Source organism: Nerophis lumbriciformis, linkage group LG01 (assembly GCF_033978685.3).
Source record: "Nerophis lumbriciformis linkage group LG01, RoL_Nlum_v2.1, whole genome shotgun sequence".
In the NCBI taxonomy this organism is placed as follows: Eukaryota; Metazoa; Chordata; class Actinopteri; order Syngnathiformes; family Syngnathidae; genus Nerophis; species Nerophis lumbriciformis.
This window is the reverse complement of record NC_084548.2, coordinates 34,913,456-35,201,813: the sequence shown is the minus strand read 5'-3', so window position 1 is coordinate 35,201,813 and position 288,358 is coordinate 34,913,456. Positions and strand designations below refer to the sequence as shown.

At 40.7% G+C, this 288,358-nt stretch overlaps 6 protein-coding genes, 3 long non-coding RNA genes and 1 pseudogene across 14 annotated transcripts in view; 6 read left to right on the top strand and 4 right to left on the bottom strand.

The window, feature by feature from the left end:
* The first annotated feature begins 67,891 nt into the window (after positions 1 to 67,891).
* On the top strand, positions 67,892 to 82,278 carry LOC133619323 (cytochrome P450 3A27-like). Of its 2 annotated transcripts, XM_061980297.1 has the most exons (13): positions 67,892 to 68,057; positions 70,731 to 70,824; positions 70,901 to 70,953; positions 71,020 to 71,119; positions 71,204 to 71,317; positions 71,416 to 71,504; positions 74,326 to 74,474; positions 74,560 to 74,687; positions 74,778 to 74,856; positions 80,924 to 81,084; positions 81,158 to 81,384; positions 81,479 to 81,641; positions 81,722 to 82,278. In XM_061980297.1, exons 1-13 carry the CDS (start codon positions 67,987 to 67,989, stop codon positions 81,827 to 81,829), a joined length of 1,536 nt encoding a protein of 511 aa, XP_061836281.1. In that variant the 5' UTR covers positions 67,892 to 67,986; the 3' UTR covers positions 81,830 to 82,278. The 2 variants fall into 2 exon arrangements, with proteins under 2 accessions (XP_061836281.1, XP_061836290.1); XM_061980306.1 differs by lacking the exons at positions 70,731 to 70,824; positions 70,901 to 70,953; positions 71,020 to 71,119 and having other exon boundaries at positions 67,902 to 68,057.
* Positions 73,737 to 79,320, bottom strand: LOC133619337 (uncharacterized). Its single transcript, XR_009817416.1, has 3 exons — positions 79,248 to 79,320; positions 74,747 to 74,824; positions 73,737 to 74,661 (listed from the first exon to the last, which is right to left on the bottom strand). It is a non-coding gene; the product is annotated as an uncharacterized lncRNA (long non-coding RNA).
* On the bottom strand, positions 81,057 to 85,784 carry LOC140678855 (uncharacterized). Its single transcript, XR_012050502.1, has 3 exons — positions 85,733 to 85,784; positions 81,526 to 81,625; positions 81,057 to 81,247 (listed from the first exon to the last, which is right to left on the bottom strand). It is a non-coding gene; the product is annotated as an uncharacterized lncRNA (long non-coding RNA).
* A 1,145-nt stretch (positions 85,785 to 86,929) lies between these two features.
* cttnbp2nlb (CTTNBP2 N-terminal like b) lies at positions 86,930 to 134,573 on the top strand. The gene is made up of 5 exons (XM_061980274.1): positions 86,930 to 87,053; positions 91,576 to 91,683; positions 122,537 to 122,788; positions 128,022 to 128,129; positions 131,045 to 134,573. The coding sequence occupies exons 1-5, from the start codon at positions 87,048 to 87,050 to the stop codon at positions 132,338 to 132,340; spliced, it is 1,770 nt and encodes a 589-aa protein (XP_061836258.1). The 5' UTR covers positions 86,930 to 87,047; the 3' UTR covers positions 132,341 to 134,573.
* Positions 133,413 to 153,079, bottom strand: capza1b (capping actin protein of muscle Z-line subunit alpha 1b). Its single transcript, XM_061980285.1, has 10 exons — positions 152,889 to 153,079; positions 151,139 to 151,202; positions 150,851 to 150,902; positions 141,127 to 141,190; positions 140,856 to 141,062; positions 140,617 to 140,696; positions 140,381 to 140,459; positions 134,931 to 135,002; positions 134,762 to 134,824; positions 133,413 to 134,683 (listed from the first exon to the last, which is right to left on the bottom strand). The coding sequence occupies exons 1-10, from the start codon at positions 152,925 to 152,927 to the stop codon at positions 134,543 to 134,545; spliced, it is 861 nt and encodes a 286-aa protein (XP_061836269.1). The 5' UTR covers positions 152,928 to 153,079; the 3' UTR covers positions 133,413 to 134,542.
* LOC133619285 (acylamino-acid-releasing enzyme-like) lies at positions 138,350 to 188,028 on the top strand. 3 transcript variants are annotated; one of them, XM_061980255.1, is made up of 24 exons: positions 153,252 to 153,266; positions 153,339 to 153,414; positions 153,847 to 153,976; positions 156,295 to 156,421; positions 156,495 to 156,582; positions 159,634 to 159,709; positions 159,818 to 159,909; positions 174,960 to 175,028; positions 175,110 to 175,247; positions 175,583 to 175,674; positions 175,752 to 175,792; positions 176,371 to 176,492; positions 176,602 to 176,662; positions 176,729 to 176,826; positions 176,940 to 176,991; positions 179,119 to 179,207; positions 180,410 to 180,548; positions 185,300 to 185,383; positions 186,391 to 186,471; positions 186,663 to 186,751; positions 187,024 to 187,214; positions 187,327 to 187,429; positions 187,510 to 187,616; positions 187,713 to 188,028. In XM_061980255.1, exons 2-24 carry the CDS (start codon positions 153,403 to 153,405, stop codon positions 187,819 to 187,821), a joined length of 2,190 nt encoding a protein of 729 aa, XP_061836239.1. In that variant the 5' UTR covers positions 153,252 to 153,266; positions 153,339 to 153,402; the 3' UTR covers positions 187,822 to 188,028. The 3 variants fall into 3 exon arrangements, with proteins under 3 accessions (XP_061836230.1, XP_061836247.1, XP_061836239.1); XM_061980246.1 differs by lacking the exons at positions 153,252 to 153,266; positions 153,339 to 153,414 and adding an exon at positions 138,350 to 138,498; XM_061980263.1 differs by lacking the exons at positions 153,252 to 153,266; positions 153,339 to 153,414 and adding an exon at positions 152,444 to 152,569.
* Positions 188,029 to 193,322: 5,294 nt separating this feature from the next.
* On the top strand, positions 193,323 to 241,651 carry LOC133612193 (acylamino-acid-releasing enzyme-like; annotated as a pseudogene).
* A 15,926-nt stretch (positions 241,652 to 257,577) lies between these two features.
* tlr9 (toll-like receptor 9) lies at positions 257,578 to 260,854 on the top strand. Its single transcript, XM_061969362.2, has 2 exons — positions 257,578 to 260,463; positions 260,551 to 260,854. The coding sequence occupies exons 1-2, from the start codon at positions 257,734 to 257,736 to the stop codon at positions 260,755 to 260,757; spliced, it is 2,937 nt and encodes a 978-aa protein (XP_061825346.2). The 5' UTR covers positions 257,578 to 257,733; the 3' UTR covers positions 260,758 to 260,854.
* Positions 260,855 to 280,303: 19,449 nt separating this feature from the next.
* Positions 280,304 to 288,358, top strand: part of LOC133619211 (ELKS/RAB6-interacting/CAST family member 2) — a 432,577-nt gene continuing 424,522 nt past the window's right edge. For all 3 annotated transcript variants that reach the window (XM_061980157.1, XM_061980149.1, XM_061980165.1), the window contains exon 1: positions 280,304 to 280,711. The gene's annotated coding sequence lies outside the window, so the exon portion shown is untranslated. The remainder of the gene's footprint in view (positions 280,712 to 288,358) is intronic.
* The window catches only part of LOC133613517 (uncharacterized), a 16,203-nt gene continuing 14,876 nt past the window's right edge, over positions 287,032 to 288,358 (bottom strand). The window contains exons 2-3 of the long non-coding RNA XR_012050622.1: positions 287,387 to 287,534; positions 287,032 to 287,303 (exon numbers count right to left, since the gene is read on the bottom strand). This is a non-coding gene — a long non-coding RNA (uncharacterized lncRNA). The remainder of the gene's footprint in view (positions 287,304 to 287,386; positions 287,535 to 288,358) is intronic.

Genomic DNA, 288,358 nt, shown 5'->3' with positions numbered 1-288,358 from the left:
ATGTGTGTAATGCGCATGCTCGAGAAGAAATCTGGAAGTGAAACAGTGAGCGGGAAAAAGGAGGTAATCAGAAAATGCCTGTAATATGAACCGTGGACTTCTTGAATAAATATTGCACCGAAGAGACAATGTTTGGTCATTTTAAGGGTGCAACATAATTTTGGTGTTTCCGCCCAGTCAGGCGAAGTTATCCCCGTGGAAATAAGTTTTGATGGAAACAGTGCAAGTGCAGTGAACTACCGAAATCAAGCTCGTTAATGATCAGCGAACAACGTTCACCCGCCGAAAGGAAAGGAGAAAGTCTACCAAACAAGACCAGCGATTTGTGAGTAAATACCAACACAGTCTGAACATGGATGTTGAGTGGGAATCACTACTGACCGAAATCGAAAAGAACCTTGTCACGTTATCAGTACGCCATCTCAAATTAATAAGTGAAGAGTTGAAATTAGGACTTGCGGAAGAAGTGCAATTGTCATGTCGCTTACTAAGGAGAGAGATTCTGAATTACTTTGAAAGTGAGGAGATGACAAGTTTAGAAGATGGAGGTTTGTCAATACTTTTGGCTACAAATGATTTCATCGATAACATCCAGAAAAAGGCGTTGCCTGAAATTCCTGATCAGGCAAATGTGGTCTTGGAGCGCTCTCTATTGGCAGCTGATGGTACTACAAGTACAACAGTGCCAACAACGTCACATAGTAGTGTACCATACACAGAACAAAAGCATGTCAATAACCGATCTCAATTGAATTTGCACCCAATGTATAGAAAAGACTTTAGGATCATTGGACAAATAGGTGATGCAGGGCAAAAGGACAAATTAAATTACACCAGTCTCGAAAGATCACGGGTACAAGCGGCCGAAATGAGTTTCCTCCGCCGGGTGGCGGGGCTCTCCCTTAGAGATAGGGTGAGAAGCTCTGCCATCCGGGAGGAGCTCAAAGTAAAGCCGCTGCTCCTCCACATCGAGAGGAGCCAGATGAGGTGGTTCGGGCATCTGGTCAGGATGCCACCCGAACGCCTCCCTAGGGAGGTGTTTAGGGCACGTCCGACCGGTAGGAGGCCGCGGGGAAGACTTAGGACACGTTGGGAAGACTATGTCTCCCGGCTGGCCTGGGAACGCCTCGGGGTCCAACAGGAAGAGCTGGACGAAGTGGCTGGGGAGAGGGAAGCCTGGGCTTCCCTGCTTAGGCTGCTGCCCCCGCGACCCGACCTCGGATAAGCGGAAGAAGATGGATGGATGGACAGTCTTGAAAGACAAATTCAACGTGGATTGAAAAAAGGTTATGATGAAGGTGAAATTGTGGAGACAGTGATTCAATCAATTGCGCCTGATGTCAAAATAAGAAGTTAGCTGGAAAGCAGACCAGAACTAACACTAAACTCATTAAGACAAGTTTTAAGGACGCATTTTGTTTAGAAAGACCCCACAGAGCTATTTCATATGCTGACACGAATGTTCCAAGAGCCTAAAGAAACCCCTATTCAGTTCCTGATCTGTGCCCATGGATCTTAGACAGAAAGTCCTTCTTACATCTGAGAGAGCAAAGATTGGCCTAAAGTATAACCCAGAACTTGTACAGACACAATTCCTTCAAACATTGCTGACTGGCTTAAGTGATGATGCTGTACGCACAGACATAAAACCTTACCTACAGGACCCATCTGTGTCAGATGAAGTACTGCTTGACAAGATGAATGCGGCCTACAGTGTGGAGTTAGAAAGGCGAAACAAACTCTCAGCTGTGACTAGGCTTAAAGGCGTTAAAGTGGCAATGGTGCAGGAAGATGAAGATGGTGATGATGTGCAGGTGTGTGCTCCAAAGAAAGACAAAAGTCACACGTCAAAGCCAAATCCAATAATAGACAAACTTGAAGATAGTAATAAGGTCATCTGCGAAACCTTGCAAAACCTTACTACACATGTTGCCTCTCTTGGTCTAATGAAACCAAAAGAAGAGAATATTGGGGCTAAACCAAAGCAAGATGACTCAAATAGTGCAAAACGGAAACAATTCAAATGTCGTGAATGCCAAAAATCAAATCCAGAGGGTAAATGCATGTATTGTTACAAGTTTGGAAGCAGTGAACATTGGGCTGTTGGCTGTTGAAAAGGAAAAAATATATCATGCTATTTTAAGTAAAATTGAAGTCTGTGATGTTAAGCTAAACCATGCACCAATTACATCGAGCGAGGGATCATGGTCACGCAAGCAGGAGAGAACGGCAAAACTGGTGGGACGAAGAAGGACGAAGAAGCCTCATTCAGTGCGAACTTGGCGGTGTACCCACAACAGTGCTATGGGACACAGGGTCGCAAGTATCAATAGTTGATATGGAATGGAAAAGAACGCATTTTTATGATGCCAAAATTTGACCAGTGCATGAACTATTAGATGAAGGTAGCCTTGACCTCTCTGCCGCAAATGGTACAAAGATCCCATATGAAAGTTGGATAAGGGTCAAATTTAGCCTGCCTGACAATCCAGGAAGCACATTAACAATCCCTTTACTAGTAAGCAGCCAGCCACTCGCTAAACCAATAATAGGTTTTAATGTTATTGAAGAGCTAGCACCAAGGAACAGGTCCACCCACAAAATAGCTAGCAAATTCATACACAGTCTTCAATCAGCATTGGACGTTGGTCACAGAAAGGCCAAAGCTGTGTATTCAGTCCTGAAAAAGAAAACAGGCAGTTCAGACAGTCTAGTGGCTCGGGTCAGGAGACAAGATGTCATCATACCAAAACACGAGATGCTGACGATAGCCTGTGGAAAACTGAATAAGAACATACTCAGGACAGAATATGCACTTTTGGAACCGAATGAAATTGCACCATGGCCAGCTGCACTCCAGGTGAAGCAACAAATAATCAAGCTACCAGATGACAAATCTGTAGTAACTGTAGTCGTTGAAAACAATACAGACGACAACATCAGACTACGAAACAGAACCATGCTTGCTTGGTTATATTCTGTAGATGACCTTAAGAACATTGAGCAAGTTGAGCAGAAGAAAGAGACAACTGTGAAGGAGTGTGACACACATCAACCCAAAGAACAAACCTGGGACCCACAAGTTGACCTCTCACAACTAACATCAGAACAACAGCGGAAAGTGAGACAGATGCTGAGGGAAGAGACTGAGGTGTTCGCTCAAGATGATTGGGACACAGGATGCATTCCAGAGCTGCAGATGACTATTCGATTGAAGGATGACATCCCAGTCACAAAGACTTACAATGCCATCCCCTGGCCTCTGTATCAGGAAGTAAAGAAACACATCCAAGACTTGCTTAGCCGCGGCTGGATACAGAAGTCAAGTTCTTCCTACTCATCGCCAGTTGTCATCGTGAGGAAAAAGAATGCTTCTATCAGTCTCTGCATTGAGTACAGACAACTGAATGCCAAAACACACCCTGATAGACACCCAATTCCGCGAATTCAAGAGATCTTAGAAAATCTTGGGGGGAATTCATGGATCACGGTGCTCGACCAAGGGAAGGCATACCACCACGGGTTTGTCAGTAAAGAGAGCCGATCGTGCACTGCCTTTACTACACCCTGGGGGTTATACGAATGGCTTCGGATCCCACTTGGGCTGACGAATGCGCCCGCCGCCTTTCAGCGGTACATGGAGGGTTGCCTAGGAGACCTGAGGGATGACATGTGTGTGCCTTACCTTGACGAAATTCTGGTGTTCAGCAAGGACTTTGACCAACATGTGAAAAACGTAAGGAAAGTACTTCAAAGACAGAAAAGTTGTGGCATCAAACTCAGACCAAAGAAATGTGACTTGTTTAAGAAAGAAGTGTGCTATGTGGGACGTGTCATTTTTGAGGAGGGGTACTGTATGAATCCAAAAGAGGTAGAGGTCATCCAAAACCTGAAAAGAAAACAACCCAAGACAGTGCGAGAAGTGAGATCACTAATCAGCTTCCTGGGCTACTACAGGTCTTTCATTGCCAATTTCTCAAGGATAGCCAAACCCTTGTACGAGTTGCTTGCCCATCCAAAAACTGAGAAGAGATCAATGCAGAAAGGGAAATGTAGTCGTTCAACCCAGCTCCCTCCATCTCAGCCAGTGGAGTGGACAGCGCAACATCAACAAGCTCTGGAAAAGCTGATAGACATGTTATCTGATCCCCCAATAATGGCCTATCCAGATCTAGAGAAGCCATTTGTCCAACACGTTGATGCATCTGAAGATGGTCTTGGGGCAGTATTGTATCAGCATCAAGGAACAGCACTTAGAGTGATTGGCTATGGATCGCGCACACTCACCCCAACAGAGAAGAATTACAGACTCCACTCAGGAAACCTGGAGTTCCTCGGTCTCAAATGGGTGGTGACTGAGCGGTTCCGCGACTACCTCTTCCACGCTCCACACTTTACAGTCTACAGCGATAATAACCCCCTGACATACGTCATGAGGACCGCAAAGTTGAATGCAGTGGAACATCGCTGGGTGTCAGAATTGGCCGATTTTAGGTTCACTCTTAAATACAGACCAGGGAGTGCCAACCGTGATGCCGACTTTCTATCTCGCCAATCGACTGCAATGGAGGGGATCATGGAAGGATGCACTTAGGAATATGGACCATAAGACATTGCAGCCGTGGGAGAAGCACTCCAAGTCTGTGGCAAAAGTGAGAGAGAATGGATCTCAGCCATAACCTGTAATGTAAACGTGCTGCAGGAGTTGTCGTCCAACGACACTGTCATTTCCTCAATACCACCTGAGCGTATCCGAGCAGATCAGAACGAAGATGACGTCATAAGCAGAGTGATCACTTTGAAGCAGCAAAGGGAACATTTGCGATACAAGGACAAGATGAGGGAAACAAGTCCGGTGAAAGCTCTTCTGAAAGAGTGGACTCGTCTTTACCTTGACCAGGATGGGCTGCTGCGACGGAAGGGTGCCTCCTACACGCAACTTGTCATTCCTGAAAGTTTGAAGCCATTGATTTATCAGCAGCTACATGAGGAAATGGGACATATAGGTGCTGATAGGATGGTCCACTTGGCCAGAACAAGATTTTTTTGGCCGAAAATGAGACAAGAAATGGAGCACTATGTGACAAGAGTCTGTCGCTGCTTAAAGCAAAATAAACCAAACAGAAAAACAAAGACACCCTTGCAAAGTATCACAACGACCGCTCCATTCGAAATGATTTCAATTGATTATTTGCATTTGGAGAGAAGCAAAGGTGGAGTGGAGTGTATTTTAGTGGTAATCGATCATTTCACTAAATTTGCCCAGGCCTACGTCACACCAAACAAGTCAGGCAAAACAGCAGCACGCAAGATCTTTGATGACTTTGTCTTGAGATTCGGATTTCCTGGAAAGATCCATCATGACCAAGGAAAATAATTTGAGAATGAGCTATTCAAAAAGTTGCAAAAGTACAGTGGGATACAGCACTCAACAACAACGCCATATCACCCGCAGTCCAACCCAGCAGAACGCTTTAACAGAACATTACTTGGCATGCTACGGACACTGGAGGAGACCCAGAAACCCAACTGGAAGGACTACTTGAATAAAGTGGTTCATGCCTACAATTCCACCGTCAATGAAGCCACAGGATTTATCCCGTACTTCTTGCTCTTTGGGAAAGAACCAACTTTGCTAATTGACCTCATGTTCCCGAGGAAACCACCACAATCTCAATCTCATGCAGCCTATGCTGAGAAATGGAAAGCGTCAATGCAAGAAGCCTATAACATAGCCCAGGAAAACCTGAGAAAATCCGGTGAAAGAGGACAAAAGTACTACAACCAAAGAGCGTGGAGTTCTGTTCCTCAACCTAGTGACCACGTACTCATCCAGAACTTATCACGAAGAAGAGGACCAGGGAAGATTTGTGCCTAATGGGAGGACAAGGTTCACATCGTCAAAGAACGCAGAGGCACTGAAAGTCCAGTGTATGTGGTTCGACCACTAGATGGAGAAAGAAGAGAAAGAGTTATTCACCGTAATATTCTACTACCCTGACCTTACCTCATCGATGGCCCAACCAACAAACATTTTGGAAAGCCATAGAAGAAAAGCAGACCCAACACAAAGACCAAGGTGTGTGAAATCCCTAGAGATACAGAGAGCTCAAGTGAGGATGAGTATAACTTGTGGATCCCAAGGCAGTCTCAGGACACTCCCCTAAATCCACATGCACCAGTCTTCAAGCCTGTGGGAGAGAACCACTCCACAGTGGAACCTGAAATAGAGGAATTCGACGACAGGAGTAGGCGACAAGATGGAAACGATGCCATTCAACAAGGACAGCGAACACGAGATGACGGGACTAAGGACATGCAAAGGAGCAAAGACCAAAACATGGACCTTGACATCTCAGCACCAGAGCATCAGGATGAAGATGGTATCCTGTCTTCAGCAGATTCCACATCCTCAGAGGACAGTGAACATGCCGAGAGAATAAGACGGTCTACAAGAACACGCCGACCAAGACATATCCTTTCATATGCTAGATTAGGACAACCTAGTAATGAATTAGTCTAAATGTGATATGTTTGTTGTATAGTAACCCCAAAAAAGTTTGACTCTAGAGTGACATAGTTCATGTTTTGTAAATCTGTTCTGTAATGATTGAGTACTTCACACAGTACGTAAATTATCACCTGTCTTTATGTGTAAAGCCTTACAAAAGACTATGTCAGAGACTACACTGAAGGTGATGAGTGAAAAAAAAAAAGACTGTCACCAGGTTTGAGTGACAAGTGATGGACTTTGCTGAACTACACTGAAAGCATCTATAATGTGAATACACATTCAATATGGTGAAATAATAGATTACTATATGTGACTTAATGGACTTGGGAGGCCTACCAACGAACCGTGAATAAGGACATTACACCAAACGCAGTGACAAATATGTGTTTATTTATACTGTGGCCACGCTGTGTAGTCAAAGTGTAGTCAAAGTGTAGTCAATGGGATGTGAGTGTAATTGTGTTGTGTGTTTGTAAGTCATTCATGGGTTGTGAAAAAGTTTGAGTTAAACAGACAGGTGTATGGGAACATATATTTTTTAGTGGGGGAGGGTGTAGCACCCTGAAGCTAGAGTTGGATGTAAAATCTAAAGTTGTATTATTATGCATGAATAGAATAATACTTATTCTATTTTTGTTAAATGCATTATGCAATGTTTTTCATTTGTCATATTCATCTCCGTGTATGATTCGTTATGAGTATTGGGAAGGGGAGCTGCGTCATATCCGAGGTTATGTGTGTAATGCGCATGCTCAGAAAAAAACAGGAAGTTAAACAGTGAGCGGGAAAAAGGAGGGATATCAGAAAATGCCTGTAATATGAACCGTGGGCTTCTTGAATAAATAATGCACCAAAGAGACAACGTTTGGTCATTTTAACTTTTTGCAACTCAACGCTAAGAAAACGGAAATGCTGATTATCGGTCCTGCTAGACACCAACACCTATTTAATAATACCACCTTAACATTTGACAACCAAACAATTACACAAGGCGACTCAATAAAGAATCTGGGTATTATCTTCAACCCAACTCTCTCGTTTGAGTCACACATTAAGAGTGTTACTAAAACGGCCTTCTTTCATCTCCGTAATATCGCTATAATTCGTTCCATTTTGTCCACTAGCGACACTGAGATCAATATTCATGTGTTCGTTACGTCTCGTCTCGATTACTGTAACGTATGATTTTCGGGTCTCCCTATGTCTAGCATTAAAAGATTACAGTTGGTACAAAATGCGTCTGCTAGACTTTTGACAAGAACAAGAAAGTTTGATCATATTACGCCTATACTGGCTCACCTGCACTGGCTTCCTGTGCACTTAAGATGGGACTTTAAGGTTTTACTATTTACGTATAAAATACTACACTAGCTCCCCCACATCTGCGGTCCTCTCCAAGGTTTCTCATTGTCCCATTGTGTTGAGTTTTTCCTTGCCCTGATGTGGGATCTGAACCGAGGATGTCGTTGTGGCTTGTGCAGCCCTTTGAGACACTCGTGATTTAGGGCTTTATAAATAAACATTGATTGATTGATTGACATGTTGACAGTGCATAGTTGCTCAAGTTATATGTTTATTGTAATCATATATGCTGTTATTTGTTCCGTTGCTTAGAAATTGTTTTCTGTGTACTTTACCTACCTGTTTGGCGCCGTATCATATAGGTTAGACTGTCAGAGGACAGTCTTGTGTGTCGTGATTCTCATGTTCGTGCCTTCATAATAACTTTTAGGTTATGATAAATGAAGGTGCAAACTTTTATCATGTTGTTTTAATTATATGCGAGAAATAAAACAGCTTTGAATGTATTTACTGCATGTGTCAAATGTAACATATCATTACATTATCAGGTGGCATTTTATTTGGTGAATGTAAACACGACACAGTGTCTATGACGTGTAAAGACTCGTCCTGTCTTGTCTTGATTTGAGGCTTGACTTGGATTTGCGCAGCCTTAGTTGAGACTTGACTTGACACCTGGGATTAAAGACTTGAAATTTACTCGAGACTTGCAAAACACTGACTTTCTACCAACTCTGTTGAAATTTATACTTCCTGGGATTCTAGATAATGCATAACACAAATAGGAATTTGAAGTCATTCATTTTATTAAATCTTGGCTAGTTGTAATTGTGAATGTGCTGTGGAATTAATCACACACTATAATAAGTAACCTTTTCAAAATAAGGAAATGTTTTTTTTTTTGCAAGCAAGGAGACGTCATAGACTTCCTGCTGCATGGTCACACATGTTACACTACACTGCCCTCTATTGATGAGTAAACACAGGTCCATCCAGCTGTATGCATATTCATCCAGTTTCTACATCTTAATTTGTCTAGGGTTGGCGTTTATTCTCAGCTCACTTTTGGGTTAAGGGCGGCGTGCTCCCTGGACTGGTCATTAGTAAATCATGCACACTTTCATTCACCCCAATGAACAATATAAAGTCTTGAATTTGACAATCATGAAACTTAAGAGTATGGAGAGAAAAGCTACACTAGCAATGGGAGGATGTGCAAACTTCACAGAGGCCTGAGCCAAGATTAAATTCTAGAAGCTAAACATACTAACTGCTGGAATTATCTTTTTTTTGTATCACAAAACATGTTCACATTCAGATCAAACATCAGTTTGTTAAGATAGCCACTTGCGGGGGTTGACAATAAACTGTAAAGGCCTGTGTCTGATTGATTTACTTTTCTAATTCTCCATATACTTACAAATGCTCAGTGGCATTGTGGTTAGAGTGTCCGCCCTGAGAACGGTAGGTTGTGAGTTCACACCCACCCGAGTCATACTAAAAACTGTAAAAATGGGACCCATTACATCCCTACTTGGCACTCAGCATCAAGGGTTGGAATTAGGGGTTAAATCACCTAATTATTCCCGGGCGCAGCCACCGCTGCTGCTCACTGCTCTCCTTTGGGGAAGGGTCAAATGCAGAGGATAATTTCACCGCACCTAGTGTGTGTGACAATCATTGGCACTTTAACTTTTAACTTTTTATAATAGCAGGGGGCGTTCACACATTGCCGGTTTGGATGGCAGTTCATGGCGTTTCTCAAGACGCTGGGAACCATGTCTCATAGCCAGTGTTTAGCCAGTGTTGGGTTAGTTACTGAAAAGCAGTAACTAGTTACAGTTACTAGTTACTTCATTTCAAAAGTAACTCAGTTACTAACTCAGTTACTTACACCAAAAAGTAATGCGTTACTGTGAAAAGTAACTATTTAGTTACTTCTTTTTTCTTTTTTTTTTAAAGCTCCAATTAATGCCCTTTTAGCCTTCATTTCAGTACTGTTATTGCACTGGAGAATAATACAATCTGTTGATCAACTTGACATGCATTTGCATCACTCAACTCTGCTAAGCCATGTGGTCTACATACAACACACAAAGACAAAGATATGTTACAAAGGCCAATTTGTTTCTCACCAGAACAAATTGACAAAACTATTTTAAATAGCTGCAACATAACATACATAAGTAACAAACAGCATAATAACAGCATAGCTGTAAAGCAAGAAAGGCACACACTACATACACAAAGTCTAACCAGGCATTTTCTTCCTCAAGTACCGTATTTTCCGCACCATTAGCCGCACCTAAAAACCACAAATTTACTCAAAAGCTGACAGTGCGGCTTTTAACCCGGTGCGCTTTATATATGGATAAATATTAAGATTCATTTTCATAAAGTTTCGATCTTGCAACTTAGGTAAACAGCCACCATCTTTTTTCCCGGTAGAACAGGAAGCGCTTCTTCTTCTACGCAAGCAACCGCCAAGGTAAGCACCCGCCCCCATAGAACAGGAAGCGCTTCTTCTTCTACTGTAAGCAACCACCCGCCCCCGGAAGAAGAAGAAAAAACGCGCGGATATCACCGTACGTTTCATTTCCTGTTTACATCTGTAAAGACCACAAAATGGCTCCTACTAAGCGACAAGGATCCGGTTCATGAAAAGACGCAATCTCTCCATCCGCACACGGATTACTACCGTATTTCACAGCATCTGATATTCCTGTGAACCGCACTGTGGAACGGGAGCACGTACGGTGAATATTCGCACCACAGGGAATGAGAAGTCATCCTTCACTGTGGTTCTAGCTTGCCATGCTAACTTCCACCCATGGTGATATTCAAAAGGAAGACCTTGCCAAAAGAGACCTTTCCAGCCGGCGTCATCATAAAAGCTAACTCGAAGGGATGGATGAAGAAAAGATGAGCGAGTGGTTAAGGTAAGTTTAAGTTTACGCGAAGAGGCCGGGTGGCTTTTTTCACGCAGCTCTGTCCATGTTGATATACGTATGTTTGTGATTGCACATTTGCGTACATTTTGGGAGTGAACAGAGTTGTTAGAATGCTGGTTTTTAATATATTATTAAAGTTTGACTGACCTATCTGACTGTTTTTTTGACATTCCTTTAGCGCAGTTAGATGCGGCTTACAACACGGGGCGGCTTATTGGTGGACAAAGTTTTGAAATATGCCGTTCATTGAAGGCGCGGCTTTTAACCCAGGGCGCCTTATGGTGCGGAAAATACGGTAATTCTGATACAAAATCATGTCTGAAGCCCAGAACACTCTACACATTTCCCCAGTTTTAGTTTAGAGATAAGGAAAGATTGGCCTGGCCCACTAGGATCCCTCTTTATGTTTGTGAACTTTATAGTCTATACATTTAGAGTGATGTGATAATCAAACACTCTAGAAGTCTAGAATGAAAGAGTATATAAGAGAATTGACAGCAACGTTCCCTCTCAGGAGCGCGCATGTGCAATTGCGCACTGCTCAAGCGTCCTCTGCGCACGGCAAATCTATGCCATGCATAAAATCAAATAAAAAAATAAGCGCATAACAATTTTCGACACGACACGGACACGACAGAGAAAACCGTTTTCGTCATCATTGTTCAAATATTGTAACGTCTGTCGAGACGCTTTGAGGACATGAATTCCATCCATCACTTTACTGAGCAAAACTCTTTACTGTCGGCCATAAACACATCACCAAAACATTAGTAAAAAAATGATATCTAGCAAAACTGGTCATTTTCTGCAGTACAAACCAGACCAAAAGCAACTTTGTTATATCAACAGCAGCCGCTCGCTTTCTCACGTGCGCCAAAATGCACATATGGCACTTAGTCAGTGATGCGTTTACAGCCACACAAAAAGTCGGACAACTCCAACACCACACATAAAGTGTCATTCCAGGTCGTTACACTATGATTTACCAATCAAATGTGTGCTTATTCTAGTGTCATTTATTAGGAATCTTAATTTATAAATATTAATCATTAAATGCTGTTAGTATATTAAATAAATACTAATAAAAATATATTTTTTACAAACAGGAAGTTGCAGGAATGTACACATGATCCCCTGCTTACATCTCATAGTGCAACATGTGAATGTTTTAATGGGAACTAAATGCAATGTCTGAAAGGGGTACAAATTATTTCCAAAGCAGGACCTCCACCCAGACAAACAATACAAGTACACAGTTCATGAAAAACAATATTGTTTGTTATTGTCATTATAAGTGGGCCTAAACACTTATATTAGAAATGGAAATGACTGCTGTCATTTGATTATAATAATAAGAGAATGTTGTCTGTCTATCTGTGTTGGCCCTGTGATGAGGTGGGGACTTGTCCAGGGTGTACCCTGCCTTCCGCCCGAATGCAGCTGAGATAGGCTCCAGCGACCCCGAAAGGGACAAGCGGTAGAAAATGGATGGATGGATGGAGATGTAAGTTGTTATTTAGTGAGGTTTGGGACAGGTGTGCTGCTGGTGTAGCCACAGTGTGCACGTCTAAAGTTGCTCACATGGACTCCACTCAATGCTCAGGGACTTTTTGCATTTGCTCACACATGAACAATTAGAGGGAACATTGATTGACAGAGTGTGTACCTTCAGCGGTGAATGGTGGTGGTGGTGGAGGTGAAATGGCATCAGAGTCTCTGTCTCTCTTTACTAGCTTCGTCGAAGCATGTTGCTATGTAGCTTGTTTCAGCAGATTTGAATTGCTGTTTTGGGCAGTAGATGGCATCTTTGATCCAAAGCACAATTTACATTTAACTAAAATGTTATTTTCTTTGTGCTCGACAAAAGAAAAGTAGTGAAAATATCTCCATGTTAGCAAACTCGACTTCTGGCTCCGCCATGATCAGACACGCCCCCCCCCCCCCCCCCCCCCCCTCGCTCCCCACACTCACACTCAGACACACCCACACAGAGCGCATGTCTCTCTCTCTTCTCCGGCTTGTGACACAAGAAGAATCAGAACGATGACAGAGCAGCGCTCCGATAAAACACACTTTATACTACATAAAAAGTATCGTAAAATAACGCAGTAACGCATCATGTAGTAACGGTAACTGAGTTACTAAATATAAAAAAATAACGCGTTAGATTACTAGTTACCGCCGAAACTAACGGCGTTACAGTAACGCGTTACTTTGTAACGCGTTAGTCCCAACACTGCTCATAGCTGACATACTGTGTCTTGCTATAACTAAACATTACTGACAACCGAACATTACTGGACAACAAGGAAGTAGCTAAATCTAACTTAACATTGAGACAAAACATTTAGTTCACAACAGTAAAACAACTGCATATGCCAAATTTTAGATCACAGCAAATATTTGGCTTGCGAAAGGAAATCAGTCTGCACAAAGTAACCTTTTTTATGGTAAATGGTAAATGGGTTGTACAAACCCTGTTTCCATATGAGTTGGGAAATTGTGTTAGATGTAAATATAAACGGAATACAATGATTTACAAATCATTTTCAACCCATATTCAGTTGAATATGCTACAAAGACAACATATTTGATGTTCAAACTGATATACATTTTTTTTTTTGCAAATAATCATTAACTTTACAATTTGATGCCAGCAACACGTGACAAAGAAGTTGGGAAAGGTGGCAATAAATACTGATAAGGTTGAGGAATGCTCATCAAACACTTATTTGGAACATCCCACTGGTGAACAGGCAAATTGGGAACAGTTGGGTGCCATGATTGGGTATACAAGTAGATTCCATGAAATGCTCAGTCATTCACAAACAACGATGGGGCGAGAGTCACCACTTTGTCGACAAATGCGTGAGCAAATTGTTGAACAGTTTAAGAAAAACCTTTCTCAACCAGCTATTGCAAGGAATTTAGGGATTTCCCCATCTACGGTCCGTAATATCATCAAAGGATTCAGAGAATCTGGAGAAATCACTGCACGTAAGCAGCTAAGCCCGTGACTGTCGATCCCTCAGGCTGTACCGCATCAACAAGCAACATCAGTGTGTAAAGGATATCACCACATGGGCTCAGGAACACTTCAGAAACCCACTGTCAGTAACTACAGTTGGTCGCTACATCTGTAAGGGCAAGTTAAAACTCTCCTATGCAAGGCAAAAACCGTTTATCAACAACACCCAGAAACGCCGTTGGCTTCGCTGGGCCTGAGTTCATCTAAGATGGACTGATACAAAGTGGAAAAGTGTTCTGTGATCTGACGAGTCCACATTTCAAATTGTTTTTGAAAACTGTGGACGTCGTGTCCTCCGGATCAAAGAGGAAAAGAACCATCCGGATTGTTATAGGTGCAAAGTTGAAAAGCCAGCATCTGTGATGGTATGGGGGTGTATTAGTGCCCAAGACATGAGTAACTTACACATCTGTGAAGGCGCCATTAATGCTGAAATGTACATACAGGTTTTGGAGCAACATATGTTGCCATTCAAGCAACGTTACCATGGACGCCCCTGCTTATTTCAGCAAGACAATGCCAAGCCACGTGTTACATCAATGTGGCTTCATAGTAAAAGAGTGCGGGTACTAGACTGGCCTGCCTGTAGTCCAGACCTGTCTCCCAATTTTATTTATTTTTTAAATCGTATTATTTATTTGTGTGTGGCGTCGCGCGGGTCTCACTTCCTGTTGGGTGTGGTCCGTGCCCGTGTGGCCCGACCTTGCGCTGTGGGGTCTCTGTTGGTGACTTGGTGTGGTGGCGGCGCAGCCCCCGTGTCTGGTCTGGATGCTGTGTCTCGGTTGTTTGGGCGGTGGTGTGTTTGTGCGGGTTTGGGTTGGGGTGGGGGGCCTTTTGGTTGGGGGGGGGGTGTTGGTGTCTCTTGTTTGCGTGTTGGCGTTCGGGCTGACTGGCGGGCTGGCGCCGGCTGGTCTCCGTGGTCCTGGTGGCGTGTGGTTGCTGGTCGCAGTTTTTTTTTGATCGCTTTGATTTGATTGGCTGGTGCTGGCTGTCTGGGGTTATTGCGGCTGCTGTTTCTGCTGCCATTTGTTTGTGGTGTGGGCGCCCGTGGCTGCTGGGTCTGGTGCAAGGGTGTGGCTGATGTTGTGACTGGTGGCAGCGCTCGCGCGTGATGGCTGTCGGGGCTGACGAACTGTGTATATGTATGTATATGTGTGTGTATGTATGTATGTACCGTATTTTCCGCACTATAAGGCGCACCTAAAAACCACAAATTTTCTCAAAAGCTGACAGTGCGCCTTATAATCCGGTGCGCTTTATATATGGATTAATATTAAGATTCATTTTCATAAAGTTTCGGTCTCGCAACTACGGTAAACAGCCGCCATCTTTTTTCCCCGTAGAAGAGGAAGTGCTTCTTCTTCTACGCAAGCAACCGCCAAGGTAAGCACCCGCCCCCATAGAACAGGAAGCGCTTCTTCTTCTACTGTAAGCAACCACCCGCCCGCGTAGAAGAAGAAGAAGCGCGCGGATACTACGTTTCATTTCCTTTGTGTGTTTACATCTGTAAAGACCACAAAATGGCGACAGGTTTCCGGTTCATGAAAAGACGCAATCTCTCCATCCGCACACGGACTACTATTTCACAGCAACTGCCTAAAGACTTTCAAGAAAAGCTGGCTACTTTCCGTGCATATTGTAAAAACAAGATAGCTGAAAAAAAGATCCGGCCAGAGAACATTATCAACATGGACGAGGTTCCACTGACTTTTGATATTCCTGTGAACCGCACTGTGGATACAACGGGAGCACGTACGGTGAATATTCGCACCACAGGGAATGAGAAGTCATCCTTCACTGTGGTTCTAGCTTGCCATGCTAATGGCCAGAAACTTCCACCCATGGTGATATTCAAAAGGAAGACCTTGCCAAAAGAGACCTTTCCAGCCGGCGTCATCATAAAAGCTAACTCGAAGGGATGGATGAATGAAGAAAAGATGAGCGAGTGGTTAAGGTAAGTTTACGCGAAGAGGCCGGGTGGCTTTTTTCACGCAGCTCCGTCCATGTTGATATACGACTCCATGCGCGCCCACATCACGCTGGTTTTTAATATATTATTAAAGTTTGACTGACCTATCTGACTGTTTTTTTGACATTCCTTTAGCGCAGTTAGATGCGGCTTACAACACGGGGCGGCTTATAGGTGGACAAAGTTTTGAAATATGCCGTTCATTGAAGGCGCGGCTTATAACCCAGGGCGCCTTATGGTGCGGAAAATACGGTATATATATGTGTATGTGTACATATGTGTATGTATATGTATATATGTGTATGTGTGGGTATGTATACATGTATGTGTGTATGTGTATGTATATATGTATGTATGTATGTATATTTCTGGGGGTACGCTCTGGGCCTGCCTGTCAGACGGGGGTCGACGCCTCAGGCTACTGCATCCGAACTGCGTGTCTGGAGCTCCTGGGTCCCGCTGTCCATCCCTTCCGGGTGCCCGTCTTGGTTGGGGCCTGTTGGGCCTAGTCCCTGCGTCTATTGTGGTAGCTTGGTGCTGCAAGGTATTCCGAGGTGCTGCGAGTCGGCCAGTTGCTGGGGTAGTGACCTTGTTTGTCAGCATGTCTGTGATCTTCTTTTAATTCTTTTTTTTAATTTATTTATTTATTTATTTATTTTTTTAAATATATTTTATTAATATTATTTTTTAATTTTTCCCCTCCCTCGGCGGGGCGGTTGCTGGTTGTTCCATCTCCATCGTTGGGGTCCCTGCGGGTGGGGTGGGTGGTTCCCGTGGCCCTGTGCCTGGGTGGTCCTGCGGCGGTCGGTTTGGGTGGGGTGGCCGGGGGCTGGCCTCGCCGCGCTCTCCGGGGGTGGGGGGTGGGCTCGTGGGGGCCCGGTTGCCGGTGGGGCGGGGGCGGTCTTCCCGTCCGGTTGCGGGGAGTCTCTGGGTCCCTCGGGCGGGGCGTCTCGCCTTTCTGCCCGTGTGGGGTGTGGTCTCTCGCTGGCTTGGGGTCTGGCTGTCCCCTGCTTTTCTCGTGCCCTTTCTCGGGTGCATCTGTCTGCGGCCTGCTGCTGGCCCTTGTGGGCGGTACGGTGGGCCGGGCTCTGGGGTTCCTGTCGCTGGCCGGCTTGGCTGCGTGGGGGCGGTGGTCCCTGGTTCCCTGGGCACCACGCCTCCTGTTTGTGGGTTGGGCTCTCGGGGGTGATGGGGCCGTGCTCTGGCTCCCACGCACTCTGGGAGTCGAATGTATTGTACATGCAAATTCACATATGCTCACATACGTACATAGGTACCTACGCTCCCACATACATACACAAATACAGTACATATTTACCTACCTAATGTTCGTACATCCACACGCACATTCAATATACAAACATACACATACACATACTGTACATATACATTCACTGTACAAACACATATACACATTCTGTACATATACATTAATTGTACAAACACATATACACATTCTGTACATATACAAGTACATATGCATACTTACACTCATGCACATAATCACGTTTCATCAAACATATATTAACGTTGTTGCCCTAGGGTAAACTGGGTGTAACACATATACACATTCTGTACATATACAAGTACATATGCATACTTACACTCATGCACATAATCACGTTTCATCAAACATATATTAACGTTGTTGCCCTAGGGTAAACTGGGTGTAACACATGGCACACTGACAAAGCTTAACCTATTGTGACTATAACAATCTACAAGGTTAATGTAGGTTGCTTCTCTTTCTACCCCTCCATTTTTCTGCATTCTTTCGTATCTCAAGTTATCATTACGTATATGTATTGTTGCATTTAAACAACTGTATTGTTGATAACAAAGGTAAATTATTGGTATTGTTCATTATCAATAGCGCTATTTCTATTGGTATTTGTATTGATCCATTTGTAGTGTAATAATGCTCATTGTCATTTCTGTATTATTATTTTTTTTCGCTAACTGCTTATTTGCTATTACTTTTACCATCATATTTGTACATGTCATATTTGCTGATGTTGCTCTATTGTTGTTGTTGTTGTTGTTTGCTGTTGTTGTTTTTGTCTCTCTGTCTAATCCCCCTCTTGTCCCCATAATTTCCCCCTCTGTCTTCTTTTTTTTTCTCTTTCTATCCCCTCCTGCTCCGGCCCGGCTGCACTAAATGATAATATAAATACATTTAATAAAGTCAAATACAAATAAGGCAACAAGAGAAGTATCCTACACTTCTCTTTTGTAAAGTAAATCTGAACAGCCGACATGGGCATCTACATCAACTATATGATTTGCCTGAGAAGCTGGACAGGACACAAAAAAAAACAAAAAAACAAAAAACAAAACGTGGCTTCATAGTAAAAGAGTGCGGGTACTAGTAGTCCAGACCTGTCTCCCATTGAAAATGTGTGGCGCATTATGAAGCCTAAAATACCACAACGGAGACCCCCGGACTGTTGTAAGCTGTACATCAAGCAAGAATGGTATAGAATTCCACCTGAGAAGCTTAAAAAATGTGTATCCTCAGTTCCCAAACGTTTACTGAGTGTTGTTAAAAGGAAAGGCCATGTAACACAGTGGTGAACATGCCCTCTCCCAACTACTTTGGCACGTGTTGCCGCCATGAAATTCTAAGTTAATTATTATTTGCAAAAAAAAAAAAGTTTATGAGTTTGAACATCAAATATCTTGTCTTTGTAGTGCATTCAATTGAATATGGGTTGAAAAGGATTTGCAAATCATTGTATTCCGTTTATATTTACATCCAACACAATTTCCCAACTCATATGGAAACGGGGTTTGTACTTGTATAGCGCTTTTCTACTTTCAAGGTACTCAAAGCGCTTTGACACTATTTCCACATTCACCCATTCACACACACATTCACACACTGATGGCGGGAGCTGCCATGCAAGGCCCTAACCATGATCCATCAGGAGCAAGGGTGAAGTGTCTTGCTCAAGGACACAACGGAGGTGGGGATCGAACCAGGAACCCTCAGGTTGCTGGCACGGCCACTCTCCCAATGGCGCCACGCCGTTTTTATGACTAATTTTATAAGCAAATTGCCTGATAAACAAAGATAAACAACAATCACATGGCTGTAAGGGCACTTTTTAAAGTCCATTAAATAGCAATGCACAAATAAGTCCAACATTGTCTTTCATGGCTTAATACTTAATGTGTGGACCCATCCAGGTGTAAAGAAATGATGTGCCCAGTTTTTGATTATATCTGGCTTGTATATTTGACACTGTACCTTTAAAATATGCCCAAAATAAAGTTCAATAAGACAAATTTTTGGCACAAAATCATTATTAAATACAAAAGCACTGTCTTACTTTTTCTGCTTAATAATGAGTGTTTAAAGATAGTGTATTACCAATAACAATTGTGAAACTTCATATAACTAAATTAGTAATCACTGCTGTTCAGTGCTTTCGTCTGCAGCTGTGCACGGTGCTATTTTGTGTGCTTTTGCATGCTTATTTAAATGTGTTTTAGCCCCTCTCCATTGTGTTTTTAGTCTTATTGAATTATACAAAGCATCTACTTTTTTTATTTCACTGCTTCACTTTCCAACTAGCTTAGCTTCGCTGTGCTAGCCCCAGTCACCACCACTCCGAAGACGACAAGAGCTTCAACTCTGTGAAAGAAAAAAATGTGAGTATGGCTTTGTGTACTTTATGCACCCTTCTCATGGAAAGGTTGTCCCAGCTTGAACAGAGTATCAACATAACTTTAGATGTCGCGGACACCCGTAAGCGTCGGCTGTACACGGCTGACTAGCTTGGTTATGAAGATCACCAAATCTTTGCCAATTTTCAGATTCACTATCTTAGATTTATTTTACAGTGTGATTGTCAGAAGCAAAGAAATACAATTTCCTTGTTGTAGCACTACTCATTTCTGCAGCAGTCTATCGTTATAACAGTCACCAATGTGGTTAGCTAGCACTTTATATTCACAGGAGGAAATAAACAAACCGCCATTACTTCTTTGGTCCAGGAACTTACTGCACCGTTTATTCTGCGCATGCTCACAATACCATTTCAGTGCACGCAGGCACATGACGTCACTGCGTAAGATATTCAACGTGGCTTTGCTATTTATATTATTAAATGCGCTTAACACTCCCACTCAAAGACATGTTTATAGCTCTCTATAATGGTAAACAAAAACCAAAAATACATAACTCCAAAATAAAACATTTTGGCATACTGGCAGTGTTAAAACTTCAAACTTATTCACATCTGCCAGTTCACATCACTCTCCAAACAAATACCCCTTGAACTTCTCAAATTTAGCCTTTGTCACTGGCTTGGTAAAAACATCAGCTACCATGTTTGCAGTAGGGCAGTATTCTATAGAAATGTTCCCTTCTGTGTGTGCAGACCATATAAAGTGATACTTTATGTCTACGTGTTTGCTCCTCTGTCTGCATACTGGGTTCTTAGATAAAGCTATTGCCCCCTGGTTGTCCTCATATATCTTGACTGGTAGATGCTGGTGACTACTATCTATCCCTTTAAGTAGTTGCACAAGGTACATACTCTCTTGAGTAGTGGCTGCTAGTGCCATATACTCAGCTTCACAGGTGGAGAGTGCCACGTTTGGCTGTTTCCTGCTTTTCCACGATATAATTGGACCAATCTCAGTCAAGCTGAAACAGTATCCAGTTGTGCTCCTCCTATCATTTTTATCAGCTGCCCAATCAGCATCACTATATCCCTCAAGCTGAAGGTTTTTCTCACATTTCTGGAAGTGTAGTTCTTGATCTATAGTACCCTTTAAGTACCTCAGTAGGTGCTTTGCTGTAGCCCAATGCTGCTGCTTTGGTTCTGCTAGGTGTTGTGATAGTTTACTAACAACCCAGCTCAAATCAGGTCTAGTACATGTCATAATGTAGATCAAACTACCTACTATTTCTCTATATCCAGTTGAATCGATAACTTCACCCTCATTTTCAAAGTTTAACTTTTGCTCGCATGGGGTGGATCTTGGCTTGCAGTCTGACATTCCAAATTTTACTAACATCTTCTCTATGTGTTTCTTTTGAGTCATTTTGATATCTCCTTCACTCTGTCTGAAATCAATACCCAGGAAGTGTTTAAGTGGACCCATATCTTTCATCTTAAACCTTCTCTTCAACATTTCCTTTACATCACTGAGTAAGATGTTGCTACTCGCCGCTATGATTAGATCATCCACCCATACTAACAGAATCACTTTCTCATTGTCAGATTCTCTGCTGTAGACACAATGATCAGCATCATTTTGTACAAAACCATTCTCTGTAAGGTGATCATGCAGTAACATGTTCCAGTTACGCCCGGACTGTTTTAAACCATACAATGACTTATTGAGTTTACACACTAAGTGTTCCCCTGTTTTTGACTTGACCTCAAAACCTTCCGGTTGTTCCATATATACCTCACAGTCCATTGGAGCATGTAGGTAAGCAGTCTTTACATCCATTTGGTGTAGGGTAAGGTCCTCCTGTACAGCCACCTGCATCAATGCTCGGACAGACGTCATGTTGGCTGTCGGTGAAAAAGTTTCTTTATAGTCAATCCCTTCCACTTGACCATAACCCTTTGCGACATATCTTGCTTTACAAGTCTCTAATCCATCTGGGCTCTCTTTCACTGCATATACCCAGCGACCTCCCACTGCTTGTTTGCCTCTTGGCAGTGGGGTCAATGTGAAAGTCTCATTCTCTGTCAAAGAGTTCATCTCCTCTTTCATTGCGTCAACCCACATTTTTGACTTCTTAGAGTCCATAGCCTCTGTAAATGTTTTAGGTACATCATATGCCACTCTGTAGAAATAATCCACATTTTCACTTTCGTCAATATTACACTCAGCTTTACACTGGTACTCTTTTAAGTATTCTGGAGCCTTTTTCTCTCTTATAGGATACCTCCTTTCTCCCTGTTCTCTCTGAGCACTACCTGTCTGGGGTGGCATTTCCTCAGCAGTCTCCTCAACACTAGACTCTTTACTCTCATTAGGCTGTCCCTGACCCTGCTTGACTACCTTTGGCTGTGCATCTTCATAATTCTCAATCTCACTCCCCATATCACAATATGTCTGAGTCTGGCTATCTGCACTACCTTTTGTGATGAATTTTACCAGCCTATGTTTTAAGACTTTTCCAGTGTCAGGATAATACACATTATATGCTGGGCTATACTTATCTGAGCCTACAAAGACCCCTTTTTCGCATCTAGAATCCAGCTTCTTTTTATCCTGCTTATACACGTAGCATTCAGAACCAAATATCTCCATGTTAGATAGGTTAGGTGTTTTTCCTGTGAAAACACGATAAGGTGTCTGCTCTAGACGCTTACTGTAACACCTGTTGCGGATTTGAGCTGCTGTCTGTACAGCATATGTCCATAATTGCTTTGGGAGGTTACTCTCCAATAGCATGCATCGTGCCATTTCAAATAAGGTTCTCCAACCTCTTTCGGCGGTTCCATTCTGATGAGGTGAGTAGGGTGCACTCGTCTCGTGTCTTACCCCGTTACTCCTCAGTAAAGACTGGAACTCCTGCCCGGTAAACTCTGTACCGTTATCAGACCTTATGCATTTTATCTTTCCATATGGCGCTACATCTGCTATGAATTTCTCTGTAGCTTTTGTTGTGTCACTCTTCGCTTTGATAAAGTATGGAAAAATCATTCCGCTGTAATCATCAGTAAATGCTATTGCATATCTGTATCCATCTTTATCTGCTGGCTCTATAGGACCGCATAAGTCTGTGTGTACTAGTTCTAATACAGCTGTAGCTTTAGCGTCTGCCTGTCTGTTTCTACTTTGGGTAAACTTTCCCTGTGTACATATTTCACAGTTTTGATTGGACTTGTCATGTTTCCCTTTAATTGACATCCCTTCAACTACCTTTTCTAATCTTGCAATATCATCAAAATTACAATGACCAAGGATCCTATGCCATGTTTGAATGTCATGACACCCACACACTTCATCAACATTATCTTCTACTGTGATAAGGTAATACAGTCTACCATACACATCCATTTTGAACTTGGTACCATCCTTGTGGACCAGCCAGTTATCACCGTCCTTGAAGCGTAGCTCGGCTCCGTTGGCTGTCGCTGATTTCACTGAAAAGATGTTTTGTGGAAACGATGGGATGTAAAGTGCTTGTTTGAGCCTTGTTTTGACTCGTCGCCCCTCGCTGTCCAGCAAGTAGACTTCGGCGTCTCCCCTCATCTTCGCCATCCCGCTCACCTTGGTTCCATCGGCAAGCTCAATCATGTGGTCCTCAGGCCTGAAGCTCTTGTCGACTGTCTTGAACTTTGTGGCGTCGTTGATCAGGTGGGTCGTGGCGCCACAGTCGACCATGAGACCCTTCTTGTTTCCTATTTGTGGAGGACAGTCACTCAATTTGAAGAAACAGAAAGATGTAGGTTGTACCTCCCCATCAGCTTTCTTTATATGGTCACGGCCTCGTCCTCGACCGCGTCCCCTTCCCCGCTGTGGTGTATCCCATTTTCGATACTCTCTTCTCGCCTGGGATTCGTCAGGGCATGTCCTGGCCATGTGTCCCTTTTTCCCACATGTGTAACACTCGACATCAGCTAGATCCATTTTCTTTCCTCTTCCTCTTCCATGTAATCTTGTTGCCCCGCTAGCCTTCATCACATTATCTTCTTCTGCATTCACGTCGTTCTTCCCATATTTTTCTGTATTCTCATAACTTCGCAGTTTTGTTTTAAACTCGCCAAACGTTACAGTGTCATTTGTTTGGGTAATGTGCACGACGAATGGCTTATATGAGTCAGGTAGCCCCTTTACTACCATGGCTATCTGAAGCCCATCACTTATTTGTTCGTCTGCTCTTCTTAATGACGTGAAAATAGTCTCTGCTCTAATAATATAGTCAGTGACCGTTTCATTGCTAGCCTTGTAGAGTGAGGAAAGTTCACAATACAAACTCACAACACGGGGTTTGTCCTTTCCCGCGTAATGCTCGCGAAGAATCTCCAGTGCTGCTCTTCCATCACGTTTCGCGTCCCTCATTATCAATGACAAACTCTTATTGTCTAGACACTGCACTAGCTCCGCATATGCCTCACCGTTCTTTGCCTCATCTTCCGCGAGAGCTTCTTCGTCTTCTTCATCTATGTGCGGGTATTCCAGGATAACTCCTCCGAGACCACGTAACTCCATGTGTGCGAGGAACCTCGTTTCCCAGAGTTCATAATTTTTCTCGTCACCGTCGAATAAAAGTCTAAACCATCTTTGGCCTGAATGACTGGGCCCATAACCTGTAGCACTACTCATTTCTGCAGCAGTCTATCGTTATAACAGTCACCAATGTGGTTAGCTAGCACTTTATATTCACAGGAGGAAATAAACAAACCGCCATTACTTCTTTGGTCCAGGAACTTACTGCACCGTTTATTCTGCGCATGCTCACAATACCATTTCAGTGCACGCAGGCACATGACGTCATATATATATATATATATATATATATATATATATATATATATATATGTGTGTGTGTGTGTGTGTGTGTATATATATATATATATATATATATATATATATATATATACACACACATATATATATATACATACATTGATATATATATATATATATGTGTGTGTGTGTATATATATATATAGATATATATATATATATATTAGAGATGTGCGGTTTGCGGGCACAACCGCGGAGTCCGCGGATTATCCGCGGATCGGGCGGATGAAATTTAAAAAAATTTGATTTTATCCGCGGGTCGGGTCGGGTCGGGTGGTTAATTGAAATAGAAAAAAATTAGATTTTAAATAGATTCAGGCGGGTGGCAGTTAAACCAATTCGGAAATATATATACATAGTTAAATGTTGTTACCCACATACGAAAAGCGAGCAGGCACCTGCAGCATATGCCACAACAGAAGAAAAAAAAAAAAAGAGATGGACACTTTTACGGAGCGGAGAAGGGACGCCTCGCCGGTGTCCGGGACCGAGGCCCCTTCTCCCGAGAGGGCCCCACCGGGAGCCGTAGCTGAGGCGATCCGCGAGAAGGGCCCGACGCACGTCCAGAGTCACCACCGCGCCCACCGCACCGACACCCCGCCTCGTCCGCCTTCGCCGCGGCCGGCGCACGCGCAGCAGGTAAGCAGCTTACCTGCCCGCCACCCCCGTGGCCGGGGGCTCGTAACAGGGGTCACTCCGCGCGCTCCGCCCGCGCAGCTTACCTGCCCGCCACCCCTGTTGCCGGGGGCGCGTAACAGGGGTCACTCCGCGCGCAGTGCGCTCACGAAAGGGGTGGGGCTCACCCTGGTTGATATAGACAGCAGCTAGGACGGTGGCCATGGAAGTCGGAACCCGCTAAAGAGTGTGTAACAACCCACCTGCCGAATCAACTAGCCCTGAAAATGGATGGCGCTGGAGCTTTGGGCCCTTACCCGGCCGTCGCCGGCAGCGAGACGCGCTTGGAGGTGCGCTCAGCGCGGCTCCCATATGGTTGCGCACTGGTGTGCGTCTGGGTCGTGACAGCGTGGCACGCGAATGTCTGTGCTGCATTGGATCAGTCTCCTTTCTTTAACAGGCAAAAGCTTTATAACCTCACTAATGCCTTGCATCGTCTATATTAGATATATAACAACGGGCGGGTGCGGGCGGATGGCGGGCGGGTGCGGTTCTGATCAAATGTTAGATCGGGTGGATTGCGGATGGTTGACGACTTTCTGATGCGGTTGCGGATGAAATAATTGCCTATCCGCACATCTCTAATATATATACACACACATATATATATATACATACATTGATATATACAGTATATAATTTATATTTATTTATTTTGCCGTTTTTGTTTACATGTTAAAGGTGTTTTAATGAATATACATGCATGTTTAACACTCCTTTCTTTCATGAAGACAAGAATATTAGTTGGTGTATTACCTGATTCTGATGACTTGCATTGATTGTAATCAGACAGTAGTGATGATAACGTCCACGTTTTCAAATGGAGGAGAAAAAAAGTTCCTACTTTCTGTCTAATACCACATGAAAGTGGTTGGTTATTGGCGTCTTATTTGTCCAGCTTCCATATTCGTTTTTATACACTTTACAAGAAATACATTGGCGGCAAACTCCGTAGCTTGCTAGCTTGCTAGCTTGTTTGCGCTGGCTTTCGGAGACTCTTATTTTGAAAGCGCAGGCGCGATGGAGCGGCACTTTTATTGTGAAGACAGGAACTGTGCAGTCAGTCTTTAGGCTTTTGACGGGATGTACGGTTGAAATAAAAAAGGGTCTTTTTTTCCTTCACACTTTTGTTTGATTGATTTGATCTTTTATTAGTAGATTGCACAGTACAGTACATATTCCGTACAATTGACCACTAAATGGTAACACCCGAATACGTTTTTCAACTTTAAGTCAGGTCATGTGACCGCCTGGCTCTGTTTGATTGGTCCAACGTCACCAGTGACTGCATCTGATTGGTGGAACGGAGTGAACGTCACCAGTGACTGTATTTGTTGAAACGCAGGCACTTTGAAGGTCTGTCTGACAGACCAAAACAAACAAAGCGTGCATTAACAGATCGATAAAAATTAGTAGCGAGTAGCGAGCTGAATGTAGATAAAAGTAGCGGAGTAAAAGCAGCGTTTCTTCTCTATAAATATACTCAAGTAAAAGTAAAAGTATGTTGCCTTAAAACTACTCTTAGAAGTACAATTTATCCCAAAAGTTACTCAAGTAGATGTAACGGAGTAAATGTAGCGCGTTACTACCCACCTCTGTTCATGTGCCTGCAAAGAACTTCACTCTCGCTGGGCAGCAGTTGACAGAATCTCTAGTAAAAATTTCAACCTGGCTTCAAAAATTTCAATTCACACTTAATGTTAAGAAAACAATCTCAATTTGTCTCTCAACTAAAGCGCAACCTTCAAACAATTTATTTAAGGTATATAGATAATGAAATTATCCAATAAGTTAAAAAGACAAAGTGTTTAGGAATAATTCTTGACAATAATCTAATGTTCCAAAGCCAGGTAAAAAGTGTGTATAAAAAACGTCAAGCCTAATTTGAACCGCTTTCGTTTCATTAGAAGAAAAACTGTCTCGTCAAGCTGCTCTGTTGTACTTATATGGAACGATATTCCCTCATTTTCCCTATTGTCTAACCTCATGGTCACAAACTTCACCCACGGCCCTGAAGCCAGTCATATCCCTGTACAACAGACTTAAGGAAATTAAGGCCCGGGCCGTTGAGCTTTTCAATCTGGCTCGCCTGACATTCCAAAATGATTATTTCCGATCTTTAAGATCAAAACTTTAGCTGCCATTATTATGTGCAGTGATGTTTTCAAATTACCGTATGTCTTGAACTATACAAAGTATTTCAATGGTTGTAATCTGTGCTTTTGCATGATATACTAGTTACTATGGTAATATAAGTCACAGCAGCTCAGACAAGGCACCCAGCACTGTGGGTGGGGAGCGTTTCCACAGAGTGTTTTCAGAGCGGCTGAAATGCGGGTGTCAGGGACAAACACGTAAGGATATTTTTACAGCAACGTTCTAAAGCTTAGTGATATATCAGATTGTAGGTGTTTTTTGTTTTTTTTACCCTTCGCGGTCATATTTCGATGTGTTTGTTGCATTTTCGCTTGAGTGTAAAATATGTCGATCCAGAGGGGGTGTGACGTTCACATGTTGTCAATATTCAATGTTTTATCAGTCATAGTTAATATTGTAAATCCCACATTCTTTATTTTCATGTACATTATAGGTGTCTCATTCAATAAAAACAATTAAAGTTCCAGTCCAATTTTTAAGGCGATCTGTCATAACGTGTTTAGCTTTCAATCAGACATTATTGTGAGGTTTTGAGTTAGTGTTCCTAAAAATCGAATATACCGGCCCCCAGACACATTGTTTTCTCTAAATTTGGCCGCCCGAGTCAAAATAATTGCCGAGGCCTACTGTACAACCAGGCGATCAAGGTGTTTGACAGAAAACCTGCAGGGTGGCATCATTGAGATGTCATTAAGAAACACAAGCTTTTTACATTTGAACATTTTGTAAATTGTAGAACACTGAAATGTTTTTTTTTTAATTCCTAACTAATCATGTGCCACCGCTGGTCTGTAATCTGACTGTTAGACATGAAGACTCTCGCAGACCTAACACCAGATCCTCAGTCAGTGGAATGGTTCTTAAGTTCAAAATACTTTATCTCTTGAACAGTCGACCTTTTACTCTGACGGAGCCAGAGTGTGGAACACTCTTCCCACTGAATTAAAACTGCAAACTGACTTAAACATATTCAACAGATGTCTAAACCTATGGCATAAATCACAGCAAAGTTGTACACTTTATTAACGTATTGTAAATTTGATTTGTTGTATTTCTTGTAACATTTTAACATGTACCTGTATTCTGTATCCTATGAGCCTCCTGTGGACAGGTATTGAAAATGAGCATTTTCTTGCTATAACATTTGTCCAATGTAACTGTTATATATAAATAAATAAATAAAAATGGGGCGTGCTGGTCTTGGATGTGGAGACCAGCCTATGAGGTGGTCCAGGGCTAACAAAAAGGAGAGGAAGGACCTTGTGATCACTGATGTGACAAAGATGGCTGAGTAAGAGTATATGGTCAAGGCAGTGGCGCAAGGCAAGCATGAACGCTGGACGACATGGGAGGGAGTTGTGGGTCGGGTGGTAAGCTTGGAAGATTTCTGGAAACTGCCATAGGCTCGACTCAGCTTCCTATTCAGAGCAACATATAACACTCTGCCCTCCCCTCAAAACCTTCAACAGTGGCTGGGCACTGGGCAGGTCTGCGACCTGTGTGGGACCCTCAGTGCTTCCCTACAACACATCCTATCTCAGGGCAGACACAGACCAGGTGCTGAAAAATCTGGCAGAGGTGGTGGAGAAGAGAAGACAAGAGGCGAGCAAAGTCCACTCTGGCCTGACAGATTTATCACCAAATGTTTTACAGTCGTGTGAGTGATAACAATTATAACATGTCTGTTAAAGGGGGAGCGGGTGCTTTATTACATGGTTCACAAGTTTGTCATCATCAGGACGGGTAGGAAAGTATATATTTCAATGTCCCAGACTCGTTTCTAAAATGACCCACATTAAAGTTAAGTTAAAGTCCAGCAGGTCAATTTGTGTTTACCAGTGAACAGTTGGAGGACACACTGGCAAACCAGATAGTATTGCAAGCAACTTAATGTTCTGACTTTTAAAAAACAAAAAGCATTGGTACCAAACTATATTGCATGGAAAGCCTTCACCAAAAACTGCATTCAATGGAATGAATCTGGCTCGGGCGGGCTCGTAGCGTAAACACCCTATGCGATTTTTTCGGGCCACAACTACTAGGGGAGTCACATGATCATGGCCTAGGCTTTTGTAAAGATTTGAAGTTTTCTTCAATTCAATTCTGTCAGTTAGAAAATACAAAGTTCAGATAAGATCAAATGTTTAGTCAAAGTTCAATAATAAGGTTGTTCTGAATCAAATTACAAATGTTTAACACAACCAACAACTGCTTACAAAAATACTAAATGGTCCATCCTTCTGGTAGCAACAAACCCAGCATACAACTTTGCACTGTTCACTCAACACAGATGTCAAAACGTCATAAAAACTCACATAGTGCTGACATTTGGGAACCAGGATGAGGCCAGAGAAGAAAAGTGAAAATATGATAAATCTATTTGTGGAAGCAATGGACAAGGTGATGTTTAAGTTTCACTTTTACAAACACGTTTGTACATTTCATAGCACATAACTGTGGCGTGTTCAAGGAACTCTGATAAAGGTTTGAAACAGAGGCATCACTAATTTTTAAAGACAGCAGAGACTTAACCCCTAATAGATGCACTAATAATTATAATCATAATAATCATGTATATATCTATCTACTATCTACCGCTTGTCCCTCCCTGGGCCACCTCATCGCAGGGCCAACACAGATAGACAACATTCACACTCACATTCACACACTAGGGCCAATTTAGTGTTGTCAATCAACCTATCCCCAGGTGCATGTCTTTGGAGGTTGGAGGAAGCCGGAGTACCCAGAGGGAACCCACGCAGTCACAGGGAGAACATGCAAACTCCACACACAAAGACCCCGAGTCCAGGTATTAAACTCAGGACCATCTACACATAAAAAAACCTAAAGGTTTTTGCATGCAACATGCAGAATTTTTATGGAAAACATAATACCGGTAATACATATTATTATGGTAATTATTATCCACTACTGATAATACTACATAATCATTCAAGTTGTTTTCCATACAAAACCCTGAGAGGGACAAGCGGTAGAAATGGATGGATCGATGGAAAATCTGCATGTTGCATACAAAAACCTGTTTTTAAAAAGACAGTTTCAACCTAAATTAATTCAATAATTAGTTTTTTAGTGCAAGTAATCATACAGTGTGTGTGTGTGTGTGTGTGTGTGTGTGTGTGTGTGTGTGCGTGTGTGTGTGTGTGCGCGTACATGCTCGTGTGTGCGTGCTTGCCTAGGCCCCGAACGGAATCTGAAATTGTCATTCCAAATGCACAAATGATATGGCCTTAAGAATGATATGGCCTTAAGAAGGAAGGTCTAACTTCAAAACAAACGACAACATACATTATGTGGCCTCTCTTCAGGGTATATGTTAATAATTTTATAGATGGAAGCATGCCCCATTATATGAAAAGAAAATTTAATGACAATTATTAGACTATTTAATGCATTGTAGTTAACATTTTGTGGATATTTTCAGTGTACCTGTTGGTGAGTTTAACACAGTGGTTCTTAATCTTGTTGGAGGTACCGAACCCCACCAGTTTCATATGCGCATTCACCGAATCCTTCTTTAGTGAAAAATAAAATGTTTTTTTTTTTCAAATTCAAGATAAAGTCATAAGTTTTTTTACTGGTGCACAAAATTAACCATGCATGAACATCACCTTGTTCAAAGAACAAAACTAACACAGTGCATGAACTCACAACAAATTACACACCTTACACACATTACCATGAATTGATTGACGTGGACCCCGACTTAAACAAGTTGGAAAACTTATTGGGGTGTTACCATTTAGTGGTCAATTATACGGAATATGTACTGTACTGTGTAAACTGTACCGTTTCATATAATGTATTCTCTTCCTTTGCAATCTACTAGTAAAAGTTTCAATCGATCAATCAAAAAACCTGCAAATCAGATGGAAAATTAGAGGGAACATTGTTTGGGGGTCATCCATAATACGCCGATAGGGAGAAGTTTTTATTTACACGATAAGTCGGATGTGTCTTTACCTCCGTGGCGGAGACTCCGCCGAACCCCTGAGGCCGACTCACCGAACCCAGGTTGAGAACCACTGGTTTAACAACATGCTGCACTGTGGCCCTGCAACGTTGCGGTTACCATATTTAGGTCCTGATATGACTGTTGTAAAAAATGTTTTGCCTTTGAACCTTGAACATAGTAAAGGCAATCAATACAAGATAATTAATGGTGAGGCAACATCAAAATCACTGTGATGGGTACAATCAACGATCAGCAGCTATTATGATATGACTTTTGCTGTATATTTCAGGGTAGCTGTAAACCATTAGGGCAAAAACAATCTCTGTCAATCAGGTGATTTATTTCTTTATATACCCTCAAAGATCACCGATCACAAGACCCTAATGGAATATGGAACTATACCCCCACAGCTTTATGATAGGCAGCTACATGAACCACTACATAATCTTTTTTGACCATATATGGAAATAAATTATATTTACTAGTATTTAATCAACAGTAATGCTGTCAACAATGCAAAATAACTAAACACAAAGAAAAAAAATGCAATTGGCATTCATTTAAATAATTTTGATTTTTTTCCCTCCGATGTTCAAAGACTTGAACTTTGAAACAAGTTACAACATAACAACAACGATGAAACAGGGTTACAGTGTTCGATGATAAGTCTGGCTGCTGTAAACAAACAACCTGAGACGTGAGTGTCAGGAAGGGACACAGAAGCAAATTTCCACAACAAAGATGTTTTGCAGAAAAGTGATATTATATGGATTATTATTATAGGGATTTGTGGGTGTTTTTTGTCTTTTGTGTTCATGTTCTGCCGTGTTTTTAGCATATTTGTTGCCTTTTGCTTTATTGTAAAAGATCAATCTTGAGACGTTTGCTTGGTAAGTGAAGATTAGTGACTTTCATGTTCTTATTATTTGGTGTTTTATTGTCGATAGTTAATATTACAAATCCCACTTTATTTGTTTTATTAGTTATACATTCTTTTATTCAGCAAAAAGGCTGTAAAATTCAATTCTGTTTTTTTGTTTTTTTGAGGTGGTCTTTCATAATATTTTTAGCATTTTATCAGTCATATTGTGAGCGTTTGTATCGTGTTTAGCATTTACCTTTTTCTACAGCATTTTAGGAATTTCTTTCATTAAAGCTGAACAACCTATACATGTTTATAGTGTTCCTTAAAAAAAGAAACCAAGCACACATACAGCCAAACGCGTGACACTTTTTACAGCTAAAATATTGTCAAAAAACATGAGACACAGACAAACTCACAGAGTCATCTTAAAAATCAGGAAAAAAAAGAACAGGACCGCTGAATATTGTCACACAATCATCAGTCAGTCAATCCTCTGTTACACAGAATCCTCCTGCTGTTACCATTATATATATATATATATATATATATATATATATATATATATATATATATATATATATATATATATATTCACTATTTGCCTCTTTCTTATACTATCCATCCATCCATCCATTTTCTACCGCTTATTCCCTTTTGGGTCACGGGGGGCGCTGGAGCCTATCTCAGCTACAATCGGGCGGAAGGCGGCGTACACCCTGGACAAGTCGCCACCTCATCTATATATATATATATATATATATATATATATATATATATAAAACGATCCATCCATTTACTACCACTTGTCCCTTTCAGGGTTCCGGGGGGTGCTGTAGCCTATCTCAGCTGCATTCGGGCAGGAGGCAGGGTACACCCTGGACAAGAATTGTAAATAGTCTTTTTTGATGATTATTCATCCACTGCCACTTAGAGGTTCACAAGACCGGCGAAATGCATCCTGCACACAGCCAGGAGTCAAACCATTCCACTCTTCCAGTAACGCTCCATAAAGAACAGTGGTCAGGCGACCTAACAAACTCGTTTGAACAAAAGGTTTACGGCTAAGTGCATCTGCAACAACGTTCTTAGGGCCAGAAATACACTTGATCTTAAAGTTAAATGGGGCAAGTTTTGCCACCCACCTCTACTTAAATGCATCTAGCTTGTATGTAAGTGAGCAGGGTGGTTGTCAGTCCTAACTGTGAAAGGGTGTCACCTCAGCCGGTGTCTAAATTTGTCACACCCAGCCCATATCATTGCCGGAATTTCAGACCTACGAGACTGGGAAAAATTCAGCGACTTGCTGGCAAAAGCAATGGTTTGAGCAACCTCTTTGCCCTCGACAAGTTGGGACAATACAGCACCAAGCTCATTTGAGGAAACATCAACAAACAATAGGAAGGGTGACATTGTTCAACTGAACCCTTTTTAGCTTTGCCACATGCATTTTTTGTATACACACTGCAAGTATATATATATATATATATATATATATATATATATATATATATATATATATATATATATATATATATATATATATATATATATATATATATATATATAATGTAGTAACTGACACATTCATAACAATATGTAATACGTACAATTTTTACGTATTTGGTCATTTTAATCATTGCCAGAACTAATTCCTCGGCGCATTGATTTCCGTTTCCAAACTTCCAACTTCTGGCAGCAAGTTCCTACTTTCGGATACTAAGGCGTGTGTGTCTTCTAATCATGGCAGACTCGGTAACAGACAACGAAGACAACTATTTTTGGACAAATGAGGATTCACAACCTTATCTTTTTGAAGCTGAATGAATGGAGGATAAACTACTGCTTCTAGAAGCGAGCACAAAGAAGAGGGTGAAACGTTGGAGCAGACGGAAGCCGATAGAATGAGGTTGGTGTGACACCAGGCTGCAAATGTGGAATTGGAGACAAGCTATTTCGACATAAATGGCGTGCTTACCTCTAATAAACCAGAAAAAACGTCCTTGACCGCCAGCTGGACTAAACGCACAACTGTCCATCAAGTGAGTCACATTTTAATATCGATCATGATACACGCAGACGCACCACGTCATGAGTGTTAGTACAACTACAGTACATATGCTGTCTGGCTAGATGTGTACAAACAAAACATGAAATGTGGGCTAATACTTTACAGATACTGTAGTATGATTGTTTATGTTTTTCAGTCAGTACAGATTGGTGTCTTATTGCGATGTTGTGCATTACAAACTCTAACGTGTTTCGTGCTGTTGGAGAATCTAGCTTATCTCTTTCCGTAGTTAACTTTTACAGCTAATACCGAATTACATCGATGTGTTACTACGCAAGAAAAATAGTTCCTCTGTGTTCTTTCTGACAATAACAATGTCGCGACAGTTTGGTTCTTACACAGTAAATTAAGTATTGATGATGGTTTTTGAAAGTGGTCTAAGGTAGAATTGATTGCTCTCATTAGCTGCATTGCTAGCTACCTAGAACGAGACAATTTGTTTGCATGTTCGACTGCAAAAATCTAAAATAAACTTTTGTCATTTTGTCTCTCATGATTGTGAACAATAGACAAAAAAAAAAAGTGCAGTTCCCCTTAAAAAAAACATCAAAACACCTCAAATAAGATTTTATATACATGATGTAAGTATATATGTAATGTAGAAATGGGCTAATTTAAAATACAATTTATTATTTATGTATTTTGCTCATTTTAAGCATGTGCAGTGCATTCATTAAAAAAAAACATCACTATGTTCGCTTTTTTTCCCACTACATCACTTTTTTCTACTCACTGCAGACGTTATGAGAGCCAACAAATATGATGAAACATTACTTACTGTACAAGGTCTGTTTTCATTAGGATGCCGACTGATAGGACGTTCATATATTCCCATTTAGATGAAGAATGACTCAGAATCCAAGCGAGGTGGAACCAAGTGTATTTCGTCTAAATTGGATGCCAAAAGTGTACCAAATGTGTCGGAATACATTCTCATCCATCTACTTTCCAGGTGAGAGGCACAATTTAGGATCTACAATAACATTTGACCATAGGTGGATTAATGAACGGGCCTACCGGGCCCCAAGGGGCCAGGCCAACTTGGCCCCGCGGCCGCGACGCATGCAAAACTACTTTTGCAAAAATAATAATCTTAGGCCCCAAGGGGCCAGGCCAACTTGGCCCCGCGGCCATGATCCATAGAGGGTCAGAGGCCCCAAGGGGCCAGGTCAACTTGGCCCCGCGGCCGCGACCCACAGAGGGCCAGAGGCCCCAAGGGGCCAGGTCAACTTGGCCCCGCGGCCGCGACCCACAGAGGGCCAGAGGCCCCAAGGGGCCAGGCCAACATGGCCCCGCGGCCATGATCCATAGACGGTCAGAGGCCCCAAGGGGCCAGGTCAACTTGGCCCCGCGGCCACGACCCACAGAGGGTCATAGGCCCCAAAGGGCCAGGCCAACTTGGCCCCGCGGCTGCGACCCACAGAAGGCCAGAGGCCCCAAGGGGCCAGGTCAACTTGGCCCCGCGGCCACGATCCATAGAGGGTAAGAGGCCCCAACGGGCCAGGTCAACTTGGCCCCGCGGCCGCGACCCACAGAGGGCCTGAGGCCCCAAGGGGTCAGGCCAACTTGGCCCCGCGGCCACGATCCATAGAGGGTAAGAGGCCCCAACGGGCCAGGTCAACTTGGCCCCGCGGCCGCGACCCACAGAGGGCCTGAGGCCCCAAGGGGTCAGGCCAACTTGGCCCCGCGGCCACGATCCATAGAGGGCCAGAGGCCCCGAGGGGTCATGCCAACTTGGCCCCGATCCATAGAGGGTCAGAGGCCCCAAGGGCCAAGGCCAACTTGGCCCCGCGGCCACGATCCACAGAGGGCCAGAGGCTCTCAATCATTATTATCAAAGCTAATTCTCAAATTGGATCACAACCTCACTCACATATTCTTTATCAATTATTAAAGGTTGTTTCTGAATTTTGATCACAGAATTTAATGCAAATATTCTTGATTGATTGGCAAAGCTCATTCTCAAATTTTGATTACACAACCTTACTCTGACAAATTATCATTATCAAAAAGCTCTATCTCGAATTTGGATCACAGAATCTCACTCAAGTATTCTTAGCTGTGCCCCTCCCCCATCGAGTCTTTCATAAACCGGTCTGTTCTTTTAGAATCTCCTCATTTGGTACTTTGAACTCGTGAGTGACTGCTCAAAATTTGGTTTCCTTTCCCTCAGTTCAGACTCAGAGATGATTTGAAATCATTCCACAAGAAGTTTAACGCGCACACACACACGACACACACACACTTGAGTTGAGCATTACTTGGAAATTCTTATATTTTCCATTTTGCTGTTATTATCAGCATCTTCCCATTTTGTCCTTTTCTTTCAAAAAAGTTTACAGTCTGACATTTGTCACTGCTGTCAGTTAATAACTTTTTGGTCTTTGACCCATTTTGTCATTTTCTCGATTCGATCGTCACTGACCACTCTCTCCTGTCTGGCAGACATCGTTGCTGCCATCATAGCCAGCAAGCTGCCTGCAGATAGCAACATTTTGGTGTCCTTTGTGAAAATATTTAGAAAGTAGACAAAAGTACACAAAGTTGTACAACTATTATCTTTATGATCTTTTTTTTTGTTTGTTTGTTTCTCTGTTACTGTGTGTGGCCAATTAAGCGACTTTTGGCCATACCTGGCTGGTGACATTTAGCGACTTTCTGGTTGTTGTTAAAATTAATAATAGCAACAGTTCTCTTCATCTTAATGCAATTTATTGTGTCTGTCTCTCCACATTTTGCCATTAGGTACTTTGAGCTCTTGTTGGTCAGTCACTCTAAGGTACATTGTTGCTGCCATCATAGCTAGCAAGCTGCCTGCAGATAGCGACATTTTGGTGTCCTTTGAGAAATATTAAGAAAGAAGACAAAAGTACAAGACATTGTACGATTACTATCTTTTTAAAAATTATTTGTTTCACTGTCAGTGTGATTGAGCGACTTTACCGCTAGATTTCGCGTCTTTTGGCCATACCTGGCTAGCGACTGAAAACATCATTTAGCGACTTTTTGGTTGTGAAGATAAGTGGTAAAAGCAGATCTGCCTGTTGGTCTTCCCACATTTTGCCATTTGGTACTTTGCACTCTTGTTGGTCACTCCAAGGCATTTGTCCCTGCCTTCAGCTAGTCACTTGGCTCTTTTGGAATTTATTTCACTGTAATTGGCTCTCTCTTTCTCCTCAGTACAAATCAGTCTGTTCCCTTGCCATTCATCACTGACCACTCCGCTCTCCTGTCTGTCAGACATTGTTGCTGCATGCAGATAGCTTGGGGTCCTTAGTGAAAATATCAGAAGAGAAAAGTACACAATTATCTTAATCATCTTTTTTTATTCACTGTCAGTCCTTCAGTGAGTCCCAGTGTGTTGGCGATTAAGCAACATTGGCATTCGATTTAGAGACTTTTGGCCATACATGACTGGCGACTCAAAACGTCATCTAGTGACTTTCGCTGTCTGAGTTTAGCATTGATTGGAAATCTGTTATCAGTTCTTATACAAATCAGCTGATTTCTGCTTTTGACTGTTAATGCTAGATTGCTAGTTTTGAAAATTGCATCACTCACACACACACACACACACACACACACACACACACACACACACACACACTCACACACACACACACACACACACACACACACACACACACACACACACACACACACACACACACACACACACACACACACACACACACACACATAGTTGGTTAAGCTGTTGTGATAGGCAAAGAGCCAATGTGCACAGAAAGAAGGGAAATATGGATCATAAACGTCTAAGTGGAGGAGCTAGAAAAAAAATTCAGCAAGAAAAGAAAAAAAAGGAATCAGTTTTACTTGAGAGTGTTCCAAATATCTCCAGCTCCTTCAGTACAAAGACATCTGCTGAAAGCAATTCTATAAATGCTACTGCAAATTCAGCTAAGGTTAGCAATGCACCTGAGCTAGCATGTAGCTCCCAAGATCCTGAGACCACTACAAGTGTACGCACTGAACCAAATGCTTCGGATGCTAATGATTCAACCAACTCAGCAGTAGCCAGTTGCTCGGATGAATGTGAGGTCACTGCACCTCTGGACAGCATAGAAAATGAGTTGAATCTTTCTTCAACACCATCTACAGTGACAACTCTACCTAGTGATCCCGCTAAATGGGCTGATACCCTCACTGAGTCAATGAAGGAAGTTCTTATTCAAAGAGGTGCAAAATCATTTCACAACCGTCACAGCCATTATCCAGCTTCTGTGAGGAACAGTGGGCTAGGAGGCAAAACCCGATGCCTAAACAATGAACATTTTACTTCACACCTGCCCAATGGACAACGAGTACAAAGAGAGTGGATGATGTACTCTCCCTCTACTGGTAATGTTTACTGCTTTGCATGCAAACTGTTTTCCCCAAAAACGCATTCTTTTGTGACAGGCTATTGTGATTGGAGACACTCAGAAAGATTTGGTGAACATGAGCGAAGTGCTGAGCACATAACCTGCATGCAAGCAGTCTTGAACCGCGCCACAGGTGCCACAGTTGATGCAGACCTGTTCAAACAGTTTCAGGCAGAGAGCAGCTATTGGAGGCAGGTGTTACAAAGAGTTGTTGCAGTCATTAAATTCCTTGCAGAAAGAGGCCTTGCATTTAGGGGTAAAAATGAATCGTTAGGGTCTCCTCTCAATGGGAACTACCTTGGTATTCTGGAGGTCCTGGCTGAATTTGATCCCTTTCTAAAGGATCACATCAGAAAGTTTGGGCAGATGGGTCGAGGTAATACCTCATATCTGTCCTCCACCATTTGTGAGGAATTCATTGAATTGATGGGTGCAAAAACCAAACAGGCTATAGCAGATGAACTGCAAGCAAGCAAATACTACTCTATCATTGTGGATTCAACCCCAGATTTATCTCATGTGGACCAATTGGCATTCATATTCCGTTTTGTTAGCAAAGAGGGCAGTGTTGTTGAACGCTTTGTGGGTTTTGAGCCCATTACTAGCCATACAGGTGAAAGTTTGGCTAACTGTGTCATGTCTGTGTTGGAAAATCTAGGGTTAGAGCTGTCAAATTGCAGGGGGCAGGCTTATGATAATGCCAGCAACATGTCAGGGAGGTATAATGGGTTGCAGGCTCACTTAAAGAAAAGCAACCCATTAATACACTATATTCCATGTGCAGCTCACTCTTTGAATTTGGTGGGAGTCAACAGCATTGACAGATGTGGAAATGAAGTCTCTAAGTATTTTGACTTGATTCAGTCTATTTACAACTTCACAACTGCATCCACACACCGATGGGACAGGGTATTTGGCAATTCCAACATAGATCTCACACTTAAAGCTTTATCCAACACGCGTTGGAGTTGCCGTGCAGAATCTACCAAAGCACTGTGGCAGAACTACAGTAAAATAAGAGCAGCACTACAGGGTATTTCCACTGATGACACAGAGAAACGAGACACACAAACTGAAGCTGACAGTCTAGTGCGGAAGCTGGATTCACTTGAGATGGCCTTCTTGGCAGGCTTTTGGGACACTGTTCTGTCCAGATTTCAGGCCACAAGTCTGCAACTTCAAAAAGCAGACATGGACCTTGGTACAGCAGTTAGATTGCTGGAATCTCTGCGCACCTTTGTTCTCTCCCAAAGAGATCTATTTGATCATTTTGAGCAGAAAGCCTTAAACATGTTGGGTGGCACCCCATCTTACAGGGCTGAACGGACGAAGAAACGTAAAAAGTTTGCTGATGAATCAGCATCCCCAGATGTTGTGCTTGAGGGAAGGCAACTGTTTCAAATAGAGACATTTATTGCCTCTATTGATCAACTGAGTTCAAGCCTTAATCACCGTCTAGAGGCCTACAAACATCTGAACAATTTGTTCAGTGTCCTTTTCTCTTTGGATACAGAGTCCAATGCTTCAGTCCTTCACAAGGCCAAAATTCTCACTGAATCATACTCATCTGACCTCAATGAAAGTCTTGGACAGGAGCTTATACAGTTCAAATCTTTTATACAGCTCAACAACACTGATGAGGAGAGGACCCCTTCAGGACTGCTCAAAACAATAATACATTTTGGACTACAGCCTACGTTTCCTAATACATGCATTGCGCTACAGATTTTTCTCACACTAACCGGTCAGTAACTGTGAGGGAGAACGCTCATTCTCTCTTTTGTCAAGAGTCAAAAATGAGCTGCGCACAAGAATGACTCAGAAAAGATTAAATGCGTTATCTCTAATGGCAATTGAGAGTGAGCTGACAAGAGAGTTGGACTTCAATGATGTGGTGGATGATTTTGCGAAATTGAAAGCACGAAAGAAACCCCTTGCTTAAAGGTGCACTGTGTAAGATTTTTAGGTTGTTATTTCCAGAATTCACCCATTCACTAATGTTAGGCTACCTGTTTTCATGAATACTTACCACCACCATAAAATTCTAAGTATCCATTATGACTGGGAGAATTGCACTTTCGCCATTTCTGGGAACTGTCTGTCACCTGGATTCTGAAGATAGGATTGACTTTAGGCAGAAGCTTGGTGCTTTCTCTGGCAAACTGAACCTCAAGCTTCATTCTCTGCAGCTTTGCATTCTTGTTCAGACTTTCATCGACAAGGAACTTTTCAACTTCCCCACTATCGTGAAGGGGCCACCAAAAGATTTCAGTGTGTCCAGCATGTCTAGTCTCTTCTTCTCCTGTCTTTGAGCCATCTCTTGTTTCTCGTCAGCCCAACTCTCGAATTTTGCCTTCATGAGTTTACTCCAGTTGAGTTCAACCTCTCTTTTTGCTTGTGCTGCTGCCTTGAAACCTCTGAAGCTCCTGACTCTTCTGTAAAATTATTGACCTATTGACTGCGTTCAGTGTGTCCAACTTCTTCAGTCTGTAGTCCACCTTGCCACATTGTCTCTCCATCCCAATGTTGTGCACAGGGGTGCCATCAATGTTACTAGCCTGTTCACTGACAGGGTCCATTGGGAAGGTCTCCTCATCCATCCCATAGTCCATCCTCTGCCTGGCCAGGACAGTCTTCAGATGGGGCAGCATGAGATCTGTCAGCTGCTTCACTTCATCCAAGTATTCGGCAGCCACGTCTGACACTGAGTTCAGGACATGTCCAGTGCCTGTCCAGCCACTATAGCATTCTTGCTGTCTACATCCAGATCCACCATGAAACTCTGTAGCACTTGCTCCATCTTCATATCGGCCTCTGCCAACCGCATCACTTTATTCATGGCACTGCTGAAGCCCAGTGTAGTGTGGGTGCCACAAAAGATCTGCCCTGCTGGTTTTTCCAAGTTGTTCATCTCTGCCAACAGCTTTGAAAAGCCTTTGTTGTGCTCTGTGCTGTCAGTCATATGTGCATCTACAAGTTTATAAACATCCTCCACATTGACTCCTCTGACCGACGCCAGTATTTCGAACCCCATATCCACTTGCATTTCTATGTCCTCAGTGGTCTCTCGGTGAATGGGTAAGACAGGCAGAGGAAATGGGCTATCTTGACCTGCATGCAGCCCTTGTACCATGAACTGGCCTACACCTTTCTTTGTGGTGCTCTCCGATGCATGTGTTATCATTTTACCTTTCTCCTTCTCCTCCTCAAGCTTTCCCACAAAATAGATACAGACGTTGAGCCTCAATTTGCTGCACAGCTGCCGTTATGCCAAAGTGTTTTCCTAAGATATTATTTTATTTTTAATGATAAAAGGGGGCAAAAATCATGTCCAATTTAGTTTTTTGGGTGGGGTGGGGGGTTTATTTCATGATAGGTACCAACTTCCAATACATAATATCTCTCAAATGACCCAATGCACCATCACTGAAGTGGGCGTAATCATTTTCCAAAATTTTTATTTTTAGGCCATTTATCCCCTCCCCCTACCTGTGTCTGTGTGAAACCTGTGCTTGTCTGTGTGGTATACCTAATAGTGTGTGTGCAGTATGTGCACTCTTCTGTACAGTACAGTGTGCATGTCTGTTCACAGTATACAGTATTTCTTGCATAGTGCGTGCGTGTGTGTGCGCGTGCACGCGCGGGGTTGAGGGGCCAAGACCATGTCAGGCCCAGGGGGCCAAAATTTCTTAATCCGCCCCTGCATTTGACGAGCATATAAGCGAGGTTGCAGCTGATCAGTCGATCATGTTGAAATTGGCACGGAAGCTTGTGATCATGGCACCGCTATAAATAGTTTGTCTGTGTTTTGTTTTTGCACAGCACCTAAATGAACACTTAGCATCTAACAATTTCTGTGAACCCTTACAGTCCGATTTCAGGGCAAATAACTCTAAGGAGACAGCCCTGCAAAAACACTTAACGTCTAACAATTTCTGTGAACCCTTACAGTCCGATTTCAGGGCAAATAACTCTATCCTTAGAGTTATTTGCCGGACTGTAAGGGTTCACAGCCCTGCAAAAATTACTAATTATATATTGCTAACTATGGATGCTGATGCATCATCCATGTTGCTGCTACTTGGTCTTAGCGCTGCTTTCGATACCGTTGACCATAACATTTTATAAGAACGTATCAAAACACGTATTGGTATGTCAGACTTAGCCTTTTCTTGGTTTAACTCCTATCTTACTGACTGGATGTAGTGCGTCTCCCACAACAATGTGACCTCGGAGTATATTAAGGTAACGTGTGGAGTTCCACAGGGTTCGGTTCTTGGTCCTGCATTCTTCAGCATCTACATGCTGCCGCTAGGTGACATCATCAACAAAATGCGGTGTTAGTTTTCACTGTTATGCTGATGACACCCAACTCTACATGCCCCTAAAACTGACCAACATGCCGGATTGTAGTCAGCTGGAGGCGTGTCTTAATGAAATTAAACAATGGATGTCCAGCAACTTTTTGCATCTTAACGCACAGAAAACGGAAATGCTGATTATCGGTCCTGTTAGACACCGACACCTATTTATTTATACCACCTTAACATTTGACAACCAAACAATTACACAAAGCGACTTGGTAAAGAATCGTGGTATTGTCTCATCTCCACAATATTGCTAATATTTGTCCCATTTTGTCCACTAGCGATGCTGAGATCATTATTCATGTGTTCGTTACATCTCGTCTCGATTGCTGTAACGTATTATTTTCGGGTCTCCCTATGTCTAGCATTAAAAGGTTACAGTTGGTGCTAAATGCGTGTGCTCGACTTTTGACAAGAACAAGAAAGTTTGATCATATTACGCCTTTACTGGCTCACCTGCACTGGCTTCCTGTGCACTTAAGATGCGACTTTAAGGTTTCACTACTTACGTATAAAATACTAAACGGTCTAACTCCATCCTATCTTGCTGATTGTATTGTACCATACGTCCCGGCCAGAAATCTGCGTTCAAAGAGCTCTGGCTTATTAGTGATTCCCAGAGCCCAAAAAAAGTCTGCAGCCTTTAGAGTGTTTTCTATTCGGGCTCCAGTACTCTGGAATGCCCTACCGGTAACAGTTAGAGATGCTACCTCAGTAGATCTTAAAACTCATTTGTATACTCTAGCCTTTAAATAGACCTCTTTTTAGACTAGTTGATCTGCTATTTTGCTTTGCTCTTTTCTGCTCTGCCCCCTCCCATGCGTGGAGAGGTTATCAGGTGAAGCACTAGCTGTTCAAAGTCGGGACCCAGGATGGACCGCTCCTCGTTGCATCAGTTGGTGATGTTTCTGCGCCCCGACGTGTCTACATGCAAGATGATCCCCTGCTGACCCCACAATGGACTGGACTCTCACACTATTAACTAGATCCACTCGGCATCCATTGCACCAGTCACCCAAAGGGTGACTGGTGCAGACTGGTGTAGAGTTTTTTCTTGCCCTGATGTGGGATCTGAGCAGATGATATGTTTGTGGCTTGTGCAGCCCTTTGAGATATTTGTGATTTAGGGCTATATAAGTAAACTTAGATTAATTGATTGATTGATCGACTGTGTTGGCGCTTATAATAACGATATTACTAATACATGGTTAATCTTCAAGTCTCAACATGTAAATGAAGTATTGTTGTCGTTTTTTGGATGGCTTTTTCTTAGGTTTTATGGGTGGAATAGAGGACCGCTCATTGACTCCGCTGTAAGCTGACTTTTATTTAAGTTTATTTAAGAGTTAGAATGCATTAAAAAAAAATACATCCGTCTTCAAGTCTTTCATAATGATTGTGAACAATGGTCGAAATTCCAAAAAAAGTGCAGTGACAAAGTTTCCCTTTAAGGCTACTGTTTATTTACTTCCAGCGGTACAAATGTTGGCCTATTATAAAGGTTTAGGTGTAAATATACAAGTCAGAGATCATCAACAAATATATTAATGTGATGGAACACTTTTCTCAAGATTTTTAAAAGATTAAACATCACTAGAGTGGACTATATCTGACTGACCGCACTTACTTTGACATGGACAAGCAATAAAAGTAAAAACGTATGGGTGTACATACTTTACTTACATATTATGTCATATACATGCACATATATATATATATATATATATATATATATATATATATATATATATATATATATATATATATATATATATATATATATATGTATATATATATATAGGGACAAGCGGTAGAATATGGATGGATGGATGGATGGATATATATATATTTATATATATATATATATATATATATATATATATATATATATATGCAGTACATACACGTTTGTGTGGATATATATATATATATATATATATATATATATATAGTTTCAGACAGCCATTGTTATCCCCAGTGTTGATAAACAGCGTCTCATCTAAAATTAATAAGAATAAAACCAATATTTACCTGTGTTTTAATGACAATGTATTTTTTATTATAAAAAATATGTTAGTATTTTGTCTGGACAGGATTGAGAGAAAGAAAACTATATTATACATGGCTCAGTACTAACATTAACTAAACACATGGATGACAATGTCATGATCACAACAAATATTTACTAAATAACAGTGACGTGCGGTGAGGTTCATGGCTGGTGAGGCACTGACTTCATCACAGTCAGATTTACTAACATATGAACCCTAAAGAGTATCTTAATCACCATTTGATTGGCAGCAGTTAACGGGTTATGTTTAAAAGCTCATACCAGCATTCTTCCCTGCTTGGCACTCAGCATCAAGGGTTGGAATTGGGGGTTAAATCACCAAAAATTATTCCTGGGCGCGGCGCCGCTGCTGCCCACTGCTCGCTATACCTCCCAGGGGGTGATCAAGGGATGGGTCAAATGCAGAGGACAAATTTCACCACACCTAGTGTGTGTGTGACAATCATTGGTACTTTAACTAAACTTTAACTTTACACATACAAACTGTAGCACACAAAAAAGCAAATTTAATTAAAAAAACGTTATTATGGTCTTACCTTTACTTATAAGTGCAGGAACAGTGGTGTTCGTGTTGGAGGAGTTGTGAATGAATTAAATATGAAATCCGTGCTGCAATCTGCAGATGTACCTAATGTTGTGTCCCTGCAGTCGTTCACGGCTCCTCCGGCGCGAGCATTGTTGTTTTTGCACTTTTTGGCTTCTTGTTAAGTGACTTTTTTTGGGTGGATTCGGTCTTGCACGTGGAGGGTTTGGGTGTGGGCTTTGGTTGGTGTGGCGCTCCCGTCGGGGGGTGCACTCTGCGGAACCGGCACCAGGAGGCGGGATTACTGCGAGCCTCACACAGTGCGTCTTCGCAGCAGTTTTATGATTGCTCAGCACAAGAAATACGTTACACACATACAGTTGTTGACAAAATACACTGTACATTATATACCTCAGCTAACTAAACTATGGAAATGTATAATATAATTCATATAGCAATACCGTCTCACTGCACAGCAGGCCAGCAGTTAGCTGAGTCCGCAATCCATGTTGAGGCACAACTGAGTGACGTGCCTCAACTGGCTGCTGATCACCGCACCGTCTCTTCTCAGTATTTGGACGGCAAATGTGAAAATTCAGCGATTTTGAATAAAAATAATCTAAAACTGGTGAAGTTAAATGGAAAATAACTTTATAGTATAATCACTAAATACATATAACAATTTAATTAATTTTTTTTCTTTTTACATTTTTTTTCTTTCCATGATGTGGCGCACGTCACTGCTAAACAGTGTTGTGACTAACGCGTTACAAAGTAACGCGTTACTGTAACGTCGTTAGTTTCGGCGGTAACTAGTAATCTAACGCGTTATTTTTTTATATTTAGTAACTCAGTTACCGTTACTACATGATGCGTTACTGCGTTATTTTACGTTACTTTTTATGTAGTATAAAGTGTGTTTTATCGGAGCGCTGCTCTGTCATCGTTCTGATTCTTCTTGTGTCACAAGCCGGAGAAGAGAGAGAGACATGCGCTCTGTGTGGGTGTGTCTGAGTGTGAGTGTGGGGAGCGAGGGGGGGGGGGCGTGTTTGATCATGGCGGAGCCAGAAGTCGAGTTTGCTAACATGGAGATATTTTCACTACTTTTCTTTTGTCGAGCACAAAGAAAATAACATTTTAGTTAAATGTAAATTGTGCTTTGGATCAAAGATGCCATCTACTGCCCAAAACAGCAATTCAAATCTGCTGAAACAAGCTACATAGCAACATGCTTCGACGAAGCTAGTAAAGAGAGACAGAGACTCTGATGCCATTTCACCTCCACCACCACCACCATTCACCGCTGAAGGTACACACTCTGTCAATCAATGTTCCCTCTAATTGTTCATGTGTGAGCAAATGCAAAAAGTCCCTGAGCATTGAGTGGAGTCCATGTGAGCAACTTTAGACGTGCACACTGTGGCTACACCAGCAGCACACCTGTCCCAAACCTCACTAAATAACAACTTACATCTCCATCCATCCATCAATTTTCTACCGCTTGTCCCTTTCGGGGTCGCTGGAGCCTATCTCAGCTGCATTCGGGCGGAAGGCAGGGTACACCCTGGACAAGTCCCCACCTCATCACAGGGCCAACACAGATAGACAGACAACATTCTCTTATTATTATAATCAAATGACAGCAGTCATTTCCATTTCTAATATAAGTGTTTAGTAATGACAATAACAAAAAATATTGTTTTTCATGAACTGTGTACTTGTATTGTTTGTGTGGGTGGAGGTCCTGCTTTGGAAATAATTTGTACCCCTTTCAGACATTGCATTTAGTTCCCATTAAAACATTCACATGTTGCACTATGAGATGTAAGCAGGGGATCATGTGTACATTCCTGCAACTTCCTGTTTGTAAAAAATATATTTTTATTAGTATTTATTTAATATACTAACAGCATTTAATGATTAATATTTATAAATTAAGATTCCTAATAAATGACACTAGAATAAGCACACATTTGATTGGTAAATCATAGTGTAACGACCTGGAATGACACTTTATGTGTGGTGTTGGAGTTGTCCGACTTTTTGTGTGGCTGTAAACGCATCACTGGCTAAGTGCCATATGTGCAAGTGTTGGCGCACGTGAGAGAGCGAGCGGCTGCTGTTGATATAACAAAGTTGCTTTTGGTCTGGTTTGTACTGCAGAAAATGACCAGTTTTGCTAGATATCATTTTTTTTACTAACATTTTGGTGATGTGTTTATGGCCGACAGTAAAGAGTTTTGCTCAGTAAAGTGATGGATGGAATTCATGTCCTCAAAGCGTCTCGACAGACGTTACAATATTTGAACAATGATGACGAAAACGGTTTTCTCTGTCGTGTCCGTGTCGTGTCGGAAATTGTTATGCGCTTATTTTTTTATTTGATTTTATGCATGGCATAGATTTGCCGTGCGCAGAGGACGCTTGAGCAGTGCGCAATTGCACATGCGCGCTCCTGAGAGGGAACGTTGCTGTCAATTCTCTTATATACTCTTTCATTCTAGACTTCTAGAGTGTTTGATTATCACATCACTCTAAATGTACAGACTATAAAGTTCACAAACATAAAGAGGGATCCTAGTGGGCCAGGCCAATCTTTCCTTATCTCTAAACTAAAACTGGGGAAATGTGTACAGTGTTCTGGGCTTCAGACATGATTTTGTATCAGAATTACTTGAGGAAGAAAATGCCTGGTTAGACTTTGTGTATGTAGTGTGTGCCTTTCTTGCTTTACAGCTATGCTGTTATTATGCTGTTTGTTACTTATGTATGTTATGTTGCAGCTATTTAAAATAGTTTTGTCAATTTGTTCTGGCCAGAAACAAATTGGCCTTTGTAACATATCTTTGTCTTTGTGTGTTGTATGTAGACCACATGGCTTAGCAGAGTTGAGTGATGCAAATGCATGTCAAGTTGATCAACAGATTGCATTATTCTCCAGTGCAATAACAGTACTGAAATGAAGGCTAAAAGGGCATTAATTGGAGCTTTAAAAAAAAAAAGAAGAAAAAAGTAACTAAATAGTTACTTTTCACAGTAACGCATTACTTTTTGGTGTAAGTAACTGAGTTAGTAACTGAGTTACTTTTGAAATGAAGTAACTAGTAACTGTAACTAGTTACTGCTTTTCAGTAACTAACCCAACACTGCTGCTAAATAATGTCTCACTTTTTTTTTTATCTATTTATTTATATATCCACCTTATTGCTCTTTTATCCTGCACTACAACGAGCTATTGCAACAACATTTTGTTCGTATCTGTATTGTAAAGTTCACATTTGAATGACAATAAAAGGAAGTCTAAGTCTCTAAGTCTCTCTAAGTTTTTTTTTCAGAATAAATTGCTGGGCTGAACGATGCAGACAAAGTTGCAGATAAAGACTATGTATGTATGTGCAAGACACTTTCCAGAAAGACAACATGTTAACATCTAGGTCACTCTTTTCAAAAACATGAATGCCATACATTCACATTTATATGCTGCTGCTTTAAGATGTATAACAAAAAAAAGAGTAAGACAAACGATCTCACAAAGGCAACAGCAATGACTGTGTTTTAAAGCATCGTACTGGAATGCCGGGCTGTCTTCATATAGTCGGCGATTCAACAAGTATGATTTGGAAGGTGTTAAGTTAATACTAACTCTGAGTTAGTATTATTACGTTTGATGCAAAAACAAATTGTGCACCAAACTTTGTATTGTGGCTACAAAAGGCCACCTGCAGGGATATGATCCAGAAGACACAAGAGAGACTGAGACAACAATATGAAGCTGACATAAACAAGTAGACTTTGGGACCAAACTCTGAATGGAGAACTTTTTGAGCAAATTGGGCAGACTGAGGCAAAGGGGCGAAGCGTGACGGGTTAACGCCTGACCTGAATCATCTGACGCCAAGGATGAAACTGAAGTTGATGGTAACACACGCACACATACACACACGTGCATGTTGACGCTGTGCATTACAGTTCACACATTTATGTGGATTTTGACAACTCCTCCAAGTTAAAATTGTAGCGATTGAAGGATTTGAATATTTTTAATGCTACACTTAATAAACTTAGTATATTGATCTTACCATAATATTTATGCACGCTAACTACCATATAGTTATAGTAAATCATTACATATTACTGTGTAGAGCCCAAAAAAAGTCTGCAGGCTCTAGAGTGTTTTCTATTGGCGCTCCAGTACTCTGCTATTCCATGCCTCCCTTCAAAGATTCTGAGGGCGGCCACTTCATCAAAGCGTTATGGAGAACAACAGCCAGGACATTTTTTTAGAGATGTATGAAACTTTTCTGCCATCTTTTCCACCCACCAGCAATTTTTTTTTCTATATGTCATTCGTCAGGTGGAATTGTGGTAAGTGTGTATGAAGCAAAGTCTCAATTTGATCAACAATGTGGGCATGCAACTCCGAAATATGCCTCTGTGACAAGAGTTGTCCAAACATCTCGAGTGAGTGTCATTTTTGATGCATTTTTAAGTTGCGCTTTTACTTTCTCTATAGTGGTTTCATATTGTTTTTCTATCTAATTGTTTATGTGGCTATGTTGACATCATTGGCTGGTGAGCTGCTTACACGCCTCGGTAGATCATCAATGCCTCATCAACAATGCCTCTCACCTTGATAGTATACGGATGATGACATAACATGACGAGCCAATTTAGAACCGGAAATGGTGAGAAAGACACGAAAAGACACTTGGTTCCAGCCTCCTTTTTTTGCGAGGATTATGAGTCATTCTTCATCTAAATGAGATTATGTCAACATCCTAACAGTTGCCATATCAGTGACAGCAGACGTTGTACAGTAAGTGATGTTTTATTATGTTTGTTGGCTCTAATGAAGTCTGCAGGGAGTAATAATGAGTGATCTTAAGTGACCCCAAAAGAATATTAGCAATCTACACCAATTCAGAAATTCAGCTAAACATGTATTGACAATGACCAGACCACATTACACCAGTTTTAAAGTCTCTACATTCACCTCCCGTCCACTTCAGAGTCTTTTTTTAAAGTTATATTGTTCGTCTTTAAATGTCTTAATGGCCTTCTTATCTCTGACCTGCTTTTTACTATACAAACCCTCACAGATTTTGCGGTCCTCTGACACCAAACTTTTATCTTTTTCAAATACCAGAACAAAGACCCATGGTGAGGCAGCATATAGCCACTATGGCCCCCACCTGTGGGAACAGCCTGTCAGAGAGCCTTAGGACTTTAAGACTATTGGTATTTTTAATAAAAGTTTAAAGGAACACCTTTTTAACCTTTTTACTGAGCATTTTAAACTCTTCTTAAATTCTTATTTTTTATTCTGTCATTTTCAATTGCATCTATTGCTATCATTACTACTATTCTATTTAATGTTTATTCATTGATTTATCATTTATACTTATTCTACAAGTTGTGGAGGTTGCCCTCCAGTGGGTTCCTCAGACCACCAAACACTGCCACGAGAGCCCGGGTCAGGGTTACAACACTGTTTTATTTGCATAAATTAGTGCGGGGGTTTTGCTTTCCAGCAATCTGTCTTTTCGTGTCCGTGTCTCTCGCGCTCCAGCTCCAACAGCGTGTCTCCTTCCGGCTGCTGCTAATAAAGGTGACAGGTGATTAGATAACATGGCCCACCTGGGCCATCCACTCACCTGTCGCTGTCTTCGAGGCCGGTGTTAGAATAATTATGTATATATTATCATCATAACTTTATGCTTAAGGGCCATACTATAAAGTATTGTCAATTTGTGCAGAGCTAGCAATCCAAAAGATTGCTAGCCTCGTTATCAGTGTTGTGTGCAGACTCGGCCTGCTGGCAGCCAAGGCCGAATATTTGGTTCCAAGACCAGACAAAGCAGAGAAGAGACTGGGCGATATCACCAAGTGTCAACATATTTGCATTTTTGTATTATCATATATTGTGTCTTACTGGAGTTGTCGAGATAACCCCCTTCCCTCAGTCACCGTGATGTAATAGGGCCATTTTCCTAATAAATGGAGGAGGCGCACGGGCTTTTCTTTAGAACGTAGTTTGGATCTGTAACTAGAGTACAGCCCAAAACACGTGTCTCCTCATGAGCTAAATTGAACTCCGTCTCTGATTCATTCCTTGCTTCTTGTCTGATTAGTAGATGTCAACAGTGTTTGCACCTGACATCTCTTTGGTCCTTCGAGCCGGATCCCAAGATGTCTGACGATTCCAGCCTGGTGAGTAAAACCAGAAGACCATGGCACCCACATCTCCCATTGAGGAGCTGCTTTTTCTGCACCCTGGCTGGATCTGACGACTGACGGGGAACCGAGGACAAGAGGAAGGAACGCAGATTTCAGTGAGTACGTTTTGAATTACAAAGGAAAAATAGCGTGTGACTGAGGGTTACGACGCATAGAAGAAGAAAAAAAAAAAAGCGTGTAACTAAGGGTTACGACGCATACAAAAAGCGTGTGACTAAGGGTTACGACGCAAAAACAAACCCTGTAAATCCTAGGCTCTAACAGGTAAAAAGGCCTACAAATCAGAAGGATGTCGGAGTCCGCAAAGAATGAAACTTCCGTAAGATTCAACATTGAAAATAAACCAAATTAAGGACATCGGAGTCCACGTAAAAACCGACAATTCTAAAACAGAAGAGGCCATATAAGGACGTCGGAGTCCACAAGTACTGAAACTTCCGTAAAACAAGTGTGAAAGGTATGAACGTGAGAGTGTGTGGGAGTTATCGCCACTAGGCGATCACTCCATACTAAAGTTGTGAGAAGTAATAGTGGGTTATTGTGGAGGCATCAGGCAAGACATCTCCACTGGGGGAAAAACCTCCAGTAGAAGTGACGTGTACCACAATAATAAATTGAACCACTATCTTACAACAAAGACAAAAGTAATCCTTATAAGTTCGGCTCTGTAAAGTACGACGGATTACTCCAAATTCTCAAAATGGAAAGAGGGACCCAAAGAAACGCAGATCTGATATGGTCTATTACAATCTATTATAACCAAAATAGAAGAAAACAACAACGGCAGCGGTTACACCCTACTGCATGTTGGCGTTGTGGCAGAGAAGGACATTTAGCACGAGACTGTCCTGAGAAAAAACAAAACGTAGATCAGCGTTAAACAAATTCTAATCAGAGGACATACTAAGTTATGAGAACTTAAGTAAACAGACAGCAAGTAAACCAGAAATAATAATTGAAATAAATAACAAAGAAAGCAAATTTCTATGTGACACTGAAGCATGTAGAATTACATGTAGAGAATAAAACTAAATGGAAATAAATGTCTGCAAGATAAGAAGTCTGTCCAGTGTTTACAAGGACGAGACGTCATGAACTGTGCTCGGATTAGTAATAGATAAATAGCACTCTATTGATTCCTTCAGGAGAGTTCCCTCAGGAAAATTAAAATCCCAGCAGCAGGGTACAAAATTGAGATTGAGTTTAAAAAGTAAAAAGTAAATAATGGGGGTATAAATGGAAACAAAGTAGAAAAATATTATAATAGAATAAAAATAAAAAGCAACAATGAGAATGAAAATATAACAGTAAAATAAGAATATCACAAGAGAAACTAGGCATTAATGACCATGTTATGAAAAAGTATTGCACTGTTATTGTTTTGCATCCCCTGTCATCCTAGCTCCCCCAGAGAGGAGTTGTACAGTCTAATGGCGTGTGAGACAAAGGATTTTTTTTTTTAGTCTAAATCATATCTAAAGTTTAAAATTCTAAAATTCAGGTTATGAAGGAGGAATGATTGTTAAGAGATAAATAAAGATGCATGACATTAAAAGGTTTTGGATTGCTGCTGACCATGTTATATTTTATAAGACTGATTTATTCTGGATTGTTGTGTTTGTATTGTGAAAAGAGAGAGAGGGAGAAAGAGAGAGAGAGAGAGCAGGTGAAGGAAGATTGAGGGTGAAGAGAATGGATTGAGAAAATATGGGAAAAGGATGTTTATAACCTTACGTTACGTGAATGGTTTCTAGGAGAGGAGAACAGAAAATAGAAACATTGTGTGAAGTGTAAGGAAGAGATGGATACAGGATGTTGTTTGTAAAGGAAAACGAAAGTGAAGAAAAGATGAGAAAGTGACAAATGAAGGTATTCACAAGTGGTAGGCTGTTGGTTGTGGTTCGCTGCAAGTTTGTGTATTTGTTTGTTTGGTAGTTTAAGTGAAATGGGAAGAAATCAATAGGAAGAATTAATGCAAAATGGAATAAACTAATGCGAACGAGAGATAATGGGGGATATTGAAATAAGATATGAAGAAAATGTAGATTGAAGATATGCATGTATGTTTGGATTTATAAATAGCGCTTTTATATATACAAATATATGTATATATATCTATAATTAAAATAATGGAACAAATAAAAACCTAGATTAATAACTATAATAAGAGTCGATATGTATAGCATGATAAAATGATATAAAATAAGTTACATGTTTAGAGGCTGAGGAAGAAAAAAAAAAAAAAAAGAGAGAAAAACGCTCTTCGAGTGTGTTCGCCTTATCTCTTAGAATGTGCACTCACGCACACACATAACCTTGTGTGTGTGTGTGTGTGTGTGTGTGTGTGTGTGTGTGTGTGTGTGTGTGTGTGTGTGTGTGTGTGTGTGTGTGTGTGTGCGTATGGCGCACCAGGAGTGCAAGTTAGAAAATAAATGTATTAAGTGTAAGTTTTAAGTTGTTTAACTTTAAAGTGTAGTCTAACATTCTTGGGTTAGAATATTTTTTAGACATTTGCAGTACACCATACATCTGGGTGGTGAGCTACGATAAGATAATGGCATAACATTAAATAAATAAAGAGGCATGGCAATCTCAACAGCTTTCAGTTAGCTATAGATTTTTGATAATATAATGTGAGTAATATAACCATTTCAACTGTTTGCTTTGAATAATTGTTGAATAATAATTACAGATAAAACATATAAAGAATTGGAAGAATGTCTCTTCTGAGTTGTAAAATTACAGTTAATACACTTATAGACAGTTTTTAGTGGTTTTAAAATGTTACTTAAAATTACATGAAGTAATACGTATAACATTTGAATTAGGAATATTGATTTAGTGTTTATTAGGACAATAAATGCTGTAATTTTAAACATCATATGCAGGATTGGACACATTTCACAGTGATTGATATCAGTAATGCATTCTTCTCGATAACAATACATAAAGAAAGTCAATTTTGGTTTGCATTTACTTATAAAGGGAAAAGATACACCTATACAAGACTACCTCAAGGGTATGCGGAAAGTCAGACAATCTTTTCACAAGCAATGCACGCAAGCATGTCCAAATTCGACCCTCCAGGAGGAAGAAAAAAGTCTTGATATACGTAGATGACATATTATTAGCATCACCGGATAAGGAAACCTATAGAAAAGATACATTAGCCTTATTAAATCATCTACACAGTGAAGGACACAAAGTAAGCAAAACAAAAGTCCAATTATGCAAAACAAAAGTAAAATATCTAGGACATTCTCTAAACAAAGATGGACACACTATTGTGGGAAGCAGAAAAACAGCAGTACTAAAAGCACCAAAACTACAAACAAAGAAGCAAATTGTCATTTCTAGGATTAACTAATTACTGTAGAAGTTGGATACCAAATTACGCTGAAATGGTAGCTCCATTAAGTACATTTATGAAAAATATTTTAAAATGTCATCACTAGTAGAGTGGGATTTAGAAGCTGAAGCAGCATTCTGTGAAATAAAAATAGAATAGGATATGTGCGGTTGTTACAGCAACTGAAGTTTTGAAAGCTATCAAATGAGCATCAAATGACTCAATGCAAGCGGCACAACTAGTAACACTAAAGCATGTAAATTAATAAGATCAAAATGTTACAATACACACAGATAGTCAATATGCATTCTCAACAGTGCACACATTTGCACAACACTGGCAAAATAGAGGTATGATAACGTCAACGGGAAACTTTGTAACACATGGAGAACTATTAAAAGTAATATTAAAAGCGGTACAGTTAGCAGCTAAAATAGCAATGTGCAAATGTGTGGCACACACCAACGGAACGGACGCAATATCTGTCACACGTGGGTTATGCAGCTTCCTGCGGTTCGTTCTTTCAATGCAAAAAGACGGCTCCGGACGAAGGTGTAAAGGTAGGATGGGATTTATTAACATAAATCATCCAACTACCAAAAACACAAACAACATAAAAAGAAAGGCGTGCCTAAAACACATCAAGCTAAGACTAAAACAGAAGCTATGGCATGGAACAAGAAACTTAATTGGTACAGGCGTGACACAAACAGTGTGACATAAATAATGAAGCCAGGCCCACTGACTGGCAGAGGTAACTTAAATAATGCCTCTGATTGGTGCTCGGGAAGCAGGTGAGCGGGCGAGCACTAATCAGAGACAGGTGAACAAAATAAGTCGCCATGGTGACAAAAACAAACAAGGAAGCCTAAACGGGAACTAAAGAAGTCCAAAATTAACAGAACATAACTAAACAAAACATGATCCGGACCACGGATCATGACAATATCACGTTTGCGGACAAAACAGCAAAACAAACAGCAGAAGAAGAAATACAAGGTTTTAAACTACAAACTAGTGAAATGAATAATGATATACTAAAAGACATGCAACAACAAAGTACTCCAAAAGAAAAAGATAAATGGAAAAATAAACCAAAAAAAAAGAACAAAAACAAAAAACGGAGCCACGTTGAACAAAGACGACATCTATGTATGTCCAGACAATAAACGAATTTTACCAAAAAAATCTGTATAAGTGGGCAGAAGTATTGAGCCATGGTTGTACTCATGTCTCAACAGGAGGGATGGTGACCCTTATACAGAAGTACTATACTACCTACAGCTTTTATTCTTATTCAAAAAAATAAATAAAAATAAAAATTTGTAGGTCATGCATGACCTGTGCGAGGCCAATTCCCCAAACCAAAACACCCGTTCCAGCATCTATGCATGGATTTTATTGAACAAAATAGGAGTGAAGGAAAACTGTATTGTCTGGTCATAGTAGATGCATTTTCAAAGTGGGTAGAAATATTTCCTAAAGGAAAAGCAGATGTGCTAACAGTAGTAAAAGCATTATGCAAAGATATAATACCAAGATAGGGTATAACTAAATCTATACATGACAATGGACCTCAATTTGTAAATCAATTAATCAAGAATAAGAAGCTATTTAACCAACAGGAAGCAATATGTGAAGATGGGTGAAAATATGTCAACACGGCTAGATATATCTTGTGGTGTACCCCAGGGATCAATACTGGGACCAAGATTGTTTAATATTTATATAAACCACATTTGTAAAGTTACAAAGGACTTAAAGTTAGTTTTATTTGCAGACGACACAACTGCTTTCTGTTCAGGAGAGAACACACAGAAGATAATACAAATAACAGAATAAATGAACACATTTTAAAAAATGGTTTGACTCTTTGAATCTCAGTAAAACTAAAATAATGCTATTTGGTAACAGTAGAAAAGAGCATCAAACACGAATACAAATAGACGGAGTAGATATTGAAAGGGTAAAAGAAACAAGATTTTGGAGAGTATAAATAGATGATCAAATGAACTGGAAATCTTATATACAAAACATACAACATAAGGTGGCAAAAAAAAAACAACAACATTTCAATAATGAATAAAGCAAAATACGTCCTGGGCCAAAACTCACTTCATATTCTCTACTGCTCGCTCGTGTTAAACTTAAAAGGATTCCCACCACGGGAACAGACTGGCCAAATTACTGGTGGTACCTCACAGGACATCCAATACGGGGGAACTGGACACTCTGGTCACTACATATATTATACTGTAGTATAGATTATATGTATTATTCTACTTATTTTGTGTCTGGTTTTGTATTTGTTTTGTATCATCCCGTGAGGTGTATATTATTTTTTGTTATATTTGGATGCATTTGTTTGGTTTGTAAGCTTGTGAATCTGGGCTATCCATTAAGTAAGACTACTTATTATGTTGAAGGGGGCAGGAAATATAAGATTCTCTTTATCCTGTTCCTTCTCAAGCATAGGTGTGTAAATATGTGTTCAGTTGCCAAAGTTTTGAATTGTCTATTGATAATGAATGAATGAATTACTGGCCCCGGGAGATAGTGAAGAAGCTAAATTCTTTAAAAGTCGAATAACTCTGAAACATTAAGGCCCAAATCTAGTGTTAACCATATCACTCCCTGATGGACAAAATAGACCACCCAATGCCACACTGTTCAACACGTCCAGATGGGGTTTCCAATTATGGGCATGGTCAAGTGGACTAGACCCATATTTCCTGGTGATTGTTTGCATAAATCAAACCATGCGCAACACCGAATAACCCAGAGTGTTCTAAACGCGCTGGAAGTCACAGTTGTAAGCGTACCATTTGATGATGTGGATAAATGTTCAAAGTAACAACTGGTGTGTAATAATTGGTTCCTCCTTTGGCTGTTAATTGGTTACTCATGGCAAAAAGGTTTAATTGAAGTAATCTGCGAAACAACTCCTGAATGGAATTGCACTACATGGGACAAAATCTAGCCTGTAACCAAAGAAACAAAGCAGAAACCAATATTTGATAAACATGAGACAAAAGCTAATTACACCTGCATTAACATACTAGGCTCTGGACAACAGTTAGGAAACTTATCGTCAGACAACTGCTTACACATAGTAAATGTATCAATATTTGTACAAAAATTGTTAACACGTCTGAACAGTTTGATATCCGAACATTGGAAAATAACTACACGTGATGTAAACTGGCAAAGTGTTGGAGATCCAACTTATATCGATACAATAGGTGTCCCCAGAGGTGTACCTGACGAGTACAAATTGGTAAATCAAGTTGCAGCTGGATTCGAATCATCCGTCTGCTGGTGGTGTACGATTAACAAGAATGTTGACAGAATAAACTATGTCCACTACAACGTACAGAGATTAGGAAATTGGACAAAGGCCGGACTTGAAGTCGTCACTGATCAACTCGCCGCAACCTCCCTTAAGGCCTTTCAAAACCGTATGGCGCCAGACATGTTGTTAGCGGAAAAAGGAGATGTGTGCGCAATATTGGGTGAACAGTGTTGTACTTCATACCAAAATACACTGATGCAGAAGATAGCCTGACCAGAGCACTGGAAGGCCTTCGCACCCTCAACGGTAAAATGGAAGAGCACTCACCTATGTGGGATGGATGGTTGAATGTGTTCGGCAAATACAAGTCCTTGGTATCATCAATTCTAGTATCTATGGCTGTGTTTGCAGCAAAACTGACGTTGTGTGGATGTAGTTGTATTCCCTGTCTGGGTTCTCTGCTTAACCGTCTGATTACCACAGCGATTAGCCCAGCAGATGATAGAACTGTTCAGATGCACCTTCTGGCGGACGTCAAGAAAGATGAATCTGATGACGAGGATACCTACCTGGACGGTGTTCCTGATCTGTTTCCAGACCCTGGTGACTATATATATATAAAAATATGATGATGTTGAACTCTGAGTGTAAACATAACTTGGCCCTAAAGAAATTAACTATTAACTGAAAATCGTAAGAAGAAGTTATTGGGGATAAGAAGATTCTGGGGAAGTTATGTGATAAACAGGAGGGAAATGTTAGAATAATTATGTATATATTATCATCATAACTTTATGCTTAAGGGCCATACTATAAAGTATTGTCAATTTGTGCAGAGCTAGCAATCCAAAAGATTGCTAGCCTCGTTATCAGTGTTGTGTGCAGACTCGGCCTGCTGGCAGCCAAGGCCGAATATTTGGTTCCAAGACCAGACAAAGCAGAGAAGAGACTGGGCGATATCACCAAGTGTCAACATATTTGCATTTTTGTATTATCATATATTGTGTCTTACTGGAGTTGTCGAGATAACCCCCTTCCCTCAGTCACCGTGATGTAATAGGGCCATTTTCCTAATAAATGGAGGAGGCGCACGGGCTTTTCTTTAGAACGTAGTTTGGATCTGTAACTAGAGTACAGCCCAAAACACGTGTCTCCTCATGAGCTAAATTGAACTCCGTCTCTGATTCATTCCTTGCTTCTTGTCTGATTAGTAGATGTCAACAGTGTTTGCACCTGACAGCCGGTCCTGGCACACCCCTTTCTGTGGCAGGCCCGCAGGCCACGCCCCCCTCCACGCATGTATTCAGAAACATCCATCCATCTATTTTCTACCGCTTGTCCCTTTCGAGGTTGCGGGGGGCGCTGTAGCCTATCTCAGCTGCATTCGGGCGGTAGGCAGGGTACACCCTGGACAAGTCGCCACCTCATCACAGGGCCAACACAGATAGACAGACAACATTCACACTCACATCCACACACTAGGGCCAATTTAGTGTTGCCAATCAACCTATCCCCAGGTGCATGTCTTTGGAGGTAGGAGGAAGCCGGAGTACCCGCAGGGAACCCACGCAGTCACGGGGAGAACATGCAAACTCCACACAAAAAGATTCCCAGCCAAGGATCGAACCCAGGACCTTTGTATTGTGAGGCACACGCACTAACCCCCTGTTTCACCGTGCTGCCCGTATACAGAAACATTTTATATTATTATATAAATTATGTTATGTCAACAGCAATATAGCTGTATACCTCAGTTGGTATAGTGGCCGTGCCAGCAACTTGAGGGTTCCAGGTTCGATCCCCGCTTCTGCCATCCTAGTCACTGCCGTTGTGTCCTTGGGCAAGACACTTTACCCACCTGCAACCCAGTGCCACCCACACTGGTTTAAAATGTAACTTAGATATTGGGTTTCACAATGTAAAGGGCTTTGAGTCACTAGAGAAAAGTAGAGATGTCCGATAATATCGGCCTGCCGATATTATCGGCCGATAAATGCGTTAAAATGTAATGTCGGAAATTATCGGTATCGTTTTTTTTTTTTTTTATTAAATCAATATAAAAAACACAAAATACACTTACAATTAGTGCACCAACCCAAAAAACCTTCCTCCCCCATTTACACTCATTCCCAATCATTCACACAAAAGGGTTGTTTTTTTCTGTTATTAATAATCTGGTTTTTATATTATATATCAATATATATCAATACAGTCTGCAAGGGATACAGTTTGTAAGCACACATGATTGTGCGTGCTGCTGGTCCACTAATAGTACTAACCTTTAACAGTTAATTTTACTAATTTTCATTCATTACTAGTTTCTATGTAACTGTTTTTATATTGTTTTACTTTCTTTTTTATTCAAGAAAATGTTTTTAATTTATTTATCTTATTTTATTATTATTTTTTAAAAGTGCCTTATCTTCACCATACCTGGTTGTCCAAATTAGGCATAATAATGTGTTAATTCCAAGACTGTATATATCGGTTGATATCGGTATCGGGTATATCGGTATCGGTAATTAAAGAGTTGGACAATATCGAAATATCGGATATCGGCAAAAAGCCATTATCGGACATCCCTAGAAAAAAGCGCTATATAAATATGATTCACTTCACTTCACAATACACGTGTGTGTGCATAAGGTAAATGGGTTATACTTGTATAGCGTTTTTCTACCTTCAAGGTACTCAAGGCCCTTTGACACTATTTCCACATTCATGGCCCTAACCACGGTCCATCAGGAGCAAGGGTGAAGTGTCTTGCTCAAGGACACAACAAACATGACTAGGATGGCGGAAGCTGGGGATCGAACCAGGAACCTTCAAGTTGCTGGCCCCACTCTCGTGTGTGTTTGCTTTACTTTTTACTGGTGTTATATAAGCACTTTCTGTTGCAACTCGGCCTGTGCATGTAAAGCATACTTGCCAACCCTCACGAATTTTCCGGGAGACTCCCGAAATTCAGCGCCTCTCCCGAAAACCTCCCGGGACAAATATTCTCCCGAAAATCTCCCGATTTTCAGCCGGAGTTGGAGGCCACGCCCCCTCCAGCTCCATGCGGACCTGAGTGAGGACAGCCTTTTTTCACGATGGGAGGACAACAGGGTGACAAGAACTAAATCATCCAGACTAGAGATAAATTGTATTATTATGTTTATCTTACCTAAAAATAAAGATATTTATTAATTTAAAAAAAATAAAAAATAAATTTTTACTATATTTTGCTAAAAACATCAAAATTAATTGTATTTTTATTTTTTCTGACTCCTTATTACATCCAGCCATATAATTATACATTAAAATAAACATATTTGAAATAATTAATTTTAAATTATCATAATAATTCATTTAAAATGACCATATTTAATTATTAAAATAATTGCTTGTTTATCAACAACTTTAGCATTTTATTCATTACATTTTGAAGCTCTCAGAAGCCAAGTTATGTTATATTCCTTAATATTTATTTATGCAAGTTTGAAGTATCAATTATCCAAACACACATACATACATATATATATATATATATATATGATGTAGCGGCTAGCTACGGGGTGTTAGCCAATGGCTTTGGCTGGGGGGGCGGGACTTCCGGGGAAGTTAGGGAAGTGACGTTGTTGACAGGAAGTGTTAGTTCGAGTTTTGCCGGGAAAGAGGGGAGACGCACATTGGAGCTGTTGTGTGGTTACATTGCATCTTATTACAATAAATACGAGACAAACGAATAAGTCTATGAGCCTACGTTCCTGGGAATATTACACTGGTGTCAGAAGTAAAACCGGCGTTTTTCGAAAGAGACTTTGTCGCGGTAAGGACACGCTGCGTACCGCGCATTAGCCAGTTAGCTGCAGTCTGTGAGTTAGCTAGGACCGCAAGCGTTTAGCATGTTTAGCTACGGTGAGCATAAGTTTAAAGTGGAGCGGGATGACGCTGTTTTGGAGCGGGTGACCGTCGAACAGCCGCCCTCCTGCTCGCACACGAGCGGCTCGTCGTCCCGTGGAGATGTAAAGATGTCGCCGCTGCCGCCGCCGCCCACAGCTTCCCCGCACGGCGCGCCCCCCCCACCGTCTGCTGCCTCAGTGAAGACGCCAAAATTTGCCGGTGGATCAGATTGGGAGGCGTTCCACGCTCAATTTGAGCTTTTGGCGGACGCTAGAAGGTGGGAAGCAAGGGACAAAGCGTTACAATTGGCTTTGTGTCTGGAGGGAGAGGCTCTTTCGTGCCTCCTGCTGCTGGATTCTGAACAACAGCGGTGCTACGCAGCCCTGGTGGGGGCGCTCAAGAGGAGGTTTGGGAGATGGTCTCAGCCAGCGCTTCTAAAAACTGAACTGAGAGGGAGGTGCAGGAAGCCTGGCGAGCCTCTCCGGGGGTTCGCTAATGACATTGAGGGCCAGGTGCGCCGTGCAAATGGTCACCAGCCTGCTGATGCACGGAATGAGCTCGCAACTGACCTGTTTGTTGGAGCCATTACTCCTCCTGACCTGCGCGTGCAGGTGCAGCTTCAGCACCCGAGGTCCCTGCAGGAGGCACTGGAAGCTGCTGTTGAGAGGGAGATGCTGGGGAGTGCAGATGCAGCCGGGGAACTGGAAATGAAACCCCATCCAGTGAGGGCGGCGTCGTCACACACGTCTAGTGACGGGGCTCCGGCTTGGGCGACAGAAATTACCGAACTACTGAGGTCGGTGACTCTGCAAAGTCAACGTGGCCCGCGCCCCATGCAGGTCTGCTGGGGCTGTGGCCAACCTGGACACTTTCGCAGGGAGTGCCCTGCCACTCGTCGGGAGCCGGGAAACGGCGCCGGGCCCGCATAGTCAGGGGTATGCGGGCCCCTACGTCCACCGCGGACCCTGACTCGCCAGCCCAGGCTCGTCAAGCAGGGGAGGGAGCCCAACAGCACAGCCAGGGGGGAGGGGCTCCATCCCCCCCAGAAGCAGACGACGACTCGCCTTCTGCTCCTTTTTCTCGCTTTCGGGCACCCGGAGGAGCCCAGCGACACAGCCAGGGGGGAGGGGATCCATCCCCCCCAGAAGTAGATGACAGCAGTGTCCCACCTATGGCGGTGGGCTGGACACGGGGGGGGGGGAGGCCCAAAGGTGGGGGCTCCTGCCATGTCGCTGTATCTGTCCAGGGGGTGCCTACCGTGGGCCTGGTGGACACGGGGTCATCGGTAACGCTGGTAAGACCGGACGTTCTGCCCAGCAGTACACCACTTGAGCCCACAGCAGTACAGCTACGCACAGTCACGGGCCAGCTAGCTCCTATGGTGGGGAGGGGGTTCCTGTGGTTGTGCGTGGGGGGAAAGCGAGTTCGCCATCTAGTTTGGGTGGCAGATGTGCAAGACTGCTGCATCTTAGGGCTGGACTTCCTCCAAGTCACTGGGTGCCTGCTAGACATGGGGAGGGGTACACTTAACTTCCCGGGGGGCCCTACAGTTGCCATGGGTACCCTAGTTTCCGGGACCCTGCCCGTTTCACTGCATGCCTCTACAGTCTTGTTGCCTCACACCACACCTAGTTACCACCCCTGCCCTCTCCCTGTCTCCCTTCAGCCAATGACAGAGCTGTGTATTACCCGGGGATGCCAGCCCTGGGCATCCCTACCCACGGCCCCCCACCCGCAGCCAGCACCCCCGGTCATGGGGGGAGGGGTGTGGAGGGAGGAGTATGTGGACTTGGAGAAACAGCAACAGGAGCAGCTGAAACAGCTGCTGATGAAATTCCAGGGCAGCTTTGCAATGAATGAGAGTGAAGTGGGAAGAACCCACTTGGCGGAGCATGTCATAGACACTGGCTTGGCGCGGCCCATCAAGTGCCACGCGCGCCGCATTCCCCTCGCTCGACAGCAGGTATGTGACAAGGCTGTAGATGACCTGCTGCGGGCCGACTTTATTGAGCCGTCTGAGAGCCCCTGGGCGGCACCTGTGGTCATGGTCGCGAAAAAGAAGGCTGGTGATTGGCGATTCTGTGTGGATTACAGACGGCTGAACGAAGTGACCACAAAGGACTCTTACCCCCTCCCCCGTATTGATGAGTCCCTGGACCTAGTTTCCGGCTCTTCGTGGTTCACCACTCTGGACCTTAAAAGCGGATATTATCAAGTACCCCTTTCTCCTGAATCTCGCCCTAAATCCGCCTTCTGTACCGGCCGGGGCTTGTGGCAATTCAAAGTCCTTAGTTTTGGACTCTGCAATGCCCCCGCCACTTTTGCCCGGCTTATGGACAAAGTGCTGGCTGGTATACCCCGCCAAGAGTGCCTGGTATACCTGGACGACATCCTGGTACATGGGCGTTCTTTTGAAGCAGCCCTCGGGTCCCTGAGTCGAGTCCTGGAGAGGATTCGAGCAGCGGGCCTTAAACTGCACCCTGACAAATGCAGTTTCATGCGGCGAGAGGTAACCTTCTTGGGACATGAGCTGGGTGCCGATGGCATCGGCGCCATGGGCGAGAAGGTGCGGGCTGTGAGAGACTGGCCTGTCCCTCGGGACCAAGGACAGCTGAAGAGCTTCATCGGGCTTGCCTCTTACTATCGGAGGCACGTGCGGGGTTTTGCTACAATCGCCGCGCCCCTATATCGATTGCTGGAAAAAAGCAAAGACTTTGTGTGGTCCGAAGGGTGCCAGGAGGCATTCTGGGGGCTGAAACGGGCCCTCTGTGAGGCCCCGGTACTTGCCCCACCTGACCTCACCCTGCCCTTCTTACTGGACACTGATGCCAGCGGAGTGGGGGTTGGGGGGGTACTTGCACAGCCGTGGCAGGAAGGGGAGAGGGTGGTGGCCTACTTCAGCCAGAAACTCACAAAGTCGGAACGGAATTACTGTGTCACCCGCCGAGAACTCCTGGCAGTGGTGCTCTCTATCAGACACTTTAAATATTACCTATGTGGCCTCCCCTTTGTGATTAGGACTGACCACTCTGCCCTCCAGTGGCTAATGACTTTCCGGGAGCCGGAGGGGCAGGTCGCCAGGTGGTTGGAAGAGCTACAAGGATACCACTTTGAAATAGAACATCGGCCAGGTACTCGCCACTCCAACGCGGACGCGCTCTCTCGCCGGCCGTGTGCAGCAGACGGATGTCGTTACTGCGAGCGCAGGGAAGCTCGGGAATAAGAGCGGCGGGCAGAGGGCGCCGAGTGTGCGGCCGTCAGTCAGGCTGATAACGTTGACTGCAGGGAACTACAGACTGTAACGAATGCTGATTGGAGGCACGCACAGGAGGAGGACACAGACCTTCAGCCTGTCTTGCAGTGGGTGGAGGCTTGGCAGCGCCCACCTTGGGAGGCGGTGGTACCGTTCTCCAAGGCTACCAAGGGCCTGTGGGCCATGTTTGACTCACTGCGGGTGTCCCAAGGTGTGCTGCAGCGGGCATTTAAGGCCGTGGCCACGGGGGAAGAACAATGGCAGGTGGTGGTGCCAAAGGGACTGCAAGGGGCGATGCTTAAGGCAGTGCATGGGGGAGGTGGGTCTGGACATTTCGGGGTCGCCAAAACACTTAAGCGGCTGCGACAGGGGTTCTATTGGGGTCGGCAGAAGAGAGATGTGGAAGACTTCTGCCGCCGCTGTGACCCCTGCGTTGCCCGGAAAGGCCCCACTGGGCGCTCACAGGCACCGCTCCAACAGTTCCCAGTGGGGTGCCCCATGGACAGGGTGGGGATTGACATTACAGGGCCGTACCCACGGTCTGACAAGGGGAACCGCTACGTCCTTTCCGCCATAGACTTTTTCACCAAGTGGCCTGAGGCATACGCCATTCCCAACCAGGAGGCAGAGACCATTGTCGATGCCCTGGTAGAGGGCATGATAGGTCGGTTTGGCGTCATGGCATCTTTGCACAGTAACTGAGGCACAAACTTTGAGTCCCGGGTGTTCGCGGCCTTCTGCGAGCGCCTGGGCATTCACAAGACCCGCACTACCCCATTGCACCCTCAGAGTGATGGGTTAGTGGAGCGGTTCCACCGCAACCTGGGAGACCAGCTCGCCATTGTCACCTCCCGCCACCAGCGTGACTGGGACCAACACCTACCACTGGTGCTGATGGCGTGTCGCTCTGCTGTCCAGGAAACCACGGGGTGCACACCGGCACTTCTCATGCTAGGGAGAGAGATGCGCACACCAGCAGAGCTGGCCTTTGGCCGCCCACCGGATTCCCCGGCCTTCGCTGCAGGGCCAGAGTACGCCAGGAAACTACAAGACCGGCTGGACTCAGCCCACAGTTTCGCTCGGGAGCAGCTGCAGGAAGCTGGTGTAAAACAAAAACGCTACTATGACGTGACGACCCGAGGGAGGGACTTCGCGCCAGGCGAGTTGGTCTGGGTCTACAACCCGATTCGGAAGAAGGGCCGCAGTCCCAAGCTGGACAGCAAATGGACAGGACCCTGTAAGATACTCCAGAAGCTGGGAGAGGTTGTGTATCGTGTCCAGCTGCCCCCCCGGGGAAGGAAGGTGGCCCTCCACAGAGACAGACTCGCCCCCTACCGGGGGGGTCCCCCTTCCCCTGCCTCGGATACACAGGTGACCTCTCCCTTGCCTGCCCAGCCCTTTACCAATACCCCGCTTACGCCCCAGGGGGAACCAATTTCCCCACTCCCCTCCAGCTCCCACCCGAGGACTGGCACACCCGACCCAGCTGTTCCACTGCTGGGGGATGGAAGAGAGCGGCCAAGGCGGGAGAAGAGGCCTCCGGACCGCTTGCAAGACTTTGTGGTGTCCTTAGACTGAAGGACAGTAAGGGAAGGGGGTGGGGGGGTTTGTGAACCTGCTTTTGTGTGATGTAAGGGTTATGTTTGTTTACACTGTTGTGTTTGCACCAATGGGTTGCTCTGATTTACATGCTGCTATGGTGTTGCCAAATGTTGCCTTACGGGTCAGTCCTCGAGGGCGAGGACTTTTTGTAAGGGGGGGGGGGGGGGGGGGGGTGATGTAGCGGCTAGCTACGGGGTGTTAGCCAATGGCTTTGGCTGGGGGGCGGGACTTCCGGGGAAGTTAGGGAAGTGACGTTGTTGACAGGAAGTGTTAGTTCGAGTTTTGCCGGGAAAGAGGGGAGACGCACATTGGAGCTGTTGTGTGGTTACATTGCATCTCATTACAATAAATACGAGACAAACGAATAAGTCTATGAGCCTACGTTCCTGGGAATATTACAATATATATATATATATATATATATATATATATATATATATATATATATATATATATATATATGTATATGTATATGTATTAAATACTTGACTTGGTGAATTCTAGCTGTAAATATACTCCTCCCCTCTTAACCACGCCCCCAACCACGCCCCGCTCCACCCCCGACCACGCCCCCCACCTCCCGAAATCGGAGGTCTCAAGGTTGGCAAGTATGATGTAAAGTGCTATATGAATAAACTTTCATTGATTGATATTTCTTGTGAAAATTATTCTAAGTTATGTGTTGGATGTCATCTAAATTTACAAAAATATATTTTTGGACTTTTTTGATAAAAAGTGAGTACAAACTCAATAACATTTTGAGTCTATGTTAACTTTAACCGCACCAAAACAAACATTCGTGCTCTATTCTTTACTTTAGTAGTACTTTACTTTTGCGTTGTATTCAACTACAAGTGGCTACGTTGGTTTATTGATCCGCACCCACTGGGCTGAACTAGACTGATGGCCATGATAACTTGTTACGTAACAGCTGTTTTTTTCCTCAAGAACGACACTCTGCAGTGCATCAGATTTTCTCACCCAGACTGTGGCGGACCTTTCTGAGGACGAGATGGCTTTTTTCCCGTATTTTTCAGCGGAGACATGGACTTTAATCGCCATTGTTATTGCTCTGCTGGTGCTGTAAGTCAACGTTACATAAACTCCCATGTTCGACGTCAACATTCGTTCGTGATGTTTTCATTATCGCATACTTTAACTTTTAACATGTTTTTCGAAGGTTACAATGGATATTTTCACGAGACCGAATATTTTATACGGGCTCATGGGAAGTCTGAACTTGCTACTAAATGGCTGATTTAAATGACGACAATTATTAAAACAACATTTCCGACAAAAGTCGTCATGAGTCCAATTAAAGAAAATGAGTTTTGTATTTGTGCGTTTCTCATCACATTACCGCATCGCTTACAGGCTGCGTTTACTTATTTAATGGTATATTCAAATATATTGCTAAATCAATTCAATGTGAACCACAGCAACTTGTGGGAGGTCACGGGATCCGGTCAAACCAGAAATGCACGTAGGGAACAAACTGGGTTCTAAACGCTGTGTGCACTAGAGTCCTTTCATTTGCTCACTTCAACATGTGCAAAAATGAATCGTAAGAAGCAAGCTTAATTACTTTGTTTGTTCACTTCCTGTGTTTAAGTATATATTTTAATTGGAGATTTTACCTAATTTCAATAATCCTTTGAGTAAAAATAGTCGAGAATATAGGTATCTGCTCCTGATTGTGGAAACTAGCTTGAATGAAATCAAGTTATTTTGTGTTCCTACTTTATAACTCAGTGGTTCTCAAACTTTTTTCACCAAGTACCACCTCAGAAACCACTTGGCTCTCTAAGTCAGTGTTTTTCAACCACAGTGCCGCGGCACACTAGTGTACCGTGAGATATTGTTTGGTGTGGCGTGGGAGATTATGTCATTTCACCTAGTTGGGTTAGAAATATTTTATGCAAACCAGTAATTATAATCCGCAAAATAATGTGCCGTTGTTGAGTGTCTATGCTGTCAAGAGCTCGGCATATCAGTAGGTGGCAGCAGGTAGCTAATTGCTTTGTAGATGTCGGGAACACGGTTTGTCGCGATCACAGTATGCGGGAGGCAGAGTGAAGGTAAAAAGGTATCTAATGCTTAAACCAAAAATAAACAAAAGGCGAATGCCGCTAAGAAAAGGCATTGAAGCTTAAGGATGGCTATGCAAAACAAAACTAAAACTGAACTGGCTGCAAAGTAAACAAAAACAGAATGCTGGACAACAGCAAAGACTTACAGCGTGTGGAGCAGACGGCGTCCACAAAGTTAATCCGTACATGACTTGACGGCAATCAACACCAAAATAGGAGCGCAAGACAAGAACTAAAACACTACACACAGGAAAACAGTAAAAAACTCAAAATAAGTCACAACGTGATGTGACAGGTCGTGACAGTACACCTACTTTGATACAAGAGCTATAGTGATGCATGCTTATTTATTGTTTAAATTCATATATAACAATTGCGAAAACGACTTTTTATTGTCATTATCGGCTGCTGAGTTTGATTTTTTATGTTTTCTGCTCGCGGTGTGCCTCTGGATTTTTTCAATGGAAAAAAATGTGCCTTGGCTCAGAAAAGGTTGAAAAACACTGCTCTATGTAACACCATAATGACCAATATTAAAATGCAGTAGCGTGGTAGGCCTAAGTATTCATTAAAAACCAAGGCAGAGGTTTAATTTAACATGCATATTCAATATTAGTGGCCGCTGTAACATTACACAAAATGCGAAAACATAATCAACAATGATACTCATTATACAGTACATATTTACACACTTCTTTGGCGTATTTCCTGGAAAAAATATAAATATACACTTCTGCTTTGTTGTTATAATAGTAATGTTTATGATCCTTCATGACTGTCTTGGAATCGTATTTAATTTTCTTAGTTTAGTTTTTAAATTTTTTTACTGTTACTCTTATTTTTGTTTCCACCTTCTGTCTGCTTGCATTTCTAAGAGAAGGTGCTGTTGTGTTTGACGTGTGTGGCAGCGTTAACAGAGTCACGCGAGAGTTTGGGTGTCTGTGTGTAGAGCAGTGGTTCTTAACCTTGTTGGAGGTACCGAACCCCACCAGTTTCAAATGCGCATTCACCGAACCCTTCTTTAGTGAAAAGTAAAAAATGTTTTTTTTTTTTCAAATTCAAGACAAAGTTATATGTTTTTTTACTGGTACACAAAATTAACCGTGCATGAACATCACAACAAATTACACACCTGCAAATCAGTGTGACTTCTGCTGTTGCCGTATCCATAATACGCCGATTGGGAGAAGTTTTTATTTACACGATGAGTCAGGTGTGTCTTGACCTCAGCGTCGGAGGCTCCACCGAACCCCTGAGGCCGACTCACCGAACCCCTAGGGTTCGATCGAACCCAGGTTAAGAACCACTGGTGTAGAGTTCCCAAACGTGAGTTGTGGCAAACAGCAGTTATTGCCTTTATGTGTGTTTAGACTCCCTGAGTTTGTTACCGCTTGTTAAGAAAGTGTATCTTCGACTGTCTTTCCTTCTCTACTGTCGGGCATTTCAATATATCATAACTTTCAGTGGCAGCGCGATTGCAAAAGCCACAGCCGACACAATAGAAGTGGCAGCGGTGCGTTTAGACTGGCTTTATTATACACTGAACATAAGTATAAACACAACACTTGTTTTTGCTCCCATTTTTCATGAGCAGAATGTTTTAAATGTCTTCAAATGATATTTAATTTCAAATGATGTGTTTAACAGTATTGTTAATATTCATCAGCTATGGAAATGCACCCTATGGCTTTTTCAAGAAAATCGGGATCAAAGGTCCCAAACCGTTGCCGTATATTGGGACATTTCTGGAGTACAGAAAGGTGAGATCACGTACAGTAACATCAGAGGGTTTAATTATATCTGGCATTTAATTTATTAAGTTTTTATTTTATTTAGGGCATCCACAATTTTGATATGGAATGTTTTCAAAAGTATGGAAAAGTCTGGGGGTAAGTGTATACATCTTATGTGTGTTTAACATTGATACACTGACTCACTGTAATGGGTTCTGTAAGGCTTTTTGATGGCAGACAACCCATCATGGCTATAGTGGACACAAGTATGATTAAAACCATCTTGGTTAAGGAGTGTTATTCTGTCTTCACCAACAGACGGGTAAAACAAACAAGTTAAGATTTTTTTTACATACAATAAAAGACTAAATTTTAAATTAGGTGTTCTTTTGCTGTTTGTTTTTAGGATCTGGGCCTAAATGGACCTTTACGTGATGCTGTTTCAATCGTAGAAGATGACCAATGGAAGAGGATCCGCAGTGTGCTCTCGCCGTCATTCACAAGTGGCCGACTAAAAGAGGTCAACAAGCTCACTGATTTCCTTATTTAGTTTTTTTTTGTTGCTGTTTTTTTCTCCTTATGTACATATTTAAGGGTTTATTATTTACTTTTCAATAGATGTATGGAATAATGTTGCATCACTCAAGCAATCTGTTCAGATGTCTTAGGAAGAAAGCAGAAGGAGATGAGATCATTGAAGTCAAAGAGTGAGTAACTACTTTTGTGCAAAGCATGCATTATGACATAAAACAAAAGTTAATGTACCTAATATTAACTTCCGAAGCCAAACAACTTTTTCGGCTGTTGCTATTTACTGTTTTGAGATTCCAACATGTGATTGCAGGTGCCTGATTGGCCCCAACACCTATAATGGAACCTAAACAGTTAATGAGTCTAGAATCTGGAAGTAGAATGAGTGTGGAGACATAGAACATGCTTTTGCAGATTGCTCCACCAACGAAATAACATTTATATAAAAAAAATAAAACGAGACGTGTCGTCATGAGTAATATCAAGATGAAATTATAACACTCACCCCCGCAGAGCAGTTTTTACCTGCCAATAGTCCTGACCTCAACCCAAGTGGACACATGTGGAAAGAGCTTTGAAGTGCTATTTTTTTCAAATGAATAATATATAACTATTTGTTAAGGAGTGAAATGCCTTCCCACTGTAGTGTTTGACCAGGATAAAGAGAAAGTCCAAAGCTTTGTGGCGAACTCACTAATTAGGCTTCTTACTGTTTCTGAAAAAATAATATTTACATTTTCAATCATCGAATCCATAGGTGTCAAACTCAAGGCACGGGGGGCCACATCTAGCTCGCCACATCATTTTATGTGGCCTTCAAAAGCCTGAGAATATGCGTCAATAAGGCATTTATTAATTGATGTATTTCAATTTTGACAGAAAAAAATGTAATGCATGCAAATGCAGTTCTTGACTCAATATTTGAAACAAGAAGTTATTTTTGTTTTGTTTTTTGTCATTGAAACCCTTTTCAAAGTAAATTGTACACTAGCTGAACCAATATATATGCTCGTCAATTTGACTTCTGATTCCAAAGCAAGTTTTCCATATGTTTGTTGTTAAAAAATTATAATATGAAGGGGAATTTGTATAATACGGATGTAATGATATGAAAATGTCATGTCACGGGTATTGTGACCCAAATCATCACGATTATCATTATTTCTATCATGTTATTGTTAAATTTGCTCAAAAAGTACATCCACACAAAATGTGTCTTGTATTAATGCTGGCATTAATGCCAGCTAGCAATTACCGTGCTCGCTACTTTTCTAGGAAACAAGCAGAACCACTAAGTTTTTTCAATGTGTGTGCTTGAGCGGGTGCTTGAGCCGTAACAGTGTGGTAGTCAATCACGGTTTTATGATAATTAAAATTTTAAACTGTAATACTTTACTAACCATCAGATATTTTTTCACCGTTTGTCATTATTCTGTGTAGTTAGGGTTGCCAACTCCTTGCGAAAAAGAAGGGAACTCTTGCCGGGCGAGTCGACCTGATTTATTTGGGCCTTTTTCATTTGTGTAAAAAGAGTTGTATACTATCCACAAAGGTTAAATGAAGGGAACTGGACTCTTCGGGTTTGTTGACGATGTTTCAGAATTGACCTTTGTGGATTATATAACTTGACTGACAATCTACAAAAATATTTTTATATCTATTTTACTCCAAGTATAATGTAATTAGATGCACATGTTTTGGAGTAATACGGATACCGTATTTTTCGGACTGTAAGTTGCTCCGGAGTATAAGTCGCAACGGCCGAAAATGCATAATAAAGAAGGAAAAAAACATATATATGTCGCACTGGAGTATAAGTCGCATTTTTTGGGAAAATGTATTTGATAAAACCCAACACCAAGAATAGACATTTGAAAGGCAATTTAAAATAAATAAAGAATAGTGAACAACAGGTTGAATAAGTGTACGTTATATGACGCATAAATAACCAACTGAGAACGTGCCTGATATGTTAACGTAACATATTATGGTAAGAGTCATTCAAATAACTATAACATATAGAACATGCTATACGTTTACCAAACAATCTGTCACTCCTAATCGCTAAATCAGATGAAATCTTATACGTCTAGTCTCTTACGTGAATGAGCTAAATAATATTATTTTATATTTTACGGTAATCATTTCACACATAAGTCGCTCCTGAGTATAAGTCGCACCCCCGGCCAAACTATGAAAAAAACTGCGACTTATAGTCCGAAAAATACGGTACATAGGAAACAAGTTGTTTAATAATATTTATAAATATTTTTGTCTTAAATATAAATCTTCCCTGCTAAACTTAACATAATAAAAATAAACATATTTCTCCATCAAAGTAAATTTGACCTGCCTAACTTAAAATAGAAAATGAGATGACACAATGAAACAAAATCACAGTGGTAAAAAGTAACTTTTGGAGTTTGATGACCAGAAACTCCGCATATAATTCTAGCTCCACGCTGAGGCAGTGACAGCAGCCAAGGCAAAAGGAACGGATGCCAGAAAATTCGAGTAGCAATGAGTTTGACAGGAGAGCGATCAGTCACACTGGCATCCATTGACTTAGTTGAGATTGACTGAATTTGCGTGGATTGGAGCGATCGCAAAATCTTGGAGGGACTGAATATTATAACAAAGTAGCCCTCTGAGGCCTTCTGTACCTGCAATGTGGCCCACAATGAACATTAAAATTTTAATCAATCAGAGAACACCAAACAGTAGTCAACAAAAACAGCAGAATAGCTTTTTAGTGTTGGCATTTTTGGGTAGCACATTTTACATGAATGCAGCGCAACTCAGTCATTCTGATCATCCCTCAAATGTATGTTACCTTTAAATAGGGCTTAATTTAAAAGGGAAGTGCACATACTTTCAAAGAGTATACAACATATTTGCAAGAAGCACACAAAAGACATTTGTCTTTGTTTAACACTTGTTTAAGCAATGGTGCTATCAACCAGCTATGTATGACTAATTCAAACTGAATATTTGCAGAGTTTTTGGACCTTACAGTATGGATGTTGTGACCAGTACTGCATTCAGTGTGGACATTGACTCCATTAACAATCCCTCTGACCCATTTGTCTCAAACATTAAGAGAATGGTCAAGTTCAACATGTTCAATCCCTTCCTTGTGCTTGTCGGTAGGTCACACACTGCCACTTAGTAATGTCTCTGTTTTTGCTGGGCCCCTTTATGTAAGAGTAAATCTTTTCCCTACGATTTCAGTTCTTTTTCCATTTCTGCGACCACTGCTTGGAAAGATGGATGTGACACTCTTCCCAGCTGAAGTGTTGACTTTCTTCTATAACTTCCTAAAAACGATCAAATCTGACCGGAACAAAAATGAACACAAGGTAAGAATTTTAAATTGTTGGCTGCACATGTGAGAATTTGTAGGATTTGGAGCACTTACCTAAAACCGAAATGCTTCTCTTTCCGGGTAGAACCGAGTTGATTTCATGCAGTTGATGGTAGATTCTCAAATGTCAGACTCCAGCGAAGGAGATGCAAGCAATCACAAAGGTAGAAAAGACCCAGAAGACTTATTTTATTCATTCAAATAGAGACTGTTCGATATCCTGCTAAAGTGGGTTTCCTGTATTCACACACCCATACACACAACTATTTATAGTTCTTTGCAATCTTGACCGTGGGTCTTGCAACTCAGAAATGTCCCTTTACTATAATTCTTATTTTGAGAACCAGAATTGTCCATAGTGAACGGTTTTTTTGGTCTATTTATTTTATCAGAGTTACACATTTCAGGAAAAAATAGCTGTGTTATGCAAAATAAAAGTGTCTATTGTAGATTGTAGTGGACGTCGGTCACAGCCACACCTGGCCCAAACTTGAATTTCTAATTAGATGCACATTTTGGACCTAATTATGAGTTTTAATGCAAAAACACAAACCAAATGTAAACCTAATTAAAACATAAATTATATGGAGCTAATTCGGGGTCAAAAGTTTCGTACTTGAAAAAATAACTTTGAAACCGAAACTTAAAGTTTTGATGTTGAATTTTAAAAATACATCAGTGTATTCCAAATAAAAAGAAGTTAAACTTTTTTTTTTTTCAGTTTGAGTATAATTATGAATCACACTAACATTTTTTGGGAATTAATTTTTTTTAAATTTTTTTTTTTTACTTTCATGTATTTTGATAGATGAGCTTGTTTTTTTTTCAGATGCTTATTTTTTTTAATAGTTAAAAAAAAGTCAGATTCAAATACCTTTTTTTCAAATTAAAATTTTGTTTTTCAAATTCCGACTTTTGACCCTTTGTTACGTGAAGTGTGTGCGAGGGGCGTGGCTTTATGACAGACCAATCAGCAAAAGTATAAGGAGCGTTCCCGATCACGTTGCCTTCAGGGAATTAGGCACTAATTAATTTCAAACGAACACTTTATTTAGGCTACACCATGCAATTGTCAGTCACAGAAATGATGCCAGTGAGACATGAAGGCTGTTCTACAAAGCATTTAGGACTGCAGCAACTAATTATGCCAGATTATGCATTTCAACAGCCAAGCTTGAAATTCCCACTTCCGGGTAGAACCGTGAGTGCCGTTCCACACACACACACACGCAGTGATCCACTCGCAGATTGCAACGATGGCGTCCAGCTCTGCAGACCGTAGACATTTGGCCGCCATACCATCTTGAACCGATCTTCTCCTCGTATTTGAGCAGCAGAAAGAAGATGCCAGAGGATTGTGCTGCATATTCCTATCCAAATCGTATATTTAAGGAATTTTATCATGAGATGGCACGAAATTTAGTACCCAAGGTACCAGATTTAGCCGAGCGAGGACCACAACAATAAAATCTTTATAACGTGATATAAATAGAGTAGGTTATAAAAAGCATAGGTTAGGCTGACCATATTCTGAAATCCCAAAAAGAGAACACATACCTGTATACGTGTGCCAAGGCGGGCAGCACGCCAAGGCCGGACTAGGTGAAATTTTGCCAATGATACTCGAACTTGCTTTATAAATAATTATATTTATTTAAATAAAGCATTTTTTCTCCTCTGTTGACAGCAGTGTTGGCGCTAGGAATTTTCAAAATGGGGTCCCAGGGACCCCATCAAGTCATAAAAATTGGGTCCCACAGTAACTTTTTGGGGTCCCACTTTTTTGTAACCGTTTTGAAAAAAAATTATAAACGTATGCATTATCCTGTTATATCTTACATTCTATATTGTGTTTTGGAAAAAAGTTGTCATAAACGTTACTTCATTAAAAAAATAATAAAAAAAGAAAACAAATGTATATACATATGTAAATGTATTCAGTTATAAACATTCATTCACTTTCTTCTTTCCTTCATGGATCTGAACTTTACCACTGCTGGTAGTTTTTTCTATGTTTTTATTAAATAAGTTGTAGGTGTATTTATTTCAGTATAAAAGTGTAAAAAGTGTTTTGCTTGGGTCATGAAATTATGATAATGATGTGTCAGGGCATACATACATTTTATATTTAACGTTTACATTTCTGGAGTTTATATCAACTTCAGATCTATCCCTCATTTCAAAATGTTTTAGTTTTTTTTATGTTGTTTTTTTGTTTGTTTGTTTTCCGCCCTTTTTTGTCAAACAAAAACTATGTTTTTAATGGCAAACACACAACATATGCAAAATCTTCCACCAAAAATATTTTTCAAAGTGGAATGTGGAATGGATGTGAAGTAATCGGAACATTGGATAGGTCAATAATTCATAACAACATTGATTTTGATTCAATATTATGTTTTGAGCAATGACAGTTTTAAAGAAAATAAAACAGCTTTATTTTATTAGTCAACATTGCAACTTTTTCTAAATTACATTTCACCTTTAGGCTTTTTTATTTCACTTTTGTTATGTTTTTGTTTATTTTAATAGTATTTTTAGAATGTGCCGTGGGCCTTTAAAACATTAGCTGTGGGCCGCAAATGGTCTCCGGGGCAAACTTTTGACACCCCTGCTATAGATAGTAAATTTGACCCAGAAAATATAAACAATACAAAACACTGGCGGAAAGCGATAATCGATACAATAAAAAAAAAACAAGCAAACCGGGTGTCTTGTCTGTCTCTCCACTCCCTTTACCATGAATTGATTAACGTGAACCCCGAATTAAACAAGGTGAAAAACGTATTCGGGTGTTACCATTTAGTGGTCAATTGTACGGAATATGTACTGTGAATACTGTGAAATCTACTAATAAAAGTTTCAATCAATCAATCAATCCCTCGCTCTCTCTCACGAATGCTGCTGCATGTGCACACCTTCACAATTTGTTTTGTTTTTAACCCCTTCTTAACCCTGAACGTACATTGAAAATACACACAACCCTAACTCAAAATGCCGGACATTTGAGGTATTTAAGAAACTCCGCCCGGACAGCCCCGCAAAAGAGGACATGTCCGGGGAAATGAGGACGTGTGGTCAGTCTAGCATAGGTTAATAGGTATAGATCTGGTGTGTCCAAACCTTTAGTTTGGCCCACAAGACTTCACCAGTTTTATAAGTATTTTGGGCCGCGGGGTGCCAACTTAGCCACAACTCTGCGAGGTAATCACAACAACTACTACACTGCTCATTGTGCTAAAGACCTAACTCAAAGCTGCCAAGCCTCACACTTTTGAGCATGAGAGTCAAACAATTTAACCCTTTCTCATGCCACACTTGACATTTATCGTGCTTATAGTTTCCCATTCATTGCTATATATACATTTTTTCACGATAAACTTGTTTCTTGCGGCCTGCTGTCGTTAGAGTACTTCTGATTGACTTACCAAAAGAACCAATCACAGACCAATCCATAAATTCTTATTCATTCTTGCCTAAATCTAGCCAACCACGGAAGGCACCACGCAATGTAAACCAATCAGAAGCAAGGTAAGGCGGGTCTTTGCGTCTTTTATTTTTCACACACACTTTAGAGCAGTGTTGTCAACTTGACGACTTTCTCGCTGAATCTAAAATCTTTCCAACTCTTCCTAGTGACTTTCTTTTTCCAAAGTGACTAGCGACAAATCTAGCTACTTTTTTTGAAAGTTTGGAAACGTGAAAGCGCGTAACACTCTAATGTCCTCAACATACCAGCGGTGCTGCTGTGAGCCTTCCCCTGTCTACTGAATGTCTGCTTTTAGACAGCTTATACTGAAAACACATTTCTTTGTGCTTTTAAGTGCAATTACAATGGAGTCCATTCCATTCTTGTCAGAGCAGAGAGGAGACCCGCACCGACTCTGTGCAAAGCTGCCGTTGTTTCTGCCTAGGTTGAGATGGAAATGTTTAATTGGAGATGCACAGCCCTGATTTTATATATATGTATATATATATATATATATATAAAACATTCATCCATCCATCCATTTTCTACCGCTTGTCCCTTACGGGGTCGCAGGGGGTGCTGGAGCCTATCCCAGCTGCACACGGGTGGAAGGCAGGGTGCATCCTGGACAAGTCGCCATCTCATCGCAGGGCGAACAGATAGACAGACAAGATTCATTCACACACTCGGGCCAATTTAGTGTTGCCAATCAACCTATCCCCAGGTGCACATATATATATACATATATATATATATATATATATATATATATATATATATATATATATATATATATATATATATATATATATATATATATATATATGTATATATATATATATATATGTATGTATGTATGTATGTGTACAGAAAGTATTTAGACCCCTTTTTCAATCTTTGTTTCATTGCAGTCATTTGCTAAAATTTAAAAATGTTTATTTCTCATGATTGTACACTCAGCACCCCATCTTGACAGAAAAAAACAGAAATGTAGAAATTATTGCAAATTTACTGAAAAAGAAAAACTGAAATGTCACGTGGTCATAAGTATTCAGACCCTTTGCTGTGATACATAGATTTACTCACATGCTGTCCATTTCTTCTGATCCTCCTTGAGATAGTTCTGCTCCTGACCTGGAGTCCAGCTGTGTTTAATTAAACTGATTAGGAAAGGCACACACCTGTCTATCTAAGACGTTACAGTTAACTGTGCATGTTAGAGCAAATGAGAATCATGAGGTCGAAGGAACTTACCAAGTAGCTCAAAGACAGAATTGTGGCAAGGCACAGATCTGGCCAAGGTTACAAAATAATTTCTGGAGCACTCAAGGTACCTTAGAGCAGTGGTCCCCAACCACCGGGCCGCGGCCCGGTACCAGTCCGTGGATCGATTTGTACCGGGCCGCGCAAGAAATAATAAAAAAAAAAAATATATATATATATATTTTTAAAAAATGTTTTATTTTTTTAATTTATTAAATCAACATAAAAAACACAAGATACACTTACAATTAGTGCACCAACCCCAAAATCCTCCCTCGCCCACTCATTCGCACAAAAGGGTTGTTTCTTTCTGTTATTAATATTTCTGGTTCCTACATTATAAATCAATATAGATCAATACAGTCTGCAGGGATACAGTCCGTAAGCACACATGATTGTATTATTTTATGGAAAAAATAAAAAATAAATAAATAAATACCCTGCACCCCCCACCCTCCACCCCCTGGTCCATGGGACAAATTTACAAGTGTTGACCGGTCCGCAGTGACAAAAAGGTTGGGGACCACTGCCTTAGAGCACAGTGGCCTCCATAATCCTGAAATAGAAGAAGTTTGGAATGACCACAACTCTTCTTAGACCTGGCCTTCCAATCTGAAAATGCTATTGTCATTTCTCTCACAGACAGTAGCCTATATAAAGTGTTGGCTTGAACTGAATTCTTAAGTTACCTGAAGGCAACTTGTTTATAGACGTTCCTTATCCTTTTGCTGATTGGTCTGTCATGAGGCCATGTCCTTTGCATGCACTCCACATACAAAAATGTCTGAATCTGAAAAATCAATATTTGAATCTAAAAGAAAAAGGGTTTGAATCTGAATTTTTTTTTTTACTCTTAAAAAAAAAAAATTGGGAAAAAAACACAAGCTCAAATATCAAAATATATGACAGTGAAAAATTAAAATAAATAATTCATTCAAAATCATTTTAAGTGTGAATTTAAATTATATTCAACCTGAAAAAAACTGTGTTAACTTGTTTTTATTTGAAAATACTTTCGGTTTCAAAGTAATTTTTTTCAGGTACGAGACTTTTGACCCTGATTTAGTACCATAAAATTAACAAACCTTTGAACTATTTCTACTGAGAATTTAACCCAGTACAGCTGGCTTACAAAACCAGTATAGTAACGCTGTGCGCCGCGGACATTGCTATTACATCCTTAACGGTGATGGGGCATGAAGGAGTTATGTATAATTTTGCAGTAAAATTTGTGCTCTGAGTTGACATTTATTGACATTAATTGACATGTTACGACTCTTCTCCCACGGATGGCGGTTCCTTACTGACAGCATGTGATCTCTGGATCTGCCACTGTGTTTACACTGGTCAACATTTTTTAAATCTGTCCGATGTTTCAGAATGAACTCGAGGGCTGGTGTGTTAACTGAATTTGGCCCCGAGCCGCGAGTTGAATAGTGCTCAGCTACAGCTTGTTTCCATGATGTACTGTGTTTGATCACAATGCATATGTGTTTCAGGTCTGACTGATAATGAAATCCTTTCTCAGGCCATGATTTTTATCTTTGCTGGCTATGAAACCAGTAGCAGCTCACTGTGCTTCTTAGCCTACAATCTAGCAACACACCCTGACATCCAAAAGGTTCTGCAAGATGAGATTGATGAAACAATTCCAGACAAGGTCACTTCAAAAATGTTGTTCCCTTTTAAGCAACTAGTTTAGTGCCTTACAACTGTACTTTACATCAATTTAGGCTAGACCAAAGTATGAAGACCTGATGCAGATGGAGTACCTGGATATGGTAATGAATGAGTCCGCAAGGCTGTTTCCTATCGCCAATCGTCTGGAAAGGATAGCAAAGACCTCAGTGGAAGTTGACGGAATGACCATTCCCAAGGAAACTATAATCATGGTGCCGGTTTACGTTCTTCACCGTGACCCTTCTTTATGGCCGCAACCTGACTCTTTCAAACCTGAAAGGTACTGTCATGACTAGAAAGTCAGGGAAGGTACTGCCAGTTTATTTTTTGTGACTTGCCTGACAGTATATTTGTTGTTTGTTTTTTGTTTTTAGGTTTAGTAAAGAGAACAAAGACAACATAGATCCTTACGCATACTTGCCATTTGGAGCAGGGCCTAGGAACTGTATTGGCATGCGATTCGCTCTCCTGATGATGAAGTTGGCTTTTGTGGAGATCCTGCAGCACTACAGCTTTGTCACCTGCAAGGAAACGGAGGTGAGTAGACATTTACAAACATTTGAAAATTGTAATGTTTACTTTTTTTTTTTAAATCTTAATTGAAAATATTTTCTTAGATTCCGTTGACGCTGTCAAAGGACGCATTCACATCACCTACGAATCCCATCAAACTGAAACTAGTGGCAAGGGAAGATGCTCCAGATTGTATTTCAAGAGAAATGTGATTTTTTTTCATATATTCTTTCTTTTACAAGAATGACATGGGACGTACGTAATTTTGCGTCAGTATTGACATTATGATCTCAATCAATCAATCAATCAAAGGTTGATTATGTTCTACATACAGTATCTTATGCTTATAAGTCACAGTTACTTTAAAAAAGGAACTAATCAAATTAAAGTAACAGTGAATTTAGCATGTTTGCACGCAACTAACAACAAGCTTTATAGTATATTTAGCCTGCTACAGAAATGCTATCTTTGACTTACATTCCTTTGATGCTTATCCAATCACAGGCTGCAGCTACCTCCACATATATGCTATGCTATACATAATGTAAGCAATGCATGACATAATACATTTAAGGTTAAAGACAGTTAAAAGAAAATGGAAGATGATTACTGTTTTTCTGTAAATGAGATAGAACTACAATAAAAACAGACTGTGTTTCAAGGCAGTGAATTTCCTTCAATTTACCCTTTAGAATACCTCTTCACTGTTTTGACTGTCATGATATTCTAGTATAGTGTATCTAAATGACTTGGGTCATAAGCTAATTAGATATTCACAACATTTTCATCCTGTAACTTATTTTCCCCTGGGGGCCACAGTCTGAAAAATCTAAGCATGCTGGGGACCTTTTTGATAAAAAAAAGGCTAAATAAACCCAATATCCAAACCAATGTACCGTAGGCCAGTGGTCCCCAACCCGGGATCAATTGGTACCGGGCCGCACAAGAAATAAAAAAATATGTTTTTTATTTTTATTAAATCAACATAAAAAACACAAGATACACTTACAATTAGTGCACCAACCCAAAAAAACTCATTCACACTCATTTGCACAAAAGGGTTGTTTCTTTTTGTTATTAATATTTCTGGTCCCTACATTACACATCAATATATATCAATACAGTCTGCAGGGATACAGTCCATAAGCACACATGATTGCATGATCCCCCCTGGTCCATGGGACAAATTTTCAAGCGTTGATCGGTCCGCAGTTACAAAAATGTTGGGGACCACTGCTGTAGGCCTACTACAAAGCGATATATTAATGAAAAAACAGCTTAGTAATATTGGCATCAACATCCCTGAACAAGCTAGTCAGATTACTTCTAGACCTCCACCCCAGATCACACCTCACTCCTACCCACTTCTCCAAAGTGGGCTGGCTCAGGGTGGAGGACAGAGTAAAACAACTTGCACTGAGCCTAGTCTATAAAATCCGCTACACCTCCTTGATACCGAAGGACATGTTAAACTACTTCCATAACGTAAATGACCGCCATAACCACAACACCAGGGGGAGCTCCACTAACCACGTTAAACCCAGATTCCGATCTAACAAAGGTCTTAACTCATTCTCCTTCTATGCCACATCAATATGGAATGCACTCCAAACAGGTGTAAAAGAAAGTGCATCTCTAGCCTCCTTCAAAACCGCACTAAAAGAACACCTCCAGGTAACTTCAACCCTAAACTAACACCCTCCCCTTCCACATCCCACCTCCCCGAATTGTAAATAATCAAATGTAAATAATCAAATGGAGATATTGTTATTATGCTTTCTGATTTCTCTCTCTCTGTCCCCTACTTGCTGTACATATCCTACCAAATCAGACTTACACTGTTTCAATGTCCATTTCTCTGATGATGCAATTGTTGATGACTGAAGTGCTGATATCAACTAAACCTAACCCCCCCCCCCCTCCACATCCCATACCCCGGATTGTAAATAATGTAAATAATTCAATGTATATACTCTGATGATTAACTTGTGTGATGACTGTATTATGATGATAGTATATATTTGTACCATGGATTGATTTAAGTGGACCCCGACTTAAACAAGTTGAAAAACTTATTCGGGTGTTACCATTTAGTGCATACTTGCCAACCTTGAGACCTCCGATTTCGGGAGGTGGGGGGCGTGGTTAAGATATATATATATATATATATATATAAATAAAAGAAATACTTGACTTTCAGTGAATTCTAGCTATATATATATATATATACATAAATAAAAGAAATACTTGAATTTCAGTGTTCATTTATTTACACATATACACACACATAACACTCCTCTACTCATTGTTGAGTTAAGGGTTGAATTGTCCATCCTTGTTCTATTCTCTGTCACTATTTCAGAACACACACATTATACAAATATACACTATAAAATCAATAAGAAAACGGGAGCTCTAATTTGGGAGTCTGAATTAGGATCAGAAGTTCCTATATAAACATTGCGTACTCACGTCGCCTTTTTGTATTGATTACTGCAGCTGTACACTGGATTCATTCACAAATACAAACTACAATTCACAAACACTTTAGAGTTAGGCACCAACATCAGAATGTGTACTTAAACTTATAAAGATCACATGGATAGTATTCAGTGAGTTGATTCACCAAAACTAATCTGTTATACAGGAGGAAAAAGCACACAGGACGTTTCAATTGTTCACAGACTGGTCGCGCTCATCAGAATGACAAGACACTTCCGGTCTGCAGGTGATAGCATTCAATTGAGAAGAAACGCCCTACTGCCCCCTACTGACCAATGTGAATACTGATAAATGTGTAATGACAGCTCCAAAAACGAATTCAAACCACAAAATAAACTAAATAAATCAACACAAAAATGTGACACATTATGGGTGGGTCACATATGCATGTACAACAGGCTGTCAACACGTCACACAGGTCCGCATGGAGCTGGAGGGGGCGTGGCCTCCAGCTCCGCCTGAATTTCGGGAGATTTTCGGGAGAAAATTTGTCCCGGGAGGTTTTCGGGAGAGGCACTGAATTTCGGGAGTCTCCCGGAAAATCCGGGAGGGTTGGCAAGTATGATTTAGTGGTCAATTGTACGGAATATGTACTGTACTGTGCAATCTACTAATAAAAGTCTCAATCAATCAATCAATCAATTTCCATTTTTTCTCCCCATCATTTTGGCCCATTTTTTTCTCCTCACTTTTGCGGTTATTTTTATTGTTAGCTTTCTGGCCCCTGGACCGCAATTTAAACTGGATTTATGAGTTACAATGTTATTCTTATGAAATTATATGTGCAATGTGCAAGCGGTCAAACACCTACACTCATTCAAATCTAACACAAAGTGTTTGCAAAGTCCTCCGCCAACGTGAGCTTATGTTCACACTATTAGTTTAAAATTATTTATTGTTATTTCAATTTTCAGTGGGATTTTCAGGATTAATGCAGCTGTTGTATTGAGATTGTTTTGGCATGCCTAATACAGTTTTTTCCAATTGCTTACAAACTAAATTTTAAATTTTCACACAGTTAACAAAGTCTACACACAGTAAGCAAAACCACTGTGCAGATTTGGCTAATATAAGGCATAGACTCAACTTCACAGTTTTTGCGAAATATTCCACACAATGCTTTAGACACACCTTCCCATCTTGCACATGGGATGTGGATGAGATATATGGCCTGATCCAGCTACAGGCAGGTGATGATTAGAATCAATCACTGAGGCTTTTGAGTACGTTCTTTCATAGAGTTGCTGTTGCCTAAGTCTGCACATGTAGCATATATATTATTTATCTCCAGATTTTTTTTCAAACCTTTTTATTTGTCTCAGATTTTATGTCATTGTTGACTACTGTTATTTGTAACTTTACCTGACTGTGGTAAAAATACATATTTTCAGTTTGCAGCATCATTGTTGAGCTGTTCCTGAAAAGATTACAGTATATTTGTCAAGACTTGGTCCTTGGGGTTTGTTTTTCCGGAAGGCAACGGAAAGTTGGCGCGGGCAAAACGTGAATGTGAGTCAAACAAACGAAAGGCGCGCACAATGGCGGAGAACAAACTATGAAACCAAAAGACTAGCACAAAGGCAAAAACCTATGAACATGAAACAAAAACTTACTTGGCAAGAACTGTGAACATGGCATGAAGCAGAGTGACGATAAAGAGTGATGTCGCCAGAAAGACAGCCTGGCAAGTGGAAGCTTAAATAGTGACATGATTAGTGACAGCAGGTGCGTGACTCAAAATGTGAAAACGTGAGACAGGTGCGTGACATCAAGATGTGAACCAGGTGAAACTAATGGTTGCTATGGTGACAAAACAAACAAAAGTGCACAAAAAGTCCAAAAACAAAAACGAAGATGACTAAAACAAAACATGATCACACAGACATGACAATATTATTACTTTCTCTTCAGGTCCTTACGTATATAAATTCACTTTAAAGTAAACAATGATAATTGCTCTGGATTTGCCAATATATTTTGTCAAGTTACAGTAATCATTTATCACATATGTTAAATAGGTTAGGCAAAATGCCCCAAACATTTGATTTCTTATAGTAAAATAGGGTTTTTTACAAATGTGTTTTGTATTTATCACTCTTATGGGTAACTCACTCCAATAGTGTCTTATCATTTGAAGTTTGTGTGAGTGAAATGAAAATAAAACTGCATTTTTTACAAATGCTTGCTTTATTTTGATGAATGGGTTTTGACCGAAGTTTGTCATATTGTAAATAATCTAGGAATTAAGAAAATTGAATGTGGTGTTTGGAAAAGTGTGTATATATTTTGAAAAAAGACACACAGTTTGTAAAATTGTGTGTAAGCAAATGGTAAAAACGGTAAATTTAATGGCCAGTGTACTGTTGTTTTACTATTGTAGTAACGACACTTTACCACTAAGAGGCGCTAAACCCCTAAATGCTTTCCTGTCAAGGTAATAATGCTCAAGTATGAGTGTGTGCATTTAAAAGTAACTAGAATTGTTAATGGAGAGGGGATGAGCAATGTGTTGACTATAATCTGCCACGCACTTGTCATTATTTATCCAGCACAGAATCTTCATGTGCATTCAAAATAAACCATATAGATGTGCAAAATATATGCATTGCTGTAAAAAGGTTCATATGCGGGATTATCAATAAAAGGATATAAACACTGGTTATGAGCACAACTGGACGTCCGAAACAAAGAGCTTTGTCAACCTAAAATGGGAACGCCCCTCACCCAGACCCCAAGCGTGAAACGAGGCTCCCATTGGTTAGATTAAGAGCCAGCACGCCTCCTATTGGCTGTCGGCTTTGTCAATAAATGTCTGTTGTTCGGGTTGGGAGTAGGCGCCTTTGACAGCGGTCTGCCGCTCCGTTTCAGCCATTGCCGGGGCAACAATTTCTACATTTGTGGAGTTTTTGACGCGACAGGACAGAGTGTATGAAGGTATGTTCAACACGGGGCAGAGTGGAAGTATTTCCATTTGTTTGTTGACTAATTTATTTGGTGCTTTGAGCCAGAAGGGTGGGAGAACTACAGCATATTTGTGACCCATCAGCTCCAATTGAATCGCGTCTGTTGTGATTGCTTGAAACTTGCTATCACATGTGTAAATAATGGCTAGTAAATTCCTTTTATCCCCAAGTTCATGTTAAATGAATGTTTTGGGTTAAGAGAGCAAGCGCCGCAAAAATATTGATGCAGTATTGATCTAGCTATTATCACTCAAATCATTGTTAAGTTAACTAATGTGATATATTTCCACGATGTGCTGCACCTACTCTACATGTAACATGGTAACTAGTTGCCTGCCCCTGTGTTAGACTAGGAGGCTCTTATGCTGTTGATGAGCAACCATACAGTGATTTATTGCTTTGAACACACAAATCAAGTCAGTCTTGGACATGTACCTGTACAATCTTAAGGCAGGTCCTTCCTGGAACAAGCACAGAAGGGCAGAATGAGGGCAATTTTGTCTCAGACTTGAAACATTGCAAGTTTAGTAGTGCTGACTCCCATTCTGTGGGCATCCCTGGAATGTTGGAATGATTCTTGCTGGAAGTTGAGCTAAAGGTATCAGGTAACCTGCATTATTTCACCACATTGACAGGCAACTGTCTGAACCACCACGCTTCTTATAATCTTCATTTATAATATTGCAGTTTAGGATTGGGTCTGCTTGCAAAGAAGCCCATCCATCCATCCATTTTCTACCGCTTATTCCCTTTGGGGTCGCGGGGGGCGCTGGAGCCTATCTCAGCTACAATCGGGCGGAAGGCGGGGTACACCCTGGACAAGTCGCCACCTCATCGCAGGGCCAACACAGATAGACAGACAACATTCACACTCACATCCACACACTAGGGCCAATTTAGTGTTGCCAATCAACTTATCCCCAGGTGCATGTCTTTGGAAGTGGGAGGAAGCCGGAGTACCCGGAGGGAACCCACGCAGTCACGGGGAGAACATGCAAACTCCACACAGAAAGATCCCGAGCCCGGGATTGAACCAATACAGCCAATTAATTTTAAAAGAAACAGTTTGCAGTCAGTTAACAAAAATGTGTATACTATATTTTACATTTCCATAAACCACAGCTAATCTAATCTCACACAAAAATACATCTTGTTACAAAATAATTCACTTTTGCCACAGGATAAAATAAGGAATTTTGGCGAGTCAAGACTGTGGCCCATTTAAAAGTGCATACAAGGATAGTAAGACAGTGCAAAGACAAGGAGGTAAATGGTAAATGGGTAATACTTGTATAGCGCTTTTCTACCTTCAAGGTACTCAAAGCGCTTTGACACTATTTCCACATTCACCCATTCACACACACATTTACACACTGATGGCGGGAGTTACCATGCAAGGCCCTAACTACCATCAGGAGCAAGGGTGAAGTGTCTTGCTCAAGGACACAACAGACGTGACGAGGTTGGTAGAAGGTGGGGATTGAACCAGGAACCCTCAGGTTGCTGGCACGGCCACTCTCCCAACCGCGCCACACCGTCCCGTCCAGGTGGCGAGCAGATACTTTGTTAACGCTCAAACTTCAGTCCACTGTTAAATCAATGATTGAGCAGTTACAAGTAGGGACATTTATGCTGCCGATTTATGACGCTCATGCATTTTTATTACATACAATTGCTTGATCAAAACAAAGTCAATAGTACACAATAACTAAGCAAAATCAAAAAACTAATATATATATTACTCATTGAAATCCAATTTGCTATTAAAGCCCTTCTGTGTCCATATCTGAATTTATAACATATGAACAAAAAAAAGATATATATTTTTAGAAAATGAAAATATTGATCTAATCACCTGCTCAGGTTAGAGCAGTGCTTTTCAATTATTTTCTGTCACGCCCCCCCTAGGAAAATATTGCTTGATCAAAACTAAGTCAATAGTACACAATAACTAAGCAAAATCAAAAAACTAATATATATATATTACTCATTGAAATCCAATTTGCTATTAAAGCCCTTCTGTGTCCATATCTGAATTTATAACATATGAACAAAAAAAATATCTTTATTTTTAGAAAATGAAAATATTGATCTAATCACCTGCTCAGGTTAGAGCAGTGCTTCTCAATTATTTTCTGTCACGCCCCCCCAGGAAAATATTTTGTGCCCCCCTCTCCCCACACTCTCCACTGTGACTATAAATAGTATAATTTGTCTATAACATTGTTATAACTATACCTCTGCATAACATTGTAAGCGTATTTACATTAAAGGAAACAACACACCGGTCTTTCCTCGTCTCCCACCGTGGTTACAGTGAAGCGCTTAATCACATTCTGGTAGGGCAAAAAAAGAACATGTTCCCCGAGGTCACACGGGCCCCCCCTGGTATTGCACCGCGCCCCCCCAGGGGGGCCCGCCCAACAATTTGAGAATGGAAGGTTGTGAGTTCAAACCCCGGCCGAGTCATACCAAAGACTATAAAAATGGCACCCATTGCCTCCCTGCTTGGCACTCAGCATCAATGGTTGGAATTGGGGGTTACATCACCAATTGATTCCCGAGCGTGACCACCGCTGCTGCTCACTGCTCCCCTCACGTCCCAGGGGGTGAACATGGGGATGGGTCAAATGCAGAGGATAATTTCACCACACCTAGTGTGTGTGTGACTATCGTTGGGACTTTAACTTTAACTTCATAGTATCGTTCATATAATGGTAATCCATGGTGTCGACACTACCAATTTAAGGATGATCCACCCCGTTATGTGTCATATACTGACTGTGACAATGTTGACACAAAAACACAAGATAATGATACTTGATAAGAAGTTTAGTTTATTTACCCTAATGTACGTGATTATTATTAACTTCGGGGAGCAGCTCTACACTGTCTTTGAAGATAGACAATGAGCTGTTAACTTGTCAGCCTCGGGGACTTAAAATTAATACCATGATGATAAATGTAATACATTACTAGGGATAGTAATTAATGTGTTACTTAAAAAAAAAACTTCAAATATCTGGCATAATGCAGTTGAGATAAGTTCCTTAAGAGAGCAGCGTGTGCGCCTGTATATGTGTCTTTTAAAGACGGTGCCTGTTGTCTAGTGTTATTGTGGTTATTGTTTAAGTTTATTTCAAACATGCTATACAGATTGCCGAAATGTTTACTCTAGTTTGATAACATTTGGGTGGATGAATTTTAGGAACAAAATGCTAATTAAAGGGTTAAAATTTGTATTCGCATGTGTGCTACTTTTTTTTCAATACTCCCACAACCTATTTTTAGTCGCAATTGCGACTAAAATGCTCGCACTGTAAAGCCCTGTCCCACCTGGATAGTTGGTCACCTTTGGCATTCAATTTCGACCCGGAAATGGTGAGAAAGACACAAAAAGATGTGTGTTTTCACACCCTTTTTTCCAGGATTATGATTAATTCTTTATCTAAACAGGAATATTTAGACATTTTATCAGTCAGCATCCCAGTGATGGCAGACATTGTACAGTAAGTGATGTTTTATTATGTTTGTTGGCTTGCATGAAATTTGCAGTGAGTAGTAATCAGTGATGTTGTGGAAGGAAAAGCGAACGTAGTGAAGCATTTGTGAAATTAATGCGCCGCCGAAAGCTTAAAATGACCAAAATACGTAACTATTACATACCAAAGTTTTTAGAATTTTTATAGCTCATTTTTATTACCTATTTTGTGTTATAAGTGTTTTTATGTTGCACGATTGTACCAAGAAAAAATTCCTAGTTTGTGAACCCATTCTTAAACAATGGCAATAAAACTATTCTGATTCTGATTCTGATGTTATTATGAATGTGCCTGTTACTACATTACATATATTATGTACTTACAGCATGTATATAAAACCTTAATGTAGGTGTTAGGATGTTTTTTAAGGGCTTTATAGGCAGAGTAGAGCAACTCCCATTGGCTCCATTGTAAGCAAACTTTTTATCGCATTTATTTACTAGTTAGAATGCATAAAAAATGTATTTATGCTTGTCTTATATAAGGATTGTGAATGATAGGCAAAATTCCAAAAATAATGTAGTTCCCTTTTAATGAAAAGAAAAAAGAAGAGAGGAAACGTGTTGTGTTAAAAGAAAAGACCTTGGTTCCTTAGTGATTTAACATGCAGGAATGCTAATGTCTCCTAGTTAATAGCCCAGAAAAAAAGTCTGTGAGACTGGAATTGTGTATGAAAAGCACTATATATTACATTCAGACTGAGCTGTTGTTCAGAAACATTAAGGACATTGCACCAGAACATGCGCAAATCACTGCAGCGACAAATCACAAGATAATCTTGACACAACACATTCCACAAATAATTTTACCAGAATATTAAAGTCAGGGTTTGTGTGTATTGTAGTGCATCAATTATGTAGTAAACAGTATGATAGTTCTAGCAAATCCCTAATTGTTAAGCTTTTAGGTATTAGGTCTCTCACTCCACTCCATATGTCTCACTATCTTCAGGAGGACACGATGAACGTGGAGGCTCTGAGCAGAGCAGAGCTGCTGACGCTCCTCAGTATCTTAGAGGGAGAGCTGGAGGCCCAGGAGGTGGTCATTCATGCCTTTAGGGTAAGTACAACTATCACATCCAAATCTACCATTAGACACTAATATTCAATAGCTGCTAATGTGTCTTAGTTATCTTTTAAAGTACCAATAGAGTGGAAAAACAAGTTGCCTCTATATTGAAGCTATTATTATATCAGATTTTTGACAGCAAAAGACTTCCAAAGTTTGCGAATAAATAGATATGATCAAAATAGTATCAATCCCACGGTCATTCCCGAAACATTTTGAGAGATAATGAGATTACGTGATCGCGTAACATCGCGCTACGAACCAAAGATCCTTTCCACATCAATAACAATGGTAATCAAGCAGACTTTATGAGAGCCAACAACGATTACTTTGGGGAAAATTATGATCCAGAACCTTATATTTTTGAGCCCAAACACAAAGAGGATAAGCAATAAGTTTTAGAAAGTCGACTGCTACCCGGATGCAGCTTTATTGTGACACTAGCATCTGCAGCATTGCTCGGTGCTAAACATACAAACCATATTAAAACCATATTAAACCATAATAAAATAAACACTTACTGTAATATTTCCACTCTGTCTAGGATGTCGAACGACGGGACGCTCACATAATTCAGTTTCGATGAAAATTAAATCGCAATCCTCATGAAGGGTTAAAATAATGTTGTTGCAACAAGCTCTTTTGTGTCTTTTTTGCCACCTTGGGAATGTGAAACTCGACCAGCCTCTCGGTCCCTAGCCACATGTGTCTACTACCAGGTGAGAGATGCATGAATTATAATCTACAATTTACTTTTAGCAAGTTTGATACAAAGCAGAAGCAGTGTGTCAACAATAGCATTAGCTCACTGCTATCAATGCACCACTAAAATAGTCCGTCTGTGAATGGGAAGTGATAAGATTTTTCCAATTCTGATTCCACTTTCGATTCTGCTTTAAGATTTGGTTCCTTAGTTTAGAGGTAACATGACCTTACAAAGCCTACAGTGAGGTCACATACGTAGCATAGAAGAAAAAAAGGTACTTTTTGAAAATAAATGTAATAAATAAATATTCTTCTGTAGAATTTAACAAAATAAATCATGTGGAAATTACACAAGAATGTAACATTTAGTAAGATGTGATATTTTATTACATGCAACATGAGATGTGTCAAGCCTTTATTGGTTATCATTTTGATGATCGTGGCTTACAGTTGATTAAAAACCTTTATTTAAAAATCTCTGAAAATCAATCAATCAAAGTTAATTTATATAGCCCATAATCACAAATGTCTCAAAGAGCTGCACAAGCCACGACATCCTCGGCTCAGATCCCACATCAGGGCAAGAAAAAACCCAACCCAATGGGATACAATGAGAATGTGGGATTTCAAAAAATGTAAGCCAATATCGTCAAAATGATAAGGCTTGACATACCTCACTTTGCATGTAATGAGTTAACATCACAGATTAGTTTCACATTTGAAGTTAATTGCTAACATTTTTTGAGTTTCACCTGTATAATAAAATGACTGAGAGAAAATCTGGTGGAAGGAAAACATGCAACTTTTCTCTGACTACAATTGAACATTCACCTACCGAAAATTAGGAGTGTACCTACCGTAGCAAATGGGTGTAAGCTTTTGACCACAAACTTAGTCTCTGTTTGGTGACATTCGTCTAGCGGCAGGCGTAAACTGGAGCGAGTAATGCCCGCCTCGGAGCCGGTCAGAATCTGTTTCTCGTCATGCTCATCTAAATGAGAAAGCATTCAATTTAACAAATAATAGCGCTAACATGACAGGCGGTGAGTTATTACCTGTTGTGTTCAGATGATGTGCTCGTGTTACTGCTGCCTGGGATGAGATTGGAGCAGTTCAAAAACGCGACTCTCCTTTATAAATGTTGCATGCTTTGTGTTCAAATGTATTAGCATATTGCTCGTATGTCCTCCTCTTTATGAAGTAGCAGCCTTATACTTATTACAAGTAGCGCTTTTGCAATCTTTTCTTGTAAAATGTTAGTGTTTGTTGTGACCGGACAACGCCATTTTGCGATCTGACGTATCTACGCACTTTGAAGAACCTTTAAGAGAATTGCTTGACAAAATGGCAAGTGGTTGCAAGGCATTGAGACACTGGGAACTGGTTCTGTACAAGAACCAGTTTTCAATTCCCATCTCTACACCCATATTTGGTTAATTTCCAGGTCACAACATGTAAATTAAGTATTGTTGGCCGTTTCTGAATGTCTTTAGAGAGGGTATAATGAGCGCAACAGAGGACCCTCGATCTTTTGACCCAATTGTTGAGTTATTTTTTTCATGGCTTACATAAGGATTATGAATGATAAACAGCACATCTCTTTCAAAATGTTGCGTATTTCCAGTATGGCTGATCTGATAATATGGTCAGAGTGCAGAACTTTTACTCCAGTGACGTAGATTTACAGAAATTGTCAAAGATATTCGGAGCCAACTATTGAAAATGGCTGACTGACTTTGTGGCATTTTGTGATGTTTAGACCGTATTGTCACATACTTTGCGGATTGTATATATAACTGGATATGGTTTAATGGATACAATAAAACACAAACAAGCATATAAAGTCAACTTGTTTTTCCACTCCACTGCTACTTTAAGGGGGACAAATGATGATTTTCAACTTTCCTGACTTATAAATATTGGTACAATGTCGGATACTCATGTTGAACAATGTCAAAGCGTCACTTCATAAGGTTCATGCATTGGGGGCATGAGCTTGCATGCAGGTTTAGATGCCTCTGAACACTGTGTTTTACAGTCTTTTTTTATGTATGGCTACATTGTGACATTGCAGTGAGGTGGACGTACATGTGTGGTCATTCTTGGACATGCTGTGTCTAAGCGAGACTGCTGCCACTGGAGCTTCCGTATATTTTTTCTCCTCTCATGCCTTCCCGCCTGCTCTGCTCTATGTCTATAGAAATAATTCTACAAAATAAGCACTTCCTTGTTCATTTGTCCACAACCATTGGGCGGCTACAAAATTGGATTGCCCACTAGATTCCGATGGAAAAAGATGGCGATATTACTATTTGGTTTGAGGAAACACAAGATAAGGGAGTATAAAGTATTATTTTAATCCGATCTTGGCACGCGCATAATACCACCAACGTGCAACATGCAGTTACATAAAAGCTGGCAAAAGCAGCCTTTTTTATGCAATGCTGTATTGATCCAAGAGTTGGCAGGTGTACCCAATGTTGTGACCGGCAAGTCTATATTGTTTATGAAGTTTATTTCGACCGTGGCTGAAAACAAAATGGCGGTAATGTTTGCCTTAACAGTGTAACATTTTTAAATTTAAATTTTAATTATCTTAGGGAGGGCGAGGCATGGACTGTTTAAACTGCAATCTGGAAACACCTCCGCAAATGAACATCTTGCAGACAGACCAAAGAAACGGGTTATAAATGTGAAAGAGAGGCAAAATTCATGCAATATCTACAGCAAAGCATATCAAATACATATTATATTGACCACAAGGAAGTGTCTTAAAGGTAGATTAAATTCATTTTAGGTACCCTTTAACGGCTAAAATGAACCTGACTCAGCATTACACTTGCCAAAAGAATGTCAGCCAACAGAGAGTGGAAATGTAAACAGGAAAACGAGGAAACAGATGTAAAGACAATGGTGCAGGATTCTTGCTAGTTCCACCAATGTCAACATTATTACTGTTTACTGAGTCTGGAGTGAAATGGGTGATTTGTTCACATATGTTGTAATCTTGGAAAATGGTCCTGTAACTGAAAATGTCTCTAGTTCTGGCAAATTAACTGGACACATTTCCATTTAAGAGTCCAAACTGGGATAATTACTCGGTCAATTTTCCAAGGCATTCCATTAATCAACAAAGCAGATGTTGTTTTTATGGTTATTTTCATACAGGTAGTCTAAAAGTGGTTTGTAACATGGGGACAGGCCCTTCTAAAAACTCAGTCCAATTAATTCTGCTTTGATCTCCCACAGCTGCTGAGAAATCAGTAATATTGAAGACTGTTCTTCAGATGCGCTTGGTTGGTAACCCACAGTTACAATGCTTTGCTGCTGGCTTATTTGGCTCTCTCCAGACCTCTGACCGCTTTTCACACTCACGGCCACAGCAGCTGATCCATGCTTGGATGGAGTGGCTAAATGCTGTATGCCCTCAAAGCATGTCTTGTAGATGAGGTTCTAATGAGCGAAGCAGCCATGTTTCAATCTTGCCAATGAAGCCGATCTATCCATATGATAGATAGATAGATATATAAATAAACACTTTATCGATCTCCCATAGGGGAAATTCGGGTGTCCAGTAGCATAAAAAAATATCCACTTATACCAACAACAAAAGTAAATACTTACTTCTCAAAGATATCGACAACAGTAGTAAAATGCACATGTATAGTTCAGACAGATCTGTTGTACAGTTTTACGGCCAAAAGAACAAAATATCTCTTAAACCGTTCCGTTCTGCAGTGTAATGAGAGGAGCCTGTTGCTACAGTTACTTCTCTGGGCGGTCGTAGTGTCAAAATATGTTTAACATCAGACTGTTCACATCAAAAGACCTCAGCCTCCTCAAGAAGAAGAGTCTGCTCTGACCTTTCTTGTACATAGCATTTGCCTGTGTTGACCAGTCCAGTTTGTGGTCCAGGTGGACTCCCAAGTACTTCTACAACTGGACCACTTCAATGTCTTGTCTATTTATTTTGACCGGCTGATGAGAGGAACTACTTCGAAAGTCAATGATTATCTCCTTGGTCTTGGACATGTTAAGGATTAGACCATTTCTCTTGCTCCAGTCTGAGAAAGCAGCCACCAGGACCATGCCCTCACACATGCCACAACAGCGGTATCATGTAGCAGAGTTGTGTGCAAAGTCTGCAGTATAAATTGTAAAGAGGAAGGGGGCCAGAACGGTACCCTGTGGTGCCTCCGTATTGCTTACCACAGTTTCAGAAACACTCCTCCATAGCCTGACATACTGTGACCGTCTCGTTTGGTAGTCATAGATCCAGTTGGTAAAAATAGGATCAACTCCGATCCTCACCAGTTTCTCCCTTCGTAAGAGAGGCTGGATGGTTTTAAACACACTGGTGAAGTCAAAGAACATCAGCCTCACATAGCCTCCAGTTCTCTCCAGGAAGGACACAGACCAATGGAGCATGTAGAGGGCCGCGTCGTCCACTCCTATGTCCTCCTGCTCTACCTGTGGTTTGAGCAAACGGAGTACTAACCTCTCAAAGGTCTTCATAATGACAGATGTTAGCGCCACTGGTCTGTAGTCCTTGCATCTTACTGGCCTCACTACAATGGGGATGGCACAAGGCAGGAAGTTTTCCAGCAGGCAGGGACACATCCAATTTAAAGACTTTAATTGAAGGTGGTATGAAGAGGCAGAGCTAACTCCGATGCACATTCCTTAAGCGGCCTTGGTGTTATTCCATCAGGACCGGCAGACTTCCTCCCCTGAAGCTGTCTTAGCTCCTTACGGACCTCCTCCACAGTGAAAGTGGTCACAGCAGCAGCGGAGATGGTGTAACCGCTGGGTAGAGCAGAACAGGACACAGCAGCAGAGAAGGAGCAGCTGCTAAGTGGAGTAGGACAGGTCACTGCAGTAGCTGAGGTGGAGGAGCCGCTGAGTGGAGCGGGACAGGTCACAGCAGTAGAAGAGTGGACAGGGGAGGAGTCAGACCTGTTGTAAAAGCAGTTGAACTCATCTGCATTACCAGCCACTTCACTGCCCTTCTCTTTGTAGCCAGTAATGGCCCTCATGGCCCTCCAGACTTCACGTGAGTTGTTATTCTGCAGTTTCCCCTCCAGTCGCACCTTGTACACTCACCTTCCCTGTCTCAATGTCCTTTTCAAGTTATGTTGGACAGTTCCCGCTTTATCTATCACCTGCCTTAAAAGCTAGTTTATTTAAGTTCAAAGTGTGTTTATTGTCACTTGTGATCCAAGGTTTATAATTTGGTAAACAGCAGACAGTTCCTTTCGGCACTGCGACATCTGCGCAGAAATTAATGTAGTCTGTAACACAGTCCACAGCCTCATTAATGTCCTACCCTGAGCCCACCAGTATATTCCAGGAGATTCAAAGCAGTCTCTTAGAGCATCACTAGTTTCTGTTGTCCATTGTCTGAATGATCAACTGGCTATGGGCATCCTGATTACTTTCGGATCAGATTTGCCTAAAGGGGGCATTGCAGCTACACTATAAGCATTTTTACACAATTACATAACAAAAGTCTAGCTGTATACTGTGTAAAGCCACCCAAATGTGAGCTCACATCAACATTATTAAAGTCCCCGGATATTACAATCAAAGCTGCCGGGTGTATTGATTGTATTTTAACGACTGCATCCTGTATGATGTCACAAGCTGTTTCTGGCACAGAGCTCGGAGAGATGTAAACAATAATGGCGACGATGTGAGAGAATTCCCAAGGAAGATAGTAGGGTCTGATACTGACCACTAGCAGCTCTTTTTCCCGACAACAGCTCTTCTGTTTCACAGTTATGTGACCGGGATGGCACATAACTGACAAGCATAGGAAGTCCACTACCCTTCAATTTATTGCACGCTTTTGAGTCTCTGTCAGCCCTGGTAAGAGAAAAGTCGGTAATGCTAACAGCTGCAGCGGGTATGTTGTCATTCTGCCACTATTCAGACAGAAAATAACGACTACAGTCCATCTAAAATACGCCAAACTGGATGCATGTGTGACATGACCAAGTACTGTACTTGGGGGAAACGGACTGTCCCTCATTGTCCATCCTCTCTTTGGGTAGCAAAGTTTTGCTGATTATTCATTGCTTTTGTTTCATCCTCCCCTTTACTTGTGTTACACAGCAACATTACAGGACATCAGCCCAAACACACGCCCACACACACACATTCACCAGTGGTCTCTGGTGGGCCCCTTAGAAGCTGTGTGTTGACTATTTGGCGGATGTATATAGTCTGCTGTAATCACTGACTTCCTTTCTTCCTCTGTGGCATGTCCTCTAATGCGTGTACAAGTATATCTGCTGGGAGTATAGCATTAAGTCTGACTTAATAAAAGTTAAAGCGCCTCATAATGAATGATTTGTCATCCAGGGAGTCAGCAGTACACACTTTATTATCCTGTTTTGCTTTTCATTGACACAACGGAGAAGAAGCCTTGAAGGTTACCAATTTGTTTGTCTATAGTGCTGCTAAACTAGATCTATCCACTTATCTATTTTCTTAGCAGGACACAATTTTAAGGTGATCACCTCAGCTATAAAAAACAACAAAGGATACTGGTCTTGTGTTTAATTATTGTAAATATTGCACCAACAGAAGATCTGTTTTAGGTTCCACTTTAAAAGTACTTGGATAAGCAAGTTCACGAGAGGGAACATTCCTAAGAACATGACACCAGGTCAGATTCAATGGGAGTGGCAGATCTTTTGAGTTGTCTTTATCAAATGTCAAAAGCAAATATGCTCCGTCTAACATGAATGTCACAAAGGGATTGGTATCTCAAAAGGAATGTGATTTTAAGATAGGAAATTGGTTTTAGAGCTTTTCTTCTATGCCAAATTTACTGGAGCACTTATTTATTCATCCTAAACTTAGAATGCCAAATATTTAAACAATGGTCCTCTTGTTTCTTTTGCTTGTAAGATTTGTCTTTTTACATTTCTAAATACCTTACATTTACATGATTAAAATGATGCGGTCCACCGTCACAGTTTTTTAAAATCAGTCATATTATGTCATATCCTCGTTGAGCCAAACAGTACTTTATGAAGAGGTGTTTTTCTAAGTCCAAAAACTAATGTCTGACTAGTGTGTGCAGATTGTGTGTCGTTTTTCATCATTAATAAGTGTACCCTAGACAGATAATTTTCAAGTTTTAACACCATGGACAGCAATTAATTTGCTTTAACGTGTTTTAAACTTTATGCTTTTTTAAACTGCTCAACACAACAAGGACAAACATGATTTAATGACAATATATAAAACAATGCATACTGTGTGTTAATGTCTCACCAGATTTAGTATTTTGTAGAAATACAGAATTTGTATTTCTGCTTTAGGAGCACTTGCATTCAGAAGAGGAGGTACACTTCCATGGTTAGATAACAATTTCACGCATAAATAACACAAAATGTGGATTGTTTTGATCATGCTTTGATTGTCAAAGATGTTTGATAATATCCATCCTTCCATTTTCTACTGCTTGTCCCGTTTGGAGTCGTGGGGGGATTCAAGCCTATCCCAGCTGTAATCTGTGATATTTCTACCTGAATAAATGCTTCTGATATTCTGTAAATTACATGTTGTACAAGTTAATGGTCTTTATTGCTGCATGATAATGTTTGAACCTTCCCTATTAATTAATCAAATGTAATATGCAGCCTGCTAATCATTTTGTAATTGAATACTCAACAAGAATATGTTAAAAGTATTTCTACAATATTTCAGCCAGTCAAAAAAATCTCCACCTTGCCCCCAAATATTCCTCAACTGATGTACTGGCATTTCTTTAGGTGCAAATATCAGAGAACAACATTACAAAACATCTCTGACAAATAGGGATGAGTACCTGTTCACATTTGAATCGATACGGTACCGGTTCCCGGTACTTGGGAACCGATACCGGTACTCAACGGTACCAATTGTACTTTTGTGTGTGTTCATGTGGTAAACATTTTTTATTTGTGTAATAAAAAATCTTAAAATGTTTAAATAGAACGTATTTATTTCTCTTAATCAATCGACCATCGAGTATATCAAAACAATATCCAATTGTTTGTACAGTAACCTGTTTGCAATTGTTTAACACATTTCTTCAACATAAAACACTTAACTACAACAATGCGGTGTTATTTTCTTAGTATTGCAAAACATAAATCCCGGCTCCATCTACTCCTTTCTTTTTCCATCTGGAAAATATGTGCTGGGGGTCTATGGGAACAATTACAAAACAAAAAACCAGTGAAGTTGGCACGTTGTGTAAATCGTGAATAAAAAGAGAATACAATGATTTGCAAATCATTTTCAACCTATATTCAATTGAATACAATGCAAATACAAGATACTTAACATTTGATCTGGTAATCTTTGTTATTTTTTGCAAATGTATTTATTTCAGGTAATCCCTAGAAGCGCACATTTTATGGACAGGGACCCACAGTTAAAATATACATTATCATATAATATACAAAACCCAAAACCAGTGAAGTTGTCTCGTTTTGTAAATCGTAAATAAAAACAAAATACAATGATTTGCAAATCCTTTTCAACCTATATTCAATTGAATACACTGCAATGACAAGATACTTAATGTTCGAACTGGAAAACTTTATTTTTTGCAAATATTAGCTCATTTGGAATTTGATGCCTGCAACATGTTTCAAAACAGTGGCAAAAAAGACTCAGAAAGTTGAGGAATGCTCATCAAACACTTACTTGGAACATCGCACAGGTGAACAGGCTAATTGGGAACAGGTGGGTTCCATGATTGGGTACAAAAGCAGCTTCCATCAAATGCTCAGTCATTCACAAACAAGGATGGGGCGAGGGTTACCACTTTGTGAACAAATGCGTGAGCAAATTGTTGAACAGTTTAAGAACAACATTTCTCAACAAGCTATTGCAAGGGATTTAGGGATTTCACCATCTACGGGCCGTAATATCATCAAAAGGTTCAGAGAATCTGGAGAAATCACTGCACGTCAGCGATGATATTATGGACCTTCGATCCCTCAGGTGGTACTGCATCAAAAAGCGACATCAGTGTGTAAAGCATATCACCACATGGGCTCAGGAACACTTCAGAAAACCACTGTCTGTAACTACAGTTCGTCACAACATCTGTAAGTGCAAGTTGAAACTGTACTATGCAAAGCAAAAGCCATTTATCAACAACACCCAGAAACGGCGCCGGCTTCGCTGGGCCCGAGCTCATCTAAGATGGACTGATGTAAAGTGTAAAAGTGTTCTGTGGTCTGACGAGTCCACATTTCAAATTGTTTTTGGAAACTGTGGACGTCTTGTCCTCCGGAACAAAGAGGAAAAGAACCATTCGGATTGTTGTAGGCGCAAAGTTCAAAAGCCAGCATCTGTGATGGTATGGGGGTGTAATAGTGCCCAAGGCATGGGTAACTTACACATCTGTGAAGGCACCATTAATGCAGAAAGGTACATACAGGTTTTGGAGCAACATATGTTACCAGCCAAGCAATGTTTTTTTCATGGACGCCCCTGCTTAATTCAGCAAGACGATGTCAAGCCACGTGTTACAACAACGTGGCTTCATAGTAAAAGAGTGCGGGTACTAGACTGGCCTGCCTGTAGTTCAGACCTGTCTCTCATTGAAAATGTGTGGCGCAGTATGAAGCCTAAAATACGACAACGAAGACCCCGGACTGTTGAACAACTTAAGCTGTATATCAAGCAAGAATGGGAAAAAATTCCACCTGAAAAGCTACAAAAGTTGGTCTCCTCAGTTCCCAAAGGTTTACTGAGTGTTGTTAAAAGGAAAGGCCATGTAACACAGTGGTAAAAATGCTCCTGTGCCCACTTTTTTGCAATATGTTGCTGCCATTAAATTCCAAGTTAATGATTATTTGCAAAAAAAAAAATAGTTTCTCATTTCGAACAATAAATATCTTGTCTTTGCAGTCTATTCAATTGAATATAACTTGAAATGGATTTGCAAATTATTATATTCTGTTTTTATTTACGATTTACACAACGTGCCAACTTCACTGGTTTTGGGTTTTGTAAGTTAAAAACAATTGAGCAAAAGAGGATGGAGTAAAAGACCTTTTCTTTTTTCAAAAGTATTAAACCACAAAAAGTGAAGCAAAAACTTTACATTAACATTCCAAAGTACAGTACGAGGAACCAAGCTAATTATGCAAGTTAAGCTATTGCAAGTTAAAATGCAAAACTGACGCATTCTTATACAATAGGCTTTTTACCTGGAGCAGACGTAGAGAATGATGTTGCTATTATTGTCACCAAATGTTACCGCCATTTCTTCCCCCGTGTTGTTTGCTGCAGCCGAGTCTCTAAAAGGTGCCAACTGCAGGAGTTGCAGCCGTATATCTAACTTGGCTGTCAAAAAATCTGCACTCTTCAGCCATTAGAACAATCCTGTGTTTAACCAGGTGCTTCCTCAGATTGGAAGTATTCCCGCCACTTGCCTTGATTCTTACGTCACAAATATTGCAGTGAGTGTAATCTGCATCGGCATCGCATTTAGAAAGGACGAGCCACACTTTCGAGCGTTTCCCATTTGTCATGGTTGGGTGCAGTTCCCCTTTAAGGCTGGTTGGTCTTTGTTATCAGCAGTCGTTCTGGGTGTCAAATAAAATTATACAGTTATAATACCTAATACATAGCTTGTGTTAATATACACTGGTCTGAGGGAAATGTTTACAAATGAACAGCATGGTAGTTAAGAGACTAAAAGCCCATTTACTTGTTATTCCTTAGATTATATTCAGTGTGAGTATTTGATGCCGCATTCGTTTTTAACTCAACCAACAGAAAAATAAAACATATCTCCTTAGTGCACAGCCATGAAACAGCTTGAAGCTATCCTCTAAAGAGTGGCTATTTGTACTTATCAATGGAAAATATTGGTTGAACCTGTCTAGTGTTTGTTTTTAGCAAAAAGTGGATTATTACATTAATTAATGTTAATTGAATTAACTGATTTACACAATTATTTTTTGTGTTTTAATCACTAAAATATGAAGGTAATCAATGCATTATTTTGGTGAATGCAGTTCAGCCGTAACAAGTACTTTCATCATTGTACAACACACAAGCTTGAGTAAGGTCATTGTGTCTAAGGCATGGAGGGTAAGGCATAATCTTGAAGCACACCACTTTGCTTCCAAAAGCATACACTGGAAATCTCATTCATCTTTAACAACGGGGCACAGTCACGTTGAGAGTCAACATGAGAGACTTAAATCCAATCTGGATATGGCTGGGGCATGATGTCATCCCACAATTTGCTTGTACTAAATTTAAGTTCCTGAATGACCGTTTTGAATTAAACCAATTTAAAATTTTAAATGTACAACATGCAACTTGCTTGAATTGCTAAACTACAGTAGAAGCATTGCACATGGTCAGTTTAGTAAGGCAGTTTACACTCAGGGCCCTATTTTCCCATGTGCTCGAGCGGAATAAGCTGCACAGTTGTGCGCATTGTCCGTCTTCTAAGTCAAAGGTCATCCAAGTCTCTACGTACCTTTATCCAAGAAACACGATTTGGGTGGAGCAACCCTAAAATGTGGGCGTTTCCTTTTAAATTTGGCTTTGCACATATTCTCCCATTGCCTTACTGTAAGTTATTTTACACCTAAGTGCCACGGGAAGGTGAAACATTGTGTTACGCTTGAAGTTTGGATGCAATGTACACCACACATAATAAAATGATAAAAGAAACTTGCAGAAATAGTGTGAAAGAGTGGGAGGGACGTGGCAACAACGGCATAAGGTGGTTCCACACATACAATTATTTCGGCTGGGCTATCATTGAACAATGCAACTATTTGATAGAGAATACATATATACTGTAACGTCTATCAGAAGATATAACAAGGAAAAGAAGGTGATCATCATTAAACGCTTTATTGAACACAATGATCAGCAAGGATGTAGCAAGCAGAATTAATGAAACATTTATTTCAGGAGAAGAAGAAAAAGGGGGAAATTGTGGGGACAAGTGGAGGAAAAGACAATATATATATACATATATATTTTAACCCATTGTAAGCCCCGAATCAAACAGTTTGGGAACCCCCTGATTTAATAATTGATTTGATTAATTTTTGGGGGGCAGTTAATGACAAAGTATCAGCTGTCACTCTGCTCCTCGCATGCACGCACACACAAACAGCTGTCTAAGCCCCTCCTGACATGTCAAGGCTTCTCAAACAGTAGTGATACTTCTAAACATCAGACATAACATCAGGGTGGCTAGCATACCGGTATATCAACAAGTAAAACAAAGTTAATCAATGAAGTTACATTAAGCTGGAAGAAAACACTGTTCAAATAACCATAAACACACACAACAACAAGTGCTGCCTGGATGGATAAGGACTTTTCAAATTTAAAGTGTTATCTTTTACACAGATTTCAATGAAATGCATAAGTCCATCCATCCATCCATTTTCTACCGCTTATTCCCTTCGTGGTCGCGGGGGGTGCTGGAGCCTATCTCAGCTACAATCGGGCGGAAGGCGGGGTACACCCTGGACAATGAAATGCATAAGTAATCGAACAAATCCATGTTCCATTTATTTCACACAGCCAAAAGAAAGGTATCATGGCAAAGTCTGCCTTCTTAGTATTTGAGTCACATAAGCCCGCCTTCTTTAAAAACTTACGCATGTGTCACATTTTGAGAATATCCATCCATTTTCTACCGCTTTTACTTCTTGGGGTAGTGGGGGGTGCTGAAGCCTATCCCAGCTGCATTCGGGCGGAAGGCGGGGTACACCCTGGACAAGTCGCCACCTCATCGCAGGGCCAACACAGATAGACAGACAACATTCACACTCACATTCACACACTAAGACCAATTTAGTGTTGCCAATCAACCTATCCCCAGGTGCATGTCTTTGGAGGTGGGAGGAAGCCGGAGTACTCGGAGGGAACCCACACAGTTACGAGGAGAACATGCGAACTCCACACAGAAAGAACCCGAGCCTGGGGATCGAACCCAGGACCTTCTTATTGTGAGGCACACACACTAACCCCTGTCTCACCGTGCTGCCCTCATTTTGAGAATATGAATAGGAGAAACGTGCGAAGCTTCAAAAGCGTAAAAAAACAGACTATGGCCCCCAGGGAATGTGTCATTAGTGTCAAGACTCTTAGACAGTTATTTCAAGAAACATTTTTGTCATACACATTAGATGGCATGTTATTTATTACCGGAGGTCCCAGATTTAGCCCAAAGGGTACCACAAGAAGGATAAGATGTACGAAATAATTAAAATAGAATATGATATAAATAGAGTAGCTTAGCATAGGTTAACAGGAATATAATATCACTAGAATAGAACAAATACATTTTCCTCTAAAACATTTCACATAGCCTATTTTATCTGTGGTGTACTTAATAAATTTTAATCATTTAAAACTGGCAAGTGTTTTTTTTGAAAGTTTAGGCTTTACTAAAGAGGCTTTCCATGTGTGACAGGTCTGGTCTTGCAGCCCTTTTGTCTGTGTCTAAATGATACAGCAAAGAGCTAATTCCCAAAGAATGCATACGTATTTCCATTAACACCTCACACTGTTAGGTTGGAGGACTTGAGATGTTAGCTGGAGACGAATTCTGAACGTTACGCTAACATGTTGCTGTCAGCATACTAAGTTTGGCACACACAGGTGCATGCATATCCATTTATCCTTATTTGAACGTCTGTTAACATCTTCCCCAGGATTATTCAGGAATGAAATAAAACGCTTTATTTGAATATCGCAACAGGAAAAATGCACTCAGTAATACCATTCAAAGGGGTAATGTCCACGCCTGCAGCAGTTCATTGTTTGAGAGTACACAGTTTCACTGTGGTAACAAGACTCTTTGGCCTCTGTTGACTCACACAAGGCTATGATTGTGCCTTGAGGAAGTTGAGGCGGTTGTTAACTGACTGACAGAAGATCACTGCAGGTGTGAAAATATATCTGTTGCACATCATATTAGCTGCTCAGAGTGATATAAAATATTCTAGGAAGTAGTAGAGGACTGTTTACATAATTGCTACATATACAAATTTCATAATTATTGTTGTTTGGCATATGTTCAGAAAGTGCAGTCATTTTTGGTTACACAGAGAAAAGAGTTTGTAACCTTCTCGTGAAAGAAAATGTGCACAGTTATTTTACTTAGAATTATCTTGCTAAAAATATGTCTCTCTTAGTGTAATCTTAAATTGTCCCCAGATGCTGTAGGGCTTGTTTAAAGTGTTGTTCTTAAAGGGGACCTATACTAATTTTTAAACAACATTTAAAACACTTCCTTGTGGTCTATAAATAATATCTATTGGAAATGCTTTGGTGTACATTTTTGTGTTTGTCTGCAAGCAGTTCTTGTGTCAAAATGTGCCCTTTAGATTGCAATTAAAATCATCTAAGCCCCACCCTCTACAAAAGTCTCAATTTATATTTCGAAGATGTACACTTTTAAATATATATCCTGAAGATGAATATCCCTGCTATTTTTTTTATCAGACACGGATGAACAATAAACTTCATAAACCGTTGATCAGCCACAAAATTAGGTACACCTACTCGCACTCTGATCGATAAAGAGCTGCATATCAATTTTTTTGTGCATCTCTAGATTAGATGAAATACAACTTTATCCAACCTTATCTTGTGGTCCCTCAAACCAAGTAGAAATGATGCCACTTTTTCTCACCAGGCTTTAGTAGCTAATCCAATTTTGTAATGGCCCATCTTAACAAAACAGTCCTGTATAAAATGCTGCGGACAAATAAACCAGAAAATACTTATTTTATAGACATCAGAGCAGGCGAGAGGGCATGAGACAAGAAGGAATAACACCAGAGGCTTCAGACAGGATCCGAAACCCCGGATTCCCACTGGATGCGTAACGACAGCGGAACAGCGTAACCATGAAACAGCACTGCCATCCGCAGTCCGGTAATTCCCACCGCGGTTTTGGTGCGGCTCAGTTGTGCGGTATAATAGCGCAGATTTTTTTGTGCTCTTGGAATCCACGCGTGATCATGTGATAAGAGTAGTTGTTGTAAACTGAACCACTGTCTTTCCAGAGGAGCAGAAGCAAATAAACTCGGTCTTGCCATTAACAGCTCCTGAATGGCAACACAGCGGAACGTCTCAAACTTTGCCGTTCATCAATACCCACCCGTCACTGACTTGACTGAACTTGTGGAAAAGACAAAAGGTTTGCCTTGCAGAACGACTACTTTATTTTTTTGTAGCAAGCAACAACATAACAGGAACATCAACCCTGGCGAGTGTTGTACACACACGCACTCACACCTCATTCAACTCTCTCGAGCCACTCCCCTGCTTTCCCGGGCCCCTGTATGAGCTAGTATTTGACACAGGGCCCCATGTCTCCATATCGCTGCCTCGAATATGCCTGTATATAACTATTTAATTTTGGACCTCCAGAAGCAGCATGTCCTCATCCATTTGTGTGCCTTTGACAAGTTCACTTCATGTTGTTGCCGCCCATTAGGGCGTTTCAAAGTGTAAAATACGATCCGCCTTAAAAACATATTTTATTTTGAAGGTAAAGGGATCATTTATATTGTGTTTGTGAATGACTTCCTTTACCACACAAGCAGATTTTAGCTAAATTGAACGGCTGTGTTGTGGCAACTGGCAAATATAGAAGCTCTGCGAGCATAGAAATACTAGAAATGTCCAGATAAGTATGTCCACCTCACTGTAATGTCACACTGTATTCTCTATTAAAAGAGACACAGACATTCAGCGTTCAGAGGCTTCATAAACTGCGTGCAAGCTCACGTTCAAATGCATGAACCTTATGATTTGACGCTTTGATAGTGCTTTGACATTTGGCATACAGGAGTATCCTGTATGTCAGAAAAATTTAACATTATCATAGGTTCCTTTTACCGGAGAAGTAGCACTGCAGGCCGGTTACTACAAAACAACTTGCTCACAGGTAAACCTACAAAGGAGTGGACACACATTCTGTTACATACACACAAAGAAAAGACAGACATTCGGCACCAGCTGTCATATTGAAGCCCAGCGGGTCAGACATGGAGACAAAGGGTGGGACTGAAGGTATTGAGACAGTATCTTTGTCCAATCTCTACTCTGAGGGTCACATTCTTTAATCAACAGAGACTGAACATTAGCGTCTTTACTTGTGACTTAAGTTGTGTGTGTGTGTGTGTGCGTGTGTGTTAACATTGTTGGCGTTTGTGAGCAAGTCAAAGCAAAAGACTCCTAGAATGTGGCCATGGAGAGACTATTTCTTAGAAGCGAAACAATCAACTGGCAGGAGAATTTAATTCATACTGCCTTGAGCAGAGAGATGATGGGCTTCTTGGAAGACTGCGGTGGCGGGCAGCCAGGATTGTCAAGAAGGTCGAGGTGTGAACTGCAGTCAAGTGTGATCACATCCTTGCTTCCAAAAATTTAAGGGCCTGATCTACTGTAGTAAAAGTTTTTACGTGTATTAAAAGACATGCAAACTTGATAGCACACGCAACGCTGATCTACTAAACTAGTGTGCAGAGGATTGTGTCGTTTAAGTGAGGAAAATAGGTAGCGCAGCCCATTTTGTGTGAATCCCTTCATGAATATGCAGAATGTATGCTGATCATCAAAACGCTCATGATACTGGGAGGAGAAAAGGCAAATGCAATTATTAGCACACTCAGTGTGATTTATCAAGACCGAAACTGTTCTTCGGCCGCATTCATTTTTTCATTTAGGAAAAATAGTATTATAATATCCATCTATTTTCTTTCTACCACTTTATCCCTTTCGGGGTCGCGGGGGGTCGCTGGAGCCTATCTCAGCTACATTCGGGTGGAAGGCGGGTACACCCTGGACAAATCGCCACCTCATCGGAGGGCCAACACAGATAGACAGACAACATTCACACTCACAATATATCTCCTGTATAAAAAAAACATCTTGCAATATGCATTTTTATGTGTTTGGATAATTCCAGACACATGAATGCAGAGAGCATCGTCAGCATGCTAAAAATAGTTGTCTAGATTGCGATTCTATATTTCAGTAAAAGTTGTAGAGATTATGGATGTGTGCTGCTTCATCCATCGATCTTCTTCAGCCTATCTGAGGTCGGGTTGCAGAGGCAGCAGCCTAAGCAGAGAAACGCATACCTACCTCTCCCCAGCTACTTCGTCCAGCTCTTCCCGGGGGATCCTCAGGCATTCATAGTCTTTCCAATGTGTCCTGGGTCTTCCCTGTGGCTTCCTTTCCGGTCATGCCTTAAACACCTCCCCAGGGAGGCATCCGGGGGGCATTCTGACCAGATGCCCAAACCACCTCATCTGGCTTCTCTTGATGTCGAGAAGCAGCGGCTTTATTGAGCTTCTCCCGAATGACAGCGCTTCTCACCCTATCTCTAAGAGAGCGTAGTCACTCAACGGAGGAAACTCATTCTGGCCTCTTCTATCTGTGGTCTCGTTCGTTTCTGTCATAACTCAAAGCTCATGACCATAGGTGAGGATAGGGATGTAGATCGACCGGTAAATTGAGAGCTTCGCCTTCTTGCTCAGCTCCTTTTTTTTTACCACGACAGACCAATGAAGGGTCCGCACAGATCCGCCTGTCGATCTCACTATCCATTCTTCCCTCACTCCTGAACAAGACCCCTAGGTACCTGAACTCCTCCATCTGTGGCAGGATCTCATCCCCAACCCGGAGAAGCCACTCCACCCTTTTGTAGGCGAGAACAATGGACTCGGACTCGGAAGTGCTGATTTTCATCTCAGTCGCTTCATACTCAGCTTCGAACCAATCCAGTGAGAGCTGAAGATCCTGGCAAGATTAAGCCAGCAGGACCACATCATCTGAAAAAAGCAGAAACCTAATCCTGCAGCCACCAAACCAGATCTCCTCAACTCCCTGACTGCGCCTAGAAATTATGTCCATAAAAGTTGTAAAAATAATCAGTAACAAAGGGCAGCCCTCACTGGAAACGGGTCCGACTTACTGCTGGCAATGCTCACCAAGCTCTGACACGATCATAGAGGAAGCGGACTCCCACAATTAGGTAGTCCGATACTCTCTGAGCACTCCCCACAAGGACTTCCAAAGGGACACAGTCAAAGGCCTTCTCCAAGGTGGGCAAACTCCTGTGCACCCTCAAGGATTCCGAGAGTATAGAGCTGGTCCACAGTTCCACGACCATTTGTATACACAATCCATTTAATACAGAGTAAAAATAATATGTGTATGTTGCGTTAGTCAATAGACAACAATAATAAATAGTGGTAGATCACATGACTTCAAGACAGCATCGCTCTCATTCATTCAAAACCATCCACAACATCGTTATTCATACTTTATTTAGTAATGTACTGTAAGAAATAAACGTCCAAATAAAGAACAATACGATTCGATTAGATTATTGGGGGTAACGTTTCGATTCAGAATCGATTCTTGATTTAAAACGATTCTCGATTCAAAATGAATATTTTTTTAATAACGTTCTATGATTAACTACATCCATCCATCCATCCATCTTCTTCCGCTTATCCGAGGTCGGGTCGCGGGGCAGCAGCCTAAGCAGGGAAGCCCAGACTTTCCTCTCCCCAGCCACTTCGTCCAGCTCCTCCCGGGGGATCCCGAGGCGTTCCCAGGCCAGCCGGGAGACATAGTCTTCCCAACGTGTCCTGGGTCTTCCCCGTGGCCTCCTACCGGTTGGACGTGCCCTAAACACCTCCCGAGGGAGGCGTTCGGGTGGCATCCTGACCAGATGCCCGAACCACCTCATCTGGCTCCTCTCGATGTGGAGGAGCAGTGGCTTTACTTTGAGCTCCCCCCGGATGGCAGAGCTTCTCACCCTATCTCTAAGGGAGAGCCCCGCCACCTGGCGGAGGAAACTCATTTCGGCCGCCTGTACCCGCGATCTTGTCCTTTCGGTCATAACCCAAAGCTCATGACCATAGGTGAGGATGGGAACATAGATCGACCGGTAAATTGAGAGCTTTGCCTTCCGGCTCAGCTCCTTCTTCACCACAACGGATCGATACAGCGTCCGCATTACTGAAGATGCCGCACCGATCCGCCTGTCGATCTCACGATCCACTTTTCCCTCACTCGTGAACAAGACTCTTAGGTACTTGAACTCCTCCACTTGGGGCAGGGTCTCCTCCCCAACCCGGAGATGGCACTCCACCCTTTTCCGGGCGAGAGCCATGGACTCGGACTTGGAGGTGCTGATTCTCATCCCAGTCGCTTCACACTCGGCTGCGAACCGATCCAGTGAGAGCTGAAGATCCTGGCCAGATGAAGCCATCAGGACCACATCATCTGCAAAAAGCAGAGACCTAATCCTGCAGCCACCAAACAAGATCCCCTCAACGCCTTGACTGTGCCTAGAAATTCTGTCCATAAAAGTTATGAACAGAATGGGTGACAAAGGGCAGCCTTGGCGGAGTCCAACCCTCACTGGAAACGTGTCCGACTTACTGCCGGCAATGCGGACCAAGCTCTGGCACTGATCATACAGGGAGCGGACTGCCACAATCAGACAGTCCGATACCCCATACTCTCTGAGCACTCCCCACAGGACTTCCCGAGGGACACGGTCGAATGCCTTCTCCAAGTCCACAAAACACATGTAGACTGGTTGGGCAAACTTCCATGCACCCTCAAGGACCCTGCCGAGAGTATAGAGCTGGTCCACAGTTCCACGACCAGGACGAAAACCACACTGTTCCTCCTGAATCCGAGGTTCGACTATCCGGCGTAGCCTCCTCTCCAGTACACCTGAATAGACCTTACCGGGAAGGCTGAGGAGTGTGATCCCACGATAGTTGGAACACACCCTCCGGTTCCCCTTCTTAAAGAGAGGAACCACCACCCCGGTCTGCCAATCCAGAGGTACCGCCCCCGATGTCCACGCGATACTGCAGAGTCTTGTCAACCAAGACAGCCCCACAGCATCCAGAGCCTTAAGGAACTCCGGGCGGATCTCATCCACCCCCAGGGCCTTGTCACCGAGGAGCTTTTTAACTACCTCAGCAACCTCAGCCCCAGAAATAGGAGAGCCCACCACAGACTCCCCAGGCACTGCTTCCTCAAAGGAAGACGTGTCGGTGGGATTGAGGAGGTCTTCGAAGTATTCCCTCCACCGATCCACAACATCCGCAGTCGAGGTCAGCAGAACACCATCCGCACCATACACGGTGTTGACAGTGCACTGCTTCCCCTTCCTGAGGCGGCGGATGGTGGTCCAGAATCGCTTCGAAGCCGTTCGGAAGTCGTTTTCCATGGCCTCGCCGAACTCCTCCCATGTCCGAGTTTTTGCCTCCGTGACCGCTGAAGCCGCACACCGCTTGGCCTGTCGGTACCGGTCCGCTGCCTCCGGAGTCCTATGAGCCAAAAGAACCCGATAGGACTCCTTCTTCAGCTTGACGGCATCCCTCACCGCCGGTGTCCACCAACGGGTTCTAGGATTACCGCCACGACAGGCACCAACCACCTTGCGGCCACAGCTCCAATCAGCCGCCTCGACAATAGAGGTGCGGAACATGGTCCACTCGGACTCAATGTCCAGCACCTCCCTCGTGGCATGTTCAAAGTTCTTCCGGAGGTGGGAATTGAAACTCTCTCTGACAGGAGACTCTGCCAGACGTTCCCAGCAGACCCTCACAATGCGTTTGGGCCTGCCAGGTCTGTCTGGCATCGTCCCCCACCATCGCAGCCAACTCACCACCAGGTGGTGATCGGTAGAAAGCTCCGCCCCTCTCTTCACCCGAGTGTCCAAAACATGAGGCCGCAAATCCGATGACACAACTACAAAGTCGATCATGGAACTGCGGCCTAGGGTGTCCTGGTGCCAAGTGCACATATGGACACCCTTATGCTTGAACATGGTGTTTGTTATGGACAATCTGTGACGAGCACAAAAGTCCAATAACAAAACACCACTCGGGTTTAGATCCGGGCGGTCATTCTTCCCAATCACGCCTCTCCAGGTTTCACTGTCGTTGCCAACATGAGCGTTGAAGTCACCCAGTAGGACAAGGGAATCACCCGGGGGAGCACTTTCCAGTACTCCCTCGAGTGTATCCAAAAAGGGTGGGTACTCTGAACTGCTGTTTGGTGCGTAAGCACAAACAACAGTCAGGACCCGTCCCCCCACCCGAAGGCGGAGGGAGGCTACCCTCTTGTCCACTGGGTTGAACTCCAACGTGCAGGCTTTGAGCCAGGGGGCAACAAGAATTGCTACCCCAGCTCGTCGCCTCTCACTGCGTGCAACGCCAGTGTGGAAGAGAGTCCAGCCCCTCTCGAGAGAACTGGTTCCAGAGCCCTTGCTGTGCGTCGAGGTGAGTCCGACTATATCCAGCCGGAACTTCTCTACCTCGCGCACTAGCTCAGGCTCCTTCCCCCCCAGCGAGGTGACGTTCCACGTCCCAAGAGCTAGCTTCTGTAGCGGAGGATCGGACCGCCAAGTGCCCTGCCTTCGGCTGCCGCCCAGCTCACACTGCACCCGACCTCTATGGCCCCTCCCATGAGTGGTGAGCCCATTGGAGGGGGGACCCACGTTGCCTCTTCGGGCTGTGCCCGGCCGGGCCCCATGGGGACAGGCCCGGCCACCAGGCGCTCGCCATCGTGCCCCAACTCCGGGCCTGGCCCCAGAGGGGGGCCCCGGTGACCCGCGTCCGGGCGAGGGAAATCTGAATCCTTGTTGTTTCATTCCCATAGAAGTCTTCGAGCTGCTCTTTGTCTGATCCCTCACCTAGGACCTGTTTGTCTTGGGAGACCCTACCAGGGGGAATAGAAACCCCCGGACAACATAGCTCCTAGGATCATTGGGACACGCAAACTCCTCTACCACGGTAAGGTGGCAGCTCAGAGAGGAGTGGCAGCTCAGAGAGGAGTGATTAACTACATTCCTCTATAAAATAGATTAACAGCACTGATAAATTCCTATACTACTTAAAAGAAAACTTGTTTTGTTTGATAAAATTCTACTCAAACATTTACTAAAGTGGCTGGACAGGACAGATTTAAATAAATATATATATATATATATATATATATATATATATTTTTTTTTACATCGAATTTTGATTTTTTTTAAAAATTGATTGAGAATCGCAATTATTTTTTTGACGTCCCTAATAATTAGCAGGTAGCATTCTCTTTCCACAGTATTTACATTCACACATAGCATAACAAGCTGAAATGGCCACAATCCCCCCCCCTAGTGTGCGAGACGCACATTGCGTATGGCCAACAGTCACATTAGAGATAACACATGGAAACTAGAACTTTAAATGTAACTGAAAATAGAAGAAACTGAATTATTTGACAAGTCAGACTAATTTAGTGCATGAAAACATACTGACTATAAAAATGACATGATGTCAGACAAGGCAGCGCAACTATTCAATTTGTACTTACAAATGAGGAAAAATACCATTATAATATGCACTCTCATCTGTGTAGTAGGAAATTTAAATCAACGGGTATTCCACACAACTACAGAAAACACGTTGCAGTAAGTTGTAAATTATATTTATGTTTTACACACATGCACACACACACACGGTTGTAGTCTAAGAATCATTAAAAATAGCTCCTGAATAAATCACAAGTTACTCAATACTTGAGTATTTATTTTCACAGAATACTTGCTCTTACTAAAATAATTATTTTGATGATTACTTATTACTTGAGTCAAATTACTCTAAAGTAACGGTACGCTTACTGTATTTGAGTATAATTTTATGGCGACTCAACCCACCTCTGTAAGTAGATCACACGCATCACGCAACAACAATAGTACACCCTATTTTATAGTTCGCACTTGCTGTTTAGCGCGTGGTATTTGGATCTCAGTAGTGTTTCAGAATTACATGACTGCAAAGTCACCCTTCATTTCTTGTCATTTGTTTAACAACTTTGGCTCTTCCAGGATAAATATGCCTAGTTTGAGATGAAAATCTATTTTAAAGCGAAGGCATAATCCTATAGCTGACATGTCTCTTTGATTTCATGGCCTGATCGTTTACGCCTGCATCCCTGGGGAAGAATTAACATCTGCTTTTTGTGGGGGGGGGTGCACCCTCATCTCTTTGTGTTTTGGTTGAGGGGAAAGACCATCTGCCTATGCTCACACTGACAAAAACATCCCTGCACAGATTTTGTGCACACTCACACAACATGTTATCTGCAGGTCAATCCTCACTTGTCTTGTGGTGTCTATTTTCACATACTGTACTTAATATTATTAAAGTTTTATTGTGTTTGTCTGAACCCTAACATTATTATTTTAACCTAGAATAATTATACTTATAATACCGGTAATAACATGTGTTTAATACCATTTAATTTTAATATTAACCTAACCACACCACTCCGCGAGCATCACAGCTAATGTTAAACCCATGCTGCTACCTCTCTGCTCAAGGAGGGCGTATACGTATGTGACGTATGTAAGAAGGTGCGCTTGTCTGTCTGTGAGAAGGAAAGAGCGAGGAGAGCCTGTAGTGTAATGCCCGCAGCTAAAAGCAACTGCGTGAAAACGTGTACTCGATGTCACAATATAGTCATTTTCTATATCGCACAGAGACAAACTGGCGATAGATCGCGTATATCGTTATATCGCTCAGCCCTAACTGTATATATATGTATGTATGTATGTATATATATATGTATGTATGTATGTATGTATATATATATATATATATGTATGTATATATATATATATATGTATGTATATATATGTATATATATATATATATATATATGTATATGTATGTATGTATATATATGTATATATATATACATACAGGTAAAAGCCAGTAAATTAGAATATTTTGAAAAACTTGATTTATTTCAGTAATTGCATTCAAAAGGTGTAACTTGTACATTATATTTATTCATTGCACACAGACTGATGCATTCAAATGTTTATTTCATTTAATTTTGATGATTTGAAGTGGCAACAAATGAAAATCCAAAATTCCGTGTGTCACAAAATTAGAATATTACTTAAGGCTAATACAAAAAAGGGATTTTTAGAAATGTTGGCCAACTGAAAAGTATGAAAATGAAAAATATGAGCATGTACAATACTCAATACTTGGTTGGAGCTCCTTTTGCCTCAATTACTGCGTTAATGCGGCGGTGGCATGGAGTCGATGAGTTTCTGGCACTGCTCAGGTGTTATGAGAGCCCAGGTTGCCATCACCCAACCATGCAAATTTTGCATTTCCTTTGGAAATCGAGGTCCCAGAGTCTGAAGGAAGACAGGAGAGGCACAGGATCCACGTTGCCTGAAGTCTAGTGTAAAGTTTCCACCATCAGTGATGGTTTGGGGTGCCATGTCATCTGCTGGTGTCGGTCCACTCTGTTTCCTGAGATCCAGGGTCAACGCAGCCGTCTACCAGCAAGTTTTAGAGCACTTCATGCTTCCTGCTGCTGACCTGCTCTATGGAGATGGAGATTTCAAGTTCCAACAGGACTTGGCGCCTGCACACAGCGCAAAATCTACCCGTGCCTGGTTTACGGACCATGGTATTTCTGTTCTAAATTGGCCCGCCAACTCCCCTGACCTTAGCCCCATAGAAAATCTGTGGGGTATTGTGAAAAGGAAGATGCAGAATGCCAGACCCAAAAACGCAGAAGAGTTGAAGGCCACTATCAGAGCAACCTGGGCTCTCATAACACCTGAGCAATGCCAGAAACTCATCGACTCCATGCCACGCCACATTAATGCAGTAATTGAGGCAAAAGGAGCTCCAACCAAGTATTGAGTATTGAGTATTGTACATGCTCATATTTTTCATTTTCATACTTTTCAGTTGGCCAACATTTCTAAAAATCCCTTTTTTGTATTAGCCTTAAGTAATATTCTAATTTTGTGACACACGGAATTTTGGATTTTCATTTGTTGCCACTTCAAATCATCAAAATTAAATGAAATAAACATTTGAATGCATCAGTCTGTGTGCAATGAATAAATATAATGTACAAGTTACACCTTTTGAATGCAATTACTGAAATAAATCAAGTTTTTCAAAATATTCTAATTTACTGGCTTTTACCTGTATGTATATGTATGTATGTATATATATGTATATATATATATATATATATATATATATATGTATATTTATACAAAACGTGTCACGGGCCACACATGGCCCCTGTGTCGCACTTTGGGCACCTCTGCTGTAGAAGCTAACTGTTTATGGCCAGTCTTAGTACCATAATTGTTCATCCTGTGGTCACATATGGGACACGAGTCACATGGTTGTCTTACGTTAATGCTGGAAGTAGTAAAATCAGCTGTTCACCTGGCAAGTTTTTCCTCTGTGATAAAGAGGGCATGAACGGGGAGACCTTCTTACAACTAGGGCTGCAGCTAACGATTATTTTTCTATCGATTAATCTATAGATTATTTTTTTCGATTAATCGGTTAATCTATAGATTATTTTTTTCGATTAATCTATAGATTATTTTTCCTTTTACCGATTTTTTTTTTAATTTAAAATGAAGAGGAAAAAATAAATGTAGGCCAGTTTTTTCAAAAGGCATGGCTTTTATTTACAAAAAAAAAAGTATGGCCACTCAGTCAACATCAGAGGTGGGTAGAGTAGCCAGAAATTGTACTCAAGTAAGAGTACTGTTACTTTAGAGATTTATTACTCAAGTAAAAGTAAGGAGTAGTCACCCAAATATTTACTTGAGTAAAAGTAAAAAGTATGTTGTGAAAAAACTACTCAAGTACTGAGTAACTGATGAGTAACATACACACTCATATCATATATATATATATATATATATATATATATATATATATATATATATATATATATATATATATATATATATATACACATACATACATATACATTGATATATACAGTATATAATTTATAAGTATTTATTTTGCTGTTTTTGTTTACATGTTAAAGGTGTTTTAATGAATATACATGCATGTTTAACATATAGATTCCTTTCTTTAATGAAGACTAGAATATAAGTTGGTGTATTACCTGATTCTGATGACTTGCATTGATTGTAATCAGACAGTCGTGATGATAACGTCCACGTTTTCAAATGGAGGAGAAGAAAAGTTCCTCCTTTCTGTCTAATACCACATGAAAGTGGTGGGTTTTTGGCATCCTATTTGTCCAGTTTCCATATTCGTTTTTATGCACTTTACAAGAAATATATTGGCGTCAAACTCCGTAGCTTGCTAGCTTGTTTACCCTGGCTTTCGGAGACTCTTGTTTTGAAAGCGCAGGCGCGATGGCGCGGCACTTTTATTGTGAAGACAGGAACGTCCTCATGTGCGGTCAGTCTTGAGGCTTTTGACGGTACGGTTGAAATAAAACAAGTATCTTTTTTCCCTCACACTTTTGATTGATTGATTGGAACTTTTATGAGTAGATTGCACAGTACAGTACACATTCCGTACAATTGACCACTAAATGGTAACACCCCAATAAGTTTTTCAACTTGTTTAAGTCAGGTCATGTGACCACCTGGCTCTGTTTGATTGGTCCAACGTCACCAGTGACTGCATCTGATTGGTGGAACGAAGTGAAACGTCACCAGTAAGGCAGGCACTTTGAAGGTCTGTCTGACAGACCAAAACAAACAAAGCGTGCATTAACAGATCGATAAAAATTAGTAGCGAGTAGCGAGCTGAATGTAGATAAAAGTAGCGGAGTAAAAGTAGCGTTCCTTCTCTATAAATATACTTAAGTAAAAGTAAAAGTATGTTGCATTAAAACTACTCTTAGAAGTACAATTTATCCCAAAAGTTACTCAAGTAGATGTAACGGAGTAAATGTAGCGCGTTACTACCCACCTCTGGTCAACATTGACAACAACATGACAAAATATTCTGTAACAATGTAAACATTTAAAACTTTTAACATTTAACAAAATTAAAAGTAGCTTATTTGCTTTTTAATGTGCAAATATAAAAGTAAACATCCAGTGCAAATCTTAATATTCTGGAATAGTATAAGCATTTCAAAAGTAAAAGTATTGCTTATTTTGCTTTAAAATGTGCAAAAATAAAGATAAACATCCAATACAAAAAAGTGCAAAACGGAAATATTCTGTAACAAGTGTAAACATTTCAACAAAAGTAAAAGTATTGCTTATTTGCTAAAATGTGCAAAAATAAAGCTAAACATCCAATACAAAAAAGTGTACAGTGTAAACATTTCAACAAAAGTAAAAGTATTGCTTATTTTGCTTAATAACACAACAATGATAGTATGATTAAAGTGAAAGTTAATTGTTCGTTTGTACATAGTATATGTAACAGTTAATGTTGTAAAAGGTATTTGCACAACTAATTAACGTTAGCGTTTGTGACACGTCTTGTGCCGTGAGGTTCTTTCAGGACCGACAGACTGAACGCCAGACGGCTTTGCCAGGTTTACAATCTTTTAATTTTACACAAAGTCTTTTCTCTTCCAACTGCGCAGATTGCGCACCTGGGCACGATTGCGGCGTCGCTCCCGGCGCGCCCCGCCTCGCCGCTCGCTCGCCGCCGCCGCCTCTCCACAGCGTTAAAGAGGAGCGCGTCTTTGTAAACACTGAACAGGCACGCCAAACGCGCCTCTCAGAGCGAAACGGTGCTTTAGTTTATGAATTTACAACGCAGATACAAATGACACATTCATGTTTTTGTGTAATAATGACAACGTATACGCACGCGGACGATTGACTTGTTGATGGTGATGGCAAGAACGCTGTCGGGGGTTTTCTTTTCAAATGTTCGTTCATAGCCGTTGTGCTGCTATGATAGGCCATTTCCGCTCGACACAGTGTGCATACAACAACATTATTAGGCCGTTTATTGAAATACTCCCACACTTTTGACGACTTTTGGCGTGTTTTTTTCCCCTTGCTCGCATCGTCTGCTTTGCGCTCCGCCATGACAGTAAAGTAGTGTGACGTAAATATGCGACGCGCCGACGCACAAAAACAGCGTCGACGTATTTACGTAACCGATGACGTCGACTACGTCGACGCGTCGTTTCAGCCTTACTTACAACGCACGTTTGCAAGGTGATGGGGTGTCATGTGCGGCCGTTCTCGGGGGGGGTTGTAGCCGCGGTACGGAGAGATGGGGGGGATTTGAGGCTGAACAGAGACGAGGCGGGAAGGTTTGTTCAGGGGTTAAAATGTTTGCCTGTTGGAGGGTGTGTTGGTCACTCTCCGGTTAGGGGTGTCACTGATGTCATGTTAATAATTTTTTTTTCTTAACGATTTTGAGATCGCCCAGTAGAGTCCCCAAGATCGACTGGTTGATCGCGATTGACGGGTTAGCAACCCCTGCTGTAGTACATACTGTGTCTCCAGATTACTACCTGTCTGTGTATCAGTCAATACATGTCTATGCACTAAATCAGTGCATTAAAACTTAGGCTCTAAATAATCATTCTACAACCCATTGAAACAACTTAATAAGATCGTGTTCGGTTTTTAAAAAGTCAGACAAACACACCTGCATTATGTGTTTGAAAAAACGATCACTCGAGTGGGTGTGTGACGCCAGAGGGGAGTCTTCGTATGGCGCATGCACCATTCTTAATGCGCGGAATACAACCCGGTTGAGGAGTTAAGGGGGAGGAGTATATTTATAGCTAGAATTCACTGAAATGTAAGTATTTCTTATATATATATATATATATATATATGTATATATATATATATATATATATATATATATATATATATAAATAAAATAAATACTTGACTTTCAGTTAATTCTAGCTATATATATTTACAGTATATATATATATATATATATATATATATATATATATATATATATATACACATATAAATAAAAGAAATACTTGAATTTCAGTGTTCATTTATTTACACATATACACACAACACTCCTCTCTACTCATTGTTGTATTTGAAAGTGCAATGCTTTGCAGCCAGTAGCACAGCATTTGAAGGAGCATAGGTATGGGCAGTGTAATATTCTGTGTTGGAGTCAATAACCAGGCGAGGTGATGAAGTTACGTCTCTTTACTTCATACTTCAGAACCGACTCCCACACTTGCCGTCAGGGTGCGCAATACAACGTAAACCGTTGGCCAAACAAAATGTAACCACAGAACACTGTGTTCTGTGGTTACTTTTTGGTTGGCCAAGCGGACGTGACGACAGGCTGTCCTCACTCGAGTCCGTACGGACCTGGAGGGGGTGTGCCTTAAGTCCGGCTGGAAATCGTGAGAAATTCGGGAGAATGGTTGTCCCGGGAGATTTTCGGGAGAGGCACTGAAATTCGGGAGTCTCCCGAAAAATTCGGGAGGGTTGGCAAGTATTGTGGAGAAGGTCGGCTTCATGCAGACTCCCAAACGAAAAGCAAATGAGATGAAAGAGAATGAAGAAGGAATATATATTACAAGGTACAGAATAAAGCGTACACAGAACTCTTCACACTGCATTTGTGAACTCCAAACTGGTTAGCAATAACTCTGTATTCCACACAACTGGCAAGCTTTTACACAACAATAGCAACCATTATCTGGAACAGGCAAGAACAGTCTTTTCCTTTGGATTTAAAACTCCTATCAATCCACAGCGCTTATTAACTCCAAGACATTCAAGTTTTGTTTCCATGATACTCCATCTCAAAATTCCTTAGAAACAGCTTTCTCCTGTCTTTCTTTGCTTTGGACTTGCATCTGCTCCGAGACATTCTTGGTAATAGTGTCATGTTTGTAGCGCATTCTTAGATCATTCCTCGATGTTGTCTACTATTTAAAATCAGCATAGCCATTACAGACGTAATATTTGTAATATGTGTCAATATTACAGCAGACAACAGGTACAACAGAGCTCGGCTGTTGATTTCAATGGCGCCGCAAATTACTTATTTTGGTGGGGCGTCATCGGTCAACCGAAAAAGTAATACATTTAATCGCGCTAAAAGGAAATAAGTGTACGGGAAGCACACAGGGTATGACCAATAGTTGCATTAGGGAGTGTGCATGGACACTGGGACTTTACATGTAGGTGTGAAAATACAAAAAAACTAACTATTTGAGGAATCAGAATGATTTGATGCATGGAAACGTTGTGAATGCCAGCGAATTAAACATCTCAACATCTGCTGTTTGTGTCCATTAGGCTCAACACAAAGATGCTTTCATCCAGGAGCGTTATGGCCAATATGACCTCAGCGATCCCTTTCTGGCCTTACAACGGGACGGCAATGCAACTAAGAACCAAAACACATTTGCCCAAACTCATGCACACTTGCATGAACAGGCAGTGGGCCCAAATCCTTTAGCTGTCTTGAAACTGGTCATGGCCCACTGTAAGAGGATGCAGGAAAGGATGATGAGACAGTTGGCAGCGACTGAGAGCAGACACAAAAAGGTACGTTTTTAGGTTGTAAATGCTCACCCAGTAGCATTTCAGTTTGCTTGTTGTCATGATTCTAAAAAACCCTGCAAGCGTCACAAAGAGGCTTATGCTCGTACAATATGCTGATTGTGCGGGTGAATATGGATTTGTGCTTCATGTTTTCAACACTGGAAGTGAATCACCCAAGGCTTTGCGGTATATGCTGAGGTCTTGCAGATGTCTGCAGCCCTAATGGAGAGTTGAACGGTAAAATATGTAAAACTTAAAAGATACTAAGCATTCTGTTATTATTATTATGGGTTCTCAACCTTATTTTTTAATGCTTGGTAGGAATTTTTCCAAAGGGTTCCTATTAGGTTTTTAGAGAGAGTCCATCCATTGATGATATTATGGCTGCAGCTAACGATTATTTTATTGATCAAGTAATCTAGCAATTAATTAGTTTCAATTAATCGAGTATTTGGATAAAACACACTTTATAGCAGTGCTTCCAATAGGGGCTGCCAAAAAAATTCTGTTTCTCAGTTTACTGTCCGTATAGGCCGCAGCAGTACTCAGTTGTAGTACACTTTTCCACCACTAGTGGCAGCAATGACAATATTAAACGAACAGAAGAAGTCTCTCCTCTCTGAGCTGCCACCTTAACGTGGTAGAGGAGTTTGCGTGTCCCAATGATCCTAGGAGCTATGTTGTCCGGGGGCTTTATGCCCCCTGGTAGGGTCTCCCAAGACAAACTGGTCCTAGGTGAGGGATCAGACAAAGAGCAGCTCGAAGACCTCCATGAAAAATAAAAAACAAAGACCCAGATTTCCCTCGCCCGGACGCGGGTCACCGGGGCCCCCCTCTGGAGCCAGGCCCGCAGGTGGGGCACGATGGCGAGCGCCTGGTGGCCGGGCCTGTGCCCATGGGGCCCGGCCGGGCACAGCCCGAAGAGGCAACGTGGGTCCCCCCTCCAATGGGCTCACCACCCATAGCAGGGGTCATAGAGGTCGGGTGCGATGTGAGCTGGGCGGCGGCCGAAGGCAGGGCACCTGGCGGTCCGATCCTCGGCTACAGAAGCTAGCTCTTGGGACGTGGAACGTCACCTCGCTGGGGGGGGAGGAGCCTGAGCTAGTGCGCGAGGTGGAGAAGTTCCGGCTAGATATAGTCGGACTCACTTCGACGCACAGCAAGGGCTCTGGAACCAGTTCTCTCGAGAGGGGCTGGACTCTCTTCCACTCTGGCGTTGCCGGCAGTGAGAGGCGACGGGCTGGGGTGGCAATTCTTGTTTACCCCCGGCTCAGAGCCTGTACGTTGGAGTTCAACCCGGTGGACGAGAGGGTAGCTTCCCTCCGCCTTCGGGTGGGTGAACGGGTCCTGACTGTGGTTTGCGCTTACGCGCCAAACCGCAGCTCAGAGTACCCACCCTTTTTGGATTCACTCGAGGGAGTACTTGAGAGTGCTCCCCCGGGTGATTCCCTCGTTCTACTGGGGGACTTCAATGCTCATTTGGCAACGACAGTGAAACCTGGAGAGGCGTGATTGGTAAGAATGGCTGCCCGGATCTGAACCTGAGCGGTGTTTTGTTATTGGACTTTTGTGCCCGTCACAGATTGTCCATAACGAACACCATGTTCAAACATAAGGGTGTCCATATGTGCACTTGGCACCAGGACACCCTAGGCCGCAGTTCCATGATCGACTTTGTAGTTGTGTCATCGGATTTGCGGCCTCATGTTTTGGACACTCGGGTGAAGAGAGGGGCGGAGCTTTCTACCGATCACCACCTGGTGGTGAGTTGGCTGCGATGGTGGGGGAGGATGCCGGACAGACCTGGCAGGCCCAAACGCATTGTGAGGGTTTGCTGGGAACGTCTGGCAGAGTCTCCTGTCAGAGAGAGTTTCAATTCCCACCTCCGGAAGAACTTTGAACATGTCACGAGGGAGGTGCTGGACATTGAGTCCGAATGGACCATGTTCCGCGCCTCTATTGTCGAGGCGGCTGATTGGAGCTGTGGCCGCAAGGTAGTTGGTGCTTGTCGTGGCGGTAATCCTAGAACCCGTTGGTGGACACCGGCGGTGAGGGATGCCGTCAAGCTGAAGAAGGAGTCCTATCAGGTTCTTTTGGCTCATAGGACTCCCGAGGCAGCGGACAGGTACAGACAGGCCAAGCGGTGTGCGGCTTCAGCGGTCGCAGAGGCAAAAACTCGGACATGGGAGGAGTTCGGGGAAGCCATGGAAAACGACTTCCGGACGGCTTCGAAGCAATTCTGGACCACCATCCGCCGCCTCAGGAAGGGGAAGCAGTGCACTATCAACACCGTGTATGGCGAGGATGGTGTTCTGCTGACCTCGACTGCGGATGTTGTGGATTGGTGGAGGGAATACTTCGAAGACCTCCTCAATCCCACCAACACGTCTTCCTATGAGGAAGCAGTGCCTGTGGAGTCTGTGGTGGGCTCTCCTATTTCTGGGGCTGAGGTTGCTGAGGTAGTTAAAAAGCTCCTCGGTGGCAAGGCCCCGGGGGTGGATGAGATCCGCCCGGAGTTCCTTAAGGCTCTGGATGCTGTGGGGCTGTCTTGGTTGACAAGACTCTGCAGCATCGCGTGGACATCGGGGGCGGTAACTCTGGATTGGCAGACCGGGGTGGTGGTTCCTCTCTTTAAGAAGGGGAACCGGAGGGTGTGCTCTAACTATCGTGGGATCACACTCCTCAGCCTTCCCGGTAAGGTCTATTCAGGTGTACTGGAGAGGAGGCTACGCCGGATAGTCGAACCTCGGATTCAGGAGGAACAGTGTGGTTTTCGTCCTGGTCGTGGAACTGTGGACCAGCTCTATACTCTCGGCAGGGTCCTTGAGGGTGCATGGGAGTTTGCCCAACCAGTCTACATGTGTTTTGTGGACTTGGAGAAGGCATTCGACCGTGTCCCTCGAGAAGTCCTGTGGGGAGTGCTCAGAGAGTATGGGGTATCGGACTGTCTGATTGTGGCAGTCCGCTCCCTGTATGCTCAGTGCCAGAGCTTGGTCCGCATTGCCAGCAGTAAGTCGGACACGTTTCCAGTGAGGTTTGGACTCCGCCAAGGCTGCCCTTTGTCACCGATTCTGTTCATAACTTTTGTGGACAGAATTTCTAGGCGCAGTCAAGGCGTTGAGGGGATCTGGTTTGGTGGCTGCAGGATTAGGTCTCTGCTTTTTGCAGATGATGTGGTCCTGATGGCTTCATCTGGCCAGGATCTTCAGCTCTCACTGGATCGGTTCGCAGCCGAGTGTGAAGCGACTGGGATGAGAATCAGCACCTCCAAGTCCGAGTCCATGGTTCTCGCCCGGAAAAGGGTGGAGTGCCACCTCCAGGTTGGGGAGGAGATCTTGCCCCAAGTGGAGGACTTCAAGTACCTCGGAGTCTTGTTCATGAGTGAGGGAAGAGTGGATCGTGAGATCGACAGGCGGATCGGTGCGGCGTCTTCAGTAATGCGGACGCTGTATCGATCCGTTGTGGTGAAGAAGGAGCTGAGCCGGAAGGCAAAGCTCTCAATTTACCGGTCGATCTACGTTCCCATCCTCACCTATGGTCATGAGCTTTGGGTTATGACCGAAAGGACAAGATCACGGGTACAAGCGGCCGGGTGGCGGGCTCTCCCTTAGAGATAGGGTGAGTAGCTCTGCCATCCGGGGGGAGCTCAAAGTAAAGCCGCTGCTCCTCCACATCGAGAGGAGCCAGATGAGGTGGTTCGGGCATCTGGTCAGGATGCCACCCGAACGCCTCCCTAGGGAGGTGTTTAGGGCACGTCCGACCGGTAGGAGGCCGCGGGGAAGACCCAGGACACGTTGGGAAGACTATGTCTCCCGGCTGGCCTGGGAACGCCTCGGGGTCCCACAGGAAGAGCTGGGAGAGGGAAGTCTGGGCCTCCCTGCTTAGGCTGCTGCCCCCGCGACCCGACCTCGGATAAGCGGAAGAAGATGGATGGATGGATGGATGGACAGAAGAAGTCTGGAGCTAAAGTCATGGAAAAGTTTCCTAAAGGCAAAAATTATGACTAAATTGGTAAATTTGTCTTTTTTATTTTATCAACAGTTTAGTTAAGAAACATATTCAGTATTAATTTGGTTCAATTATTTTAGCGCAACATGGATGGATAATTGTATGTAAACTTATTTTTGTCAGTTACTTATGTGTCCCTTCTTATGCAGTATATTTGGTTAGTACTTATTTTTCTGATCAGCCTGACCTAAACCAAAGTTTCGTGTATTAAATAAATACAAATATTTGTGATTAACACATGGTTCCATATCCTTTGTAAAGGTTGTTAACTGTAAGTACAGTAGGTTAGATATTATTATTGAATACGATTAAAATTAAGAGTAAGATGACTAATTCAGTGTTAATATTTGAGTGTCCCCTTGGCCCCTGTCGTGGAAAAGTTAGACCCCAAGGTCAAAAAGGTTAAAAAAAACCCTGCTATATAGCCTCAATGCGTATTTTATTTCAAGTACTTGAAATAAACAAAATTGTTTTGTTTGCCTTAACCTTCATAATTTAAAAAGTGATTTGCTGTTTGCCGCCACATAGATAACGCCACCCACACACTACCACAGGGATGTCAAAGTCAAATACATCAGAGGGCCAAAAAAACTAATTTGCTACAACCCGAGGGCCAGACTGGTTCAATGTTTATTAAAACATATTAAAATGATTGCACATAACCTAAGGAACCAAGACCTAACAGAGTGTACTGTATTTTATTTAATGATTAAATGAATAATCCAACATTTTTGTATGGCTCTATAACTACTTTCAAGTGAAAACATGTTTCAACAGGCTCACAGACAAAAACAAACTTCCTTCAAAGCAGGCAGCCGTGGCCTGCGAACCGGTTCTAATACTAATCAAATATCATCCCGGGGACCATAGATCATTCACCCGGCCCGCGGGCCTTGACTTTGACATCACTGCACTACCACTATCGTATGCTTCATTGCAACAACCGTGCCGATGTCCACGTGTTTAAAGTTCCACACTCTCCATGCCGTACGGATTTGATAAATTTGTATTAATAACACACATTTAACGATCAAGCAAAGCAACATAATATAAATCATAGCTTTTTTCTAATCAAATAACTCATATCATGAAAAAGGCTGACAATGAGTGAGACATTTTAATTATTTATATGTAATTAAGCCCTACTGTGCAGCTTGATTAGTTGGAGACAAAGTATTTTCAGATTTTTCACTCCTATAATGTTATCCAATTGTTCTGTGTTTCCCAGATGATAGCTGATCTAGTGGAGGAGAAACAGCGGCATGCCCATGAATCTACCCAGAGGGACAATTTCTCATTGATACTGCAAACAGAGAGAGACAACCTCTTGCAACAGGTGTGACCGACACATACTCAATCTGGTTATGCTTGTGTTTCACTCTTCAACTTGCTGATGCATGATCAGAGAGAAGAGATTGCTTTTGCTTCCATTTGTCTTATTCTACTCTACTTTCTGTCTGTTTTCCCTCTCCGACTGAAACTGTAGCAAGCAGGAAAGCATCAGTGGGGCTCCATTGTCTAACTCAGTGGGGCAGGCAGGGTTAAGCCTGTTAAAGTTCAAGAACATACACAGGCAACATTATGCACAAGCACATGGCCCTCACAGAGGAAACAGATGAGGAAGAGCCCATTGTTTAGCAGTCCTGCCTGGGGTTTATGGCCTCAGGAAACGTGAGATCATGGTCCAATATGAGGTCATCTCATGCACACACAGTGAGCACAATATCAGGCGCGGCATAAGATTACTATGGCCTTATGTAAGACTATTGTCCAATTCCAGTTGCCCAAGTTAAGTTTATATGTCCAACAACCACATGCACTCAAGATTATGTTGCATCACCATCGTATTCCTTTTATAACACAACCAAGCTTTTGAAGTAACAAAGTTACCCTTTAATTATCCTTGAATATAGGTTTCATTTACTAAAAAATATGAACAACATACCATAGATAAAGGATAAGAGTCCATTGTAGATTTGCAGAACAAATGAATTTGCTAAACATACACTACAAAAAGTCAGTGTTCAAAAACAAGGAAAAACAAAACAAAAATTAGGGGTATTTTATTTGAACTAAGCAAAATGATCTGCCAATAGAACAAGAAAATTTGGCTTGTCAAGACTTTCCAAAACAAGTAAAATTAGTTAACTTCAATGAACCCAAAAATACCTTAAAATAAGTATATTCTCACTAACAACAAGTGCACTTTTCTTGGTAGAAAAAAAAAAAAAGGAGACCTTTTTGCTCAATATGTTGAAAAATATTCTTAAATTAAGTAAATGCTAGTGCCATTATCTTGACATAATGATATGCGCTCGGCATTACATTTCTTGAAACCAGCAAACTTATACTAAAAACTAATTTATTGTTCTTAATGGAAAGGCAACAAGGCAACCGCTTGTTACTCTCGGGGTCTCCTAGCCGCTCAGGCAAATCATATTGTCTAAAAATGCATTTTTCCATCGATAACATGACATCATCACGCCAAGTACGTGCTCTTTCAGTCAATTAGTGCGCATATATACAGCCCGGCTCCCGGCCAAAAATGTTTTAACTGTAATTTTGAAGAATTTATCTGAATGTGCATGAACTATTTCTGTTCAAAATTGTTAGAAATGTCACATGTTAAATATTGACTGACAGTTTACTGTACTGTGCCAACTGTACTACTATATGAGTACGTATTTTCTATTGTTTCATTGAAAATAAAACAGCAAAGTCCATTTGGCTGTCATCCGTTTTAATTATGAGACAAAATTGTGTCAAAGTCATGATTTTTTTTTTTCATGCTTGAAATAAGAAATTATTACTTTAAAAATGCAGTTTTATACTTGGGAGTGTTGATGACACAGCTTTGCAACAGTTGATATTCTAGTTTCAAGCATGTTTTACTCAATATAGGTCATAAAATCTCAGCAACAAGCTGTAATATCTTACTGAGATCATTTAGGACAAAAACACTTAAAACAAGTAAAACACTCTAACATACAATCTGCTTAGTGAGAAGAATGATCTTATCAGACAGAAAATAAGCAAATATCACCCTTATTTGAGATATTTAATATTACTTAGATTTCAGTTTTTGCAGTGTATACCTTTGCCACTGGAGTTAAAGTCACAATCGGACATTAAACTTTTCTCCACAAAACTAAAAAAGTGGCTTAAGGAAAATCAGAAGTGTGAGCACTAGAACTGGATGTAGTATGGACAAATGGGTCCAATTATTGTCAATGTGTTTTTATTTTTGTACTTGTCTTAATCCTTTTGTATGTGTTTTACACTTTTCTCAACTTTTTTTTTAAAAGCCTAACCAGGGACAAAGGTTGTAAATTAGCCTGTGGCTAGAAGTCGTATGTACTTTGACATCAGTTATCTGTGGGTAGCAATGTTTAATTGTACTGTCACTGTCAAATACATACATAAATAAATAAAATATCAGGATCTTTGTTGAACCAGTTAATTTGCACATTTCAAAAGAATGTGTTGTCATACAGCAGTGCTATTCAACTGGCGGTCTGGGGGCCAAATCCGGCCCGGGAATGACTCCATACCAACCCCCCAAGTTTGGTTCAAAACTTGGGAGACAAATTCCTAAAAAACTAGCGTGTTCCTGTTGTATAAAATAACGTGGACCACTGTAAACACATTGGCAGATCCTTGCATTGACATTTTAACCTTGCTAACAAACAAAAACTCTGGTCCAAACTTGATTCGCATAACTGAGACTCTCCTCAAAGCACCACTTTAAGTCCTCTCCTGTTTGGCTAAAGTGTTGCTTTAGTTTGTTTATTTCAGATGTGGTCGGTAGTTAATTGTTCAAATTATTTTGATTTGTAAGTAGTCTTCTTCAAGGGTCCATATTAGTTCTTCTCTTTTTCATCATCTGGGCCGGTGGCCCACGAGTTCAGTTTAATAAACTTGTGAGAGACTCACATTTTTGCAGAGGGTTCTTAAAAAAAAGCAGAGCGCTCCTGTAACTCTGACAAAGTAAAAAAAAAACTAAAATCAATTGTTTACTGTAGAAGACGCTTGTTCTCTGAAATATACAAAATAAGAATAATAGAGAAGGGAGAAATCCAGCTCCCCGGTCCTTAGCTTTCTGGAAACGTGGCCCCCAAAACAATTTAGTTGAATATCCCTGCCATACAGTTTCATTGCATCCAATTTGACAATTTATTAAAGCAGTGTTATTGTGCCTCCTTGTGGCCAAAGTAAGACTTGTTTGACTTTAATCTCTGACCCTCTCTTCAGCTTGAAATTGAGCGAGCATCAGTGCAGCGGCTTGAGAGAGACCAAGATCAGGCTGTGCACCAGGCAGAGGAGTCGCTGATCCAGCAGCAGCAGCTTTCATCAACTCTCACCTTAGAGCTCCAGAGGGCCAGCAACCAAGCACAGGGTGAGGCTCAGAAGGTCTCAGAGCTCCGTACTTTGCTTCAAGAGGAGACGGGCATTGTGGATAAGCTCAGGGGGCTTCTTGAAGAGGAAACGGGCAGAGCGGCAGAGCTCAAAGCTCATTCTGAGAGGAATCTTGCTGATTTTGCTACAGAGCAACAGCAATTGAAAGCCAGGCTCAGAGAGGAAGAGGAAAAGTGCAAGGAACTGAGGGAACAGCTGGAACAGCTGAAACAAATATTGGCTGACACCAGCAAAGAAGGGTCAAAGAAAGCAGTGACGCATGTAAAAGATTTATCCTCCAAGATGGCCACAGTAACCACCTGTGTTCAGACCGAGCCTGATGGAAAAATAACTGTACCGGCGAAAATATCCGTAATGTCAAAGGTCAACGGCCATCACCTTCTAAAAGAGACAGAGCTGACTCAGGAAGGCAGAGAAACAGACAACACAGGGCTGCTGGAAAATGGTGGAGGAGCAAGTTTACATTCACCTCTCCAACCTCATCCTCATGCTTACCCCCCTTCTCCGTCCAGCACTGCCTCCTCTTCCCTGTCTTCTTCTCCCATTTCCTCCCCAATATTAGCTAAACGTCTCACCAGCCCAGGCTTCCACCAGTCCTCTTACCAGGCTGGAGTCAATCAGAGATTCCAGGCTGCCAGACACAAGTTCCAATCCCAGGCTGAACTGGAACAACAACAGCATGGTGGTCCCCTTTCCCCCAGGGACCTCTCACCCACCACCTCTTATAACCTTGCCCAACCAGAGCACAGTGCAGCCAAGCAGCTGGCCCGCAACACTGTCACACAGGTTCTGTCCCGGTTCACTAACCAGCAGGTTGGTGTCAAGCTGGTACAAATCAGCAGTTCCCCATTTGGTACGGACTACCGTAATTTAGCAGCTTCACCAACTGGAGCAAGGTCTCCTTCTGGGCCTTTATCTCCAGGTATTCGCTCCCCACTTACCCCGCGATCAGAGAGGACTCATGCTCCTCCGATTCCTCCCAAGAAGCCAGGCATGAGTCCGACTCCAGGCTCCCCAAGTCATTCTGCCCGAACCAGCTTGTTCCCAGAGCTGACAGGGAACTGTGGACCCAGTAACAATAGACAGGATGAATCAACAGAAATGGACCTGGTTTTATCTTCTAGTAGTTAACATCTTTCTTAAAAACCCATGAGCTACACAGAGAACACACATTCTACCTGATGCACTATATCATGTCTCTGCCTCTTTTGATATCTGGAGGGCTAAAGAGCCATGCATAGATGCATCGAGCTAAAAATTTTTTAAGGAGAACTAGTCTTGGCACGTTTATCATAGAATTACTAACAATGGCACCAAAATGAGGACCAAGGAATCATCTGTGATTATTCTCATGTTACTCACTGAGAACCTACATTTATTCACAATAGGTGACCTCTGTAAGTACCATTCACCATTCTATTAGTAGGACCTCCAGCTGGTATTTTAGAGACATTTCTTCACTGGACCAGTAAGCTAAGCTCTGTGGGAATGTTGAAACGATACACCCCTGTGCAGATAGTTGACCCACGCCTGATTTTTTTGGTTATCTTCATACAAAGAATGCAGTGCAAAGACACGGCTCTATGGACATTATGGATGAATAGCAGCCCTTAGAACTTAATAGCTGACACAAATTCACAAAATAACACAATGTTTTGTTAAAACTTGTATTGCTGTTTGAAGACATTACCCTGTAAATTAAATGGTCATGAATATTATTACAAGGAGTACACTAAGCAGTGAACTACTGCAACATTTTGTATGTTTGTGTTTTAGCCCATTCACACTTCTACTTTGACCGAATCAAAACAGACCTACAGTAGGTCTGTTTTAAGTAGGTCACCTACTTATATACAGTATCTATTAAATGATTAACATCGTATTCATCAGATATTATTTTAGGTGACTTTATGTTTGCAAGAATAACATATGCTGATATTTCAAACAGGAACACAAGCCCCTAGAGCTGTTTTTACTGGGGTTCATTGTTTTTGTGGACAACTCAAGGCAATTTCAAGAAAATGTACATTGCTCAGTGATCAGATGCACAATTAATTCAATTCCTGGGGTAAAGTAATTTAATATTTTCACAAAAAATGTCAATAACCTAAGGTTTTGTGGTTAGTTTGTCAAAAACGTATTTTGAACACTCATTCACCAAATCTTTCAATAGCAGTGTGTGAACAAACAGTGACAATCCAGAAGTTGTTCAGTCTTTTTATTCGTATGACAGAATGGGGCATTACAGGCAACACATCACTGATGGACACACAGTCAGTAGCATAATGGAAGGGTTTAACACAGCTCATCCATCCAAAATTTCTGCTTTAATTTCATGGTATATTCTTCTCGTTAGATGTGGCCATACAGATGTCAAACACATACTACTTTGCATGGCAACTGATTTACGTTCACTTGGCATTGACCAACACATAATTTGTCACAGTACACTATTTTAAGACTGCAACAGAAAACAGAATTGTAAAATAGAAATTTGCATACATGGGCAAGAGAATTGAGTTCTTTACCATAGGAAAGAGATTTTGGCAAACAAATCTTGGTTAACATGAATATGTTCTCCTTTCAGAGCAGAAAAGGATACAAGTAGAGATGAAACTGCCAATGCAAGAGCGCAATATAGACTAGATAAGAAATGATTTCAGCCGTATGTGTGAAGACACATTTTTAGAGGACACCCCAAAAACAGTCTCATATTTGCCAGGCATACAGTACATTGATGGTTACAGGGCAGAGCTATGCTAAGGATTGTGGGTACCAATTTTTATTTAATTAGCAAAACTTGACTTACTTTCATCCATGTCAGTCTGGTTTACATGGGCATGTTGGTGCATATCCAAGCTTATTTATGCCCAAATGCATGTCAACCACATTAAAACAAATTTTATTTTACTATAAACCCTTTTATATGACGGTGTTCTTTGTGTTTCTCACATCAGATGCGTTGTGCTGCCTGGCTTTAGCGTGTGTGAATACACTGCGGTTACTGGTCTTCATCAACATGCTCTTCTTACATCTTAGATAGCTAAATAAAGGTGTTACTGTAGCTGTCCTGAGCACAGCCCTGCACACACTGACCAATCACCACACATTCAGAAGTAACCATTATCTCCAAACAAAAACGATAATCATGTCTCTAACCAAAGTTGTCCCACAATCTGACATACATATGTATTACAGTCTTCTGTTTTGATGACTTGTTTTAGTTGATTCCTTGCCCCAAACTGATATAGTTTTGCTTTGGTGTAAGTCCTTGGGTATGATTACGTTCGACCAGTGGAGCCAGCATCTCCCTGGCCAGTCCCTGACCTTCCACTAAGCATTTTGCATCTCCTTAACAATTTTGTAATTTAGGATTTTATTCCAGTCGATCTTGGAGCGCGTGACGGGCAGCTGGCGACGTAGAGCCTTGAAAGTTGTGTCGGACATAACCTGGTAGTTCTCACTGATTGCAGTCTGGTGGCAAAATAAAGCATTTTGTTTAGCTTTCAAAGTGTTTCATTAAAATAATAAATCAGCAATAAAGCAGTTTACCTGGTAGTCATTTTCAGCATGTTCAATAATGTCAACAAACTCCTTGGATGTCTGAGTTTCACTCTGTTTAAATGCAATCCAGTCAGTCAATGTAATACAAAACCAGATACACAGTAACTAGGCAGTCAACAACATGTGAACATTAGGAAATGACTAATGGTTTACTTACAGTCACTGGTACAGATTCTTCTATCTCCTTATGACTAACCAGCTGCACGTTTCCATCTTCATAGTAGTGCACCTGGAAACAAGACATTCATTATTACTTATCTTTTAGTTTATTAATTTGCCTAATCTTAAAGAGACTGTTTGCAATCTTAGGGGCTCCTAAAGTTTCGAAAGTGTGCAAAAGTATTATATCTTGCCCTTTTCCTGCTCCAAGCATGCAAGCCACACTACATGGAACAAACACACGCTTGAAAAGTTGTAGAGAACAAGGAGCAACCAAAGTTCAACACTGAAATATAAAAGGAACTATTTGTTACAAGCCGGTGTTAGCTACACGATGCAACGCTGGTAATTCCACAATTAGGTTGTTAGATAAATAAACACCGAAAGGCATAAGAAAAAGGATGTAATTGGTGATTGTAGTACTGAATGCGATTGGCTGGTGACCAGTACAAGGTGAACCCTGTCTCTTGCCTGAAGTCAGCTGGGATAGGCTCCGGCTTTCCCGTGAGTACAAGCGGTATGTCAAATGGTTGGATGAATGGATGGACACAACTGAATGATGTACAACACATTTTCCTAACATCTTGGCGTGTGACCACTTAGCTGTCACCGCTGAGGAAGAACATCTGCAGCCCTAAGGAAACATGCCAGTCTTTCTTAAATATCTCTTTGTTCGTTGCAGCCTGCCACAAATTGGATTGGAGTTTCTGGTTCACCCTTTCTTACGAATTCAAATTATAATGGAACAGTGGCTGCTTCACAACACACCTTATACACGCCTGGTTTGCCAGAGAATAAGACGTGAAGTAGCAGAAGGGATCTGCATTGCTAATTATCGAAGTATGCATTAAAAGTGAAAAGAGGAGAAAATGAAAGAGTGTGTCTTGTTCATGCATTTATTTGCTAATCAAATACAGTGGAACCTCAATTTACAAAGTTCATTGGTTTTTGAACAGGTTTTTGAAATGGAAAAGTTTGTATCGTAAAACAAATTGCTCCATAATAAACAATGTAGATATGAATAATTACTTCCAGCATCGACAAAAAGTCCTTATTCTAGTTGAGGTTTGTACAATTTGAACACGATATAAAAGGTGCTATACAGTACTATTTTATCAAACAAACAAGGAGGTGATGGATCAACTGTCCTTATTAACCAGCCAACAATGACACACACACACACACACACACACACACACACACACACACACACGCACTGCAGTCCCTTTGGTGCCCTCACAAACTATCAGAAATCATAAAAATCCTTAACTTTAACAACCATAGTAAACATTAAAAAAAATAAAATACACTTACAGTACATTAACATTGGCAAAAGGCCTCTTGTGAGCTGCTACTCACGAGAGAAGAGGACGACGCAGAGGGGCAGGGTGGTATGTGCTCTTGGAAAATGCAACGCTGAACGAGAGGTAATATTCTCCGCCGCTGTGAACTCGGTCCGCTTTGGCATCTTTTCCCAGAAAAGTCTGTTCTAATCACAATTAAAACTTGTTGTGGTACAAATCCAGCTTCCCTAGTCTCTTCAATACAAGCAAGCACACAATGGTTGCCAGCGGGACACAACATGAATGAATGAAGTGTTCGCACACAGAGACATAGTTCACACAGAGGTCTATTTGGCGTGATCTTAAAGTTCGTAAACGGAAAAGTTTGCAAATAGGAGTTGGTAAATCAAGGTTCCACTGTACAAGCTGTCATTAAAGGCATAACATTTGCCACCACAAAGTGGTGGCGAATGTTATCACAGCGGTGATAATTCACACAAGGAGTGTGAATTATCACCGCTGTGCAATCCGTGCAGTATACCTAGTTGCAAGTTAACTTTTATCACTTCAATAAGTGCCAAGAAGACACACTCTTCTGTCGTTTGGCCACACTATGCCTTCCTGGTGGAATATGATGTTCAAAGTGTGGGAGCTATTTGCAATATGCAGCTTTTTTTTTTTTTAAAGAACTCGCGCCATATTGTAGAAATAAGATAAACATTAAAAAACAGTACAAATGGAAACATTTTGCAAAAAAACTTAACATAATGAGAAAAAAGCTGAAATGTTTAGGGTACACCCCAAAACTTTCGGTCTGAGAAGCAGGACAAGACCGACTGAACTGGAAGAACAAAACATGACCGACCGTGCAGTTGACTGTGAAGCAGTTGAAGTACCAATGATTGTCACACACACACTAGGTTGGTGAAATGTGTCCTCTGCATTTGACTCATCCCCTTGGTCACCCCCTGGGAGGTGAGGGGAGCAGTGGGCAGCAGCGGTGGAAGTGCCCGGGAATAATTTTTGGTGATTTAACCCCCAATTCCAACTCTTGATGCGGAGTGCCAAGCAGGGAGGTAATGGGTCGTTTCTGCACCAGCAAGACTATCAAAAAGGTGCCCATCCATTCCATGAAAATATAGAGAAGCTACTGATGGTGTTCCTAACAGTGAAGTAGTTTGAAGGAGACACCGCAGAAATATAAAGTATAAAGGAACAGCATTTTAAATGGCAATTCTCTTGCAAGCTCCTCCAGAATCTGTGCACAATGAGGTTGAATTGCCGCTGTATCTACGTAGGTCAGGGGTGTCAAACTCACTTTAGCTCAGGGGCCGCATTGAGGAAAATCTATTCCCACGCGGGCCGAACGGGTAAAATCATGGCATAATAACTTTAAAATATAATTAAGCCAACTTCAGATTTTTTTCTTTGTTTTAGTTCAGGCCGATATAGAACAGGCACATTCTGAAAATGTACATATCACAAATAATGCTCTTGACAAAACACTTCAAGTTAGTTGAAAATTCTGAGGGAAAAATGTGTGCAGTTTCAAAAACACCATGAAAAACACAAATAACAGACTTAATCTCATTGTATTTACAAACCAATTACACTTGAAGTTTTAGCCAATCTAGGATTGAACAAATAACAAAAAGCAAAAATGAAAACTATTCTATGTATCAACTACCTCATTTGTCATTTCTACGTATTATTCCTGTGCTAACTAAACAAACCATACAAACTGAGGTAGGTATCATTCTAGATTATTGAGTTTCTATCCTGCCTTGTAGGCACCACTGTGTATTGATTAAAAAGAAAAAAAAGCCGTGCAATGTGTGAACAATTTCGAAAAATAAAAACTTAAGAATGACAGTATTGCAGTAAATCACACACTGTTCACTTTCTTTAAATTTGCAGAGAATACCATCATTTTCACAGAACTATATCAATGTGCAGTGTCTCATGCACCATTTTAAGTGGGGTTACCAAATATTTATTTTACTCATGTTTGTTTTAGGTTGGGTCGAGGGGGAGGAGTCGCAGCTCCTCTTTACCGTGTACCTCTTGCTTGGTATACTTGCTCAACCCGGTATAAACTATTTGCTTGCTTAACAGAATTGCTATTGCGACATCCATATTGAACAGCAGTTTATTTTAATGTAAAACTGCAGCTAAATTTTACACTTCGCAAACTCATCTGATTTGAGCATGTTTGGCATCCATGACGTCAGCGAATATACAATAATCAACGTGAAACTAACTTCACTGGAGTTGCTCTCCAAGGTAAATGTTTTACATTACTATTACATGACTTCATAAAACTACTGTAGTTGTTTGTACTACATTCTATTGTATTGTTTTTGTATATAATATTTCTTATCTAGAAGTCTGATTTTCTTTTTAAAAGGCATTTTACGTGTTAAAATTGTGCTCTTTTGGGGGCTAAGCACCTTTAAAATGGCCAACTCATTTTTCGGACACAATAAAGGCTTAAATAATTTTAAACACATATTGTTACAATCGGATCGGTGCGGCGTCTTCAGTAATGTGGACGCTGTATCGATCCGTTGTGGTGAAGAAGGAGCTGAGCGGGAAGGCAAAGCTCTCAATTTACCGGTCGATCTACGTTCCCATCCTCACCTATGGTCATGAGCTTTGGGTTATGACCGAAAGGACAAGATCACGGGTACAAGCGGCCGAAATGAGTTTCCTCCGCCGGGTGGCGGGGCTCTCCCTTAGAGATAGGGTGAGAAGCTCTGCCATCCGGGAGGAGCTCAAAGTAAAGCCGCTGCTCCTCCACATCGAGAGGAGCCAGATGAGGTGGTTTGGGCATCTGGTCAGGATGCCACCCGAACGCCTCCCTAGGGAGGTGTTTAGGGCACGTCCGACCGGTAGGAGGCCGCGGGGAAGACCCAGGACACGTTGGGAAGACTATGTCTCCCGGCTGGCCTGGGAACGCCTCGGGGTCCCACAGGAAGAGCTGGACGAAGTGGCTGGGGAGAGGGAAGTCTGGGCTTCTCTGCTTAGGCTGCTGCCCCCGCGACCCGACCTCGGATAAGCGGAAGAAGATGGATGGATGGATGGATTGTTACAATAACCACAAATATAAGTGTATGTCAGATCTTACATGTAGTTATAACCTGTGGACAGACGAAACATCGGCAGTGAAGGTTTAGCGGTAGATGCGTGCTCACGCAGCGGGAATAATAGATTTGACTTACAGTTGTGATGTCACGATAGATGACTGCTGCTGATGGCACCATAGGAGTAAAAATCAAATAAGTCCTCTTCACTTTATCCCAGTTGTATACATAATACGAAGTGGAAAATGTTTAAATCACACATTTTGGTTTCGTTTTTTGCAGGGCCTACTGACTTCCTCTTCTGAAGAGGAAAAGCATTTCAAGGTTTCACATTGTTCCCATTGGGTTGAGTTCTTTCTTGCCCTGATGTGAGATCAGATTTGATGATGTCGTTGTGGTTTGTGCAGCCCTTTGAGACATTTGTGATTAAGGGCTAAATCAATAATATTTGATTGATGATGATTATTACACAGCAGCTTTGTGATTGTAACGTTCATCTTAGTTGTAGTTTTCATTACGAATTTGGAGGTGTTGAAATCGCCATGTAAAATCGCTAATGCTATTTAGGAGTATCCATCCATCCATTTTCTACTGCGTGTACCTTATGGGGTTGCGAGGGGGTGCTGGAGCCTATATCTATGGCAAATCCAAGGTAAATTAGCATCGAGCTTGTGCATTTTGAGAATTGGAGCAATTCTGTACTTCTTGCTTTGTTGGCATGGAAAATTGTAACATTACCTTGAAGCAGTTCGGCTGAGTTAGCTCCCAGTGCTTGACTGCTTGTTTCCTGACTAAGTGCTTGAGCCTCTGCCAATCTGCAACTGAATTTGACGTTACGTGCAACAAAGATATCGAAATGTTTGATTTTACGTGAATATGTACCCAATAATACCTACTGACATTGGTCTGTACCTATAAAAGTACTGGTTTCGGTACACATCCCTCGTAACACAGCTGGTCTGTGGTGGTGGTGTTACACTTTTGAATATAATTGTTTTTTAACTTTGAGCATGTTGCAAAAAGCCCCTTTAATTATTTTTTGGTTTAAAAAAAAAAAAAGAAGCAGACTCAAGTTAACTCACCTGAATTTTCAACACTCCCACCACCTGTGCAGTGGACTGACCAATAGTGAGTTTCCACTCCGATCTACAGCGTCCATTCCTGTTTGATAATTTAAGAGATATCCTTCATTACACAGTTGTTAGTATCAACAGGACTGAATTATATCACTGATATAGAATATAAACTGATTACCCAATGGCCTACACATTGAATATACTAAGCTCCAAGATAGCCCTTTGCATAAAGGGTACCATACCAGAAATTTTTGGGTTGAAATTGATGTCCCTCGATGCAGGCTATGATCGTCTGCTGACCATCGACATTTTTGCCATACACCTGTGAAACACAAACATTATATACATAGGTGGGAGAAAGGGTCATACTGATAAGTATTTACTAAAGGTAATATTATTTATTTTTATAAGGTTATAATTATCACTATTGTTAATACAATTAAAATTGTATTGTACTTTATGGCACTCGTGTGCATCTTACTGTGCAGACTCCAGTAGGGTAGTGCTCTTTGACATAGGCACTAAGGATGCTGTCACAGGAATCTCTCCAGGTTTTAAGAGAGGTGACTCCTTCATAAGGCTTAACGTCGCTCACTTCTTTCCTAAGGTGGTCAAAGTGGAACGACAAATGGTTCCGAGGGTCCAAGAAACGCCCCTGACCCAAGTCTCCATGCTCTGTAATCAGGACCTGTGAATAACACCAATGAGGGTTACAAAGGTATTGACTGAAAGGAAAGATTAGGAAGACATACCAGGTCATCAAAGCCTTCTAGTCTGGCAGGCGTGAACTGATCCATGTTGTACTGGGCAAAAGAGCTGGGCAAAAGGAAGAGAAGAAATACTTTAGTGAGGGTTGGTAATGGGTTAAGACCTTTATTACAAGCCACATTAAGACAGTGGTTGAGTTGTGACTCATTTTGCCAACAAAGACATTGGTACAGTCCTAGGTTAGATCAAAGCCTACGTGACCTTCTCCCCTTAGCAAGTAGACTATGCTGCTAGGTTGAAAAAATAAATGCGTCCAAACAGTGTTGTGTCAACAAGTTACGTACAGATGGGAATGCGTCACTGGGTGAAAATGATGTTATACAATGCTTTGCCACAAATTGTGCCGTAAGCAGACACAGACCAGAGTCAGGTGATCTCCTCAATGATTGGTCAAATGACCGCCACTAACTTTGAGCTGATCCTATGTGTTTTAGGCACTTCCTTGTTACTTTTTCGATGTGCATAAATGCCCTGTTGTGCGATAATGAGTGATACATACAGTAATTAAAAATGCATTGGAGGCAGCCAACACAGTTGACATACTTCACATTAAAGTCAATTTACTCTGTGATTGTTGGTCTAAAGCTAATGAAGATTTAAGCAAAATTAGGGTTCTAAGTAAATTTTTTGGGGCATTCTATGTATATTTTTTTATTATTTATTGCACCTTCCGGTGTGTGTTACAGTGCCTGCTGGTCACGAAACACTGCAGGAATGTAGCAGTAGAGTGCGCCAGATACGGCCGCAAAATTATACTTACACGAAATAAAAGGAATTGTAAGTTGTGAGCTCAAGTAGGTTTAGAACGATATATAGACATATAGTTTATTTAATCAGAGAAACCAACGTCAAATACGACATCAATTGCATATATCCGGGCACAGCCACACACGTCCTTAGAAGCAGTCATGGCGGCTGTTGTTTAGTTGGCCATACTCTCTTTACAGACAACTCCAACACAGACCAGAGCCGTGTATAAAGAGTGTACAGCCTATCTGGGATTGAACAAAATACAAAATAAATAATAAAAACTCATCGAGGTATCAAATACCTCATTTATCATGTTCACATTTCAATCCTGTGCGAGCTCAACAAACCCCACAAACTGAGATAAAAACTATTCAGTCAAATTACTTCCTGCATTGTAAGCATCATTGTGTATTGATAGAAAAATAAAAGCTGTGCAATGCATGAATAATTTCAACAAACATATGAATTTAAGAGATTTACACTACTGCAGTTAAGTCACACACATGTTCACTTTCTTTAAATTTCCACAGAAGACAATATATACAGGTAAAAGCCAGTAAATTAGAATATTTTGAAAAACTTGATTTATTTCAGTAATTGCATTCAAAAGGTGTAACTTGTACATTATATTTATTCATTGCACACAGACTGATGCATTCAAATGTTTATTTCATTTAATTTTGATGATTTGAAGTGGCAACAAATGAAAATCCAAAATTCCGTGTGTCACAAAATTAGAATATTACTTAAGGCTAATACAAAAAAGGGATTTTTAGAAATGTTGGCCAACTGAAAAGTATGAAAATGAAAAATATGAGCATGTACAATACTCAATACTCAATACTTGGTTGGAGCTCCTTTTGCCTCAATTACTGCGTTAATGCGGCGTGGCATGGAGTCGATGAGTTTCTGGCACTGCTCAGGTGTTATGAGAGCCCAGGTTGCTCTGATAGTGGCCTTCAACTCTTCTGCGTTTTTGGGTCTGGCATTCTGCATCTTCCTTTTCACAATACCCCACAGATTTTCTATGGGGCTAAGGTCAGGGGAGTTGGCGGGCCAATTTAGAACAGAAATACCATGGTCCGTAAACCAGGCACGGGTAGATTTTGCGCTGTGTGCAGGCGCCAAGTCCTGTTGGAACTTGAAATCTCCATCTCCATAGAGCAGGTCAGCAGCAGGAAGCACGAAGTGCTCTAAAACTTGCTGGTAGACGGCTGCGTTGACCCTGGATCTCAGGAAACAGAGTGGACCGACACCAGCAGATGACATGGCACCCCAAACCATCACCCAACCATGCAAATTTTGCATTTCCTTTGGAAATCGAGGTCCCAGAGTCTGGAGGAAGACAGGAGAGGCACAGGATCCACGTTGCCTGAAGTCTAGTGTAAAGTTTCCACCATCAGTGATGGTTTGGGGTGCCATGTCATCTGCTGGTGTCGGTCCACTCTGTTTCCTGAGATCCAGGGTCAACGCAGCCGTCTACCAGCAAGTTTTAGAGCACTTCATGCTTCCTGCTGCTGACCTGCTCTATGGAGATGGAGATTTCAAGTTCCAACAGGACTTGGCGCCTGCACACAGCGCAAAATCTACCCGTGCCTGGTTTACGGACCATGGTATTTCTGTTCTAAATTGGCCCGCCAACTCCCCTGACCTTAGCCCCATAGAAAATCTGTGGGGTATTGTGAAAAGGAAGATGCAGAATGCCAGACCCAAAAACGCAGAAGAGTTGAAGGCCACTATCAGAGCAACCTGGGCTCTCATAACACCTGAGCAGTGCCAGAAACTCATCGACTCCATGCCACGCCGCATTAACGCAGTAATTGAGGCAAAAGGAGCTCCAACCAAGTATTGAGTATTGTACATGCTCATATTTTTCATTTTCATACTTTTCAGTTGGCCAACATTTCAAAAAATCCCTTTTTTGTATTAGCCTTAAGTAATATTCTAATTTTGTGACACACGGAATTTTGGATTTTCATTTGTTGCCACTTCAAATCATCAAAATTAAATGAAATAAACATTTGAATGCATCAGTCTGTGTGCAATGAATAAATATAATGTACAAGTTACACCTTTTGAATGCAATTACTGAAATAAATCAAGTTTTTCAAAATATTCTAATTTACTGGCTTTTACCTGTATACACGCGCGCGCGCACACACACACACACACACACACACACACACACACACACACACACACACACACACACACACACACACACACACACACACACACACACACACACACACACACACACACACACACACACACACACACACACACACACACACACACACACACACACACACACACACACACACGACTGTCTCAGAAAATTTGAATATTGTGATAAAGTCCTTTATTTTCTGTAATGCAACTAAAAACATGAAAATGTCATACATTCTGGATTCATTACACATCAACTGAAATATTGCAAGCCTTTTATTATTTTAATATTGCCTGAGGCTGAAAGAAAAGAGTCAAGAACAGGAGATAGGGAGGAGAATCAGATTGGGCTGGTGCCAATATGGAAAACTGAGCAACATCATGAGAGGAGAAATACCGTTAAGCCTAAAAAGAAAGGTCTTTAATCAATGTGTGTTACCAACCATGACATATGGAGCTGAAACCTGGGCATTGTCAAATAAAATGGAAAAGAAAATAGCAGCAGCACAACACAACATGGAAAGAAATATGCTCGGAATCACATATAAAGACAGAAAAACAAATGAATGGGTGAGAAAACAAACGCAAGTCCAAGACATTATGAGAACTATCAAATGAAGTAAGTGGAAGTGGGCTGGACATATCAGTAGGAGAACAGACAATAGATGGACTTCCCTAATGACATCATGGAGACCCGTGGATGGGAGCAGAAATAGAGGAAAACAAAGAGTGAGATGGCGAGATGAAATAGACAAATATTGGAGAACAGTGCAGTGGCAGGGAGCAGCTAGAGATTGTTCACTATGGCAAAAAAATGCTGAGGCTTTCGTCCAGCAGTGGACTGACAACGGATGATGATGATGATTGCCGATTATGGCATACAGCTTAGGAAAACTCAAAAATCCTATTTCAAAAAATTTTAATATTTCCTCAGACCAAGTAAAAAAAAAAAGATTTATAACAGCAAAACAAAATCAAACATTTGAAAATGTCAATTAATGCACTCAGTACTTGGTTGGGAATCCTTTTGCACGGATTACTGCATCAAGGCGGCGTGGCATGGAGGCAATCAGCCTGTTGCATTGCTGAGGTGTTATGGATGCCCAGGATGCTTCAATAGCGGCCTTTAGCTCATTTGCATTATTGGGTCTGGTGTCTTTTAGCTTCTTCACAATACCCATACTTGCCAACCTTGAGACCTCCGATTTCGGGAGTTGGGGGGTGTGGGAGGGGGGCGTGGTCGGGGGTGGGGAGAGGGGCGTGGTTGGGGCGGGGGCATGGTTAAGAGGGAAGGAGTACATTTACAGCTAGAATTCACCAAGTCAAGTATTTCATATATATATATATATATATATATATATATACTCAAGTATTTCATATATATATATATAAATATATATGAAATACTTGACTTTCAGTGAATTCTAGCTATATATATATATATTTATTTATTTTATTATATATATATATATATATATATATATAGCAGTTGTGCACTGCACTCTCTAAAAGCCGGAGATGTTATTGTCACATATGCATGTACAGTAGATGGCAGTATTGTCCTGTTTAAGAGTGTCACAACATTGCTGTTTACGGCAGACAAACTGCTTTACGGTAGACGAAAACGTCACTGCTGTTGTTGTGTGTTGTTACCGCGCTGGGAGGACGTTAATGAAACTGCCTAACAATAAACCCACATAAGAAACCAAGAACTCGCCCTCGATCATTCTACAGTTATAACGTGATTGGGCAGGCACGCTGTTTATATTGTGGGAAAGCAGACGTGAGAACAGGCTGGCCGCTGTCGACACGTCACTCAGGTCCGCATGGAGCTGGAGGGGGCGTGGCCTCCAGCTCCGCCTGAATTTCGGGAGATTTTCAGGAGAAAATTTGTCCCGGAAGGTTTTCGGGAGAGGCGCTGAATTTCGGGAGTCTCCCGGAAAATCCGGGAGGGTTGGCAAGTATGACAATACCCCACAAATTCTCTATGGGGTTCAGGTCAGGGGAGTTGGTAGGCCAATCGAGGACAGTAATGCCATGGTCAGTACACCAGTTACTGGTGGTTTTGACACTGTGGGCAGTTGCCAGATCATGCTGGAAAATGAAATCATCATCTCCATAGAGCTTTTCAACAGATGCAAGCATGTAGTGCTATAAAATCTCTTGGTACACAGCTGCATTGACTCTAGACTTGATGAAACATAGTGGACCAACACCAGCAGCTGACATGGCTCCCCAAACCATTGCTGACTGTGAGAACTTCACACTGGATTTCAAGCAACTTGGATTTTGCTCCTGTCTAGCCTTCCTCCAGACTCTAAATGAAATACAAAACTTGCTTTTGTCTGAAAACAGGACTCTGGACCACTCTGCAACTGTCCAGTGCTTCTTTTCCATTGCCCAAGTCAGACGCTTCTTCCGTTGTCTTGAGTTCAGGAGTGGCTTGACCATGGGAATATGGCTATTGTAGCCCATTTCCCGGACACGTCTGTGAACAGTGGCTTTTGATACCTGGACTCCAGCTTCAGTCCACTGTCTTTGAAGCTCCCCCAAATTCTGGAAGCGGCTCTTCTTCACAATGCTGTTAAGGCTGCGGTCCTCTCTCTTGGTTGTGCAGCGTTTCCTGCCACATATCCTCCTTCCAACAGACTTCTTGTGAATGTGCTTTGAAACTGCACTCTGTGAACAGCCTGCTCTTTCAGAAATTTCTTTTTGTGTCCTACCCACCTGATGGAGGGTGTCAATGATGGTCCTCTGGACTTGAGTGTTTTTAAAGGCTCAGGGAAACCCTTGCAGGTGTTTCGAGTTAATTACACGATTCAAGTGATTAGTTAAATAGCCTGCTAGTATACTTTTTCATGATATTCTAATATTTTGAGATAGGATATTTGAGTTTTCTTAAGCTATATGCCATAATCAGCCATATTAGAACGACAAAAGGCTTGCAATATTTCAGTTGATGTATAATTAATCCAGAATGTATGACATTTTCATGTATTTAGTTGCATTACAGAAAATAAAGGACTTTATCACAATATTCTAATTTTCTGAAACAGTCCTGTGTATGTTTTATTGATGCTCGTTATAGAGAAAACTTGCTCACAAAAGATGTGTGGTTTCGCATTCATTTATGAAAATTAATAGGTGGATGATAATTTTTCTTGGAACACTCTGCATCCACTTTTCCTTTTTTTTTTGTGGAAATGAGGTTGCTAAAGCATGATGTGTTTGAAGCAGAAGACTTAAAACGGCAGGTTTTACGTTGGGTCAAGGGGGAGGAGTCGCAGCCCCGCTTTACTGTGTACTCCTGCTTGCTCTGCCCAGGTATAAACCATTTGCTTGCCCAACAGAATCGCTATTGCGACATCCAGTGGACACATTGAGAACAGCAGTTTCTTTCTTCTAAAAATGCAGCTCATTTTTACACTTAATAAACTCATCTCGCGGTTCAAACCTTTGGAACACGATGAGCCTATCAACAACGAGTAGCCAGTTTGCCGAATGTGCTCCAATACGACAAACCTGCATGCACACTTGAAACACAACCAATCACCTGTCACTCCAACTTACGGAGGCATTTGGTGTACAAGTTCAGTCCAAACGAAACAGCGTTGAATGGTGTGCACTCACAGAAAATGTGGTTCAAAACACAACATAGCCAAAGACACGCTGCCCTTTAATACTCCTGTTTCTAAAAATGCTGCAAATGTTTGACAGACATGTGTCATGTTGTCATGTCATGATGGTGTTTCCTCACTTGGAATCTGACAGATATTTTTATTTATTTTTTTGCATATGACCTGTTAAAGCAGCACAGAGTAAATTTTCAGCCCTCATAAAATATGTTCACAACTTTTGGGATGATACATCGACTTACAACTAGTGGAACGACACCTTTGTCATGGCCTGAGGGGGTCTGTATTGCTCTCACTGGCCCTTAGCAACTTTGAGAAAGGCGGCAGGAACCCTGCCACACAAAAAACTACAAATGTGCTGATTTGATTTGCGGCATAAATCACTCTCCCTTTCCCCATTTGTTAAAAAGACGGAAGTCGATGCGAACGCCTGCGTGCCGCCAGAAAACTAAAAGATGAAGAACGCCTAAGTGCAATTACTGATATCATGGCTGCAAAACAACCAAAGAAAAAAGTTTTGTCTGAGGAGACAAAAAAAGAAAAAAGGGAGGTTAAAGGACAGTCAAGGATCAACATTGGCCCGGATTTCACTCGCTAGCGTGAGCTCAAAGATCACGAGGGATTTTATCTTGATGCTGCTTTGGCTATGTTCCTACCAATCGAGTAAGTGACTTTTGATGCTCAACTCAAAATGGTAATGCTAGTGTTAGCTATCGGAAATTTGCGTGGTAGCAAAAAACAGCCACCAGCTTAATAGTTTGCAGTTTCACACTACTTCCTACGATAAAACTCTCCCGCTAGGTCTTTCTTTGCTTTGGACCCGCATCCGCCCCAGTACCTTCTTGGTAGTAGCGTCATGTTGTAGCGCAATCCAAGATCATTTCTTGATAGTGTCTGCTATTTAACAACAGCATAGCCATTAGAGACTTAATATTTGTAATCTGTATCAACCTTACAGCGGACATCATGTCAGTTTGACGCTATATGTGCTGGTCCTCATGGAAAATATGGTCTTCCTTCTGGCAAAACACTACCGCTTTTGTCCACTGGCGCCTCCAAAATCAACTAAAACTGAAAGTTCTTAAGTGGGGTTTTTAGGTACCAGGAGAGTGGAAAAACAAGTTACCTCTATATTAAAAGTTATTATCATATATATGATTTTGACGCCGAAAGACATACAAAGTTTGCGATTAAATAGATATGATCAAAATAGTATCACTCTCACGAGAGTCCCGAGCCATTTTGAGATATAATAATAATAGCCAAACACGTCATCGCGTGACGTAGTGCTGGGAACCACAGATCCCTTAATCAACAACAACAATGCAAATCATGCAGACTTTGTAAGAGCCAGTAACAATTACTTTGAGAAAAAATATGATCAAGAACCTAATATCTTTGATACTGAATATAAGGAGGATGATCTACAAGTTTTAGAAACTCTGCTAAACAGCAGGGGTGTATAATGTAGCCCGGAAGAGTCAGGGCTGCATGGGATTCTGGATATTTGTTCTGTTGTGTTTATGTTGTGTTAAAGTACAGATGTTCTCCCGAAATGTGTTTACAACTTAGAATAAATTAAAAAAGTTAAAAATATGTGTTAATGTCTTATATAAGGATTGTGAACTATAGACAGCACATATCTCTCTAATTTATGCAAATTTCTTGTATGACTGATCTGATAACATGGTCAGAGTGCAGAAGCGTTACTAAAGTGACGCTAATCTACGAAAATTACCGAAGACATTCGGAGCAAAATAGTAACAAAAGCTGACTGAATTTGTGGCATTTTGTGAAGTTTAGACGGTATTTTCACATACTTTGCGGCTTGTAAATACAATTAGGCATGGTTTAATGGATACAATGAAACACAATTAAGCATATGAAGTCAACTTGTTTTTCCCCTCTACTGGTACTTTAGTAGATGTACTTATACTGTTGTGTTTATATAGCTATTTTGCACTTTTGTTTAAAAAGGTCCTAACTTAATTGTCAGTTAAGTAATGTACAACTCTATCTCTGCCTATATGTTCAATATTGAAGTGCAGCCTTTTTTGTCAATACTTTATTTAGCCATTTTATTTATTGTTTTGGTTGTGTACATTTCAGGGCAACCCCTTCCTTATCATACTTTATTGCTTTTGGTTGTGCTTTTTATTCATTTTGACCAACAACATCTTGCTTTCATTCCCCTTTTTACGTAAATCATATTAAATAATTAGCATACAACACAGTAGTAAACAATAGTACAGTATATGACGGTAAAACACTGTTTTTTGCAGTCACAAAATAGTAAAAGAGACAACAAAGCAAACTTTCTTCTGGTGGTCCTAGCTTGACATTGTGGTAGTATTTAATACAATATGACACGTCTATTATTATTATTTTTATTATCATCATCATCAATTGTCTGTGTGTCTGTGCTGCACATCAAGTTAGTAGATGTCAAGATTTAGTTGTCATCACAAACTGCTTTGTTGTTCAACATTGTTGTTGTTGTTGTTGACAGCTGTTGCGTGTGTTCGCTCTTATTTTGTGGTCACGTGGCAACGCAGCTTTGTCTGCTTTATCAAAAAGTAGTAGTTTGCTTGTCCACACAATAACGTCAAGGCGGCGTCATCACTTTCTCACTCTGGAGCCCGTTCTTAGAAACTATCATTTTAAGCCACCCAAATTGCTGTTCCTGTGTGAATGAAAGGCTGAAACGATACAATACAGTTCCCGCCTAAAAACATTCTTGTGTTGATAGGGCCTAAGGTCAACTTAGACCAGAGCCTCCTGCTACAAAAACAGTTTTGTTTCCTCAGCTGTAAGACTCCAATAATTGATCTGCTACTGCTGCTTGCTGTTACATTTAGCACTGCAGTATCTTGCAATATTTACAAATCACATTTACATCTGCTGCTCACTGTCCATTTTAATGTATATGTACAATCGTACACTCGAAGGTTGGCTATCATATTTTATGTTCTTCTATTTAAATTTTTGTTTTATGGTGGGTTTATTTTGCTAGGTAATGTTTCACGTAGCAACACAGCCCTTTAAAAAAATCTAGTTTGAGAAGCCTTCCACTGACAATGGCAAAACCAATCTTCTTATTTTTATTAAATGTACCACTACATTCTTGATGAATTTGGTGGAAAATGCTACTTACTGAGATGCTCCCTCCCTGAGGAGGTTATCATTGTTGAGGAGAAGTCGCACATCTGTTAAGAAAAACATAAATTATGCCCTTATTACATATCATTAAAACCATAAGGCAACAACCGATTTTTAGGATCATATTAATTTTGATTAATTGTGTGAAGCACTGTTTCACTTATTCAAAAATGTTTATTAGCTGACAAAAACACTGATTACATATGTCTTCAAAAATATTTGTGTTAATAAACACATAACTCATCCTCGGTAGTGTATCATGGAGATGACTGACACCCCTTACCATTGAAGACTTCGTTGAACTCGCCAGGCGGGGCACGGGTCACAAAGTTGGCAGCTATGCGAACCTATGAGTTAAATAAAATAAAAAAGATACACAGAATGAATATCAAACTGAGCCATCACCATGATACCAAAACGGCATCAGTTTTTTTCACGGTAAAATACTGGTGACTTAGCTTGGCATTTTTTCCTACCGACAATCAATTTTAATTTTTACAGTGTACAATTTGATGAATTACTTGCTTTGAAAGCCTAAGTCAAGCATATATTTAAGTATTTATTTTTCTTTTAACAAAAACTATGGAATGTATTTGTATTTAACTTGGAATGTATCTTAATTCTTAGATAATATTTAAGTGTGCAGTATATATATTTTTTCTGTGAAAATGGAGAAAAACACAAAGGTAAAGTACTTTATTAAGGCACATTATGTCCAGGCTTTGGCGAGCCACATAAGTAAGTACATTTTATTTATAAAGCGCTTTTCACAGATAAAATCACAACGCGCTGAACAAAACATAGGTAAAGTAAAACAACAATTCAATTTAAAACAACAGGGCCAAGATCATAAAAAGGATACAAATTTGATTAAAAATAATAGTTAAAAGGTGTATTAACTAAAAGCTTTACTCAAAAAGAAAAGTGTTTGAGAGAGACTGGAGAGACTGGTGCAAATCGTTCCAGAGTCTGGGAGCTATACCCTGGAATGCCAGGTCTCCACGTGTTTATAAAACGATTTTTCGGGATCTTTAGAAGACCCTGGCCATGAAGACCGGAGGCTGTTCCCTAAAGAGTAGGAGCATAACAAGTCAGTGATGTACTGAGAAGCCCCACCATGCAACGCACGGAATGTCTGGACTAGCATTTTAAACTCATAAGATTATATGACGGCCAGATCTGGCCCCTGGGCCTTGAGTTTGACACCTGTGATATAAAGTATTGAATTGTTTGTTGCAGCAGACATACTCCGCAACATACATCTGTTGGCATCCAATGAAGCGCAATTATGTCCAAAAGACTACAGAGAATAGAAGATAGATTTGCAAATACTTGAGAAAGTCATAATTATTTTCTTCTTTAATTTGCATGTTTGAAGGGACACCAAGTGGTCATGTTATTAATCGCATAGACAAGCCAATTGGTCTTACTGTATAATGTGTGTTGTTACATTAGTACACAGTAGGTATGTCCTGCACGTTTGTATTATGACACTCACACTTTGATCACATTAACTTTTTAATATCTATTAACAACCCTTATTATTCGTTGGAGCGTTGGCTCCAACATCTATGCGACTGCGGTTAAAAGAAGATTCGCAGGCTCCAACCAAACTAAACGGCCTGAAATATCTACCTCAAGTCATATGAGGCCAGCAAATATTTCAGCTGCAACTGTAGCTATCTGACCCAAGCAAACGACGTTATTTGATGAGGTTAGTATCATGCATTCGGTGACTGCGTACTACAACTAATTTAAATGTAAACATGTTATATTTGGAGCAATGCGCTTTTAATTCCAATGTCTGCAAACCTACATAATTGTTTATGACTCAAGTATCTATTTCTGCTAGCCAACTAACTAGCCTTCACTAGCATTGGCTAAATGGTCAACTAAAAACAGCTTGGGATACACAATCATGCATAATTTATCGGCATAGTTGAATACAGGTATTTATACGGAGTGTCTGCGTTACTTCTAAGCATAAAAATGCAGCTAGTGGCGTTTAAGGAATCATTTTGCAATGTTCAAACCTTCTCTTCGTCTGACAGCGGTTCCTCAAAGTCAGCCATCTTGGCTCTGCGTGACCCCACCTACTCCAACTGACAGAGAACCAATGTTAATATTGTTGACGTCCAATACGATGTACCACCAAAAATTTAAAAGCGTGGCTTCATGCATCCAAAAGCAAAACACCAAATGCCACAATGACAAATATCTACATTATCGGTATCATAAATGTTTCAAGATCGACACAAAACAAAGTATTTGAAAGGTTAAACTTTCGGCTCTTAATTCCTACTGCTTCCTGTTATTCCACACAGGAACACTTTCTATTAAATAATGGTCATAACAACCTTTATATTGGTACGCTCGATTATAGGCACATTCTTCTAAGTTCGAAAATCAAGGTATGTTCGCCTTCCCTCCCCATTATATTCATTTTGTACAGATTTTTTATTTTATTTTATTTTGAATGTCAGAAAGGAAACAGTTGGCATTTACTCCACTGTTCTTTCGACAACAGCGGCGACCAACATCCCAAACATGGATCCACAGGTATACGTTGGTAAATTAGTCGTTATATCACACATGTTTATGTAGAAATGTATTTCTAGTGGTAGTTATATTGCCTATAATTATACTATTAAACTTAAGTATTTTTTGGCCAGCATTTCAAGTCAAGCTAGCGCCAGGTAGTCTAGTTATTCGTCCCTATTTCGTTGACAAGAACTTCCTTATTGAAACAACCTTGTGTTACAATGTTGGACGCCATTGTATATCATTTCTTTCATAAGTTTTAAGTTGCTATCGTTGGCAATTCTCCAGTTTGTAGACGTGGACGTCAGACTTCTGTGTTATTCCTAATATTCCATGAGTGCTGGTTGTTGGCTAGTTAGCTCGTCTCCCTAGAAAATGAACAGATCGTTGTCCGTCTGGTGGGAACTGTTGCTACTGAGGCGTAGTTTCAGTTGTTCTGCTTCTTGTCAGGTGATGACCAACCCTGAGGATATTGCCAAACTCTACAGACAGCTCAGCCTCTTCCCCTCACTGACCAGGGCAGACGTTGGACCTGTTATTACCTCCCAATATGGAGGCAAATACAGCAACATATACACAGGTTTGTGCCCATGCATGCAGCTGCCAGTATGGTTATATTTACAGTTAAAGTTTGTTTCAAATATGTATACAGATTCAGTATGATACATCATATAATTTACATATACCCATTTCTCTTTTAAACATTTCCGAGAAGGAGTAGGAAGAAGCAAGGCTCATTTTCACTATGTAAAGCGCTTTGAGTCACTAGAGAAAAGCACTATATAAATATAATTCACATTTAATCCTACTCCTTTTCCAATTCATAGCAATTACTAACACATTTGTTCACTTCCTATTCTCATTTTGTAACACAATGTACATCAGTGACTTCTAAATACAACAGTTCTTTTAATGATTCATATAAGGCAAGTAATATCTTTTTTCCAACAAGGTTCCAGATGTTTATCAAATTTCTTCCTCCTTGCACTTTGCAAACACTTGTAGTTTGAATAACCTCTCAAACTTGATCATCTTAGTACTCTGTGTGATTTATGTAATTAATCAATTCCATAATTTAATTCTACATACTGATATGCAAAATATTGTGTGAGTGTTGTACAAACCCCGTTTCCATATAAGTTGGGAAATTGTGTTAGATGTAAATATAAACAAAATACAATGATTTGTAAATCCTTTTCAACCCATATTCAGTTGAATGCACTACAAAGACAAGATATTTGATGTTCAAACTCATAAACTTTATTTTTGTTTTTGCAAATAATAATTCACTTAGAATTTCATGGCTGCAACACGTGACAAAGAAGTTGGGAAAGGGCATGTTCACCACTGTGTTACACTCAGTAAACGTTTGGGAACTGAGGAGACATATTTTTTAAGCTTCTCAGGTGGAATTCTTTCCCATTCTTGCTTGATGTACAGCTTAAGTTGTTCAACAGTCAGGGGGTGTCCGTTGTGCTATTTTAGGCTTCATAATGCGCCACACATTTTCAATGGGAGACAGGTCTGGACTACAGGCAGGCCAGTCTAGTACCCGCACTCTTTTACTATGAAGCCACGTTGATGTAACACGTGGCTTGGCATCGTCTTGCTGAAATAAGCAGGGGCGTCCATGGTAGCGTTGCTTGGATGGCAACATATGTTGCTCCAAAACCTGTATGTACCTTTCAGCATTAATGGCACCTTCACAGATGTGTAAGTTACCCATGTCTTGGGCACTAATATACCCCCATACCATCACAGATGCTGGCTTTTCAACTTTGCGCCTATAACAATCCGGATGGTTCTTTTCCTCTTTGGTCCGGAGGACACAACGTCCACAGTTTCCAAAAACAATTTGAAATGTGGACTCGTCAGACCACAGAACACTTTTCCATTTTGTATCAGTCCATCTTAGATGAGCTCAGGCCCAGCGAAGCCGACGGTGTTTCTGGGTGTTGTTGATAAACGGTTTTCACCTTGCATAGGAGAGTTTTAACTTGCACTTATAGATGTAGCAACTAACTGTAGTTACTGACAGTGGGTTTCTGAAGTGTTCCTGAGCCCATGTGGTGATATCCTTTACACACTGATGTCGCTTGTTGATGCAGTATAGCCTGAGGGATCGAAGGTCACGGGCTTAGCTGCTTACGTGCAGTGATTTCTCCAGATTCTCTGAACCCTTTGATGATATTATGGACCGTAGATGGTGAAATCCCTAAATTCCTTGCAATAGCTGGTTGAGAAGGGTTTTTCTTAAACTATTCAACAATTTGCTCACGCATTTGTTGACAAAGTGGTGACCCTCGCCCCATCCTTGTTTGTGAATGACTGAGCATTTCATGGAATCTACTTTTATACCCAATCATGGCACCCACCTGTTCCCAATTTGCCTGTTCAACTGTGGGATGTTCCAAATAAGGGTTTGATGAGCATTCCTCAACTTTATCAGTATTTATTGCCACCTTTCCCAACTTCTTTGTCACGTGTTGCTGGCATCAAATTCTAAAGTTAATGATTATTTGCCAAAAAAAATAATTGTTTATCAGTTTGAACATCAAATATGTTGTCTTTGTAGCATATTCAACTGAATATGGGTTGAAAAGGATTTGCAAATCATTGTATTCCGTTTATATTTACATCTAACACAATTTCCCAACTCATATGGAAACGTGGTTTGTAAGTGCATGCACATGTTTTAAATAACATTTTCCTCTGAGGTTACCGTAAATTTTTTCTAATTTTTTTGAGAAGAATTGTTGTGCATTCCTGGGCAACAAGTAGTAGTAGTTTGCTTTGTGCATAATTTTAGTTGTTTGTAAATGCGCAAAATCATTGAGTTGGTATTTAGTTTTTTGTTCAGCATGATTATAGATGTTGATTATACAATATGTGTTGCAGAATGGAGCCAGCGTGATCTGCAGAGGAGTGAGAGTGTCAAGTTTTGCAAGCAGTACATTGTGTTCCATGATGACAAATCAGTGGTCTTCTCAGCGCCATCAGGAAATTGCACCGAGGTCCAAGGAGTGTATGTACGAGTTATGTTATTACTATTCTAATAGACAAGTATGATTGTGTTTTTTTTCCCCCCACAATGGCAGGTTGTTAAGTAAAGATGCCCCTTCTGGAGAAATGAAGGCTGTTGTCAGGAAGAGCACAGTCAAAGGGGAGGACAACCAGTTCTTGGAGGTGTGTTGTTTTGTTAACTTTAGAATCTGCAGAGGTTCAGAGGTGGGTGGTGCTTCACTTCCTTGTTCAGATTACGGTTAAGGTGCAGTGATAACATCCTATTTAGATTGTTTCTGTTTAGTAAGTAAGATGTCATAAAAGCTCAACAGAAATGAAAGACGGTCAACAGGATGTCGAAAGTAGACTTTTTTAAATTGCAAACAGTCGATCAGACATCAAATAATGTCAGGACACTTTCTCAAACCAATTACACACTTTTCCGGCTTCAAAATAAAAGTGCGACGCTATACATCCAGTTTAACTACGTTTAGGGTTTCTCCTTAATGTACGGGCTTCATAATAGCAGCCACACCTAACAAAATAAAGTAATATAATTAGAGCTGTCCGATAATATTGGCCTGCCGATATTAGCGGCCGATAAATGATTTAAAATGTAATATCGGAAATTATCGGTATCGTTTTTTTTATTATCGGTATCGTTTATTTTTTATTTTTTATTAAATCAACATAAAAAAACACAAGATACACTTACAATTAGTGCACCAACCCATAAAAACTCCCTCCCCCATTCACACTCATTCACACAAAAGTGTTGTTTCTTTCTGTTATCTATATTCTGGTTCCTACATTATATATCAATATATATCAATACAGTCTGCAAGGGATACAGTCCGTAAGCACACATGATTGTGCGTGCTGCTGGTCCACTAATAGTACTAACCTCTAACAGTTAATTTTACACATTTTCATTAATTACTAGTTTCTATGTAACTGTTTTTATATTTTTTTACTTTCTTTTTTATTCAAGAAAATGTTTTTAATTGATTTATCTTATTTTATTAATTTTTTTTAAAATGACCTTATCTTCACCATACCAAATTAGGCATAATAATGTGTTAATTCCACGACTGTATATATTGGTATCGGTTGATATCGGTATCGGTAATTAAAAGTTGGACAATATCGGGATATCGGCAAAAAAGCCATTATCGGACATCCCTAAATATAATGTACTTTAGCGTCCAGAAGAAAACAAAGTCTGACGCTCTTTTTAGCTTGTATGGCCAATTTTATGCCAACAATGGGCCCCAATTCCAACAAGTATTTCCAACAAGTATTACGTTTGCTTTGTGCTTCACTCCCAGACACACAACATTTTTTCATTATCCGCCGACACGCTGTGTTCACAGACCATGGGAATAAGGACCGCCATACATAACACACTAACATACACATTAAAACCAGCCATACACACAGGGTTGTCTGGAGCGGGGGCAGCATGTGGGGCGTTAGTAACACCAAAAATAGATGCTTGATTTGTTGCCAATCGTTTTTATTACAGAAAAAGTGACTAAAAGGATTGTAGAAATCTCTAAAAAAAAAAAAAAAAAAAAAAAAAAAATTGTCAACAAAGTACATTGCATAATATGCAGCAACATTTTAAAAATAGAACAAAACGTTATTATGTAAGACAAATATATATGTTAATACTATACTTAATAATAACAGATGTGTTTTAAATGTATATTCACATTTTTTAGCCTTTTTAAAGAATATATGCATCACAGCAAATCATGCGATTACATCATATCAGCCACGACCCTAACCACGCCCCCACCACCACAGGTATTTTGGCAATTTAGGGGAAAGCCTGACATCAACAAAATAAAAGTGTCTTCCATTACAATCATGGTTTGTCAGAGATGTTTTGTAATGTTATTCTGTAATATTTGCATCTAAAGAAATGCTAGTACGGTACATCAGTTTAGGAATATGAGGGTGAGAAGGGGACGATTTTTCTGGCTGGCTAAAATATTGTGTAAATTATTTTATAACATTTTCTGGTCGAGTCTTCAATTACAGAATGATTAGCAGGCTTAATATTACATTTTATTAATTAATAGAGAAGGTTAAAATATTGTCATGCAGCGATATAAAGCCACCCCCCCTGAAACGTATCTGTCTAGGGTACACTTATTAATGATGAAAAATTATACCTATCTGGGATTATTCGCGATTCATTTTGAGTTAACTATGAAAAATATGAGATTAATCGTGATTAAATATTTTAATCGTTAAACAGCCCTAATTTATGTACTATATATATATATATATATAGTACTAGTACTTAACATGACGTTAGTTTATTTGCACAACCAGGTCTTGGTAGGTATATTTAGGCATAGCAACCACAAAAGAACACAATGTGATTTCTTGTTCTTTCTTTGAATTTAGTTCTGTTGAAAACATTACTAATATTGTGGAGAATAAACTTGATTGCATTACAGAAAGTTTCTCAAATCAAATGTTCCAACGAACATTTTACAACGTGATCGCTGCAGACACAAGCGGTTCGATTGTATTCCATAAGATGATGAAAGGGATTATTCTTAAGAGTAATTTCCTTTGACAAACTTTTGTTTTTTCCCTGACTTTATTACCTTTATGAACCACTTCTATGAAAGCTCTTTCTTATTGCTCTATTTGAACGATTGAAACACCCAAGAACAAAACAGTTATACGCCATTTTCTGCTCAAACTCACCACTCACTCACACTTGTTTTAAAGCTACGCTCAAACTGCTTGACCATCGTGTGAATTGAGCAGAGAAGAAGAACAATGGATATGACGTCACATGCAACCCAGCTATTGACACATGTCATATGTGCATCTCCTAGTTATTCTAGTAATGTAACTTGTGTCAATGTCATAATACTACTTTGCATTACTTTTTGGCAACCAGGAAACTTCAGCACAGTGGCCAAGACCACACAGCGGTTTAACAGTACAGGTTCCACTGAGAACAGGCCTTGACATGGTATATTTACGTGGTTATACAAGCTGTGCACCGAGTACTTAACATTACCAAAGTATCACTTCTTTATTATTGTCCCATGAAAAGATTAATTTATAAAAAACTACAGAAATGTGCATGGTGTAGTCACTTTTGTAATGTACTCTATACCTGTATCTTGCTAAGTTAGCATATACTCCCCTCTGTTCTTTGAAACTGAGCTTATGCCTAGCCTCTCCTGTGCCTGCAATCCCCAGATCTGGAGTAAAAACATCAAAGTGAAAAGCATCAATCTAACATCTTTAAAGAAACATGGAAAAGTTTATGAAGATGGTAAGTAACTCCACGGTTCACTGAAATGTTAATGTCACTCCCCAATTTCTGTTGGAAAGGGTTCTTCAGAATAAAGATAACTACAATGTATGTGTTTTGTATCCTCAGAGCAATTTAGTTCCTTGGTGTGGTCCCACTCAGAGACACACCTCTTATATGTGGCTGAAAAAAAGAGACCCAAGGCAGAGTCTTACTTCCAGGTATGTAAACATTGTCAGTAGGGCTACAGCTATCCAATATTTTAGTAATTAAGTAATATAAATGTTTTCGAGTTATCAAACGGAACACACTTTCTAGCCGCATTGCGTCTTTTAGGGAAACTACCGGTAGTTGAAATAAACAAGAATTTTTGAGATGACCTTTAGTCTTTCTTCCTATTAAGGCACACTACATTAAAATTGCACTATTACCATTGAAGCATCATTATATATAACTTATATTAGAAAATAAATGTGTATCCTAATACCAGGTAATCAAAACACTAAGTTTAAGTATGATACATTGAGTGACAGTGTATTTAACCAATTAACACGTACATATTTAAAAAGGTATTAATTGGAGGAGTAGCATTGGAATTTAGGACAAACAGCTCGTTAGCATTAACATACAAACAGTAGACCTAACAAGCCCCTATATGTTTCAAAACAGCCTTCGTTATGCAATCGAACATATAAGATTAAATTCAAGTTTACCTTGTTTTTGGTTGTTTGATGCTCTTGCATACACTGAACAAAATATAAACGTAACCCCGTTGTTTTTGTTCCCATTTTTAATGAGTTGTCCTCAAACATTTAAAACTTACACTCCATATACACAAAATACATATTCCTCTCAAATATTGTTAAAAAAATCTGTCTAAATCTGTGTTAGTGAGCATTTCTTCTTTGCCAAGATAGTCCATCCGACCTCACAGGTGTGGCATATCACGATGCTGATTAAACAGCATGATTATTGTACAGGTGTGCCTTAGGCTGCCCACAATAAAAGGCCACTCTGAAATGTGAAGTTTTATCACACAGCACGATGCCACAGATGTCCAAAGTTTTGAGGGAACGTCCAGTTGACATGCTGACTGCAGGAATGTCCACCAGAGCGGTTGCCCATGAATTGAATGTTCATGTCTCTACCATAAGCCGTCTCCAAAGGCGTTTCAGAGATTTTGGCAGTACATCCAGCTGGCCTCACCACTGCAGACCACGTGTAACCACACCAGCCCAGGACCTCCACATCCAGCAGGTGCACCTCCATGATCGTCTGAAACCAGCCAGCCGGACAGCTGCTGCAACAATTAGTTTGCATAACCAAATAATGTCTACACAAACTGTGAGAAACTGTCTCAGAGAAGCTCATCTGCATGCTCGTCGTCCTCATCGGGGTCTCGACCTGACTGCAGTTCATTGTCTTCACCGTCTTGAGTGGGCAAATGCTCACAGTTTTCACTCTTCAGGGCAGATGGCAGGCAGCGTGTGTGGCGTCGTGTGGGAGAGCGGTTTGCTGATGTCAACGTTGTGAATCGCTTGGCCCATGGTGGGGATGGGGTTATGGTATGGGCGTATTTTATGGACAATATTTTGAATGCACAGAGATACCGTGAAGAGATTTTACGGCCCATTTTAATGCCATTCACCCGAGACCATCACCTCATGTTGCAGCATGACAATGCACAGCCTTATGTTGCAAGGATCTGTACACACTTCCTGGTAGCTGAAATCATCCCAGTTCTTGCATGGCCAGCATACTCACCAGACATGTCACCCATTGAGCATGTTTGGGATGCTGTGGATCGGCTTATACGACAGCGTGTTCCAATTCCTGCCAATATCCAGCATCTTCGCACAGCCATTGAAGAGGAGTGGACCAACATTCCACAGGCCACAATCAACAACCTGATCAACTCTATGTGAAGGAGATGTGTTGCACTACGTGAGGCAAATAGTGGTCACACCAGATACTGACTGCTTTTCTGACCTTGTCAGACCCCCAATAGAGCAAAATTGCACATTTCACAGTGGCCTTTTATTGTGGGCAGCGTAAGGGACAGCTGATCAATAATCATGCATTTAATCAGCATCTTGATATGCCACACCTGTGAGGTGGGGTGGATGATCTTGGCAAAGAAGAAATGCTCACTAACAAATATTTAGACAGATTTTTGAACAATATTTGAGAGGAATAGGTTTTTTGTGTATATAGTAAAAGTTCTAGATCTTTGAGTTCAACTCATGAAAAATTGGAGCAAAAAACTTATTTGAGAGGAATAGGTTTTTTGTGTATATAGTAAAAGTTCTAGATCTTTGAGTTCAACTCATGAAAAATTGGAGCAAAAAACAAAAGTGTTGCGTTTATATTTTTGTCCAGTATATGCAGAATGCTTTCTTGTAATGTGCATTGATGTAGTGTTATTGTGAATTGCAACCTCCCTTTGACAGTGCAAACATTTCACCACACTGTCTTTTTCTGTTTGAAATTATTACAAAACTTATTTTGTCTTCTTTGGGCCCTTGGCTCGCTTTCCACCTTGTCGTTTTTCTTTGATCATCACTCTCAGCATTCCACAGTTCCCGCCACACAAACACACAGACCACATCGACCACAGAGCAACCTACATTACCAATAGGTACGTCGTTCCCATGTGTGCTCTATCACAGCATTATTCCGGAAACCATGTCTGAATATTTGATTAATTAAACTAATCCATAGAAGCAATAACTGTACAGAGATGGGCAGAGCCAAAACATATGTATTAAGCTAGCTGGAGACTGTTGACACCGATCACATAATATGGATATTCCATCATACATCTTAACCAGTCGGACCTTGGTATAATATGTATGATGTATTAGCATGCATTGAATGAGGCTCTGTCTGGCACAGAAAGAAGACATGTGAACTCTATTTAAAATCTACTTATTTTACTTCAAAGACTCAGGGCGTAAAATTAAAAAAAATGGTTAGAAATAAGTAGGGCTGGGCGATATGGCCTTTTTTTAATATCTCGATATTTTTAGGTCATGTCACGATACACGATATATATCTTGATATTTTGCCTTAGCCTTGAATTAACACTTGATGCATATAATCACAGCAGTATGATGATTCTATGTGTCTACATTAAAACATTCTTGTTCATACTGCATTAATATATGCTCATTTTAAACTTTCATGCAGAGAGGGAAATCACAACTAAATCAATTGACCGAAACTGTATTTATTAAACAGTTATTAAGCAGTGGCACAAACATTGATGTAATTTCAAAACAGAAAGTGCAAGATTGTCAGAGACATTTTAAAACAAGCTATTAGTGCACTTTTGTGCATGATGTCACTAAGATGACATATCAAAACAACACTAAATTAAAGTGCACTTTTTGTACAGAACACCACTACAACAGTTTAAAACAAATAAAGTGCACTTTTGTACATGATGTCACACAAGATATTTCAATAACTGTCAAATAAAAATGAGCTGCATAATAGGAAATCAAATGTGGTAGGATTCTGCGGACGTTATCTCCTTCTGTTGTTGACTATTTTTTTCATACGGTGTTGATGTGGAAATGGTTGCCTCGGCATTTTGTTGGTGTGGCACCGAACGGAGATGTTGACATGCAGAGTTTCAAGCACTCCTCATTCTCTAGCGGGTGACTTTTCAAATCATGCTTCATATTAGCAGTAATTCTACTTTTTGTAGCAACACTTTTGCCCCACACCTGACAAATTACGGTTGTCTGTTCGACATAGTCCCGCTTGAAGCCAAACCACCGCCAGACGATGGACCCCGCGCTGTTTTTCTTGGGAATTCATTATTCCTTCATTTGTTACCAGATTCGCACCTATTACTCTCGTATTACCACTCGCACCACAGCTAACTGTACCCATGCCGCTACCTCTCTGCTCCGCGAGGGCGTATACGTATGTGACGTATGTAAGAAGGTGCGCTTGTTTTGTATCTCTGAGACAGACAGAGACAAACCCGCGATATATCGAGTATATTCGATATATCGCCCAGTCCTAGAAATAAGTGTAATTGATCCTTTTAAAGTTGGAAACAATGTCAAAAACACAAAAACTGTCAGTTGGTAAATCTGTAAACGTAGAGAAAGTATTATAAACAAAATAGCAGATCTTTAGATATCTAGAACAGTGTTGCTCAGGGAGTTAAAACTTATTACAAAGGTGTTGAAAAGAGGCAAAAGAGTTGTTAATGTATAAATCTTTAATGTTGTTGATCCCTAGACTTGACTATCTTAAAAAGCCACTATTGACAAGAAAAGGAGGAAAAGCATGATTAGCAGTGATGAGTGCAAGACTGGAAATAGTCTGCAAACCAAAATAACATAATAAACTTAACCCAAATCCTAAATTAAGTTTTTACAGTTGTATTTTTTGTAAATGCAAAAGTAGTTGAGTGAATTGGAAAATGAACCAGAGCTCTAGGGGATACCAGTTTAGTTGAATTTGCCTCCAGAACCAGCCGTAACCGGGGAGGATAGAATTCTTCATATTGTAGCCAATATTTAAGAATTATAATGTTGGTGGCCCAGTAGTAAAGCCTAAAGTTTGCTAGTGCGAATCCCCCCTGACGATTTGGATCTCTGCAAATATTGTTTACGTAACCTGTGAGTCTTTTTATTCCAAATGAAGTCTAAAATCTGACAATGTAATGTACGAAAGAAGGACTGACCCTGCGTGTAGCACAGTAGAGGCAAACGTTTTGGGATTTAATATTATTTGTCCTGACTGAGGTCTCAGGGGACTAATATAGGAACTTAGTGCATGAATTCAAACAGTAAAGATGAATCTCTTCCACTCCATTTGGTTAAATGCCTTTTCAGCATCCTTATATATCACTGCTTCTTCAGTGTTAAAAGCAGACACATTGTACAACATATTGCAAAGACATTGAAGATTAGAAGTAGAGTGCCTATTTCGAATGAACCCGGTTTAAACCGCAATATAAATAGAAGGGAGAATAGTATCCAGACGTCAAGCCAGCAGTTTGGCTAATGATTTACCAGGCTAATAGAATGATACAAAGTGCACGACGAAGGATCCTTGCCTTTTTTTAAGAGGAGAGAAATTGAAGCCTGGTTAAGCGTTTGCAGGAGGCGGCCGAATTTAAACGATTTATTGTACGTGTCCAACAATATGGGGGCTAGCTTATGTCAACATTTATTTTTAAATTTGGGAGGATAACCATCTGGTTACAGAGATTTACCGTTTTGTAGTGATAACGCCGCAACATTCAATATCGCAAGAGTAATTGCCCTTTACCGCAACTGATCAACCGAGGAGATGTCCAAATTGGCCCAAAAAAATGTATCAAGCTCAGAGAGGAACATTGAGCAGATGAGTAGATGGACGCATATGAATTCTTAAATACATTTTTGATCTCAAGATCATCTGTATCTATGTCTGAATCAGATTTAATCTGCGGAATAAAGGCGTAGTTGATGAGCTAATAGTTAACTAGCTTTATCGCCATGTTCAATGAACTCAGATCTTGAACGGAGCATTTGTTCAGTAACACGGTCTGTTGTAAGGACATCAAGTTATGCCTGTAGAGAGAGCTTTTCCGTTTTAAAAGGTAGAGTACAGGTTGTCTAATACAAATACTGTATGTGTTGTCAAACTAGTCAATTTATTCTTCCTGAGATTTTTCTCTTAACTTATATAGGATATTATCTCCCCCCTAATGTATGCCTTCAGCGCCTCCCATAGTACAGAGGCCGAAACCCCAGAAGCCTTGTTTAAGAGCACAAAAAATCAATTTGACGTGAAACTAAATCCACAAAGTAATCGTGTATTGAGATGCCGTAGTGCACATGTGGTTTTCAGGTTTATAAAAAGTAAATCCATTGCAATTGGAGCATGATCAGAGATAACAACTGCATCATATTTGCACAATTAAATTATTATTAACTAAAATTATAAATATAATATATATATATATATATAATATACAATTATAAAAACTATATCATATAAAAATCATATAAAAATATAATGTAACATTGTTGCTGGACAAGTTTTGGGTGTTAAGCAGACAAGCTGGGGATCAAGTTAACAGTTAAAGTCTCAATCTAGTATTAAATAGTACATTGACAAATCGGCGAGATTCAGAAAAATGTGTCATCGTCATAGTTGGAAGCATAAACATTTACGAGGGCTACTGGGTTGTTGGAAATCTGGCCAGTGACGATAACAAACCTCCCATTTGGATCAGAAATACTATTCAAGTGTACTAAAGGAACATAATTATGTAGCAAAATTGCAACTCCGCTTGATTTGCCCGAAAAGGAAAAATGGTAAGTCCATCCATCTATCCATACTCTCCTCAGCCTCAAGTGATCAGAAGGTTTAAGAAGAGTCTCCTGCAAAAAGATTACTTGGGCTCCCAAATGATGAAGATGATAATATCTTCTCTCGTTTTATAGGATTATTAAGCGCTTGACAGTTAAAACTGGTAAACCAATACCACACCCGCCAGACTTCGCTGTTAGGTTAGGCTGGGTCATAGCAAAAAGGTGCAAGCATCAAATATACAGTGTACAAAAATGCAAGTCTCTTGTAGAACTCAAAAAAACATACTTGACTGATGCAAATAAAAGAAAAACAAAGCAGTGGCCCCGGCAAGCCCTCCCACAAACTCTTGCAGAAGCATCCTTCTAAACAGGGTGTGTGCAACATCCCCTCGTTACAAAAAACAACCATCGCGCCTCTTCTACTTTATAAACAAACACAGTAGGCACCAAAATTGTGACATCGAGTTAGCAAATAAAGTGCACTAAGGTACTGTATATCTTTGAATATGATGAAAAAAGGCCATTTAATCACAGCTTTCTTTCAAAAGCTTCAATCGAATGTGCAAAAATTTGCCAAGTTCCTCAGCAGGTATAACCTTTTTACAAATGTAACCACTCCGAATTTACTACAAACTGCTCGGCATTGCAAAAAAGCTCTGAGAAATTGCCCTGACGCCGTTATCCCGTACATTTGCGATCACTCTGGTTGAATTATGAGCAAAACAGATCTGGGAAAGAACAGGCCGCAAAAGCCTCAAGCCCTGCTCTCCCGCCTGCGGATAAAGTTGGATCACGGAGGTGGCTATGGAGGTGGGGTGGCATGGCTCGGTTGGTAGAGCGGCCGTGCCAGCAACTTAAGTGTTCCACGTTCAATTCCCGCTTCCGCCATCCAAGTCACTTGGGCAAGATACTTTACCCACCTGCTCCCAGTGCCACCTACACTGGTTTAAATGAACTTAGATAATGGTTTCACTATGTAAAGTGCTTTGAGTCACTAGAGAAAAGCGCTATATAAATATAAATCATTATCGCTAGCTCAAGCACGAAAGATCTAAATGAAAAAAATTGGCTCAATAAAAGATGACTCAGCGAAACCACAAACTCGTCTACAAGAGGTTAAGTCTAGTCTAAACAAATATTCTGACCGCACTGTAGTGCTGGAGGGCGATGTCAGCAAGCTAAAGGCTGAGCTTCCTAAGCTCACCCAAAAGTTAGACGACTCGGAGGGACGGCAGCGCAGATGTAACACCCATTATGTTACGAGAACAATGGGAAGCCTGCAGATGTCACTGCCACGATGTTGAAGGAGATGTTGGGCTTATGCTGAACCGAGCACATAGAAGCCTGCGGCCACCACCAAATGATAGAGACCCCCCCCCTCCAGAGTCATAGCAGTGAAGTTTCACTACTTTCAGGAAAAGGAGGAACCTTTCCGGAGGGCCACCGCCAGGTCAACACTGCTACTACAACCTCCCCGACTATACTGCAGAGGTGGCCAAGAAACTAGCTACCTTCACGGCATAGTATTTCTGGCGTAAAGTTTGGGCTACTGTACCCCGCAGTTTTCCGCATCATGTCAGCGACGGCACAGAACAGACAGTTCACAGATCCTTCAACAGCTATAGACTTTATCAAATGCTCCTTTTTATTTTTATTTCATGGTTTAGCAACAGGTGTATCTTTTCTTTCCAATTTTGTATTTGTATTTTTATATTGGTTGAGTCACACAAAGACACTTGATAAGTTGGAACGTGAAAGGTATAAATAACCCGGTTAAATGTACCAGACTCTCCACACACCTAAAATCTTTAAATCCGGATGTGATGTACAGTCGTGGTCAAAAGTTTACATACACTTGTAAAGAAAATAATGTCAAGGCTGTCTTGAGTTTCCAATAATTTCTACAACTCAAATTTGTTTGTGATAGAGTGATTGGAGCACATACTTGTTGGTCACAAAAAACATCCATGAAGTTTGGTTCTTTTATGAATTTATTATGGGTCTACTGAAAATCTGACCAAATCTGCTGGGTCAAAAGTATACATACAGCAATGTTAATATTTGGTTACATGTCCCTTGGCAAATTTCACTGCAATAAGGCGCTTTTGGTAGCCACCCACAAGCTTCTGGCAAGCTTCTGGTTGAATTTTTGACCACTCCTCTCGACAAAATTGCTGCAATTCAGCTAAATTTTTTGGTTTTCTGACATGGACTTGTTTCTTCAGCATTGTCCACATGTTTTCAATGGGGTTTAAGTCAGGACTTTGGGAAGGCAATTTTAAAACCTTGATTCTAGCCTGATTTAGCCATTCCTTTACCTCTTTTGACGTATATTTGGGGTAATTTTCCTGTTGGAACACCCAACTGCGCCCAAGACCCAACCTACGGGCTGATGATTTTAGGTTGTCCTGAAGAATTTGGAAGTAATCCTCCTTTTTCATTGTCTCATGTACTCTCTGTAAAGCACCACTTCCATTGGCAGCAAAACAGGCCCAGAGCATAATACTACCACCACCATGCTTGATGGTAGGCTTGGTGTTCCTGGGATTAAAGGCCTCACCTTTTCTCTTCCAAACATATTGCTGGGTATTGTGGCCAAACAGCAACATTTTTGTTTCATCTGACCACAGAACTTTCCTCCAGAAGGTCTTATCTTTGTCGATGTGAGCAGCAGCAAACTTAAGACGAGCCTTAAGGTGTCGCTTCTGGAGCAAGGGCTTCCTTCTTACATGGTAGCCTCTCAGTCCATGGCGATGCAAAACACGTTTGACTGTGGACACCGAGACCTGTGTTCCAGCAGCTTCCAATTCATTGCAGACCTGCTTTTTGGTGGTTCTTGGTTGCTCTTGATCATCCTGACCAATTTTCTCTCCGTAGCAGCTATCACCTGCTGCTGAGAGAGCTATACCGCTGTGGGGCGGTATAGCTCGGTTGGTAGAGCGGCCGTGCCAGCAACTTGAGGGTTGCAGGTTCGATCCCCGCTTCCGCCATCCTAGTCACTGCCGTTGTGTCCTTGGGCAAGACACTTTACCCACCTGCTCCCAGTGCCACCCACACTGGTTTAAATGTAACTTAGATATTGGGTTTCACAATGTAAAGCGCTTTGAGTCACTTGAGAAAAAGCGCTATATAAAATGTAATTAACTTCACTTCACATAGCTTGCGTTTTCTTCCTGATCGTGGCAGTGACAAAACTGCCATGCACTTTATACTTATGAACAATTGTCTGCACAGTTGCTCTTGGGACCTCAAAGGCCTACTAAAATGCGATTTTCTTATTTAAACGGGGATAGCAGGTCCATTCTATGTGTCATACTTGATCATTTCGCGATATTGCCATATTTTTGCTGAAAGGATTTAGTAGAGAACATCGACGATAAAGTTCGCAACTTTTGGTCGCTGATAAAAAAGCCTTGCCTGTATCGGACGTCACAGGTTGTAGAGCTCCTCACATCTGCACATTGTTTACAATCATGGCCACCAGCAGCGAGAGCGATTCGGACCAAGAAAGTGACGATTTCCCCATTAATTTGAGCGAGGATGAAAGATTCGTGGATGAGGAAAGTGAGAGTGAAGGACTAGAGAGCAGCAGGAGCGATTCAGATAGGGAAGATGCTGTGAGAGGCGGGTGGGACCTGATATTCAGCTGGGAATGACTAAAACAGTAAATAAACACAAGACATATACATACTCTATTAGCCATAACACAACCAGGCTTATATTTAATATGCCACAAATTAATACCGCATAACAAACACCTCCCCCCTCCCGTCCATATAACCCGCCAATACAACTCAAACACCTGCACAACACACTCAATCCCACAGCCCAAAGTACCGTTCACCTCCCCAAAGTTCATACAGCACATATATTTCCCCAAAGTCCCCAAAGTTACGTACGTGACATGCACATAGCGGCACGCATGTACGGGCAAGCGATCAAATGTTTGGAAGCCGCAGCTGCATGCGTACTCACGGTACCGTGTCTGCGCATCCAACTAAAAGTCCTCCTGGAATGTAAACAATGAAACACCGGCTGTGATTGTGTTGCTGCAATCGGCCGCAATACACCGCTTCCCACCTACAGCTTTCTTCTTTGCTGTCTCCATTGTTCATTGAACAAATTGCAAAAGATTCACCAACACATGTCCAGAATACTGTGGAATTTTGCGATGAAAACAGACGACTTAATAGCTGGCCACCATGCTGTCCCAAAATGTCCTCTACAATCCGTGACGTCACGCGCTGACGTCATCATACCGAGACGTTTTCAGCAGGATATTTTGCGCAAAATTTAAAATTGCACTTTAGTAAGCTAACCCGGCCGTATTGGCATGTGTTGCAATGTTAAGATTTCATCATTGATATATAAACTATCAGACTGCGTGGTCGGTAGTAGTGGGTTTCAGTAGGCCTTCAAGCTGCTTAGAAATGGCTCCAAGTGACTTTCCTGACTTGTTCAAGTCAATGATTAGTTTTTCCGATCTGTGCTGAGTTCCTTTGAATTTCCCATTGTCACGTTTGTAATCGAGTCTATTGACTGCATCACATGAGCCCTATTTAAATGGGCTCAGAGAAGTCAACAGGTGTCGTCAATCATATTCACTCACTTGAAGTTAAAAGGCCATGCCATGAAGCTAATTTGATTTGATTGTAACTTTTCTACATCACCAAAATTGATAATGTATGTTGCTGTATGTATACTTTTGACCCAGCAGATTTGATCAGATATTGAGTAGACTCATAATAAATTCATAAAAGAACCAAACTTCATGAATGTTTTTTTGTGACAAACAAGTATGTGCTCCAATCACTCTATCACAAAAAAATAAGAGTTGTAGAAATTATTGGAAACTCAAGACAGCCATGACATTATGTCCTTCAAAAAGGTATGTAAACTTTTGACCATGACTGTACATGCAGGAAACACACCTTCGATTTAATGAACGTGTCAAACTACAAAAAATCATGGATAGGACAAATATTCTGCTCTCAATCAGAGGATAGGACCTGGGGTACAGCCATACTAATAAAAAGGAGCATTCCTTTCATGCCAATATCAACCATCGCGGACAGTAGATATGTTATCGACAAGGCAGTCTATATGGATGGCGTAAAGCCTCAGCAAATGTTTATGGGCCAAACTGGGATGACCCCCAATTCTTCTCCACTTTTATAGAAAAGTTACCAGACATTACCGAATACCAAATCATTTTAGGGGGAAACTTTAATTATGTACTTAACCCACCATTGTACTGATTGAACCCTAGACCAAACTGTAAACTCTCAAAAGTGGGTACTGTTCTTCAGAATTGTATGGAAGTATATGCTATTTATGACCCATGGAGGAATAGTCACCCAACTACTAAACAATTTCTTTCCGGTACATTAATCAAGAATAGATTTTTTTTGCCATAGACAGTGAGGTTACTACCCAACATAGCGAGGTGCCAATATAACAGACCCGGTCGCCCGGTCCAACTGGATGTTAGTTTCCCTGAATGCCCAAGGCCGAGTCACACATGGATGGTTGATCCCCTACTCATGTCTAAAGACTCCTTTTAAAGATGATTTCAGAGATTATTTCATGGACCTCAATCAAACCCCAGGAAGGAAAATTCATACTTTCTGGGAGGCGTTAAAGGCCTACCTCAGAGGCCAGATCAATTATTGCACCGCATTTCAGAGGAAAATCTACAAAAAACAACTCTTTCGAAGCGGTAAAGGCATTCGACTGCCTTGAATGGGGGTACCTTTCAGAAATGGATACAGACACTGTACTTCCCCCCTTTGGCGATAGTGCGTACAAACAATGTTGACTCAGACTTTTTTGATCTGCGCAGGGGTTGCAGACCAAGATGTAGCCTCTCTCCCGATCTGTTCAATTTGGCCACCAAACCACTAGCTATAGCTGTAAGAATAGATAATGAAGTTATGGGTATTTCACGCATGGAGTTAACATCCAATTCAATGCCCTTGTTGACTTCCTCACTGCCTTGTGAACATAAGGACCAAATGACAAACACCTTTGTGTCAAGTCTTCTCTGTAAATACGGTTACAGTTCAGAAGTACATTTCTCTCGCCGGCAAACGAGTATATTCTTCCCAATAGCTCAGAATATATGTTTAATGCCCTCAGTATCGTATAACGCATTCAAAATTTGGCATAATAAAAGTTTTCAATTTTGCAGTCATCTTTTCTCTACAACAATGAAAGAAGCTATTGACGGCTAAAATTATTAAGAAGTGCACTTAAAATGTATATATAATGTCACATTTCTGCGCAGCCACTACAAAACACGTCCTACATCGTCCTAGCTCAGCAGCGCCCCCCCAGTTTAAATAGAGTTCTAAACATAGTCCCACTCATAAATGTACAATGCTTTATAGTTTTGCTGCCGTATTTGATGCAATCTGCTTCTACATTCATGCAGTGTTTCGTGACCAGCAGGCTCTATAACATTTACCCAATGGTGCAAGAAACGTAAAAAAAAATACATAGAACGACCAAAAACTTATTTTTCCAAAATCTTCATTAGCTTTGGACCAACAGTCACAAAGAAATTATGACTTTTGTGTCAGGTATGTCAACTGTGGGGGCTTCCTCTAATGTATTGTTTGTAATCACTGTGCTATGCTGGTGCTTTTAGACTTGGACAAACTTTATTAATCCACTATCTTCCATTATTACACTTAAAATGTGTTTATTTTACTCTTTCAATGTCTACTCTGTCTATTTGTATTTGTGTTCAACTTTCTCTTCTGCTATTACCGAATAACATAATCTTAGTTTTACTGAGATTCAGTGATAGTCTGTTTTTGTGAAACCGTCTCTTTTAATTTGTTGATTTCTTCTTGTGCGTGGCGCAGTGGGAGAATGGCCGTGCGCGACCCGAGGGTCCCTGGTTCAATCCCCACCTAGTACCAACCTCGTCATGTCCGTTGTGTCCTGAGCAAGACACTTCACCCTTGCTCCTGATGGGTGCTGGTTAGCGCCTTGCATGGCAGCTCCCTCCATCAGTGTGTGAATGTGTGTGTGAATGGGTAAATGTGGAAGTAGTGTCAAAGCGCTTTGAGTACCTTGAAGGTAGAAAAGCGCTATACAAGTACAACCCATTTATCATTTATCATTATTTGTATTAGCTTCAGGGTGTTCTGTCCTGAACAAAACGCAGACATTGTTGTGTGTTTACCTCGCACAAGACACTGTAGTGTGTGGCTCTTTAGTGTTCTTCCCATACTTGTTTTCTTTCCGGGTTGTTGGGAAAGCGATGTAAACGCTTTCCGCATTTCTTGTGGGTGGAGCAGCCCCATGCTGCACAAAAGGGCATTTTTACATACAGAAAAACTAACAATGAAGCGCCGCAGTCACATACTGTAGCTTCAACCAAAGTTGGTAGCTGTCATGGCGCCCTGTAGGTACGTGAGTGCCTTTTTACCAATCATTGAAGAGATTGCCTGAAACCAGGTTACACACGACTCTTTAAGGTGCTACAGCCATGTATAGAGAGAGTATGGCATGTTGCAACTTGGTAACATCTCTTTTATTGGTAACAAGTCAAATGCAGGAAATATATGTTAATGCTCTGGGGCAATATATAACCAAACTCAAAAAAATATACAAACTGGACTTTCAGACAACACAGAAGGTGATCATACTACAGCAAAATAAGTTTCCTTCAAGGTTAGGCACATGTACTTAAAATACAATTAAAGGGTAAAATCACAAATGTTTTTTTAAGTTTATAAAAGTAAATAAATAGGGCTAAAGTACTTGACAACAGCATTATCATTAAAGTAAATTATTGTCTTTTTTTCCTTCTTGATTTTATTATTTTAAAAGTTAAAAGGCTTCATTGCCTCACTTGGTGTAAATCCCACCGCACGTCGCTGGTCAAGACTTTTTGGTAATAAATTAAACCCGAATTACATCTCAGTGCCATGCGGTTAAAGTTTTAATCCATACCAATTTTCTTTGTTACAGCTGCAGACGTTACATGTCGAGTTTTGTTTCCATTGCCATATTGGCAGGAGAAGCAGCTGCTAAAATTATTTGAACCAGCACTGGCTTCAGGCCTTCAGAGTGTACTTCACATTCTAAGTATTTGGATATTAGTTGTAACTCAATTGGTTAAACATAATAGACCAGTATAATGTACCCGGTGTGCTTTTAATGTCTATTGAGTCAGCCCTAATGAAGGACAAAGTTTGAGATCTACACTGTTTGGACATACAAATACGGTACCTCATTAACATTACAACGTCCTACAATCTTTAGTCAATCAGATCTTACTCACTTTTCCCTATAAATACAGTACCGGTAACTTGCAGCATTTCAGCATTAGAACAACAACTTTTTTACATTTGTTTTCTGCTGTGAACTACTTGAAGCTGAGTAAGCAGCAAGTATCTAGCTTTTGTGTCATTGTGTGTTCACCCAGCAAATTCAGAGACACAACACATGGGTCCAACTTGTCTTTAGAAATACACAAAACACGTCAAAAACTATCCTGACAGATAATGAAATACACAATATTATATCCCGTACCTGGTATGATCTGTATACAAAATTCATGGTTCGAGGTCTCCGAGCGCTCAGTTCTATTGCTCATCTCCACCATCTGCCATCCTGGCTCTTTACCACAGTTGGAACAACTGAATAATACCCAACTATCTTGATTTTGCGTGGTATATGTGTGATGTCCTGTCTTGGAGGTCTATGTTGAACCCACATACCAAATTACTTAGTGATTAATTGTGACCCTTAAAATGGATCAGTTGGTTGTTTAATATTATACATTAGAGGGGGCAAGAAGAAAAGAACAGCCACCCCATTGACACCATTAATTGTGTTAATTGTGTCACCTAGCTTATATGCACAAGTCAGCTCGCAAAGTGTCACTCAAAATATCACTGTTATTGTTTTGTCTTATTTTCTGATTTTAGAAAGAGTCTTCGGTGTTGTCCTCTACTCTGGATGAAGAAAATACTTCAGAGAAAAAGGAGTCTGTCAAAGTATTAAATGAGGCGTTTTGACACATTTATTTTTGTCGTCTTGTCTGGTTAATGTAATGTCCCTCCTTGCTTGATGTACAGGGGGAGCAGTTTGTCTTCTATGAGGACTGGGGAGAGACACTAGTTCAAAAGAGCCACCCAGTGCTCTGTGTTCTGGACATTGAGAGTGACAATGTGTCTGTATTAGAAGGAATACCTGAGAACATATCACCGGGACAGGTTGGTGTGATGATGTGGATGGTCTTGTTTGCTTTTATTATTTTGTACTTAACTAATAAAACATTAGCTTGATTTACCAATTGAAAATGAATCTCAAGGAATTTGTCTTTTTAATGGTGAATTAAAGTTTTAGCACAGTAAAACACATTTTCTTATTACGCGTTCTAAAATGTACACAAAAAAAAAAATTATTTGTAAAATAATAGTAATATATAATAATGCGGCTGTATTGTTTGTGTTTGACATGTTTTGGGGAGGATATTTTAATGGATTGTTACTTTGTTTGACAAATAAACAGCTTTTTAAAAGTCAATTTATTTTTTCTGTTTCTACAGGCATTTTGGGCTCCTGGTGACACAGGTGTGGTGTTTGTTGGATGGTGGCATGAGCCTTTTAGACTTGGCCTCAAGTTTTGTCCTAACAGGAGGTGATTGTAGAGTTAAAATCTGCATGACAACTAAAAGCATTATTTAGTATATTACTCATGTTTCTTTTTTTTGTCAGGTCGTCCTTGTTCTATGTGGACCTCACTGGAGGGAAATGTGGTAAGTGCACCTTCGCATAAAATCTGTTACATTACTTTTCTTTTTCTTAATCTATCTAGATGAACATTATGTATTTGAAACAATTTACCAAGAGTCACTGCATGCAGTTCAGGCAACTGCTTTCTGTGCAGCCAGCTTGGGGGTTCAGTTCCCACACAGTGTAAATGTGTCCTGTTATTGACTGGCGACCAGTCCAGAGTGTCCTCTGCCCCTGAATAAGAAAATAGGTGTAGAAAATAGACGCATGGAGTGATTATTGAACACAAATTTAAACTAATTTTAAACCCATCGTACCATACTGTGCATGGTCTGGATAGTGGTATGAATTTCAAAATGTTATGAGGAGCACAACCTAGTGGGGAAGTTGGTGTATTACAGTTTCAGCATTTCTTCAACTCATTGTCAAGGGTGGTCGTAGATTTGTCAAAATTGAAGGATATGCCATACTGTCAATAGTCTTCCACTATTCTTTTTATTTTATTTGTTTCGGCTAATGAGATGAATCTGGTTATTTAGGTAGCAAAAGTGTAACTCAAGAATAAGCACAATCATTTTATTGCATTTGTTGTGTCCCTCAGAGCAGTTGTCATCTGGAACGAGTGGAGTGTGCTCTCCCAGGTTAAGCCCAGACCAGTGTCGGATTATCTATCAGGAATATTCAGTTTATGGACCGCACATGCAGTGTAGCCGACTGTGTATGGTAAAGCCCGTTCCACAGTAGACATGTTTACTTTCTCCTTTTCACTTTTGGCTATGTTGAAGCATGGTTTTCTTATATTTTTGTCTGTTCACCTGAATGTTCTCTCTAGTATGATTGGTATACTAAGCAGACCTCAGTGGTGGTGGATGTGGTGAAGAGACCAGGAGAAGGCAAGTAACATTTATAGTCTTTATCTATACCTTTTGTGTGAAATGTGCCCTAATTTGGTTTTACAGATGGCTTCACTGGCATTTACTGCACTCAGCTGCCACCTCAATGCTGGTCAGCTGATAGTCAACATATTATTGTTGCCTGTCCTCAGCGCAGCCGCAAGGTACTTACAGCATAAATTAGTAAAGTAAAAAAGCAAGCGTTATTTCCTTTTTTGCTTTTAAATATGTCTTCAGCTCTTCCTCTATATAACAGCTTATTTTGTCTGTTTTGAAGGAGCTTCTGATGGTGGATATAAACACAAAGAGTGTATCCTCTCTGACTTCGAGTGAGTCATCAAATATTTTTATACTAATGTTCAATGTATACAGTTAGATACATAAATGCTTATAATTATCCATTTACATAGTTCATTAAATCAATATGCAACTTGATATCACAGCAGAATAGTGTTATTTTTTTATTTTATTTTTATTTATTTTTTATTTTTTGTGTCCTGTCCAGCTTCTCAGGCAAATCATATACCGGTAGTTGATGTAGATGCCCATGTCGGCTGTTCAGATTTACTTTACAAAAGAGAAGTGTAGGATACTTCTCTTGTTGCCTTATTTGTATTTGACTTTATTAAATGTATTTATATTATCATTTAGTGCAGCCGGGCCGGAGCAGGAGGGGATAGAAAGAGAAAAAAAAAGAAGACAGAGGGGGAAATTGTGGGGACAAGAGGGGGATTAGACAGAGAGACAAAAACAACAACAGCAAACAACAACAACAACAACAATAGAGCAACATCAGCAAATATGACATGTACAAATATGATGGTAAAAGTAATAGCAAATAAGCAGTTAGCGAAAAATAAAAAATAATACAGAAATGACAATGAGCATTATTACACTACAAATGGATCAATACAAATACCAATAGAAATAGCGCTATTGATAATGAACAATACCAATAATTTACCTTTATTATCAACAATACAGTTGTTTAAATGCAACAATACATATACGTAATGATAACTTGAGATACGAAAGAATGCAGAAAAATGGAGGGGGAGAAAGAGAAGCAACCTACATTAACCTTGTAGATTGTTATAGTCACAATAGGTTAAGCTTTGTCAGTGTGCCATGTGTTACACCCAGTTTACCCTAGGGCAACAACGTTAATATATGTTTGATGAAACGTGATTATGTGCATGAGTGTAAGTATGCATATGTACTTGTATATGTAATATAAATATGAATAGTGTTTTTTATGTGCATGTGAAAATGTGCTTGTGACATATTTGAGTGTTCGTTTTCTACTGCTTATTCTGTTCAGGTTGAACAAAATGCCTTCTTCCTCAATATATGTAACTAAAAAGCAATGCACCTTGCTGTACATCCCATTCATAGTTTAATGTCAAAATAAAATGTTGTGATATAATTATTAAACAGTACCTCCAGTACTTAAAAGGGAACTGCAGTTTTTGGGGGGAGTTTTGCCTACCATTCACAATCCTTATGTAAGACAAGAACACATTTTTATGCATTCTAAATAGTAAATAAATGTGATCTAAAGTCTGCTTACAATAGAGCCTATGGAAGTTGTGCTATTCTGCCTATAAAGCCCTTAAAAACAGCCAAACGCCTCCATTTAGGTGTAATATACATGCTGTAAGTATATATGTAAAGTATTAACGGGCACATTTATCATAACATTTAATATTTGCCTATTTTGCTCATTAATTTAAAAAACGCATCACAATGTTCGCCTTTTTTTTCAACAACATCACTGATTACTACTCACTGCAGACTTCATGGGAGCCATCAAAAATTATAAAACATCACTTACTGTACAATTTTTGCTGTCATTAGGATGCCAACTGAAAGAATCTTGTTATCTCATTTAGAAGAATAATTACTCATAATCCTCGCAAAGAAAAGGGGGGTGGAACCAAGCGTCTTTTCGTGTCTAAATTGGCTGTCAAAGTGTACCAACTTGTCGGAATATGTCGTCATCCTTCTACTATCAAGGTGAAAGACATGATTTATGATGTAGAATAAACTTCCACAAGCACCGAGGCAAGCCAGACACCAGTCGATGATGTCAACATAGCTACATAAGCTTGTGATCATGGCACGGCTATAAATAGTTTGTCTGCGTTAGCACTTATAATAACAATTTCACTAATATTTGGTTAATATTCAAGTCACGAAATATAAATGGAGTATTGTTGGTGGTATTTGGATGGTTTTTTATTGGGTTTTTTGGGCGGAATAGAGGTCTTTCTTTTGGCTCCATTGTAAGCAAACTTTTATTTAAGTTTATTTACGAGTTAGAATGCAAAAATATATATATATACATCCGTCGTCTTGTCTTTCATAATGATTGTGAACATTTTTAAGAAAGTGCAGTTCCCTTTTAAGGCACTCTCAGTAATCAACAGTAATAGTTGTTCTCTCTTTAACTGTAGATTCTGACATGGGTTCCTGGTCTTTGCTGACTGTAGAGAGAGACCTGATAGTGGCAAGCTGCGCTTCTCCAAACTGCCCTCCAAGTCTGGTAGGATCCATGACGCACAATCTATATTCAAGTATTTCAGGGTAACGTTTGTTCTTAAGGCCTTAAATTCCAATTATTGGGTTTAAGACTTTTTAAGACGTCTTTAATTCTTTCAAAATTGCATAAAAAGTCTTACATACGACCATCAAAGGTAATATAAATTATATAATATTCATTTTGAACAAATGCATAAAATGTTAAGGAATGTTTTGGTAAATATTTAGGGGCAGTATTCATAACTACTAAACAAAACTAATTAATATGCTATGCAGCCCGATCAGAATGTATACAGTCATTACGAAAGCCCACAGCAAAGCCAAGTTATGTGTGTAAGATGTTAAAAGTGCAAGTTCAGTACAAGTCCATGCCAAAAGATGCTCAAACGCCACAAAAACATCTGTACAACTGTACAGGGATTGTCTCAACAAATATTAGTTAATAGAGATGCTTCTGGTGTTTTAAGCAATGTTAAACATTTTGTTTTCCAATGTGAAAGTGCAGTCAATGAATTTCTATACAGTAGTTACAATTAATTCTGGGCCCCTGATTTTCCTTCGTCTTTGTACTTTTTTGTCAGTATCGATACAAAATGGTCTTAAAATAGTTTCATTGTGGTCTTAAAAAGTGTTAAATTTGACTTATTGAAACAGTGGCCTAGTGGTTAGAGTGTCCGCCCGGAGATCGGTAGGTTGTGAGTTCAAACCCCGGCCGAGTCATACCAAAGACTATAAAAATGGGACCCATTACCTCCCTGCTTGGCACTCAGCATCAAGGGTTGGAATTGGGGGTTAAATCACCAAAATGATTCCCGGGCGCGGCCACCGCTGCTGCCCACTGCTCCCCTCACCTCCCAGGGGGTGATCAAGAGTGATGGGTCAAATGCAGAGAATAATCTCGCCACACCTAGTGTGTGTGTGACAATCATTGGTACTTTAACTTTAACTTTAACATGCTGAGACCCTCCTATTTGTTGTATGCATATTGAAAGGATTTGATAAATAATAATACATTGGTTGCGTTGTTCGAAGCGTTTTTTTTGTTAATGTTAATTGATTCTCAAAAATGTCAGGGACAAGTTTCTTTCGATTTATTATAAATAAGAAAATGGATGGATGGAAGATCAAACAGGTTAAAGGTCAGATTGATATTTGCTATTAATTTGTGTTTTGCCTTCTCTAATGCTATGTCCCTTCTTTGTCCAGAGGGTGGGGTTCCTTCCGGGCAGGGATTCTCAGGAGAAAGTCGTCTGGGTTACACTGGAGGAATCTCAGCCATTGCCAGAAATCGATTGGCAGATCTTGACTTTCACTCCTCCCTCAGAGCAAGAAAACAGTCAATACCGTAAGTGTAAAATTGCAAGCTACCTTACAGGGGAACTGCACTTTTTTTTTTTAATTTTGCCGATCGTTCACAATCATTATGAAAGATATGACGATGGATGAATTTTTTTTAATGCATTCTATATATTTAAATAAACATAAATAAAAGTCAGTTTACAGCATAACCAATAGGAGGTCCTCTATTTCGCCCATAAAATCCAATAAATAACCATTCAAAAGTGGCAACAGTACTCCAATTACATTTCGTGACTTGAATATTAACCAAGTATTAGTGATATTGTTGCAATAAGCGCTAACGCAGACAAACTATTTATGGCGGTGACGTGATCAATACTGGGTGTACCTATGTTAAATCATCGAGTGGTCTGCTGCTTCCCCGCTTCTCTGCTCCTTGGAAGTTTATTGTAGATCATAAATCACGCCTCTCAACTGGAAAGTAGATGGCTGAGGATGTAATCCGACAAGTTGGTGCAGTTTGCCAATTAGGACTTGGAACGACACGAAAAGCGCTTGTGCCAGCCGCCCACCCAACCCGGTTATCAGACATTTTTCATCAAAATGGTAATATATATGAACATCCCAGGAGTAGGCATCCTAATGACAGCAGACCTTTTACAGTAATTGTTTTATTATGTTTGTTGACTCTCATGAAGTCTGCAGTGATAAGTGATGAAGAAAAAAAAAAAGGAAACGTTGTGCTTTGTTGAAATTAATGTGCCCCATATGATTAAAATGATAAAAATATGTAAATATTAAATATTATTGTAAATGTTCCCGTTACTACATTACATATATACTTACATCATGTATATAAAACCCTAATGGAGGTGTATGGATGTTTTTTAAGGGCTTTATAGGCAGAACTTTCATAGGCACCGACTGAATTCCTTCGGTACTACCGGGTATCGATTCACATAAAACCAAACAGTTTCATGTTTTGATACCTTTATTGCATGTGCACGCTTCTGGTTGAGCTACTCTCCTGACTACTTGTGCTGCTGCCATTTGTAATGCCATTCAGTTGTTGTTCAAGTGTAATCTTTTATTCTGTGTCGTGCGACTGCAATAAGTTTGTGTTGGACTGACCACCATAGCGACTTTTGGACAAAAACTGCACTGTCGCGGACGTTAAACAGCTGCTTGTTCACGAGCAGTGACAAAGACACTGTTATTTCAAAATCACACTGTTGTCCCTGTGTCGTTGGGAGCTCCCTCACCGGCTGATCTGTCCGATGATGTGAAAATACAAGCAGCTTGGGGAAAACAACGGCGCAGAGGAGGAAAAACGATGGGGAATATGGAACCGTGGCGGGGAGGAGGAAACACTGCCGCTGCCTTCTAAACAATGATGTCCGATCGCTAAAGATGAAAATTGAAAAGCAAAGTTTGTTTTGAGTACAGGTAATCAAATGGTGATGGTGTTCATTGAAACACGGCTTCATTAAGATATTTTGCGGACTCTCTCATTGAGTTGTAGCCGTTTCTCTTTCATCCGAGCATAGCTGTGAGGAAGAGCCAAAGTCTGTATGTGAATGTCAGCTGATACACACTGTATGCACAGCCTATACAGAACTACAATGCCTGTCACTGAGACCCTTCTCGGTCTCGAGAGTTTTAGAAATATTTTAGTATGTACTATGATTTAACTTCTCGGAATTGCAAATGCATGGAAAGTCTACTAAATAATAAACATTATAAATTTGACTCAGAAGTAAAAAAATAAAGAATTAACACCTAGAGAACATCATTATTTTCAGCTCATTGTTAAACCACAAATTAAAACAATTATATTATTATTAAAGACATTAATATTTGATAACATATGTTCACACACAAAAGTACCAAAAACTGGTACACCATAAACAGGGCCGACTTAACCTAAGGGGTGACCCTGGAGCTGACAGGCTTTTGTCCCTCACCCCAAACATCAATAACCCCTTGCCCAAAAACACAATTTGAAAAAAAAAATCATGATTTCACTCATCAGGACAGCAACAATGCAAAAAATATTACCCATTTCATTCCATGTTCATGTCCGTGCAAGTGTAATAGAAGCCAGTATATTTTGAGTCAAGTGTTGGCGGTCCGGGAGACTGTCTGTGTTTTAGCTCAATAGTAGTACGATGGTCTTTCACTTGAGCAATGTGGGTTCGATTTGGGGGCCCCTCGACCATACGGCACCGGTCACGGTTGAAATGTTAACGGTACCCTTCCCTAGGTGTATGTGTGTTCGTGCATGTGTGCGTAAAAAATAAAACGCATATACAACTTACTGCAGCATGTTTTCTCTGTCAGAAGTAGAATTCTTGTAGGCAGAAATATGAACATTTCTACTGACACAGATGACAGCACATGATCTAAATGTTTGTTTACTCGCTTGAAAATGTGTGCTGCTTTGTCTGACGTCATGTCAGTTTTTACAGTCAGTATGTTTCTATACACTAAATTAGTTAGATTTGTCAAATAATTCAGTTTCTTCTGTTTTCAAACATACAGTATATGTGAAGTTCTAGTTTCCATGCTATTATCTCTAATGTGACTGTTAGCTATACGCACTTGGCCCTCGTACACCAGGGGGCAATTGTGGTCATTTCAGCTTGTTTAGCTATGTGAGAATAAGTACAGTAATACAATAATACAGTAGAAGCAGAGAATACTATATGTTAATTAGCTAGCACTAGTAAATTTCAAGCTCTGGATTTAACAGATAAGTATTTTCCACTGCTATTTGGTGTTGTTGGTATTGTTTTAATGTGTTTAAATGACAGTTGTGATTATTATGCTCATCAGAGACATACAAAAAATGCTATTTGAGACCATATCCACACGAGCACAGATACTTAATTAAAGCAATTATCTCTGCATTTAGGCCTCTTGTTCACATGCAAACGCATACTTTTGTCCTTTAAAACGCAGATTTTTGTAAACGCTGGACAAGGTGTAGACTTCCAAAACTCTCTGCTCAGCGTATGCGTGTAGACAGCACAAACAGAGACTTGTACTCCTCTGATTATATCATGGTTGTGCTCTGTTATTTCCAAAGCTCAACAACACTGCTTTGTTGGATTAAAACATTATAAGAGGACGGCTTGTATGTTTGAATGTAAATATGCTGCTAGTTTTACTCAACATTGACAAAAAAGACGCATTCAAATGGGCTTCGCGACGCTCCAAGCAGCGCCAATGATAGTCAGCTGTTTTGGATAAGCTTCGCTGTCGGACCGCCAGTTTATGGGACAACTTTGACAAGAGAGACTTTTTGCTTTGTGTCATAAGAAAGGTGCAACATTATCTCATGTTTTTAATCCTTATTTAACAACAGATCATGAAGTTAACTTACATGTGTTGGTTCCATTTGTGTAGATGGTCGTGCGTGTACGTATAACGCACATGAGTGACTTAAAAAAACAAAACAAGATGCAAGCCTTAGTCAATGGATTATACATAATTGTGATATATCCATCCATCCATTTTCTACCGCTTATTCCCTTTTGGGGTCGCGGGGGGCGCTGGAGCCTATCTCAGCTACAATCGGGCGGGAGGCGGGGTACATAAATATATGTATATAAATATATGTGTGATATAAATAATTGTAATGATAGGAATTAAACTCAATGTAACGGAGCAAAAGTAGCGTTTCTTCTTCACCAAGATACGCACGTAAAAGTAAAAAGTATGTTTTAAAATTACTCTGACAAGTACAATTGATCCAAAAAGTTACTGAAGTAACGCAGTAAATGTAGCGCGTTACTACACACCTCTGTGTATCATTCTATCATATATCATTCTCCTTTCGATTTCTCTCAAAATGTACACGTTTCAGAATAATCGTGATCTAATAATTCAGTTATTAGATTATTGTTCTCTTAAATTTACAGCCTAAATTAATATACTGTATTTATTTGGTTTGAAAGTACTGCAGATAGTTATCAGGGTTTCCTCTTAATTTATTTGATCGTGACGCACCGCCACGGCAAAATATATATCGCCACACCTTAAAAATTAGCGTTTTTTTTTTATGTGAAAACACATTAAAGTCATGTATTGTAGCATCCAGAAAAAGACACAAAGTCTGACGCTCTCTTTAACATTTATTGCCAATTTTATGCTAATAACCAGCCCAATTCCAACACATTCTCTCCCGTGAACACACGTCCGTCTTTGTGCTTCACTCCCAGAAACACAACACTCCCTCATTGTCTGCCAACACGGTGTGTTCACAAATCATGGGAGCAGTGAGCATTATAACACACAAACATACACATTGGAGATACATATTTGTGTGTATATACAGTATGTGTATATGTATGTATATATATATATATATATATATATATATATATATATATATATATATATATATATACACCTAAAATTCGGTCGACGAAAAAATACTTTAATCACCAAAACAGCACTGTCGATACCAGATGTTGTGATGACGTAAGCAGTATGCACGGGACCGACTGGATCATAGGCAGCATGACTGCAATGTGGACGTACTATGATATATCCGAGATATACCAGCGGACAGCGATCTACAAAATATAAGAGGACAGTGGCGGCTTTAAAAGGATTGGAAAAGTCTCTGGACTTCAGTTTATATAGTTATTATTGGGTGTTTATCTATGTGTAAATATACACCACTACAATGGATTTGAAATTAAATGAAACAAGAAGATGTGCTATAACTGCAGACTTTTAGCTTTAATTTGAGAGAGGACTTCCATAATTGAATTGTTTTCTTTTTTTCAGCTGGCCTCGACTTCGAAGCTTTGCTGATTAAACCAAAGGAGTTGAAAGATGATGTGAAGCTGCCTCTTATTGTGTATCCTCACGGTTGGTCAAGTTTTTATTATTTGATTCCTAATAATTTAGCTGAGGAAACAAAACAGAGAACGTGGTTATTTTTGCAATAATTAGTCAGTCCCAAATTTTGCACAATCAGGTCACGTCACAGGACACTTAAAAAAACATCAAACATTGTAAGCACTAGAGATCCACCGATATGTTTTTTTCATGGCCGATACCGATTATTACCATAGTATTAAAGGAAGCCGATAACCAATATTTAGAGCCAGTATTATTTTGCAGTAAAAGTTATTTAAACATGAACAGGATATGTCCGTAAACAGCTGGACAACGCTTTAAGTTTTCTATTTAATATTATTTTTGAAGAAAGGTCGGACCAGTAGCGACAAGATGTTTAACGCGGCGCTACTGTTGTTGATTTAGCGCCAAACAACATCAGGGGATTTCATCAACACCTTTATTATATGTATCGAATTCAGCGGGTCAAGATCGTAGCTGTGGTAGCGCTGCAGTGGGAAAAAAAAGCAACTCTTCACAAGCAGGGCAAACGAGCTGGTGCTGGAGCAGTTTCTATAAATATCGACTTGATTAATGATTTATTTTATAAAATATGAATTACTGCTATTTTGTGTGTATATTGTATCTGCTGTTGTTGTGGTAAAAAAAAAATACAGACAAAAGGAGGCCGATACAATATACATCAAAATTCCAAATACCAATCAATCTGCAATAAGCACGCAATAAAACATCTTACTCTGAATTATTTTTCACTTGTTAGACATATGTAAATAATTATTATGTAATTATACAATGGGTATTTTTGGGGGGGAATTATTTTTTTTCCATGAAAGAGTATCCTTAATTGTCCCTTTCTGAATGTACACACATACTAGTCTAGGGCTTAAATTGATTCATAATGCATGAATAATTATTTATTGTTAATGCATGTATAATATAGCTCAGGTTGACATTTTCGTTTACAACAATGAAAAAATTTTGAAGCATCTGTATTTAAATTCCGTTTTTTTTTTTAGGTGGTCCACACTCAGTGATCGTAGCTGACTGGCTTCTGTCTGCCGGTGTGCTCTGCAAAGTGGGCTTTGCTATATTATTAGGTAATTTTAAATCCGCCATATTATCTATACTTGCTCCAATATTCATAGACTGTTTTGTCTTTTTATGTAGTCCAGTAATTTAACCTACAACAGTCCTGTTGCTCACTTTGATATTTAGCACTGATTCTATAAATGGGTAATAATTACTAATAATTACAGAAATCCATGTTTTATTTTTTGCTTACTTTCAGTGAACTATCGTGGCTCACTTGGATTTGGCCAAGACAATATCCTGTCATTGCCTGGCAATGTTGGCACTCAAGACGTCAAAGATGTTCAAGTAAAAACCCAATTAAATCCCCTTTTAGGGGATTAATACAGTTTATTTGATCTTATAAGTACTTAACAGTACATGCTTTTTGATTTCAAGTTGTATGTTGCTGTGGTCTTTTGGTTTGTTTTCCCTCAGCTAAAAGGTTATTTCTCATTCAAATTATTTTACCTGGAAACCCTATAACGTGTGATTATGACAGGTTGACAGTGTCAATCATAAAGTTCTCCACAGTTATTTATGTTGTCTAACCTGGTGTGTTCATGTTTTTTCTCGACCAGTTTGCAGTTGAAAGTGTTCTCAAAGGTGATGTGTTCGATAGACAGAAGCTTGCAGTTATGGGCGGTTCCCACGGTGGTTTCTTAGCCTGTCATCTCATTGGCCAATATCCCGATTTCTACAAGGCTTGTGTAGTCCTCAACCCTGTCGTCAATTTGGCCTCTATGGTTGGCTGCACAGACATCCCAGACTGGTACAGCTTGACCTCCTTGTTAATGTTACAGTCTTTAGCACACAGCAAAACATCATGTTCTGTGGTCAATGAAACAACACTTTTTTCCTCTCACGCCTTTGTTTCTTGGCAGGTGTATGTTTGAGGCTGGCTTTGACTATGTTACAGATGTTCTATATGAGCCTGCGATTTGGGAACAAATGTTGGACAAGTCTCCAATCAAACATATCCCACAAGTATGAGCATGTTTTGTGTGTCTATTAATGTTTCTGTGTGTGATAATTCCTATATTCTGTCTATTATTACTCTGATCCAGGTGCAGACACCTGTCTTACTCCTATTGGGAGAAGAGGACAAGCGTGTGCCCCATAAACAAGGAATTGAATATTACAGAGCTTTGAAAACAAAGCAGATCCCAGTCCGGTAAGCAGCTCTGATGACCAGTTTTGTATGTTCTATCAGATACGAGTTTCATTGAGTGTGTCACTTGTTCATTCTCTCATTCTCTGGCGTGTATAGTTTACTGATGTATCCAGGAAACAACCACTCCCTGTCCAATGTGGATGCAGAGTCTGATGGGTTTGTGAACAGTGCTCTATGGATAACCCAACACCTGGCGCTTAAATGAAAAGATTGAAATTGCAAAAATAGATCAGAATACTGCTATATATAAAAGAGTCAATTAAACCAACGCAAAGGAATGCTTTCAGACCAGATCACACCTTGTAACTACATTCATTTAATTGTATTCAATATCTTCATGAATCTTAATGATTTACACTTTTTGATTTGCTTAAACTATACTTTACTACTATAAAGGCCTGTTTTAATACTGGGGATGTTGTCATTATTCCATATTATTACACTTCAGTAAAGCGTTTCTGGTATATTGAGTCACCTTATAATCAGTGTGTATCAGTAAAGGCGACCTATTATGATTTTAATCTACTTTTAAACACTTTCTTGTGGTCCAGATAATACAAAATGGATATTCTTAGGTGTAGATTTTGCTCCACAGTCAGTTTTATTAACACGTTTTTAGAGTTTCTCTGCAAGATGTTCAATTCTGGAGGTGTTCCCAGATTGCAAGTGAAACCATGCAATCTCTCCAAAAGTATCATAATTTATCTTTTTAAATCGTACACTGTTTTCATATATATATTTTAGTCGTCACCGCTTTTTTTTTTCCAGACACGGTCAAAAATAAACACAAATTCATCCGGTCACAACATTAGGTACACCGGCACTCTGATTTATTCAACTTTGTGTGTAAAAGGTGCTTTTGACAGTATTTATGTCGCTGCATGTCACATGTCAGTGTTATTATGCACCTGCCAAAATAGATAAGAATAATACTTTGTCTTGACTTTTTTTTTATGTCTCCTCACAGCCTAAGCTCTGTCTGTGACAGCTTGACCTAATGTCCAAATAAGTATGTCTATCTGTCTGCAAGCTCACGCTAAAATGCATGACCCTTATGATTTGATGCGTTGACATTGTTTAACACAAGCATTCAACATCGTAACATAAGTCAGAAAATATCAAATTCATCATGGGTCACCATCATTCAATCTCCAGAACGGTACACCGAATTGCCCTGCTGTAATTGACTTGCGATCACTACAGGGTACTAGTGATGGGTTGATGAGGCGTCATGAAGCGTTTCGACACATTGCAAAACTGTATTGATACTGTGTCACTAAATACTGACATCTGCTGGACATTAAAAATCCCTACAGGCAACCTATGGACCGACTCAACTGACACTGATTTTATGCCCTAGTACAGGGGTCACCAACCTTTTTGAAACCAAAAACTACTTCTTGGGTACTGATTAATGCGAAGGGCTACCAGTTTGATACACACTTAAATAAATAAATATATTGTCATTTGTAAGTTACACGTAAGTGTGATTTAAACAAGAATAGCTAAATAAATAAATGTATATATATAAAAAAATGGGTATTTCTGTCTGTCATTCCGTCGTACATTTTTTTTTCCTTACACGGAAGGTTTTTTGTAGAGAATAAATGATGAAAAAAACACTTAATTGAACGGTTTAAGAGGAGAAAACACGAAAAAATTTAAAATAAAATTTTGAAACATAGTTTCTTCAATTTTGACTCTTTAAAATTCAACTGACAAAAAGAAGAGAAAAACTAGCTTATTTGAATCTTTTTGAAAAAATTAAAAAAAGAATTTATGGAACATCATTAGTAATTTTTCCTGATTAAGATACATTTTAGAATTTTGATGACATGTTTTAAATTGGTTAAAATCCAATCTGCACTTTGTTAGAATATTTAACAAATTGGACCAAGCTATATTTCTAACAAAGACAAATCAGTATTTCTTCTAGATTTTCCAGAACAAAAATTTTAAAAGAAATTCAAAATACTTTGAAATAAGATTTAAATTTGATTCTACAGATTTTCTAGATTTGCCAGAATATTTTTTTTGAATTTTAATCATAGTAAGTTTGAAGAAATATTTCACAAATATTCTTCGTCGAAAAAACAGAAGCTAAAATATTTATTTTTCTTTACAATAAAAAAAAAAAATTTTACTTGAACATTGATTGTCAGGAAAGAAGAGGAAGAAATTTAAAAGGTAAAAAGGTATATTTGTTTAAAAATCCTAAAATCATTTTTAAGGTTGTATTTTTTCTCTAAAATTGTATTTCTAAAAGTAATAAGAAGCAAAGTAAAAAATAAATGAATTTATTCAAACAAGTGAAGACCCATCCATCCATCCATTTTCTACCGCTTATTCCAAGTGAAGACCAAGTCTTTAAAATATTTTCTTGGATTTTCAAATTCTATTTGAGTTTTGTCTCTTTTAGAATTAAAAATGTCGAGCAAAGCGAGACCAGCTTGCTAGTAAATAAATACAATTTAAAAAATAGAGGCAGCTCACTGGTAAGTGCTGCTCTTTGAGCTATTTTTAGAACTGGCCAGCGGGCGACTGATCTGGTCCTTACGGGCTACCTGGTGACCGCGGGCACCGCGTTGGTGACCCCTGCCCTAGTATATACAATAATATAAACCAAGTCATTGTATTTCATTTAGGATTATTTCATATCTTCATTTAAATAAAAATATATTTTTATCTTTTTTAGATACAGTCAATAAATAATGTGAACATGTATCATAACATGGAAATCTAAGAGAACGTGTTGTGGATGATTGTGGACTGGGAATTTTTTTAATTTAATTTTTTTACACATTTTTATAAAAAAAAAAAAAAAAAAAGTTTTTCCGACGTAATACATTTTAGACGATGTCTCTTCTTAGTTATTATTTCTCCGGCTGTAGAAAAGACACGCTCACAGAGCACAGAGGAGGTGTCAGTGCGACACAGTTCGCGTATCGGTCACGTGACTTTCTAAAAGCGGTACGCGCACCAACACAGGGTTTTGCTCTATGAGCTCGACGCATGCGCCGATGCATCGGTGTTGCCGGACCCATCACTACAGGGTACTATACCTCTTGCCCATAGTCAGCATAGTTAGGCTTCAGTTTAACAATGACCTTGAATATAAGCATTGAATGCAGGCCCCTTTTATCTAGACATATAGCACGTTATGGGGTTGGACCTTATATTAAGATGGAAAGACTGTTTAGCTGGATTTGATTTTTTTTTTGCGCTGTCAATATTTTAACGCATGTGATTAATTAAAAAAAATATTGCGTTATCATAAATGAATCAAAATTAATCATTATTTGTCATGACCGCACGTAAACCCGGAAGGCGGCGCCTATTGTTACACGGTTCTAAGATGAGTGATGAGAGGCGGCCAGTTTAACATAAAAACAATCCGATGGAACTTAAGATAAAACTGAGGTAATGTGTTGGCATTGCAGCTACAAACTTTCTCATCATCGGCGCACAAGTTTAAAATTGCATCTTAAAGCAAAGCACATACAGGTTTCCCGCAGAGCATTCAGTTAAAATACCAATAGTCACACACACACACCAGGTGTGGCGAAATTATTCTCTGTATTTGACCCATCACCCTTGATCACCCCCTGGGAGGTGAGGAGAGCAGTGAGCAGCAGCGGTGGCCGCGCCCGGGAATCATTTTGGTGTTTTAACCCCCAATTCCAACCCTTGATGCTGAGTGCCAAGCAGGGAGGTAATGGGTTTGAACTCACAACCTACCGATCTCAGGGCGGACACTAACTACAAGGCCACTGAGTATCAAAAGCATTAAGTGAATTTTGCAGTTCCTCCACATCGAGAGGAGCCAGATGAGGTGGTTCGGGCACAGAGAAATCCAAGGACGCATTGCAAACTTGTTGCCTCTAATGGCCCAAGTGAAAATGGGCTGTGGGCCAAATGTGGCCTGGGAACGCCTTGGGATTCCCCAGGAGGAGCTGGACAAAGTAGCTGAGGAGAGGGAAGTCTGGGCTTCTCTGCTTAGGCTGCTACCCCCGTGACCCAACCTCGGATAAGCGGAAGAAGATGATGGATGGATGTTTTTAATGCATCTAAAGGATGCAAATATTATTCTATGATGTGTCTCTTTCTTTTTTAAAGGACAAGTGAATGTAGACATAAATACTGCACTATGTAAAGTTGTTTATGGGTGTGTTTACTGTCTGTATTTTGTTAGCTTTATTATTGCAAATACTTTCAAAATGTGCTCTTTCTTACTATGCCTACTGTCACCAAGATTTAAGCAAATGAATGACGTGCAGTTCAGTAAAACATTTAAAAATGTAGTTTGATTACATTCTAAAAACAAAATTGCAATTTTATCCAAATATTGGGGTATTTTCCTAAACAAATTTTAAATATGCAAGTAATATCCTGTGGTCAATTATGATTAATCACAGCTCGAGAATGTGATTAATCTGGTTTAAAAATAAAAATAAAAAAAGTTTTATATCGCTGATAGTTGTGGCAGCACATGGAAAATATTGTTAACACATTCACATCCAAGAGATTTGGCTCAGACCTCAATTTATGGAGTTTGCATTTTCTGCTTGCGCTTACAAACTTTTTGCCTCTAAGGGCCCAAGTTAAAATGGGTCGTGGGCCAAACAGTGATTCTAAGAGTGCCAGCATCACTATGATTGAAGAATTTAGCCCCATAACGCCATAAGGTAGTGGAAATCATTACATTTGATAGATGGCCCCTAGTCATTTTGGTCTGAGGGCCTCTCTCTGGGCATCCTTGCTCTACATCGTGGATATTTTTAATGCTCTGCCCTCTGCTTGAATGGTGATTGATGTGAACAGTGTTACTGACACCAGAGATTTGAATATGCTTGAGCTCTAAAAGCTCAACAGCCTGTCTGTTTAGATTTAGCAATGTTCTTGTAAACGAAAAACAATAATTTCAGTAAACATGACTTTAAGTTATAGAAGTGCCATTGAGAGAGGGAAATTATAGACTGAGTGCGCAAGGCCCTGGGGAGGAGGAGGAGTAACTTTACAGTGTACTGTTGTATTGTCTTCTAAAGGAAACATTTGTTCAGCAGTTTTCCATACAAACATTTGGAATTAAAAAAAAATTTTTTAACCAGAATTTGGTAAATTTACATTTTGTTTTTTCAAAGGTTGCTATTTATGTTTGGTGTCGAATGTATTATTATTATTATTATTATTATTATTCTATGTTAGACTCGTATTCCTGCACAGGTCTCCTGTGTATGCACTATTAACTGTTCTGGTGAACTTTGCATTTCCAGTATCCTGCCTTTCACACCACCGGTTGTTACAAATAATTACAATCTTTTAAATATCAAGCTTTTAAGCGTGATGTAAGCCCTTGATACAGAATAAAAAGTCATCTTGTACATTTATACAAATAAGTCAAGGCAGTACTGACTACTAGAAAAATAGTTGTATTGATATTGTTTGTAATGAAATACAAAAAACAGTATTTAAATTGGGCTTTTCACTGAACACCTATTTTTTAATATGATATAAGACCTCATATCTTTTCTATAAAAGAAACCTGATAGAAACACCTCTAACTGATAGGAAACTGTTGAATATTTGTACTCTTTTGTTTTTTTTTTAATTAATGTTCATTCATTGTGGTGGTGTTTTTTTGTAAATGGGGTATTACATTTTTTACAGAGTTAAATCACAGCTTTGTGTGTCAACGTATTTGGAATTTGCTCTAAGCAATCGTTGCATGTTTAAACAAGCCGCCCTGTTCAATTTATGCTCCACGTCATTCACTTTGCGGATCCATTCCAGCGTAGTGTACAGTCTGAAGTAAAGCTACCTGAAATTTTCTTGGATACATCATGACCAGGCTATTGTCCTGCTGGCGACAACTGGTTCCACTGAGGCGTAGTTTCAGTTGTTCCGCTTCTTGTCAGGTGATGACCAACCCTGAGGATATTGCCAAACTCTACAGACAGCTCAGCCTCTTCCCCTCACTGACCAGGGCAGACGTGGGACCTGTTATTACCTCCCAATATGGAGGCAAATACAGCAACATATACACAGGTTTGTGCCCGTGCATGCATGCAACTGCCAGTATGATCATAGATGTTGATTATACAAACCCTGTTTCCATATGAGTTGGGAAATTGTGTTAGATGTAAATATAAACTGTCAAGTTCTTCATGGTTTCACAGCCGTGCCCAAACTTGAAAGGGCCAGTTGGACTCAAGGACTCAAAGGGACAACTCGATCCTTTTTCCTTGTGATTTATTGATGTTTGATTTGAAGCAGTAAAATAAAGTGGGTTATTGGTGTAGATGAATGGATGAACAGAATGAATAGTCGAATAGTAGAATAGCAGAATAGCTGAATAAGTTGATAACCTTAACCAAACAGAAAAAAAAACTGTTTCATAAACTTACAACATAATACATGCTTTTCTTTTCTTTCAAATCAATCCAACCAAAATTAATTTCCACTGATATGGCCTAGTATTAAGAATAAACAAACATTTCCAACAATATAAATGAAATTAGATTTCAACAATCCATCCTAATTATAAGAATACATTTAAACATCACTTTCAGTCAACTTAAACAATTTTGTAAACATCAGTGAAATTATCTTCTTTAAATATTCTCCCCAGTGCAATTATCTTCTCTCCCTTGGTTTCCTCACCAGTTGCGTCTTTTGAGTCCAATCAGGAGCTGTCTTCCTTCCTCTTAGCAGCATGTCAAAGGGGTGACTGACTGAAGCTCAAACATTTTGAGCATGTGCTCTGAGCAGGTGAACAGGTAAATTCAATCAAACCAATCTGTTGGAAGCAGGTGGAGATGTTCAGCCCTCAGCTCTCACTGTTGCCCCTTCAGGCCTGGAGTGTGCTCTACAAATCAGTGGTGTTTGTGCTGCTCTGTACTTTGACTTGACATAAACGGAATACAATGATTTGCAAATCCTTTTCAACCCATATTCAATTGAATGCACTACAAAGACAAGATATTTGATGTTCAAACTCAAAAAGTTGATTTTTTTTTTTTACAAATAATAATTAACTTAGAATTTCATGGCTGCAACACGTGCCAAAGAAGTTGGGAAAGGGCATGTTCACCACTGTGTTACATGGCCTGTCCTTTTAACAACACTCAGTAAACGTTTGGGAACTGAGGAGACACATTTTTTAAGCTTCTCAGGTGGAATTCTTTCCCATTCTTGCTTGATGTACAGCTTAAGTTGTTCAACAGCCCGGGGGTCTCCGTTGTGGTATTTTAGGCTTCATATTGCGCCACACATTTTCAATGGGAGACAGGTCTGGACTACAGGCAGGCCAGTCTAGTACCCGCACTCTTTTACTATGAAGCCACGTTGATGTAACACGTGACTTGGCATTGTCTTGCTGAAATAAGCAGGGGCGTCCATGAACAATAGGTTGCTTGAATGGCAACATATGTTGCTCCAAAACCTGTATGTACCTTTCAGCATTAATGGCGCCTTCACAGATGTGTAAATTACCCATGTCTTGGGCACTAATACACCCCCATACCATCACAGATGCTGGCTTTTCAACTTTGCGCCTATAACAATCCGGATGGTTCTTTTCCTCTTTGGTCCGGAGGACACGACGTCCACAGTTTCCAAAAACAATTTGAAATGTGGACTTGTCAGACCACAGAACACTTTTCCACTTTGTATCAGTCCATCTTAGATGAGCTCAGGCCCAGCGAAGCCGACGGCGTTTCTGGGTGTTGTTGATAAACGGTTTTTGCCTTGCATAGGAGAGTTTTAACTTGCACTTACAGATGTAGCGACCAACTGTAGTTACTGACAGTGGGTTTCTGAAGTGTTCCTGATCTCATGTGGTGATATCCTTTACACACTGATGTCGCTTGTTGATGCAGTACAGCCTGAGGGATCGAAGGTCACGGGCTTAGCTGCTTACGTGCAGTGATTTCTCCAGATTCTCTGAACCCTTTGATGATATTACAGACCGTAGATGGTGAAATCCCTAAATTCCTTGCAATAGCTGGTTGAGAAAGGTTTTTCTTAAACTGTTCAACAATTTGCTCATGCATTTGTTGACAAAGTGGTGACCCTCTCCTCATCCTTGTTTGTGAATGACTGAGCATTTTATGGAATCTACTTTTATACCCAATCATGGCACCCATCTGTTCCCAAATTGCCGGTTCACCTGTGGGATGTTCCAAATAAATGTTTGATGAGCATTCTTCAACTTTATCAGTATTTATTGCCACCTTTCCCAACTTCTTTGTCACGTGTTGCTGGGATCAAATTCTAAAGTTAATGATTATTTGCAAAATGTTTATCAGTTTGAACATCAAATATGTTGTCTTTGTAGCATATTCAACTGAATATGGGTTGAAAATGATTTGTAAATCATTGTATTCCGTTTATATTTACATCTAACACAATTTCCCAACTCATATGGAAACAGGGTTTGTACAATATGTGTTGCAGAATGGAGCCAGCGTGATCTGCAGAGGAGTGAGAGTGTCAAGTTTTGCAAGCAGTACATTGTGTTCCATGATGACAAATCAGTGGTCTTCTCAGCGCCATCAGGGAATTGCACTGAGATCCAAGGAGTGTATGTACGAGTTTTGTTGTTACTGTTCTAATAGACACTATATTGCCAAAAGTATTTGGCCACCTGCCTTGACTCACATATGAACTTGAAGTGCCATCCCATTCCTAACCGATTGGGGTTTAATATGATGTCGGTCCACCTTTTGCAGCTATTACAGCTTCAACTCTTCTGGGAAGGCTGTCCACAAGGTTGCGGAGTGTGTTTATAGGAATTTTTGACCATTCTTCCAAAAGCGCATTGGTGAGAAGGCCTGGCTCTCCGTCTCCGTTCTAATTAAGCCCAAAGGTGTTCTATCAGGTTCAGGTCAAGACTCTGTGCAGGCCAGTCAAATTCATCCAGACCAAGTTAATCCATGTCTTTATGGACCTTGCTTTATGGAAGGGCCCGCTCCAAACTGTTCCCACAAGGTTGGGAGCATGGAATTGTCCAAAATGTTTTTGGTATCCTGGAGAATTCAAAGTTCCTTTCACTGGAACTAAGGGGCCAAGCCCAACTCCTGAAAAACAACCCCACACCATAATTCCTCCTCCACCAAATTTCACACTCGGCACAATGCAGTCTGAAATGTACAGTTCTCCTGGCAACCTCCAAACCCAGACTCGTCCATCAGATTGCCAGATGGAAAAGTGCTTTCTCACTCCAGAGAAGGCGTCTCCACTGCTCTAGAGTCCAGTGGCGACGTGTTTTACACCACTGCATCCCAAGCTTTGCATTGGACTTGGTGATGTATGGCTTAGATACAGCTGCTGGGCCATGTAAACCCATTCCATGAAGCTCTCTGCGTACTGTACGTGGGCTAATTGGAAGGTCACATGAAGTTTGGAGCTCTGTAGCAACTGACTGTGCAGAAAGTCTTTGCACCATGCGCTTCAGCATCCGCTGACTCATCTCTGTCAGTTTACGTGGCCTACCACTTGGTGGCTGAGTTGCTGTTGTTCTTTCATTTTCTTCACTTTTCTTATAATAAAGCCGACAGTTGACCGTGGTATATTTACGAGCGAGGACATTTCACGACTGGATTTGTTGCACAGGTGGCATCCTATGACAGTTCCACGCTGGATGTGGTCTCTCCATGAGATCCTCAAGATGTATCTGAGGCACCGTCGGTGGAAGACATCCAGCTTGTTAGTAATGCTTGATGTCTTCATCCACGTCTCACAGGCATAGGTCACTGTAGGGATGACCACTGAATATATAGAGGCGCAGCTTTGTGGGCGTACTGATAGATTTTGATGACCAGATGTTCCGGAGGCGTTGGAAGACTCCTGCAGCTTTTCCGATTCTGGTCTGAACATCCTTTTCTGCGTCTTCAGTGTTTGAGATGTTGCTTCCAAGATACGTGAAGTTCTCAACGTACTCTATGCCTTGTTCGCCTACGGTGAACAAGTGATTAGGACACCTGATTCTGATCATTTGGATGTGTGGCCAAATACTTTTGGCAATATAGTGTATTTCAGTTGACCTAACTGAGCATGCATAACCACAGCACTTCGACCGAATTCTTCATGTCAGGTTGTTAAGTCAAGATGCTCCTTCGGGACGAATGAAGGCTGTAGTCCGAGAGTGCACCGTCAGTGGGGACGTCAAACAGTTTATGGAGGTTTGTTGTTCCCTCCACTTCTAATCTGCATCAAGTCTCAGTCAGCCAGCTAAATGCCAGCACTGTTTTCTAAAAGAACAAACTACACTACAGTTTCACCTCTTCTTGGTTTGTAACATTGTTATTTTCCAGATCTGGATTAAAAACATCAAGGTGAAAAGCATCAATATAACAGCTTTAAAGAAGCATGGGAAAGTTTATGAAGATCGTAAGTTAATTGAAACATAAAAAAAACAACATACTGTTCTTGTGATGTCTTTTTATTTTATTTTTTTGAAAAAAAAATAAACATTTTTAATTCTCAGAGCACTTTGGTTGCTTGGCATGGTCCCACTCTGAAACCCACCTGCTGTACGTGGCTGAGAAAAAGAGACCCGGGGCAGAGTCTTTTTTCCAGGTGTGACAGCAAGACTCACTGAAGGTTTCATGTACTGCAAGGCTATGTAACTGCCGGCCCCGGGGGCCAAATCCGGCCTGGGAATGACACCATACTAGCGCCTGAGTTCAGTTTAAAAATTGTGAGAAACATATTTGCAGCAATTTTTAAAAAACACAATAGTGCTCCTGTAGTATAGAAGAACTTGGACCACTGTAAACACATTGGCAGATCCTTGCGTTGGTGCGTTGGTAGGTTGGTGCAATGCGCCAGAGAACTAGTTTGTCTTTATTGTTAAAACGCTGTGCAATACTTCTCTTCCCTCTCTCTTGGTTTCTGCAGGCGTTTTGGGCCCCAGGTGACACAGGTGTGGTGTTTGTTGGATGGTGGCATGAGTCATTCAGACTTGGTCTGGAGTACTGTCCTACAAGGAGGTCAGTCAGGAGTTGAGCACTTTGCTGTATTTTAATAAGCCTATTCAATATTTATGTACCAAAGCAGTGCCTGACATAAGTGGTTAATATTGTTGAGGTTTAACCCTCGGGGTATTTTGGGCACTTTTCCATCTTGTAAGGTAAATCTTTGCTCTATTCTTGGCCATAACTTGGGTTGTGTTACTCTGAAATATCACTTTTTTTTTTCCTGAAGTGGGATTTTTCATGTTAATTCTTAAAACGTTTATTTCCAATTCATTCATATATCAACTTACACGGGGAAATCATTTTAACCCAGTCAAGTAGCGCCAGAATGAAAAAGTGTATGATACTAAATTGCTATTCGGTTTGGAATGTGACACAGAAAGCAAATAAAACAGTGCATCAAAATGTGTTTTATTACTAATCTTATGTAAATTCAGACATTTGTACCTTTAAAGTACTAGTATAATTAGAAAAATAAATGCTATTTATATGCTGAATTGTGTTACACTTTATCCAATTATATTTCCAATCCAGACGTGTGTGAAAATACCATCGAAACATCCACAAAATGCTACAATTTCAAACAAGCATTTTGAATGTCCTGCTCCAAAAGGCTTCAGCAATTTCCGTAGATTCGGGATCTGATGATATCACGGTGGGGACACCTCTGCATTATGACCATATCAGCAGATCAGTCATACTCGAAATACCTGGAAAAAGATATGCTGTTCATCATTCAGAATCCCTATTTAAGACAAGAACACACTTTTTTTTTTTTATGCATTCTAAATTGTAAAAAAAAAAAAGTTAACGGGAGCTCCTCTATTCCGCCCACAAAGCCCTCTAAATATCCATCTAAAAAACACCAACAATACTCTATTTACATCTCCTGACCAGAATATTGACCAAGTATTGGCGATATTGTTATTATTGGTGCTAACGCAGACAAACTATTTTAATTACACAGCTAACTAGCTTATACTGCTGTATTGACATACTGAGCCTGCCGGTGTCCTGCTGCTGGTGGTGCATCGCTTCTAAACAGGGGAAAGTCAATTCTAGATTATAAATCTTGTCTTTCACCTATATAGTAGAAGGTCATGGCCATAAACCCAGAAGTTGGTAAACTTTTATGTCCAACTTAGACCTGGAGATCGCGAGAAAGACAAAAAGACCCTTCCTGTAGATCATAACTAATTATTTATCTAAACAGGAAGATATGAACATCCCATCAGTCGGCAGCCTAGTGAGAGCAGATGTTGTACAGTAAATAAATGATAAATGGGTTGTACTTGTATAGCGCTTTTCTACCTTCAAGGTACTCAAAGCGCTTTGACACTACTTCCACATTTACCCATTCACACACACATTCACACACTGATGGAGGGAGCTGCCATGCAAGGCGCTAACCAGCACCCATCAGGAGCAAGGGTGAAGTGTCTTGCTCAGGACACAACGGACATGACGAGGTTGGTACTAGGTGGGGATTGAACCAGGGACCCTCGGGTCGCGCACGGCCACTCCTCCAGTGCGCCACGCCGTCCCAGTAAGTGATTGTTTTATTATGTTTTTAGTTTGTACAAACCCGGTTTCCATATGAGTTGGGAAATTGTGTTAGATGTAAATATAAACGGAATACAATGATTTGCAAATCCCTTTCAACCCATATTCAACTGAATGCACTACAAAGACAAGATATTTGATGTTCAAACTCATAAACTTTATTTTTTTTTTGCAAATAATAATTAACTTAGGATTTCATGGCTGCAACACGTGCCAAAGTAGTTGGGAAAGGGCATGTTCACCACTGTGTTACATCACCTTTTCTTTTAACAACACTCAGTAAAGACTGGAAACTGAGTAAACTAATTGTTGAAGCTTTGAAAGTGGAATTCTTTCCCATCCTTGTTTTATGTAGAGCTTCAGTCGTTCAACAGTCCGGGGTCTCCGCTGTCGTATTTTACGCTTCATAATGCGCCACACATTTTCGATGGGAGACAGGTCTGGACTGCTGGCGGACCAGGAAAGTACCCGCACTCTTTTTTTACGAAGCCTCGCTGTTGTAACACGTGCTGAATGTGGCTTGGCATTGTCTTGCTTAAATAAGCAGGGGCGTCCATGAAAAAGACGGCGCTTAGATGGCAGCATATGTCGTTCCAAAACCTGTATGTACCTTTCAGCATTAAAGGCGCCTTCCCAGATGTGTTAGTTACCCATGCCTTGGGCACTAATGCACCCCCATACCATCACAGATGCTGGATTTTCAACTTTGCGTCGATAACAGTCTGGAAGGTTCGCTTCCCCTTTGGTCCGGATGACACGATGTCGAATATTTCCAAAAACAATTTGAAATGTGGACTCGTCAGACCACAGAACACTTTTCCACTTTGCATCAGTCCATCTTAGATGATCTCGGGCCCAGAGAAGCAGGTGGCGTTTCTGGATGTTGTTGATAAATGGCTTTCGCTTTGCATAGTAGAGCTTTAACTTGCACTTACAGATGTAGCGACCAACTGTATTTAGTGACAGTGGTTTTCTGAAGTGTTCCTGAGCCCATGTGGTGATATCCTTTAGAGATTGATGTCGGTTTTTGATGCAATGTTGGTTTCCGGCCATGCCGCTTACGTGGAGTGATTTCTCCAGATTCTCTGAACCTTTTGATGATATTATGGACCGTAGATGTTGAAATCCCTAAATTTCTTGCAATTGCACTTTGAGAAACGTTGTTCTTAAACTGTTTGACTATTTGCTCACGCAGTTGTGGACAAAGGGGTGCACCTCGCCCCATCCTGTCTTGTGAAAGACTGAGCATTTTTTGGGAAGCTGTTTTTACACCCAATCATGGCACCCACTTGTGCAAAATGTTTATCAGTTTGAAAATCAAATATGTTGTCTTTGTAGCATATTCAACTGAATATGGGTTGAAAATGATTTGCAAATCATTGTATTCCGTTTATATTTACATCTAACACAATTTCCCAACTCAAATGGAAACGGGGTTTGTACATCTTGTTCAGCACTTAGCAATACTGCTGCATGATGTGTTTCACTAAAGCTGGATCTGTTTAACACACAGCTTCTAAAACGTTTTACTTATTCTATGATGAAAAAAATATAAGGTTCTGGATCATAATTGGTCCCAAAGTAATTGCTGTGTTCCCTAACGAAGTCTGTCAAGAGTAGTATGTTGTTGTTGAAGGGATCTGTGGTTCCCACTTGCACGCCACAGTTCACATGACTGCTAATGCTCATTATCCCACAAAATGGTTTGGGAATGTCTGTGAGATTTATAATATTTTGGTCATGTCTATTTTTTTGGTGTTATAAATCAGAAATATATGATAATCACTTCAATATAGATGCAACTTGTTTTACATTGTCCTGGCTGTCAGGTTCAAACACAGATGACATCTATTAAACAGACAAGAAGCAAGGAATTAAACAGAGACAGGATTCAATGTAGCTCAATGAGGAGAGCGCGTACACCTGCACTCTTGTACAGTGTCGTCCCACGCTCTGACGAAAGGATTGCACGCCTCCTCTTTTATTTGGACTTTCCCTGATTACATGGTCACAAATCAGTCACAAATCAGTTCAAAGAAAAGATGCCTGGAGCTTGCGTCAGGTCCTGCTTCCTCTCCGCTTTGTAAATCTCGGGTCAAGACAAGATCTTCCTGTGATCACAATAGATCAAAGAAACCGACACCTTCATGTCGCTTCTCATCGTACACAGTGGAGTTTTACAAGCCTTTTGCTTGGTAAGATCAAAAACAGCTTTTGTCCTCTCGCCGGGAACTCATGGAAACAGAAAGTTTTGTGAAAACTTTCATACAATTGTTCTGACACTGGCACGTTAACTTTAACTACATGGATGAAAATTAATTTTATGCAATTTTTTTCTAAATATATAAAATTACATAATTAAATCAAGTAGGCAGTCAAATGTTTAAAATAATATAAAAACATGACATGTTAGCGCAACGTGGACTGAAGTTGATTGAGAATTTTGAGCAAAAAAAGTCCAACAAAATATGAATCCAAAAATTTTTAAACACTCTTAACTCCCTGAGGACTTTTTTTGTTCTGGAACTACTTTAGTGCTATTAAATGATGTATGCTCCAGTGGGATAAGACCTATACAGTTATGTTTTTGTTGCGACTTCCCTGTGCTTCTGGTCCTAAGTTTTAATTAACCATTTCAATTCCAATTAATCATCTGATTGTGGATTTATGACCAAAAGTGTTTAAAGTATAGACTAGTTCAAAGTTCATACCATTGGTACTTGTTTTATTTAATGGTGATATTCCAACCCCTGTCTTTATTAGTGACCCCTTCACAGGAGCTGAACTGCATTTCTCCTTTTTGATCAGGTCTTCATTGTTCTATGTGGCCCTCACTGATGCTTCATGTGGTAAGTGCAGTCTTGCTCGTGCTCAGTTGTTAAACAAAGTTGAGATATGAGAGAATTTTTACAGATATTGTAGCTTGAATTATAGTGTGAGGGCATGAATTTGTCATACTGTGAAATACTGTAATGAATATTATACACACAATAGCACAGTTGTGCAAGTTCCCTGAACATGTGTTTAACCAAGGTCTTGAATACTTTCCCTTGTAGAAACACGCAAAACATCCTGCAGAAAGTGTTTCTTAATTAATCTGCTAGTAGGGGTGTCCCAATACAACTTTTTCGCTTCCGATATGATACTGATATTGCAGCCTTGAGTATTAGCTGATACCGATATTGATTTGATACAAAATCTAATTTTTTTTAAATATTATGTTGTGTTCAAGATCAAGTGAAATTAGTCAAACACCTATGGTAGGTATGAAAAACCCTAACCTAGTTAATATTAACTATCTGGGATGGACTTAAGCTCTCTTTAAGTTCAAGTGGAGTGGTAATTTGGGTTTTTTGGTGACACCTCGTGGCCATTGTATCATCAATTATTAAGTTTTAAGCTCATGACACAGTTAGTTAAATGATGCGGACACATTTTTTTGCATGAGACTTTTCTACTTTGTATACATAAGTCATTTGCAACTATGATTATTATATACTTGTTTGTACTGACAAATGTGATGTTTTAGACCAGTGGTCCCCAACCTCCGGTACCGGTCCGTGGATCGATTGGTACCGGGCCGCACAAGAAATTAAAAATAAATAAATAAATAAATAAATAAATAAATAAATATATATATATATATATATATATATATATATATATATATATACATACATTTTTTTTTAATTTATTTTTTTATTTTTTTTATTAAATCAACATAAAAAACACAAGATACACTTACAATTAGTGCAACAACCCCAAAAAACCTCCCTCCCCATTCACAGTCATTCGCACAAAAGGGTTGTTTCTTTCTGTTATTAATATTTCTGGTTCCTACATTATATATCAATATCAATACAGTCTGCAAGGGATACAGTCCGTAAGCACACATGATTGTATTTTTTAATGACAAAAAAATGAAAAAATAAAATATATGTATATATATATATATATATATATATATATATATATATATATATATATATATATATATATATATATATATATATATATATATATATATATATATATATATATATATATATATATATATATATATATACGATTCTTGATTCAAAATCAATACTTTTTTAATAATCCATATCCATAATACAGATAACAACTGTAATACATTTCTATATCACTTAAAGGGGAATTGCCTTTTTTTTTTTTTTTTTTTGCCTATCGTTCATCCATCCAGCCATCCATCTTCTTCCGCTTATCCGAGGTCGGGTCGCGGGGGCAGCAGCCTAAGTAGGGAATCCCAGACTTCCCTCTCCCCAGCCATTTCGTCCAGCTCTTCCCGGGGGATCCCGAGGCGTTCCCAGGCCAGCCGGGAGACATAGTCTTCCCAACGTGTCCTGGGTCTTCCCCGTGGCCTCCTACCGGTCGGACGTGCCCTAAACACCTCCCTAGAGAGGCGATCGGGTGGCATCCTGAACAGATGCCCGAACCACCTTGATGTGGAGGAGCAGCGGCTTTACTTTGAGCTCCCCCCGGATGGCAGAGCTTCTCACCCTATCTCTAAGGGAGAGCCCCGCCACCCGACGGAGGAAACTCATTTCGGCCGCTTGTACCCGTGATCTTGTCCTTTCGGTCATAACCCAAAGCTCATGACCATAGGTGAGGATGGGAACGTAGATCGACCGGTAAATTGAGAGCTCTGCCTTCCGGCTCAGCTCCTTCTTCACCACAACTGATCGATACAGCGTCCGCATTACTGAAGACGCCGCACCGATCCGCCTGTCAATCTCACGATCCACTCTTCCCTCACTCGTGAACAAGACTCCGAGGTACTTGAACTCCTCCACCTATCGTTCATAATCATTAAAAAAGACATGGCGACGAATGGATTTTTTTTTATACATTACTCTAAATAATCCAATCCAATCCAATCCACTTTATTTATATAGCACAGTTAAACAACAAAATGTTTCCAAAGTGCTGCACAACAATATTAAACACAATTAAAAACAATATAAAATAAATATGATTAAAAACAATTTCAAAGGGTAAAACCAATTAAAACAGTAAATAGAAAGCAAAAAGCAAAATTTTAAAAACACAGAGGACAACAGAGGACCACACAACTCACGTAGTGTTAAAAGCCAGAGAATAAAAGTGGGTCTTAAGACGAGACTTAAAACACTCCACTGTGGGAGCGGTTTGAACATGGAGGGGCAGAGTGTTCCAGAGCTTAGGGCCGACCACAGAGAAGGCCCTGTCTCCCCTGGTTTTAAGTCTCGTCTTGGACACCACGAGCTGGAGCTGGCTCTCGGACCTCAGAGCGCGCGCAGGATTGTAAGTTTGGATGAGGTCCGAGATATACTGAGGTGCCATTCCATGTAAAGCTTTAAAAACAAACAGCAAGGTTTTAAAATCAATTCTAAAATGAACAGGGAGCCAGTGCAAACTCTCAAGGATTGGGGTTATATGCTGGCGTCTCCTGGCCCCTGTTAAAAGTCGTGCTGCCGCATTCTGGACTAACTGCAACCGGGAGAGAGCTTTTTGGCTAATGCCAGCATAAAGTGCATTGCAGTAGTCCAATAATAATAATAATAAATAAATGCAATCAAAAGTCAGCTTACTATGGAGTCTATGGGAGCAGTTCAATTCTGCCTATAGCCCCTCAACAAATCCAAACACCTACATGATGTAAGTATATATGTAATGTAGTAACAAGCACATTTATAATAACATGTATTATTTCCGTATTTTGATCATTCTAAGCATACGCGGCTCATTAATTTGTTTGCTTTTTTTTTCCATCACTGACCGTCGTGATGTATTTCATAATGATTGTGAACGCTAGGCAAAATTCACCAAAAAGTGAAGTTCCCCTTTAAAAGTAACTTGGTTTTATTTATTTTCTACCAGATTTCTGCACAAATATTTAATAAGGTCAAATACAAAAAAAGACAACAAGAGAAGTATCACACACGTCTCTTTTCTAAAGTAAATCTTTTTAGCAGATATGGGCATCTACATCAACAATATGATTTGCCTTTGTAGCTGGTCAGGACACACAAAAAAAAATTTAAAAAAATTATTCAAATTGATTTTAGATTTTTTTTTTTTATTGATTAAGAATAGTTACAATTAAAAATCGTGATTAATTCAAAAATCGCTTTTTTTGGTCCCCCTACTTATTACTAGTGCTGTCAAGTGATTAAAAAAAAAAAGAAAAAATCACATTAAGCACTTTTGAATTTGGATTTATTTTTTTATTTAATTTGTATATTTATTAATCACATTAACTCGTTTTTTTGACAGCTCTAATGATTACATATGTGTATCTGCTGGCGCCGAGTAGTATAGCCTACCATGTTTACCTTTTGTAAATCACTTCCCTAAAATACAAGAAAATACCAACTTTGCATGCTTATTGGAGGACATTTAGCTGTTAACTGGCTGTCCAGCGTTGCACGAGGAAACACGCTGCAGGAGGGAGCGCTTATATTGGAAATTTTAGATTCAAGCTGATATAATCTGATAGTTTTTTTAAATTGTTCTTATTTTTTTTTACTGATATCGGGTTGAGACCTTTCCTCTTTGCTATTAGTAGCTGAGACCCAGAGTTGACACAAAAAAAATAATCTGTTTGTACAACCGTCCCTCATTTATCGCTGTTAATTGGTTCCAGACATAACATGGATAAATGAATGTCCACAAAGTACAGTAGGAGTCATTAATTATACTGTAAATCAAATATTTTCATAGCTAGAACATGAAAAAACCCTTCTGAATACGTGTTTTTTTTGTCCTGTCCAGCTCAGGCAAATCATATAGTTGATGTAGATGCCCATATTTGCTGTACAGATTTACTTGAAAAAAGAGAAGTGTGGGATACTTCTCTTGTTGTCTTATTTGTATTTGACTTTATTAAATGTATTTATGTTATTGTTTAGCGTAGCCGGACCGAAGCAGGAGGGGGTAGAAAGAGAAACAAAGGACAACAGGGAGAAATTGTTGTTGTTGAGACATAAACAACAACAACAATAACAATAACCACAACAACAGAACAGCATCAGTAAATACGATATGTACAAATATGATCCGAAAAGTGATAGCAAAGAAGCAGTTAGTGAAGTAGATACTAATAACACAGAAATCACAATGAACCTTATTGCACTACAAATGGAGCAATGCAGGTACCAATAGAAATAGCACCATTGATAATTCTTACTTACTTACTTACTTACTTAGGCCTTAGTATTCCCTGAGGAACATAGGCCGTCAACGAAAGCCTTCCATCCATTCCGGTCTTGTGCCCTTCGGTGGAGTTGTTGCCATGACAGCCCCTCAGTTCTCATCTCCTGTTCCATGCTTCTTCTCCAGGTTGTTCTTGGTCTCCCTCTGTTTCTTTTTCCCTGTGGGTTCCATTTTAGTGCCTGTTTGGTGGTTGATTTATTGGGTTTTCTGTGTGTGTGGTCTATCCAGCTCCACTTCCTTCTCCTGATTTGCAGTTCCACTGGTTCTTGTTTGGTGAGTTCCCACAGTTTAGCATTGATGATGGTGTCTGGCCAGTAGACTCCTAGACCCGACGGAGGCAACGGTTTATGAATTGATAATGAATAATAATAATTGCCTCTATTATCAACAATGCAATTGTTTCAAATGCAACAATACATATATGTAATGATAACTTGAATTACAAAAGAAAGCAGATAAATGGAGTGGAAGAAAAAGAAGCAAACTGTATTAACCTTGTAGATTGTTATAGAAACAATAGGTTAAGCTTTGTCAGTGTGCCGTGTTTTACCCAGCTTCCCCGCGGGCAGGGGTGTCAAACTCATTTTAAAATCTGTGCACACGCGGGCCGGACTACTAAAATCATGGCATTAAAACTAAAAAATAAAGACAACTTCAGATTGTTTTCTTTGTCTTACTTTGGTCAAAAATAGAAGACAGAAAAATAGAAAACACATTCTGAAAATAACACAATAAAAATATACAAATAAATACCGGCAGCTGTAAAGTTCAAATCCATGAAGGAAAGAAGAAAGTGAATGAATGTTTATAACTGAATACATTTATATATTCATAAAAATGTGTTTTCTTTTGTATTATTTTTTTAATGAATTAAGTAACGTCTATGACAACATTTTTCCAAAACACAATATAGAATGTGAGATACAACAGGATAATGCATACATTTATCATTTGTTTTCAAAACGGTTACAAAAAAGTGGGACCCCAAAAATTTACTGTGGGACCCCATTTCTAAAATTCCTAGTGCCAACACTGATGGAGTATTGGTGCGTGCAAAACAGCAGCAGGTGGCTGTGGCCTGCGGGACGGTTCTAATACTAATCAAATATCATCCCGGGGGCCATAAATAATTCATTAACTGTCCGGATCTGATCTTGACTTTGACACATAGACCCTAGGGCAACCAGGTTAATATATGTTTGATGAAACGTGATTATATGCATGACTGAATGTATGCATATGTGCTTGTAAATGTACAGTATGTGTATATGTATGTTTGTACAGTGAATGTGCATGTAGATGTATGTACCGTGAGTGTGTATGTATGTACTGTATTTGTGTGTGTATGTGGGCACGTAGGTAGCTATATGTGGGTAAGTACCAATGTGTGCGCGTATGTATGTATTAATGAATGAACATACATATAAGTGTATATATGTATTAATAATTGTGTGTATGTGAATTTGTATGTATAATATATTTGTCTCCCAGTGTGTGTGGGAGCCAAAGTACGCAGCAATTTACATGTATATGGTTTCACAGTTACACTGTACAACCAGCCTTTTGAGGGAAACCTTAACTAGCGTGCGGCCCGTGCTGAAAACAATACAAATCAAGTTTTTTGTAAAGTCTTTGTCACATAATGTCCCATAACATTTCCTAGGAATTAACTGATCTGACACAGTTATTGAATATCTTTTCACAGAGCAATTGTCCTCTGCAACGGGTACAGTGGCTACTCCCCGACTGAGCCCGGACAAGCGTCGGATTGTTTACCTGAAAAATTTAGTTGATGGGCCGTCAACGCGTTGGATCCAACTGTGTGTGGTAAAGTTCCTTCTTTGTTAAAGATGTCAACTGAAAGCCCAATGTTGACTGGTATCATTTCTCTAGTATGATTGGTATACTAAGAAGACGTCTGTGGTGGTAGATGTAGTCAAGAGACCACAAGAGGGTAAAAATATATATGCTCACTTTAATGTGAATCAACGCTAAAAAGGGCCATATTGGATTCATAACTTTGTTTTTGCATTGTTTTACAGATGGCTTCACTGGCATCTACAGCGTTCAATTGTCACCTAAGTGTTGGTCAGCTGATAGTCAGCGGATTATTGTTGCCTGTCTTCAGCGGAGCCGGAAGGTACTTTCACTTCAATGGTTATAGACATAGGCCCACTGGTATGTAATAGATATAATATACAGCAGTGGCCACCAAATATTTTGAGCCAAATATCCCTGGTCTCAGCATGGGGCTACTGTCTCCACAGGTTCCAAAAGTGGGGTTCTTGGCCAATAGTCCACCATGCCAAACACAATCAAAAGCCTTCTAGATATCGAATGCATTACCTCTCTTCTTGTTGGGTATCCAGACAATCATTGCACCATTAGGTGATGTAGGATAGCAAGTCAACATCAAACCTCTTCTCCCAGGAACCATATTGGGTATTACTGAGAAAGTTGTTACTGATGTGGTCACTGATAATAGTTTCCATAACCTTTGAAATGATTTGTAGGACAGAAATGGATCAGTAGTTTGTAGAATTGGTTTCCCTTCTTCAGCACTGCTACAACCTGAGTCTTTTTCCATTCTGTTGGTACTGTGTTGCTGGGAGGGAATATGTTAAAACGTTTGGAAAAAATAGGGGAAACCTCTGGTGCACAGCTCTTCAAGACTGTGGCTGAGAAGTTATCTGCACCACTTGCTTTTAATGTATCAAGGTTGTGAAGTTTGTTGATGACAATCTTGGATAAGAAATTGAGGTAAGATATTGACTCAGGTATCTTAGGCATTCTTAAAAAATATATTATTCGGAAGCTCTGTCTTTTCTCTAGATTCATTCGCAACTTGACTGTCATCTGTCTTCAATTCAATTCAAACAACTTTATTAATCCCTCAAGGGGAAATTCATTTTAAGCAGCAGGTTGTCGTGGTTCACAAAGCCTGCACGTGGCCCACAATAAATAAATAGTCAATAATAACATAAACAATACAACACTCTGAAAAATTTTAAAGTTTAAAAGTTTAAGAGACTGAGTGCAGAGGGGACAAATGATTTGGAAAAGCGATTTGTTTTACACAATAGAAGGGCATAACGCCAATGAAGTTGGCATGTTGCGTAAATCGTAATAAAAACAGAATTTGCAAATCCTTTTCAACTCATATTCAATTGAATACTCTGCAAAGACAAGATACTTAACGTTCAAACTGGTAAACTTTGTTATTTTTGCAAATATTAGCTCATTTGGAATTTGATGCCTGCAACATGTTTTAAGAAATCTGGCACAAGTGGCAAAAAAGACTGAGAAAGTTGAGGAATGCTCAACAAACACTTATGTGGAACATACCACAGGTGAACAGGCTCATTGGGAACAGGTGGGTGCCATGATTGGGTATAAAAGTAGCTTCCATGAAATGCTCAGTCATTCACAAACAAGGATGGGGCGAAGGTCACCACTTTGTGAGCAAATTGTCGAACACTTTAAGAACATTTCCCAACAAGCTAATGCAAGAAATTTAGGGATTTCACCATCTACGGTTCGTAATATCATCAAAAGGTTCAGAAAATCTACAGAAATCACTGCACGTAAGCGGCAATGCCGGTGCAATCCAAACAACGTCTTTTTTATGAACGCCCCTGCTTATTTCAGCAAGACAATGCCAAGCCACATTCTGCACGTGTTACAACAGCGTGTCCTTGTAGTAAAAGAGTGCGGGTACTAGACTGGTCCGCCTGTAGTCCAGACCTGTCTCTCGTTGAAAATATGTTGCGCATTATAAAGCGTAAAATACGACAACGGAGACCCCGGACTGTTGAAGAACTTAAGCTGTACATCAAGCAAGAATGGGAGAGAATTCCACCTGAAAAGCTTAAAAAATTGGTCTCCTCAGTTCCCAAACATTTACTGAGTGTTGTTAAAAGGAAAGGCCATGTAGCACAGTGGTAAAAATGCCCCTGTGCCAACTTTTTTGCAATGTATTGCTGCCATTAAATTCTAAGATTAGATTAGATTTATTGGTCCCCTTGGGGAAATTCATTGTCACTGCCGTACATTTAAACACTAGACATTACACATCACACAAAAAAAAAATAACAAAAAGACATCATACATGACTAACACACATTTACAGGCTTGTCAGACAGGTCGGCCGGGCCTGCTGTTAAGGGCGGCTATAGCTGCAGGGATCAGGCTTTTCCTGAGGCGGGCCCTCCGGAATTTGATTGTTCTGTACCTGCGCCCTGATGGTAGTGGGATGATGTATTGGTGTAGTGGGTGAGTGATATCCTGAACTATTGTTTTTGCCAGTCGGGTGATGGACCTGTGGTTTATGTCTGAAATGTTGGGTGTGGGTAGGCCGATGATTTTAGCTGCTATGTTTGTAATACGTGTGAGTTTGGTCCGGTTGGTTACAGAAAGCATGGTGAAAAAACATGTGGAACAGTACAGAAGGATGGGTTGAACAATGCTTTGGTAAAGTAATAACAGGAGATGAGGTGCAACGTATAGTCCTTTAAGTTTCCGGATGGCTGACAGTCTTTGTTGACTTCTTTTTTGAATGTCCGTGGTGTGTTGATCAAAGGTGAGTTTATTGTCCAAGGTTATGCCCAGGTATTTAAAAGTGTCAACTGTTTTAACTGTTTGTGTGTTTATGATGATGGGGTTCTGAGGTGAGGGGGGGTTGAACCATATTTCTTTTGTTTTATTGACATTGATTTCCAGATAACTGGCTGTGCATGACTCTGTGAAATGTTTGACTGTGTTATGATAGTCCAGGATGGATTGACTGTTGGAGAGGAGTGCGAGAATGGCTGTGTCATCTGAGTATTTTAAGTATGTTGTGGTGGGTGAGATGCTACAGCAGTCATTGGTGTAGAGTGTGTACAGGAAAGGGCTCAACACACATCCCTGTGGGACCCCGGTGTTGATGGTAAGCATCGGGGATGTGTTTGAGCCCACCCTTACTGCTTGCAATCGGTCGGTGAGGAAGTTGTGGGTGAGGTGGATCAGCTGAGGGGGGATGTTGAGCTGGTGTAGTTTCCGGATCAGTAGATGCTTCTGTAGGGAGTTGAAGGCGGAGCTGAAGTCCACGAAGAGGATCCTGGCAAAGTTGCCTGGGGAGTCCAGATGCTGGAGGAGGAGATGCAGCAGGCAGGCCACAGCATCCTCTGTGCCCCTCCTGGCCCTGTAGGCAAATTGGAGGGGGTCCAGGTGTGGGGTGACAACTGGAAGGATGTTGTGAAGCAGCAGTTTCTCCAGGCACTTCATAATTATGGATGTGAGGGCTATGGGGCGGTAATGGTTGAGTTCTGTGGGTCTGGATTTTTTCGGTACTGGGATGATGGTTGCAGTTTTCCACAATGTAGGTATTGTTGCAGTCCAGTAGCTTTCACAGAAGAGTGAGTGTAGGATAGGGGAGAGCTCTATGGCACAGTCCCTGATCACCCTGGCTGGAATGCCATCAGGCCCTGGTGCCTTGCCTGGCTTGCAGCGGCTCAGCTGGCGCCGTACTTCCTCCTCTGTGAAGGGGGCCGGTTCCTCGGGGTCTGGTGGTGGTAGGGCTCTCAGCAGGTCCTGACACTCTGATGAAAAGTCCAATTTATCAAAGCGGGTAAAAAATATGTTCAGGTCTTTAGAGAGGGTTTCTGGGTCACTGACAGTGCATGATGTTTTTGTTTGGCATCCTGTCAGGGTTTTCACCTTCTGAAATGCCTGCTTGGTGTTCATGTTGCTGAATTCAGTTTCCAGTTTGTTTTTGTACTTCAGTTTTGCTTTAAATACCTCGTTTTTTAAATTCCTATTTTTTGTCTTGAGGCTGGCCCAGTCCTGTTGCTTGAAGGATTTATGTTTTTCCTTCAGGCTCTTTTTTAATTGTGGGGTGATCCATGGTTTGGAGTTGGGATAAATATGTATTGTTTTGGTTGGAATTGTGGAGCTGATGCAGAATTTGATGTAGTCTGTGATGACAGAGACCCTGTCATTCAGACTACCATCAAAAATGTCCCAGTCAGTACAAGCTAGGGCGCCTTAAGTTAATGATTATTTGCAAAAAAAACTAAGTTTCTCAATTTGAACAATAAATATCTTGTCTTTGCAGACTATTCAATTTAATATAAGTTGAAAAGGATTTGCAAACCATTGTATTCTGTTATTATTTTTGATTTACACAACGTGCCACTCGTTTTGGGTTTTGTATATTTGTGTTCTACCTTATCCCTATAAACTCTTTTAGCTTTCCTTATCTCGCTCCTTACCACTCGGTTGATATCTTTCCTTTCGTGCGTGCTCCCTGTGTAAAAGAAGCGTTTCTTCATGTTTATGACACTTTTTAGTTCCTTAGTAGCCCACGGTTTGTTGTTAGAAAATATGGTAATTTCCCTACAGGGAATATTAGAGTTCACACAAAAAAATATATGGTCAACTCATTTAAATCCCCACATGAACTATAAAATAGATCCCAATCTGTCAAATCGAAGCATGCTTGTAAGGTGGCAATACTTTCCTCTGTCCAACATCTTACTGTTTTTACTGTATGCACTTGCTTCTTGCAGATGGGTTTATAGATGGGCATCAGCAGGACACTGCTGTGGTAAGATGCTCCAAAGGGAGACATGGACATGGATCTGAAGGCACCAGGCACTGATCCATAACACAAGTCAATTGTGGAGTTTTTTTGCGTTGTTGCACAGCTGACATATTGTTTGTAAGTCCTTAGAGTCCTGAGTATCTGACACTGATTAAAATCCCCCAGAATAAATGTGGGTGCGTCAGGTGAGATAGCATCAAGTCTATTGGTTACCTCACTGATAAGATGGGTGGCTGCCGGGATGCTGGTCCTCGGGTGTATGTAGACAAGGGTGAAAAATAGCTGTGGAAACTCCCTTGGCAAGTAAAAAGGCCAAAGTGAAATGGATAAAAGCTTGAGGTGCATATTTCCTCCCGAACCGTGACGTCATTACAGTACCTCTTATTGATGTAAAACATACTCCGCCTCCGCAAGATTTGTTCGTTATGCAAGGCAACCGGTCCATCTGGACAGGTTGCCCGAAGCCGCTGATGTGTAGGTCCTCATTGCTGTCGGAGGCTTTCAGCCAGGTGTCTGTAAATGCCAGCAAACATGTGTCTCTAAAATCACGTTTACAACTTGCGTAAGCTTCTAGTTCTTCCATTTTATTCCTGATAAATTGAACACTAGAGAGAAGGATGATCGGGAGTTGAGGAAGCCGGTGTCGGTTATCTAGCCCGTATTTCCTCAGTCTGCATTGGACACCTCCTCTTTTCCCTCTCTTTCTCCGGCGCTTTTTGTGCGATAGTTCATCTGTCGTTGCCGGGGTATTGGTCCATAGCGAGTGGGGTATGGGCGGAATTACGTTGCCTGCTGTATGTGGTCGCAGTTCAAGCAGTATCTCCTGGCTGTAGGTAATTCTGGAGCCTGCCATGCCGCCGTCAACATTTAATCCACATACGAACCGAATAAAAAGGACAAACAATTAAAAATAACCGCGACACCCAAACTGTTCCAAGGTCGCACAAATGTGAGCGTCCACAGGTTGCCAGACATCAGACATTGCCAGACCTCTTCAGAGGGGGGTGACAGCAGAGGATTTATTGCTGTCCATCACACTTTTATAAGTTTCCACCCCTGCTTACTATTTGCATATTTACCTTGTTTTTCAAGGTGATGCGCAATATCAACAAGATGGGCGTGTGGTACACTGGCTTTCAACTTTTGCATTCATGTAGCTGTAGTGGATCTATGACTCTCCTGTGCCGATTTTCTGCAAGTTCTTGTAATCTTTTTGTTTGGCATTGTGACACTTTTCATTGAACCATGGTTATTGCAAATAGATTCTTGGGTGTATAAACAAGTCCATGGCATCACTAATGTTGTCCTTGACACAGGTGTTGGCATCTTGACCTCTTGTAAGAGTTGACCAATCTGCTTCGGAGAGGTATAAGTGCATGCCTTCCCAGTCTGCCTTGTCATAGAGCCACCTTGCTTGCACAGGATTTGCCTGCAATTGGAAGTCTGTAGTTTGCTACAAGGGTAACAACCCAGTGGCCTGACGACTCAAGAGGAGCCTCCACTGAGACAGTGTAATTATCAAGTGAAGTGGTAAGAAGAAGATCAATCTTAGAGGAGGATCCATCTCTTTCATGTATGGTTGGGTCTTCCATAGTCACCACTACATAATAAGAGCAACAACAATATTGTGAAGAGGGAAAAAACAAAATGGTAGTCATTTTTTTCCAGTCGTCAACGTAAAATCTGTCCAATACGAGGCTTTCTTATTTATTTATATGAATTGTAATAACAGGAATAGACGTAACTAGCTATCAACCCAAACCGAATGTCCAGGCGCTTTGCGGCAACTTGTTCCAGGAACTGAAACAGGATCTGAATATAAGTCCCTTCAAAACCCCCATTGATGCAAGCCAGACTTGTCATCCCCGAAGAAAGCCTGATCAATTGAAAACTGCAGTTTACCAAGATGTGAAAAGGTCTCTATGCTGGGGTTCTTCTGGGACCACAGGAACTGGCACAACCCTCCGATGCAGAGTTTACAATTGTTTTTATTTTGTTTTCAAAAGTCTCTTTTTGCTTTTCAGTCGTCTTTCTCATGGCGTCGCTCTCTTGCTCTCCAGCCCAAAACTCCTCATGGTCTCCGACGCTGATAATAAAGGAACAGGTGATTAGATAATTCGTTCCAGCTGAGATATCCACTCACCTGTCTGCTGCTTCATGGCCGGCCCCTGCACACACCCCGCCCGCAGGGAACGCGTGAACCACGCCCCTCTCCACATGCCTCCACCGCCAGACTCAGGCCGGGCAGCCGTCCGACCGCGTCCACTCCCCTCCACCCCTCACCCCCATAACGGGGCGAGAGAGGAAGACGGCTATGACCATCTGCGTGCCCGGCCTGTGGACCACCCGGAAGTTGTAGGGCTGTAATGCAAGGTACCACCGGGTGATCCACGCGTTGGCGTCCTTCATGCGGTGGAGCCACTGGAGCGGTTTGTGGTCCGAGCAGAGACTGAAGGCACGTCCCAAAAGGTAGTAGCGGAGGGCCTCGACCGCCCATCGGATGGCAAGGCACTCCCTCTCCACCGTGCTGTACCTTTCCTCCCAGTCTGAGAGTTTCCGGCTGAGGTATAGTACGGGGCGATCAACGTCCTCCACCCGCTGGGACAGCACCGCCCCCAGTCCCCGGCCCGACGCGTCCGCCTGCAGACAGAAAGGGATGTTAAAGTTAGGCATGTGCAGTACCGGCTCCTCCCAGAGTGCTGTTTTTACCTTCTCAAACCCCTGCTGGCACTGCTCCGTCCACTGGACCAGTTCTGGAGCACCCTTTCAAGTGGGGTCAGTCAGTGGGCTGGGGAATGAATCGGCGGTAATAGCCCGCCAGTCCCAAAAACTGCCTCACCTCTTTTTTTGTCTTGGGGGGTGGACAGGCTGCGATTGCCGCTGTCTTGTCTACTTGTGGCTGCACCTGTCCCCCTCCCAAGTGGTACCCCAGATACTGTACCTTCCCCCGGCCAACCGCGCACTTTGCCGGGTTGGCGGTGAGCCCCGCCCGCCTCAGGGACTTTAGCACCTCCCCCATTCGCCGCATGTGTTGTTCCCAGCTGCTACTCTGGATGATGACATCATCCAGGTAGGCATCCGCGTATGCAGCGTGGGGTCGCAGCACCCGGTCCATGAGACACTGGAACGTGGCGGGCGCACCGAACAAGCCAAACGGAAGTGTCACGAATTGGTACAAACCTTCCGGAGTGGAAAAGGACGTTTTTTCTCAGGACTGGTGACAAGGGAATCTGCCAGTAGCCCTTGGTCAAATCCAGTGTCGTGAAAAAACGAGCAGTGCCAAGCCGATCCAGGAGCTTGTCGACCCAAGGCATTGGGTACGCGTCAAACTGTGATTTTTCATTCACCCTGCGGTGATCCACACAGAACCGCACAGTCCCATCCTTCTTCCCTACCAGAACAATGGGACTGCACCACGCGCTGTGGATTCTTCTATTACACCCAACTCAAGCATGGTTTTTAATCCCTCCCGAACTACTTTGCGCTTGTGTTCGGGAAGCCGATATGGCCGAGACCGCACCGTAACCCCCAGGCTCGTCTCAATATGTCGGATGAGATTTGTGCGACCGGGCCGCGAGGAGAACACATCAGAGTAGTGCCGCTGCAACTCAGCAACCTGCGCTCTCTGCGCTAACGTGAGCTGGTCGTCACAGGAAAGCTGAGGGGGCGGGCCAGAGCGCGGGACCTCTGGTCGCAACTCCTCCTCCTCCCTCACTACTGTCACCATTGAAACAGGCTCGGCCTCTTTCCACGCCTTCAGCAGGTTCAGATGGTAAATCTGAATGCCTCCGCGTCGGTCCGAGCGTCGAACCTCATAATCGACATCACCCACTTGCCGTGTGACCTCGAAGGGTCCCGCCACCTCGCAAGTAATTTGGAGCTTGAGCTTGGAAGCAATACAAGCACTTTTTCTCCCGGTGCAAATTTGCGTAGTTGGGTCCCCTTGTTATACGCGCGCTGCTGACGCTCTTGGGCGCGGAGCAAATTCTAGCGTGACAAATGCCCCACCTTGTGGAGTTTTGCTCGCATGTCCATGACGTACTGAATTTCATTTTTGCTGGAGCTCGGACCCTCCTCCCAGCTTTCTTTAATGACGTCCAGCACTCCGCGAGGCCTCTGGCCATACAATAACCCAAAAGGTGCAAAACCTACAGAGGCCTGGGGTACCTCCCGCATCGCAAACATTAGGGGGTCCAACCATTTATCCCAATTCTGTTTGTCCTCGTGCATAAACTTACGGATCATGGTTTTCAGCGTTTTATTCAATCTCTCCACCAGCCCATCTGTTTGCGGATTGTATATGCTGGTGCGGATGGCCTCAATTCCCAATAACCCGTAGAGTTCCTTTATCGTGCGCGACATAAAGGACGTGCCTTGGTCAGTCAGAATCTCTTTCGGGATTCCAACTCGGGAGATGACCTGAAACAGCGCTTGCGCAACACTCTTGGTAGAGATAGAGCGTAAGGGCACTGCTTCGGGATAGAGCGTTGCGTAATCCACCAAGACTAACACAAAGCGGTATCCCCGTGTGCTCGAGTGAAATGGTCCGATGAGGTCCATCCCAATTCTCTCGAACGGGACCTCCATGAGCGGTAATGGGCGCAAGGGCGCCTTTGGGGTGGCCGCTGGGTTCACCAGCTGGCAGTCCAGGCAGGCAGCGCACCAACGGCGCACGTCTGCCCGGAGGCCTGGCCAATCGAATCGGACCATGACCCGATTAAGTGTCTTATCATACCCCATGTGGCCAGACATGGGATTAAAATGCGCCGCCTGGAAAACCATTTCCCGGCGGCGTTTGGGCACGAACAACTGGGTGTATTCCTCCCCAGTTTGAGTGTCACGGCCCACTTGGTATAATCTATCCCGAATAATTGAAAAATGGGGGAATACCCGCGCTTTCCCCGGGCGCACCAGCTGACCGTCAATGTAATCCACCTGATCCCAGGCCACGCGCAAGGTTTCATCACGGGACCGCTCCGTAGGTTGCCTCCTGCGAAGCCCCCACCGGTTCCCGCTCGGCAGTACCGGATGAAGCCGCGTCACCACTGAGAACTGCGCGGATACTCCCCTCTCCTACCGTCCGTGAACGCATCCCCACACATTGTGTCACCAAATGGTTAAATCCCGGCCAATTCGTCCCTAGAATTACGGGGTGCGTAAGGTGGCCGCTTACGGCAACCTTAACACTATGCTTTTGATCCTTATATAAAATTGCCACTGGCACATTAGTGTACTCGTGCACATCCCCATGAATACACCCAATTTTCACCCGTGTTGCCTGCCTCAACGCCCCGGGTCGAACCAGGTTTTGGTGGATCATGGACTGTTTTCAGCCCGAATCCACCATCGCCCGGTATGTACCCCCTTGTACTCTTACCGGGACACAGTACGTCTCCCCCAGATCGGGGGAGGGTGCTGGAGGCCTGACAACCCGCATCACCTTCCCCACCTCCATCATGGAGCACTCCCGGCGCACGTGTCCGGGTTGTCCGCACCCCCAGCACACCGGCCCTGGTGTTCGAGGCGCCATCTGCGAGGGAAGCCCCCTCTCCGCAGCGCCGGTACCTTGAAATGCACAAGCAGAGGAGATATTATAGCCCCATGTCCCACCCCCTTGTTGTGTGTATATGGGTGCGTATAGGGTGCGTTTTTTTGTTGAATGCCCGCTTGGGGGACCTGCTCGTTGGCTCCGGGTGGCTCGGCCGTGCGTGGTCGCTGCTCCAGAAATGTCCCCTCCTGCAGCGCGAGTCGTCGGCGGGGTGCTGGTGTGGGCCTTTCGGCTGTCTTTGCGGTCGCCTCCCGCTGGACCGCCAGGTGCTCCTCCGCCAGTTTCACCGCTGTTTTTACGTCTTGTGGACTGTGGTACCGCACCCATGCAGAGGTCCTGGCCGGGATGGCATCAATGAACTGCTCCAGGACGATGGATTCCAACATCTTTGGGTCCAGCCCGTTGGGCTGGAGCCACCGGGTTGCCGCGTCCCTCAGCCGATATGCCAACACAAAAGGCCGGTCCTCTGGCCCCAACTTCATGGCACGGAACTTTCGGCGGTGGTCTTCTGGGCTTCTTCCGACCCGGTCCAGGATGGCGTGGCGTAAGTTGGCGTACTGCATGCGGGCGGTCGCCGGGAGACTCAGCACCGCCCGCTGCGCCTCCCCCACCAGGAGCGGCAGCAGCTTCGCGCCCCATTCCTCCTCCGGCCACTTGCACGATGTCGCCGTGGCCTCGAAGACATCCAGGAATGTCTGGGGGTCCTCCCCCTCCACCATGCGCTTCATGGAGGACGTCCCTCCCGCTGCCTCTGCTCTGTCCATCAGCACTCGCCGTTGACACCTCGGCCAGAACTTGGCCCAGCCCCTCCAGAGGGGTTGGTGCCGACATCCTCTTCGTGGTCCTTTATTTTGTTGGGCGCCACTGTGAAAAGGTCTCTATGCTCGGGTTCTTCTGGGACCACAGGAACTGGCCCAACCCTCCGATGCAGCGTTTACAATTGTTTTTATTTTGTTTTCAAAAGTCTCTTTTTGCTTTTCAGTCGTCTTTCTCGTGGCGTCGCTCTCTTGCTCTCCAGCCCAAAACTCCTCATGGTCTCCGACGCTGCTAATAAAGGAACAGGTGATTAGATAACTCGTTCCAGCTGAGATATCCACTCACCTGTCTGCTGCTTCATGGCCGGCCCTTGCACACACCCCGCCCGCAGGGAACGAGTGAACCACGCCCCTCTCCACACAAGATATCAGCTGAAAGAAGCTGATTGGCTGACATCCGGATAGAATGACTGATAACTACATTTCTGTAAATTATCATCTGTAGAACTGGAGATAATAGTTACAGTATGTATTTAGTTATGTATTTCAACAATAAGCAACTGTAATTTGAAATATAAAGTATATATTATTGATGGTGGTGCAGTGTAGTGAGCATCAAATCAACTGATGATGAGTTGGAATTGTCATGTGTGTTTAATTGTGTTTAAGTCATACATTTTGCTTGTTCATGTGACATATACCCTCTGGGTAATTGTTTTGTGTCCTTCTTAAAGAATCTGTTGATGGTGAATACAGACACAGGGAGTGTCACCTCCTTAACTTCAAGTGAGTCATTACTGTACAATAGTACGATATTGCTTAAACTGTTGTTTTTGGTTACCCCCACCACAAACAAATCACTGAAGAAAATCATTTGATAATAATCAGGGCCAGAAAGCTGGTCTTTCCTCAGTTTTACAAATAATACAATTTTGCCCAAACTAAAGAAAATAAACAAACACAGAAATGAGCACTGTCAAATTTGTTCGAGTTGTTAGACCATATGTACCAATACAATATTTGGTACCGCAAACATTTGCTATAACATAAATGGTACAGTCATACCTCAACTTACAAGCTTAATTGGTTCTGTGACAGAGCTCTTAACTCAAAACACAATTAATTATCCATCCATCCATTTTCTACCTCTTGTCCCTTACGGGGTCGCGGGGGGTGCTGGAGCTTATCTCAGCTGCATTCGGGCGGAAGGCAGGGTACACTCTGGACAAGTCTCCACCTCATGGCAGGGCCAACACAGATAGACAGACAACATTCACACTCACATTCACACACTAGGGCCAATTTTAGAGTTGCCAATCAACCTATCCCCAGGTGCATGTCTTTGGAGGTGGGAGGAAGCCGGAGAGAACCCATGCAGTCACGGGGAGAACATGCAAACTCCACACAGAAAGATCCAGAGCCCAGGATCGAACCCACAACCTTCGTATTGTGAGGCACGCGTACTAACCCGTGTTCCACCGTGCTGCCTAATTATTATCAATTTAATTGGTGTTTTACCATGGATAGTGTACTTATATGGTATCTCCTTCAGCTGATTCTCTGTCAAACACACCAAAGGCAGTGTTTCTATATTTTTATAGATGGCTGACAATATTGACTCATTCCAATCCATTTCAATATGTTACAGACTTGCAGTGATACTTTCAAACTGCTTCGTCAAGTTGGCAACACATTCGGTCGTGTTGTTTATGATTTTTTTTCTTGAGTTCAATCATCCACTTCTTTTTCAGAGCACTGTCCTTCACACTCACTTTCTTCCTTCCCATGGTTGGAAAAACTAAGTTATGTCCATCTCTAGCTATAAACTAATGCTAGTGAGTAAGACCAGATGTTTTGTTCGGCTCTTTCAGGGTTCACTGTGACATTCCCTATGCCAACTAATGACGAGGATGTTCGTAACTCAAATTTTTGCTTGCACCTTAAAGCACAGCAATTAGCTGAGAGACAGCGCTTATCTCAAAACACTCCTAAATTGTGTCACTCTTAAATTGAGGCATCACAGTATTCTTTTAGCTGCATTTCAAAAATAATCCCCGTACTGTGTGTGAATATGATTAGACGAGAATGATGGTTGTTACCAATAATGCGTTGACAAAGATATCCATAGACACAAATGCACTAATCCAGTGATTTTCCTTGGTTCTGTAAAGGTTTGGACTCTGGTGCTTGGTATGTGCTCACCATAGAGCGAGATCTGATAGTGGCAAGCTGGTCCTCTCCAAACTGCCCTCCATGTCTGGTGAGATCTGTTGCATACTGTGTAGTCACTTTTCAAGCATCCTTGACTTAGTATTTTATTAATGAAAACAATATGATCAGGGAAAATGTTTCTCATATTTTCAGAGGGTGGGCTTCCTTCCAGCCAGGAATTCTCCAGACAAAGTGGTCTGGGTTTCTATGGAAGAAGCTCAGCTGCTGTCAGAAATTGATTGGCAGATTTTGACATTCACCCATCCTTCAGAGCAAGACAATAGTGACTATCGTACGAGTAAAATTCTGATTTCTTTCCCCTATATGAATGTACAGTGGCGCAGATGGTAGAGCGACCATGTCAGCAACTTGAGGGTTCCAGGTTCGATTCCAGCTTTGACCATCCTAGTCACGACCGTTGGGTCCTTGGGAAAGACACTTCAACCTTGCTCCTGATGGGTCGTGGTTAGCGTTTTACATGGCAGCTTCCGCCGTTAGTGTGTGAATGGGTGAATGTGATGTATGATGTAAAGCGCTTTGAGTATCATTCCAGGTATAGTAAAGGGCTATATATATATATATATATACATATATATATATATATATATATATATATATATATATATATATATACATATATATATATATATATATATATATATATATACAGTATATATATATATATATATATATATATATATATATATATATATATATATATATTAGAGATGCGCGGTTTGCGGACACAACCGCGGAGTCCGCGGATTATCCGCGGATCGGGCGGATGAAATAAAAAAAAAAAAGATTTTATCCGCTCGCGGGTCGGGTCGGGCGGATTAATTAGATATATTTTTTTATTTTTTTTTTTATTTTTTTTTTGCGGGTGGCAGTTAAACCAATTGGGAAATATATATACATAGTTAAATGTTGTTACCCACATACGAAAAACGAGCAGGCACCTGCTGCATATGCCACAACAGAAGAAAAAAAAAAAAAGAGATGGACACTTTTACGGAGCGGAGAAGGCCCCCGACGCCTCGCCGGGGTCCGGGACCGAGGCCCCTTCCCCGGAGAGGGCCCCACCGGGAGCCGTAGCTGAGGCGATCCGCGAGAAGGGCCTGACGCACGTCCAGGGTCACTACCGCGCCCACCGCACCGACACCCCGCCTCGTCCGCTTTCGACGCGGCCGGCGTCACGCGCAGCAGGTAAGCAGCTTACCTGCCCGCCACCCCCGTGGCCGGGGGCTCGTAACATGGGTCACTCCGCGCGCTCCGCCCGCGCAGCTTACCTGCTTGCCACCCCTGTTGCCGGGGGCGCGTAAAAGGGGTCACTCCGCGCTCAGTGCGCTCACGAAAGGGGTGGGGCTCACCCTGGTTGATATAGAGAGCAGGACAGTGGCCATGGAATTTCATTTAAGGTTTGTGATAAACCATCAAACTCATTCGTTAAAAGGACTCTATAGTAATATAAAGCGAATTTTTCTGGACATTATCATGCAAGAAAAGTTTATTTTTGGGATCGCGATCACCGCGTAATGATTTTTAAAGGTTGCATTACATTATTAACTGTCCCATGTGATCAGCCAGTGCAATTGGAAGTCCATGCTCGATTATTGCCTCCGTAAATAAAACTTCGGCATTTATCACATCCAAAGAATCTGTTTGGGCGACGAAAAACGTTGAAAGTTTTCCACTTGTATCGCTAGCAACGGCATTAGACTTGTGTTTTTTTGTCCCAACGTGGTCTTTTACATCGCTAATTCCTCCGTGTCCGATCGAAAAATCTTGTCTGCACAAGGCGCAATTCGCGTAGTTTTCACCCTTTTTTTTAATTTTTATTAATATTAGATATATAACAACGGGCGGATGGCGGGCGGATGCAGTTCTGATCAAACGTTACATTGGGTGGATGGCGGATGGTTGACGACTTTCTGACGCGGTTGCGGATGAGATAAATTGCCTATCCGCGCATCTCTAATATATATATATATACAGTATATATATATATATATATATATATATATATACAGTATATATATATATATATATATATATATATATATATATATATATATATATATATATATACAGACCATTTATTTACCTTTTACAGTTCTTAAGGTTAATGCCAGATTTACAGATTTTATACATCAGCAGTGAAAAAAAAATTGCAATGTCAACGAATGAATTAAAAATATATATTTTCTGTTTTCCAGCTGGCCTTGACTTTGAAGCACTGCTGGTTAAACCAAAAGAGGTGAAGGACGGAGTGAAGATGCCTCTTGTCGTGTATCCTCATGGTTTGTTGTTTAGGTTATGATGCCAAAAGACATGCAATCACAATTAATGTAGTGTTCAAGGCACAGATCAACAGATGTTTTGTTAATTCGCCTTAAAAAGATAAAAAATGTTTATTAAGTTAAGTTAAGTTAAAGTTAAAGTACCAATGATTGTCACACACACACTAGGTCTGGCGAAATTTGTCTTCTGCATTTGACCCATCCCCTTGTTCACCCCCTGGGAGGTGAGGGGAGCAGTGGGCAGCAGCGGTGCCGCGCCCAGGAATCATTTTTGGTGATTTAACCCCCAATTCCAACCCTTGATGCTGAGTGCCAAGCAGGGAGGCAATGGGTCCCATTTTTATAGTCTTTGGTATGACTCGACCGGGGTTTGAACTCACAACCTACCGATCTCAGGGCGGACACTCTAACCACTAGACCACTGAGTAGATTGAGATAGAATGTATTTACTGTATGATTATTCAGATTCACTTTTATGGGTGGTGTGCACTGCATACTGTATGTGTGTATCCATGTAGTACTCTACTTATTATCACATACCCGGATTTAACAGTGTCTACACATTTATTTTTATATTCATACCCATATACAGTACCTATACTGCATATGTGACATTGTAGCACTCATCCTTCTGTTTTCACTCACAAAGTGTTTAATATTTTGCATTATTTATTGCCATAGGTGGTCCTCACCTAGTGACTGAAGCTGGCTGGATTCTGGCCCATGCCGTGCTGTCTATGATGGGTTTTGCTTTATTACTGGGTAATATATTGTAGCATACGGAAATGAAATTTTTATTTGTGACTTGTTATAACAAATACCACAATATGTATTGTACAGTGCAACCTCAATTTACGAACTTAATTGGTGTTAGAGCATGGTTCACCGACTGAAACATTGGTATAGTGAAACAGATTTCCCCATAAGAAACAATGTAAACATGAATAATAGGTTTTAACCTAGACAAAAGTCCCTATTTTATGTCAAAAAATGCCCACTTTAAAGACACTGTAGTGTGTATGCATACACAATTGTGGACTTGTTTCTTCCATATTCGTTAGTCAATACATGTGCCCATGTATCATAGGCGCCACCGCCGCCGTCAACTCCCCGCAAATATGTAAAGAGGATGTGACTCTTTAGAATGCCGTGTACGGGAAGCGATGCCATCAAAATGGCAGCCCCGATAGAGCTATCAGCTGCACTCAAAATGAATACATTAATGAAGCAATTGTACACCGGGACATGGGTCGCACACCAAGGCACACAGTATTTGGCTTGATCTAAACGTTCATAGAATGCTTTGTCCACCTTGCTGCCCCTACCTGGTGGAGTTGTTGGGGCGTTTTCCACCAAATCCGAAAGTTAAGCTAAGCGTGTGTCCACTCTACCTTCGTCCCGTTCCTGGCATCTCTTCTCATCATCAAAACCAATTAAAATCCTATGGGCCTGTTCTACGCAAGGTTTGCCTTTATTAAAATATGCAAACTTGATATCACATGCAAAGCTGATGTACTAAACTTGTGCGCAGAGAATTGCGTCTCAAAACAAGGAGCGCAATCCAGTGTGTCTGTCTTCATGCGTATAAAGAGTATATGCTGATCATCAAAAGGCCACAATACTGGGAGGAAATGCACATATTATTATTCAGCACCCAAGCACCCCAGATCACACCTCACTCCTACCCACTTTTTCAAAGTGGGCTGGCTCAGGGTGGAGGACAGAGTAAAACAACTTGCACTGAGCTTAGTCTATAAAATCCGCTACACCTCCCTGTTACCGAAGTACATGTCAAACTACTTCCTTAACGTAAATGACCGCCATAACCACAACACCAGGGGGAGCTCCACTAACCACGTTAAACCCAGATTCCGATCTAACAAAGGTCTTAACTCATTCTGTTTCTATGCCACATCAATGTGGAATGCGCTCCCAACAGGTGTAAAAGAAAGGGCATCTCTATCCTCCTTCAAAACCGCACTAAAAGTACACCTCCAGGTAACTTCAACCCTAAACTAACACCCTCCCCGGATTGTTAATAATCAAATGTCCATCCATCGATCCATTTTCTACCGCTTATTCCCTCCGCAAAATAATCAAATGTAGATACGTTTTCTTATGATTTCTGATCTCTCTCTCTGTGTCCACTACTTGCTGTACATATCCTACCAAGTCAGACCTACACTGTTTCAATGTACATTTCTCAGACGATACAATTGTTGATGACTGAAGTGATGATAACAACCAAACCTAACCCCCCCTCCACATCCCACACCCTGGATTGTAAATAATGTAAATAATTCAATGTATATACTCTGATGATTATCTTGTGTGATGGCTGTATTATGATGATAGTATATATCTGATAGTATATATCTGTACCATGAATCAATTTAAGTGGACCCCGAATTAAACAAGTTGAAAAACGTATTCGGGTGTTACCATTTAGTGGTCAATTGTACGGAATATGTACTTCACTGTGCAATCTACTAATAAAAGTCTCAATTAATCAATCAATTAAATAATGCTGATCACTTTTCTGCAGGGGCTATTGTTTGTTTTGGTTTAGTATGTCTGAAAAGTACGTTCAAACTGGCAATTGGGCACACGACTGTGAGAAAAGAGGTGATCGCACAGAGAATCTTCTGTCCTACTTTTGCTTATCAAAGTATTTGAACTGTCAGAAATAAAAAAGTCAGTAGTAAATTCAGTAATATAATTGTATAACTTTATAGCTGATAGATGAATTAAGGAGACTATTGATTATCGTTTTGGTGTCTAATGTTGTTTTTTAATGCCATTAATTTTTTTATACATGAACTTTATTACAATGATATATCTCCTATATGGAAAAATGTCTTTCAATATGTATTTCTTGCATTTGGATAATTCCAGATGCTGTTGTGATGGTTCACCATCTCACTGAGCGTACCGCCAGCGCGCTAAAAATAGTTTCTGATGTCTATAGATTGCTATTCTGTATTGCAGAAAAGGTGGTAAAGAATATAGATGTTGCTGTTATTAACTGCATCACACACAGGCTGGGGAGCCCAATAACATAATTGTGGAGGGCACATAATGCCAGTAGTACACGCAAAAAAACACATTTAAATAAGGCGGTCTGCACCACATTTCAATTGTACATGCAGTCACACGCAACATGCCCACTAATAGTACACACATTTTCCTATTTTCCACACGTTGTTTAGCGAGTGGATGTTAGTAGATCAGGGCCTTTGGGTGTGTATTTGCAAAGATAAAAACACAGGGTGTACTCACTGTGTTTTGTCCTTGAACAGAATGAAGTAGACAGGCAGTGAGACTCCCTGTGCATTCTACTCTGCTCTAAGGTGGATATAATATTGGCGTTGAAGCCTATAGACCAGGGGTCCTTAATTGCATTTGTCAAATAGACAGAATTTCTATCGTCATGTCTTTCATAATGATTGTGAACGATAGGCAACATTTAAGAAGTGCAGTTAATCAAATATGCAGTCTGTAGTATAACATTTGATTAAAAATCTTTTAAAATTGTTGTTGTTTGTTTGCTTTTTCAGTGAACTATAGAGGCTCTCTTGGATTTGGCCAGGATAGTATCCTTTCACTGCAAGGCAATTACGGAACCCAGGAGATCCTGGACATTCAAGTAAAAGCAAAACTTATACTGTATAATTATATTATGCTAGCATATGTGATAGTGTCTTATGGTTCAAGTTTTTATTTACCATGTTGTAGACATTTTAGCAATCATTTTTATGACAGTATATCATCTCAAGGTACAATACAATAGAAAGGAAACTTGGATATACTGTTCTTGAGAGTAGACAGTGTACAGCTTGTATAGATCTACGGTCATCTGAAAATATGTCAACACAGCCAATACTGTCTTAATAGCTAAAACAAAAGTGAGTACATCTCACAGTAGCCACGTGTACATGGGCAAAATGTATTTAATCCGATCATAATTCGAATTACAATGTTACTGTAAACGGAATGTTTTATTGTGACATGCGCATCACACACTGTAAACCAGGCATGGGCAAATTGCGGCTTTTCAACCCGGCCCGCCGGACGTCTCCAAACCTTAAACCTATACCATCGAAACTGGAGCTGCCCATACGATTTTCAGTGCATTTTTCAAACTACCATAAGTCTTGAACTATAGAGAGTATTCTAATGGTTGGAATCTGCGCTTTTGAGTTAGATACGGTTTATTACGTTAATCTACGTCACATCAGCTCCAAGCAGATGAGGCAAAAAGCAGAGTGGGCAGGGTTTGTTGCCTGAGACGTGACTGTCAGGGAAGCAGATTTCTACAACAAAGTTTTGTTCTGCAGAAAATTATATTTGATGGATTATTATTGTATGAATCTGTGGGGGATTTTTGTCCATGTTTTGCAGTGTTTGTTGCATATCTGTTGCATTTGGCTTTATTGTAAAATAATCGAGACGGTCGTCTGGAAAGTAAAGAAGAGAGCGGTTCATATGTTCTTGATATTTAGTGTTTTATCTTTCCTAATTAATGTTACAAATCCCACAATATGTACATTCTTTCATTCAGCAAAAAGGCTGTAAAATTCCATTACGTTTATTGAGGTGGTTTATCATAATATTTTTAGCATTCTATCATATTGTGAGTGTTTGTATTGTGTAATTGGCTTTTACCCTTTTCTAAGGCATTTTAGGAATTTCTTTCACTAAAGCTGAACAAGCTACACATGTTTAAAGTGTTCCTTAGAAAACGGAACCAAAACCACATGCGGCAGAATGCGTGACACTTTCTACAGCTAAAATATTGTGTGAAAAAACATTAGACACAGACACGGGTTAGTCCTTGTGCCTCACAATACGAAGGTCCTGAGTAGTTCTGGGTTTTATCCCGGGCTCGGGATCTTTCTGTGTGGAGTTTGCATGTTCTCCCCGTGACTGCATGGGTTCCCTCCGGGTACTCCGGCTTCCTCCCACCTCCAAAGACATGCACCTGGGGATAGGTTGATTGGCAACACTAAATGGTCCCTAGTGTGTGAATGTGAGTGTGAATGTTGTCTGTCTATCTGAATCTGAGTGTGAATGTTGCCCTCTATCCCCTGCGATGAGGTGGCGACTTGTCCAGCCTTCCGCCCGAATGCAGCTGAGATAGGCTCCAGCATCCCCGCGCACCCAAAAGGGACAAGCGTTAGAAAATGGATGGATGGATGTATATACAGTTGTGGTCAAAAGTATACATACACTTGTAAAAAAAATGTCATGGCTGTCTTGAGTTTCCAATCATTTCTACAACTCTTATTATTTTGTGATAGAGTGATTGGAGCACATACTTGGTGGTCACAAAAAATATTCATGAAGTTTGGTTCTTTTATGAATTTATTATGGGTCTACTGAAAATGTGACCAAATCTGCTGGGTCAAAAGTATAGATACAGCAATGTTGATATTTGGTTACATGTCCCTTGGCAAGTTTCACTGCAATAAGGCGCTTTTGGTAGCCATCCACAAGCTTCTGGCAAGCTTCTGGTTGAATTTTTGACCACTCCTCTTGACAAAATTGGTGCAGTTCAGCTAAATTTGTTGGTTTTCTGACATGGACTTGTTTCTTCAGCATTGTCCACATGTTCTCATTGGGGTTTAAGTCAGGACTTTGGTAAGGCCATTGTAAAACCTTAATTCTAGATGGATTTAGCCATTACTTTACCACTTTTGACGTGTTTGGGGTTATTGTCCTGTTGGAACACCCAACTGTGCCCAAGACCCAACCTCCGGGCTGATGATTTTAGGTTGTTCTGAAGAATTTGGAGGTAATCCTCCTTTTTCAGTGTCCCATTTACTCTCTGTAAAGCACCAGTTCCATTGGCAGCAAAACAGGCCCAGAGCATAATAATACTACCACCACCATGCTTGACGGTAGGATTTGGTGTTCCTGGGAATAAAGGCCTCACCTTTTCTCCTCCAAACATATTGCTGGGTATTGGGGCCAAACAGCTCAATTTTTGTTTCATACATTTCCCTTTTAAGTCATTTTCAATGGATAGTAAATCTATACTGCTCTACACTTTGTACAGTTTATACTGATTTGTCAAAATCAAAATATTTTTGATGACAGTTGGGACTATGTTTATTATTTTCCTGTGTGGAGAATCACTACCTGTGCTAGAGCTTTTGTTTTTTCAGTATTTCTTTTTCGGTTTGTGTCTTTAATAACTTTTACTTTCTGTTCCTTTATCTGCCACCACGCCTGTTCCCCATTCTCAATTAATTCTGTGGTATTTTGTTCCACATGGTTTTGCCATTTTCACTGCTGGTTCATTATTTACTGTATGCCAAAGTGTGCTTTTGCTTTCTGAGTTCATGCTACACCTTTGTTAGTGTTACCTTTTTTAAGCCCGGTTCCTAAATAAACCCTTCTCTGCGTCTTGGGATTACGACAACAGCCGACATGTGGCATATTCATACGTTATTTCCAAGGACCCCCCTATAGTTCTTATGCCAATTAAAACAAAAACAAATAGATTCCATATGAATTATTTATATTTTTAACATGTTAACCTAAATGCTTCAGTACTTTTTCATTGACATTTACTTAAATGAATAGTAATAGTTGAGTAACAAATACTAAAGCTTACAGAAAATGAACAGTAACAAGACTGGAACAGTGCAAATCAACCAACTTTGTTTTAAAACCAAAATCAAGTCACCATAATAACAATATTATTAATGCTTACTCTTATTACAATTACTGGCAGAAAATGGAGCATCATCAGAGTGTTAATTAAGACTTGGCTTTATGTATTAATTTGCAAGCATCTATATATTTTACAAGCTTTGCTTCGCATCCTTTGATGAAATGGATAGACTTAAATGCAGTGATGGGCAGTAGCTCGCTACATGTAACAAAGCTAAGTAGCTTAACTACATTTCCCAGTAGCTTGGCAGTAGCTCCGCTACTTTTTAAACAAGTAGCGATTTCCGTAGCTTAGCTATTTTTAGACTTATGTAGCGGGTAGCTTAGCTACAAAGCTACAAGTTACAAAAGAAGAGAGATTGAGAAATGGACTACGGCAACTCAACGGGCAGGGAAAAGAAATATACGGGAAAAATTCATGATGATTGGTTGGTTTTCTATGATGAGTCGCGATTGGTTAAGATTAGGGAAAAACATTACGGACAGGCCAATCAGAGGCAAGATAGGGCGGGTCATCGGACCAGGAAGTGAAATCACAACAGACATCCCAAATGACGATGAGTGAGTCGGAGAAGAGAAGAGGGAATTGTCAAGAAGGCGTTTTAAAAGAAAAAAAAAAACTAGTTGAAGAGGCAGCGGGATCTCTCAACGACGTCCAGGAAACCCACAATGTGACTACTTGGCCACATTTGGACAAATCTATGCGTTTAGATAAAACAATGCCCAAAACATTCATTTTAGTTGTTTACCTTGTAAGCCCAAATCAAAACTGCTCTCGACATGAAAGACATGTAGCACACATTTAAGAACACACTCTAAGGTGAGTTGAGTTCAGTTTTACTGCACATAACTATTATCAACTGTTCCCAAACAACACACAAGTTATTGTTTTTATGTCAAGCTATAGATAGACGCTGTTTTTATTTACTGTCGGTAGAGAAACTGAATAGCATTACAGGGGTGAGCCAAAGAAAAGGCACACTAAAATGAATACGTACAGTGGGATGTGGGGTCCCCCAGAGGGAGTTGTAAGGTGTCCCCTGCTAAATGACAGTTAATCGTAATGGAGCCTTATTGGGGCCATTTGGTTCCATATGTACACTCTGTTACATTAACATTATTACCTATATAAGAACTTAAAATGTAGAAGTTGGTTAGGGACGGCGTGGCGAAGTTGGTAGAGTGGCCGTGCCAGCAATCGGAGGGTTGCTGGTTACTGGGGTTCAAACCCCACCTTCTACCATCCTAGTCATGTCCGTTGTGTCCTTGGGCAAGACACTTCACCCCTTGCTCCTGATGGCTGCTGGTTAGCGCCTTGCATGGAAGCTCCCGCCATCAGTGTGTGAATGTGTGTGTGAATGGGTGAATGTGGAAATACTGTCAAAGCGCTTTGAGTACCTTGAAGGTAGAAAAGCGCTATACAAGTATAACCCATTTATTTAAGTTGGGGAAGAATTTAATTTTGTTTGACTCTGTTCCACAGTCAGCAAAATATGTTTACTTTAAATATGTTCAGGTTTATTGATTTCTGTTCATGTAAAGATGGAGTTTGTTAAAGGGGAACGGCACTTTTTTTTGGAATTTTGCCCATCATTCACAATCATTATGAAAAACATGACGACAAATGGATTTTGAAAAATGTATTCCAAATATTAAATAAATGTGATCAAAAGTCCGCTTACAATGAATGGAGTTTAAGGGAGCTGCTCTGTTCTGCCTATAAAGCCCTTAAAAACATCTAAACACCTCCATTAAGGTTGTATATACATTATGTAAGTATATATGTAATGTAGTAACCAGCACATTAATAATAACATTTAGATATTTACATATTTTGATTATTTTAAGCATACACGGTGCATTATTTCCAAAAACGCATCACAACATATGTATTTTTTTTCCCAACAACATAACTGATTACTGCTCACTGCAGACTTCAAGAGAGCCAACAAACATAATAAAACATCACTTACTATACAATGTCTGCTGTCAGTAGGATGCAAACTGATAGAACCTTGTTATATTCCTGTTTAGATAAAGAATGACTCATAATCCTTGTGAAGAAAAGGGAGGTGGAGCCAAGCGTCTTTTTGCGTTGTTCTCGGTTCTAAATTGGCTGTCAAAATGTACCAACTTGTCGGAATCATACTTGCCAACCCTCCCGAATTTTCCGGGAGACTCCCGAATTTCAGTGCCTCTCCCGAAAATCTCCCGGGGCAACCATTCTCCTGAAAATTTCCCGATTTCCAGCCAGACAACAATATTGGGGGCGTGCCTTAAAGGCACTGCCTTTAGCGTCGTCTCTCACCTGAAAAGGAGACTATTATATATGTCTCTGTTATCCATAGGTTTATCTATAACCCATAAAGTAGGCAGGCACGGAGCTATTTCTCAGCGTGTGTTTATTCCAGCCGGTACATTAATACTGTAACGGCTGGCTACGGGGTGTTAGCCAATGACTGTGGCTGGGGGGGCGGGACTTCCGGGAGAGATAGGGAAGTTAATAGGAAGTGGGTGTTCGAGTTTTGCCGGGAAAAGGGATAGACACACATTGGAGCTGTTGTGTGGTTGAATTACATCTTGTGCAATAAAGACAAGACAAACAAAAAAGTCGTATGAGCCTACATTCCTGGGATTATTTCAATACACTGACACAGATTCAGAGATCGCTCGCCAGTATTCAAATGGCAGAACAAAAGCTACTCAAATAGTGAAAGGTAAGTGTTATTTTTTTTAAAGTAAGCAGCAAGTACAGTACAGTTAGTAGAACAACTCTGTTTTCATTAATGTTTACTGTACTATATATATATATATATATATATATATATATGAAATACTTTAATTTCAGTGAATTCTAGCTATAAATATACTCCTCCCCCTTAACCCCGCCCCCCCAGCCCCCAATCTAACCGATTTCGGAGGTCTCAAGGTTGGCAAGTATGGTCGGAATACGTCCTCAACCTTCTTCTATCCAGGTGAGAGGCATGATTTATGGTTTACAATAAACTTCCAAGGAGCAGAAAAGCGAGGAAACAGCTGACTACCCGATGATGTAAACATAGCAGCATAAACTGGTGATCACATTACTGCTATAAATAGTTTGTGTTGGCGCTTATAATAATAATAATTTGACTAATACTTGGTTAATATTCAAGTCAAAAAATGTAAATGGAGTTTGTTGGCGCTTTTTGAATGGTTATTTATTGGGTTTTATGGGCAAAATAGAGAACCCCCCGTTGGCTCCGCTGTAAACTGACTCTAGTTTATTTACAAGTTAAAATGCATTGAAAAAAAACAAAAAAAACATCCGTCGTCATGTCTTTCAATATGACTGTGAACGATAAGCAAAATTCCAAAAAAGTGCAGTTCCCTTTCAATGTCTTTTTTTTTTTTTAGACAAATATTTTGTTCCTTTGGGCAGGTTATTGTCATTTTGCCAATGTGGTTTCTGTTAAAACAGTCATTTATCCTGTGCATGAGAGTATATATTATGGTGTTTATTTATCATTATTGTCAGTGCCTTTTAATGAATGGGTTTTCTGTGCTTTTTCCCTCATTTTGTACATGGTACGCAAATTAAAAGATATGTTAAAAACCAGATAAAGGGCATATTTATTTTAATAAACAATCAAACTGAGCATTTTTTCTCTTGTTTAGTCGAAAGTTGTGCATTAAGTTATATATTTATATAATGTAGCAAGCTACATTTTCCTTGTAGCTTGTAGTATAGCTTGCTACAATTCTTCAGGATAGCTTCCCCTGTAGCCTAGCTACATTTAATCCAGAGTAACTTGTAGCTTAGTTTACTACATTTTCCAAGTAGCTTGCTTAAATGTTTGTCCATTGCGCTATTTAGATTGTTTTTACATTGTGATGCACTTTTTCCCTGTTTCTATCACCAGTTTGCAGTTGAAAGTGTTCTTCAAGGTGGAGAGTTTGACAGGCAGAAGATGGCAATTATTGGGCGCTCCTATGGTGGTTTCTTGGCCTGTCAACTCATTGGCCAGTACCCAGATTTGTACAAGGCTTGTGTGGCTGTCAACCCTGTCATCAATTTGGCGTCTATGGTTGGCAGCACAGACATCCCAGACTGGTACAGTATTTTCTTGTTGCCCACAGTGTTTCACAACTATGTCGTACTGTTACTTGTGCTTTGTTGTGCACCACAGACGTTGCACTATAATTGTAAAGCAATGAGTGGAATGAAAGGTACTGATGATGGTGATGAAGCCTACTGAGGTATTAGCACCAGCCGCTAGACTAGATCTGACCAATCTAAGTTTTAGACTAGATCTGACCAATCTAAGTCTAAGACTAGATCTGACCAATCTAAGTCTAAGACTAGATCTGAACAATCTAAGTCTATGTGTCATGTCTGTTGATCATGTTTTTGTTTAGTTATGTTCTGCTTGGTTTTTGGACACTTTTTAGTTCCTGCTTTCACTCCCTTGCCTTGTCACCATGACTACTCATTAGTTTCACCTGTCCCACGTTTTGCACTCGCGCACCTGTCACAAATCATGTCTGTATTATTTAAGCCCATTGTTGCCAGGAAGTCAGCCTGGCGACATTAACTCTGTTTACCTCTGTCATTATCATGCCCTGCTTATTCCATAGTGTTTGCTTCATGCCATGCCACATAAGTTTTTGTTCTGCTCTTATCATAGTACGGTAAGTATTTATTAGTTTCACGTCCATAGTTTTGCTTTTGTGCTAGTTTTTGTTTTCTTAGCCAAGTTTATCTCCGCCTGTGAGCGCGCCTTTTGTTTGTACCCCTTTTTGTAGTTTGTTAGTGTTAAGTGAAGTGAAGTGAAGTGAATTACATTTTAATATAGCGCTTTTTCTCAAGTGACTCAAAGCGCTTTACATTGTGAAACCCAATATCTAAGTTACATTTAAACCAGTGTGGGTGGCACTGGGAGCAGCTGGGTAAAGTGTCTTGCCCAAGGACACAACGGCAGTGACTAGGATGGTGGAAGCGGGGATCGAACCTGCAACCCCCAAGTTGCTGGCACGGCCGCTCTACCAACCGAGCTATACCGCATATTTATTCAAATAAATATGTATCTACCTTCACACCATGTCCAGTCCAACTTTACTTGCATCTCGGGAAAACAAACATTCCATAGTCCACATATTGACACTATGAGCATGAACTGATGAAGCCTACTAGGATGAGAGGGCGAAACGTCTTTTAAGACAAACCTAACAGTCCAGCTGCGATCGATTGAATGCCCTCAGAATACAATGACCTAGATCGGGGGTCAGCAACCCGCGGCTATCAAGCGGCATGCGGCTCTTTAGTCCCGCCCTAGTGGCTCCCTTGAGCATTTTTTAAAAAAGGATTGAAAATGGATAAAGATGGGGAAAAATTATTTTTTTGTTTTAGTATGGTGTCATGTCTGTGTGATCATGTTTTGTTTTAGTCATGTTCGGTTTTGTTTTTGGACTTTTGTGCACTTTTGTTTGTTTTGTCACCAAAGCAACCATTAGTTTTCACCTGTCACGTCACGCACCTGTTTCACGTTTTGAGTCACGCACCTGTTTTCACTAATCATGTCTGTAGTATTTAAGTTCATTGTTTTCAGTTTGTCTTTCTGGTGACATCCGCATTCATACCCCTGTCACACTCTGTTTACCTCTGCGCACTTCATAGTCCATGCCAAGTAAGTTTTTGTTTATTAATGCCACAGTTAGTGTTTTTGTTTCATTGTTCACAGTTTCTGCCTATGTGCAAGTTTTGTTTTCATTAGCCAAGTTTTGTACCTCCGCCATTGTGCGCGCTTTTCGTTTGTTCTTTTTTGATATATTAAATAAAATATGTACTCACATTCCCGTCTCGCCCGAGCCAACTTTCCGTTGCCTTCCGGAAAAGCAAACACCAAGGACCAAGTCGTGACATATGGTTTTCATTTGAGGACAAACATGACACAAACCTTCCCAATTGTTGGAAAGCCCACTGTTTTATATGTTTGTGTGTATGCGTCACTGATGAGAGTATTTGGTGAACATCGTTTTGTCCTACTCATTTCGGCGGTTCTTGAACTCACCATAGTGTGGACTGTGACGCAACAGTTTGTTTACATGTAAAATCTTCCACTCCTTCTTTGTCTCATTTTGTCCACCAAAAGTTTCATGTTGTGCATAAATGCACAAAGGTGCGCGTTGTTGATGTTATTGACTTGTTGGAGTGCTAATCAGGCTATTTAGGTTAGCTGTATGTACACATTGCATCATTATGCCTCATTTGTAGGTATATTTGAGCTCATTTAATATCCTTTACTTGTATCCTCTTTGTATATAATTTCAACCTCAGATATGCAGATGACACTGTGCTTGGGGCAGACTCTGAAGAAAAACTACATAATTTCCTGAACACAGTAGTAGCCCACAGTGCAGCAAACGGACCGGCTTTAAACCTCAACAAAACCGAAAGCATGACAGTTCCCAAGAAACCACATCCACCTGCATGTAGCCTCGCATGCAATAACAATAAAATTAAACAAGTGAATCAATTCAAATACTTGGGTGTCACAGCAATGTCTGATGGTAGGTGTGAAAAAGAGATAAACAAAAGGATTGCCATGTCAAAAGACAGCTTCAACAAAATGAGTCTTATATTTGAAAATAGAAACATCTCAATTGACACCAAACTCAGAGTCCTCTAAACGTATTTAGTCCTGCTTTATGGCTGTGAATGCTGGACTTTAAACAATCAACAGCTGAGAAAATTAGAGGCAACTGAAATGTGGTTCTTCAAAAACATACTATGCATATCATGGACTGAAAAGAAAAGTAATGAAGAGGTATTGGCAAAGGCTAAAGCAAGAAGATCTCTAATTGCAATGATTCGAAAGAGGCAGCTGAAATCCCTCGGACATATAATTAGAAAAGACAGCATAGAAAAACTGATGTTAACAGGAAAACTCGTAGGAAAAAAAGCTCCGGATCGACAACGAACAACATATATCAATAGCCAAAGAAATGTTATTGGAAATATCAATAATATAGAACACATACAAAGAGCGGACGACAGAGAAGACTGGAGAGCCCTGATCATCGATGCCTGCAAACAGGCCTGATACCCCATGATGACGATATCATTTAGTTTTGCATGTCTCATGACATATTATCTGTATGTAATATTGGCTGCATTTCAGATAGTTGTTTGTGTGCCATATTGTTCCAGACCACAGCAAACGTTACCTATCTTGCCAAAGATTCTAATAAATCCATTAGAAGAAGACAGCCTGCCGTTTCCTTTAACTTATACACACACATCTATACCTTTGGCCATTTAAAGCCAGTAATTTCCAGGAGTCATCTCACCTTCTGAGTAACCTCTGATTTACTAATGGTTTCTAATGTTGTAAAAATGTGTAGAGTAAATATTACATTTCAACATTTCTGTCAACAAAGATTTGCTTCAGCCTGCGACACACAATAATTTTGATAGTAGGCTATTATAGCGAATATAGACACTTACATCATGTGTTGCCTTCATTATAAGACTTATAGAAGGCTTTCAATTTTTTGCGGCTCCAGACAGATTAGTTGTTTGTATTTCTGGTCCAATATGGCTCTTTCAACGTTTTGGGTTGCTGACCCCTGATCTAGATGAATGAGAACATTCATAGATGATGAAAGGTACAGTGCTTCCGGAAAGTATTCACAGCGCTTCACTTATTCCACATTTTGTTATGTTACAGCTTAAATCCAAAATGGAAAAATTGAATTTTTGTTCTCAAAATGCTACACACAATGACCCAAAATGTCAACATGAAAAGGTGTTTTTGTGCACAAAATTCAAAATGAATTACATGTACAGTACATATGTATGTACATGTATGTATTCAAAGCCATTACTCAATACTTTGTTGATGCACCTTTGGCAGCAATTACAGCCTCAAGTGTTTTTGAATATAAAGCTACACACTTGGCACACCTATCTTTGGGCAATTTCGCCCATTTCTCGTTGCCCATTTCTCTTTGCTGAATCTCTCAAGCTCCATCAGATTGGATGGGGAGTCTTGGTTTTTATCCAGGATGTCTGTGTATTTTGCTGCATTAATCTTAGTCTAGTCAGGGAGGTGACCAAGAACCTGAGGGTCACTCTGTCAGAGCTACAGCTTTCCTCTGTGGAGAGAGGAGAACCTTCGAGAAGATCAACTATTTATGCAGCAAACCACCACGCTACTGCTCGCTAGTGTTACCATATCTGAGTTATTGTGCAGAAATATGGGGGAAAAAACTACAAATGTGCGCTTCATTCCCTAACGGTATTACAAAAAAGATCCATTAGAATAATACACAATGTTGGATATAGAGAACATACAAACCCTTTATTTATTGAATCAAAAATATTGAAATTAATGACTTGGTGTATTTGCAAACAGCTAAAATTATGTACAAAGCCAACTATAACCTGCTACCTAAGAATGCACAGCAATTCTTCTCAACCTCAGAGGAAAATCTGACTTAAAACATTTGTATGCACGTACAACACTTAAGACCATTAGTATATCATTTCTGAAATGGATTAAGCAAAGAAATCAAACAACGCACCAAAATGATTCAGTTTAAGAGACTGTTCAAACTACAAGTGTTCACAAAGTACAAAGAAGAACAATTAGATTGAACATCTTGAATCTTAAAAAAAAACAGATAATGATTATTTATGTATCTATGGTAAATGGGTTATACTTGTATAGCGCTTTTCTACCTTCAAGGTACTCAAGTGCTTTGACACTATTTCCACATTCACCCATTCACACACACATTCACACACTGACGGCGGGAGCTGCCATGCAAGGCGCTAACCATGACCCATCAGGCGCAAGGGTGAAGTGTCTTGCTCAAAGACACAACGGACGTGACTAGGTTGGTAGAAGCTGGGGATTGAACCAGGAACCCTCAGGTTGCTGGCACGGCCACTCTCCCAACCACGCCACGCCGTCCCCTATATATATGTATTCAATATTTGTTTACTTATGGTATATTTATTTCATTATTATTTATTTATTCACTGTTCTGTTACAAACAGAGAACAAGGAAATGAGATAAAACTGCAATGATATGAAAAGGGGTAGGATTAAATAAATAAGCTCTGCTTCTTTCTACTTCTTTTCGGACGTGCTGTATCGAAACCACTGGAAATATGTGATGCATTACATTGTATGGTATACATGTTGCAGTGGTGTAGAGTTGCCCTTCTATTATTGCCTTTACCATAAATTGATTAACGTGGACCCCGACTTAAACAAGTTGAAAACTTATTCGGGTGTTACCGTTTTTAGTGGTCAATTGTACAGAATATGCACTGTACTGTGCAATCTACTAATAAAAGTCTCAAAAAAAAAAGCCTCATGGCTGAAAAAATGCATTCAGTCATTAGTCATAGTAAAGCAGTACTTTTAGCCTCAGTCTGCCAGGTAACAATTTTTAACAACAAATTTTCAAAAGCATTCGAACAATCATTCGTTTTTCGTCATGTGTTGGTGGAAACAATAATCATGCTGACTGCTTTTGTTTCTGATTTTTGCAGGTGCATGTACTTAGCAGGCTATGACTATAGTACAGATAGTCTACTTGAACCTGCTGTTTGGGAACAAATGCTGAACATGTCTCCAATCAAACTCAGCCCACACGTATGAGGAGTGATTTTGTGTTGCTTGATGATTCCTGTATAGCATTTAACCGATTTATCTCTAATAATTGTGTTACTCTGATCCAGGTGCAGACACCTGTCTTACTTCTAGTAGGGGAAAATGACAAACGTGTGCCCCCCAAACAAAGCATTGAATATTACAGAGCTTTGAAAGCAAAGCAAGTCCCAGTGCGGTAAGCATTCTGTCACATATAAATTGCAGTAACTCTCTCATCTGGTGTGTAGTTTACTGGTGTACACAGGAAACAACCACTCCTTGTCCAGTGTGGATGCTGAGTCCGATGGCTTCATGAACACCGCTCTGTGGATAACAAAATACTTAAGTCACACTGAGTAGTGGAAACTGATGTTCACTATTGCAGAAAATACCAAACAGACTTTGTGAAGCTGTGAACTTGTACCAGTCTGTTGGTTGCAATTATCCCAATATTGCATGTACGTATATTAATATTTGTCAACCAACTCAATGTATTACATTTCATCATGTATCATGTGTCATAAAGTGATATTGATACCAAATTTGTGGAAAGTTGGTTTGATTGATACTAATAAAATGGTCAGGAGAGAGAGATGATATCTTTCTTTTTGACAGCAGTCTGCTGCCTTTTCTCACATTTAGCTCATATTCTTCACATTTGAGGTAGAAGTTAAATGGTGAATATAAATAAATAGTTGAAGTGTTGATTATAATATTACATCTGAATGTTAAATCCAATTATACATTTTAAATATAAAATTTGAATTATACACGTGAAATCTGAATGTGAAATCCGAATGTTAAATCTAAAAATAAATGCTAAATCCAAATCTAAATGGTAATTATGAATGTTAATTCCGAGGATGTCGTTGGGGCTTGTGCAGCCCTTTGAGACACTAGTGATTTAGGGCTGAATAAATTGATTGATTGAATTAATATACATGTTAAATCTGAACGTTAAATATACATTTACATATTAAAGCTGAATATTAAAAATAAATATACATGTTAAATCTGAATGTTAAAGGAGAACTGCACTTTTTTTTTTTTTTTTTACATTTTGCCTATCGTTCACAATCATTATGAAAAACATGACGACGGATGGATTTAAAAAAAAAAAAATCATTCTGAATAAATACGATCAAAAGTCCGCTTACACTCATACTTGCCAACCCTCCCGGATTTTCCGGGAGACTCCCGAAATTCAGTGCCTCTCCCGAAAACCTCCCGGGACAAATTATCTCCCGAAAATCTCCCGAAATTCAGGCGGACTCAGCAGTCACGTTTTGGTCTACCCTAAAGCAGTTCGTCTGCCGTAAACAGCAATGTTGTGACACTCTTAAACAGGACAATACTGCCATCTAGTGCATTTGATGAAAGCACTTTTGTGCGTGCCACACAGCAATGCATCATGTTCAGCATGGTTAGAAAAATAGTGACAGAGAATAGAACAAGGATGGACAATTCAACCCTTAACTCAACAAGTATATGTGTAAATAAATGAACACTGAAATTCAAGTATTTCTTTTTTTATATATATATTATATATATATATATATATATATATATATATATATACAATAAAATAAATATATATTTATAGCTAGAATTCACTGAAAGTCAAGTATTTCTTATATATATATATATATATGAAATACTTGACTTGGTGAATTCTAGCTGTAAATATACTCCTCCCCTCTTAGCCACCCCCCCCCCCCCCCCCCACCTCCCGAAATCGGAGGTCTCAAGGTTGGCAAGTATGCTTACACTGCAGCCTATGGGAGCCAATCAATTCTGCCTACAGAGCCCCTAAAAAAAAACCAAACACCTCCAATAGGGTTTTATATACATGATGTAAGTATATATGTAATGTAGTAACAAACACATTTATAGTGTCACAACTTGTCGAATTATATCTTCAGCCATCTACTGTCCAGGTGAGAGACATGATTTATGATCTATGACAATTTTATAGGGAGCAGGGAAACAAGGAAGCAGCTGATCAGTTGATGATGTAAACATAGGCACACGGGAATTGATCACACCACCGCTATAAATAGTTTGTGTGCGTTAGCGCTTATAATAACAATATCACTAATACTTGGTTAATATTCAAGTCACGAAATGTAAATGGAGTATTGTTGCCGCTTTTTGAATGGTTATTAATCGGATTTTATGGGTGAAATAGTGGTGCTCCCATTGGCTGCGCTGTAAGCGGACTTTTATTTACATTTATTTAACATTTAGAATACATTAAAAAAAAATACATCCGTCGTCATGTCTTTCATAATGATTGTGAATGATAGGCAAAATTCCCCAAAAAGTGCAGTTCCCCTTTGAATGTAAATATACAAGTTCAATTGAATGTTAGATATACATGTTAAATCTGAAATGTAAATGTAAAATCTTAATCTTAATGTTAAATATGAATGTAAACTACCAGTGTATAATTATATATGTTAAGTTATATATGTTTAATGAAAATGTTAAATATAAATGTTAAATCTAATATATACATATAAATATAAATGTTGAATCTAAAATATCTCGCCAAGTGTAAAGGTAAATATTTAGGAAATACAAATATTCCATTTTTCATCTGGCCAGGATCTTCAGCTCTCGCTGGATCGGTTTGCAGCCGAGTGTGAAGCGACTGGGATGAGAATCAGCACCTCCAAGTCCGAGTCCATGGTTCTCGCCCGGAAAAGGGTGGAGTGCCATCTCCATGTTGCGGAGGAGACCCTGCCCCAAGTGGAGGAGTTCAAGTACCTCGGAGTCTTGTTCACGAGTGAGGGAAGAGTGGATCGTGAGATCGACAGGCGGATCGGTGCGGCGTCTTCAGTAATGCGGACGCTGTATCGATCCATTGTGGTGAAGAAGGAGCTGAGCCGGAAGGCAAAACTCTCAATTTACCGGTCGATCTACATTCCCATCCTCACCTATGGTCATGAGCTTTGGGTTATGACCGAAAGGACAAGATCACGGGTACAAGCGGCCGAAATGAGTTTCCTCCGCCGGGTGCCGGGGCTCTCCCTTAGAGATAGGGTGAGAAGCTCTGTCATCCGGGGGGAGCTCAAAGTAAAGCCGCTGCTCCTCCACATCGAGAGGAGCCAGAGGAGGTGGTTCGGGCATCTGGTCAGGATGCCACCCGAACGCCTCCCTAGGGAGGTGTTTAGGGCACGTCCGACAAGTAGGAGGCCACGGGGAAGACCCAGGACACGTTGGGAAGACTATGTCTCCCGGCTGGCCTGGGAACGCCTCGGGATCCCCCGGAAGGAGCTGGACGAAGTGGCTGGGGAGAGGGAAGTCTGGGCTTCCCTGCTTAGGCTGCTGCCCCCGCGACCCGACCTCGGATAAGCGGAAGAAAATGGATGGATGGATGGAAATATTATTTCGTTTCCGCGCTTCTCAAAGCGCAAAGACACTGCCACATTTATAACTGGCATGCCGTGAATGCTAAAGTGCAGTACCTGTGCGTAGAAGTGAAACATGACAGATGATTAATGATAGCTTAATGCCAATATCGGTGCATGCAGTTGAAATGTTTCGCTCCAAACGTGTGCGAATGCATGATGTGTTGCATGAAGACAAAAAAAAGTTGAAAACAAGGTGATCAAACGGCTGAGTGCTTTACTTCCAGGTCAAGTAATGAAGAGGGCTGAGGATGAGCGCGCTTCTAACATGTCTCTCTTGGTTCTGACACATGAATACACATTGGTAGGCATTTATTATAATTTTACAGCGCTGTTACTTCATGTTGCTGTCACAAATGAACATTGATGTAGATTTAACATTTATGTTAAAAACATAAAAACAACAAGATGGCGGCGCCCTGATGGCAGCGGCTTGCAGACGCTCTTGGAAGTGTAGAGCGATTTGGCAAAAAATACCCGTCAATTCTGTCTATTTCATGGCTGGCTCACAGCGTGGACACTTCGTGATCACATACGACCGACAGACGATTCTGGATGTGGATAGATCGGGCCGTTATAGACTGAAAGATGCGTGTACTTTGGACCTCCTCGCTAGCATGGGAATACTTCGCTGGCTACATCCAGCGGCCTCTGAAGCAGCGGAGTTAAGTGCCAGCGGGGACCGTCAACAGAAGACACGTAAGCGGTGTGAGCGGAAGCAGAAGCGGGGATGCCGAGCGGGGCTAACAACAAAGCGAAAGGCTAATCCTCAAAGAAGCGCTAGTCCGGGTGAGAAGTCAGTTAAAATAGAACTAGCCAGCGCCAGGCTGGATAATACCTGCACACATAGCAACTATTTTAGAACTATACACAACTCACAAAATGTTTTTTCTGTGATAACTATGTCAGAAGTAGACATGCACTCTACTGAGGTGGCAAGTTATGATGCGTTCAGTTTATCACAACATCAAGCAAACAATCGGAAAATTCCCGTCATATCAATTCCTAGATATGGTCGAAATTATTTAAAGTGCACTACGCATAATAAACGCAACATTATTAATATTGCTACTACGGATAATTAAAAAAAAAACTCCTCAAAACAGCCCACTACCTATAATATGGGCTTCTTAAACATAAGATCATTATCTTCCAAAACGTTATTAGTTAATGAGGTCATTAGAGACAATAATCTTGACGTCATTGGTCTCGCCGAGACCTGGCTCAAACCAGATGATATTTTTGCGCTGGGTGAGGCGTCTCCTCCTGGCTATGCGGGAGCGCATATTGCCCGTCCCATTAAAAGGGGTGGGGGAGTCGCACTCATATACAACAAAAACTTTAACCTTACCCCGAACCTAAATAATGAATATAACTCGTTTGAGGTGCTTACTATGAGGTTTGTCACACCGCTGCCTCTCCACCTGGCGATTATCTACCGCCCCCCAGGACCCTATTCGGACTTCATCAGTGAATGTTCAGAGTTTGTTGCTGATTTAGTGACGCACGCCGATAATATAATCATAATGGGGGACTTTAATATCCATATGAATACCCCATCGGACCCTCAGTGCATAGCGCTCCAGACTATAATTGATAGCTGTGGTCTTACACAAATAATAAATGAACCTACGCATCGCAACGGTAATACGATAGATCTAGTGCTTGTCAGGGGTGTCACCACCTCTAAAGTTACGATACTCCCGTATACTAAAGTAATGTCCGATCATTACCTTATAAAATTTGAAGTTCTGACTCATTGTCAACAAACTAATAATAATAACTACTATAGCAGCCGCAACATTAATGCTGCCACAACGATGACTCTTGCTGGCCTACTGCCTTCGGTAATGGCACCATTCCAAAATTATGTCGGCTCTATTGTTAACCTCACTAACAACTTTAACGACGCCCTGCGCGACACCATCGATAGTATAGCACCGCTAAAGCTAAAAAGAGCCCCTAAAAGGCGCACCCCATGGTTTACAGAAGAAACTAGAGCTCATAAATTATCGTGTAGAAAGCTGGAACGCAAATGGCATGCTACTAAACTTGAGGTTTTCCATCAAACATGGAGTGATAGTTTAATAACTTATAAACACATGCTTACCTTAGCTAAAGCTAAATATTACTCAAATCTCATCCACCTCAACAAAAATGATCCTAAATTTTTGTTTAGTACAGTAGCATCGCTAACCCAACAAGGGACTCCTCCCAGTAGCTCCACCCACTCGGCAGATGATTTTATGAATTTCTTTAATAAGAAAATTGAACTCATTAGAAAGGAGATTAAAGACAATGCATCGCAGCTACAACTGGGTTCTATTAACACAGATACGACTGTATCCTACTGTATCCTACTAGGCCACTGTAGCCTACTCAGTGGCCTAGTGGTTAGAGTGTCCGCCCTGAGATCGGTAGGTTGTGAGTTCAAACCCCGGCCGAGTCACACCAAAGACTATAAAAATGGGACCCATTACCTCCCTGCTTGGCACTCAGCATCAAGGGTTGGAATTGGGGGTTAAATCACCAAAATGATTCCCGGGCGCGGCCACCGCTGCTGCCCACTGCTCCCCTCACCTCCCAGGGGGTGATCAAGGGTGATGGGTCAAATGCAGAGAATAATCTCGCCACACCTAGTGTGTGTGTGACAATCATTGGTACTTTAACTTTTTAACTTTTATCTACGACGGATACTGCAATACAAAATAGTTTCTCTCTCTTTGATGAAATAACATTAGAGGAATTATTAAGATGTGTTAATGGGACAAAACAAACAACATGTTTACTTGACCCATTTCCTGGGAAACTTATCAAGGAGCTTTTTGTATTATTAGGTCCATCAGTGCTAAATATTATAAACTTATCACTTTCCTCTGGCACTGTTCCACCAGCATTCAAAAAAGCGGTTATTCATCCTCTGCTCAAAACACCTAACCTCGATCCTGACCTCATGGTAAACTACCGGCCGGTGTCCCACCTTCCGTTTATCTCGAAAATCCTCGAAAAAATTGTCGCACAGCCGCTAAATGAACACTTAGTGTCTAACAATCTCTGTGAACCTTTTCAATCCGGTTTCAGGGCAAATCACTCTACGGAGACAGCCCTCGCAAAAATGACTAATGATCTACTGCTAATGATGGATTCTGATGCGTCATCTATGTTGCTGCTTCTTGATTTTAGCGCTGCTTTCGATACCGTCGATCATAAAATTTTATTAGAGCGTATCAAAACACGTATTGGTATGTCAGACTTAGCCTTGTCGTGGTTTAACTCTTATCTTACTGACAGGATGCAGTGCGTCTCCCATAATAATGTGACCTCGGACTATGTTAAGGTAACGTGCGGAGTTCCTCAGGGTTCGGTTCTTGGCCCTGCACTCTTTAGAATTTACATGCTGCCGCTAGGCGACATCATACGCAAATATGGTGTTAGCTTTAATTGTTATGCTGATGACACCCAACTCTACATGCCCCTAAAGCTGACCAACACGCCGGATTGTAGTCAGCTGGAGGCGTGTCTTAATGAAATTAAACAATGGATGTCCGCTAACTTCTTGCAACTCAACACTAAGAAAACGGAAATGCTGATTATCGGTCCTGCTAAACACCGACATTTATTTAATAATACCACCTTAACATTTGACAACCAAACAATTACACAAAGCGACTTGGCAAAGAATCTGGGTATTATCTTCGACCCAACTCTCTCGTTTGAGTCACACATTAAGAGTGTTACTAAAACGGCCTTCTTTCATCTCCGTAATATCGCTAAAATTCGTTCCATTTTGTCCACTAGCAACGCTGAGATCATTATTCATGCGTTCGTTATGTCTCGTCTCGATTACTGTAACGTATTATTTTCAGGTCTCCCTATGTCTAGCATTAAAAGATTACAATTGGAACAAAATGCGGCTGCTAGAATTTTGACAAGAACAAGAAAGTTTGATCATATTACGCCTATACTGGCTCACCTGCACTGGCTTCCTGTGCACTTAAGATGTGACTTTAAGGTTTTACTACTTACGTATAAAATACTACACGGTCTAGCTCCATCCTATCTTGCTGATTGTATTGTACCATATGTCCCGGCAAGAAATCTGCGTTCAAAGAACTCCGGCTTATTAGTGATTCCCAGAGCTCAAAAAAAGTCTGCGGGCTATAGAGCGTTTTCTATTCGGGCTCCAGTACTATGGAATGCCCTCCCGGTAACAATTAGAGATGCTACCTCAGTAGAAACATTTAAGTCCCATCTTAAAACTCATTTGTATACTCTAGCCTTTGAATAGCCCTTTTTTTTTAGACCAGTTGATCTGCCGTTTCTTTTCTTTTCTCCTCTACCCCCCCTATCCCTTGTGGAGGGGGAGACACTCAGGTCCGGTGGCCATGGATGGGGTGCTGGCTGTCCGGGGTCGGGACCCGGAGTGGACCGCTCGCCTGTGTATCGGTTGGGAACATCTCTGCGCTGCTGACCCGTCTCCGCTCGGGATGGTTTCCTGCTGACCCCACTGTGGACTGGACTCTTACTGTTATGCTGGATCCTCTCTTACAATATTATATTACAATATTATGTTAGACCCACTCGACATCCATTGCATTCGGTCTCCCCAAAAAGGGGGGGGGGCGGGGGGGGAGGGGGGGGGGGGGGGTACCCACATATGCGGTCCTCTCCAAGGTTTCTCATAGTCATTCACATCGACGTCCCACTGGGGTGAGTTTTTCCTTGCCCTTATGTGGGCTTTGTACCGAGGATGTCGTTGTGGCTTGTGCAGCCCTTTGAGACACTTGTGATTTAGGGCTATATAAATAAACATTGATTGATTGATTGATTGATGTTAAGATTTAAAGGGGAACATTATCACCAGACCTATGTAAGCGTCAATATATACCTTGATGTTGCAGAAAAAAGATCATATATTTTTTTAACCGATTTCCTTACTCTAAATGGGTGAATTTTGGCGAATTAAACGCCTTTCTATTATTCGCTCTCGGAGCGATGACGTCACATCGGGAAGCAATCCGCCATTTTCTCACTTTCGTCGGTGTGTTGTCGGAGGGTGTAACAACACGAACAGGGACGGATTCAAGTTGCACCAGTGGCCCAAAGATGCGAAAGTGGCAAGAAATTGGACGAAATTTGTTCAAAATATGAGGGTGTGGGGAAATCCGAAGAAATGGTCAGTCGTTTGTTCCGCACACTTTACAGACGAAAGCTATGCTACGACAGAGATGGCAAGAATGTGTGGATATCCTGCGACACTCAAAGCAGATGCATTTCCAACAATAAAGACCCTAGCTTCCCTGGCCTGCTGACATCAACTCCAAAACTGGACAGATCAGCTTTCAGGAAAAGAGAGCGGATTAGGGTATGTCTACAGAATATATAAATTGATGAAAACTTTATTCATTACTCATTAATTTACGTAAATTATTATACATAAACTGTGTTTACCAATAATTTAGCTTAAAAACGTTAATTTTTTTCAATCATTCTAGTAGTCTTGTGTAATGCAGTATTTTGTGTCTATTTAGGTATGGTTAGCCTGAGTGCTGAAATCGTGGAAAAATATATGTTCTTAGCGCGCCTGAAATGGGCTGTCTGCACTCTCAAAGTGCATGTTGTTGCCAAATGTATTTCATATGCTGTAAACCTAGTTCATAGTTGTTAGTTTCCTTTAATGCCAAACAAACACATACCAATCGTTGGTTAGAAGGCGATCGCCGAATTCGTCCTCGCTTTCTCCCGTGTCGCTGGCTGTCGTGTCGTTTTCGTCGGTTTCGCTTGCATACGGTTCAAACCGATATGGCTCAATAGCTTCAGTTTCTTCTTCAATTTAGTTTTCGCTACCTGCCTCCAAACTACAACCATCCGTTTCAATACATGCGTAATCTGTTGAATTGCTTAAGCCGCTGAAATCCGAGTCTGAATCCGAGCTAATGTCGCTATATCTTGCTGTTCTATCCGCCATGTTTGTTTGTATTGGCATCACTGTGTGACGTCACAGGAAAATGGACGGGTGTATATAACGATGGTTAAAATCAGGCACTTTCAAGCTTTTTTTAGTGATATTGCGTGATGGGTAAAATTTTGAAAAAAACTTTGAAAAATAAAATAAGCCACTGGGAACTGATTTTTAATGGTTTTAACCCTTCTGAAATTGGGATAATGTTCCCCTTTAACATTTACTTTTATCATCTAAATACACCATTTATAGTAATGTCTACTTCAAATGAGAAAAAAATGAACTAAATATTAAAAATACATCAAATAGAAAAGTGAAGTTTACATTCAGCGCACTATAGTGAAGTGAAGTGAATTATATTTATATAGCACTTTTCTCTAGTGACTCAAAGCGCTTTACATAGTGAAACCCAATATCTAAGTTACATTTAAACCAGTGTGGGTGGCACTGGGAGCAGGTGGGTAAAGTGTCTTGCCCAAGGACAGAATGGCAGTGACTAGGATGGCGGAAGCGGGGATCGAACCTGAAACCCTCAAGTTGCTGGCACGGCCGCTCTACCAACCGAGCTATGCCGCCCCACACAATACAAGTTTTTCACTTCTGCTCTTTTGAGGTGGCTGACGTCAGATGGTTTTTACAAGTTTCTGTGAACAGCAACCCTTCTGTGTGAGCACCTGTTTCTTCTCATAGCACAATGACTTGATGCTCTTTCAGATGGCTCCTAAAAAAGAAAACCCTGCAGGGTCAGTCAAGGTACGTAACAACATTTTGTTTTTATCTGACTTTTTGTCAATCTCCCTGCTCTGCCAATGTTAAAATGTGTAGAGGTTGACATACATTAAATCCTGACGCAAAAACCAAATGTGACAATAGTTAAACAAAAACAAGTTTGCAAACACGAATGGAGTAGCACCTTATCAGGGAGAATGGTAAAATAATTTGATCAGTGAAATAAAAAAAATATAGTTTCAAATTATTTCACCTAAACAATTAATTTTCACCTGTTACCAGATTATGTGCATCTGACTAATATTGATTTGGGCCATCAGCTGCCTTCAGAAAATCTTCAATGCTACAATATGTACTGTATGTCAATTATTGGTCCATATTGGCATGAGAGTATCATGCAGTTTGCAGATTTTAGTTTATTTTGTATTTAATTGAGGTCTGGGGAGACTGTGAGTTTGGTCAAATGGCTGGAAGCAGCCATTAGAAAATGGTAGCCCAGAAATTTTTATGTGACCTTTTGCGGGTAGGTGTACCTCCAGTTTTAATGACAAAGAATGAATAACTATGTATATCATAATTGTATATGATAAATGTGCATTATCAGCCAAGGAGAGAATGACGTACAGTACATATAAGTATGAAAATACAGTAAAGAAAAAAACACAAACGTAACTCAAAAATGACTTTGCCGATTTTGATGACACTTTCAGGTATTGTCAGAAATGGGTTTAAGAAACAAGTGATTAAGATTTTGGCGTAGAGCTGGATAATATCAACGATGTTACCTTAAGTTTACGTTATGAGGCTGCATATTCGATGTCTGAGAGTGTTCACTCATACATTTCATTCAGAACAAATGTGCTTATGGGCGTATTTTATCAAACTTTCAGGGAATGTCAGAGATGGGATAAGAATAAGGAGGTGATACATTTTGACCCGGATCACTGTCTGGGTTCAGAATTCCTTTCAAGGATTCTTTACTATAGGGATATACTGTGGGGCCTGGCGGAGGTCTGCGCTCTTCGCTGCTCTGCTTTTCAAGTTTGACATTTGACGGCCACTTCCCTTCTACTTTGTGCTCCGCAAAACAGAAGCCAAACCGACTGTAGAGTCCTAAATACATTGACACAAGCTATAATAACTTTTGTTGTTGTGGTTTATTCCTTATTCTTGAAAAGGTAAGCTGTTTCAGGCAGCATGACACCACATGAGAGATACCGTAATTAAGAAATGAAGTGTTCCCCAGCGTCCACAATCTAACTTGTGTTATGTCCCAAGTAAATATTTTGACATCATTTAAGTTGAACAACTAACCCCAAATGTGCAGCCATGAATTGGATGTTTTCAATGTTAGTTTTTAACCATGGGCATTCACCTTCACACAGTGCATAGCTTCAATATACTTTATATGTACCAATTCAGACAACCTTTCCCACCCATGGTCGAAATAATCCAAAACCAACACAGAAAGTTAATATTTGTGGTGCATCAATCAATCAATCAAATCTGTGTAGCAATTTTCATATATAAAATGTAGCATAAAGTGCTTTACATTTAAAAACATTAAAAAAGTAAAATTAAAAAATGCAGTACCTCCCGCATAAGACACAACCTGTCCACTGAACTATGCGGACATTATGAAAATGTCTATGCACCATGCACAATTCAAAATCACACCCATTTAAATCCACTACAGAGCATGATGGGTAAAATGCACAACCCTCTTTCTCCACACTTAGGCATGTTTAATGCATTTTACCTGCTTGATATTTCTGATTCAGTACAACACTTTAAGGGGGTCGTCCGGGAATTAAAACAGTTAGTCATGGTTTACATACTCTTGATATCCATTTTTTATTGTTTGTACTTCATATGCTGATGGGTTATCAATGTGTTGTTTTCTTATAATATTGCAAATCCTACAATCGGCGCTAAGCTGTGTGGCGACAAAAAGGGTTGCCGTGTATGTATTTGTGTGTGTGTGTTGTCATTTTGGTCATTTTAAGCATTACGGCGCATTAATTTCACAGAGCGCATCACAACTTTTGCTGTTTTTGCTAATCATCAAATCAAATCAAATCAACTTTATTTATAAAGCACATTTAAAATTTACCACAGGGGTAGCCAAAGTGCTGTACAATGAACAGGTTAAAAGATAAAACGAGTACCGAGCAAACACAACACAACACAAACAGAACACGATAAAAAATAAATAATTAAAATAGAATAAATAAAAACATAAAAACATAAAAACAGGTTCACAGCAGGTGTATTATGGGGCGCCATTGCAGGATGGATATCACTCAGTGTTAAAAGCCATGGAATAAAAGTATGTTTTTAAGAGAGATTTAAAAACAGGAAGAGAGGAGGCTTGTCTAACACTCAGGGGTAGGTCGTTCCAGAGCTTGGGAGCAGCCACGGCGAAAGCTCTGTCACCTCTAAGCTTCAGCCTTGTGTCAGGGACCGTCAACAGCAGCTGATCGGCTGATCTTAAGGATCGGGTGGGGCAGTAAGGCTGAAGGAGGTCGGAGAGATAGGTTGGCGCGAGGTTGTTTAGACATTTAAAAACAAATAAAAGGAGTTTAAAATTGATTCGGTAACGCACAGGGAGCCAGTGAAGGGACGCTAAAATAGGGGTGATGTGCTCACGTCTGCGGGTCTGTGTTAGCAGACGAGCAGCAGAGTTCTGCACGAGCTGCAGGCAGGCGAGGGAGGCCTGGCTAATGCCTACATACAGGGCATTACAGTAATCAACACGAGTCGAGATAAAGGCGTGGATTAATTTCTCAAGATCATGACTTGATAGAAGCGGTTTCACTTTCGCTATTTGGCGTAATTGATAAAAGCTTTTTTGAACGACGCTGCTGATTTGTTTTTCGAATTTAAAATCTGAGTCAAACTTTACCCCCAGGTTTGTGACACAGTCGCTGAGATACGGGGTCAGAGTGCCGAGGTCAACGTTGGGGGAGGGAGAGCGACTTGGACCGAACAACATAACTTCTGTTTTGTCTTCATTTAGGCTCAGGAAGTTAGCTGAAAGCCAGACTTTGATGTCGTGCAGGCAGTCAGTAAGATGTTGAACCGTGTTATTTTGTGCCATGGGAAAATAAATCTGGCAATCATCGGCGTAAAAATGAAATGCAATACTGTATTTCCTAAAAATAGAACCAAGGGGGAGAAGGTAAAGCGCAAATAAAATTGGGGCAAGGATTGAGCCCTGGGGGACCCCATGTGGTAAAGGAGCTGTGGACGACATAAAACTGTCTACTTTTACACAAAAACTCCTGTCGGTTAGGTACGACCGGAACCAGTTGAGGGCGGCGCCCTTAATGCCCACACAGTTCTCAAGACGAGTGATTAAGGTGGCGTGGTCGACGGTGGCGAACGCAGCGGACAGATCTAAAAGCACCAGGACAACATATTTACCAGAATCAGTGGACAGGAGGATATCGTTAAAACCTTTTAAAAGCGCTGACTCTGTGCTGTGGAGGGCTTTAAAACCGGACTGGAACAGCTCAGTGATACCATTATCCTCTAAGAAGGGCAACAACTGACTGTAGACAACCTTCTCTAATATTTTGGAAATGTATGGAAGATTAGAGATAGGTCTGAGGTTAGAGAGGAGAGAGGGGTCGAGGCTGGGTTTTTTAAGTAGAGGTCGTACCACTGCATGTTTAAACTCTACTGGAACTATTCCAGAAGAGAGGCTACTATTGATAATGTTAAGGACACTTGATCCAATAGTAGCAAGTACCTCCTTAAACAGGCGAGGTGGGAGGGCATCTGCAGGAGAACCAGAGGGCTTCATATGACTAACTGTGTCACTTAAAAAAGAAAAGGACACCGGCTCAAACTGATGGAAAACAGAAGAGAAATGCAGAGGAACAGAAGGGTCATATGAAGGCTGAGATAGACTGGCTCTAGTTGACATAATTTTGTCAGTGAAAAAATGGAGACAATTTTCACAGAATTCAAAAGAAGCATCAAAACCAACAGATTTGGGAGCATCAATGACAGTGTTAATAGTTTTAAACAGAACTCTGGGGTTGTTACAGTTAGAAGATATAATCTGAGATAGATATATATTCATTTCTGCTTTTACAGTCATCTGAAAGGAAAACAGGCTTTCTTTAAAAATGGCAAAGGACACATGCAGCCTGTCTTTTTTCCATTTTCTCTCTGCTCTTCTACATACGCGCCTGGCAGCCCGAGTGACGTCATTCAACCAGGGCTGAGGCGTAGCTTTAGCGCGGCGGCATTTGAAAGGCGCGATCGTGTCCAGTGTTTGTAAACAAATAGAGTTGAACCCAGAAACCAACTCTTCAGTATTCAGACATACAGAGGCTGCAGAATTATCATCACAAAGAGTCGAAAAAATAGAGGTGAACCGAGCAGGAGACGAAGAATTAAACATGCGAGAGCGTTGGGGCGGTGCGCACAATTTAACTGGACACTGCATGGGAATATCAAACAAGATCGGCATGTGATCAGAGAATACAGCGTCGCAAATGTCCAAATTAAAAACACACAAACCATACGAGAGCACTAAATCGAGTGTATGCCCGCGTTCATGTGTAGAACCACACACAGACTGTACAAAGTTAAATGAGTCGATTATATTCAGGAAGCTCCTGGAAAGCGGCTCGTCTGGACAGCAGGTGTGAATATTAAAATCACCCACAATAAGGACACGATCATATTTGGGCAGGATTTCAGCCAGAAATTCAGAAAAGTCAGTTATAAAGTCTTTGTGGTACTTGGGTGGTCGATAGATGACGGCACACAGGACGACATCAGAAAGACCCAGTTCAAACATGCACAGTTCGAAGCTTGAAAAGGAGGATTGTAGGCGGATCTGACGGCATTTAAAGTCATTTTTAAAAACGACTGCTAATCCTCCTCCTTTTCGACCGGACGGCCGTGGGGAATTAAAGTAGGAACACTCCAGAGGCAGAAGTTCATTAAGAGGGGCGGACTCACCGGCTCTCAGCCATGTCTCCGTCACACAGAGGAAGTCCAGTCCGCGGGAAGTGAAGAAATCCTTCAGGATAAACGTTTTGTTTGTCAAAGATCTTGCGTTCACAAGACCGAACCTGGCGGGGGCCAGCACGTCCAGGGCCGCAGTTAATCCGGGTGGGGCCCGACACACAGCCCGCAGGTGGCGGGAATCCACCCCGCGCCTCCGGGGGCGGGGACAGCAGGAGCGACGGCGGCAAGCTTCTTCCTCCAAACCAACGATAGGAACCAGCCAGGAGCCGATGGGATCGAGCGAGCGTGGGTGCAGGAGGAGACCGGATACCGCACCATTCCTCCTTCGGGGAGCCACGGGAAGCCGGGCCAGGAGTGCCCTAACTTTCACCAGCTGGCCGCCACGTTTACCGCGGCGCCGGAGACGCTTCCGCCGGGGGAGAGGAGCCAGGGGGCGGGAAAGGAAGGCAGGAATCCGGCCAGGTGAAAAAGCTGACTGGGACGTCGAAAAACCAACGTCGAAGTTGATCATATCAGTGGGAGAGGGGCAAAGATCCAACAGTGTTTGGCGGTCATACACAAGCAGTGAGCTGACAGGGACGAAAATAGACGCAAACAACACAAAAGCAAACAGAGCTGACAGCGAGAGACGGCAGGCCAAAGCACATACTGGCGCCATCTTGGTCGGGGGCGTGGTCATCATGGCAGATTTCATGAGAGACTACTACTACTACTACTACTTTGGGACAAATGATGATCCAGAACCTTACATTTTTAGCCTGAATATATGGAGGATGAACTACAAGTTTTAGAAGCTGGGTGATATCAGATCCAACTATACTGAAACACAAATCATTATGTAGCACTGTTGTTAAGTGCTTAACAAGTAATACAAACTATGACCATAATAAAACAATCACTTACTGCACAATGTCTGCTCTCATCGGGATGCCGACTGATGCTATTATTTTTAACCCAACATGGCCCACGAGTCAAAACAATCCCTGTACTAAATGGCATAAACAAATGGAATTGCAGTGTAATGGTGCCAGTTTGACGGGTCCTCACTTTACATGTATTGCCAATTTTGCCAGTGCAAGGTTGTAAAAGAATGGTTGAGGCTGTAAAATAAAAATCAAATAATGGCTCAAAACATCTATCTTGCCAATTTGAACATTGGCACATCGCCTTGTCCGGTTCTATCTTAATGCATATATTACTCCTAATAAAAAAGGTACGATATTTGTATAATGAGTCATTTAAAACGTATAGAAAAACAAAAATTCCGAGTACATTTACTGAACATTTACTGAATTTGATTTCATTTTTCAGGTCCCGCGGAATCTCCTCATCTTCAGTCAGCTTGTTCTATGTGTGATTACCATCAATGTCACTTTGCTCCCATGTGATTCTGATGTGAACGCCACTCGAGTGGACTGCAGCAAGATACCACTGATTTATATCCCCAGAATCACATCTACTAATGTTATCTCAATCAATATCAGTCAGACTGGAATACAACGAGTGCGGCCACAAGATTTTTTGGATATCCCAAACCTTCAAACTCTGAACATGATGGGTAATTGCCCACTGCCTTACCAGAGGATCCCAAAACATGACTCTTGTGACGTGAAGATCTCAGAAAATGCCTTAGCGAGCCTGCATAATCTGCAATATCTAAATGTGTCAGGAAACAGCCTCACCTCTATACCGCAGTTACCCAGAAGCCTTATTGTTCTTGATCTAAAAAGCAATCACATCTTTAACATTAGCGAGCCTTTAAAGACTCCACACCTACAAGAGCTCTTACTCGCCAGTAACTGTTTTTATGCAAATCCCTGCAACCACTCTGCCAGAATCAGTGAGGAGGTTTTCAAACAGCTTACTCAACTCAAAACTCTTGACTTGGTGTCTATTAATTTAACAGCTGTCCCTAAAGGACTGCCAGTTTCACTTGAGTTCCTGGATTTAGGACAAAATACAATCACAGAGATTTTGAAAGGTGCATTCGCTAATCTGACAAGTCTTAGACATTTAAATCTAGCGTGGAATTGCCAGCGCTGTGACCATACAGCAAGGCCCTGCTTTCCTTGCCCACAAAATAAGCCATTACAACTAAATCCACTGTCATTCGATGTAAAGAATAGCTCCATCACATACCTCTCTTTGAGGGGAAACTCTCTGACAACAATTCCTGAAGGCCTTTTCAGACCTTTGAACAATTTGAAAGAGTTAGATCTTTCTGACAACTTCCTGTCATATCCCATACGTAATGGTACGTTCTTCACAGATCTGACTCACCTCACTTCAATCAACTTCTTCTATAACAATGAACCATTGCATACATTTTCAAATATGACTCTCTCACCGTATATTACCAGCATGTCTAATCTACAAGAACTTAAACTGAGTGGGAATTTTTTCCATTCATTTCTATCAGACAGTCTGTGCCTGCTGTCAGAATTTAAACTTCTAAAGAGGCTGGAATTGAGAATTAACTTTATTAATTATTTTAATTTCACAGCTTTGAGACAAATGCCTTCTCTCGTATATATTGACCTCTCCCAAAACATGCTGAGTTTATCTCAATGCTGGGTATATCCCTCATGTGAGAGCTTGTCAGAGCAAGGTTGTCAGAGCCAGAACTTGTATAAATATGAATATAATGAGCCAGCCCTGACCCTATTATCTCAAGACATCTCCTCTGAAAGAGACATGATGGAATCCAATCAGTTAAGAATGCCAGAAATGTTGGAGAAAAATGAATTTAAATTTAAATTTCCAGGGGACTTTATAACTGAGTTGTGTAGCAACAGGCTGACGTTAGATCTTTCCCAAAATGACATTGTGTATTTAAATGATTCACTCTTCATCGGCATGGAAAATGTTTCTTGTTTAGACTTGTCTTTCAATTACATGAACCTGCCATTGAAAGGCAAGCAGTTTGCGAGACTGAAAAAAATGCTAGTCCTGAATTTGTCTTATAATAGACTTGATTTATATTACAAAGATGCCTTTATGGACATTAAAAACACTCTAAGGGTACTAGACCTAAGTAATAATCAGTTTCATTTCAAAATGAAGGGCATGGGTCATTACTTTGAGTTTCTTTCCAATCTGAAAATGTTGGAAGTGCTGAGTTTGGCGAACAATGCCATTGGGATGCGAATAGATACGGAGCTAAATAGCGACTCTCTTAAGTACCTCTACTTTAATGGAAATAAACTTTTCATAATGTGGGAGTCTGATAACAACAGATACACTAGCTTTTTCCAAAACCTTACAAGTCTCCTCCTTTTGGACATCTCCAACAACAAGCTGAAATACATTACATTTGATGTGTTGTGCAGTCTTCCAAGAAGTATCCAGTACCTCAAAATCAGTTACAATAAGCTAGACCGTTTTCCATGGCAAAACATTTCTGCACTCAGCAATTTAACGCACCTCGACTTGAATCACAATCACATCGACTTTTTGCCTTCTGAAGGTGTTGAATTTCCAGACCAATTTAATTTTTTAGACCTCAGTAACAACAATTTAAAGGCGATTCCCCAGGATTTTTTCAGTAAAGCCAAATCCTTGCAATACCTGCTCCTCGACCACAATCAAATTAAAGAGTTTAGCAGACAGTTTTTTCCCACCCCATTTAAAAATGGCAGTGCTCTCAAATATCTCACTCTGCATTGTAATTATTTTAGATGTGACTGTGAAACCTCCTGGTTCGCAGAATACTTGGTTACCACTCCTGTACAGATTCCTTATCTCACCACATCTGTACGATGTCAATACCCGGAATCCAAACTGGGTAAGAACGTATTGTCTATAGACCAGCGTTCATGCCAGGACATATATGGCAGTGTACCGTTTCTTGTTTGTTCCTTCTTTACTGTAGTACTTACTCTCCTGCCCTTACTTAAGCATCTCTATGGTTGGGATTTGTGGTATTGCTTGCATGTGTTTTGGGCAGGAATCAAAGGGTACTCCAAGCTGCCAGATAATGATTCCAAACACCGCTATGATGCGTTTGTGGTTTTTGACACTATTAACCTGGCAATGAGAGACTGGGTGTACAAGGAGCTATTAGTCCACCTGGAGAGCGAAGGTCCCAGAAGGTTCTGTCTCTGTTTGGAAGAAAGGGATTGGATACCTGGACTGTCATGCATTGAAAATCTACATAATGCTGTCCATAACAGTGTGAAGACAGTATTTGTGCTGTCCAGCAGTGTTACTAATCATGAGACCGTGAATGGTGTCACCCGCCAGGCATTCTTCATGGTTCAACAGCGACTTCTGGATGAAAAGGTTTTATTTTAACTATTTAATATGCAAACTGATATTTTACAAATTAACACTTCCTCACAACAAAATGAATTTCTGATTTCACTGTAGGTGGATGTAGCGGTGCTCGTGCTGTTGGATGAGATGTTTCCCAAACTGAAGTATCTTCAACTGAGGAAAAGGTTGTGCAGAAAGTCGGTGTTATCTTGGCCCAAAAACCCACATGCTCAGCCAATTTTCTGGAATGAATTAAGAATGGCACTCAAATCAGACAACCTACGATTTTATGACAACAACATGAGTGAAAGTTTTAATTAACGTTTTAGCTGCTTTTAACATCAACTTTTGCCGTTATCATATTATGACATGATTGATGTATTATTTTTACATTATACTATAAAACTTTTTACATCCATGTTCCTCTTTTGTTTGTTGTTGTTTTTTTCATTATCTCTTGAGCGGCTTCATTTTTTTCCTATCCCTGGCTATAAAAAGAAGCTGGAAAAAAAAGATGTTCACTCCTTTTTCAATTACGTCTCATGACGTACAGTACCAGTCACATTTTTGGACTGGTACTGGGGGGGAGGCGGGGATTGGTGGTAGCGGGGGTGTATATTGTAGCGTCCTGGAAGAGTTCGTGCTGCAAGGGGTTCTGGGGATTTGTTCTGTTGTGTTTATGTTGTGTTGCGGTGCGGATGTTCTCCCGAAATGTGTTTATTTTTCTTGTTTGGTGTGGGTTCACAGTGTGGCGCATATTTGTAACAGTATTAAAGTTGTTTATACGGCCACCCTCAGTGTGACCTGTATGGCTGTTGACCAAGTATGTCTTGCATCCACTTGTGTTTGTAAAAGCCGCATATAATATGTGACTGGGCCGGCACGCTGTTTGTATGGAGGAAAAGCGGATGTGACGACAGGTTGTAGAGGACGCTAAATGCAGTGCCTTTAAGATTTTCGGGAGTCTCCCGGGAAAATCGGGAGGGTTGGTAAGTATGACACACACACAACAAACACACGTCGTCGGTGCGCTCAAAAGCAAAAAAACTTTACCTTGTGTCTGGGAATATTTGAGGCATTATTGAACACTCTGAGAGTTTCGGAGTAATAAACGAGCCGTGGTTTCACGTAGTCGCCGCTAGCGTTAGCACAAAGTAGCAGTGTGAGGCGATCCACCGTCGGCTTGTGTCCAGGTAGTGCCTTCTCTTTCGCTGTAATGAAGGTTCGCATCTTTTTTGATCTCATCACAATTAAAGAGTTGCTGCAGAACAAAGCTCCCTTCGCTGATAAAATCCTCAAAGTTAAGGTGCCGCAAGCAAAATGATGAGCTAAAATCCTAGCTCAGTGGTTGATACCAACCAAACCTAACCCCCCTCCCCCCCTCTCCATATCCCACACCTTGGATTGTAAATAATGTAAATGATGTAAATAATTCAATGTATATACTCTGATGATTATCTTGTGTGATGACTGTATTATGAAGTTAGTATATATTTGATAGTATATATCTGTATCATGAATCAATTTAAGTGGACCCCGACTTAAACAAGTTGAAAAACTTATTCGGGTGTTACCATTTAGTGGTCAATTGTAAGGAATATGTACTTCACTGTGCAATCTACTAATAAAAGTTTCAATCAATCAAAATCAATCAATCAAGTATAGCTACCCGCAGCTATACAGCAAAACTGTGAGCGTTTCTGATCACACAAAGTGATCTCCAAGACAGGCTCACACTGCTCTGATCGACGCAAGGTACGTCAATTGTGGAAATAAACTCGTCAGAAGTGCCGCTAGCCTCGAAGCCGGTGTGTACAGGATGCAAACAGAAAGTGACATAAGGGACTCGCCTCTTCAAAATGGCTGTGGAAGTGGCCAGGAAGTATGGTCATCAAAATGGCAGCCCTATAGGGCTTTCCAGCGCCACACAAAATGGATGAAATAAAAATATATATATTTTATTGAATTTTACAGTTAAAATCACATTTGACAGTCATACTTTGCTCACACAGACCCTTAATACAGGCACACATCCACTCATACACACTCACATGCACACTTGAGGAGAGAGGTGCACTTGGACTTTAACAACTCAAGGTTTACAGTATAGACATTATTATAAAAAGCTATTGTATATATCCATCCATCCTGCTCTGGCTCAGGATCAGCAGGCTATCCAGACCATAGCAAGATGGATGAAAATTCCTCTGCATCAAGGATCCTCAGGAAGTGATCACTAGATCACCTCCCGAGGACCTCTCCACCGTTCACACTTAAAGGCCTACTGAAACCCACTACTACCGACCGCCCAGTCTGATAGTTTATATATCAATGATGAAATCTTAACATTGCAACAGAGGTGGGACCAAGTCATTGCTTTGCAAGTCACAAGTAAGTCTCAAGTCTTTACCCTCAAGTCTCGAGTCAAGTCCCGAGTCAAGACAGGGCAAGTCCGAGTCAAGTCCAAAGTCAAGACTGGAAAGTCTCAAGTCAAGTCCCAAGTCCTGCATTTTGAGTTTCGAGTCCTTTCAAGTCATTTAACCACAGACTAATATATTTACACAGATTGTGTATGCTTTTAAAACGCTGTATTTATTTATTAAAACAAGTGCATTTGAAATTGCAGGGAAAAAGATAGTGCTGACATTGCACTTCAAAATAGCACTATTAACCAGTCATTTTAAACATGTAACTCATTCCTTTACAGAATAAACACATTTGAAAAAAAAACAAGTGCAACTTTACTTATTTGCACAAAAGTGTTAACATTGTATTTTCATGGCATATTGCATTGTAACTAGTTCCACAGCAGTTTCTATCCTGTTCTTACCTTATCTCATTGATCTCATCTCATACTGTATGTGTGTTTATGTGTGCGTACACATGAAAAACATAACAAATATATGAACATAACAATGAACAGAGTTGTACTTTTTAGATGTCAGGACCCTATGCAATATGTACACATATTCTTAATATAGTATACATTTTAACTGACCTTTATTTGACTATGTTTGTCTTTTTGTAGGTGGCTAAAATACGCGGTGCTGCTGACTGCCGTCTAACGTTACGTTACTGTGTGTGATACATTAACTAACGTAACGTTATGTATAGGTACCTCATGAAACCCTGCTTAAAAAAAAATCACTTGACAAAAAGTATGAATAAGGTAGCAAACTGCAGTGGACGCAACAGATTGCCGTGTTTGCAATGACGTTATAACCATAGACATCTTATAAGTAGACGCAGCATTGGTTGCTGTGACGTGAGCAATTTGGCCGCCATCTTGAAGTGGTGATGAGGAGCCGGCGAGCAGCCGAAACTGACAGATGACAGGTAGAAAACAAAGATGGTGGTGTTCACCGTTTTCCTGCTCAAATGAGCGGACTGTTGAAAATAGGAATCGGGGGATTACTTTTCACAAGTGAGATTTAACATTAACGTACTATTGGTTGTATTTTATGAAAATAATATTACCACAGAGTTGAGAAGGATCAAAGATCTTCAATATTTGTATGTGAAAATCACAAAGAAATCTTCTGGGGGAGGATGACGCCCCTACAGGGGTTTGGTTTACAAACTTTCAGCCCCACCTAAAACAAAATTCACCAGCCGCCACTGATTATGATGCATTCTCATTTTAGGCAAAGTATAAGACAATACTTTCTTAACAGTATAATTGTAACCAGGAATCAGTCTTCAAGTAACAATATTCAAATACTAACATTGTTGGGTTGAACAGAATTTGGTTTTATTCTGAATCCAGTGAAACAGATTGGTGGTTTTAGCTGATATGAAGACTTTCAGGTGTTCATATATGTTTAAGTATTTGGCAGACGCTTTTATCCAAAGCGACTTACATAAAATAATACATATAAAACAATCACTGCAAACATTATCATTTAAGGGAAGAATGTAATAGAAAATATCAATACAAAGTGTCAAGACAGAATAAACTCTCTGCTGCTGAAGCAACAGAGATACAGTCTATAGGTCCCTAAGATATATAGATATCTAATGTATTCATACATTGTTTATGTAGGATACACACATATGTATATATAACCTAATCATATTATTTCTTCAATTTAAAAATAGATTACCGTTTTTTTCCCCCTTCTCTGGGATTATATTCCCAGTTTTGATCTCGGACGTCTGGTCATTTATAGTGTATAAGAATATTATATTACTGTTAAGCAAACTATGAATAATAAAACCCGCCAAAACATGTCTCTGTTATCATGGCTACACTTATGACAAAAAAGGGGGTGAAAATCAGTGGTATTCAGTGAGGTAAAATGAATTAAATGCGCTGACAGTTCATTGCTCCTGCCAAATTAATTGCACTGAGTGGAGCGGATCACCACTCCAAGATGGCGGCCACGCGCCTCGTCTGCGCCAGTAGGCAGTAGCGCTCGATGCTGCGTCTACTTATAAGATGTCTATGGTTATAACGTTAGCAGTGAGTTTGCAGCCTCACTGATTTAACTACACAGCAAATAAAAGTCACGTTACTTAGCCAATAAACGTTATCTTACATTCAAAACTTACCCTTCTTTGTGCAACTTCAAATGTCGAACGAAGTTGGAAGTTGTTGCGTCTCCGTCTGTAATATTCGAACTGTGTGATTTGCATACCGCAATTCGTTTTTTGTTGACCAAGTCGTAGTTTTTATACCCGAACGAAACCAACTTTAACATAATTGTTTATCACTGGCACGTTGTTGGACAACTCTTGTTCATTGGTTGTCCTGCAATTTGATTGGATGAATGCTGTGTGATGAAAACAACGTATATCTAATTTGATTGGCTGTTGTACTGACAGCACACCAGCTGACAGGAACAACACGCTGATAGACAGACGAAGAAAATGAATAATACGTAGCGCTCCCAAATAACTTTTTAAGCTTTGGATTTTGGGGGAAGTGGCAAGTCATGTCAAGTCATGTCAAGTCAAAAGGCTCAAGTCCAAGTGAAGTCACAAGTCATTGATGTTAAAGTCTAAGTCGAGTTGCAAGTCTCTTCACATTTTGTCAAGTCGAGTCTAAAGTCATCAAATTCCTGACTCGAGTCTGACTCGAGTCCAAGTCATGTGACTCGAGTCCACACCTCTGCATTGCAACACATACCAAATTGCACTTTAGCTTACTAAAGTGCAATTTTAAATTTTGCGCGAAATATCCTGCTGAAAACGTCTCGGTATGATGACGCCTGCATGTGACGTCACGGATTGTAGAGGACATTTTGGGACAGCATGGTGGCCAGCTATTAAGTCGACTGTTTTCATCGCAAAATTCCACAGTATTCTGGACATCTGTGTTGGTGAATCTTTTGCAATTTGTTCAATGAACAATGGAGACAGCAAAGAAGAAAGCTGTAGGTGGGAAGAGGTGTATTGCGGCAGGTGTTGTGCCTGATAACGCACCCCCGCCGTAGAATGCAGCCCCTGACTGTTGTGCCAGATAACACAGCCGGTGTTCCATTGTTTACATTCCCGAAAGATGACAGTCAAGCTTTACCATTGGCCTGTGGAGAACTGGGACAACAGAGACTCTTACCAGGAGGACTTTGAGTTGGATACGCAGACGCGGTACCGTGAGTATGCATGCAGCTGCGGCTTCCAAACATTTGATCGCTTGCCCGTACGTGCGTGCCGCTATGTGCATGTCACCTACGTAACTTTGGGGACTTTGGGGAAATATATGTGCTGTATGAACCTTGGTGAGGTGAACGGTACTTTGGGCTGTGGGATTGAGTGTGTTGTGCAGGTGTTTGAGTTGTATTGGCGGGTTATATGGACGGGAGGGGGGAGGTGTTTGTTATGCGGGATTAATTTGTGGCATATTAAATATAAGCCTGGTTGTGTTGTGGCTAATAGAGTATATATATGTCTTGTGTTTATTTGCTGTTTTAGTCATTCCCAGCTGAATATCAGGTCCCACCCGCCTCTCACAGCATCTTCCCTGTCTGAATCGCTTCCACTGCCCTCTAGTCCTTCACTCTCACTTTCCTCATCCACGAATCTTTCATCCTCGCTCAAATTAATGGGGAAATCGTCGCTTTCTCGGTCCGAATCGCTCTCGCTGCTGGTGGCCATGATTGTAAACAATGTGCAGATGTGAGGAGCTCCACAACCTGTGACGTCACGCGCATATCGTCTGCTACTTCCGGTACAGGCAAGGCTTTTTTATCAGCGACCAAAAGTTGCGAACTTTATCGTCGATGTTCTCTACTAAATCCTTTCAGCAAAAATATGACAATATCGCAAAATGATCAAGTATGACACATAGAATGGACCTGCTATCCCCGTTTAAATAAGAAAATCGCATTTCAGTGGGCCTTTAAAAAAGAAGAAGAAAGTCACAGGGCTTGATCAGATGCAAAAAAAAAAAAAAAAAAAAAGTCACAAAAAAAAAGCAAGTAAACCGTGACAAAACCATATCAAAAGTGACATTTTTGGCGCGATGTTAACGTTTGTAAACCGAAAAGGACACAAATAGAGGCGTTCGTGAATCAAGATTCCACTGTACTGTACACGTAATGAAAGTAATAATGTTGGAATATTTTGTGAACCACCTCCAATTCACAATGACACTTCTCTTTTGTTGTATAAAAATAAAACCGACAAAAGTTAAAATGGCTGGGTTTTTTTTTCTTAAAATACGCAGGAAAAAAAAGGAAAGAGTTAATATATTCTGAGATAAAAAAAATTTAATACTTATTAAGCTGTATAAAAAGTTAAACATTGACAATTGAACTCCCTGCAAATGTTATTTTGGGCTTATAGGCAAACAGCCACGACCTCTTCTCAAGCGTCACATTTTTGAGCTGTGAATTAATTTTAAGTAATCTAGCAAGTATGGTCTAAGTGTATGTTTTTGCAAGTATGTAAGTCAATTGTGATAAAATGTGGTCTGAGTGTCAAGTTTAACCTGTAACTGTACATTTCTGTAAGTGAGAGTTTTAAAGGGGAACTACAATTTTTGGGAGGAATTTTGACCATCATTCACAATCCTTATTTGAGACAAGATCACTTTGTTTTGTTTTTTAAATGCACTCTAAATCATAAATAAAAGCTAGCTATAGGTGGCTAACAATGGAGGTAATGGGATTTGCTCTATTTCGCATAAAACGTGCTCTAAAAAAAACATCCAAAAACCTCCATCAATGTTTTATACGTATGCTGTTAGTATATACAGCATATAATTTAATAACAGGCACATTCATAACAATGTGTAATATTTACTGGATTTTGGTAATTTTAAGCATTATGTAATTTCAGAGAGCGCATCATAACTTTCGCTATTTCCTTCATCAATAATAACTGCAAATCATGGCAGACTTCATGAGACTACTTCAGGACAAATGATAATTCAGGACCTTACATTTTTTAGCCTGAATATAAGGATGAGCTACTATGGAGTGTCGAATATAAAAGTTAAGTCACACTCTTCTTGCAGATATATTCCTCACATTTAGCTCACTTTTCTCAGTCTCAACACACTTTTCATACATTGAGCTAATTTTCATCAAATTAAAATTAAAATTAAATATTGACATGAAATATTATATCGAAATGTTGAATCTAAATCTTAAATCTAAAACTAAATGTTTAAATCTAAATCTTATATCTAAATGTAAATATTATATTTTAGCCTAAATCTTAAATCGAAATCCATCCATCCATCCATCCATTTTCTACCGCTTGTCCCTTTCGGGGTCACACTAGGGCCAATTTAATAATGATAAATCTAAATGTCAAATCTAAACTTAAATCTTAAATCTAAATGTTATTGTTCAATCTAAATGTTAAATCTAAACCTAAATGATGAATCTAAATATAAATGTTAAATATAAATCTTGAATTGAAATCTAAATGTTACATCTAAATCTTGAATTGAAATCTAAATGTTACATCTAAATCTTGAATTGAAATCTAAATGTTACATCTAAATCTTGAATCTAAATGTGAGCGCTAAGTGTAAAATCAAATTTTTAACTGTAAATCTTAAATCTAAATGTGAGCGCTAAATGTTGAATCTAAACTTAAATCTTAAATCTAAATCTTAAATCTAAATCTTAAATCTAAATCTTAAATCTAAATCTTAAATCTTAAATCTAAATCCAAATCTTAATGTTAGCGCTAGATGAAGATTAATATTTATAGGATGTCAATATTCCACCAATTCGAGGCCTCTCAGGCGCAAAGCTGCGCCCACATCTCTGCATCTCAGCGCACAACACCCGAGTCCTACATCTTTCTTACTGCAGAAGAAAGAAGCCTGACAAGTAATGCCAATAAACTTCCATATTTTCACAAATGTTAGCTCCAAACAAGTGAGTGTGCATGGTGTGTTGCGTAAAGACAATTAGACGCTCAAACACCTGATCGCTTCACTTCCGGGTTTGACAACGAATGGAATTACTACTTACACTGAGGCATTCTTGCTCCGTCTTCCTCCCACCTCCAAAGACATGCACCTGGGGATAGGTTGATTGGCAACACTAAATTGGCCCTAATTTGTGAATGTGAGTGTGAATGTTGTCTGTCTATCTGTGTTGGCCCTGTGATGAGGTGGCAACTTGTCCAGGGTGTACACCGCCTTCCGCCCGAATGCAGCTGAGATAGGCTCAAGCACCCCCTGCAACCCTGAAAGGGACAAGCGGTAGAAAATGGATGGATGGTTGGATGTGATGAAGATTAGCTCAATGTGAGAAGTGGGTTAAATGTGACAAAAGTGAGTTACATCTGAGAAATGTATATGCTAGAAAAGTGTGACTAAACTTTTACATTCTGCACCCCATAAGCTACAAGTTTTTGAAGTCGAGTGATAAGAAGATCCAAATATACTGAAACACAAATTATCATGTAGCATTATTGCTAAGTAATAGACAAGAAATACATAATGTATGAACATGATCAAATAATCTCTCACTGTACAATGTCTGTTTTCACTGGGATGCCAACTGATGGGCTTTTTATATCTTTCATCACAAGACTTGTGTTCCCCGATTAACCCAGAAGCGATGCAGCAGCAGTTCATTAAGTCAATAGCTGCATAAGTTACCTCTCGGTGATCGATGCGCAGTGTTGCTAAAAGTGGTTCATCAGCATCAGCTCTTATAATAACAATGTTGCTAATATTTAGTTAACATTCAGGTCCATCCATCCATTTTCTACCGCTTATCCCTCTTGGGTCTCCACCTCATCACAGGGCCAACACAGATAGACAGACAACATTCACACTCACATTCACACACTAGGGCCAATTTAGTGTTGCCAATCAACCTATCCCCAGGTGCATGTCTTTGGAGGTGGGAGGAAGCCGGAGTACCCGGAAGGAACCCACACAGTCACGGGGAGAACATGCAAACTCTACACAGAAAGACTAATCGAACCCAGGGTCTTATCGCTGTGAGGCACAAGGGCTAAACACTGCAATACCGTGCTGCCCTAATATTTAGGTCATGATATGTAAATGGAGTATTGTTGGTGGTTTTTAGATGTTTTTTAGAAGGCTTTAAAAGGGGAATAGATGACTCCCATTAGTTACGTTGTTTACCACTTCTTGGGGAACAGTAATGTTCCCCTTTAAGTTTCTGTTCTTCAAAATTAAGTACATTTAAAGTTAAAGTACCAATGATTGTCACACACACACTAGGTGTGGTGAAATCTGTCCTCTACATTTGACCCATCCCCTTGTTCACCCCCTGGGAGGTGAGGGGAGCAGTGGGCAGCAGCGGTTTATGAGAACTTGAATTATTATGTATATGTTTATTTGTCTAATATTTATTTATGTATTTAATACGGGGACGGCTTTACGTAGGGACAAGAGGGTGCAGAGCCCCCTTAAATAAATGTCTTGCCCCCTCAAATCAAAATGTTTGAAGTTGGGAAAGTACATTTTTCAATGTACCCACAAAATGTATATATTACAAGTTCACAAAATGATCAGCATTAGCGGAGAAATCCGCTAAAATGGAACTCGTATGATGTCATCTTCCCTCTTTTCTGTCCATCATCTGTCAGATCCCACTAGTCCGTGCGCACACGAACACACACACACACACACACACACACACACACACACACACACACACACACACACACACACACACACACACACACACACACACACACACACACACACACACACACATACCTCCACTCACTAAACCAGTGTTGACGAATTAGAAAGGAGACTAAAAGTTTTGAGAAACAAAATCCAATCATATTTAATATCGTCATGTAAATGGGTGGGACAAGTTTAGAATATGTCCAATCACAGTTCTTGAATAGCGTACAATATGACAGAAGGTGGAAGTTGTCGAGGAAGATGGGCCAATCAGATGCTTTTCCTTCTGAGATGAGGAAGCTCTAGTTGAAAGTCTCACCGGCAGCACCACAACTAAAAGGTGTGGATTCAATGTGTTCTACATCACATGTGAACACCTGGGATAAAGTCAATAGGACACATTTTATTTTTGACGCTATATGTTTTATTTCTATGAATGTTCTCATTCATCGAGATGTTATTGTCAGAGGTGTGGACTCGAGTCACATGACTTGGACTCGAGTCAGACTCGAGTCCTGAATTTGATGACTTTAGACTCGACTTGACAAAATGTGAAGAGACTTGCAACTCGACTTAGACTTTAACATCAATGACTTGTGACTTCACTTGGACTTGAGCCTTTTGACTTGACATGACTTGACATGACTTGCCACTTTCCCCAAAATCCAAAGCTTAAAAAGTTATTTGGGAGCGCTCCGTATTTTTCATTGTCTTCGTCTGTCTATCAGCGTGTTATTCCTGTCAGCTGGTGTGCTGTCAGTACAACAGCCAATCAAATTAGATTAACGTTGTTTTCATCACACAGCATTCATCCAATCAAATTGCAGGACAACCAATGAACAAGAGTTGTCCAACAACGTGCCAGTGATAAACAATTATGTTAAAGTTGGTTTCGTTCGGGTATAAAAACTACGACTTGGTCAACAAAAAAAGAATTGCGGTATGCAAATCACGCAGTTCGAATATTACAGACGGAGACGCAACAACTTCCAACTTCGTTCGACATTTGAAGTTGCACAAAGAAGGGTAAGTTTTGAATGTAAGATAACGTTTATTGGCTAAGTAACGTGACTTTTATTTGCTGTGTAGTTAAATCAGTGAGGCTGCAAACTCACTGATAACGTTATAACCATAGACATCTTATAAGTAGACGCAGCATAGAGCGCTACTGCCTACTGGCGCAGACGAGGCGCGTGGCCGCCATCTTGGAGTGGTGATCCGCTCCACTCAGTGCAATTAATTTGGCAGGAGCAATGAACTGTCAGCGCATTTAATTCATTTTACCTCACTGAATACCACTGATTTTCACCCCCTTTTTTGTCATACGTGTAGCTATGATAACAGACACATGTTTTGGCGTGTTTTATTATTCATAGTTTGCTTAACAGTAATATAATATTCTTATACGCTATAAGTGACCAGACGTCCGAGATCAAAACTGGGAATATAATCCCAGAGAAGGGGGAAAAAAACGGTAATCTATTTTTAAATTGAAGAAACAATATGATTAGGTTATATATACATATGTGTGTATCCTACATAAACAATGTATGAATACATTAGATATCTATATATCTTAGGGACCTATAGACTGTATCTCTATTGCTTCAGCAGCAGAGAGTTTATTCTGTCTTGACACTTTGTATTGATATTTTCTATTACATTCTTCCCTTAAATGATCATGTTTGCAGTGATTGTTTTATATGTATTATTTTATGTAAGTCGCTTTGGATAAAAGCGTCTGCCAAATACTTAAACATATATAAACACCTGAAAGTCTTCATATCAGCTAAAACTACCAATCTGTTTCACTGGATTCAGAATAAAAACAAATTCTGTTTAACCCAACAATGTTAGTATTTGAATATTGTTACTTGAAGACTGATTCCTGGTTACAATTATACTGTTAAGAAAGTATTGTCTTATACTTTGCCTAAAATGAGAATGCATTATAATCAGTGGCGGCTGGTGAATTTTGTTTTAGGTGGGGCTGAAAGTTTGTAAACCAAATCCCTGTAGGGGCGTCATCCTCCCCTAGAATATTTCTTTGTGATTTTCACATACAAATATTGAAGATCTTTGATCCTTCTCAACTCTGTGGTAATATTATTTTCATAAAATACAACCAATAGTACGTTAATGTTAAATCTCACTTGTGAAAAGTAATCCCCCGATTCCTATTTTCAACAGTCCGCTCATTTGAGCAGGAAAACGGTGAACACCACCATCTTTGTTTTCTACCTGTCATCTGTCAGTTTCGGCTGCTCGCCGGCTCCTCATCAGCACTTCAAGATGGCGGCCAAATTGCTCACGTCACAGCAACCAATGCTGCGTCTACTTATAAGATGTCTATGGTTATAACGTCATTGCAAACACGGCAATCTGTTGCGTCCACTGCAGTTTGCTACCTTATTCATACTTTTTGTCAAGTGATTTTTTTTTAAGCAGGGTTTCATGAGGTACCTATACATAACGTTACGTTAGTCAATGTATCACACACAGAAACGTAACGTTAGTCAATGTATCACACACAGTAACGTAACGTTAGACGGCAGTCAGCAGCACCGTGTATTTTAGCCACCTACAAAAAGACAAACATAGTCAAATAAAGGTCAGTTAAAATGTATACTATATTAAGAATATGTGTACATATTGCATAGGGTCCTGACATCTAAAAAGTACAACTCTGTTCATTGTTATGTTCATATATTTGTTATGTTTTTCATGTGTACGCACACATAAACACACATACAGTATGAGATGAGATCAATGAGATAAGGTAAGAACAGGATAGAAACTGCTGTGGAACTAGTTACAATGCAATATGCCATGGAAATACAATGTTAACACTTTTGTGCAAATAAGTACAGTTGCACTTGTTTTTTTTCAAATGTGTTTATTCTGTAAAGGAATGAGTTACATGTTTAAAATGACTGGTTAATAGTGCTATTTTGAAGTGCAATGTCAGCACTATCTTTTTCCCTGCAATTTCAAATGCACTTGTTTTAATAAATAAATACAGCGTTTTAAAAGCATACACAATCTGTGTAAATATATTAGTCTGTGGTTAAATGACTTGAAAGGACTCGAAACTCAAAATGTAGGACTTGGGACTTGACTTGAGACTTTCCAGTCTTGACTTTGGACTTGACTCGGACTTGCCCTGTCTTGACTCGGGACTTGACTCGAGACTTGAGGGTAAAGACTTGAGACTTACTTGTGACTTGCAAAGCAATGACTTGGTCCCACCTCTGGTTATTGTCACATATGCATGTACAGTAGATGGCAGTATTGTCCTGTTTAAGAGTGTCACAACATTGCTGTTTATGGCAGACGAACTGCTTTACGGTAGACGAAAACGTGACTGCTGTTGTTGTGTGTTGTTACCGCGCTGGGAGGATGTTAATGAAACTGCCTAACAATAAACCCACATAAGAAACCAAGGACTCGCCCTCGATCATTCTACAGTTATAACGTGATTGGGCAGGCACGCTGTTTATATTGTGGGAAAGCGGAGCTATATTGTGGGTCCGCATGGAGCTGGAGGGGGCGTGGCCTCCAGCTCCGCCTGAATTTCGGGAGATTTTCGGGAGAAAATTTGTCCCGGTAGGTTTTCGGGAGAGGCGCTGAATTTCGGGAGTCTCCCGGAAAATCCGGGAGGGTTGGCAAGTATGGGATTTTTCTCATGGCTGAAGAGTGCAGCCAAGTTACATGTACTTTATGTTAATGTAAAGTTTTTGCTTCACTTTCATTTGTAGTTTAATACTTTGGGAAAAAAAATCTGGCAGTCTGAAATATTGTGTAAATTCTTTTATAACATGTTCTGTTTGAGTCCTCAATTACAAAATGATTAGCAGGCTGAATAATATATGTTATTAATTAATAGAGACGGTTAAAACGTTGCCATGCAGCAATATAAAGACCATTAACTTGTACAACATGTAATGTACAGAATATTGGAAGCATTTATTCAGATATAAATATCACAAATTACAGCTGGGATAGGCTCCAGCCCCCCATGACTCCAAAGGGGACAAGCTGTATAAATTGGATGGGTGGATATTACAAAAACAACTTTGACAATGAAAGCATGATCATAACAATAAACATTTTGTGTTATTTATGCGTGAAACTGGTATCTAAACATGGAAGTGGAGCTCCTCTTCTGAATGCAAGTGTTATTAAAGCAGGAATAGAAATTATGTATACCTACAAAATATGGCAAGACACCAACACACCCTTAATTGTTTGTATAGTACTATAAATTATTCTTTGCAGTCTTCTAGACAGGCTATTCTTTTCTTTCTTTTTTTCTTTCTTTTTTTATTTTAACCAAGGTAGATTAGGTTTATGTTTATTTGTTTTTTGTCATATTTTTGCTGTAGAATGAACCCCTGACTAAGTACCCACTTACCAGACCTAAAATATTATTTATTTCTATACATTAAACTTCAAAGCATCTTTGGGGCACTGCATTTTGTTGTAGTCATAGGCGCCGATCAACTAAACCCTGTTTCCATATGAGTTGGGAAACTGTTAGATGTAAATATAAACGGAATACAATGATTTGCAAATCATTTTCAACCCAAATTCAGTTGAATATGCTATAAAGACAACATATTTGATGTTCAAACTGATAAAAACATTTTTTTTGCAAATCATTATCTTTAAAATTTGATGCCAGTAACACGTGATAAAGAAGTTGGGAAAGATGGCAATAAATACTGATAAAGTTGGGGAATGCTCATCAAACACTTATTTGGAACATCCCACAGGTGTGCAGGCTAATTGGGAACAGGTGGGTGCCATGATTGGGTATAAAAGTAGATTCCATGAAATGCTCAGTCATTCACAAACAAGGATGGGGCAAGGGTCACCACATTGTCAACAAATGCGTGAGCAAATTGTTGAACAGTTTAAGAATAATCTTTCTCAACCAGCTATTGCAAGGAATTTAGGGATTTCACCATCTACGCTCCATAATATCATCAAAGGGTTCAGAGAATCTGAAGAAATCACTGCACGTAAGCAGCTAAGCCCATGACCTTTGATCCCTCAGGCTGTACTGCATCAACAAGCGACATCAGTGTGTAAAGGATATCACCACATGGGCTCAAGAACACTTCAGAAACCCACTGTCAGTAACTACAGTTGGTCGCTACATCTGTAAGTGCAAGTTAAAACTCTCCTATGCAAGGCGAAAACTGTTTATCAACAACACCCAGAAACGCTGTCTGCTTCGCTGGGCCTGAGCTCATCTAAGATGGACTGATGCAAAGTGGAAAAGTGTTCTGTGGTCTGACGAGTCCACATTTCAAATTGTTTTTGGAAACTGTGGACGTCGTGTCCTCCGGACCAAAGAGGAAAAGAACCATCCGGATTGTTATAGGCGCAAAGTTGAAAAGCCAGCATCTGTGATGGTATGGGGGTGTATTAGTGCCCAAGGCATGGGTAACTTACACATCTGTGATGGCGACATTAATGCTGAAAGGTACATACAGGTTTTGGAGCAACATATGTTGCCATCCAAGCAACGCTACCATGGACGCCCCTGCTTATTTCAGCAAGACAATGCCAAGCCACGTGTTACATCAACGTGGCTTCATAGTAAAAGAGTGCGGGTACTAGACTGGCCTGACTGTAGTCCAGACCTGTCTCCCATTGAAAATGTGTGGCGCATTATGAAGCCTAAAATAGCACAACGGAGACCCCCGGACTGTTGAACAACTTAAGCTGTACATCAAGCAAGAATGGGAAAGAATTCCACCTAAAAGCTTAAAAAATGTGTCTCCTCAGTTCCCAAACGTTTACTGAGTGTTGTTAAAAGGAAAGGCCATGTAACACAGTGGTGAACATGCCCTTTCCTAACTACTTTAATTGGCACGTGTTGCAGCCATGAAATTCTAAGTTAATTATTATTTGCAAAAAAAAAAATAAAGTTTGAGTTTGAACATCAAATATCTTGTGTTTGTAGTGCTTTCAATTGAATATGGGTTGAAAAGGATTTGCAAATCATTGTATTCCGTTTATATTTACAGCTAACACAATTTCCCAACTCATATGGAAATGGGGTTTGTACATTTCTGCCAGTGGGTGCTGTGTGTATTAAAAAAAAACATTCAGCGAAGTTAATATTCCATATGATTTCTGGCTTTATTTTGTAAAACGGACCAAACTCACCACAAAATGAACTACAATAAGATAGTTAAAAAAAAAATAAAAAAATTTAAAGATCAATCCCACATGGGTGCTCAGCATTGTCCGTGGGTGCTCGGGCCCCGAAGCGCCCACGGGATCGGTGCCTATTGTAGTCGCTGTCTGGGTTCAAGGTGGTCTAAAACAGTGGTCCCCAACCTTTTTTGCACCACGCACCAGTTTAATTTAGGCATTATTTTCAGGGACCGGCTTTCCACTTGTGCCAAATAAATACAGCAAGAATAAGTGCATGAAAAATACAACTCACTATAACGTTGAATTAGTGTTCAATGAGATGCAGATGGAAATCAACCTTTGGCTACAATCTGTCACTTTTCTGTCGGATATGTTCATTAATGTGCATTGTATCATGTCACAAAGTCATAACAAATATAACAAATGGCCACTTCCCATGAGGAGTTTTATTGTACATCTATAAACAAGCTCATTGGTGTGTCAAACTCAAGGCCTGCAGGCCAGATGTGGCCCTCCAAGTCATTTTATATGGCCCACAAAACCCTGGAAATAATGTTTCAATAAAATACCTTATTTTCTTTCTCTACTTTCTTATATTCTTACTAAAGGTATTAGGTTGTTTCTAGTTTGACAGGGAAAACAAATAGTGTCCAATATTGCAAGAAATATTATATTATCTAACTTTGTTCATCCAAATAAATACCTAAATATCTGCTTAACTTATGATTTTGAAGCAAGTTATCCATCAAATTGTACACTATAAAAATGACCAATAGATTTACTGTAAAATTTAGGGAGCTTTTTTTTTTTTACAGCATATTACTGTAAGTTGGAAAAATTTTACAGTAAAATTCTGTCGACTGAGCTGTTAGTTTTTTCTATTTTTTTACTGTAAAATCCACGGTTGATGATTATATGGTACCATATTTTACTATGGTAAAAAACTGGCATCTGATTTGCCAAAATAAAATTAAACAGCGGTACTGTATTTCTATGTACAGTAATATGTTGTAAAAATAATAAAAAAACACCATATATTTGACAGTACAATATTTTACTGGCAACTAAGGTGCCAGTTATTTTTCTGTAAAAAACAGTGGTAAAATCGGCAATTTTATTTATATTTATAAATAACATATTTTAATTCATAGGCAAATTTGTTAATTATTTACTATTACAAGCGGCCCTCTAATGGCAGCCATGACTGCGATGTGGCCCTCAATGAAAACAAGTTCGACACCCCTGGTCTGGTGGGACAGGCCAAAGTTAAGTCGGAGAAATTGCAGTCCTTTATAAATTATTTAATGTCTCTCTCTGGCCCGGTAGCAAATGCGTCACGGACCGGTGGTTGGGGACCACTGGTCTAAAACCTTTTGTGTATATTTTGCACAGACTATGAGTATTACTCGGTATTAGGGCTGTGAATCTTTGGGTGTCCCATGATTCGATTCAATATCGATTCTTGGGGTCACGATTCGATTAAAAATCTTTTTCTTTTTTTTCAATTCAACACGATTCTCGATTCAAAAACGATTTTTTCCCGATTCAAAAGGATTCTCTATTCATTCAATACATAGGATTTCAGCAGGATCTACCCCGGTCTGCTGACATGCAAGCAAAGTAGTATATTTTTGTAAAAAGCTTTTATAATTGTAAAGGACAATGTTTTATCAACTGATTGCAATAATGTAAATTTGTGTTAACTATTAAATGAACCAAAAATATGACTTATTTTATCTTTGTGAAAATATTGGACACAGTGTGTTGTCAAGCTTATGAGATGCGATGCAAGTGTAAGCCACTGTGACACTATTGTTCTTTTTTTTTTTTTTTTTATAAATGTCTAATGATAATGTCAATGAGGGATTTTTAATCACTATGTTGAAATTGTAACTAATATTGATACTGTTGTTGAAAATATTAATTTTTGTTTCACTACTTTTGGTTTGTTCTGTGTCGTGTTTGTGTCTCCTCTCAATTGCTCTGTTTATTGCAGTTCTGAGTGTTGCTGGGTCGGATTTGGTTTCAGAATTGGATTGCATTGTTATGGTATTGCTGTGTATTGTTTTGTTGGATTGATTAATTAAACATTTAAAAAAAAAATTGTTTTTTAAAAATAAATTAAAAAAAATAATTTATTTTTTAAAAATGAGAATCGATTCTGAATCGCACAACGTGAGAATCGCGATTCGAATTCAAATCGATTTTTTCCCCACACCCCTACTCGGTATAGTAGTACTATATATTCTTTTTTGCAAGCATTTTGCAGTCTACTAGACAGCCTATTCTTCTTTCTTTTTTCCCAAGGTAGATTAGGTAGTTCATTTATGTTTTTGGTCATATTTTGCTGTAGAATGAACCCCTGACTAAGCACCCACTTACCAGACCTAAAAGATTATTTCTTGTCAATTCCTATACATTAAACTTTTAAGCATCTTTGAGGGCATACTTGCCAACCCTCCCGGATTTTCCGGGACACTCCCGAAATTCAGCACCTCTCCTGAAAACCTCCCGGGACAAATGTTCTCCCGAAAATCTCCCGAAATTCAGGCGGAGCTGGAGGCCACGCCCCCTCCAGCTCCATGCGGACCTGAGTGAGGACAGCCATGGCGACGCCGACGACGAGTAAGATGAAGAAATACGCTTGTAAGTTCCAAGCCGCAGCTGCGATTGGACCTGGATAGCCTCCGGGAAGAAGTAGTGGACTACCAAGTGCTTGGCAGTGAAGATCTTCCTCAGGAAGCAAAGATTGACCGGTTTTGGGCCATGCTAGGGAGAGATGGAAGATTCCAGACTCTAGTGCATTTGATGAAAGCACTTTTGTGCGTGCCACACAGCAATGCATCATCAGAGAGGGTGTTCAGCATGGTTAGAAAAATAGTGACAGAGAATAGAACAAGGATGGACAATTGAACCCTTAACTCAACAATGAGTAGATGAGTGTTATGTGTGTGTATATGTGTAAATAAATGAACACTCAAATTCAAGTATTTCTTTTATTTATATATACATATAATAAAATAAATATATATATATATAGCTAGAATTAACTGAAAGTCAAGTATTTCTTATATGTGTGTGTGTGTGTGTGTGTGTGTGTATATGTGTATATATATATATATATATATATATATATATATATATATATATATATATATATATATATGCTGTATATATTACTTGACTTGGTGAATTCTAACTGTAAATATACTCCTCCCCTCTTAACCACGCCCGACGCCCCCCACCTCCCGAAATCGGAGGTCTCAAGGTTGGCAAGTATATTTGAGGGACAAGCGGTAAAAAATGGATGGATGGATGGATGGGGCACTGCATTTTGTTCTAGTAGCTGTTTTGGTTCAGGGTGGTCTAAAACCTTTGTGTATATTTTGTACTTTTGTGTATATTACTCGTTTGCCATTTCCGGTTCTATTTGGCTGTTGTTGCACACATGGCGTACTTTTGATTGTCTTACAATTGAATGATGCCGACAATGTTGCTGCTGATTATGTGCCACTGGTTCAATCATCGCGGTTCGGGCAGCAGTCCAGTCGTGCACGCGCCAACAGTTGCGTGTGCGCGCGCACACGCGGGCTCACAAGTGATGGCAGGAGAGGTCAGGAGTTGGGCGGATGACACCGCGAAAGAGCTCACTGCCAGGAGGCGTTCACCGTACAAGTGAGCCACCGGTTGATGGAGGAGAGGTGCGTGTTCTTCCGTTCTCAACATTACTCCAACACATGACAACGACAAGGATTGAGTTGGCGGCGCAGATTAATTATTACGTAAGGCATCGGACTACAGTTGCATGCAGCCGCGTGCTCTCATATGAGCTGGAAACTAATCCTCTAATGTAGTCATAGTAGAATTGTAGGCGAATGTATCTCGTTGGAGACTCCTTACATAGACATTATGACAGGCAAAGGCAAGTTTGTAGGTATGTTCTACCGAGGGGTTCGAGCCCTCGATGTGTGACGTCAGGCAAAGCAACTACTTTTGTCCCGGGCAACAGCTGGCCACTTCTACAACAAGGTAAATGGAATACTTGAAATCTACTTCATTGTTTTTAGAGAATGTTGAATGATGGTGCATGTGTTAATGTTAGCTAGCTCTTCAAGAAGTGTGTACTGTTTAATGTGACACTTTTGCCCGGTGCATGGTGTGCTGCAACATCCCTTAATGTACCAACACTTTTTGCACACGGCCTTGATGCAGCCCCACTAAGCATCCCAAACTACATTCATTGTCTGAAACAATGAGGGATGAAGGATTGACAGCTGTGTTATGACTGACAAGCAGATTTAACCAATCCATCAATTGCATGTTGGGCAGAGACCACCAGCATCCAATCCTTTTGGATTAGAGGTGGGATTATGACTTGGATTTGCCTATGATTTGCAGACTGTCCCAATATCTGGCCCATCCCAGATTGAGTTGACTATGTCCTGATTCCCCAAGGATAATGTTTTACCTACAGACCTCAATACCAAAAGCCTAACACACTTTCTACAATTTTTTGTAAATACAATACATTGCAATTAAATAATTTTGAGTTTTAATGGATTCAATTTAGATGTAGACAAACTTTATTGATCCACAAGGGAAATTGTTCCACACAGTTGTTCAGTTACAAAGGATGGAAAGGGTAAACACAAAATATTTACCTGGTGGGTGTAGTAGTTTGCAGGACTGACTCACAGTCAGGAGATCAGGGTTAAAATCTCTGTTGGAACTTGGTCGTTGGTCTTTCCTCTGCTTGTGTGGTTTTTCTTTGGCCTCCTTCCACATCCCGATGACATGCATGTCAGGTTAATTGGAGACTCTAAATTGTCTAAAGATGTGGTGAATGTGAGTGAATGGTTGTTTGTCCATTTGATTGTACCGTGCCTCCCTCCAGATGTCAATCCAATCCAATCCACTTTATTTATATAGCACATTTAAACAACAAAATGTTTCCAAAGTGCTGCACAACAATATTAAACACAATTAAAAACAATATAAAATAAATATGATTAAAAACAATTTCAAAGGGTAAAACCAATTAAAACAGTAAATAGAAAGCAACATTTTAAAAACACAGAGGACCACACAACTCACGTAGTGTTAAAAGCCAGAGAATAAAAGTGGGTCTTAAGACGAGACTTAAAACACTCCACTGTGGGAGCAGTTCGAACATGGAGGGGCAGAGTGTTCCAGAGCTTAGGGCCGACCACAGAGAAGGCCCTGTCTCCCCTGGTTTTAAGTCTCGTCTTGGACACCACGAGCTGGAGCTGGCTGTCAGCTTGGATTGGCTTCAGTTCACTGGTGTCCCGAATGTGGACAAGATATATAAACAATTAAATCAATGATGAAACACAAAGTAACATTTAACATATAATTTTTTTTAAAGTGTTTTCTCTTTTTTCTTGCTTTACTACATGTTTTTTCTGGGCCTTTAATGTGCCACACATTCAATTGAAGCAGTATCAGGATTGCCGATGCCATGTTACAAGACAACGCTACCAAAATGTGGCATGGATGTGTCTCAGTTCAATCAGCAAAAATGTCCTTGCATGGTGTATATAGTAATAATGCAATTTATAGATGTTATTGATATAAGTTATTTATTTTGTTAGTCTTCTTGTACCCTGTAGGGTAATCCAAATAGATCATCATCATTTCAAAGCACCCTTACTTCAAGAGTTAAGTTGTACATAACCATAATGTAATGATATGATAATTTGCCCAGGCTATCTATTTGTATGTACTGTATATGTATATATGTGTGCGTGTGTGCTTGTATGTATGTATGTATGTATGTATGTGTGCATGTATATGTGTATTTATTTGTGTATGTATATATGTATGTATATGTGTGTAAATAGGTATATGTACGTAAGTGTATATATGTATGTGTATATGTATTTGTATGTATATGAATGTACAGGCCTCGAATTGTAACTTTTTAAGGTCAATGCAAGTGTTGCCTGAAAGGAGGGCTGATATTTTAGGGCACCAAGGAAAACATTATTTTTCTATATATAAAATAAACAGTGTTCATGTATGACCAAAGTAATAATTAAGATTATTGTTATTGTTAAGGAAAGCACTGTTTAGGTGTGAACGTAATACCATCATGTCATTCGTAATGTCTAATAAAAAGACTATAGATAAGGTTATCCATATATTTATAGACAAATCTTAGTTTTTTTTATTCTTTAATAACATCAACTTGTCAGCTTTTTGTCATTACATGATGCTTTTATCTCTCTTTTTACATTTTGATAGAGAGAGTTTTTATTTTTATTTTTGTTTAAGATATGTACATTTATATGTCATACTTGCCAACCTTGAGACCTCCGATTTCGGTAGGTGGGGAGTGGGGAGGGTGGGGGCGTGGTCGGGGGCGTGGTTAAGAGGGGAGGAGTATATTTACAGCTAGAATTTGTCAAGTATTTCATATATATATATATATATATATATATATATATATATATATATATATATACATATATATACATATATATATATATATATATATATATATATATATATATATATATACATATGAAATACTTGACTTTCAGTGAATTCTAGCTATATATATATTTATTTTATTATATATTTATATATATATATATATATATATATATATATATATATATATATATATATATATATATATATATATATGAAATACTTGACTTTCAGTGAATTCTAGCTATATATATATATATATATAGTATAGCAGTTCTCTCTAAAAGCCCTAAATGTTATTGTCACATATGCATGTACAGTAGATGGCAGTATTGTCCTGTTTAAGAGTGTCACAACATTGCTGTTTACGGCAGACAAACTGCTTTACGTTAGACAAAAACGTGACTGCTGTTGTTGAAAGACGTTGATGAAACTGCCTAACAATAAACCCACATAAGAAACCAAGAACTCGCCCTCGATCATTCTACAGTTATATCGTGATTGGGCAGGCACGCTGTTTATATTGTGGGAACGCGGACGTGAGAACAGGCTGGCTGCTGTCGACACGTCACTCAGGTCCGCATGGAGCTGGAGGGGGCGTGGCCTCCAGCTCCACCTGAATTTCGGGAGATTTTCGGGAGAAAATTTGTCCCGGGAGTTTTTCGGGAGAGGCGCTGAATTTCGGGAGTCTCCTGGAAAATCCGGGAGGGTTGGCAAGTATGTTATATGTACATGTAGATGATGTATCGAGACAGATCCATTAAGAGTTTGAGCAGAAATATGTCATATGGGAATTAACTATACACAATAAAACATTAACAAAATGCTGTGTCACATGAATGTTTTTTGAAGTAACACCTTAGTGACATGAAAAAAACACAATGTAAAAAAAAACAACTGGTGTTTACGTTTTGATATCAAAATAAAACACAAAACAGTTTGGCTAATGAAGATGAAGTCTAATAAACACGCTTTGTTCTTCTCCAACGCCACCCTAGTGTTTCAGTACAACAGTTTGGCCAACAAAAAAAACCCCGGAGTGATACCCTTCACATCGAATACACAATCTTCACTGCCTGCGTTCAATTCGGTGAGATGACTAAACATTTAGCTAGTATTGATGTTATCTGAACACTGATACAGTTTGCAGTTAAATAAAGGAGGAGTGAACATCCCAGTAAACAAAGTAATGACTTTATAAACAAAGTGTGACAACGTTCACGACACATCCCCTTATGCAAAACATCAAATAATTTTCTCCTTCGCTGTATACTTTTAGTGTGGGGACAAGTGCGTCTGTCTCCAATATTCTCCACACCTGTCTCCATCTAAACACAGCAGTGCGCTCTTAAACACATGCCGGCAAGCATGGGAAAATAACGTTAAACCAAGCGCTTGGCTCTGTTTACTCCGAGGGGAAATCTCCGCAGCAAAGTCGGTGTCGTTGGTCCGCCGTTGGTCAAGCCAAACGATGCTAGTGTGCATGTGCCTGACTTCGTGTTGCCGAAAATGCATTAATAAATGACATTATTTCGGTAATTAAAAAATTAACGGATGGATGGATGGATGGACCGACCGTCGGGAATTATTGCAAATTATCATTATACCGTTTACCGTTACATCCCTCGTCCATTAACAAGTAAAAAGATGTTAGGTGTATCGCCTAACATCTCTTGTCAGAGATGTGAGGTGATATTTTTTTCTACATTATTAAATGTTTCTGATATTATGTGCTTTACATGTTGTACAAGTTAGTAGTAGTACCGGTAGTTTATTTTGGACATGTTAAAAACAAAGTAAATGAAAAAAATAATGAAAAAAAGGAATCAATCTTGATAACATTACAGTAAGATACAGAAATACAAACACACATTTCACAATGAATGGTTAGGTTTTTTCATATCCACAGGAGTGGGAAGAAGTCAAACTTTTTTACTCCCACCTTTTATTTTGTAAATCAAATAACTAGCTTTCTTATCATCATTATCGGTTTCATAATACACCTTACGGTGCAACCTGGACACATCATCAGTGATTCTCCCGGGGTCATAGGGTGTTTCGGGTCTTAATCAAACACCCTCTCCCGGGCAACCCAGCCGAGGGTGATCAGTCCCTCGACTTGTGTCCAGGTAGCGCTCCACGCCACGCGTCCCCCCTCCGACGGTCTTCCCCGGGGTTGCGCCGGTGGTGCTTGGAGGTTCCAGGCACTGTGGGGAGTGTCCGGGCCTGGGTACTCCTCCGTCTCATCAGGGCCGTACAAGGTACTGGCCCCTGTGCGTTGCACCACGGGTTTCCTCAGGCAGCCTATCTTGGTCTTATGTGTCTTCAGGGTTTTTCGCAGCGTTATATGGGTGCTCCCTTGCGGGAGCTGCAGCTTGGGATGCTACCGCTCCCTGCCCTGGTTGCCGTCTTTCCGGGCTATCAACTGTCTCCAGTTGTCACCACTCTTTCGGGGTTGTCATCCAGCCTCTTCCTGGAAGTCAATGGCGATGCCATACTGGATCGGTTTCATAATACACCTTACGGTATTATTATTATATACAATAATGAATTCTTATAAGTATATTATAAGTCTTATTACAATATATTATCAATAATCTTTTACCCACTTTTCTTTGGCACAAAAATACAGTACATACATACAATATACACATACTGTATATAGTCACGTGAATAAAAGTACTTATTGACACCAACCAATAAGTAAGCAACTACTCTTTTAATCGCTTTTTTTAAACAAAATTAAGGTTGGAGATTCTTTTAATTCTGCATTCAAACTGTCCCATAGTTTAACCCCACATATTGCTTCTTCGTGTTGTGCGCACATTACCCCTTAAATTATGATCCCTATATCCTGCCTTATGAATGACCGTTTTTGCTTTCCTTTGCAGGTTGATAAGTGGATATAGTGTGTTATATTATTTAGCCTGTTAAACATTCTGCAATTGCAGACTATCAATCAGAACAGATTATAAAAGAATATTCCATTGCGATGGTAATATTGTGTAATGAACTGTAATTACACGATTGGAGCTGCAGAGGGCAGTGGCAGGCATGCCTGCAGTATTAAACCTAGTCTCAGTTGTAGCGATGAAGAAGGCAAGTTTGTACAAAGACAAAAGGGGACGGTGTGGCGAGGTTGGGAGAGTGGCTGTGCCAGCAACCTGAGGGTTCCTAGTTCGATCCACTGATTCTACCAACCTAGTCACGTCCGTTGTGTCCTTGAGCAAGACACTTCACCCTTGCTCCTGATGGGTCGTGGTTAGCGCCTTGCATGGCAGCTCCTGCCATCAGTGTGTGAATGTGAGTGTAAAAGTTGTCTGTCTATCTGTGTTGGCCCTGTAAAGAAGAGGCGATTTGTCCAGGGTGTACCCCGCCTACCGCCCAAATACAGCTGAGATAGGCTCCAGCACCCCCCGCAACCCCGAAAGGGACAAGCGGTAGAAAATGGATGGATGGAAGTTGTTTGTGTATTTATTTCAGTATAAAAGTGTAAAATTTTTTTTGCTTCGGTCATGAAATTATGATATTAACGCTTAAATCTCTAGAGTCTACATCAACTTCAGATCTATCCGTCAATTCTATTTTTTATTTATTTTATTTTATGTTGTTTTTTTGTTTGTTTTCTGCCCTTTTTGTCAAAGAAAACTGTTATTTTTTATGGCAAACACATAAAATGTGCAAAAATCTTCCACAAAAAATATTTTTCAAAGTGAAATATTTGATGTGAAGTAATCAGAGCCTTGGATAGGTCAATAATGTTATGTACTGAGAGGGAGGTGACGGCACAGACAACAGGGGGAAGTAATGTTCTATGATTTATTGTATATATAGTCAATGTATATATAATAATAATAAACAATACTAACTAAAACTATAGAATGGCGTGTGTGACAAAACCCAAGAGTGTGTGTGTGTGTGTGTGTGTGTGGCTATTAGTATGGTTAGCTGAAGTGTGTGTTACCAAGTGTTGAGTCGAGCGAGAGGAGGGACAAAGCAGGAGGGGCCGTCAGTGGGGCAGGCAGATGATCCAGGGCGAGAGAGAGAGGCGTCAGAGTCCGTGTCCATGCGAGGGGGTCGAGATCCGGGAAGGCAGTCGAGATCCAGGGGGAGGAAGTCCAAGGGAGCGAAACACACAGCTCAAAACCAAGGCGACGGAAGGAAAGCACTGTGGGCACAAGGGAGAAGACAGGGGACAAATCATGCACGGGGAAGAAACACGGAGAGAGCATAAAGCTTGTGTCGGCTTACGGTACACCATAGAGAACTAAGTTCCCGCCAGAATCCTTAGGTCCACTAGTCCTTATACAGCTCACCCTCATCAGTCCCAGGTGTGCAGATTGCCGATCGGCCACAGGGGCATTTCTCGGCGCGCTGCCAGTGTGAGTTCGAGCCCGCGCTGTGACAAATAATTCATAAAAACATTGATTTTGATTCAATATTATGTTTTTAGCAGTGACAGTTATTTGTTTTATTAGTCAACATTGCAACTTATTCTTAGTTACATTTCACCTGTAAGCTCTTTTATTCCACTTTTGTTATGTTTTTGTTTATTTTAATAGTAGTTTTAGAATGTGCCGTGGACCTTTAAAACATTAGCTGCGAGCCGCAAATGGCATCCCTGCCATAGATAATAAAACATTTAATCTGATATGTCTATCGATAAAAAACAGAGCCTGACGACGTATGCACGTTTATCATAACGCACAATCAGCGTTTGTCGACATGCAAAGTATGTTTTTGGGGTGGAGGAGTCTGGTCGTGTACTGGTTAGCTTGAGGGTAACAGCTAGCCTGATCTCCATCCTCGAACGATGTCGATCCAGCGGGAGATAAAAGTGAAGTTTCCATGGAGTCACAAAGACTAAAACAACTAATTTACTGGAGACATGGCACAGGATGAAGTTAAAAAGGTTGACTTTAAAAATCCACGTCCCGGGGACGCGCGGACTTCCGGAAATGCACGTCCTTTCTGATTTCAATGCGTAAAAAGACACAAAAAGTGCGTTAACGCCAACAGTGTATATATGTATATACTCCGTATACATATATGTGTATATATTAGGGTTGTCCCAATACCAATATTTTGGTACTTTATATTTCCGAACCTTTCGATACTTTTGGATGCTTTAAAATAAAGGGGACCACAAAAAAATTCATTATCGGCTTTATTTTAACAGAAAAGTCAGAAAATGTTACGTCTAATATACATTCCTTTTTTTTT

Excerpts from the sequence above, each read along its gene's own strand:
- LOC133619285 (XM_061980246.1), top strand. The coding sequence starts at position 138,424 with ATGTTTGGCATCCATGACGTCAGCGAATATACAATAATCAACGTGAAA. Across the intron at positions 175,029-175,109 it reads AGAAAAAGGAGTCTGTCAAA|GGGGAGCAGTTTGTCTTCTA; the intron begins GTATTAAATGAG and ends CTTGATGTACAG. Across the intron at positions 179,208-180,409 it reads CAAACTGCCCTCCAAGTCTG|AGGGTGGGGTTCCTTCCGGG; the intron begins GTAGGATCCATG and ends TTCTTTGTCCAG.
- cttnbp2nlb (XM_061980274.1), top strand. Across the intron at positions 122,789-128,021 it reads CTGAGAGCAGACACAAAAAG|ATGATAGCTGATCTAGTGGA; the intron begins GTACGTTTTTAG and ends TGTGTTTCCCAG. Across the intron at positions 128,130-131,044 it reads GAGACAACCTCTTGCAACAG|CTTGAAATTGAGCGAGCATC; the intron begins GTGTGACCGACA and ends CCCTCTCTTCAG.
- LOC133619323 (XM_061980297.1), top strand. The coding sequence starts at position 67,987 with ATGGCTTTTTTCCCGTATTTTTCAGCGGAGACATGGACTTTAATCGCC. Across the intron at positions 74,475-74,559 it reads TCCCTTCCTTGTGCTTGTCG|TTCTTTTTCCATTTCTGCGA; the intron begins GTAGGTCACACA and ends CTACGATTTCAG. Across the intron at positions 74,857-80,923 it reads AGATGCAAGCAATCACAAAG|GTCTGACTGATAATGAAATC; the intron begins GTAGAAAAGACC and ends TATGTGTTTCAG.
- tlr9 (XM_061969362.2), top strand. The coding sequence starts at position 257,734 with ATGATGGGTAATTGCCCACTGCCTTACCAGAGGATCCCAAAACATGAC. Across the intron at positions 260,464-260,550 it reads AGCGACTTCTGGATGAAAAG|GTGGATGTAGCGGTGCTCGT; the intron begins GTTTTATTTTAA and ends ATTTCACTGTAG.
- capza1b (XM_061980285.1), bottom strand. The coding sequence starts at position 152,927 with ATGGCTGACTTTGAGGAACCGCTGTCAGACGAAGAGAAG. Across the intron at positions 150,903-151,138 it reads GTTCAACGAAGTCTTCAATG|ATGTGCGACTTCTCCTCAAC; the intron begins GTAAGGGGTGTC and ends TTTTCTTAACAG. Across the intron at positions 141,191-150,850 it reads CTCAGGGAGGGAGCATCTCA|CTCTTTTGCCCAGTACAACA; the intron begins GTAAGTAGCATT and ends CCTTTTGCCCAG.